The 243,793-nt window shown below is 43.5% G+C and overlaps 1 protein-coding gene and 1 long non-coding RNA gene across 4 annotated transcripts; both read right to left on the bottom strand.

Moving 5' to 3' along the window:
* Positions 1–45,480: 45,480 nt before the first annotated feature.
* On the bottom strand, positions 45,481–48,675 carry LOC130352200 (uncharacterized). Its single transcript, XR_008888424.1, has 2 exons — positions 48,102–48,675; positions 45,481–47,954 (listed from the first exon to the last, which is right to left on the bottom strand). It is a non-coding gene; the product is annotated as an uncharacterized LOC130352200 (long non-coding RNA).
* Positions 48,676–54,367: 5,692 nt separating this feature from the next.
* Positions 54,368–243,121, bottom strand: ZFYVE28 (zinc finger FYVE-type containing 28). 3 transcript variants are annotated; one of them, XM_056554962.1, is made up of 15 exons: positions 242,814–243,121; positions 138,164–138,304; positions 122,129–122,266; positions 117,563–117,765; positions 114,255–114,344; positions 109,813–109,902; positions 109,072–109,173; positions 95,505–96,499; positions 95,141–95,378; positions 89,625–89,720; positions 74,079–74,233; positions 70,599–70,715; positions 65,804–65,908; positions 58,058–58,161; positions 54,368–54,502 (listed from the first exon to the last, which is right to left on the bottom strand). In XM_056554962.1, the coding sequence occupies exons 1-15, from the start codon at positions 242,850–242,852 to the stop codon at positions 54,371–54,373; spliced, it is 2,745 nt and encodes a 914-aa protein (XP_056410937.1). In that variant the 5' UTR covers positions 242,853–243,121; the 3' UTR covers positions 54,368–54,370. The 3 variants fall into 3 exon arrangements, with proteins under 3 accessions (XP_056410937.1, XP_056410935.1, XP_056410936.1); XM_056554960.1 differs by having other exon boundaries at positions 95,141–96,499; XM_056554961.1 differs by lacking the exon at positions 89,625–89,720 and having other exon boundaries at positions 95,141–96,499; positions 242,814–243,120.
* Positions 243,122–243,793: the final 672 nt, after the last annotated feature.

Below are 243,793 nucleotides of genomic sequence, written 5' to 3' on the forward strand. Positions count from 1 at the left end.
AATGTTAATGAAGTATTTTTGGTTGCCTTGGCTATGGGAGCATTGACTTTAGGAATAGTATCCAAGCTAGAGGAATCAGACTCGGCAAAGGGATAACTTCTCTTTATGCCTTTGGGAATGAAGGACCCCTTATCAGGCCTAGCCCATTCATCATTGATGATTTTATGAATATTAGGATGAACAGAGAAAGAGGGAGATTTACGGTCACCTAGACCACCGAATAATTCATCCTGAATAGTTCTAACCTCTTATACCACTTCAAGATTAAGGGTGGCTCTAACAGATTTAATGAGCTCATCAGTGTCTTCAGAATTAAACAAAAATGTCTTAAACCCTGTATTCTCTTCTTCCTGTGGGCTGTCCACACATTCACCCTCATCGATTACTTGATGAGACGTAGCCTCATCAGAATCGGAAAAAGAGACCACCTTTTTTTGGACTTTCGTGGATGTAGACAGGACCACCTGACTAGAAGAAAAGGATTTAGCAGCTTGAATTTCAGACTTTTTTTGAAGACACCTGAGGTTCCATATTACAAATTAAAAATGTCTTAGCCTTAGATTTTGTTTTCATGGAAACCAAAGGAGTATCCTTTTTTCCCCTAAAAAATAAATGGAGTAAGGGAACAGACAGAAGTCCTGAAGATACAAAAAACCCTATAGGCCCTCATTACTCACGGTTCTTTGGACCTGCATGGGATTAATCTCAGGGATCTTGACCGGTGTAAACATAGTAGAAACAGCAACTGTAGCAGCAGCAAGGATGTCAGGCTGCGAGAGATGGCACCTTGAAGGGAACGGTCACAGAGGCTTGAGACCCACGCGGTAAATAACCACAGCAAGGGAGAAGCAGCAAGAAGTACTCACAGAAGTGCTTGTGGTGAGGAATAGGCAGCGGTAACAGTAGAGACAGCAGGAGTGGCAGTGGCAACAGCAGCGGTAAATGGCAGCAGTGTCCTAATAGAGAGCTTGCTCCACCAGAGTAGGCACCCGCTGCCATCCTTTGGTCTCCTTTATACTGGGATTTTTAAATCCCTGCCTCTACTCCAGCCGGGTGTGACGTCAGATGCCATACACACGGCCGGAAGTGACCCCTCCGATGTCACTGGAAGTGACGCTGTACCATAGAGTCCTCCGGCCTAACAACGCCACAGCGAGAAGACTAGCGTGCCCGAGACTGGAAGGCAGTACCATGAGATCCGCGATCCAGCTGCTGTTGCATCTCCCCTGCATTAACCCACCTAGGCGCCACAAGGGGAGAAAGAAAGAAAATAAAAAACTGAATGCTCCAGCTTAATCCACCAACAGTCATATGAAAACCCAGGTATTAACCTGGTAAGTAGAAACAATAATAAAACAAGAATAAAAAAAAAAAATATATATATATATATATATATATATATATATATATATATACACTCCCCCAGTAGGAAAAAGGATCTCCTGCACTCTCAGAGTTCGTTCCCAAATCGGGACAGGAAAAACACTGGGAATGGAGAGGAAGGGGTGGGATTTTCAACTCTCAGGTGTTTTTCCTGTCCCAGTTAGGCAGAGGCAGTCTCAGGGTTCTGTCATGGAGACAACAGGGGAAATGTGGATTTTAAGACAGGAGGCGAATATTATGCTTTCTTTCTTTACTAGCATACAACAACAAAAGCGTTAAATATAGAACTAAATAAAAAAATGTTCACATGAGTAGTAATATACAAAGTAACATATCCAAACTGTCCAATCAGAGCATAGGTCCAATGCTCTAAATATGAGAGACTGGTAATCAAGAGAAGACAAATAATCTTGAACTGAAACAAAACTTAGTATAAATGGCCAGAAATCCAGGCTGGAACAATATCAGGTTAAACTGAGAACAGAGAAGAAAATAATTAGAATTAATACTGTAAAAGGGTAGGGTATTAGAGTCGGATAATATTCGCTTCCTGTCTTTAATAAAATCCATATTATCCGATATCCAGGGTAGGAAAATCTCCAATTTAATGGCGACAGGAGGCTTATATTATCAATGTTTAAAGCTTACACAAAATATATATCTATTAATATATAATACATGTTCATAATGCATTCATAAAAACATGCGATTCAGGTCTAAAATAAAAAAAATTTGAAAGTGGATTCTGAAGACCAATTGGCAGCTTGCATTAAGCCTGATAAAGATCCACCTGCTTGATAAACCTTGGTTAACATGGCTTCTCTAGTGGAATGAGCACCAAAAACATAAATGTCTATGCCTGCTAACTTCATGGACTGTCTTACCCATCCTGCTAAAGTAGGAGAAGAAACCGGATGATAAGGTTTACATTAGGAAATTAAAAGTTGAGAAGTAGAACATCTTATTAAAACGGTTTTATTTTCATAAGATTTTAGGCATTGAACTACACATAAGTTAGTATTATGTGAGAAAGCTGGGTAAAAGACAGATTGTGAATTAGTCTTTGTGTTTCTACAAATAGAATATTGTACACCTTGAGGGGTAAACTGTCTATGGAAAATATCCAATATTTTAACATCAGCTACTCTTTTAAAAAAGAGATAAGGCATAATAAAACTGTGAGTTTGAAAGATAGGAATTTAAGTGATGTTATCATTATCATCCCAATAATTTAGGAAATACAACAAAATTGTAACATTCCAAGTTGATTGATACTTGGGTAGAGGAGGTCTTTTGAATCGGATGCCTTTCATTAACTTGCAAACCAAAGGATGTTGCCCTACGGATATGGAATCGATGGGAGAATGATTACAAGAAATTACAGAACGATAGACATTAATAGTTCTATAGGCTTTACCAGAGGAGAAAGAATCTGATAGAAAATTTAAGATATAGGGAAGAGATGCATGTAAGGGATCCAAATCCCGTTGCATGCACCAATTAACCCAAAGCTTCCAGGCTGATCTGTAAGCAGCCTTGGTTCCAGGAGCCCAAACCTCGGATAAGATGTCTCTAGTTGTGTGAAAACTCGGAATCAACTCCTGTCAACCCGATATGAAACAGGCCACAAGAGAAAGAAGACCCGAAGTTATGAGGGGATGAGGATTCCCTGATGGGTCTAGAAGAATGGAGTGGGACATTGGAAGAATCCAAGGAAAATATATGGTCATTTCCAAGATCTGGGGAAACCATGTCTGAGATGGCACCAAGGAGTTATGAGAACTAGAGTCGATTTCTGTGATCGAGTTTGGAGAAGAACTCTCGAGATTAGAAAGGAGGGTACGCATAAAGAGTTCCCTTGGGCCAAGATTGAAGAAAAGAGTCTGCCCCCGAAGCCTCAGGATCTGGGTGCCAACTGAAGAAGATTGGAATCTGTCTGTTCAGTCGGGATGCAAAGAGGTCTATCTGAAGGGGACCCCATAGAGAAACTAGATGATGGAAGACGATTGGATCTAATCTCCAATCGCTGGAATCTGTTAAATAACAGGAATTCCAGTCCGCAATGGAATTGGAGAAACCTGGGATATATTCAGCTTTCAAGATGATGATCTTGTTCAGGCAAAAATGCCAGAATTCCTTTACAATGTTCGCCAAGGGTTTTGACTTGGTACCTCCCAGAAGATTGATGTATTGAACTGCGGAGATATTGTCCATGTCAGGCCCAAGGCCTGATTATTAAAATCCTATATGTGTATTATAATTATAACTGTGTGATGTATTATCCAAGCCATGGGTGAGAGGTCATTCAGACTGTGGGTTTGTGTATTGCATTTCATTGAGGGTCTGGCTGTTTGTTTACATCTCCTTTGAAGTCAAAGGCTTTTTTGAAGCAGCAGGATGTAAGGTGCACTCTGGTCCCATCATATAATCAAACAGATAAGGGGCCAGGAAGAGAGAAGACCCCCTGGTGGGATCAGAGGGGAGGGGGGAATGGAGTCTCCCTTCCAAAAAGGCAGATATATAATATTTAACAATGCTAGACTCAGGTCGTTAAAGGCTGTGCCCAAAGATGACAAGACCATTCTAAGAACAGCTGGACTCTCACTCTCATGGACTGATACCATCATGCTGTAAGAACTTCATCTTTTGTTTTCTGAACTTGTCTTGCTAAACTCTTTTATATATTGTTATACCTGTATATCATTTGTTCCTGTATTTTTACATATATATAGCACTGTGATACCTTTTATCAGATTAAATGTTTAATTAATCAGCTCTGGTCTTTGATCTCTAAATATATGTGCTCACCTTTCTGAAGGCAGCTCTGGTGGAAACACGTTTATCTAAGGGTTAATTTGGTGACTTACTGGGACTAGAAGTGTATACACAGAAGTCTGGTGGCCTTAACCCTTGCACCATCACACTCTCTCTAGTGTCTTGGCTGGACCGATAGGGTGTGATCGTGGCAGTCCATATGCAGTAGAATACAACAATTGGATTTGTCTTTCATGAAACTCTTGAGAGCAAAAGAGCCTGCTAAGAGTTCGAGACAATTGATGTGTAGGAGAGACTCGTCTGGAGACCATTTCCCTCCTGTTGAAAGAGGACCGCAACGAGCACCCCAACCGGAGTTGCTTGCATCTGATTCTATGATCAGATCAGGATTTCGATGAAAAATGGTCTTCCCGTTCAACATTTGAATGTGATTCAACCACCAAAGAAGTTCTTCTTTGGTGTCCGGAGTTAAAGTTATCTGGTCTGAATAACCTAATCCGTTTCTTAAATGTTGAGCCTTGTAAGGCTCTGTAATGTAGAGGCACTGGAAAGATCGCCTGAATGGAGGCTGATAATAGCCCTACAATCCTGGCTATGGTCCGTAAGGATATTTGACTTTTGTTTAGTACTGATCGAATCTCTCTTCTGATATAGTTTCCTGTTCAGAAGACTCAGAAGGGTTAATTGGGTAATGACTATAAAACCCAAAAATTCTACCTTCTTTTGAAGGGGTCAAAATAGATTTTTTGTAATTGATTATAAATCCTAGAGTAGTAAGCAGAGAAATTGTCCATTGAACATGTAAATTAATGGTCTGCAAAGATTGGGCCATAATTAATATGTTGTCTAAGTAAATAATTAGACGTACACCTCTGCTTCTTATAGACACCACCACTGGTTTTAATAGTTTCGTGAAACACCAGGGGGCTGATGACAGACCGAATGGTAGGCTGGTAAATTGCCAATTTTGGTTTTGCCATAGAAATTGAAGGTAAGGTGAGATAGGCATTTTTTAGGTCTATCTTTGCTAACCAATCTCCTTGTAATAATAGATCTTTTAATGGGTGAACACCTTCCATCTTGAAAGGACTGGTCTGAAACCTCCTTCCTTCTTTTTGACTAGAAATAAATTGCTTAGGAATCCCAGAGAATGTAAAGGGACTGGAATTATAGCCCTTTTGGAACATAGTTGATTTCTTTTGATATGAGGTTCAGATCCTCTATGGAAAATCGGATCAGATTATCAGATAAGGGTCCTGACTTTGAGTCGGTAAAGATATAAAGTCTATTTGGTAGCCCAACACAGTGTTAAGAATCTAAGAATCAGAAGTGATCATATTCCAATTTTGGAAAAAATGCATTAGCCTTCCTCCTAAGGGAATTTGGGAAAAACACCTGGTCACATCTCTGCCAAGCCCCTATCCCACCCAAATCCCTTCTCATGCCCTACCCCTACACACAAAATAAAATTATATAGATACATATATTTAAAACATGTTAACGTAGGGTAGATCATTTTCCATGAGCAATAATACCAGTATACAAGGAGGAAATATATACCACCAAACAATGACTATATAATACCACCATACTGTACTGAATAAAACAACTATACACAGTGCCCTGCACTACACTTAGGCCCTGTCAGGTTGTGTCCCTCTGGAGGCTCTCCTGCAGTGTCTCCCATGCTGTTACTGTACTGTTATCTATTTTATTTTATACTCATGGACGGTCACCATGGAGGCATCCTTCTAGTCAAGAAGAGAGATGTACATAGGGACTATCTCCCCCCAGAAAAGCATTCTCTAAAGAGCAGGGAGATTGTTGAATACACTCCAGTAAAAAGATTGGAATGGGGAATGGGCAGCTGTTGTCACCAGACCCAAGAATCCTATTCAGATCCCATTTGCCTATTTCCCCTCTGAAGATTGGGACGCAGATCCCTTTTGGTCTACTTCCTCCAAGTGCCAAAGGAGCAGTCGTCCAGGAGGAGTATCCTGATCCACCAGCGATGGATCCCAAGTACCTACCTCAACGTTCCAGTATGGATGTGCCCAGGCCTACTCCTATGAGCGAGGAGGTTTGACCTAACCACCGGGCACCAACTAATTTACCCAGGCCTGCTCCAACTGTAAAGGAGGTTTGGCCTAACCAACGGCTACCGACGAAAGTGCTTGGGCCCACTCCTGCAGTGGCAGAGGTTTGGCCAGAAGAACAGGCACCAACTAATAATCCCTCTGTGGCACAAGCCGCTGCAGTGCAGGTTGTGGTTACAGTCAGCCCCAAAATTCACCAATTCCAGATTGTCCCATGTATCCTGGGACACCCATGTTTACCCTATGCTAGGGGCCCAGTCTCTTAACCCTAGGTTTATCTCACAGCCTAGAACCCCACCTGGTAGGCGAGACTGGGAAAGAAAGACAGCTGTCTAAACTGTGAACAGAAAATAACCAGACTTGGTCACAAGACGGACTGTTGCGCAGTAGCACCTCTTTGTTACTCCTGCAACGTTCAAGATTTGTGCCTGACAAACTAAGTCAAGAAAAGTTCTTTTGTTCTTTGTTGCAACCAAAAATAGTTAGTCATGTGCCCGGCTTTGGCCGAGAGACTCCTTGGAGTAGAATATTCTATATGGCTGCATACCAGTCTCCTCAGGACCGGGACCCTGAGTTGACTGAACCATGAACTCCTTATGTACATGGACTACTGAGCAGTACATGAACTGTTGTGTAAATATTCAGAGTAATATATTTTTGATTCAGTAAAATGGTTACGGAGGCACATTGAAATGTCGTCGTTCTTATGTTATGGTCCAATATGGTGTTTGTCCAGGTCCAATAAAAATGTATATAAGTCATTGTGCACAAAAATTTACAGTGTACAGTCTTTTCTGATGACTGGTTGTCTTATTACAGGGGTTGTCCCGATCTACGGTTGTCTTATTAAAGGGGTTGTCCCGTCACCCCATCACCAGCATCTTGTACATATGTAGCAAACAGTATGTGTGGAACACTAATGTACAAATAAAAAAATACACATAAGTATTGTATACGGTCACATACAGTAGTAGTGTAGCACTCAAAATTTCACAGTCTACTCAATAGCATGTATCAAATGTCTCTAATGTCACATGTTCTTGTGTTCGTGCGCAGGATGTTTTCCTGGCCAGAAAGTACTCCGGATACTAAACTAATTCACATAGTCAACACAAGGTAACAGAAATGTCAAAATGTTATCTATATCAGTTGTCTAGCATAACAGTGTCTAGAATAAACTTAAATATAGTGTTCTGGGGAGAAGTGTTTTAAATGCCAAGGGACCTCAGTAGCCAATGCATTGGGCAGAAAGCCTCTGGCAACCCAATCAGCAAATGTCTAGTCATGCATAAATTCTCCAGTATGTATAGTCGTAAGTCTAGTCATAAGTATTATGCTATATCCATAGTCAAAAGTGTTATGCATAGTCAATTGTCATGCATAGTCAAGTCATCAAATCTTTAAAGTAAAGTTATGTGTATTAGTCATAGTCATTATTAATCCTGTTCTCGGTTGAACATCAAAAACCAGAGCATGTATGGACAATATTACAGAGACTCTTATGTTCTTAGTTTTACCAAAGGAAATTTACCAGCCTGGAATGGACATTTGTGTGCAAAAATGCCTCAGGACTGCATCCGGCCCCAGTGCCACCTCGACCCTCAACTCTAACAGAACCTGCATCGAGGGTGACTTATGTTCAGTAGTAGTGTTGCTCGCGAATATTCGCAATTCGAATTTTATTCGCGAATATCGCATATTCGCAAATTCGCGAATATTCGCAAATTCGCGAATATTCGCGAATATAGCGCTATATATTCATAATTACGAATATTATTTTTTTTTTTTTTTGTTTGTTTTTTTTCACAGTACACATCACAGTGATCATCCCTCTCTGCTTCCAGCTTATGTGGTGTAAGAAGGCTCTAATACTACTGTGTGAGACTGGTGTGCGAATTTTCGCATATGTGAAAATTTGCATATGATAATTTTCGCATATGCGAATTTTAGCCTATGTTAATTTTTGTACATGCAAATTTTCGTATATGTTAATTTTCGCACGCGCGAATATTCGCATATGCGAAAATAAAACGAGAACATTACGAATATGCGAATATTCGCGAATATGACGAACATTCGTCCATATATTCGCGAATATTCGCGAATTCGAATATGGCCTATGCCGCTCAACACTATTCAGTAGGGGGGTTTGTAATGTCCCAGTCCCACTTAGGCCCTGTCAGGTTGAGTCCCTCAGTGACCTGGAGGCTCTCCTGCAGTGTTTCCCCTGCTGTTACTGTACTGTTATCTATTTTATTTTATGGATAGTCAGTATACCTATGCATAGTTAGTACAAAGGACCTTTGGAGGACTCCAGTAATGTCATCTAAAGGACCTGTGAAATGTTATATGTTGTCACATGATGTTACCCAGAGGGCACCAGCTTAACCTATGAACCGCAGCTTGACCAATGGGCTTTGGTTCAGCCCCCCACTATATAAAGGGGCGGCCATTACAACTCTCGCTCTTATCACTTTTGCTGCTGAGGAACAGAGAGACCAGAAGTCTCAATGCTAGTGACCAGCCTCTGGAAGGCCACAAAGCTACAGTCATTTCAGTAAGTCAAAAGTCTATGTCTGCTGTCACTACCCATAGTCAAGTCCAGTCTAAAGTCAAGCCTCAAGATAATTATCTAAAGTCTATTACAAGTCTAATAGGTCCCAGCAAGCTGCCAGGTCCTTCTGGGTTGCTGGCCACCTCTCTGGGAATCTGTCCTAGCTGTGAAGATTATTTCCATCTGTCTCAACTCAGAAAAGCCTCCGTTAAACCATAACTGGTTGTGGACTCTCCTTTCACTACCTAGCCATTGGAGTAGCAGAGATACCATTCGCATGGTTCCGGTACCCAAAAACCACTTTGGCGTCACGAACACTAAGGGTTAACAACATCTTGCCCCAGGGGTTAATACCATCTGACCCCACCACCTACACCGCTACACCCCGTGGTCCCACCATACACCGTTGGTCACCACAACAGGACAAGAAAAACATGAGCCCTTTAGTTTAATGAGGAAAGAGGAGTATTATCACCATAAATAATAAATATTACCACCATAATTTTACTGACCAAATCCTGTAAACTAAGATCAATATTACCAATAATACCAGTATGCAAGTGAGAATAATACCGCCACATCATGACCACTACCATTACCACCACAGTATAAAACTGCACAGTATAAAAACCACTGAACAGAGACCAATATTCCCCCCATACAAAGTCCATATAGTGGTGACCCCCGGCTCTACACAAATGCTGCAGACCATGTAAGTAATTACACTGCAGTTACATTTACTGACTCACAGGAGGAGTCTTCTTGAAGTTGTTCTCTTTCCTTTCTCCTCTGTCTTGCTTAGACTGTCATAAAGTCTTCTTCCAACCATGACTCGTATTCACAGAATCTGCCGGACAACAAACATATTAGGCACCACACTTTTTCAGCACATTCCCCACCTGTTCCCTACCGTCAGTGCCCCAAATAATTCCTCTCTTGGTGCCCTGCATAGTATAGGGGGAGCAAGTATGTGTGTTGGGGAAAAGGGTAGGGGGATTGGGTGGTGGTGGGTAGTTAATGTTCCCTCCCCTATAAGGTAGAAGCTCCCATTAGGTCAGTTATGCCCCGAATAGGTAGGCAGTGGATGGTGCCCCCCAGGCAGAAAGTGCCCCCCAGTAGATAGTGCCCCCAGAAAATAGTGGCTACAGCTGGCAGCCCCTTTGCTGATTTTAGAGGGCCCGCAGCCCTCCTGAACTCCTCTCTCCTAACTGCAACTCTGACTAGACTGACTGGAACTGAACTGCAGCTCCTCCCTAGACTCCTTCTCCTTACAAAACTGAACTCTCCTCCCCCCTGTATACTACATAAGGGCTAGGTTTCGGCATCTCCCATTGGGGCATCAGTGTCACCTGGTCATTCTGCCACAATCCCTTAAAGGTACAGTGCATGAATTAATATATAACATAACACAATAATACATATCACATTACGACAGGTCAGACTATGGAGTAGTGGACCCAACACAAGGACAGCAGGGATGCCCGAGGCAAACATTGAGCCCACAGGACAGCCTTTGGTGCTGGAACACCACAAAATCTGCAGCTTAAAACAGTGCGCAGTGAGCCGGTCATGGAACCCTATGATTTATTCAAAAACTCTTTGGTGTTTCAGAGAAATCATTGTGAAAAAAAAGCCACAGTACCTGGTTAAAGGACAACTGCAGTGGTACACATTTATATATGCCCGGGCCTCAAAAATAAACAAAATGAACTCATACATACCTTCCTACGAGCCCCAGTTGGTCTGGCACAGGCCTCATGGTCCGGCAGCGCTGACATCATTTCACTTCCTGGGGATGGGAATGCTGCAGAGCCGTCGGCATATCACCGGCCGTAGCGATGTCCCGCCCCGGTCGGTGATAGGTTGAGCCCACTGTCATGTAAGAAGCCGGCCAGAGCTCCTTACATGACAGTGGGCTCAGCCTATCACAGGCCAGGGTGGGACATCGCTACGGCCGGTGATACACCGACGGCTCTGCGGCGTCCCCGTCCCCAGGAAGTGGAATGACGTCAGCACTGCCGGACCGTGAGGCCTGTGCCGGACCAACGGGGGCTCGTAGGAAGGTATGTATGAGTTAATTTTGTTTATTTTTGAGGCACGGGCACGGGCATATATAAATGTGTACCACTACAGTTGTCCTTTAAGTAGTCACAGGGGCAGTCTCTGCAGCTGCTCCCCGTCTCGCTGTCCCTGTTCCGATACCCTGCTCACTGCACATTTTTAAACAATGCCAACTATAACCATTGAACAAAAAAACACAAAACACATAAACCTGCCTAAAAGAGGCACACATCACTACATGCAGTTTTGTGCTGGCATGAATTACTTTTTTTTTTTACTACATTTTGGTAATGTCCACGCCGTTATACCCATGTGAGCTAAAGCCAGGTTTATTTTTGCTATCTCTGGTGAGACCTGAAATTGGCTTCCACTGATGGCCCCATCCAACCTGACAGAGCACAAAAGGAACTGCAGAGAAGAATTCCCAAAACCAGGAGTATAAACCCTGTGACATCACCCCCAAGAAGACTGGAAGCTGTAATCACTGCCAAAGGGGCCTCAACTAAGTACTGAGTTAAGGGTCTGAATACTTAAATCACTGCTAGACTTTAGTTTTTACTTTCCAATAAATTAGCAAAGATTTCTATCATTCTGTTTATACTTTGTCATTATGGGATATGAAGTGCAGAATGAACTTTTATTTTTATTTTATTTAAAATGTGAAAGGGTCTGAAGACTTTCCGAACGTATGGTATTTACAATTTATACTTAGTATAATCCGACATGTAAACTGTAACTTTTTGTTGTATGGAGAACAGACAATGATGGACATCTAGCAAAGTCTGTGCAGGGAAGATATATTGACATCCCGAGATGTTTCGCTTTCCGCACCATTGTAAGACATGACACGGATGGGATAATAGGATTAGGCTTGGAATGCCCGGTTACTCTCTTCTACGTGGATACCTCATTACGGTCATTAGGAAAATGTTTTTTATTCACATAATATAAGAGGACAAGAAGACTTCTGGGATTCCTAAAGTACGCGTGGTGATAAAAGTTACATTCTGTAGGTGTTGGCATCCTATGTCTGTAATAGTTAAATGGGTACTCCGCCCCTAGACATCTCATCCCCTATCCAAAGGATAGGGGATAAGATGTTTGATCGCGGGAGTCCCGCCGCTGGGGACCTCGCGATCTCCCTGCTGCACCCGTTGGAGGCTCTTGACGTCACGGTCCCGCCCCACTCGTGAAGTCACAGCCATGCCCCCTCAATGCAAAACTATGGGAGGGGGCGTGACAGCCGTCACGCCCCCTCCCATAGTTTTGCATTGAGGGGGCATGGCCGTGGGATCACAAGCGGGGCGTGGCGTCATGAGCCTCCGCCCCACATCGCCAGTCATCCGGAACGCTCCGAAGTGCGCCTTGTGCACCGGATGTCTGGGGTGCCGCAGCTGAGATCGGGGGTCCCCAGCAGCGGGACCCCTGCGATCAGATATCTTATAGGGGATAAGATGTCTAGGGGTGGAATACTCCTTTAAGGATGCAAGAAGGCCAGTGAGTCCCTGCAAACCTCTACATAAGTCTCTACCTCATCATGGCTGGGTAGGATGACCACATGGGCATCAGGGATAGTGGGGGCAAAAGGTCCACAGGTCAATATGATGGTAGCCACATACATTAAAAGGTTATTTCAAATTAGAAAACATAGCCGTACCCAGTGGAAATACAATAGATCTTCCGCAGTGTAATGTGCGACATTTATAGTAGTAGCGAAATGGATGAGATTTAAAAATCATATTCGGACACTGTGAAAAAATAGAATAAAGTCTATGCAGAATTTGACCTGAAATGCAGATTTCCAGTTCACTGTATCTCAAATTTGGTTTCCGAAGCGCTTCAGATTTATTCCAGATTTTCCCCATTGACTTGGAAGCATCACCAGGTGTCCAGTAGATCAGTATTTTGGATAGCAGAGCGTTGGTACCTTAGTGCCCTATAAGGAATTGCTGACCTGCCAGTTGAGGAATCCAGGACTGGATATGAAGGTCCCCTGACCTGACCAGTGTTTGAAGTGTACAAATTTCCTAAGGGGATGGTACGGACCCCAACATTCCCTGTAACCATGGTGAGAAGAAAAAGTTGTCCCGTAATTTCATTGTGTAGAAAATAACTTAGACTATAATGGTACATTGTAGATAATAAACACGAACCATGGTCAGTGTCACACATTTTATGGTTGCCCAGTGGCCTCAGCATTTTCCATTCCAAGCTGGTGAGAGGTCTTGAAAGATAGAAATAGGAAAGTCCTCGTATAATAGGTGGTCCACATCTCTGGATTTAGTCAAGATGGTGTCTTTAGTTTGATAATTCAAGAATTGCACAATAATGTCACGTGGAGGTTCTGTAGGTTTGGGGCGAGGGAAAAACTACTACCTGAAGGGGTCTTCTGCTACTACCACCTAAAGGGGGATGCTGCTACTACTACCACCTAAAGGGGAATGATACTACTACCTAAAAGGGGCTGCCAATACTTCTACCACCTAAAGGGGGATGCTACTACTACCTAAAGGGGGCTGCCAATACTTCTACCACCTAAAGGGGGATGCTACTACTAACTTAAGGGGGCTGCCAATACTTCTACCGCCTAAAGGGGGATGCTACTACTACCTAAAGGGGGCGGCCAATACTTCTACCACCTAAAGGGGGATGCTACTACTACCTAAAAGGGGGCTGCCAATACTTCTACCACCTAAAGGGGATGCTACTAGTACCTAAAAGGGGGCTGCCAATACTTCTACCACCTAAAGGGGGATACTACTACTACCTAAAAGGGGGCTGCCAATACTTCTACCACCTAAAGGGGGATGCTACTACTAACTTAAGGGGGCTGCCAATACTTCTACCACCTAAAGGGGGATGCTACTACTAACTTAAGGGGGCTGCCAATACTTCTACCACCTAAAGGGGGATGCTACTACTAACTTAAGGGGGCTGCCAATACTTCTACCACCTAAAGGGGGATGCTACTACTACCTAAAGGGGGCTGCCAATACTTCTACCACCTAAAGGGGGATGCTACTACTACCTAAAAGGGGGCTGCCAATACTTCTACCACCTAAAGGGGGATGCTACTAGTACCTAAAAGGGGGCTGCCAATACTTCTACCACCTAAAGGGGGATGCTACTACTACCTAAAGGGGGCTGCCAATACTTCTACCACCTAAAGGGGGATGCTACTACTACCTAAAGGGGGCTGCCAATACTTCTACCACCTAAAGGGGGATGCTACTACTACCTAAAAGGGGCTGCCAATACTTCTACCACCTAAAGGGGGATGCTACTACTACCTAAAAGGGGGCTGCCAATACTTCTACCACCTAAAGGGGGATGCTACTACTACCTAAAAGAGGGCTGCCAATACTTCTACCACCTAAAGGGGGATGCTACTACTACCTAAAAGGGGGCTGCCAATACTTCTACCACCTAAAGGGGGATGCTACTACTAACTTAAGGGGGCTGCCAATACTTCTACCACATAAAGGGGGATGCTACTACTAACTTAAGGGGGCTGCCAATACTTCTACCACCTAAAGGGGGATGCTACTACTAACTTAAGGGGGCTGCCAATACTTCTACCACCTAAAGGGGGATGCTACTATTACCTAAAAGGGGGCTGCCAATACTTCTACCACCTAAAGGGGGATGCTACTACTACCTAAAAGGGGGCTGCCAATACTTCTACCACCTAAAGGGGGATGCTACTACTAACTTAAGGGGGCTGCCAATACTTCTACCACCTAAAGGGGGATGCTACTACTACCTAAAAGGGGCTGCCAATACTTCTACCACCTAAAGGGGGATGCTACTGCTACCTAAAAGGGGGCTGCCAATACTTCTACCACCTAAAGGGGGATGCTACTACTAACTTAAGGGGGCTGCCAATACTTCTACCACGTAAAGGGGGATGCTACTACTACCTAAAGGGGGCTGCAAATACTACTACCACCTAAAGGGGGATGCTACTACTACCTAAAAGGGGGCTGCCAATACTTCTACCACCTAAAGGGGGATGCTACTACTAACTTAAGGGGGCTGCCAATACTTCTACCACCTAAAGGGGGATGCTACTACTACCTAAAGGGGGCTTCCAATACTACTACCACCTAAAGGGGGATGCTACTACTATATAAAAGGGGGATTCCAATACTACTACCACCACCTAAAGGGGGATGCTACTAGTACCTAAAAGGGGGCTTCCAATACTACTACCACCTAAAGGGGGATGCTACTACTATATAAAAGGGGGCTTCCAATACTTTTACCACCTAAAGGGGGATGCTACTACTACCTAAAAGGGGGCTTCCAATACTTCTACCACCTAAAGGGGGATGCTACTACTAACTTAAGGGGGCTGCCAATACTTCTACCACGTAAAGGGGGATGCTACTACTACCTAAAGGGGGCTGCCAATACTACTACCACCTAAAGGGGGATGCTACTAGTACCTAAAAGGGGCTGCTGTTCCTACTACCTAAAAGGGGCTGCTGTTCCTACTACCTAAAAGGGGCTGCTGTTCCTACTACCTAAAGGGGGCTGCTTCTGCTATATACAGGGGACTGCAACTATATACAGGAGGCTACTATGTACAGGGCGGCCTACCTAAAGAGAGTAACTCCTACTTATAGGGGGCTGATACTGCCTACAAGGAGTAACTATTTTCAGGGAGACCTACCTACAGGTGACACCTGTGTAATGGGGGAATCAACTTAAAGGGACCTGTCAACCTGCTGGAGTGATCAAACTTCCTAATGTGGGGGATTGTCTGACAGGTTCTGTGAAGACGAGTTGTGGCTGGAAGAAATCTTCATGATGGTCTGGGCTGGATGAAGAACTAAAAGGAAAAGTGACCAACTCTAACTAGAGAAGACATTACCGGATGTACAGTAACTGTATATAATGACTTATGGTCTGCAGACCCTGTGTAGAGCTTATATCTACCACTATATGGCCACTGTATATGGGAATTTTTCCTCTTTGTATACTGGCATCATTGGTCTCAGTATACAGGATTTGGTCATTTTTATCTACCCTGTTATACCCTACTATTTGGCCACTCCCTTTTGTGGTTCCGCCTTCACATAACCACACCCATCACCAAAACGGGCTTCTCAGTCCAAAATGCCTTGGCCTATTTTCGGTTCCAGTCCGGCCCCGACGCCCCGGACGGAGAGGCAAATGCAACTTTAGGGGCGGTGGTGCCCTCTTCCATTTCTTTCTCATCATCAGACGCAGTTCTCACTAGTTGGTCAGGTTACTAAGAGAGGATTTATATTGCTTAGTACTCTCAAGAATTTTTTTCCTTTTCTTTTGGCGCTGGGATGCAGACATGAGGCTATACGAAGGCAGTTTGGCTGTTGACATATGTAAAACTCTTAGAACATCAGTAGGTAGATACACCTATAGAGGTGCAGTTATGAATGGCAAGAAAAGCCTTACATGGTGTTTATCTGGGCAGAGTGAATTATTCACACCGACCTGCTCGATAGCGCCACCTCCTGTAATCAGTTGTGACAGAGATATACAGTATATAATGCCAAGTATGATATTTACATTGCCTATGGAAGTCAAACACAGGTGTGTTACTTTCAAGTAGAGAACAGCTTTAGCAATTCTTTAAAAGTGTAGTTACTACAAATGGCCACAAGGTGGTAGTGCAGGATAACAAATGATGTTTAGATGTAGGAGAATTATCCAGTGTAGGAGACAATTCAAGAGAGAATTTACTAAAGATATAGCACCTGGGCTAAAATAGAGGGTCTCTGGGTCACCTATGGGACAGGTCATAACACCCCCAGGGCTGAGGTTAGTAGATGTGGATAATAGCTCCTACAGTCCAGTTTAAAGGGGTACTCCGCTGCTCAGCGTTTGGAACACACTGTTCCAAACGCTGGAGCAGCACCGGGAGCAAGTGACATAATAGCCCCACCCCCTCAATGCAAGTCTATGGGAGGGGGCGTGACGCCCCCTCCCATAGACTTGCATTGAGGGGGTGGGGCTATTACGTCACAGGCTCCCGGCGCCGACTCCAGCGTTCGGAATAGTTTGTTCCAAACACTGAGCAGCGGAGTACCCCTTTAAATAGGGTGCATGAGGGGCTATGCAGGATCCTATGGGCAGGTTATACTGAGCCAAGATGGGGGCAATGATCGCACAGGGGATACCTGCCTTGTACTCCATGGCGCCCTCATAGCTATTTCGCAGCCCCCTCTCAAACTTCACTCTGGTAACATAGTAACATAGTTCATAAGGTTGAAAAAAAAACAGAGTCCATCAAGTTCAACCTATAACCCTAATAAGTCCCTATTGAGTTGAGTTGATCCAGAGGAAGGCAAAAAACCCTCATACTAGAGGTAAAAATTCCTTCCCGGCTGGTAGAATAGCCTTTTTTCAGGCCAGCACTCGCACAGCCGATCAGGGTCCTACATGCCCACTGGCAGAAGTCGGGCTCTGGGGGCTGCATATGGTCTCCCACCGGCACCACAGGAATCTGCACAGGGTCGGGCATCAAGCGGGTCTGGGAGCTCCTAGGAACCAATGTGGGGGCCGATTCACAGTGAGGACAGCAGCCACAGGTTGATGTGGAGCTTCCGAAGAGGTCCCTCAGGGCAGGCCACAGCTCCCGTTACTGAAGAGGGCCTATGAAACCAATAGTTGAATCCTGGAGCGATCCCCACAGGAAAGGCCCCTAGCTGTTCCTCTCAGTGTGCTGGGTAAGAAGACGGGGTTATCAGGGCGGTAGGGCACAGTTAAGGGGGATTTCAGGCACAAGGTGTGTTCAGAGTGGGAGCTCAAGGTCCAGGTGTCCCCTCAACTCCGTTGCAGACTACACACCCCTGCCACATTTACTTTAACACTTTTAAATGCGTTGTTATGTTAAACCCTGGTTTAAAAAAAAAAAAAAAAAAAAAGCCCCAAAGCCACCTCACTCCCTATATATATGTTCCCTGTAAACCATCCTCCCTTATATTCATGGCTCCTGTGGTCTATGTTGTCTTTTCTGACTGCTTGATATTCATTGCCATTTTTCCCTCCCCTTGCCTACATCTCCCAGCAATCATTGCAGCGCTGCTCTGCCATTCAGCTCACTCTCTGAGAGCAGCCCCCACCCATCTACTTTGCACAGCAGAGAGAGAGATTCAGTGTCTGATTGGCTGAGGCTGCACACACCTCCCAGTTCTCAGCCCTAAAGACAGCATGATTCATCAGTGCAGGGCAGAAACCACATGGTCTGTGTCTCTCAGACAGAGATTTGGACAGAGAGAGTGGATGGCTGGATGATGTAATTCCCTCACTTCATGCATGTAATTGACAACCAAAGACAATTAAATAGGTTGAGAAACCCCACCATTTTGTAATTTTTTTTAGCGGCTTCCATTTCTACGCAGTGCACTTTTCTGTAAAATTGACACCATATATTTATTCTTTAGGTCCATACGATTACAAGGATACTTGATGTATGTAGGTTTTATTTTATTATACTACTTTTAAAAAATTATAACTACATGCACCAAAATTTATAGTTTAAAAGTGTCATCTTCTGACCCCCTATCATTTTTTTTTTTTGCATTCGGGGATGTATGAGGGCTCATTTTTTTGCACCGTGATCTGAAGTTTTTATCAGTATTAATTTTAGTTTTGATGCGATTTTTTGATCACTTAAAAAAATTTTTTTAGGGTATACAAAATTACATAAAATACGCAATTTTGGGCTTTGGAATTTTTTTTTTTACGTATATGCCATTGACCATGCGGTTTAATTAACAAATTTTTATAGTTTGGACATTTACGCATGCGGCGATACCATATACTTTTATTTTTATTATGTTTACATATTTTTTTATATGGAATTTGGGAAAAGAGGGTGATTTACTCTTAATATGGAAGGGGTTAATTCACATTTATTAATTAATTTTATTTTGTCCCCATAAGGGACTATTACATGCAATCTTCTGCTTGCATACACTGTTTAATGCTATGCCATAGCATAGCATTGATCAGTGTAATCTGTGCTCGATTGCTCCAACCTGCTGAGCAGGGCTGGAGTAACCTAGCAAGTATCGGATGGCGAGGAGGCAGGTAGGGACCCTCCCCCGTCCTCTCAGCTGTTCAAAATGCGGAGATTTCACTGCAGCGGACATGAACAGGCCGATGAAGATGCCGGGAACAGTTAACTTTCAAGTTGATCGCCGTGTCTAAGGTGTTAATGCTGGGCATCACTGCGATCGGTGATGTCCGGCATTAGACAGGTACGCCCTGCTTCCTTAAGGAGTTAAAGGGGTACTCCACCCCTAGCATCTTATCCCCTATACAAAGGATAGGGGATAAGATGTCAGAAAGTGGGGGTCCTGCCGCTGGGGACCCCCGGGATCTCCGCTACAGCACCCCGCTATCATTACTGCAAAGAGCAAACTCGCTCTGTGCGTGATGACCGGCAATACAGGGGCCGAAGCATCGTGATGTCACGGCTCCGCCCCCTCATGACATCACGGCCCATCCCCTTAATGCAAGTATATGGGAGGAGCGTGATGGCTGCCACGCCCCCTCCCATAGACTTGTATTGAGGGGGCGTGACGTCACAAGGGGCGGAGCCGTGACATCACGATGCTCTGGCCCCTGTATTGCCCGTCATTACGCACAGAGCGAGTTTTCTCTGTGCAGTAATGATAGCGGGGTGCTGCAGCGAAGATCCCCGGGGTCCCCAGTAGCGGGACCCCCCCGATCTGACATCTTATCCCCTATCCTTTGGATAGGGGATAAGATGCTAGGGGCAGAGTACCCCTTTAAGCCTAGAAAATACATGTAACTGACACTTAGATGGCTATGCCATATTTACTTTTAACCACTTTAACTATGTTGTCCTGTTAAACCCAGGTCCAAAAAAACTGGGTTTGATTAAGCCCAGAAAATACACATAACTGACACTTAGATGGCTATACCGCGTTCAATACGTATTGCTAAAATACAGGTCAGCCCACTGCTTTGCTCAGTTAGCTAGGTATTTGTAATCCGATAGCTTTGATGGGCTGGTTCACTGATGGCTGGGATTTGCAGTGCACCAACTGTATTGCAGGTGAGAGGAGGTCTCTGTATGAGGTCAGCCCACTAAACAATGCTTTACTCTGCTTGTAATGGGTTTGTTCACTGCTGGCTGGGATTTGTAGTGCACCATCTGTACAGACTTCTGCAGGTCCTTATATGAGGTCAGCCCACAGACTAATGCTATGCTCAGCTTGCTGTGGAATTGTATTGAACCTGTGTAGGTATTCTGGCATCAGTAGTCCTTGCTCCCTTTTCAAAATGGTGGCTGCAATGCAGTACATGGGGCTTTATCAGTGTCTTAAACCCACCCCTGTGCTGTGTCCTATTGGCCTGGGAGCTGAATAACACATAAATGCATGCAAATTATTGCATAACCTGGGGCCATGTAATAGCTGCAAGGTATGCTGGGTAGACCCAGAATTGGCTTTACTTTTTCCTATAACACTACACTCAGAAAGGTGTATGTAGGGAAGTCTTCCTGACATGGCAGACTGGCTGCACTAACTCTGACCGTATACTAACAAAGAGATTAGTCAGAGAGGCCCTTGTTCAGCTTTCTTTTTTCTATAAAAAAAAAAAAAAAGAGAAAAATCTTCTGAGACAGTAATCTTGTATCATGGAATCCTCACAGGCATAGATGAATGTATGCCGAGCCATAGCAGGGGCTGGAAAATACGCACACTGCTAGCTGACTGTAACTCAGACTACATTGAGGTAGAGTCCCATGTCCAACCCCTCTACAGGTTTGAGATAGAGAGGTTGGACTAAGGACTTCTCCTGCAATCATTGGCTAAAAGGATGTGACCGAAGCATCATTCTTCTGTGTACAGTTAATTAAAAAATATTAACCCTTTACACCCGTTACCTCAGTGCATGCTATAAAAGTGGCGCAACGCACTCTCCACTACCTAATACACATTTATGCATTATGCAAAAACCTCTGAATCTCAGCCATCTGACAACTTTCTTAGGATAGCAGCTGAAACTGTTCTATTGGGACATTATAACAACATTATGGATCCGTTTCTCTGTAAGTAGGAAAGTACTGAAAAAGTAAAACACGAGGCGCTCCCTAGAGTAGTATTTTAAGGCAGTAGGAGAGTGACCAGTCATTGCACCTATGGTGTCGTACTAACCTTTTCTGCTTGTGCAGTGGAATAGGCACAACACTATGGTAGGCTTAGGATGAAGGAAATTGATACAATCTGCTGTTCAATGACCCCTATTTGTGTCCCTGGGGGTACAGAATATAGAATGGAGGCAAATGAAAGAGGAAATAACAGGGTTTTGGTAGAGCACTACTGTTCATGCAAAAATACTCGAAACGCCACAGGTGCACAGGACAATTTACTCAGTTACTGGACAACGCGTTTCGGTGCTAACTCGCACCTTCCTCAGGTCCACAAGGGGTTAAGGCTTGGGCATCTTAATGTGGTTCCCCGCCATTTTTAACTGTTGAAGCTGAAATCCTAAGGTAGTCTTGTACCCGTTAGAAGACTTCTGCTTGGTGATAAGAGAATTTCTGCATGTTTTGTCATTGCAAACAAGAACAGGGAATTCAATTGGCCTTTTTAACCTGAACTAACCTGAAAGTACAGGCTTAAAGTGTGGGTGTTCTATTTCCAACTATCCTTACCTGAGACAAAAATGTTTTCTGTTCTTGAGAAATCCTTAGGAATGCATATATGCTTTTTAGGGTAAAATAGTAATGGGCTGTTATTATTGCTTTTTAGCAATAATAATGCTGCACTCTTCCTCCCATCCACCCTGTCCCTTCATCAATATTCACCTCCTCAACTGAACATCAGCATGATGCGTCGACCCCAGACCCCTGCACAACCTCTTTGATGGGTGTAGGTAGTAGCGGTGCACGCACAGTGGCCAGACATCTTATCCCCTATCTTTTGTATAGGGGATAAGATGTTTTTCGGCAGAGTACCCCTTTAATCTCATGTTAGCCTCCAAGCTTTACTTCATACTCAGATTAGTAGTAGTTTCTATCAGTAAGCCAACAAGTGCTATACTCTGACATCTCTGGCACTCCCCGACAAATAAATGGAGCATGTCTACATCACACATTCTCTCTAAGAATTAGGGCCCCATCCTGGAGATCGTGGGGCGCCCCAGTGGTCTGACCCCCCCCCCCCCCCCCCCAAAACATTCAGACATTTATCCCCTAACATGTGAATAAGGGATAACATAATTTTTGCTGAAAAACCCCTTTAAATTAATGACAGTAACGCTTTAATAAAGACAAGGAGACTCCAGCTCGATTACAGATCCAATAGCCGTCTTTATTCACATAGAGCTACACGAATCACAGGTACAAGGCAGGATGTAACGCTTTAATGTTTTGAGCACTTCTCACTTGTACACTAGATGGCAGACTGTAATAAATACACAAGACAAAACAAAGATCCAGCTCACCCCAAATTCCCCGCTGCTGCCAGGACGGTGCAGGACAGCACCCACAATGACAATAGAAACAAAGAAGGAATGTCCAGCGGGGTAGGTGCGATTCCAATGCTTTAAAGCAAGTGACAGATTGACGCATTTTGGGTGGTTTATCTGGGAAATAGTTCTTCTATAGGGATTTCACATCATGCTCAGGTGTGTACTGAGGAGGGCATGCATTAACCCCTGACATTATAAAGGTTCCAAGTAAATGTTAGGAAGTAAATATACAAATCTACAAAAACTTAATATAGACAGAATGAAAAATAAAGGAGAATTCATTATACTTAGAATACCTGCCACCATTTGAATGCCTCTTCATTACCTGTCCCCCGCTGTGTTTTTTTTTTCAATTTTGCCAAGTATTTCTTCTATTATCCCCTTATTATACTTGCTCACTGCCAGTGAGCTGAAGGGGCGTTACCCAACAGGCATGACATCAGCTGAAGCCTGCCAGGTAACACTTCCGCCCTTCAGCAGGGGGCGGGAACAAAAGCCAGTGTATACTACAGTCCGCACGCGCCGGCACAGCACTCACTCCTGCCTGCCTGATTGACAGGCAGGGAGCGAGAGCTGTGCAGGGCAGCGCCGATGTCCCGCCCCACCCGTACTTCTGGACTTAGGACTTGTGTGGCACAAGTCCAAAGGCTATGCGGGGAGTGCAGGAAGACATAGAAGAGAGACCCCTAGTGGTCGAAATTTAAATAGTAAAAAAAAATAAAAATAAAAAATTGTTTTTAACATAAGATAAATTACAAAGATTGATAACTTTACATGAGGAACAATATATCAACATTTGATGACAGGTACTCCTTAAGCATGCCGCATTCATTCAATGAAAGACAACCTGAGTGTAACAATGCACATGATGTAATAGAATTAAATACACAAAAATATACTTCCCTAATGCACTAATAAGATAGGAACAGAAAAAGCATCCAGCACTCAGAGGTTAAAGTATGGCCACAAATAAGAGCCAATGCCTGATGAAGGAGGCATTTGCTACATGTAACCTTCGAAACGCGTTGCATACTACATTGTGAACTATTTTACATTTATTGGTGGATGCTGGTGACTGGTATTGGCTGGGATTCCTATGGAGCCTCACTAACACGGATATTGCTCATACCGGGAGAGGAGTTATGTATGTTATGTACATCCCCCACTGTAGAGTAAGTGTATACACTGTTGATTTTACTCTTTTATTTGTGGCTGTACTTTATACTCAGAACGCTGGATGCTTTTTTTTATTCCTATTTTTATCTTATGCTACTTGGCACGTTTGGGATGATCTAGGAATGTCCAAGCGCCCTCCGCAGATGTGGATACTACTAGTAGTGGAGGAGGAAGTTATTCACATATATATTGAAGGCTTACTTGGCTTGGAGGTGTTAGTTGTGGGCTATTAGGAACTGTATTCCAGACCCCAAAACATACACCAGATAAACCTAAATGTGTTCTTTACCTTTTGTGTTCACTTGGATGTTACCGCCACCAACATTTTTTGGTTACATTTGTGTCTCTAATGTACGACTAAGGGTATGAACCCTGCTATTAAATAATAAATCATTGGAATCGCACATATCGCGCTGGACATTCCTACTTTGCTTCTATAAAAAATGAACGATATTGTGATGCTACATCACTGTCCTACTAATTCATAATACATAAATGTGTATAAGGTACCAGAGGGTTAATGCAAATTACTAAATTTGCTGTGTATTGCACCTTGTTTGATGCAATAAATATTAACCCTTGACACTTTTGTTACCTCAGTATATGCATTTACTGAACCAAAAAGAACAATACTTTGGTCACAAGATGCTCCTAGCCAGTGACTGCAGGAGGTTCCAAATGTAGTGTTTTCTAAGCGCAGTCCTCAAGTACCCCCAACAGGACATGATTTGAGGATATCCCATTGACCATAATTACAGTGTATCATCTGTGAAAGACTAAGGAAATCCTGAAAGCAGGACCTGTTGGGGACTGGGCTCGGAAAGCATTGCCCAAGTCCAACCTCTCTGTCCCTGGAGAAAGGGAGGAAGCTCAGCATTGAGCAAACCATACACCCTGTTCCAAATTATTATGCAAATGATATTTTTCTCATTTACCTAAATCATTTATTTAAATAAGTCAGCTTAATTCTCATGTTATCAACTATTAACCCCGTAATGACCACGGACGTAAATGTAGGTCCTGGTTTGGCGGTACTTCCTGCACCAGGACGTACATTTGCATCCTGTGTATGACCACGAGCATCTGAGCGGTGCTTGCGTTATACACGGCAGGTTCTGGCTGCTATCAGCAGCCGGGGACCCGCCTGTAATGGCCGACATCTGCGATCGTGCGGATGTCTGCCATTATCCCCTCAGATGCCGTGATCTGTACAGTCAAATAATCAAATAATTGTTATAGAAAGTCCCCTATGGGGACATAAGTGTAAAAAAAAGTTGAAAAATGTAAAAATAAAAAGTAAAAAAAAAATGGAAAAATCCCCTCCCCCAATAAAAATAAAAATTGTCTGTTTTTCCCATTTTACCCCCAAAAAGAGTACATTTTTTAAAATAAACATATTTGGTATTGCTGCATGCGTAAATTTCCGAACAATCAAAATATAATGTTAGTGATCCCGTATGGTGAACGGCGTAAACGTAAAAATTTTTAAAAAAGTCTTAAAATGCAGCGGTCACACTTTATTTAAAAAAAAATTAATAAAAAATTATATAAAAGTTTTATATTTATCCAAGTGTGGTATCAATAAAAAGTTCAGATGACGGTGCAAAAAATGAGTCCTCATACCACCCTATATACGGAAAAATGAAAAAGTTATAGGTGGTCAAAATAGGGCAATTTTAGATTACTGATTTTGTACAAAAAGTTTTAGATTTATTTTTAAGCGGTACAAAAATATAAAAGTATCTACAGTGGGGATCAAAAGTTTGGGCACCCCAGGTAAAAATTTGTATTAATGTGCATAAAGAAGCCAAGGAAAGATGGAAAAATCTCCAAAAGGCATCAAATTACAGATTAGACATTCTTATAATATGTCAACAAAAGTTAGATTTTATTTCCATCATTTACACTTTCAAAATAACAGAAAACAAAAAAATGGCATCTGCAAAAGTTTGGGCACCCTGCAGAATTTATAGCATGTACTGCCCCCTTTGCAAAGCTGAGACCTGTCAGTGTCATGGATTTTTTTCAATCATCATCTGGGAAGACCAGGTGATGTCAATCTCAAAGGTTTTAAATGCCCAGACTCATCTGACCTTGCCCCAACAATCAGCACCATGGGTTCTTCTAAGCAGTTGTCTAGAAATCTGAAACTGAAAATAGTTGACGCTCACAAAGCTGGAGATAAAAGAAGATAGCAAAATGTTTTCAGATGTCAATATCCACTGTTCGGAATGTAATTATGAAATGGTAGTCATCAGGTACAGTGGAAGTTAAAGCAAGATCTGGAAGACCAAGAAAAATATCAGACAGAACAGCTCGCAGGATTGTGAGAAAAACAATTCAAAATCCATGTTTGACTGCACAATCCCTCCAGAAAGATTTGGCAGACACTGGAGTTGTGGTACACTATTACACTATAAAGAGATACTTGTACAAATATGGTCTTCATGGAAGAGTCATCAGAAGAAAACCTCTTCTACGTCCTCACCCAAAAAAAATCAGCATTTTAACTTTGCAAATGAACATATAGACAAGCCTGATGCATTTTGGAAACAAGTTCTGTGGACCGATGAGGTTAAAATGTATCTTTTTGGCCGGAATGAGAAAAGGTACGTTTGGAGAAGAAGGGGAACAGAATTTAATGAAAAGAACCTCTGTCCAACTGTTAAGCATGGGGGTGGATCAATCATGCTTTGGGGTTGTATTGCACCCAGTGGCACAGGGAACATCTCACGAGTAGAAGCAAAAATGGATTCAATAAAATTTCAGCAAAATTTGGATGCTAACTTGATGCCATCTGTGAAAAAGCTGAAGTTAAAGAGAGGATGGCTTCTACAAATGGATAATGATCCTAAACACACCTCGAAATCCACGGGGGATTACATCAAGAGGCGTAAACTGAAGGTTTTGGCATGGCCTTCACAATCTCCTGACCTCAACATAATTGAAAATCTATGGATAGACCTTAAAAGAGCAGTGCGTGACAGACAGCCCAGAAATCTCAAAGAACTGGAAGACTTTTTAAAGGAAGAATGGGCAAAGATACCTCAAACAAGAATTGAAAGACTCTTGGCTGGCTACAATAAGCATTTACAAGTTGTGATACTTGCCAAAGGGGGCAGTTCAACATATTAACTCTGCAGGGTGCCCAAACTTTTGCAGACGCCATTTTTTTGGGTTTGTTTTCTGTTATTTTGAAAGTGTAAATGATGGAAATAAAATCTAACTTTTGTTGACATAATATAAGAATGTCTAATCTGTAATTTGATGCATTTTGGAGATTTTTCCATCTTTCCTTGGCTTCTTTATGCACATTAATACAAATTTTTACCCGGGGTGCCCAAACTTTTGATCCCCACTGTAGCCATGGGTATCATTTCAATCATATTGACCCACAGAATAAAGAACACATGTAATTTTTTACCGTAAATTGTACAGTGTGAAAACGAAACCCTCCAAAATGTGCAAAATTGTGGTTTTTATTTAAATTTCCTCCCTAAAAAAATATTTTTTGGGGTTCGCCGTACATTTTATGGTGAAATCAGAGGTTTCATTAATAAGTACAATTGGTCACACAAAAAACAAGCCCTTAAATTGGTCTGTAGATGGAACAGATTTTAGAAGGCGAGGAGGAAAAAACGAAAATGCAAAAATAAAACTGGCCTGGTCCTTAAGGTGAATATGGGCTTGGTCCTTAAGGGGTTAAGAGTACAATTCCAATTTTATTGAACAAACCTCCTAATTAGAGATGAGCGAACTTACAGTAAATTCGATTCGTCACGAACTTCTCGGCTCGGCAGTTGATGACTTATCCTGCGTAAATTAGTTCAGCCTTCAGGTGCTCCGGTGGGCTGGAAAAGGTGGATACAGTCCTAGGAAACTCTTTCCTAGGACTGTATCCACCTTTTCCAGCCCACGGGAGCATCTGAAAGCTGAACTAATTTATGCAGGAAAAGTCATCAACTGCCGAGCGGAGAAGTTCGTGACGAATCGAATTTACTGTAAGTTCGCTCATCTCTACTCCTAATGATAATAGCATTTTTTTTAAACATTAAAAACTTACAATGCACTGTTCCAAATTATTATGCTCAGTAAGTTTCAAGCAGCATATTTACTGAAATCAAAAGCTTTTTCAATCAAACATTTAACATTTTTACTTTTTAAACATTTTCAAACACGTCACATCATCGCGCCGGCGCCTGGAGGACCCGTCCCCGCGGCCTGAATACTGTAAGTAAGGGTATGCTCAGGGTCCAGGGGATTAGGGAAACAGGATATGCTCCACTGTTAGGAGGAGGGGGGGTCAGAGAAAAGGGAATATTTAATGAGGGGCTGCAGGGCAAACCACAGGGGGCATTATATGTGAAGAGCACAGGACAGGGGGGCCCCCTGTCCTGTGCCCTTCACATATAATGTCCCCTGTGCTGTGCCACACATATAAATTATATGTGTGGGGCACAGCACAGGGGGCATTATATCATATAATGCCCCCCTGTGCTGTGCCCCTCACATATAATGCCCTCTGTGCTGTGCCCCTCACATATAATACCCCCTGTTCTGTGCCCCTCACATATAATGTCCCCTGTCCTGTGCCCCTCACATATAATGCCCCCTGTTCTGTGCCTCTCACATATAATGTCCCCTGTGCTGTGCCCCTCACATAATGCCCCCTGTGCTGTGCCACACATATAAATTATATGTGTGGGGCACAGCACAGGGGGCTTTATATGTGTGGGGCACAGAACAGGGGGCATTACATCATATAATGCCCCCGTCCTGTGCCCCTCACATATAATGCCCCCTGTGCTGTGCCCCTCACATATAATGCCCCCTGTGCTGTGCCCTTCACATATAATGCCCCCTGTGCTGTACCACACATATAAATTATATGTGTGGGGCACAGCACAGGGGGCATTATATGTGTGGGGCACGGCACGGCACAGGGGGGCATTATATAATATAATGCCCCCTGTGCAGTGCCCCTCACATATATTGCCCCCTGTGCTGTGCCCCTCACATATATTGCCCCCTGTGCTGTGCCCCACACATATAATGCCCCCTGTGCTGTGCCCCTCACATATAATTCCCCCTGTGCTGTGCCCCTAACATATAATGCCCCATCATGCGCCCCTCATATATAATGCCCCCATCATGCGCCCCTCACATATAATGCCCTCTGTGCTGTGCCCCTCACATATAATGCTCCTGTCATGTGCCCCTCACATATAATGCCCCCATTCTTTGCCCCTCACATATAATGCCCCCATCATGCGCCCCCTCATATATAATGCCCCTGTGCTGTGCCCTTCACATATAATGCCCCCATCATGCGCCCCTCATATATAATGCCCCTGTGCTGTGCCCTTCACATATAATGCCCCCATCATGCGCCCCTCACATATAATGCCCCCTGTGCTGTGCCCCTCACATATAATGCTCTTGTCATGTGCCCCTCACATATAATGCCCCCATCATGCGCCCCTCATATAATGCCCCTGTGCTGTGCCCTTCACATATAATGCCCCCTGTGCTGTGCCCCTCACATATAATGCTCCTGTCATGTGCCCCAAACATATAATGCCCCCTGTGCTGTGCCCCTCACATATAATGCCCCCATCATGCGCCCCTCACATATAATGCCCCCATCATGCGCCCCTCATATATAATGCCCCTGTGCTGTGCCCTTCACATATAATGCCCCCATCATGCGCCCCTCACATATAATGCCCCCTGTGCTGTGCCCCTCACATATAATGCTCCTGTCATGTGCCCCAAACATATAATGCCCCCTGTGCTGTGCCCCTCACATATAATGCCCCCTGAGGGAACAGGGAGCATTATATGTGAAGGGCACAGTACAGGGGGCATTATATGTGAGGGGCGCATGATGGGGGCATTATATGTGAGGGGCACAGCACAGGGGGCATTGTATGTGAGGGGCGCATGAAGGGGGCATTATATGTGAGGGGCACACTGCAGGGGGCATTATATGTGCAGGACGCATGATGGGGGCATTATATGTGCGGGACGCATGATGGGGGCATTATATATGAGGGGCGCATGATGGGGGCATTATATATGAGGGGCGCATGATGGGGGCATTATATGTGAGGGGCAAAGAATGGGGGCATTATATGTGAAGGGCACAGCACAGGGGGCATTATATGTGTGGGGTACATGACAGGAGCATTATATGTGAGGGGCACAGCACAGAGGGCATTATTATTATGTGGAGGGAACAGGACGGGTCATAATTATTATATGTGGGGGCACAAGATGGGGCATTATTACTATATGTGAAGGCACAGAGTGTTTTGCCTTTGAGAAGTATAGTGTATATTATGAGGAATTTCTGGGGTGGTACGTTTTATAGGGGCCACAATACATTACGGTATTTTACTCAGAGGGTGCACTGCACAGCAAGTTATATTCAGAGAATGCAGTGTGTGGTAGTATTAGATTTAGAGGGCACAGTGTGTGGTAGTATTATATTCAGTGGGTACAGTGTGTGATAGCATTATATTTAGAGGGTGCAGTGTGTGGTAGTATTATATTCAGAGGGTACAGTGTGTGATAGTATTATATTTAGAGGGTGCAGTGTGTGATAGTATTATATTTAGAGGGTGCAGTGTGTGATAGTATTATATTCAGAGGGTACAGTGTGTGATAGTATTATATTTAGAGGGTGCAGTGTGTGATAGCATTATATTTAGAGGGTGCAGTGTGTGATAGTATTATATTCAGAGGGTGCAGTGTTTGGTAGTATTAAATTTAGAGGACACAGTGTGTGGTAGTATATTCAGAGGGTGCAGTGTGTGGTAGTATTATATTCAGAGAGTGCAGTGTGTGATAGTATTATATTTAGAGGGCACAGTGTGTGATAGTATTATATTCAGAGAGTGCAGTGTGTGGTAGTATTATATTCAGAGGGTACGGTGTGTGGCGGTATTATATTCAGAGAGTGCAGTGTGTTATAGTATTATATTCAGAGGGTACAGTGTATGATAGTATTATATTCAGAGGGTACAGTGTATGGCGGTATTATATTCAGAGGGTACAGTGTGTTGTATATTCAGGGGGTACAGTGTGTCAGAATTATATTCAGAGGGTGTGTGCCAGTATTATATTCAAAGAATACAGTGTTTGGCAGTATTATAATAATTATTGTTTTCATATAGAGGATCAGAATCCGCTGACATAGTGAGGAGACGTCTGGGCATCAAGTTCTGCAGAGAAGATTTAGCTGGAACAAATCCTGGCGGTATGTACAAGCTGAATTAGATAAGGAAAGACTATAGAGAAGACGTCACCTGTAATCACTGATATCATTGTGTATTCTCCTCACTATAGAGAAGACATCACCTGTAGTCACTGATATTATTCTGTATTCTCCTCACTATAGAGAAGACGTCACCTGTAGTCACTGATATCATTCTGTATTCTCCTCACTATAGAGAAGACTTCCCCTGAAGTCACTGATATCATTGTGTATTCTCCCCACTATAGAGGAGACGTCACCTGTAATCACTGATATCATTGTGTATTCTCACTATAGAGGAGACGTCACCTGTAATCACTGATATCATTCTGTATTCTCCTCACTATGTCCCATCAGAGCTGGAGTCACTTGTAAATTCTGCAGTTATGATGGGTGAAACAACAACTCCCAGCATCCCCTTACCTCTGCTTAGGTCATACTGGGAGCTGTAGTTTTAAATGGTAAAAATTTCTTTAGCACTTTCCCATTCTGTGGCAATTGGTATATTTGATAATTATTCTGACATATGAGCACGGCCTAAGAGTCTTAAACAAGGTTAGGACTGTATGATACATTTAATAATATTGTAAGTTCCGTAATCTTATTTTCTGTCCGCCAACACAAAATACTCTAATAGTGCCCCTTCCGAGACTCGACTCTGGATCCACCCCTGCTTCGAGGACCCTAAAGGGCCAGCTCTCTTCCCATGATTCCGGCCCAAAACATGACTCCACCACCGCCTTGCTGACTTCGCAGCCTTGTTGGAACAGAGTGGCCGTACACCAACCATCCACTACTCCATCCATCTGGACCATCCATGGTTGCACGGCACTCAGTGAACAGGACTGTTTGAAAATTAGTCTTCATGTATTTTTCTGGCCATTGCAGCCATTTCTGCTTTTGAGCATTGGTTAGTGATGGCCGAATAGAAGGTTTATGCACAGTTGCAAGACTCTGGAGGACTCTAGACCTTGATAGCCGTGGGACTCCAGAGGCACCAGTAGCTTCAAATCTCTGTTTGCTGTTATGTACTGGTATTTTATCAGCTGCTCTTGACCCGATGCATGGATCTGGCAGAAAGCTTCCTCAATGTGCCTTTATCTGCACAAACCCGTCTGTGCTCTGAATCAGCCACAAATCTCTTAATAGTGCATGCACTATTTCTTCCGTTCATTCGCTCGTCACAAAATAACGTCCGTTATTAATAACGGGCTATAACAGGTTAAAACGGATAATTTAAAAATCCCATAGACTATAATGGGATTTTCTAATGGCGGTTAGGGATTTTGTAACGGCCGTTTAACGGCCGATTTGCAGGGTTTTTTTTAGTGTGAAAACAGCCTTAGGTTGCCTTCCTTTGACTACACTATGCACTTTATTGATGTACTTGCATATATATGAATTGACTAAGCTATTATTTATTATTATGTGAATTACTCTGCCTTCCTCCGCTCTGTTTTCCTGAATTAATTGATTTTTGGTGCCTATTTATGTTTATTAAATATTTTTAAAGGGGTTATCCAGAAATCAAAAAATAGACCTATTTTCTTTCAAAGACCCCTCCCTGTCTGTCTCCAGGTTGGGTGTGGTGTTACAACTTGACTCCATTCAATGCAATGGAACTGAGCTGCAGAACCACATCCAACCAACCCCTTTAATATATGGTTATTTTCAATAATGATTTATGTGATTCATTTATATCTGGTGGTAGTGTTATAATTTGGGGTGGTTTGGTTACTTCACACTACACAGATTTGTTTTGGTTATTCTATAATTATTGTCTGTTTCTTTTGTTGGAGGCAATCACACAAACTAGCACATGGAAGAGGAGGGGTTTATTTAGGCCCCACCCAAAAATGGGCATTGCCAGTGCAAAGCCTAATGTTCCAATTTTGGGGATTTGAAGTTTGACCCCCTGTAGCATCTACATTTGTATGTACTCACCATGATTATCTCAAGGTTAAACGTTATCCCCTAACCTAGTGGTTGGAATGCCACCAATCATGAGGACCAAAGTCAAATGTCATGAGGGAATGGAATGGCAGGGAAAATATTTGACTGCCCAATGGGACAAAAATTGCTAAAGTTAGTATTTGGCAATGTTTGGAAATCCCATAAATAATGATTGGAGGGGTGGTTGAGTATGTGCACTGCATTTCCATTCACATGGGGGACATTTTACCTCAGGGGTTGACCCCTTTAAAGGGATGTTCTCTGAGCATTTGGTTAGTTGGGGACACTAAATGGTGTTGAGATTAAATAAAATGTCCCTCGAGTGTCTTTTTTAGCCTAAAGAAAACCCAAAGCAGCCAATCTAAAATGTAATTACTGGTAAGATAATAGCAGCAAACGCTCTAATGGAAAGGTCTCCGAGGAGACTTCGCTTTTCATTTATCCTCAGTAAGTAACACGTTACATTCTAAGTTACCATCAGGTATTGCCTCCTGTAAGTAATGACAGCAGCCGGTGTATCTAAACTGTGGAATAAAGGGGCAATTCATCACTTGCCTCTTTTGTACAGCCGTTCCTATGCTTGTATGTAATGTACTTACGTGCAAGAAATTTTTCAAGAAGTGGCACAATGTTTAGTGATTTTTTTTTTTCCTAAGAGTTTGCATTTCAGGCAGGTAAATACATCCTTAGATACATAAGTAGGAAGGTAGGTAAATAAGTAGGTAGGCAAATAAATAGGCAGCTATGTAGGTAGGTAGCCAGGTAAGTAGCTATGTAAAATTCTAGGTAAGCAAATAGAATATGTATAGATATGTATAGATATGTATATGTATGTATAGTAAATATGTGGGTGGGTAGGTAGGTAGCTATGTAGGCTAGTTAGTCAGAGAGGTAGCTATATTGGTAGGTAGACAGGTAGATAGCTATGTTGGTAGGCAGCCAGGTAGCTAGCTATGTAGGTTGGTAGTTAGGAGATAGCTATGTAGGTAGGTAGCCAGGAGATAGCTATATAGGTAGGTAGCTATGTAGGTAAGTAGCCAGAAGGAGCTAAATAGGTAGGCAACCAGGCAGGTAGCCAGCCCAAGGGGACATAAAAAAAAAGTTATGCTTACCTTATAATATCCCACTCAGCAGTCTCCTCCTCCCTTTACAGTGCAGGCGCCGATGAGGGATGTCTTCAGCTCCAGCACTGGGGGGTGAAGGTCACGTTTCTTCTCTGTGTAGGCTGCAGATGCGGCTCACACATAGAGGAGGCTTTCTGCTGTATATGCATAAGCCATGCACACAGCTGAAAGCAGCGCTCTTTTGCCTGGGGATCCGGGACAAGTATGCCCATGCTGGACCTACGCTTTGGGGGCCTGTGCCCCCACCAAAGAGTAGGTAAGCCACTGGCAGCAGGACAATCACTCTGTGTACCGTGGCCCAGTTGGCACCCCGTTCTCTTTGGCCCTGGCATCATCTCTGCATCGGGTGGCTGGCCACTGCCAGCCCACGGGGCGTGCGGCCTACCAAGGATGTTCCCGGTATCCCGGTAGACCAGTCCCGCCCTGTAAAAAATCCACTCCAGAGAAGGAGAGGTTTGCTTTAGGGATTTGCTATTGCACCGGACAGTTCCTGACATGGATAGAGGTGTCAGCAGAGAGCACTGTGGTCAGACTGGAAAGAACTACACAACTTCCTCTGGAGCATACAGCTGCTGAAAAGTACTTGAAGGATTAAGGTTTTTAAATAGAAGTAATTTACAAATCTGTTTAAACTTTCTGACACCAGTTGATATAAAAACATTTGTTTCCTAGTGATGTCCCCCTTTAAAAAAAGGTTTGAAAAACATAAAACTATCCCTTTCCATATTAGCTCAAATGACTCCCCATTTCCTAATTATTTACGTCTAATTGTACACATAGCTTAAACGTAAAATATACCAAATCCCAGAATTGTGTTTTTTTGATCATGTTACATCCCAGAAAAAATTTAGTTAAAAGCGATTAAAAAAGTCTGATCAATACCTCAATGGTACCTATAAAAACAGATTACGGGGGGGGGGGGGGGGGAAGAGCCCTTATACAGCCCAGTATACAGAAAAATTAAAGAGTAATAGGTCAGAAGAGGACAATTTTAAGCATTCAAATTTTCCTACAAAAAGTTATATTTATTTTAAAAGTAGTAAAATAAAACAAAATCTATATAAATTGGGTATCATTTTAATCGTATGGACCTACAGAATAAAGTAATTGTAATTATTTTACCGTAAAGTGCACTTTTTTCCATTCACTGTAGATTAGATTTGGTTGCACCAGAAATTGCAGCATAGCCCTAGGCTAATGCTATGGCCATGTTCAAGACCCATGACTTCAAATTGGTGTGAGCGGGCACAGCATGATGAGTGACTTCACCAGCTGTACCTGCCCAGGACTTAGACTTAAAAGTAGACAAAATCACTGTCCCTGTAACCTTTAGGAACCAGGGAAGTAACTGAGGCCTGGTACCTAAGAGCGCCCATAGTTAGTGGCGTATCTTCCACTAGGCCAACAGGGCCAAGGCCTGGGGTGGGGTGGCGAGGTAAAACACCCTCCCCCCCCCCCCCCCCCCCTCACTCTAAAGTGGTTGCTGGTAGTGGTTGTAGGTGGCAGACAGACGACACCACTGAATCCGATAAGAAGTGGTTGTCACCTGCACATCTCTCCTCTTCTCTTCCAGCAATCCACTTCCATCTCGTCCTTGCTGGAGGAGGGCGAATCCAACATTCTGTGGGTGCCCAGTGACAGTTCCTGTCACCAGCCCCAGTCTATCCATCAACAGAGATGAGCAGGAGCGGTCAAAGGACAAGATGGAGCACTGGTGCAATGTTTTCATCGCTGCGGCCTACCCGTTCAATGCTAAGCAGCCCACTGACATGACCCGGAGGCAGCAGAAGATGAGCCCCTGCGCAGTGTAGTAGTGGTGGGCACCCATCTGCATACTTGTTTAGTCGGTTCCATCATCCAAAGGCTGTCCGGGGATGCTGGGAGCTGTTTTTTGTAATAGCTAGAGGCTCCCTGTTTGGGCAACACTGCTTTCATTTCATTTATGTCTTCTCTCATTAAAAGTATTGCCTAGCATTAGTACTCCCCCGTTTAATTTTTAAAGGGGTACTCCGCTCTAAAGATCTTATCCCCTATCCCAGTGGTGGGACCCCTGCGATCTCCGGAGCAGCAGCATCCAGAACACGGAAGCTTGCAGCTTCCGCATTTGTAACGTCACGCACCCTCCATTCATGTCTAAGGGAGGGGGCGTGACAACTAGTACATAGCCATCACTCCTCCTCCCATAGACGTGAATGGAGGAGGCATGGAAGCTGGCATTGCCAGTCATTGGGCCCGGAGCGGAGTTCACTCCATGCACCGAATGATAGAGGTTCCACAGCAGAGATCACGGGGGTTCCCAGCAGCGGAACCCCTGTGAACTAACATCTTATCCCCTATCCTTTGGATAAGGGATAAGATGTTTTCAGTGAAGTACCCCTTTAAGGATTAGCTAGTGGGCATCATATTTTCATTATTCTCCTTTATGATGCCCATAAGACAACAAGTTGTCCCCCTGATAGGGCCAGTTTTCTGATGCTGGTTGTTTAATTTACACACTTTGAAGATCAAAAGGGATGGACAAGATTTTCTGCGTTCAGCTGTGACCATCAGTCGTGTATATTACCTATAATAGCCAGGAAGGGGGTCAGGGGTGCCGACAAACCCAGGCCTAGGGAAGCAGGAAACCAAAATATACTACTGTCCAAAGGATTCTCTACCACTTAAAAAAAAATGGTAAGAGGCCTGTTTTTATTTTTTTATTTTTTTTACAGTTTAGTCTAGTGAATGTTGTAAGTATAATGTGTTGGCTCCAGTTATAACGTGTACCCGTCGTTGGCAAAAACTTTTGATACAAAGTTCTTAATACCGTTATATGTATGTGTGTAATACCAATTACAAATATAGCCCTGCTTGTCCCGCCCTCACTTCCTCTATTTGGTCTCCTCACAGAGACACACAGACAATAGCTACAGGGACAGCATTTTTTCACCCAAAAATATACACGTTTTTTTAACCAATGTATATTACAAATATACATATAATAGTATTAGCTACATTATATAAAAAGTAGTTAAGACAATAGCTGTAGGGACAAAAATACACATTTTCTAACCAATTTATATTACAAATATACATAATGTTATTTTCTACATTAACCCCTTAATGACGCAGGGTATTTTCCGTTTTTGCATTTTCATTTTTTCCTCATCACCTTCTAAAAATCATAACGCTTTCAATTTTGCACCTAAAAATCCATATTATGGCTTATTTTTTGCACCACCAATTTTACTTTGCTGTGACATTAGTCATTTTACCCAAAAATTCACGGCGAAACGGAAAATTCATTGTGTGACAAAACTGAAGAAAAAAATTGTAACTTTTGGGGGCTTCCGTTTCTACGCAGTGCATTCTCCGGTAAAAATTCCAAATTCCACCTTCTCTTTATTCTGTAGGTCCTTTCGGTTAAAATGATACCCTACTTATAAAGGTTTGATTTTGTCGCACTTCTGGAAAAAATCATAACTACATTCAGGAAAATGTATATGTTTAAAAATGTCCTCTTCTGACCCCTATAACTCTTATTTTTCCGCATATGGGGAAGTATGAGGGCTCATTTTTTGTTCGGACGTTTTTATTGGTATGATTTTTGTTTTGATCAGACATTTTGATCGCTTTTTATTCACTTTTTTATGGTATAAAAAGTGACCAAAAATACGCTATTTTGGAATTTTGAATTTTTTTATGTGTACGCCATTGACCGTGCGGTTTAATTACTATTATATTTTTATAGTTCGGACATTTAAGCACACGGCGATAGCACATATGTTTATTTTTATTTACACGGTTTAATTTTTTTATTGGGGTGATTCTGACTTTTACTATGGAAGGGGTTAAATGATCTTTATTAACACTTTATTTTCACTTTTTTTTTTGCAATGTTATCGCTCCCATAAGGGGCTATAACACTGCACACACTGATCTTCTACACAGATCACTGCCTGGCAACAGCCGGGCATTGATCAGTGTTATCGCCGCTCAACTGCTCCCTCCTGGATCTCAGGCACGGAGCAGTCATTCAGCGATCGGACAGCAAGGAGGCAGGTAGGGACCCTCCAGTTGTTCAGCAAGCTGTTCGGGACACTGCGATTTCATCGCGGTGGTCCCGAACAGCTCCACTGAGTTAACCGGCACAGTTTACTTTCACTTTAGACGCGGCGATCAACTTTGATCGCCGCGTCTGAAGGGTTAATACCGGGCATCACCGCGATCGGTGATGTCCGGTATTAGCCGCGGTCCCCGGCCATTGGTAGCTGCAGGACCGACGCGATATGACGCTGGGTCAGCCCGTGACCCCACGTTCTAACGCGGGAGCCCGCTCATGACGTATGCATACGTCATATAGCGGGAAGGGGTTTAAGAGTACCTGTCATCTAACCATATTTTCTAAACTAACTCAGATTATATTCCCTAACTACTCCTAACACCCCTCCTGACCTTAAAAAATTATTCAGAGCTTTAAAAAGCTCTGTATCATACCGTTCCCCTTGCTCACATTGTATGAACTCCCAGCAGAAGAAAGTGGGTGTTCCCAGCAGGCGCGACGTCACTGAATCCTGCAAGAAATGTACCTCACCATGCCCCGCACGCACTACCTGAATTTGGTCTCCTGCCAGGCTGGGAGGAGACCATACTAACTGTTTGACTTGCGGCAGGGAAGAGAACAGAGCCACCTAGTGTCCATTTTTTTCAATCACATTGAAAACATATAAAAAGGTTGAGAATTTTAACAGCAAGTAAATAGCAAAGTGTCTTATAATTACATATGGAACAATATATTAAAAGACAGGCACTCTAAGTTATTGCAGGTACACTTTAAGTGAAGTCTTTAAAGCAGAAGATCCATAGATATTCTATGTTGTCACTTAGACAATTAGTACCAAGAAAAAATATTATAAAAAAAAATATTGGAACATAATCCCATGTAGATATGTTAATTTCTACACTTTGCTGGATGATTGAAGCCAACCTTTCACCAATGTTAGTGCTGGGAGGTATGAACAAAAATGTGTATCACAGTATTTTTCAAACTTATGGTGGTTCCACGGTATTTGACGGCATTTGCCCCCCCCCCCCCCCCGAATGAATTATCAGCTGCAGTGCGCTGGCGAACTAATCATATATGACCCGCGGGTGCTGCTCTGCTTCCCCCCCCCCACTGCTGTCCCCCCATCTAATCATGTTACCCGCAGGCGCTGCTCTCCTTCTCCTCCTGTGAGCCACGGCACTGGAAATTAGGTGACAGCTTCCGTCCTCCAAACAGAAGTTCTGCGCCCGCGGCTCACAACTCATTCATTTCCAGCGCCGCGGCTCACAGGAGGAGAAGGAGAGCAGCGCCTGCGGGTAACATGATTTGTCCCCCGATAAGGGGACAGCGCTGCAGCCGATAGTTCATTCATTCGAGGGGGGGTCATTCGGTGTCCGACCGGTATTGCGGTATAGGGAAAAATGCATATCGTACAGAAAAAACACACCGATATTCGGTATGAACCGGTATAACGCCCAGCACTAACCAATGTTTCACATTGCGAATATCTATTACTATTATTACAAAGCGCTATAGATCTCCCTTTGAATAGCTACTTATTAGCAACACCAGCAGTCAGTTCCTGGCCATAGTTCTCATATTTTGTATATGATGCCTTGGCACCAGTGGTGAACATTACGCAAATGATAACAAGCTCTGTTACCCAGAAAAGGTTAATATATATATTTACAGAGCGGTATGGTCAGAGAAGTGGCAAATGGTGTGTAAGATAGATAAATGCACCATCATTACACATTAAATGGTTAAACACTGGGTAAATAGAAATCCCATTAAAAATGTGAATCCATGTATAACAGAAGAAATGAGTGTTTTTTCCATTCCTGGGTAACCCCTTTAAGAGAATGAGTCCATTGTGGCATCTAGAAGAACAAGGAAAATTACTTTCATTTGCAGATGTGTAGTTAAAAATCATCTAAAACACATAAAAAAAAAAAAAGTGAATGGGGTTTTTCCATAATTTTCCTATATATCTTATAATAATTGCACCATTATAGTTGCTTGCATTACATTACAGGTCAATTGTAAAATAAATGTACATCTCTAATAACATATCTGCACTAATGTACATAGGTTGTCAGGCAGAGGAAAAATAGAAGAGTATGACTGCAGGATCAGACTACAGATTGTGTGTTGTCTGTTACCATGGAGATGCACAGTCTGCTTATGAGCTGTAGGAACTTAAATGTTAGAAAACTGTTAATTAAGTTACTTTATTTCTCATTTTATTGCCTTAGTTATACAATAAATAAAAAATTAAATGTAAAAGGTTGACACAGCATTTAAAAGGGGTTATCCCATCATAACAAGTTATCCCCTATCCTCAGTATAGGATCCTCTTAAAGGGGTACTCTGCTGAAAAACATTTTATTTTTAAATCAACTGGTCTATTTAAAAATCTTAACCCTTCTAGTACTTATCAGCTGCTGAGTGCTCCAGAGGAAGTTCTCTTCTTTTACCCCATAAGGGTTTTTGCACTTTCGTTTTTTCCTCCTTACCTTTTAAAAATCATAACCCTTTAAATTTTCCACCTAAAAATCCATATTATGGCTTATTTTTTGTGTCCCCAATTCTACTTTGCAGGGACATTAGTCATTTTACCCAAAAATTCACGGCGAAATGTAAAAAAAAAATCATTGTGCGCCAAAATTTTTATTTTATAACTTTTGAGGGCTTCCGTTTCTACGCAGTGCATATTTCGGTAAAAATTACACCTTATCATTATTCTGTAGGTCCATACGGTTAAAATGATACCCTACTTATATAGGTTTGATTTTGTCGCACTTCTGGAAAAAATCATAACTACATGCAGGAAAATGTATACGTTTAAAAATGTCATTTTCTGACCCCTATAACTTTTTTATTTTTCCACGTACAGGGCGGTACGAGGGCTCATTTTTTTGTGCCGTGATCTGAAGTTTTTATCAGTACCATTTTTGTTTTGATCAGACTTTTTGATCACTTTTTATTCATTTTTTAATGGTATAAAAAGTGACCAAAAATATGCTTTTTTGGACTTTCGAATTTTTTTTATTTTTACGTATACGCCATTGACGCCATTAATTAACGATATATTTTTATAGTTCGGACATTTACGCACGCGGTGATACCACATATGTTTATTTTTATTTACACAGTTTTTTTTTATGGGAAAAGGGGGGTGATTCAAACTTATTAGGGAAGGGGTTAAATGACCTTTAACACTTTTTTTTTTAACTTTTTTTTGCAGTGTTATAGGTCCCATAGGGACCTATAACACTGCACACACTGATCTCTCATGTTGATCACTGGCGTGTATTAACACGCCTGTGATCAGTGTTATCGGCGCTTGACTGCTCCTGCCTGGATCTGCTCCTGCCTCGATCGGACACCGAGGAGGCAGGTAACGTCCCTCCCGGTGTCCTGTAAGGTGTTCGGGACGCCGCGATTTCACCGCGGCGGTCCCGAACAGCCCGACTGAGCAGCCGGGTCACTTTCACTTCAGACACGGCCGTCAGCTTTGATCACCGCGTCTGAAGGGTTAATACAGGGCATCACCGCCATCGGTGAGGTCCTGTATTAGCCGCGGGTCCCGGCCGTTGATAGCCGCCGGGACCGACCTGATATGACGCGGGGACACCGTGTGACCCCGCGGCATATCGCGGGAGCCTGCGTCGGACGTAAATATACCTCCTTTGTCGTTAAGTGGTTAAAAGGGGTACTCCCGTGGAAAACTTTTTTTTTTTAATCAACTGGTGCCAGAAAGTTAAACAGATTTGTAAATTACTTCTATTAAAAATTCTTAATCCTTCCAGTACTTCTTAGCAGCTGTATACTACAGAGGAAATTCTTTTCTTTTGGGATGTCTTTTCTGTCATGACCACAGTGCTCTGCGGACACCTCTGTCCATTTTAGGAACTTCCATAAGAGTGGAACCGCGCGCACACACTCACGTTCACTCTTTAGGAGTGCTGTACTCAGCTATCTCTGGCAGCTCTCAGAAATAATGGAAAGGGAATACACACGTGACTGCCGCGCTGTTCAGATTGGATGCTCTGGTCCCAGTTTTCAAGATCACGAGGACACCAGCATTTAGACCCCAGCTAATAAACAGTTTTTCCCTATCCTGAGCCTAGGGAATAACTTGTAATGGTGGGAAAACCCCTTTAAATAGATGGATTGGGGGGGGGGGGCGGGGGGGGTCTTTATCAGCTTTACTGTAACTATGTAACTCCTTTGTCTTGAAGAAATAAACTATTTGAGTAAATGTACAAGGCAGCATGAGGTGCCCACCCATAAAAGTTATATATATTTTTTTATTTCTCCAATGCATCTAAAACTGAATCATCTTTGAAACCTAACTATCATACCAACTTGTGTCTACAGATCCAATGCAAAAACAGTCATGGCCGTAAATGTTGGCACCCCTGAAATTTTTCAAGGAAATGTTGTCCTTCTCACAGGAAAGGATTGCAGTAACACAAGTTTTGCTATACACATGTTTATTCCCTGTGTGTGTATTGGAACTAAACCAAAAAAGGAAGGAAAAAAAGCAAATTGCACACCAAACTCCAAAAATGGTCTGGACAAAATTATTGGCACCCTTAAAGGGGTACTCCCGTGGAAAACTTTTTTTTATAAATCAACTGGTGCCAGAAAGTTAAACAGATTTGTAAATCACTTCTATTAAAAAATCTTAAACCTTCCAGTACTTTTTAGGGTCTGTATACTAAAGAGAAATCCAAAAAAGAAATGCATTTCCCGTGATGTCCTGACCACAGTGCTCTCTGCTGACCTCTGCTGTCCATTTTAGGAACTGTCCAGAGAAGAAGAAAATCCCCATAGCAAACATATGCTGCTCTGGACAGTTCCTAAAATGGACAGCAGAGGTCAGCAGAGAGCACTTTGGTCAGGACATCACAGGAAATGCAATTCTTTTTGGATTTCTCTTAGTATACAGCCCCTAAAAAGTACTGGAAGGATTAAGATTTTTTTTATTAGAAGTGATTTACAAATCTGTTTAACTTTCTGGCACCAGTTGGTTTAAAAAAAAAAAAAAAGTTTTCCCTTTAAAAGGAAAACTGTCACTTTTTCTCCTGCACTATCCACAGGTACTGATGGATAGTGCGGGAGACACTGATTCCAATGAGCCCTACCTTACCCGTTCGCCCGCAATCCTAGTTTTATTATATGTGGAAATCTGTCTGTAACTGGCACGGGCGGGGCTTCTGCAGCTTAACTTGCACTGACGTCAGCAAGGCTTTATGAATATTCATCCCCTCTGCCTCCAGCTCTCCCTCTCTTCGCCGCTCCTAACTGAAGGGAGGGGGGATGAATATTCATAAGCGGCACTGACGTCAGTGCCAGTTAAGCTGCAGAAGCCCCGACCGTGCTCATTGGAATCTGTGGATAGTGCGGGAGAAAACATGTGACAGTTTTCCTTTAACTTAATATTTGGTTGCACACCCTTTGGAAAAAAATAACTGAAATCAGTTGCTTCCTATAACCATCAATAAGCTTCTTACACCTCTCAGCCGGAATGTTGGACCACTCTTCCTTTGCAAACTGCTCCAGGTCTCTCTTATTGGAAGGCGCCTTTTCCCCAACAGCAATTTTAAGATCTCTGCACAGGTGTTCAATGGGATTTAGGTTTGGACTCATTGCTGGCCAGTTCAGAACTCTCCAGCAATTTGTTGCCATCCATTACTGGGTGCTTTTTGACATATCCAACGTAGTAAAGACAGACAGGCGGCACTCACCAGGCAGGTGTATTTATTGCAGTCTCTTAAACAGGATACAGGTCACAGACGGGGGAGTTGCAGTGGAGGACGGGGCTTAACCGGAACTTGTTCCGGTTAAGCCCCGTCCTCCACCGCAACTTCCCCATCTGTGACCTGTACCCTGTCTAAAAGACTGCAATAAATACACCTGCCTGGTGAGTGCCGCCTGTCTGTCTGTCTTTACTACGTTGGAATCGCATGCTTGTGCTGGGCTGAGCACCTCCATTGCAGGCTTCTTTAAGTCAGTATCTGTGCTTCCTTGTGCTGCGCTTCACGCTTAATCTCGTGTGTGCCGGCTTCCTTCTTCTCTACTGTGTTGCTTTTTGACGTATGTTTGGGGTCATTATCCTGCTGGAAGACCCAAGATCTCGGACGCAAACCCAGCTTTCTGACACTGGGCTGTACAGTGCGACCCAAAATCTGTTAATAATCCTCAGATTTCATGAGGCCTTGCACACATTCAAGGCACCCAGTGCCAGAGGCAACAAAACAACCCCAAAACATCAATGAACCTCCACCATATTTCACTGTAGGTACTGTGTTTTTTTCTTTGTAGGTCTCATTCCGTTTTCAGTAAACAGTAGAATGATGTGCTTTACCAAAAAGCTCTATCTTGGTCTCATCTGTCCACAAGATGTTTTCCCAGAAGGATTTTGGCTTACTCAAGTTCATTTTGGCAAAATGTAGTCTTGCTTTTTATGTCTGTGTCAGCAGTGGGGTCCTCCTGGGTCTCCTGCCATAGCATTTCATTTAATTGTCAACGGATAGCTCATGCTGACACTGATTCTCCCTGAGCCTGCAGGACAGCTTGAATATCTTTGAAACTTGTTTGGGGCTGCTTATCCACCATCCGGACTATCCAGTGTTGACACCTTTCATCAATTTTTCTCTTCCGTCCACTCACACGGAGATTAGCTACAGTGCCATGGGTTGCAAACTTCTTGATAATGTTGTGCACTGTGGACAAAGGCAAATCTAGATCTCTGGAGAAGGACTTGTAACCTTGAGATTGTTGATATTTTTCCACAAACTTTGGTTCTCAAGTCCTCAGACAGTTCTCTTCTCCTATTTCTGTTGTCCATGCTTAGTGTGGCACACACAGACACACAATGCAAATACTAAGTGAACTTCTCTCCTTTTTATCTGCTTTCAGGTGTGATATTTATATTGCCCACACCTGTTACTTGCCCCAGGTGAGTTTAAAGGAGAATCACATGCTTGAAACAATCTTATTTATCCACAATTTTGAAAGGGTGCCAATTTTGTCCAGCCCATTTTTGGAGTTTGGTGTGACATTATGCTTTTTTCCCTCCCTTTTTTGGTCTAGTCCCAATACACACAAAAGGGATAAACATGTGTATAGCAAAACATGTGTTACTCAATCCTTTTCTGTGAGAAATAATGGGTGCCAACATTTACGGCCATGACTGTATGTGTCTCCATGGTCACAGACTACAAACAAACCAGTGTAGTCTACCTCTGCAGTAATACTACAATACCTGTATCGCCTATTCTCACTAACCTTCCCGAGAAGGGCCAGACAGGAAAGTAAAACATTTCAACAGGATCAGACTACATAGGATTTGTTTGTAGTCTGTAACCATGGAGACACATAGGTCTGCATAGAAGCGGTTTACACAAATTAGTATATATCAATTTTTATTGTTCGATGCACTGAAGCAACAGAAAAACATACCAAACAAATGTGTAACAAGTACACAAGTCTCACAGACCTTTCGGGGTTTGCTCATACAAATCCATAACAAGACAAATAATACAAAAAAATAGAAGATCCAGAACATATAGAGAAATTACCATCATTTTAATCATCTTAAGTTATTACAAGACAAAAGTCTCCCTTCAGGGCGAGTCCATATTCGTATGTTCATTGTGCTTTTCATTAGAGAAATCTCAGTATATACATAAGAAACTACTGTACAGCATCTGAGATCAGTAAATAGATTTATGGAAAGGTTTTTTGTTTTTTTTCATTTTTTTGGATTTAATCTCATTTACAAAACAGGAAAAAAAAAAAAACAAGCGTTAAATAAATAAAATACAATCCATGAAATAACATCGTTCTGTATCTCAGGAGACAGCATGGTCTTTCTGCATATTTTATCTGCTGTGTGAACACAATCGAGAACTAAGAAACAAAAAATGCAAGAACTATTGCAAAGTGAAGCCTGAGATTTAAGCCTGAATATCTTTCATTGGTAGAGACCCCTCTGCTCTGGGCACAACATAGCCACGTGGTATGTCATATACCTGCCCTCCTCTTTAGGCTCACTCACATAGGAGTAGTCCAATGGTTGGTTCCAAATCTGGACACTATATGGCCCCAATGACATATTTCATACAAATGAATCCTCGCCTAAGGCCAACCGAGGCTACATGGCGGTGATTGGTAGGATGTACCATATGTATAGAAGGTAACACGCATCGTTGTTGGCATTGCACAACTAGCCTACAAAGCATTGAGTGATGGTTTTCCATTCTACAACTGGTTCATACTTGTAAGGGAAAATTTATGGGAACCAATAATGTACTTGGCCAACAGTAATACAACCTAATAGTAGGTTCGACTTGATCAAATCTCCCAGCAGTGCTATTTTTTGCAGGACTGTTGAGTACATAGGGTACATAGTACATTGAGTATGCATTTGCCAGGGCAATAAAACCTGGATGAGAGGTATTCAACATAGCTCTTCCCATATATAAACAATATTAAAGGAGAATCCCAGGATGTAACAACTTATCCCCTAACCTAAGGATAGGGGATAAGTGTCAGAACGCGGGGGGTCAGAACGCTGAACGACCCTCCCGCGCGCGATCTCCCACACGCCACCCGGGTTCTCAGCATGAATGGGGCATGTCAACCATCGCACCAAGCGACGGCCAACATGCCCCTTCCATGCAGCTCTATGGGAGAGCTGGAGCGCTGCTTTCGGCAATCTCCGGCTCTGCTATAGAACTGCAGAGAGAGGGGAAGTGTCGGCCTCAGCTTCGTGCGATGGTCGAAATGGCTCCTTTCATGCAGGAAACCAGTGATCAATGCGGGAGATCGTGGGGGGCCCCAGCGGTCGGACACTTATCCCCTTTCCTTAGGATAAGGGATAAGTTGGTACAAACTGGAGTTCTCCTTTAAAAGAGTGATTGCTCAAGATAACCACACACAAGCCAAAAATTGTTGGGTTGGTAGTTAACATGAATGTTATATTTTTGAAGAATGAAGTTGCTCCTGATCCATTCTGTTCATCTCAGGGTAAAAACAGAGGATCGGCCAAAATTTTCCAAAACAACATTAAAAAGTCTCATAAAAGGGACCGCTTTCTAGTAAACGAATCTGAAATGCCCAACAATATTTTTGAAGAACCCATCGTATCATTTGTCAATTCGAAGGACCTACAAAGTGGGAAAAAATTGTCAAATTTTTGTATTTTTACCACTTAATTTGGAAGAAAACATAATAAACCGTCCATAAAGGGGTTATCCAGGAATAGAAAAACAGACTTAATTTCTTTAAAAAAAAAAAAAAAACACTCCATATCTGTCTCCAGGTTGTGTGTGGTATTGCAGCACAGTTCCATTGAAGTTGTAATACCTAACACAACCTGGGGACAGACATGGAGCTGTTTTTGAAAGAAATTAGCTCTGCTTTTTTATTCCTGGGTAACCCCTTTTGGGATAAACACCATTTCCATGAGAATTTTTTTAATTTTTTGTCAGTATCAGGGTTCATATTTTGCTAGCAGCCTTGGACAAGAATGGAAGAACCCCTGAAGAAAGTGCAATTGTACATCTACAGCACAAGACAATAGAGTCCAGTTCAAAGTTCGGTCTTAGACCCATTGGAATCTTTTGATATAATATGGAATATGTACATAACTTTATTGACAACCCTCAGTGTACAAAAACAATTGACCCTATACACATATATTCTGTGAAAATTACATCTTTCCAGTGTACACAACATAACACAAAAGTAGACATGAGATCCCCCGACAGGGAATTTTTGAGATTCAAAAATAGTGTGTGTGTGTATATATATATATATATATATATATATATATATATATATATATATATATATATATATATATACATACATACATACATACATACACACTAGTGTTTAGGACTCTGCAATTTATAAGTATGTGTGTCGGAGTACATGAAGCAATACAGCACTATGTCGGAAGACCAATTCTTCCAGGCAAGGGTAATTCAAGATGGCTGATAAGAATAGTCTAAAGCAGTGGTCTCAAACTGTGGCCCTCCAGATGTTGCAAAACTTCAACTCCCAGCATGCCCGGACAGCCGTTGGCTGTCCGGGCATGCTGGGAGTTGAAGTTTTGCAGCATCTGGAGGGCCACAGTTTGAGACCACTGGTCTAAAGGAGTTTGTTTGAGTGTCCTGTGGACTGATATGTTACCCACTCTGGCACCTCTTACTTCAAAGACGTAAAAAAAAATATATGTAACATATTTAAAAAAAAATGATATGCAAATTACAGTGACATTTAGCAAGTCCCAATAAGCAATACATCTCTTACCTGCACCTAACATTACAGATATATCCTACTGTTCATACTAGGCGGCAACAGCAGCTGAAGCTTGGCCTGGCCCTGGCATTATGCTAAAAAAATCGGAGTTTCCCCGGCTGCCAATCAGTGGTGTATATTGGTTTTGTGCTGTCCTGGGCCAATCCGATACGGTAACCCCCAAGAGACACACGATTGTTCTCTGCACAAAACACTCGGCTGGCGCCCCCCCCAATAAAGTGTCATCCTAGGCCTTGATTTTGTTGGCTTATGCTGGCACCCTTTGGTTGTCACAATGCCATGGCCAGCACAGGCTTAAAGGGGTACTCCGGAAGAAAAAACTTTTTTTTTTTTTTTTTAAATCAATTAGTGCCAGAAATTTAAACAGATTTGTAAATGACTGCTATTAAAATGTTTTAATCCTTCCAGTAGATATGAGCTGCTGTATGGTCCACAGGAAGTTCTTTTCTTTTTGAATTTCTTTTCTGTCTGACCACAGTGCTCTCTGCTGACACCTCTGTCTCAGGAACTGTCCAGAGCCGGAGCAAATCCCCATAGCAAACCTATCCTGCTCTGGACAGTTCCTGACATGGACAGAGGTGTCAGCAGAGAGCGCTGTGGTCAGACTGAAAAGTAATTCAAAAAGAAAAATAACTTTCTGTGGAGCATACAGCAGCTGATAAGTACTGGAAGGATTAAGATTTACAAACCTTTTTAACTTTCTGGCACCAGCTGATTAAAAAAAATAAATAAATAAAAAAATGTTTTCCACCGGAGTACCCCTTTAAGCAGAAGACATTTCTGAAGTAACCCCATTCAAATGAGTAAGGGTATTTTTACATGGCAGAATGTCCATATGGCAGCAGAGTCCTATTGATTTTAATGGGATTCGGCCGCACTGTTCGCTTGGTAGAATTTCCGATTCCAGCGTCTATTCTTCCTGCGGATTTCGCTTGGAAATGCATTGCCATGGCGACGCATTTCAGAATGTTCCTAGTACCCGCCAGAACGGGCAAATGTGCGGAATGTCCACCAAACCTGTTTTCTTGGGCGGATATTCTATACACTTTTGGGGAGATTTATCAAAACCTGTGCAGAGGAAAAGTTGCCCAGTTGCCCATAGCAACCAATCAGATCGCTCCTTTCATTTTTAACAAGGCCTCTGCAAAATGAAAGAAGCGATCTGATTGGTTGCTATGGGCAACTGGGCAACTTTTCCTTTCCACAGGTTTTGATAAATCTCCCCCTTTAAGTTTTGTGAACATGGCTTAAAACTTTTTGGAAATGTTCTGTTACTCCGATGCGGCAGAAAGCAGGATTTTACAGTTTTTTTTTTTGCCATTTCATGAGGGCGTAAGTGGAAGTTAATCAAAACCGGCGGAGATTTATCAAGACCTGCCCAGAGGAACAGTTGCTGGGTTGCCCATAGCAACCAATCAGATCGCTTCTTTCACTTTGCAGAGGCCTTTTCAAAAATGAAAGAAGCGATCTGATTGGTTGCTATGGGCAACTCAGCAACTTTTCCTCTGGACAATTCAATGTCCGTTTGTTTTCTGATAACTCCTCGATATGTCGCATATGAGTTTGGGGGGGGAATATACTGTAAATCTACATCTAGAGTGAAGCTTCACTGTTGAACATAATAATACAAATACACTACAAGGAGGAATAACTTCGCTCTTGACTAAACTAATGCTACAATCACTTCTTATTCTCTAGTCACATCCGGAGCTTCATTCAAAATTCTGCTGACAACTAGAGATGAGCGAACTTACAGTAAATTCAATTCGTCACGACCTTCTCGGCTCGGCAGTTGATGACTTTTCCTGCATAAATTAGTTCAGCTTTCAGGAGCTCCCGTGGGCTGGAAAAGGTGGATACAGTCCTAGGAGACTCTTTCCTAGGACTGTATCCACCTTTTCCAGCCCACCGGAGCACCTGAAAGCTGAACTAATTTACGCAGGAAAAGTCATCAACTGCCGAGCCGAGAAGTTCGTGACGAATCGAATTTACTGTAAGTTCGCTCATCTCTACTGACAACGACTTAGACTACATGAATACTGTAATGGCAGACGCCAAAATATCTAGTGTGGTATACTGTGGATGATTTACTATAGACCAGTGGTCTCCAAACTATGGACCTCCTGCTGTTGCAAAACTACAACTCCCAGCATGCCAGGACAGCCGTTGGCTGTCCGGGCATGCTGGGTGTTGTAGTTTTGCAACAGCAGGAGGTCCATAGTTTGGAGACCACTTGTAAAGACTAAGCACTACAGGTCAGGCAATGGACAAAAAGGGTGTTTAAAGGGGTATTCCAGGAAAATGTTATATATCTCTCAACTGGCTCCAGAAAGTCAAACAGATTTGTAAATTACTTCTATTAAAAAATCTTAATCCTTTCAGTATTTATGAGCTTCTGAAGTTAAGGTTGTTCTTTTCTGTCTAAGTGCTCTCTGATGACACGTGTCTCGGGAAACGCCCAGTTTAGAAGAGGTTTGCTATGGGCATTTGCTTCTAAACTGGGCGGTTCCCGAGACACGTGTCATCAGAGAGGACTTAGACAGAAAAGAACAACCTCAACTTCAGAAGCTCATAAGTACTGAAAGGATTAAGATTTTTTTAATAGAAGTAATTTACAAATCTGTTTAACTTTCTGGAGCCAGTTGATATATAAATGATATATATATATATATATATATATATATATATATAATTTTATTTTATTTTTTTCCTGGATAACCCTTTTAAGTCAGAAGTGCCGAAATCCCAGCACTAGAATTCCCAGAATTCCGATGGCAGCTTTGGAAGTGACTGGAGTAGGAGACGTGCAGTAAATCAAGAAGAAAATAAATGTAGGCAAAAATAGGCAAAGTTTTTTCAGATATGTATAAATGTAAGTTGCAAAATGATGTTCAAAAGTGGATTTATAGTGAAAAAGGGAGCCTAGAAAAACATGGAGCCATCTTCCGGGAAGAGCGTCCCCTTTTTGTCTATTGACGGTGTCTGGTACTGCAGCATTTATTTAAATAGAGCTGCAATACCAGACACAGTCTACACACAACAGTGGCGCTGTTCCTTGAATAAAGCAGTCACACCTGTCAAATTTCATACAGCTCTGACCTACTTACCCAATAGGAGCTCAACACGTTTATAGTAAGATCTAATGGGATGGAATGTACCATATATATTCCTGATACAATTGTCTCCTCAAGCACCAGGACGATCGATGCAGATCACTGGTGCAAGTAGTGCACACACAAAAAAAAAAACACACAATATGAAAAAATATTAAATATATGAACAAAACAAGTCAACTAAACTCTAAATGGTCAACACAGAAAAACCTGAATTATCAGAGAGACCCAAAATGGTCCCTTTTGAGGTCCTAGTGATTCTCAACAAGGATATCATGATGATGGCTTCCGGCGGGTTTCTCAAGATAGAATGTGAATTTGTACAGAATTTATAAATATTGCCTCCAGTTGTTGTGAAAGTACAACTCCCAGCATGCCTGGACAGATTGTTGGCTGTCCAGGCATGCTGGGAGTTGTACTTTTGCAACAGCTGGAGGTCCACAGTTTTGAGACCACTGCTATAGAGAAAACCTTTTTATGTATGTGAATGCAGAACACGGTGACAGACAAGATAATGTGGCAAAATGTTTCATGCCGGCCTTTGCATTCTGGACTATACCCTTCCTAGTAGGCTTGTTTAAAGGAAAACTCTACCTTTAGTTTAAATGATTTCTGTAAGGCCCTATAACTGCTGAACTAGTGGGTGTAAAGGGACACTCCAACCAAAACGTTGTACTTCTCCATAAGATCGGGGAGGGTGCAATGGACTTTGCCTCTAGTAATGCTGCCAAGTAGATGGAGGATCAGGATCCCGATCCCTGGTCTAGTGATTGGTGGGTGTCCCAGCAGTCAGACCTCGCAGTGATTTGACCTTGATCACCTTTACAGCGGATACATTTTCTTTTTAGTTGAATACCCCTTTAACAGACAGCCCCATAAAGAGCTAGTCATGGGGCCAGAGGCAAACCAGGTCTCTGCTGCCAGGATACCGTAAAGTAGAATTTGTTTAGAACAACTGGTACGTGGCGGGCACGTCTTTTTTTTTTTTTCAGTATGCCGGCGGTAGAGAACCGAAACCTTGATGTAAACGGGGACTAAGTTGTCAATCGGCATCAAATGTTCAAAAAGACGTAGAGTGGGACGGGAACATGTAACAAGGATTGCGTCAGCCCCTGATGTATCATTGCACTCACTAGATCGAGGGACATTGTACAGTCCACATGGCAGGTTCCCTTAAAAAAGGAAACAGTCGTCACTTTCATGCTGACTGAACGAGTCATTGGGACGGACCCCAGAGGCTTCTGCCTGCCCCTCTGGCCATGATTGATAGATCTCCACCTATACCAAAACAAGGAGAGATCTATTTATCAAGGACTGTGGGGTGGAAAGAAAACACTGGGGAGCGTCCTAATGACATAGTTTGGGCAGCATGAAAGTGATGACAGGTTCTCTTTAAGCTTCAAATTAAAAGCAATATGACTTAAAGGGAATCTGTCAGCTTGTATTTACTGCTACAGATACTGTTAGGGTACAGAAGAATACTATACTGTTCCTGGAGTGGATGGTGGCTGCCAAACTTCCCAGCCAAGTGTCAAGGAGGTGGAGCAGCCTGGCACACCTCCTTGCTTACCTACACCTCACAGCCTCTCCTTAGCTGACATACAGAGATCTGAACATTAGTTAAAGGGGTACTCCAGGGGAAAACTTTTTTTTTTAAATCAACTGGTGCCAGATTTGTAAACTATTTCTATTTAAAAATCTTAATCCTTCCAGTACTTATCAGCAGCTGTATGCTCCACAGGAAGTTCTTTTCTTTTTGAATTTCCTTTCTGTCTGACCACATTGCTCTCTGCTGACACCTCTGTCCATGTCAGGAACTGTCCAGAGTAGGATGCAAACCTATCCTGCTCTGGACAGTTCCTAAAATGGACAGAGGTGTCAGCGGAGAGCACTGTGGTCAGACAGGAAGGAAATTCACTTTAAGAAGAGGCTGGAGGTGAGGGTGAGTGAGGAGGCGTGCCAGATTGTGGCACTTGGGCAACTCAGCTCCAACTCCTTGACACTTGACTGAGACGAAAAAGAACTGAGAGAACTGAGAGAAAAAGCTGATTTTATAAGTTTGGCAACCACCATCATCTCTAGGAAAGGTACAGTTTTTCTATTATACCCTTACACCTATCCAATGGTGTCTGCAGCTGTTGGCAACAAATACAGATTCCCTTTAAGAGCACTATAAAAACAAAAACAAAAATACAACTAAAATGTATCTCTCATCATCATTCAATATTCTCCTTGGTGTGGGAAGCGCATTTTCCAGTGCTCACTGTTGCTCTCTGCAGAGTAATGCTGAGCCGCCAAGAGGAGAGGGGAAGGGAAGTGACAACCGCAGTGAGCCCCATTTCAAGCTCAGGTAAGTGGTTGTCATTCTTTAAGCCCAAAATAATCAGAACTAATTATAAAAAAAAATTTTTTTAAATAAAAATGTCCAAATAGGACTGGAATTGCTCTTTAGATCCAGAGGTAAAATCTAAACGATAGTAGGTCTGTGGAACGTCTTGTGGTGTGGAAAGTTATTGCTGTAAACTGGGAAAGCAAAATCCAACACAACCTGCAGCGAGCAGACTGCCAAAAACTTACAGGTTCTTGAACAGTCTTCCTACAGGACACGACCTGACATATATAATGGAAGAGAGGATGCTGGGGGAAGGGGAATCCCAGGCGATCAGAGGTGCAGCCATGCTTTACAGCTGTGCTGTGACAGATGCTACAATCTTTAATGTTCAAGGTAAGCAGTGATGCAGTGAGATCCATGAAGCCATTGTGGTCTTCGGTGTCATGGCTGGAACAACGTTTGGAAGACTGTACTGAAGCCAAGAGCCACGCGTTTCATCCATTTTTTTTTTTCTCTTTTAGCAGCTTAAGAAAAATAAAAACAATCAAAACTTCTCTGTACAAATAATAAAAATTAAAGTTTAAATTAAAGCCCGCATGCCTCCAGCAAAGTCCGGATTTTGTGAAAATTCTTGGCCCGAGTGCCCCCCCCCCCCCAACCTGCCTTTCCAGTTGTGTCATGGCATCAAATTGCAGCTTTGTCACTGTAGAAAGGAGTGACGTGGAACATGTAACAGTGTGTACAGACGCGAACCGGCTTCATCTGACCGTACCGCGGTAATGGCGCAGAATGGGAAGAGCAGCGAGAACAGAAGATCTGAAAGAAGAAAAAAAATGACTTAACAAGTATTGAAGACATGACAATCGTTTCAAGGACACCATCAGGATGTCTGAGGATTCTTAGTGTATCACAAAAATATAAACATTTTGTAATATGCTGAGATAGGTTTGTTTCTTTTATTATTATTTTATTTGGGGTGCAACTGTTCCATATTCTTCTGTGATAAATCAGACATGTTGACTTTACTCCAGCCACAATTAACTTATGCCCTATACATAGGATAATGGATAAGTAGCTGATCGCGGGAGTCCCAGCAGTCGGACCCCCCGCTATCGATCTCTGGGACAGGACACGCCACACAGTGAGGAGTGCGAGCTGCAGATGGGAGTGCTGAAAAAAAACTGAGTACAGCTTTCGGGCATCATCGGCACTCCCATAGAAATGAATGGAGCGTGATCGTGGGGGGTCCGACTGCTGGGACCCCAGCTCTCTCACCAGTAGACGACATATGCTCCATTCATTTCTATGGTAGCGCCGATGATGCCCGAGAGCTGTACTCAGGTCTTTTCAGCACTCCCATAGAAATTAATGGAGCACGTGCCATCTGCAGCTCGCAGCTACTTATCCTCTACCCTGTGGATAAGGGATAAGTTAATTGTCACTAAAGTTCTACTTTAACTACTTAAAAAAAATGTAACAACATTTTTTTTATAAATCGCTTTGCCTCAACATATTCTCACCCCTATAACTTAATTTTTTTTTTCATGTGAAGCACTGTGCGAGTGCTCGTTCTTTGCATAGCGACTAATATTCTTTATTAGCGGCATTTTTCGTACACATGACTTTTTGATTTCTTTATTTTTTTAAACTATGACTTTAGGGATGTGAGGTGACATATTAAGTGCTATTCTGGCATTGATATCCTAATAGTTTGGACTTTTCTCACATAGCAATAAAAGTTAGGTTTATTTTTTCTTTTTTGCCCTTGTTTATTTAAAAAAAAATTGTGACAGGGCGATTTAAATTTTTAGTATTGGGTATTTTGTTTAAATAATAATTTTTAGTTCCCCTAGGGGACTTGAATATGTGATCACTTGGACTAAAGTTTTCCAACCAGTGTGCCTCTAGCTGGTGCAAAACTACAACTCCCAGCATGCCTGGACAGCCTTTTGATAGTGATAAATGGAAACAAAGTCTATAAGAAAGATGAAAACTGCAAACAATGGCAGTGTGTGACACCAGCCGTAGTCATGGCCCGGTATTGCCCCACAGTCCCCTATACTATCTATAATTCTGTGCCTTTTTCCTGACCTTGCAGCGAGTGTGAACAGACAAGACCAGAATAAAAATGGGAATTAATAAAGAAATTCCAACATCCTTACAGTCTATTTCTATCAAATTAGCCTTTGTTTTACAAGCAGAGACTTCTCACTAGGGGCCGGTAATTGTTTCATGATTCAGTACAGCTTTAATGCCCGTGAAATATATGTGGAAGCACAGTGCAAACAGAACAGGAGCGGGATGATTTATATCTACTTATTATACAGAGCTGTGCCTGCAATCTGCACAGTCAAGAACTTGTAAATCTACAGGAAAAGTTGCACAAGTTTGCTTTACTGTTCTGTGCTGATTCTATGTAATTTTGTGTTGTTGTTTTTGCCCCTTCACAGGGAGTATGTGTAATGTCCTTCCCCAACCCTTGCAGATTCTGCTCTCTTTACACTGCCAGTGTGAGAGCAGATGACATCAAGACTGAGCAGACAGCGACCAGGACCATTGTACAGTCTGATCTATGTCAGAAGCAGCAGGACAGCCATCTGTGTAAAGGCATTCCAGAGACTCTACAGCAATAAAACACAATGAACAACAAAGAACTTGAGTGCAAAGAGATCTAAAGCTTTTAAGAAGGAACTTAAAAGTTTAAAAGAGTGTTAACAAATTTAACCAGTTATTGGGTAAACAGATATCTCCTGACACACACTGAAGCCAAGGAAGCAGAGCAACATCCAGAAGAGAAGAGACCGTCATGACCATGTGTACATTGAGTTCCCTGTTGGAGGCAACTGATTTGGCTTGCAAAACATTGGTCATGGGAACTCTGACTAATATATGCCCAACAGGTTTCTATGTCCTGTAAAGGAGAATCTGTCATAACTTTTATGCACAAGACATGAGGGTTGTTCCCCTAGTGGCTTCTTTCTACCCACTGGCCTCAATTCATAGATTTCTCCTGTCTGGGTGTAGGCAGAGATCAATCAATCAATGCTGGTGGGTGGGGAGAAGCTACAGGGGACTGCTCAATTATTTGTGGTTAAGGCAGCATGAAAGTGAAGACAGCTTCCCTTAAAGGCCTCTATACATCTCTACACCTCCTCTTTCACCACATTAATTGTCTGTGTGTACCCTAGTTGGGGTGGGTGAGGATAGAACACCGTTATTGATCACATCCTGGACGTGAGGACAGCAACAGGAGAGAGCAGAGCTGCCATTGACAAGGCGAGGTGTGGGAGGGGGGGCGTTGGGGATTGTGCGAAGACAGCACAGAAACGTCTGTAGCCAAACTGCAATGTAGTGACGATTCAAGGCAGCAGGATCCCTTTCTGTCTCCCTTCCAAAGTCACCAAGCCAAATAAACCACTATTAAAAGTGGTAGTGGGCTAAAACATAACCTTTATTATCTAATTAGTTCAAATACTTATCAAAAAATGTTAAATCGCCTCAAAAAGTGTGTGCACACTACCATAACCTAAATGATTAATGAAAAGCACGTGCAGGTGACGGGGTGGGGACAGTCAAATAGAGTATTGATAATAATGGGTGCTACTAGAGGGGAGCTTACAGATATAGGGGATTAAATAGAGCTGCTTCAAAGATGATAAATAATAATAGGCAGAAAATTGAAAGGGAAAGTGTCCTCCAACACTAAGCTTCCCTCTCCAGCTGTCCCTGCCTTTTGAGGGACCCACAGGGTGGCCTCAACCATAAAATCGTTCCCTCTCCTGGTATAAAGTGTGCGGAGAAAACTAAAAACAAGAAGGTGGAGATATTCAGAAGGATAATGTCACCCAAGCCCGTTACACTGGTGGCACAATGTCACAACACTAATATAATACTGTTAATGAGATAATAAACTGGCATTGTGCTAAAAACGGATTAGTGCATATATATATCCTAGTGAGGGATCCCAATCATTTATATAATACTGCAAACATATTTACTGCCCATTAACAGTACAAGGCACAATAATTAATAAAGTTGGTAAATTAAAGAAGGTATGTCTTATAAATTGTATTCCTCATGACAACACATGATACCTCATTTTAGCCCAGATCTCCAATGTTGATGCCTTAATAGAAAATGCATATTTACTAAATGTATACTTTATTAGCATATTACAGTGTCAGTTCGTAATGATTAACCCCGTTTCAGGATTATGGTATGGCAATGAATTTCAGTTCGCCTATTGAGATTACGACTCCCTTCCAAGCCTATTTATCTACCTTAGGCAGGTGCCTACTCTGCCTGACCCTTGCCTTGGGCTTGCATATAAAAACCAGCCCCAGTCACTGAAAAGCTTTGACAATCACTTACCTTGCCGCAACTGCGACAATGGTGTTTCCTGCGGATGACTGTAAAAGGAGCTTTACACGCGGTGCACAGACTACAGACTTCATCCGGGACCCAGTCAGGAGGATCTGCACCAGATAAAAGGCGAATGAAGAAGACAGATCATAATGTATAGTAGAAGCATTAATGTGACAATATAGGACTAAACAAATGAAAAAAATGTACAAATGTAATGGCCGTGCGAAAGGGGGTTATAAATAAAGTTGGCCACAACTGCAAAGAACATAGGGGGACATTTATCAATGTTTGCTTATGTATTATTTTTTTAGTTATTTATTTCTTAATTTTTTTTTGCTTATATGTGACTTATTTATCAACTGGTTTAGCCTGTTGATAAATTTCTTTCAAACAAGCATTTTTTTTTTTTGCTTTGGTAGTGGCTTTTTCTGCTCCATGTCAGAGTAAATTTAGTAGGTTTTATCATATAATGCGACTTTCGCATTTGATAAATCTCTGACCACTGCAAGTCAGAAATCACTTTTTGCTTTGGTAAGAAAGATTTTTATTTTTTGCTTAGGATACTGCACAATCAAAAAGTCGCAGAAAAAAAAGAGTAGTCACAATTTTAAGCAAAAAAAAAAATCTACTTAATGCTTTGATAAATGTCCTCCATTGTCTCTGCAAGAAAACTTTATAGCTAAAAGATGACACGGTAAGACATTTTGAAGATTTCTGGTATGGGTTAAAAGGGTTTGTACACTTGGCAGCCAAATTTTATATTACTATAAAAAGACATCTAAAATTATTTTACATGAACATTAATATTGATTAAAAATGTCCTTTGTTTTAGACTCTACAGCCCCTATGCAGTTGTCTGTGTCTCCATGGTAACAGACTACAAACAAGCCCTGTGTAGTCTGATACTGCAGTCATAATCCTCATCTTTCTGCCCCTTTTCTTACAATATTGGCTTCACCTTTATTAGAAGCTTATTGGTATGGACACAAACCATAGATGGCACATCCCCTATATACCAGATATGGCTGCTACAGAGGTTGTCACCCATCTTACCTACAGTCCAAATCTACCTAAAAATATAGCGATATAATTATGTCTATGCAAACCCAGGCCGAATTGCTATTAAAGAGTTTGGGAAAACTTGCATATTCGTTATCACCCAACTTTTCCAGAAACAGAGGACAATTCAAGGATGGGTTTTATTTCAGGAGAAATGTTTATTCAGTATATGGACTCTACATTATGAGGAATAGCAGGGATTTATTTTGTTAAGATGTGTAAGTGCAGAGCTCAGACTGATGTCTTATAGTCCATCTGATGGAAGGATAATCGTCCTAGCCTTAGCTGAACCCTGCAGATACAACGCCCTGATAGGAAGACCGCAGTGCTGTGTGCTGTAGTGTGGGAGGCACAATGCCATTGCTTATACATCAAGAAGGCAGGTATGTTTGTACCTTGGTCTAGAACATTCTGTAACATAAGGAAAAATGTGTCATTCTGTGGTTTCTGTGCTCCCCACAGACTCCTGACCAAACGATATAAGTTCCTGTCTTGTGCTAGAACATACTGTGACTTTAAAGGGGTAACCACCCGCCCCTGCATTCTGAACATTTTGTTCCGAACGCTGGATGCGGGGGTTGTGGTGTCAAAGCCACGCCCCCTTGTGACGTCACACCACGCCCCCTCAGTGCAAGTCTATGAGAGGGGGCGTGGCAGCTACCACGCCCCCTCTCATCGACTTGCATTGAGGGGGCATGGCATGACATCACGACCCCCGCACCCAGTTTCAAAACAAAATGTTCAAATGCTGGGGCAGTGGAGTACCCCTTTCAATCAATAACCCAATTTTCCTTCAGTCAACCATAACAGCTCTGACCCATCAAGGCACTGTATCCTCTAAAACAGTGGTTTTCAACCTTTTTCGCGACTGTTCCCCCAAAGGGTGAAAGTATGTCCGAGGATACCCCTCGCGCGTAAATTACCAGTGGACAAAATAAGTAATTAAATTACTTATTTTCATAATGGCGAGTGCTTACCTTTATACTAACGCGATACTTAATTCCCTTGTGCCATTTTTCCCCCCTCCACCTTAATCTCCTTGTGCCATTGTTATCCGATATGGCAAAAGGGGATCAGAGGGAGTGGGGAATAGTGGTACAAGGGGATTAAGATGGAGGGGGGAGGGATAATGGCAAAAGGGGATAAGATTGAGGGGGGGAATAATAGCACAGGGGGATTAAGATGAAGAAAGGGGGGAAATAATCATTAACCCCCCCCCCCTCATCTTAATCCCCCTGTGCCATTATTCCCCCCTCCCTCTGATCCCCTTTTTCCATTATCCCTCGCCCCATCTTAATGCCCTTGTGCCATTATTTCTCTCCCCCCATCCCCCCAGGCTTTAATATACATACATGAAATATGGCTGGAGCAGCGGCACTTTACAGAGAGCTGCTGTGGACATTTCCCCCTCTGTGCTGACAAATACTGGCCAATGCATGGCCGGAATTTGTCAACGCATTGCGTACCGCCACACAACCGGTGGCGTACCCTAAGGGGTACAAGTACCACCGGTTGAGAATCCCTGCTCTAAAGGTCATGTAAGTTGATGCGGCCTCAATGGATCTGACTTGTTTTTCTAGCACATCCCACAGATGGTTGATGGGATTCAGATCTTGGAAATTTGGGGGCCAGGTTACCATGATCTCTCTGTCAGGACCATTCATAAACAATTTTTGCAGTGTGGTTGGGACATTATTCTACTAAAAGAGGCCACTACAATTAGGGAATCCTGCTGCCATGAAGGGAGAAGCTTGGTCGGTACAATGTTTAGAAAGGTGGTACGTGTCACAGGAACATCCACATAATGCCAGGACCTACGATTTCCCAGCAGAACATTGCAGCAAGTCACAATGCCCAGTGTATTCTGGCAATTTTCTACATTAGCCACTATCATTTTTTGGGGGGAGTGCCTTTGCTACCTACATCATCACTGCACTCATGACCCAGTCACCAGTTTACTGGTTGTTCTTATTCAACCACTTTGGCAGGTACTAACCACTAAATATTTGAAACACCAAACAAGACCTGCCATTGTGAAGATGCTTTGACCCAGTCATCAGCAACACAATTCAGTTCTCGTCATAGTCATTCAGTTCCTTACACTTGCCCATGTTTCTTGCTTCCAACACATTAACTATGAGGACTCACGTGACCACTCACGTGCTGCCTGATTTATCCCACCCCGACAGACACCAATGTGAGAAGAAGATGTATGCTACTCACTTCACCTGTCAGTGGTTTTAGTGTCATGGCTAGCGATCGTGTGAAAGTATACAATTGTGTGAACGTATACAAGTGGGTGTAAGTATAGAAGTGAGTGTAAGTATAGAAGTGAGTGTAAGTATAGAAGTGAGTGTAAGTATAGAAGTGAGTGGGACTTACAATTAAGGGACTTTAAAATCAGGGAGTTTAATTGAAAATTTTCCTTCTGTTTTTTCCTATTTATTTTTACAATCCCCAAAACCAAGATGGCCTCCATGTTGTAAAAGGCAGTCCAGTGTGCATTTTGCACAATGTATGCAATCCTTGAACAGCAGTTTGAGGGTGCATATTGTTGTGCAAGATTTGTGAGAGTTGTTCATTTGGAAGCCAAGATCCTGGTTCTAGAGGGGCAACTGGCAACACAGACGCACTCACTGAGCAAGTACTCTCTGGGGTAGAGGTGGGGGAGGATAGTGGGATGGAGGTGCAGGACAGTCAGGCAGTTAGCTGGGTTACAGTCAGAAAACGGGGTAGAGGGAAAAGTGTCAGGGAGGCTAGTCCTGAACTGGCACACCCCAACAAGTTTGCCCGCTTGGCAGATGAGGGGGATGCCATTTCAGAGCTAGCAGTACTGCAGCAAGATACTGCCTCTGACCGCTAGGGGGGTGACTGCTCCAGTAAGGAGGGAGGGAGGAGTGCAGGGCAGGCCAGACAGGTACTGGTAGTGGGGGGACTCGATTATTAGGGGGACAGACAGGGCGATCTGTCACAAAGACCGGGATCACCGAACAATGTGTTGTCTACCTGGCACTCGAGTTCAGCACATCGCGGATCAGGTTGACAGGTTGCTGGGTGGGGCTGGAGAGGACCCAGCAGTCATGGTACATATTGGCACCAATGACAAAGGCACCAATGAGGTACGTGGAGTGTCCTTAAAAATGATTTCAGGGACTTAGGTCGCAAGCTTAAGGCAGCGGGAGATCAGGGAGGTAAACAAGTGGCTCAGAAGCTGGTGTAGGAAGGAGGGGTTTGGGTTCATGGAGAACTGGGCTGACTTCGCTGTCTGATACCGGCTCTACTGTAGGGATGGGCTGCACCTCAATGGGGAGGGGGCAGCTGTGCTTGGGGAGAAGATGGCTAGAAGGGTGGAGGAGTGTTTAAACTAGGGACTGGGGGGAGGGAACCTACAACATAGAGGGGGAAGATAGTGTAGATAGAGAGGGGGGACTTAATAATGTTGCTGGGGGTGGAGAGGAGGGAGAGTTTAGAATAGTTAATAGAGATAGGCGTCATAGGAAGAAAAAAACATATCTTTGAATTGCATGTTGACTAATACCAGAAGTCTGAGCAATAAAACTGATGAACTGGAGTTAATAATGTCTGAGGAGGATTATGACACAGTGGGTATTACAGAGACTTGGCTGGACGATAGCTGTAACTTGGTGGTCAACATACAGGGTTATAGTCTTTTCAGGAAGGATCGGACAAAACAGAAAGGAGGAGGAGTCTGTCTTTATGTAAAATCCAGTCTGAAGGCCACACTGCGGGAGGATATATGGGAGGGAAACGATAATGTGGAGTCATTATGGGTAGAAATATCTGGAGATAAAAAAAAAATTTGTGGTAGGGGTTTACTATAAACCACCAAACATAATGGAGGCAAATAAACAAGGCAGCAAATCAAAATGATGTGATAATAATGGGGGACTTTAACTATCCTGATATAAACTGGGAGACTGAGTTCTGCGAATCTCATAAAAGAAACAGGAGACCTAGGAAATAGTGATCATAATAAAATACATTGTAACCTGTTCTTCAATAAGGGAAACTCACGAGAGGCCACAAAAACAATGAACTTTAGGAAGGCAACGTTTGATCAACTCAGAGAAGCCCTTAACAATATAAAATGAGATAATGTCCTCAAAAACAAGAATACTGACACTAAATAGGAGGGCTTTAAAAAATATCTTAAATTCTCACTGTAAGATGTATATACCTTATGGGAATAAATAGAATAGAAGAAAGGGGGCAATAAAGGGCAAAAATAAAGCATTTAAACTACTAAAACAGGATGGCAGTGAAGAAGCATTAAAAAGATATAAGGAAAAAAGTAGTACATGTAAAAAAACATATAAAAGCCGCAAAAGTAGAGTCAGAAAGACTCATTGCCAAATAGAGTAAAAATAACACCCAAATGTTCTTTAACTATATAAATAATAAAAAGGTTAAAAATTAAAGTGTTTGGCCCTTTAAAAAATGACGTGGATGAAATTATAGACGGGGATCAGGAAAAAGCAAATATATTAAATTCTTCTCCACTGTATTCACCAAGAAAAATGAAATGCCAGGTGATATACAGCGAGATAAAGCAAACTCCCCAGTACAGGTCACCTGTCTAACCCAGGAAGAAGTACAGTGCCGCCTACAAAAAAATCTAAATAGACAAGTCACCAGGTCCAGATGGCTTCCCCCCGTGTTCTAATGGAATTAAGTAATGTAATAGACAGACCTCTATTTTCAATATTCAGGGACTCTATAGTAACAGGGACTGTTCCCCAGGACTGGCGCATGGCAAATGTGGTGCCAATATTTAAAAGGGGGTCAAAAGTTGACCCGGGAATTATAGACCTGTTAGTTTAACCTCCGTTGTTTGTTTTCTAAGAGATGCTATTTTGGAGTATCTTGATAAAAATAAATGAATGACTCCATATCAGCATGGCTTTATGAGGGATCGGTCCTGTCAAACTAACCTGATCAGCTTTTATGAGGAGGTGAGCTCCAGACTGGACCAGGGGCAATCGCTGGATGTCGTATTTCTGGATTTTTCCACAGCATTTAATAAGGTGTCACATAAAAGATTGGTACATAAAAAGAGAAGGATGGGGCTGGGGGAGAATGTGTGTAAGTGGGTAAGTACCTGGCTCTGTGATAGGAAACAGAGGGTGGTTATTAATGGTACTTCTTCTGATTGGGTGACTAATGGGGTACCACAGGCGTCCATTTTGGGTCCTGTTCTATTTAATATATCCATTAATGACCTTGTAGAAGGGTTGAATAGTAAAGTAGCAATCTTTGCAGATGATACTAAACTCTGTAAAGCGGTAAACACAATAGATGACAGGGCACTGTTACAAATGGATCTGGATAGGTTGGAGGTTTGGGCTGGGAAGTGGCACATGAGGTTCAACACTGATAAATTTAAGGTCATGCACATGGGGAAGAAAAATCAGACAAGGAAATAATTCTACTGCTGTACAAATCACTAGTCAGACCACACATAGAATACTGTGTACAGTACTGGGCACCAGTGAATAAGATAGATATAGTGGAGCTGGAGAGGGTTCAAAGAAGGGCAACCAGGGTATTACAGGGAATGGGAGGACTACAGTACCCAGAAAGATTATCAGAATTAGGGTTATTTCGTTTAGAAAAAAGAAGGCTTAGGGGCGACCTAATAACTATGTATAAACATATCAGGGGACCTTACAGAGATCTCTCCCATGATTTATTTATACCCAGGACTGTATCTATAACAAGGGGGTATCCTCTACATCTTTAGGAAAGAAGGTTTCTACACCAGCACAGATGGGGATTCTTTACTGTAAAAGCAGTGAGACTGTGGAATTCTCTGCCTGAGGAAATGGTCATGGGGAACTCTGTAAAAGGATGGATGCATGTCTGGAGAATAATAACATTTCTGGTTATGTATACTAGATTTATAGGGACAGAACATTGATCCAAGGATTTATTCTGCCATATTTGGAGTTGGGAAGGAATTTTCCCCTCTAGTATGAGGGTTTTTTGCCTTCCTCTGGATCAACTCAGTAGGGACTCATTAGGGTAAAAGGTTGAACTGGTCTTTTTTCAACCTTATGAACTATGTTACTATGATATATACTGTAATATATATATGTGTGTATGTGTGTGTAATTATATATGTGTGTGTGTGTGTGTCTCCTGTGCTGGGTTCAGTTCAGGCATCCTGACACCTTCTTTATTCACCATAAAGTGTATATTGAAATGATATTTGTTTGTTTTTTACGTAGAAGTGAAAAAGGACGCCCTAGAGAATCAAACCATGCAGGACAATAGGTAAACAGTACATTCAAGGGGTTCATAAAAAGAGTTGGCCCGATCCCTATTGCTATAGGCTGTATAAACCAAGATAGGATTCTTATATCTCCACAATCTTAGCAAAAAAAGAAGAGGTTGCACTATGTACAGTAAGGAGGAGGACAAGCTCTGCTCTGTTCTGTCCCAGCATGGAAAGGTGTAATAGCATGATCCTGCAACAGCAGGGGGCGCTGATTTTCCCTATGGGCTTTCTTCTGCAAGCCTAAAGTTTACTCAGGTTAATTTGACAATACAGCAAATTTCTTTTAATCCATCATAGATGGCATCTAAGAGAGCAAGTACAATCACAGTATGTTTGATTCTTGAGATGAAGGTGATTTTTTGTCATGAAGCATAATGTATGAGACTATACAATACCTTCAAATTCCCCGTCTCGGGCCTTGGCAGCCAGCTCTGAGGAGGAGATTGTTTCCTGGCAGAGGGCACAATCTTCTAGTGCAGCACTCCTTAGTCCTTGGCTCACTGCAAAACATGGCAGCCATCACCACTTACATAACATTGCATTCTGATGGCATTCTCTGTAATAATAAGTGGCTGCTCATGTCTCCGCACACTTGCTACATAATTTGGTATTTTTGCAATACAGTTTCCGTATCAGGTTTTTGATGAAAAACGGATTCCTCAAAACCGGACTAAACTATATCAAAACGTGTGTACAAATGTTATTCCGTATACGGTTTGAAAAATGATGTCTGGTTGCATCCGTTTTTTTAAGAAAAAAATGTATAAGTTTTTAACTTTTCACTCCAGTGTGAATAAAGTTTCACTTGTTTGTACATTTTTTTTTTTTTTTTTGGGGGGGGGGGGGGATTTCACAGTCAAAAACCGTATGGTGCAAACCGGATGGAACCGCTCACGCACACAAAAAAAAAAAAAAAAAAAACATATATGGTTTGATACAGTTTTTCACTCGGACCAAAAACTGTGGTAGACTGCGGTTTTGGGTACAGGAAAAAAAACAGACAAAACTGTACAGGATGCAAAACGGACACAACCGGATGCATCTTTTGGCATACGGTTTTCAATGGAGAGTCAATGCATACGGTTTTCAATGGAGAGTCAATGCATACGGTTTTCAATACGGTTCCGTACGGTTTTCACATTGAAAACATATACGGGAACTGTATTGTAAAAACGTGGTGTGAATGCAGCCTTATAACAGAAGGATAGATTTCTTTATGAAATATGCAGCTCCCTATTCTTCTTTTACTGGATCTCCCATACAATGATGATGTGGGTTTAGTCCACCCAGCTTTCCAAGGCACCCACAATCTAGAGCAGTGTTTCCCAACCAGGGTGCCTCCAGCTGTTGCAAAACTACAACTTCCAGCATGCCCAAACAGCCAAAAGGCTTTGCACAAGGATATTTGCCTTGTGTAACTTGTATCATTCTGTGTGATCACCACTAGAGGGTGACATTACACTGTTCACATGGTAGTTTATTGCAAATATCTAAATGTTCATAGAAGTTACTAGTTGTCCAATAAGTACCCACTAGAACAGTGGTCTTCAACCTGCGGACCTCCAGATGTTGCAAAACTACAACTCCCAGCATGCCCGGACAGCCATCGGCTGTCCGGGCATGCTGGGAGTTGTAGTTTTGAAACATCTGGAGGTCCGCAGGTTGAAGACCACTGCACTAGAAGGTGCTACAAAGTGACCTCCCCCCAGTAACCTTCACCCCACTGTTATAAAAAAAATAGACAAAATGTACAAAAAGTACAAACGAGCTCTTACCTCATAGTCAAACTTTTTTTTGGGATGGATGACCTGGAGTTGGGTCTTTAATAAGTGTACACTGAATACAAGTAAGGGTTCCAGCAGGATAAACTTCCATAACATTTACATATTTATCGCTTCATATTAAAACAAAGTCCATGCATTACAGCTAGACATGGATTTGACGTGTTTCGGCAGTGGCCTTAGTCATAGACCGTCTATGATTAAGATCACTGGCGACTGAAACGCGTCAGATCCATATCCAATTGAAGCAATAAAGATTTTTATGGAAAAATATCCCACATGAACCCTTTCTTGTATTCCGTGTACAACACCCTACTCTGTACTCAAGGGGTACATTCACGTGTACTGCTCCTACTGCACTGAAAATCTTTGCTTAGAATTGGTCTGGGGGGAAATTCTCAGTCTGAATGTACTGTTCGGGTACGTCCGCACCTACATAATCCGCTGAGGGTTTTTCACAATGGAACACGCGCAGCAGACCTGCTGCAAACCCAATGAAGTCAATGGGTGGCAACATGATCGGCTTGCAGATTGTGTACGTGTGAATGTACCCTTATAGGCTTCCCACTATGACACTCTGCGTGGTTGACATCCGTAGCCTTCCGATTCGGGCACTGACATACAGGGAAGCTTACTATAGGTGGCACTAGAGAGTCCGTTTTCTTTCTTCTCGATGACAACTATTTTGCACCATTTTCATCGATATCACCGAAATATATGTCCCTGACTTTCAAGCTACCCATTTGGTGCCATTCTACACTTGCTTTACATCATGCCGCTATGCAGCAAATTACAAGCGGATGTAAATCCTATATCATAACTAATGGAGTATTAACAGTGTTGATTTAGTTCGGTAATACATGCCGTGTGCCAAGTCATATAAACTCAATTAGGAACAGTCCCAAAGCTGTCGCCGAGTTATCATGATTTATTCCTAATTATCAGAATACAGGGTGGGCCATTTATATGGATACACCTTAATAAAATGGGAATGGCTGGTGATATTAAACTTCCTGTTTGTGGCACATTAGTATATGTGAGGGGGGAAACTTTTCAAGATGGGTGGTGACCATGGCGGCCATTTTGAAGTCTGCCATTTTGAATCCAACTTTTGTTTTTTCAATAGGAAGAGGGTCATGTGACACATCAAACTTATTGGGAATTTCACAAGAAAAACAAGGATGTGCTTGGTTTTAACGTAACTTTATTCTTTCACCAGTTATTTACAAGTTTCTGACCACTGTGTTCAAAGTGGTCGGAAACTTGTAAATAACTCATGAAAGAATAAAGTTACGTTAAAACCAAGCACATCGTTGTTTTTCTTGTGAAATTCCCAATATGTTTGATGTGTCACATGACCCTCTTCCTATGGAAAAAACAAAAGTTGGATTCAAAATGGCCGACTTCAAAATGGCTGCCATGGTCACCACTGATCTTGAAAATTTTCCCCCCTCACATATATTAATGTGCCACAAACAGGAAGTTAATATCACCAACCATTCCCATTTTATTAAGGTGTATCCATATAAATGGCCCATCCTGTATATTGGCAACACAAGTCCGGCAAAAAGAGAACGCAATGTAATTTTTTACATTTTGTCATTGATATGGCCAACTTACCCATCTCTAAGTATAGTGAAAGAGACAATGACACAGTAAAACAGTGTTTCCAAACCAGTGTGCCTCCAGCTGTTGCAAAACTACAACTCCCAGCTTGCCCGGACAGCCAACGGCTGTCCGGGCATGCTGGGAGTTGTAGTTTTGCAACAGCTGGAGGCACCCTGGTTGGGAAACATTATAGAAAGGTAATGATGTATTTTTTTTTTAAATTTGACATGTCATGCAGACATCTCAAAAGTTTTGATCGGTTGGTGTCCCAGAGCCGAGACTCCCATTGATCTCTAAAAAAAGAGCCAGGAGAAGCACAATCGCAGCGTGCTTCAATCCCAGCAACTCTGTGCTTAAAGGGGTACTCCGCTGCTCAGCGATTGGAGCAAACTGTTCCTAACACTGGAGCCGGGAGCTCATGACGTCATAGCCTCACCCTGTCATGACGTCACGCCCCGCATGAGGGGGCGGGGCTATGACGTCACAAGCTCCCGTCGCCAACGTTCAGAACAATTTGTTCCAAACGCTGAGCTGCGGAGTACAAAGGGGTACTCCCGTGGAAAACTTTTTTTTTTTTTTTTTAAATCAACTGGTGCCAGAAAGTTAAACAGATTTGTAAATCACTTCTATTAAAAAATCTTAATCCTTCCAGTACTTTTTAGGGCTGTATACTAAAGAGAAATCCAAAAAAGAAATGCATTTCCTCTGATGTCATGACCACAGTGCTCTCTGCTGACCTCTGCTGTCCATTTTAGGAACTGTCCAGAACAGCATATGCTTGCTATGGGGATTTTCACCTGTGCTGGACAGTTCCTAAAATGGACAGCAGAGGTCAGCAGAGAGCACTGTGGTCATGACATCAGAGGAAATGCATTTCTTTTTGGGATTTCTCTTTAGTATACAGCCCCTAAAAAGTACTGGAAGGATTAAGATTTTTTAATAGAAGTGATTTACTAATCTGTTTAACTTTCTGGCACCAGTTGATTTAAAAAATCAGTTTAAGTTTTCCACGGGAGTACCCCTTTAAAGGGGTACTCCGCCCCTGGCATCTTATCCCCTATCCAAAGGATAGGGGATAAGATGTTAGATCGCCGCAGTCCCGCTGCTGGGGACCCCGGGGATCGCCGCTGCGGCACCCCGCCATCATTACTGCACAGAGCGAGTTCGCTCTGTGCGTAATGACGGGCGATACAGGGGCCGGAGCAGTGTGACGTCATGGCTCCGCCCCTCATGGCCCGTCCCCTTAATGCAACTCTATGGCAGGGGGCGTGATGACCACCACGCCCCCTTCCCATAGACTTGTATTGATGGGGGCGGGTCGTGACGTCACAAGGGGCGGAGCCGTGACGTAATGATGCTCCAGCCCCTGTATTGCCCGTCATTACGTGCAGAGCGATCTCGCTCTGCGCAGTAATGATAGCGGGGTGCTGCAGCAGTGATCCCCGGGGTCCCCAGCAGCGGGACCCCGGCGATCTGACATCTTATCCCCTATCCTTTGGATAGGGGATAAGATGTCTAGGGGCGGAGTACCCCTTTAATGCATCTCCAATGAGATAGACTGAGTGCCAAGTCAAGAAATAAAGCAGAATCCAGTTGGGCTTATAGTACTGAGACCCCAACAGATCAAAACTTTTGGCATATCTGTGTGACAGGACGAAAGTCTTTCAAATGACAAACGTTTTATGTTTGCATCGTACATATCTCATACATTTACTGTACTTCACACACAGCCAAATGTCATCATACCTAGAAAAAAGCAGAACTATTTATTTCGACATATATCTATAGTAAGACTACTTACCTTTCTTTTGCTTCCCCTTGTCGTCCACCTCTTGCTTGGTGGCCATGACTTCGAATAACGTCTTCAGGATACTTCTTAAATCACTTGCATAATTTGTCTGCAACTGATCGGCAACACCTGAGGATCACCCGGAGCAATGCATATAAGCTCAATTCACAAATATACAAGAAGGAGGCAATGTATAACATTGGGATTTAGGGAACACCCGAGAGAGAAACCCTGCGTTATGTCCAACTGCCTCAGGCCCTGCACAAGGCATAGAACAGAGTCTTAAATGGGCACTGTCAGAATTAAAAACCTATTATATGTTGTTATTCTTGGTAAAATATTAACCTAAAAAATATTTTTCTAGAAATCATGGCTTTTAAAAAAGACCACTAGGGGTCCCCATAACATCTAGAACATAATCCTGTCCGGCTGCAGCATCATTTCTGTCCCAGCTGAACCCACAGGCTGGGATAAAGTCCAGGAAGTGAGGGCGGGACTAGCACTTCTCTGTGCTCACTCCTGTCCTATCAGACTCCTGTCTGAAAAGAGGGAGGAGGGAGTTACAGAGCAGCCTGCAGTGACTGGATGAAGAGAGACCAGCAAAGTAAACTCAGGGAGGAAGTGAATGCATGGTGAGTGAGGGCAGGCTCAGTGCTTGCCTTGGACACGACCCTTCCTGAGAAGTGGATGTCAGAATGGAGGAGGCCAAAGTGTACACAATTCTGACCATAGTTGCATCCGCTGACAAAGGTGAAGTGAGCAGTGAGGCTTACAGCACATGCATGGCTACTGGGTACTGTACAGGAGCAGGGAGCCTGTTATTAGGACAAGAGTCCCTGCTCCTGTAGGTTCCTTGCTTGCTACAATATCGGCGTAATTACCTTGGTGAGCAGTGATATATACACTGTATGCATTGCTGCTCACTATGGGGGAGATTTATCAAAACCTGTCCAGAGGAAAAGTTGCCCAGTTGCCCATAGCAACCAATCAGATCGCTTCTTTCATTTTCCACAGGCCCTTTTAAAAATGAAAGAAGCGATCTGATTGGTTGCTATGGGCAACTGGGCAACTTTTACTCTGCACGGGTTTTGATAAATCTCCCCCAGCATATTTACACAGCAAACAAGTACCGGCCACCCTCTTTATGCCACAGTTCCTATGTTACTTTCGCAAAGTCTTATCTTTCCTAATTTGGGATGGATAAGATGCTACTCAGCGTTTGGAACAAACTGTTCCGAACACTGGTGCTCGTGACGCCATAGCCCTGCCCTCTCATGACGTCACGCCCCGCCCCCTCAATGCAAGTCTATGGGAGGGGGCGTGACGCTGTCACGCCCCCTCCCATAGACTTGCATTGAGGGGGCAGGGCGTGACGTCATGATGGGCGGGGCTATGACGTCACGAGCTCCCGGCGTGCGGAGTACCCCTTTTAGATGCACTATTCACGTTCAGGACTTCATTCTTGTTTGTTAGCCGCCTGTAACTCATCACATCTCCCCTCTGGTTCACTACATGTCTAGTGTAGAAGAACACTACATCAATCAGAAGCCTAGACCACATTACAGGATCGCAGGGAGGAATGCGGTGCTGGAATACTGATGGATTCAAAAATCTGCAGCAAAAATACACACATGTGAACATACCCTTAATGTTTACACCACATCCTCTTATCCATTTACTTTCAAAGCTGCGCTCAGACTTCTGCTGCGTCCATTACCATTCCGACACAGCATAGCTGAGATTCTGTAATATAGTCTAGGCTGGGGAACACTGTTATAAAGGATGAGTAAATGGTCAACTTTAGATTATGTATAATATACGATCAGGATCAGACTGGCCCAGCAACATTTTCCTATGCCAAAAAGAATAAAATACGGAAGGCACATAGAGGATAAACATATACTTTTACAACCAATGTGTTATTGTCCTAAAAAAAATCTAAATAAAAATAAATAAATAAATATAAAATATCTAAATAAAAACAAAACATAAAGCAACTTTGCAATTGGACTGGATTGAAATATCGAATCCATTTGTATTTACAGCTACCACAAGCAGACATATGCTCTTATGCCATGTCATTTTATGGTGTTTTCCTGCAGAGCGGCGCTCGCAGCCCCATCCTGTAAGGGACATTGCAGCCACTGCCAACTAAGTGAATGGGGCAGACTGCAGTTCTCTTGCAAAGTGTGGTGGTCCGAAGCTCTGCTGTGCAGGACAAGGCTGTGAAGAGTACAGGGGACAGCGCCACTCTTGCCCAAGGCTGTGTCTGGTACTGCAGTTGGTTTTCAATCAATGCTGTAATGTCAGACACAAGGTGGTTTTTAGCATATTTTGTAACACCTGCATATTGTGAGCGCTTATGTCTAACAAGATGGCTGTATAAAACCTGTTAATGATCCTGCTATTACGTAGGCACATACAGTGATCCCTCAACTTACAATGGCCTCAACATACAATGGTCTTTTCTGGACCATTGTAACTTGAAACCAGACTCAACATACAATGCTATGGGATCTGCGAAACGTGTCAATGGCTGGAAGAACCGACCAATCAGAATGGATATTTCACTAGTAAAACCCGTGTATTCCTAAAGTGCATGCACGGACTGGTGTCTGGTAGCGCCCCCTACAGTACAGGGAGGTATTACATGTTCTGTACTCTTTACCTGAGCCAGGGTTAGCTGCACTTTGGACATCAGGTGAGGGCGGCTCCATTTTCCTTTTTTTTAGGACATTGTGTGTTCTGTACAGGACCCTGAAAAAGCTTCTGTCCTCTATATAAACCAGTGTTTCCCAAAGAGGGTGCCTCCAGCTGTTGCAAAACTACAACTCCTAGCATGCCCGGACAGCCGAAGGCTGTCCGGGCATGCTGGGAGTTGTAGTTTTGCTGGGAGTTGTAGTTTTTAAAGCTTCTGTCCTCTACATAAACCAGTGTTAGTTTTGTCCTCTACATAAACCAGTGTTAGTTTTGCTGGGAGTTGTAGTTTGAAAAAGCTTCTGTCCTCTACATAAACCAGTGTTTCCCAACCAGGGTGCCTCCAGCTGTTGCAAAACGACAAATCCCAACATGCCCGGACAGCCTTCGGCTGTCCGGGCATGCTGGGAGTTGTAGTTTTGCAACAGCTGGAGGCACCCTGGTTGGGTGACACTGAAATAGACAGTGATTACAGCTCCCAGACGATCTTTCTTACTTTTATATGTAAGAATTTGCTTTATCTATATTAGTTATCTACTTATTTTTCTTTAATCCTCACTTTTTCCTATTTTTGGATGACATTTTGGTGGCTTCAGAACCAATTACCAGGTTTCCATAGAGTTCTGGTCTCAACATACAATGGTTTCAACATACAATGGTCGTCCCGTAACCAATTAATATTGTAACTTGAGGGACCACTGTATGTGCAGGGTCCCATCTGGAGCATGCAGGAAAGCGATCACTTCTTATAATGGAGGCCTGATGAATACAGGATGAATACCGGAGGAGACGCACCTGAGATGCAGACAAAGAGTCGGTGAATGAGGTCATTACTGCTGTGGAAGCGGGATCGGATCTTCTGTCTGGAAGCAATCTTTGCAGCTTTCAACGCCAGTTGAATTTCCTCCTGATCAATGTCATCTGACGAGCAGGAGCTGGTCATGAGGCTGCTGGAGAAGACATGACGGAAAGAACAAAAAAATAAATAAAAAATAATAATAATAAGCAGCCGTGAAAGCAGCCAGGCTGCGAGTGATGTATTATCAGAGATGATACAGGAAAGGTCAGGACAGTGCACGTACACGGCAGAGAAGATAGAAAGATTCCTATCACAGCACAAGAAGTCTGACAGATGCCTTCCCTCAGCTGTCATTACTGGAGACACAATGTGACAATTGCGGGATGAGATTCCGAGGGTAATAGATAGATGTCCAATATCCCAGGGACCTGTCAGAAGCCACAAGTTCTAAGAACGAACTTCCAACCCATAGTGATTCCCAGACTTCTAGGCCAGGAACGGTGACCGTTGTCTCGTCGTGATGATGTCACATTTTTTCGCATTTTTTGTTAGCATGGTGATTTCATATTTTCCAGCCACAGCCAGGTGACCTCATCCGTATGGAATGCGCAAACTTTCTAACATACATGTTCCGCACCTTTTTTGTATAGGCCCCAAGTGAATGCTAAAGTAACACATGACTCCTACACCAAATCCCAATGTATAGTAGTATTGACCTGCGCAAAACAGAGGAGAGGACACACGCTGCTACAGGGTGGGGGTGATGCGTCACTGCCAGCCAGCGCAAAAGAAGGGTTTTTTTCTAGCCCCTCCACCCTCTTCAACACATTGGCCCTTATTTACTAAGAGTGTTGTGTAGGTTTCTTTGTAGGGAATTAAAACTCACAATTTATTTTCCACGGTATTTACTAAGGTTTCCCTAAATTTTCAACTTTCCCTACACTTTTTTTTTTTTTTTTTTTTTTTTAACACATGCTCTGATCTGTCGGGTTTTCCTCAGCTCCAATCCACCACATTTTATTTGGAAACCTTAGTAAATATGTTGGGTTTTTGTGAAAATGTCGGGATCACGGCACTTTCCGGAGACCACACCCCCTTTCCCCGGCTGCCACGCCCCTTTTTGGGGTTTTCTTAGCAAAATGGAGAGTTAGTTGTTTTTTTTGTTGTTTTTTTTTATTCTGGCGCAGACAGAATTTCTGGCGCAACGCGACAGAATCTGGCGTAATAGGAAAGAATCTGGCACCCAACCCGACAAAACATGTCGGGTTTGCAATAGTAAATGAGGGCCATTGTGCGTGACTGAACAGCGCTGGTATTTGAATCAGTCTGGAAATCCTACTTTTAGAAATATAGGGGCTATAAAGATAGAAATCACACCACATAGTCACAACAGAATGTTTCCTTATCATATATGGAAAGAATGAACCCTGTTAGTTTTACAGTTGTGTATGGGCAGATTGAAAAAGTTGCGTGACAAAGGGAAAGAATCCATGGTTCTGTCTAGGGTTGGGAGGCCCACCTCAAGTTGGCCCTAAGCCATTGGCTATGTAAACCCGCTATGGGCATCCAATCTTCACACGCGCCACATGCAAGGTGCAGTCACTAGAAAATGTATGGAGCTGTGCCTGGTAAACATAGCTCCTTCAATCAATTTGTGTGGGTACTTGGAATCTGCTCCCCACCCATCAGGTATCCTAAGGATAGACCATCATTATCCTTTAAGTTTTCATTTTTCACTCTGGGCACCAAAGCAGACATAATATGCTGTCATAAAGGGGTACTCATCCACCCTCTATTGTTAATGAACTGACTCTGCTCATTTTGTCCCAATCTATACAGCAGAGCTGACAAGTGAACTACAGTAGTAGCTTAAAGGGGTACTCCGCTGCTCAGGGTTTGGAACATACTGTTCCGAACGCTGGAGCCAGCAGCTTGTGACGTCATAGCCCCGCCCCCTCACCACATCACGCCCGCCCCCTCAATGCAAGTCTATGGGAGGGGGCGTGACGGCTGTCACGCCCCCTCCCATAGACTTGCATTGAGGGGTGGGGTGTGATGCCATGAGGGGGCGGGGCTATGACGTCACGAGCTGCCATCGCCGGCTCCAGCTTTCGGAACAGTTTGTTCCAAACCCTGAGCAGCGGTGTACCCCTTTAAGCTACTACTAGTAACCACTGTAGTTCACTTGTCAGCTCTGCTGTATAGGTTGGGACAAAATGAGCAGAGTCAGTTCATTAACAATAGAGGGTGGATGAGTTAATCACAGCTTTATTGTACTGCTGGAGGCGCAGATACCATATAAACACTATACAGACACAGAAAAGATCTGCATGCATGTTCCCAGGTTCCTGGGAGAGGGGCTGTAACCCATCATTTCTCAAAAACTAAAATGCTATGGTATTTCGCTATGACTCGCATTCATTTCAGCTGCCATAAAGCATACGCACCTTGCTGCAATGCCAATACAGACAGATATTTCCATGGTCTAAAAAAATGCATCATACCATAGTAGGATTTCTGGACAAAACTGTATGTGAGGGGTCCTGCATATGTTGTAATACTGGTTTATTTTGGTCAGTAGACCAATCGTCCCTGCAAGCAACTTATATGGTAAAAAGTGAGAAAGAATAAAAGAGCCGTAATTTATACGTTAATCCCCTCACCCCACATTACATACACCCCACCACCTCTGTATAAGAGCTGAGAACAGGGCCTGTTTAATAGCACTATAAATTGTCCAGCACTGCAGCGCCAGCACCAGAAATAGATCCATTATTGGCGTCTAATCCCTAAAATCAATGTTACGACAAGCAACGTGTCAGCTCTCACATCACTCGTGGTGTAAGCAAAAACAATGGCGGGCCATGAACTGGATTAGGAACGGCACATAATGAATTGTCGCTTGAAGCTGACACTGAACATCTGCCCAAAGGGTCCAACTAAAATGAGCGCGTTATATATCCCTGAGTGACATAAGGGGGGCAACCGTTCACAGCTATGGTGGCGCTATACAAGGTGGCGCACATCCTATCGCTCAACAGACTAACCTACCTCTCAGCTGCTAAAAAAAAAAAAAAAACATTGATTCATACGCCTCAGCTGACTGTCATCAAAATACAGACCTCAGCTGCTGCAGAACATTAAAACACACCCCTGCTGCAGAACTTAACACTACACTGCTGGAGTTGAGGTGTGTATTGTGATGTTCTGCAGCAGCTTAACATCAAAACAAGCACATTCCTGAAGAACAGAACATGGTAAATCATTAGAACACACCTCAGCTGCTGCAAAATATTACAACACAAGCCTCTGCTGCTGCAGAACATAACATTATACACGTCAGCTGCCACAGAAAATCACAATACACACTTCTGCTGCTGCAGCTGAGGTGTGTATTGTGATGTTCTGCAGCAGCTTAACATCAAAACGAGCACACTCCTGAAGAACATGGTAAATCATCTGCTGCAGCAGGTGTGTATTGTGATGTTCTGAGGCAGCTGAAGTGTATATTGTCCTGTTCTGCAACAGCTGATCAAATCACACACCCCAGCTGCTGTATAACATTTTAACGCACACCTCGACTGCTGCAGAAAATCACAATAGACTCTTTTGCTGCAGCAGCAGAAGTATGTATTGTGATTTTCTGTGTGATTTTTTGCAGCAGCTGAACATCAAAACACACACCTCATCTGCTGCTAAACATACCAATAAAACTTCTGCTGAGGCTGATGTGCGTATTGTGAGGTTCCGCAGCAGCTGATCAAAAACCTACACCTCGGCTGCTGCAGAATATTATATAACACACACCTTGGCTTCTGCGTCTACCAGCCAGTACCTCTTAGGAATGAACTATAGATACTGGCCCTGATTTACTAAGAGTGTTGTGTAGGTTTCTTTATGGGTTTTAATACCCCACAATTTTTTTCCCTCCGTATTTACTAAGGTTACCCTACATTTTGCTTTTTTACACCAGCTCCGATCTGTAGGGTTTTCCTCAGCTCAAATCCACCACATTTTCTGTGGAAACCTTAGTAAAAAAAAAAAAAATTTGTGTGTGAAAATGTCAACACCACGCCCCATTTTCTGTGGCCATGCCCACTTTCCATGTAGACCATGCCCCCTTTCGGATTCTCTTAATAAAATGGAGAGTTAGTCAGGAATTTCCGGCACAATGCGCCAGAATCTGACACACAACCCGACAAAACATGTCGGGTTTGCAATAGTAAATGAGGGCCACTGAGTGTGTGTTCAGATGACATAATAATGTATGGGATAAGGCCCACCCCTGTGCATTATGGGAATATTACCAGTGTCTTAGGAGTTAGGTGACCATATAGATGTGCAAAGCCAGAGAGAGAGGACTTCTAGTGGTCTGCAGAAGCTGAGGTGTGTAGTATGAGGTTCTGCAGCAGCTGAAGTATGTATTGTGATGTTCTGCAGCAGCTAAAGTGTGTATTGTGATGTCCTGCAGAAGCTGAAGTGTGAATTGTGATGTTCTGCAGAAGCTGAAGTGTGTATTGTGATGTTCTGCAGAAGCTGAAGTGTGTATTGTGATGTTCTGCAGAAGCTGAAGTGTGTATTGTGATGTTCTGCAGAAGCTGAAGTGTGTTTTGTGATGTTCGGCAGAAGCTGAAGTGTGTTTTGTGATGTTCGGCAGAAGCTGAAGTGTGTATTGTGATGTTCTGCAGAAGCTGAAGTGTGTATTGTGATGTTCTGCAGAAGCTGAAGTGTGTATTGTGATGTTCTGCAGAAGCTGAAGTGTGTATTGTGATGTTCTGCAGCAGCTGAAGTGTGTATTGTGATGTTCTGCAGCAGCTGAAGTGTATATTGTGATGTTCAGCAGAAGCTGAAGTGTGTATTGTGATGTTCGGCAGAAGCTGAAGTGTGTATTGTGATGTTCGGCAGAAGCTGAAGTGTGTATTGTGATGTTCGGCAGAAGCTGAAGTGTGTATTGTGATGTTCGGCAGAAGCTGAAGTGTGTATTGTGATGTTCGGCAGAAGCTGAAGTGTGTATTGTGATGTTCGGCAGAAGCTGAAGTGTGTATTGTGATGTTCGGCAGAAGCTGAAGTGTGTATTGTGATGTTCGGCAGAAGCTGAAGTGTGTATTGTGATGTTCGGCAGAAGCTGAAGTGTGTATTGTGATGTTCTGCAGAAGCTTAAGTATGTATTGTGATGTTCTGCAGCAGCTGAAGTGTGTATTGTGATGTTCGGCAGAAGCTGAAGTGTGTATTGTGATGTTCGGCAGAAGCTGAAGTGTGTATTGTGATGTTCTGCAGAAGCTGAAGTGTGTATTGTGATGTTCTGCAGAAGTTGAAGTGTGTATTGTGATGTTCTGCAGAAGCTGAAGTGTGTATTGTGATGTTCTGCAGAAGCTGAAGTGTGTATTGTGATGTTCTGCAGAAGCTGAAGTGTGTATTGTGATGTTCTGCAGAAGCTGAAGTGTGCATTGTGATGTTCTGTAGCAGCTGAAGTGTGCATTGTGATGTTCTGCAGAAGCTGAAGTGTGTATTGTGATGTTCGGCAGAAGCTGAAGTGTGTATTGTGATGTTCGGCAGAAGCTGAAGTGTGTATTGTGATGTTCGGCAGAAGCTGAAGTGTGTATTGTGATGTTCTGCAGAAGCTGAAGTGTGTATTGTGATGTTCTGCAGCAGCTGAAGTGTGTATTGTGATGTTCTGCAGCAGCTGAAGTGTATATTGTGATGTTCTGCAGAAGCTGAAGTGTGTATTGTGATGTTCGGCAGAAGCTGAAGTGTGTATTGTGATGTTCGGCAGAAGCTGAAGTGTGTATTGTGATGTTCGGCAGAAGCTGAAGTGTGTATTGTGATGTTCGGCAGAAGCTGAAGTGTGTATTGTGATGTTCGGCAGAAGCTGAAGTGTGCATTGTGATGTTCGGCAGAAGCTGAAGTGTGCATTGTGATGTTCGGCGGCCCCTAACCGTTGGCTGGTGTCTCTCGGTCACACACAGAGCTTCTCCCCAGATAACCGGGATGAAATAGCAGCACAGACACAATACCGGTGGGAAACACATTAAATAAAAAGTACAATCCGCTAGCACAAGTTTGTCTCTGAGATTTACACCCTGTCCAGAGCGAGCGAGACAAGCAACCAGGGAGTAATGGCGTGACACGTCTGGGGCCAGGAGAATACGTCTGGTATCTGTGATGTGAAAGATTCATCTGTCTGGAGAGGAGAGCCGCACCACGGAGGACGGGAAATTATATTCACAAGATCTGCTTGAAAAACATGGCCTGTCTGGAACCGTAATACACTGTGTAGTCCATCAATAAAACCGGCCAATCGGTAATGAGCTAATTCTAATAATTATCTCTATACAGGTATAATTAGAGATGAGCGAACTTACAGTAAATTCGATTCGTCACGAACTTCTCGGCTCGGCAGTTGATGACTTATCCTGCACTAATTAGTTCAGCCTTCAGTTGCTCCCGTGGGCTGGAAAAGGTGGATACAGTCCTAGGAAAGAGTCTCCTAGGACTGTATCCACCTTTTCCAGCCAACGGGAGCACCTGAAAGCTGAACTAATTTATGCAGGAAAAGTTATCAACTGCCGAGCCGAGAAGTTCGTGACGAATCGAATTTACTGTAAGTTCGCTCATCTCTAGGTATAATGTATGAGAAAATAGAGATGCCGGTCATAGACATTAGATCAGCTCCAGACAATATGCTCAGTGCAAGAACAGGCCTTTTAATAACAAGATAAGCGGCCACCAGACTCTCCAGGCACCACTTATCCTATAGGAGAGTGGTTGACAAACGGTGGACCTTCAGCTGCTGCAAAACTACAATTCCCAGCATGCCCGGACAGCCTTCGGCTGTCCGGGCATGCTGGGAGTTGTAGTTTTGCAACATCTGGAGTTCTACAGTTTGGGGACCACTACTATAGGATATGAAAAAGGGGACTGAATGACAGCACTGTTTTACCGCTGAATGGTTAAAGGGGTACTCCAGTGAAAAACTTTATTTTTTATTTTTTTTAAATCAACTGGTGCCAGAAAGATTTGTAAATTACTTCTATTAAAAAATCTTAATCCTTCCTGTACTTATTAGCTGCTGAATACTACAGAGGAAATTCTTTTCCGTTTGAAACACAGAGCTCTCTGCTGACATCACGAGCACAGTGTTCTCTGCTGACATCTCTGTCCATTTTAGGAACTGTCCAGAACAGCCTATGTTTGCTATGGGGATTTCCTTTTACTCTGGACAGTTCCTAAAATGGACAGAGATGTCAGCAGAGAGCACTGTGCTCATGATGTCAGCAGAGAGCTCTGTGTTTCAAACGGAAAATAATTTCCACTGTAGTATTCAGCAGCTAATAAGTACAGGAAGAATTAAGATTTTTTTAATAGAAGTAATTTACAAATCTGTTTAATTTTCTGGCCCCAATTGATAAAAAAAAAAAAAAAAGTTTTTCACCGAAGTACCTCTTTAAGGACAGGTCCAGATGTGGTGGATATGTAAGCAGACGCGAAGTGTGGCTTACGCAGCGCAAATTCATGATTTACGTATAAGGCAAGTGGAAAGGGTTTTTAAAAATGTAGCATTAAAAATATTAAATGAAAAAAATATATATATATATATAAATAAATATATATATATATATATATATATATATATATATATATATATATATATATATATATATATCTCGATACATACACACACATATATATATATATAATTTTTTTTTTCTTTATTAGAACAGGCCTTCTAATAATGAGGGCACCACTCATCCTATAGGAGAGTGGTAGACAAACGGTGGACATTCAGCTGCTGCAAACTACAATTCCCAGCATGCCCGGAAAGCCAACGGACCTGAAAATGTGTGACTGTATGACAGCACTGTTTTACCACTGAATGGTTAAGGACAGGTCCAGATGTGGTGGATACGTAAGCAGACGCAGCGCACAGTCATGATTTACGTATAAGGCAAGTGGACAAAATTTTTAAAAATGTAGTATTAAAAAATAAAATAAATAAAATTATACATATATATATATATATATATATATATATATATATATATATATATATATGTGTATAATGTATTAAAAAAAATAATAATAATATATATACATTTGCAGAAAATTCCTATGCAGAAATATTATCTACTTACCCTAAGGGCTCATGCTCACTGAGGAAATTCTGCTTAGAATTTTATATCAACTGGTTCCAGAAATGTATACACATCTGTAAATTACTTCTATTTAAAAATCTTAATCCTTCCAGTACTTATCAGCTGCTTTAAGGTCTAGAGGAAGTTGTGTAGTTCTTTCCAGTCTGACGACATTGCTCTCTGCTACCACCTCTGTCCATGTAAGGAACTGTCTAGAAAAGTGGCAGCAGAGAGCACAGTGTCTGACCGGAAAAACAACATGTCTTCCTCCAGGACATACAGCAGCTGATAAGCACCAGAAGGCAAAAGTAATTTATAAATGTGTATACATTTCTGGCACCAGTTGATTTTAATAATTATTATTATTATTATTATTTTTTTTTTTTTTACCCCTTTAATCAATGGGATTTGGGAGTAGAATATCCATAGTGTGCATGTGCCTCATGTTTTCCAAGAGGGAAGAAATTGTAAGGCGCTCCCAGTTAATCCTCTGGGGAGGGGCCAGATCTGGCATTTGATGCATGCCAATGGCGCCTGCTGGACTCCATTAAAGGGGTAATCCAGGAAAAAACTTTTTTTTATTTATCAACTGGCTCCAGAAAGTTAAACAGATGTGTAAATTACTTCTATTAAAAAAATCTTAATCCTTCCAATAATTATCAGCTCCTGAAGTTGAGTTGTTCTTTTCTGTCTGGAAACAGTGCTCTCTGCTGACATCTCTGCTTGTCTCGGGAACTGCACAGAGTAGAAGAGGTTTTCTATGGGGATTTGCTTCTACTCTGGACAGTTCCCAAGACACGTGTCATCAGAGAGCACTTAGACAGAAAAGAACAACTCAACTTCAGCAGCTTAAAAGTATTGAAAGGATTAAGATTTTTTTAATAGAAGTAATTGACAAATCTGTTTAACTTTCTGGAGCCAGTAGATCATATATATATATATATATATATATATATATATATATATATGTAAAAATAAAAGTTTTTTCCTGGATAACCCCTTTAACTTATAATGGGGTCAATTGAGTTCCCTTGGTGGTGTCCCTTAAATGTGATGGATTCAACAACAGACTTTGACAGAGAGGTGCACATAGCCTTAAGCCACACACATTAGATTAACGTCAGCCAAATCCATTGATTTTAGCAGCAGATGACCATCAAATGTGTAAGAGGTCCCCGCAAATCATGTTGAGGGACAGAAAGATCAGGCATCTGTATTACAACATACGTGATCCTTCTGTGCTTGGGTGGGAGATAAGCCGCGGGTAGAAGTCTTACTCCAGCCTTAACCATTAAGAACATGTTCACACGGCCAAGCTAGGCTTGTGAGTACATGCGGGGGTCTGGAGAGATAGTTGAGAACAAAGGTAGAACAGGGAAATGGAAGCTGGAACCGCACTGTCATGGAAGGGGGTCAGTGGATCCAAGGTTGTGGTAACATGTCCTTTTATTCATAGAACATGTGCACGCAACGCATTTCAAAACCAATCCGATTTTTTCATCGGGATTATACCGGATTGGTTTTGAAACGCGTTGTGTGCACATGTTCTATGAATAAAAGTACAGTGACCCCCCCCGGCCTACGATGGCCCCGACATACGATCATTTCAACATACGATGCTTTTGTATGTCGGGGCCATCGCATAAACGGCTATCCGGCAGCGCTGACTACTTCAGCTGCCACCGGATAGCCGTTTACGGTGCCCCGTGTGGTCCGCTGACGATCACTTACCTGTCCTCGGGGCTCCGGCACGTCCTCTTCGGGATCCTCTGCGCTCTCCATCGACGTCATCACGTCACTACGCACGCCGTCCCGTCATCCAATAGGAGCGGCGTGCGTAGTGACGTGATGGCGGCGACGGAGAGCGCGGATGCCTGGGAAGCAGAGGCCTTGCCGGAGCGGTGGGGACACCTCGGGGACGCGGCGACAGCGATGGACGGCGACATCCCGGGCAGCGGTGACGAGCGGTGACGGTCCGGAGCGGCGGGGACAGGTGAGTACAACTTCCTCTATCAGTGGTCTACAACCTGCGGACCTCCAGATGTTGCAAAACTACAACACTCAGCATGCCCGGACAGCCGTTGGCTGTCCGGGCATGCTGGGTGTTGTAGTTTTGCAACATCTGGAGGTCCGCAGATTGTAGACCACTGTCCTTTACTTTACATTGCACGGATCCCTCAACATGCGATGGTTTCAACAAACGATGGTCCATTTGGAACGGATTACCATCGTATGTTGAGGGACCACTGTATATGTTACCACAGCCTTGGATCCACTGACCCCCTTCCTTGACAGCGCGGTTCCAGCTTCCATTTCCCTGTTCTACCTTCGTTCTCCATTGTCTTCACGCTTGCTGGTCAGCACGGGAAGCCGCTGCAGTCTACCACATCTTCCACACCCGTCTGAGCGTTGTGCCTCTATAGCACAGCAAAACCAGGTGAGCGAGTTACTTACAAGATCTCCACCACTGCATGTTCATCGTTGATCCCACACAGGGTGCGCTCCATGTTCTTTGGTTTTTGTCTCCATTTGGAGAGATAGTTGGCAGGCAAACTAACACCTGGACTTAAAGGGGTACTCCGGTGAAAACCTTTTTCTTTTAAATCAACTGGTGCCAGAAAGTTAAACAGATTTGTAAATTACTTCTATTAAAAAATCTTAATCCTTCCTGTACTTATTAGCTGCTGAATACTACAGAGGAAATTCTTTTCTTTTTGGAATGCTCTCTTGATGACGTCACGAGCACAGTGCTCTTTGCTGACATCATCATAATAATAATAACACTTTATTTATTGTTGTCTTTAGTGGGATTTGAACCCAAGGCCCCAGCACTGCAAGGCAGCAGTGCTAACCACTGAGCCACCATGCTTCCCTTAGCATACATCTGCTATGCACGGTTGCTAAAATGGACAGAGATGTCAGCAGAGAGCACTGTGCTCGTGATGTCGTCAGTGTTCCAAAAAGAAAGGAATTTCCTCTGTAGCATTCAGCAGCTAATAAGTACTGGAAGGATTAAGATTTTTTAATAGAAGTAATTTACTAATCTGTTTAACTTTCTGGCACCAGTTGATTTAAAAGAAAAAGGTTTTTCACCGGAGTACCCCTTTAAGTCTTTGGACACTCTATTGTCCATTCAAACCTATTCACTTAAAGGGGTACTCTGCTGGAAAACATTTTTTTTTTTTATTTAAATCAACTGGTGCCAGAAAGTTAAAACAGATTAGTAAAATCTTAATCCTTTCAGTACTTCACAGAAAGTTCTATTCTTTTTGAATTAATTTTTTGTCTGACCACAGTGCTCTCTGCTGACACCTCTGTACAGGTCAGGAACTGTCCAGAGCAGGAGCAAATCCCCATAGCAAACCTATCCTGCTCGGACAGTTCCTATAATGGACAGAGGTGTCAGCAGAGAGCACTGTGGTCAGACATAAAATACCTATACAACTTCCTCTGGAGCATACAACAGCTGATAAGTACTGGAAGGATTAATCTTTTTAAAAAATGTTTTCCAGTGGAGTACCCCTTTAAGCTGCAAAAAAGCATCTGCTGCACTGTCTAAAAATGTAAAAAAAATATGTATGTATATATATATATATATATATATACACACACACACGCACACATCAGATACATTCCCTTTTCAATCTCTACTGACTGAAGCAACGTGACATCAGGAGATCATGGCCACACAGTGATGTGTCTGCAGTCTAAGGCGTGAAATACACTTGTCTGAGTGCAATAAGCTTCTCCGCCGCCTGTGATCTCACCGAGGTTATAAGCGCCTCCTGCAATAAATACACAGCACACGGTATTATCAGTATGGGCGCCAGGTGACTGCGGGGCCGGGAGGTTAAGGCGTTCTGGTTAACAGGGAGATGCTATTTAGTCCTGGGAGTTTAACCATTAAGCTGCTGAGGTCACTAGGGTTAAATACTAGCAGCACAGAGGATGTAAGCAATGTAAGCAGCTCTTAGGTGGGAGGAAACATTGTGTTAGTACAAAAGGGATGAAAAAGAGAATAAGGAAGAGCAGTGTTATGGGGGAAATCCTTATGTCCATCTGGAGCTGCAGAGTCTGTATTCTTAAAGAGATAGATAGATGCATTATATGGTAGGGTGACAAGATGTATGGAAGAAGCAGCAACTAGAAGCAAAGAAAACACAGAACAGATGAATGTTTAGACAAATTATGCAGAACCTAAGGATCCAGGGGATGGAGTTTGTCCTTCAGAAAAATTTAAAAGGGGTTGTCCAATTTTTTGTAAACAATGTAAGTGGGGTAACCCATCTTTTTTTTGGGGGGGGGGGGGGGGAAATTTCTCCCATAAATAAACTGAGACTCCCACCCAGTTTTAATCTCTAGAGAAACATAGTAGCAAAGTGTTCAGTTCCCCTACACTGCCTCCACAGGGAAAAGTGAGAATTACAAGTTGCTGGTTTATGACGTCCACAGCTTTCCATGAGTTGAGTACTGCAGATAAGCTCCACTGGAGTGATGGGGTTAGCCTGAATTGTCTCACTGAGTCTCAGTGGATCTGCGCTGTCCCAGCATTGCTACTTATTTTGCACAAAACCTGCCATAAAATAAACTCTAAAATTCAAAAGTCCCAATTGATAATAGTTTTTTGCATAAATTCTGCCAAAATAATTCTTCCAGGGGAATCCAATTCCTCGTTGGAATGTCCGCTATGGAACTTCCTTGTGGAAATTCTAAGTGGAATCTCTGTAGTGTGAATGGGACCTAATAACACACACAACCTGTAGACTGGTGTACTGCTGCCTCTGGAAGGGGGCATCAAACATGTTTTTCTAATATTGTACAATCCACTGAAAAGATGAACTGTCGTGTCTGGGCTGCCCTTCATGTATACTACTCCCTTCCCCTCCCTGCTGCTATCTCTAAAGCTGAGAGAAGGGAGGTAAAGAGCAAAAAGCACCTAGAGATGCACAGTTCTCAGTTTTTCTTATGTCTCTATGAGAGACAGATAAATTAATAACTAACTATACAGACTCCATAACAGCAACATTGTAGAATTTTTTTTTTTTAAGAGTACCTGTCACCAAACTAAACTTTTAATATATTGTTCCTTATGTAATTATAAGACATTTTGCTATTTACTTGCTGTTAAAATGCTCAACCTTTACATGTTTTTAATGAGATTGAAAAAACGGCCACTAGGTGGCTCTGTTCTGTTCCCTGTGCAAGTCAAACAGTTAGTATGGTCTCCTCCCGGCCTGGCAGGAGACCAAACTCAGGAAGTGCATGCGGAATATGGCAAGGTACATCTCTCGCAGACTTCAGTGACATCACGCGTGCTGGGGAACGCTTTAAAGACTATTCATAAAGTTGCACAGGTTTGTATTCATGAACAAGTGCAAAAGTCAATGTAAAAGTAAACCTCCAGACACAGGCTAATTACCCTAAATATACATGTAATAACCCAATAATTATCTTTGTCTCACTAGTAGATTTTTGTAGTGATTTCCAAATAGCGTGTCTCCAGCTGTTGCACAACTACAACTAACAGCAAGCCCAGACAGCCAGCACCAATGGTCCAGCTACTATTGGATGGCTAAGAGTCAAAAGGTATTCATAATGCATAAATGTATATGAGGTACTGGAGAGTAAATGAAAATTATTAAATTTGCTGTGCATTACCCCTTGTTTGATGCAAACACTGAGGTAACAAGTACTAAGGGTTAAAGGGGTACTCTTCCTCTAGACATCTTATTGGCTGCGGCACCTCAGACATCCTGTGCACAGACCGAACTTCGCTGCGTATCGGATGACTGGCAATGCGGAGGCTTGTGACGTCATGGTTATGCCCCGCTCGTGATGTCACGGTCATGCCCCCTCAATGCAAGTCTATGTGAGTGAGCGTGATGGCTGCCACACCCCCTCCCATAGACTTGCATTGAGGGGGCGTGGCCATGACATCACGAGCCTCCGGCGCTGAACCCAAAGGTCTAAATGAACGCCGGGTGCACTACGGACATGCCGGGGGTCCCCAGGGGCGGGACCCCCAGCATCTCTGTACTGGATAGGGGATAAGATTCTAGATCCGGAGTACCCCTTTAATATATATTGCATTCACTGTACATAGAAGAATGATACTTTGGTCACATGATGCTCCCAGTCAATGATTACAAGACGAATTCTCAAGTGCAGTTCCTCGACAGGTCATGTTTTGAGGATATCCCATACAGAGAACACTTGTGGTGATGCATGATGAACTGATAACAATTATATCACCTGTGAAAGACTAAGTAAATCTTAAAAACATGACCTCTTCAGGGTACTTGAGGACTGGACATGATGTATCTTTCCTCCCGCTAATCTCCCCGATGGACGTCACAGTGCCGTGTCACAACGGAAGTGTGAAAGAAGCCTTAATGTGTTTGCATATCTTTTACAATTTACCTACAGATCTAACCATAAAAAGTTAGTAACGCAGTAAATGCATTACTTATCTTGTACTACGAAGTGTATAGGACCTTTTGAGGACCTTATTTATATTTAAAAAGGAAAACAAATAACTGAATGCTGGTCCATAAAGGCAACTGTCATCTTAGGCCATCATGGCATATTTATCGTATCCAAACTTGAAGTAAGGGCTTCAACCCCACGGTGGTAAAATGGCTTATTATCCTAACCCATCACCGATGAGGTATCACTGTATACACCCCTTACTCCTACTGCTTTACCTATCGCACATCATATAGCACAGTGGTCCCCAACCCAGTCCTCAAGGCCTACCAAGATTACAGTTTCTTTAGTTACTACATTGGGTCATCATGGATGACTCACCTTAGGCCATCATGGCATCTTTATCGTAGCAAACCTTGAAGTAAGGGCTTCATCCATATAGTGGTAAGATGGCCTATTATCCTATTCCCTCACCAATGAGCCATCACTCTACTCACCCCCAACGCCAACTGTTTCACCGATAGCACATCATAGTGGTCCCCAACCCAGTCCTCAAGACCCAGCAAGATTCCATGTTTTTTCAGTAACCCCATTGGAATAGAACAGGGAAAGATTCCAATCCTAGACTGTTGGTGGGACTGGGTGTGGGACCTCCAATATAAATGATGCTTCTTTATCATCCCAAACCTGGCACCATAACTATTACCATATATCCCAATGAACCTTGGTAGGAGAAGTAAAGTTTGACTTGAAAAGGAATCTTAATCTCTTCAGTATGGCAGCGAGGAAAGAAGAAAAGAGATAAAATGGAAGATTACAATGTGTCTCTATGTGTTATCAGCAGGAAAACGGTGATGTGCAGAATCTCCACAAGGGAGAGAAGAAAAATCTAAATGTTATTGTCACATTGAGAGAGAGAATAAAGAATGCCATTAGAGAGTGCGCTGCGAGGAGAGCGGCGCCGACTGTGTTACACGTTATTACCTCAGAGTGTAACCGCTGGAGAGACTACATGTGGTGACAGACACACTGTCAAAGTCACTGCTGGCCATAGAGTTGAGGGGAGAGTCATCCTGAGAACTGGAAACAAGAATATGGAAAGAGCATGAAGCGCGGACAACAGAGACATGAGGAGCACAGTGGTAACAAACTCATCCAGAATGACAACAAAGGGGACCTGCCGAGAGACACACTTCACTTCCTTTGCGGGAGCTTTTTGTAAGCCGTGCGCATACAAGACCGCTCGTACCAAGTGCATCATTGTGCTGGTCCACAGGACATCTGTATGTAGACATTTGTATAGATGCAGCAGAGCCTAAGTTGTCATTTAACTCTTTAGGCACAGTGGGGGGAAAAATGGAGTAGATTAACCATGATCATAAAGTAACTTACATGTCTCAATGTCAAATTCAGCTCCGCTACTACTATTCTTATTTTTTTTAATCACTTTAATGGGGTCTGTCTGGTGTCTTATTTAATTGGATTATAACCAGACAAATGGAGCCCCTTATACACGACACATCTCAAGTAGTGGTAAAATACACCCAAATACATAAATCTCTTTTTCTGTTCTTTCTGTGTGTCTTCTGTTCGGGCCATAATGGGTGGCCTTTTCCCGTTGTGGGGGGCTTTTAGATTTGTGAGGTTCTCATTCTGAAAAGAAAGTTTTTTTATGTTCCATAACTTGTTACTACTGGGCCGCTCTGGTGGCACTGTTGACAGTGAAGTTGTTCCCTAATGTTCTTTATGCTGCTGATTCGATAGTGATTGGAGCGTTATTATTTTGTGTCTATCTTACGCCCATGTTCTGTCCGTTTGATATAGCTATTATTGTTTAACAAAAACCTATTATAACCGAACACACAAATCTCTCCTATCCCAGGAGCTATGTTATGTATCATATTGATTAGAAGCCAGTATGTGATATCTTATATCTATATATTATATATCGTCTTATAAACAAGGGCCTGACGAAGAGCTGGTAGTGCGATAATGGACAGTCGCCCGTCTCTCCCCCATGCAGTCCTCCTTCCCTGCTGCCGCAAGTGATGTGATCAATAAAGCAGCATTTGATACAAGAGAAATCTGGGTAAGTGCTCCATACTTTCAATATCTACATCTGTACAATTTTGCTCTTCTATTTCATGTGAACACCCTGAATGAACTCTGTTGTTGCCTCGGGAGATTTATCTTGCTGCTGGATTCGATAGGTGGTGCCAAGACGCCTCTATCAGTGACTCTCTCATATCTAAGTAATATCAGTCGAATGTAATATCCATTCATCCCATATCCATCTATTATATCTATCTCATAACTATCATATGTTTATACCTTATATCTATCTACTACATACCTACCTAATATCTCCTGTATCTACCTAACTTATCTATCATATCTACCTATCGTAGCCATAAATCGCATCTATCAACATATCCATCCATCTCTAATATATAGTTTCATATTTATTGTATTCAATATCTATCTCATATCTAATAAGCTATTTTGTCAGGCCAACCTCTTTACCTCATATTCATTACTTATGCAGGTTCCAGGCTGAAAAATGATTGATTCTTTTTTGTTATACATGGGGTGGGTACAGCCTCTCTCTTACAGCAAATCTTACTCTAGGTATAGGCACTTTAACAGGACTTGCAGAAGTAGACTGATCGAAGCAGGATAGGTTGACCTGACTTCACATAGGGTATAATGCTGTCAGAATTTCCAAGGTTTGCCTAGGCTTCCTTCTTCTGGGGACTGCATCTCTAGTCATATATATCTAAATACCTTTAAAGGGGTATTCCGCTGCCCCAGCATTCAGAACATTTTGTTCCGAATGCTTAGAGCAGGCGGCGGGGGTCGTGAAGTGCCAAGGCCCTTCTGACATCACATCACGCCCCCTCAATGCAAGTCTACGGGAGGGGGCGAGGCAGCTGCCACGCCCCATCCCATAGACTTGCATTGAGGGGGGCGTGGTGTGATGTCACGAGGGGGCGTGACACTGACTTCACGCCCCCCCCCCCCCCCCCCCCCCACTGCCCACTCCAAACGTTCTAAACAAATGTCAGGTACTACACAGAGATCGCGGGGGTCCTGCCACTCCTTTGGATAGGGGATAAGATGTCTAGGAATGGAGTACCACTTTAAAAAGGCACAGTGATTTGCTTGGGCCCCCTACTTTTATGCAGCAAGTCCACCCAACTACCCAACTTCCCTCTTCCTGCTATGCATTATCTTCTTGGCTTAGGCAGGAATACAACCTCTTTCCCATTGCAATGCATAGCTAAGATTGCCATTCATAGCACCGATTTCCCAACACGTGCGACTCAAGAACTAACCCGATCGAGACAACCAAAAAGCCAACCAGGGGGGAGAAGTGCAGCAGTCCCCAACCTATGAGGATTCACACACTTTAAGAGGAAGCTATATTGCTGGAAATACCACTTTGTCATCATTGCTGGGAAAACTAAAGGATGTAATGCTCTTCCCCCTGGTACTAGGCAGCGCGGATATATGCAGGTTACAGATATCAGAAAAACAAATGATCTAATTTACTGGAAACCGATGTCAATGGGTGGCACTAAGATTACAGAAACAGAGAATGTCTTGGGGGCAGCACTTCAGTCTCCTGCTAAAGGAGCTTTTTAAGAAACCATGACATCAGGTCTGATCTGCAGTTTACATGTTTGTAGACTAAAACGAGGAGATGGAATTTATCTCCATTTTGCCCGCAGCAAAAAATTTCACAGTAAAAAGAAAAAAATATATATTTTATTTTAGTTTTTAGTTTTCATATAGGATGGTGAGACGGGCTGGCACCTCCACTAGTCATTAGCTGATATACAGATGTACCTTACTGTACTGATCCAATCTTCTCTCTAATCTCCCGGCCTCTTGCTGTTTACTCACAAACATCCTGTTTTACAAGATAATACTGTTTAGCGATTCCGTACATCATAACAAGTACTTGAGGAATCTGCAATTATCTTGACGTGGACAAGATAAGTGTTTCTTTTAATTAGAGACTGCAGTCTCCAAGCAAATATTCCCCAAGGTTTATTTCCATTTTCTGCTTTTTCATGCTGAAAATGGGAAAGTTAGCAAAAATTACTATAGTCATTTATCGGTAGAAAACCTTGAGAATCGTCTCTGCTCACTGGATGTGACTAGAGAGGAGTCAACCCATCCCAATGTATCTTATTTTAACGCATAACGGCACTTTCAGGTGGCTTATCAGTCGGCCATGTTTGTACAAAAGAGCAGTACTATTTTTGGTCATTATCTTATATTTGGCAATTTATACTAGGCTCAGTTCATAAAGTTCAGTTGTCCCAGAGACTAGAGTCAGTATCTCCCATACTCTGCACACACACAGAAGAGGGGATCCAGCCCTCTATATCACCCTAAGAAGCAGAACTGAGGATGTTACAGAGCAGTACTGTTTAGTGTAAGCTGTCAATCCTATACTGGGGTAAGATATAACACCAACTAGAGCTTTCAGCAACTTCTGTGCATGTCACTTTCTGTAGTTAACACCTTCTAATCCCTCTGCTCTCTATAGACTATGGGCATCTGTAATCTGTTTCCTCACATATCACGTTTCCTCTATTCGCTTTTGATTTATCCCAAAAATTGTAAGGACTTATGACCATATAGATCTGTGTCAATGTAGAAGGGCTCCAGATTAAATAAAAAAAACTTGGGTACCTCTGCTCCAAAAGTCTAAAAGATTTGGAACCAAATTATATTTTTTATTGCAAACTGTACCTCAGGAGGAATATCAAATCCAAGCCTACCACAGTCATGCAGCAATATGAATAAACTATTACCCAACAACATCGTAATGCCAACATAAGCGCATATAAAAGCATGCTGTTCATTTTCCCAGACAACACATCATTAATAGTGATGGGACACCAAAACCATTATGACAACCTCTAAAGACATCCCTGACTCCTTTACAGGGTCACACTTCATGTAAGACAAGACCTAGCAAGGTTTCGAAGTGTCCACCGAAGGTGTAGTGACAATGACAATAGAAACCACTTGGATTGGTAGGGGCCCGTTCACACTACGAATCTTCTGAGCGAAATTTGGCTCTTGAGTTTCACTGTGGAAAATACCAGTAGATTCTGCCACACCAATCACTCTACGGAAATTCCGGCCTACAGACTACGCCAAATAGAATGAACAGAAGCGCAATACACTAAAAGAATGAACATGTTCATTCTTTCTGCAGTATGTGCTCTGAAATGCAATGATGTCGATAGACACCAAACATTTCCAAACCGTCTTGGCGCCATCTTGCTCTGTTGCCCCCACAACTACAGTTTTAATCTCTGTTTGGAAAATCTGCGGCCGGAGGTTCTGTAGTGTGAATGAGTCCTAATAATAGGTACAGTCTTCTCCTGTCCAGCACCTCTTTACAGGTGTAGAAGACTGGCTGAGTGGGAGCAGTAGCTGTCCAGTGCCATACTTTGTATGGGTTTAATAGAAGTGATCTAAAATGCATGATAAGGTAAGGAAAAAGTAAGTGGAGCAGGCTGCCATGGCACTCCAAATATACAGGAAAAATAAAAGAAAAAAGGATGAAGCTTTATGTTCCTCCACTTTACCCATCTTGTGGAAATGCTCTGTCAAATAATCTTTACAAGCTTGGAGCTGTACAGCACTGGTCAATAGCGGCATGATGTAGTGTCTGGCAGTAAACATTCATCAGGAATATGCCATTAGTTACAGTAACAAGAAGCAGCTTGCAGAAAGCTATGTTATTTGTGAGCTGCCTGGAACCCTTGTCTCATAGAGAAGGATAAAAATGTATTTCTTCCAACAACTATCGTACATTCTCTCTAATAATTGTATAAAGCTCAGGATGGAGGCCTTAGAAACATACCATTTTTAAACCATCCACAAGACTGAATATGGTTTATTGGACCAAAATCGAAGACTCCAGGTATTCATTGATGGGATATCCCTTTCTATTTCATGTAGATATTGGCTTGGAGACAGCGCCGCACCTGTTGGCCCACACTATGGAAAGGGGTTGCTGCAGCATAGATACTGTTGGCATATCACTAGGCTACGTCACCAGTGTCCACTTGGTGCAGTCCCCCATGAAAAGCTTGCGGTGTGCAGAAGTGGAACAGCTCATACAGTGTGGCTCCTCAGGGCACACAGACTCCCCTCTATGACGTAGCGATTGCAGTACAGAGAAAACAAGGTTCTGATATTTTTCTACACCCTTTGAGTTACCTTTGGTATTTTGAATTTCTATCACTAACAAGAGCATAAGGGCAAGAATTTATTCATAAGACAAGTGGACATATCACAAAGCGTGGACTGGTACGGAGAATGAATAAACAGATGTAGATATATACATCAGATTAAACTGAAGAAAGAAGTTTTAATAGACACGCATGAAATGTTTGATATCGTGCATATAAATATAAAAATAAGTAGAATTGTTAAAAAGAAAAAAAAACAAATAAATAAAAGTTCTTTACCTGGTACTAGATCTGGTTTCTTCTTTCACTCCGGTTTCAGAGCTGTTCCCCTCGTTTTTTTGTGATGGCCCTCTCTCACTTTCACTTTTTTTCCTTCTTTGATTCCTTCTTAGTTGAGCACTTGAGATCCCGGCGGTCTCCTCAGATTCACTGTCTGTCCCTAGCTGGGAAGCAGAGTTGTGTGTCAGGCACTTGGAGGAATGAAGGTGTGTTAGTTCCGGTCTGTCCGCCTCTCTTTCTAATAACAAAACGGGAGAATTTTCCATTTTTAGTGCGTCTTTAGCAGCCACGGAGCTCTCTGGTCTGTCTAAATGGCCCAATTCTTTGGACTTTATTAAACTATAGGAAGCATTTATAACTTTACCCGAGGAGTTAACATTTCTTAAGTTGTCTAAGCCATCTTCTCTAGTGTCGTCGCAGCTCCCGCAACATACACAAGAATTGATTAAACAGTTAGTGGCGGCTATACTAAGTTTGTTCGCCTCTTCCTCATCGTTGTTTGTTAAGGGGTCTGAGGAAAGGGGAACGTGGCTGCTGGCTAAATCCGGTGACGCTTCTGGTGACACCGGAGTAGAGAGAGACTTAGGGTTAAAAATGACAGTAGCAGAAATCTTCATCCCACCAGTTCTGTGCGCAATGATTTCTGCAGTCTCCGCGTCGTCACCGCTCGCGTCCCAGCCATTGAGGTATAACTGTGAATCCGTCACTTCTAGACAACTACAAGAGTTTTGCAGAGAACCACTCGCCATGAGGATTTTACTCCCATCAATGTTGTTGTTATTGCTTAAATCGCTTTCTACATCTTTCAAGAGATTAGTATTGTCCCCCTCCCTATTTTGCACAACGGTTTCTTGGCACTGAGGCAACTGCTTGGGATTGTAACAGGAACTGTTGACCCATGCTACAGTGTTGTCAGCCGTCCTTTGTCTAGTAAGACCCTCTAGAGCGCCTTCAAGGTCTTCCATGAAAAACACCCTATCTTCTTCATCATTGCGGTTATCCAGAGGACGTCTGCTAGGGGAGGCCTCGGTGCTAGAAGTTGTAGCCCTGTGTGCAGGTGACTGACAGACACTTGGTGGAGAAAGTAAAGAAGACATTTCATCCCCTACTCTATGAACCATCATATTTAGCTGCTCCAGTTCCTGTTCATCATACTGCATAGAGCAAGCCAGTTCAATCTCAGTGTTTTCAGCTTTTGACGAAAGTGGATCTTCCGTAGGTAAGGCAGTGACTAAGACAGGAGAGATCGCGGAGGGCACTTCTGGGTCTGTCCGGACGGGAAACTCCACATCTTGTGAAATGCAAAGATTTCTTTCTAGAGTGTGCAGCTCTTCCTCCGTTAATGTCTGAAGAAGATCTCTGTTAAAAGGTCAAAGGAGAGAGAGAGAGCGTCAAGAACAGAATATGATCCTTATTTTAGGCAAATTCATTTTGTTAAGAGCATTTGTCTAGATAACTTCAACAAATTCAGATGGTGACTGAAAGAAATTTTTAGAAATTTTCTTAAAGGGGAAAACCTCTCTCGTGAAGTGATAGCAATAAGATATCCAATCACTTTATGATATGTGATGGTCCAACCTCTATGACTTCCACAGTGAAAATGAAGGGGATGCAGCAGCGGTGTAGCGATGACTGCAACCAGTCCCATTCACTTGTATGGTGCTACAATGACGTTATCTGCACAGCAACGTCATCTAGGACCACCATGCAAGAAAGAAACAGCTAAGAGGAGGCAGCATTACATCAGCACTTTGTCCTTATTCTCATGATCAGTGGGGGTCACAGAGGTAGGACCTCCACCAATCACAGTTCTATCATACCCAATGGCATTCTCTTTTACATGGGAATACCTCTTTATGGTCTATTCACACGTACAGTATTCTGTGCATATTTGATGCGTAATTTAATGCGCAGGATTTTCTGTAAACAGAATGACCGTACACAGCTTGAAATCCTGCACATCAATTCTGCGCAGAATATTGTACATGTGAATAGACCCTTAAGGTGGCTATTCATTTTACAGGTTTGCACGTTTGTCAACTCATTCTGATATCGGAGTAGTTATCAGGGAAAATTCATTTCCTTCAGACCTTCAAAAACTTTTTTTTCACAAGATACAGTGAAGCATCGTGTAGCATAGCAGGAAGTAATAAAATTAATGTATAAATGGGGGAAAATCATCTGGGTGAACAAAAAATGTTATGAAAATAAAATGGAATCTTTAAAGTTCAATCAAGATGTTTACATTTATTTCTGACAATACCTGTAAGTGAGGAGCACACAGCTAAAGATGACCTCTCATATACCCAAGTACAGTACACATATGCAAAGCTGAGACATATGTCCCTTTCTCCATCCTATTCTTAGCTGGCAATAGATGGCATATCGAACACATGGAGAAGGAGAAATGTCGGCACTGCCGCACTCACCATTCTGCCGGAGTACACTGGATCACTGCACCTTCAGATCCAAATGCCACAAATCCGGTACTCAGTCCGTCATAAGCATAAGCGTAGAAAACTTGAAAGAAGAGATCGCAGACGGCACTCACGGAAACAGCAAGAAGTTTTATTCGGGATCGCTGGTCCACGCAACAAGAACGACAGGTAAGTCGACCGGTTTCGCGCTACGCAGAGCGCTTACACGTGACCTCTGACATCAATTAACCCTTCCCCCCTTAAATACATACACTAGGTAATACAAAAATAGAAAAATAGACATTACAGGGTTAAAAGCACAAATATTGTGTATGGTATGGAGAGACTAGCATTAGTATTTACTAACTAGCTATAGCAGCGCCTAAAACTATGTAACACTAACGGAGGTTATGTATTGTACTTAAAACGCTAGGTGTGAACATAGATCCTATGCTAACAACATCCACCTGCACTATGGAAATACATTAAAATCCTCCTGTAGGTTTAATCCTAGTGGTCCTATGGCGTCTGTAAGTATAATCATTTCAGATTCTTTTTGTAACAATAATTTATGTCTGTCTCCACCAAATTTTAAGGGTGCAACTGTTTTTAATCCTAGGAATTTTAAATCTTCAATTTTGTTATTGTGTTTATATTTCATATGCTCTATTGCTTTTGGGCAGCCTTTTCCAGTAGTGCCCAAAAGTAATAGAACATATGAAATATAAACACAATAACAAAATTGAAGATTTAAAATTCCTAGGATTAAAAACAGTTGCACCCTTAAAATTTGGTGGAGACAGACATAAATTATTGTTACAAAAAGAATCTGAAATGATTATACTTACAGACGCCATAGGACCACTAGGATTAAACCTACAGGAGGATTTTAATGTATTTCCATAGTGCAGGTGGATGTTGTTAGCATAGGACCTATGTTCACACCTAGCGTTTTAAGTACAATACATAACCTCCGTTAGTGTTACATAGTTTTAGGCGCTGCTATAGCTAGTTAGTAAATACTAATGCTAGTCTCTCCATACCATACACAATATTTGTGCTTTTAACCCTGTAATGTCTATTTTTCTATTTTTGTATTACCTAGTGTATGTATTTAAGGGGGGAAGGGTTAATTGATGTCAGAGGTCACGTGTAAGCGCTCTGCGTAGCGCGAAACCGGTCGACTTACCTGTCGTTCTTGTTGCGTGGACCAGCGATCCCGAATAAAACTTCTTGCTGTTTCCGTGAGTGCCGTCTGCGATCTCTTCTTTCAAATAGATGGCATATAACCATGGGCCAGAACAAAAAATTCTATATTGTAGACCATTACAGGTATGATGACATCAAAGGCATTGTTGGCATGCCGCCTCAAATGTCTGAATGATGAGATGTCAACCACAATGCCACACCAAATGGAAGAAAAGCGCCACACCACTATGTCTTCCATTGTCTTTATGGGCCCTTTTTCTGGCAGCTTGATGGACGGTGGAGTAGATGGGAGAAGTGGTACGGTCCTTTTTTTATTTTATTTTTATTTTTTTAGCACCACTACTACATAATTCTAGCACTCAGCAGGTGTCCCAGTGGTTGGGTCCCCACCTATTGGACAGTTTGGGAATATAAGCTTTATGTTAGGATCATAAGTTGTAAGGTTTACCCACCTTATATGCAGAGCATTGCTGGTAAATGTAGCAAACATGACTGTCTCAGAATCTACTCCATACTATAGAGCAGTGATTCCCAACCAGGGTTCCTCCAGCTGTTGCAAAACTACAACTCCCAGCATGCCCGGACAGCCTTTGGCTGTCCAGACATGCTGGGAGTTGGAGTTCTGCAAGTGCTGGAGGCACCCTGGTTGGGAATCAATGCTATATAAAGTAAGTACGTTTAGTACATGTATACAGAAATCTATCTGGAGAACTGCATAGTTCAGCTGCCATTATGTTTTGTTCTTAGATGTAAAATGTATAATAAGTCAACAAGGATAAAAGCATCAGTGTCATTTCACAGAGACCCTATGGGAGGAAACATTACTAAGCAAGAGAGAGATAACCTGTGTATTCTCCATAAAGATTGCCATCAGTGCGCTCCTTCTGCGCATTTCCATCCGTGAGCCGCCCCCATCTGTGCATTGCCATCCGCGCACTCTGCCCCTAAGCACCGCCATCCGCGCGCTCTGCCCCTAAGCATTGCAATCCGTGCGCTCTCCCCCTAAGCACCGCCATCCGTGCGCTCTGCCCCTAAGCACCGCCATCCGCGCGCTCTTCCCCTAAGCACCGCCATCCGCGCGCTCTGCCCCTAAGCACCGCCATCCACGCGCTCTGCCCCTAAGCACCGCCATCCGCGCGCTCTGCCCCTAAGCACCGCCATCCGCGCGCTCTGCCCCTAAGCACCGCCATCCGCGCGCTCTGCCCCTAAGCACCGCCATCCGCGCGCTCTTCCCCTAAGCACCGCCATCCGCGCGCTCTGCCCCTAAGCACCGCCATCCGCGCGCTCTGCCCCTAAGCACCGCCATCCGCGCGCTCTGCCCCTAAGCACCGCCATCCGCGCGCTCTGCCCCTAAGCACCGCCATCCGCGCGCTCTGCCCCTAAGCATTGCAATCCGCATGCTCTGCCCCTAAGCATTGCAATCCGTGCGCTCCCCCTATGCCCTGCAATCCGCGCGCTCCCCCTATGCCCTGCAATCCGCGCGCTCCCCCTATGCCCTGCAATCCGCGCGCTCCCCCTATGCCCTGCAATCCGCGCGCTCCCCCTATGCCCTGCAATCCGCGCGCTCCCCCTATGCCCTGCAATCCGCGCGCTCCCCCTAAGCCCTGCAATCCGCGCGCTCCCCCTAAGCCCTGCAATCCGCGCGCTCCCCCTAAGCCCTGCAATCCGCGCGCTCCCCCTAAGCCCTGCAATCCGCGCGCTCCCCCTAAGCCCTGCAATCCGCGCGCTCCCCCTAAGCACTGCAATCCGCGCGCTCCCCCCCTAAGCATTGCAATCCGCGCGCTCCCCCTAAGCACTGCAATCCGCGCGCTCCCCCTAAGCACTGCAATCCGCGCGCTCCCCCTAAGCATTGCAATCTGCGCGCTTCCCCTAAGCATTGCAATCTGCACGCTTCCCCTAAGCATTGCAATCTGCGCGCTCCCCCTAAGCACTGCAATCCGCGCACTCCCCCTAAGCATTGCAATCCGCGCGCCCCCCCTAAGCATTGCAATCTGCGCGCTCCCCCTAAGCATTGCAATCTGCGCGCTCCCCCTAAGCATTGCTATCTGCGCGCTCCCCCTAAGCATTGCAATCTGCGCGCTCCCCCTAAGCATTGCAATCTGCGCGCTCCCCCTAAGTATTGCAAACCGCTCGCTCCTCCTAAGCATTGCCATCATCCACAGGCTGTCCAGGCATGCTGGGTATTGTAGTTTTGCAACAGCTGGAGGCACCTTGGTTAAGAAACACTGATATAAGGGATGCTGCGTATCATTTTGACGATTGGGCGGCAGTCTTGACATTCCCCACATCGGTAATAAAGTTATGGCATATTCTCGCTTTATCACTTCACACCCCGCTGTTTTGTGGTGGCAGTTATGCAAAACCAAAGCTTATTCTGCATATTTTTTGCTGCAATTTTAAGATACTCAGAGCAAAACAACTGCCCTACTTATATTTACCAAAATTGTTCCCACCTGTCATGACACAACCGTACTACCCCCATCACCTACAAGAGATGTATAATACCTTGGCACGAAATAAATAAAGGTTAATAACAAAACACAGAAAAATAATTCTGCTTTGGAGGAATTTGTTTTTCCGCATTTTCTCTATTACAACTAATTCTTCTTATTGCTGTTGTTTAAAGAGAAGAAGAAAAAAAGTGCAACAATCACACAAACAGCGGCGTCCTGAAATGTCTCGCTGGCATTTGAAAATGTCTGACATATGTTAATGCTTCAAAAAGCTATTAGATTCTCAGAGAATGTGCAAATAGAGGAAACTGAGAGAACAGGCAACAAAGACTCGTATCTACATACGGCTCCTGGAAAACTTGCTGGTGGGGACATAAAAAAATAAAAAATAAAAATAAAAAGATAGCGATGCTTGTAAGCTGCAAATGGTATCAGTAGCATAGTTATTATGGCTGCGCTCCAGGGATAACCTGGGCTTTAAAGAGTAGGTTCGCGTTTCATGAGCAAAAGGTAAAGTAATGATACGACTGATATATTTACTTCTGAATTTTTTTTCAAAGGATCTGCCTGTCCTAAAGCTGCAGGTTTCTAAAATAACATGCAAAAAGCAACCCAAAGCAATCAGAGAAAAGATGATAACAGGAGCTTTCAGGCTGTCAAGCAAATGTTACACCCTAGACCATAAAGATTTTTACCCCCTCACTGCTGCAGCCAGTTCCACTCTTTAACATACTGCTTTTTATTGTTTTTTATTTCTTTTGATTTTTTTATCCACCTTTCAAGAGCCTTATCTTTTCTTATTCCATCTATGGAGCTGTGTGTTGGCCTGTTTTTGCAGGCAAATAGGTGGGAGAGGAAGTCTCTTCCATTTGTAAACCACTTAGATGCCTCAGTCAGCATTGAAGAGGTTATCTGGCAAAAGAAACAACTAATATAATTTCATTAGCCATAGTGCAGAGCTCTTCCATATCAGCTGTGCTGCTCCCTTTGTAAGATGTGAACAGTATGCTCCCCAAAATCCTCTCCTGTCAGCACGGTGGATGAGACTAGCAATTAAAAGGGGGAGCTTGCATTGCTGCTCATTAGATTTATGACTCATTAGAAAATGCAGCAGTGAGCCAGTTCTCAGTCACAGTGGTTTCCATCAGACCAGGCTCACTGCTGCCTTATCTAATGAGCCATAAATCTAATGAGCAGTAACACCAGCTGCTCCTTGTCACATCACTGGTCTTGTCCCCCGTGCTGACAGTAGGGGGGGGGGGTTGACACAGACTGCTTTCAGAGTGACAGCGTACAATGGAGAAGCCCAGCTGATTCACAAGACCTCTGCACTATGCCTAATGACATTATATATACTCTTTCGCGGGACAACACCTTCAAATGTTTAACCCCTTAACGAAGCAGGACGCAAATGTACGTCCTGGTGAGCTGGTATTTACCGCACCAGGACGTACATTTACGTCCTATGCATAACCGCGAGCATCGGAGCGATGCTCGCGTTATGCGCGGCAGGTCCCGGCTGCTGATAGCAGCCAGGGACCCGCCTGTAATGGCGGACATCCGCAATCGCGCGGATGTCTGCCATTAACCCCTCAGATGCCGTGATCAATACAGATCACGACATCTGCAGCATCACGGTACTTTAAATGGATGATCGGATCACCTGCAGCACTGCCGCAGCGATCCGTTCATCCAGCATGGCGGCCGGAGGTCCCCTCACATTGTTCCGGCCATCTCCCGGGTTCTTCTGCTCTGGTCTGCGATTGAGCAGACCAGAGCAGAAGATGACCGATAATGCTGATCAGTGCTATGTCCTATACATAGCAGTGAACAGTATTTGAAATCGAGTGACTGCTTTAAATAGTCCCCTATGGGACTTTTAAAGTGTAAAAATAAAAGTAAAAAAAAATTTGAAAAACCCCCTCCCCCAATAAAAACGTAAATTGTCCCATTTTCCCTATTTCACCCCCAAAAAGTGTAAAAAAAATATTTTAGATACATAATTTGTATCGCCGCATGCGTAAATATCCCAACTATCAAAATAAAATGTTAATGATACCATACAGTGAACGGCGTGAACGTAAAAAAAAATCCAAAATAGCTGCTTTTTTTTATAACATTTTATTCCCCAAAAAATGAATAAAAAAAGTATTAAAAATTTAATATAAGCAAATATGGCATCAATAAAAAGTACAGATCACGGCGCAAAAAATGAACCCTCATACCGCCGCTTATACGGAAAAATGAAAAAGTTATAGGTCTTCAAAATAGCGGGATTTTAAACGTACTAATTTGGTTAACCAGTTTTCAATTTTTTTAAGCGCAACAGTAATAGAAAAGTATGTTATCATGGGTATCATTTCAATCGTATTGACCCAAATAATAAAGAACACATGTCATTTTTACCGTAAATTGTACGTCGTGAAAACGAAACCTTCCAAAATTTGCAAAATTGCGGTTTTCTTTTTAATTTCCCCACACAAATAGTATTTTTTGGGTTGCGCCATACATTTATGGTAAAGTGAGTGATGGCTTTACAACGGACAACTGGTCACGCAAAAAACAAGCACTCATACTAGTCTGTGGATGAAAATATAAAAGTTATGATTTTTTGAAGGCGAGGAGGAAAAAAACAAAAACGTAAAAATAAAATTGGTTAAAAAGGTATGGGATTGAAGATATCTCCAAATGCAGCCATTACACCAGGAGCAAGACTGACAGGCACAGCTGGACTCCCTATGGCAGTTGTGCGGCCACAACTCCTGTGCCCCTGTGATTACCATGATGTGCGCAAACAGTATTTTGCAGACACTCTCATCTTACAAAGTAGATGTACTCAGAGCGGAAGGCTCTGCTGCGGAAATTCCGTTGTGTACACTGTGCAGCGGAATCCCCTTGACAGCAATGAGACTCTGCTGCACCGGAATTTCTGAGCAGGAATTTCAAATCGGAATTTCCCTCAGTAGTTCTGTAGTGTGAATCCAGCCTTAGAGTATGCTCATTCTTAATCTGGCAAGCAAGTTAAATGTAGTCTGCAGCGCTTTTCCTGCCATCAACTATGCCAGATAAAGTCAATAGGATCATTGGGATTCACCAGTACCTGGCATACTGGAGCCATCAAGTCTCAACTATAATACAGGAGCCATGATGCCAGTGTGAACAGAGCCTTTAGAAATCCTTATACAATGAGGTAACGTATTTGGGCTCTGTCCAACAGCTAACACGGAGCAGCAAGCTTCTAATGCTTGATAAACACATTGACACGCTCCGTCAGGCGCACACAGCAAACAAACAGAATGCTAATAACACATAGTAAATGGTTATAGCTCCAGAGGAACAATAAAGAAGGTCGGTTTGTGGGGACGGTATGTGAAAAAAAAGCTCAAATTAATCTGATTAGCGGAGCTCACAGAAATAACCGGCCCGGCAATCTGGGACATAAGCGGCATAGCGAGGCTTCAAGGCTGGAAAGTAAGAGGGTCACCAGCAGGATCACATTGCAGCCTCATCTCCGAATGAGGGAAATTATGCATAGTCTTAATGGTTCTCATTTGTGATTTCCAAAAATAAAAAAATTTAAAAATAAAAAGTCAGTCATCCATGAGGTGGAATAAGTACCAGAGCGGAGCTGAGGAGCTTGTATAGACAGACGTGTTATTAGATATGGACACAATGGTGGCAGGACTTACAAAAGATGCTGGCAAGACAGAAGGCGCACAGCTAAAAGCAAGCTAACGTAGTGCCTTCTGTAAAGGTAATTTTTCTCTTCACACTTGCTTAGTGGGTGGGCTCTTCCTAGTGTAATGGTAAAGCTGTGCTGTGGGGTCTGAGTCAACCAAAAGTCTTTCATTTGTTGCTCCCCCTCCCCTCTCATAGCATACAATCCTGCAGCTGCATCCCCCTTCCCCTTCCTCTCTAACGCCTATTATCTGTATTACAATAAATTTTTTTTTTGGTGACGGAGGAGGTTTCTGAAGATGGAATGATGCCAAATTACTCTTATAAGATATATTACAAACTGTAATGTAGAACTGATTGAATGCCTATTTTATGTTTTTGGCCACAAGGCTTCTGCAGGTGAATACAAGATTTCATGTACAAGCCAAAAACATCACGTCACAAAATTACAGCGATTTTACAGCAAGAGAGTGTGGTTTATCATTCAACTCCTGGCTGCATGACACAACACACCCTGGGTACATTAAGGGAATGTGTCACCTACATTCATTTTTCCTAAATAGAGCCAAATACTATTAGATGTGTTTTTTTCTCTAATCTGTTTCTATTTTCTGATTGCAAATTTTTATTACATTTTTGCACATTATTATTGGGGCTGCCATCTTGTCTGAGCCATTTTAACAGCCATTTAGTGAAATGCTTTACCCATAACAATAGACTGGATCTGTCCCATTCAGATGAATTGGAGATGCTATTGGGCATACTCTGTTACCATACTCTAGCCCCCTGCGATCAGACACTGATACTGCAGATAGGGGATAGGAAGTTAAGTACCGGAGTTCCACTTTAAGGGGGTAATAGACAACACTTAGGGGCTAATCCCTCTGGACAGTCCTTCTTAGTTAGAAAAGCTTTCTGAAGGCTTTTGTACTTCTGTTATTTATAAAGAAGTGGTAGCAAGTGTCAATTTTCCCTGCAGCACCACCACAGGAAATATGAAGTATTACACGGTCACAATTGAAATTGATAGGCTGAGTAATGCGTGGGTGTGCCCTACAAAGATGGAGATGCTCTTTATAGTTGTTCTGTTGACCCCCATTAACTCTAATATATTAATTCTATTATATAACCTGTACAATGTCTCACAGATAATACCTCACCATAGCTCAGAAAAGAGCTTTTCACTGGTATCTATTATATTAAACACAGAATTATTCATTAAGAATGCAGATTAGTTGTCCCCCTCCCACAGGAGAGTGTTTGGGGGTGCAGTGAGTAGGATGGAGCAGAGAGGTGTTCAATCATCATTACCATACGGAGAGTCACAGCTCGGAGCAGGGGTGCTGTGTAGAAAATTAGCTCCAATTAGACGACACCGGGATGTTCAGGATGCTTACGGCTGAATTCATTTGCCTTAATCCCCAGGTATTATCTCAGCATCACACAAGTAATCAAAAGCTGCATATCATTATTAAGAGGCAACCGGGAAGCTTAAAACCCTCACAGCTACTCCGGCAAAGACCTGCACCAAATGGCTTCAGAAACATGCTGTAGGGACAATTTACCAATATGGCCAAATGGAAAGTTACCAAAAGTGCCTTGGTGACACCACCTCACACTGTGCACTGGACGCTGCTGTGAATCACTGGCCTTAGAGGCCATGTGCAGCAAGTGAGCGGGATGACTTGGCGGCACTTACAGCAATCATAGGAATCTATTGGGTTTAATACAGTGTTTTGTTCACTGGCTTCATCCAGTAGACCAACTCCATTTTATGGCAGGCCCATCTGGGATGTTTATGGTCTTGCTGTTGGGATCCTACAAGATCAGTAGAAAGTGGCAAAGTATACTTTTGCCAGTAGCATTGTTGTTGAGGTAATGAAACATAACAGAGTATTCCATGATGTTAATAGGCATCCACTGCCTTGACAGTTCCAGGTTCTCTAGTGGTGAGGGCCATGCTGGGCGAATGCAGCTCTTAGCTTTGGCTAAAGGGAGGATTTCTGAACTTTGTTGGAAGCTATAAAATTGGGCAAACTTAAGGGTCTGAGTGACTGAAACCAAATTGTGATGGCTAAAAGACTAAGTCAGAGCATCTCCAAAAAGGCTTGTGAGATATTTTCTGTATACCAAAGGTAACTCAAGGAAGGAAAACCGGTGAACCAATGACTAGGGTCATGAGTGCCCAAGGCTCACTAGTGGGGAGTAAAGGCTGCCTCATTCTTCTAATCTAGAGTTTATCAAACCACATTCTTATGTGAACTGCTCAGACATCTGTTCATGTGGTGTGAGGGTCTGGAAGTTTAGTGCATCCTTAGCCCATACAGATGCTCAGAAAGGTCTAAAAGCTAGATACACCATCAGTCTTGGGGCCCTCTGGAACATTGTAATGAAACTCTGCAGATGTTCTTATGTGAAACTACTCTCACTCTGGGTATGCATTGGGCATCCTATAGAGGGAATTCCACCAAATCATGAATGTTCAACTGAGCATGCATATTTATGGGGAGGTTGATGGAGTAAGCTGTCAGCTTGTGCCATGGGATGCATGATGCCATGGGAGTCATATGATGTTATGCAATTAATGTTGCCTTTACTGAGAATCATACAATACAGGAATTTAGGTGCACTACTATGGTAGATGTATACAGTGACATTGGCTATCCCTCAACACTGATGTTAAAATTGAGACATTCGCCAGTATATCCTTATATGAAGGACATACCAGAGCCCGCACACCAACGCCAAGGTTTCTAGAATGGCACTGTATTGTATTGTTCTAATTGTTACACATCCACACCGTCTATCTGGTGTAGGATTCTATTGTGGCACTCTCCATTGTATGCATTTTTATGCTGGGGATCGCCCCTAGCAACGGACTACAAGGGCAGGATCTGCTCCCCCAGTATAAATGCACAACCGCATTTGGGGTTGAGCACCTTCAGCCATTTGAGACCATGTTTTTTGTTGTTGTTTAAATTTTATACTTGGAGGTGTGTAAACTCTATATGTAATGCGCCTTTTTAATGCGCCTTTTCTAGGCAGCATTATGGTAGCACCTGTGAGGCCATGCACCTATATTAGCCAACTTAGGTGGGGCTTGCAGTTTGCCTCCCTCCTTCCATTGTATGTGTGTTTAGCCATGCTGGAGGGTATCTGGGAGGACTCTGTGAGCTGACCTAATGCTACCGTAATTGCCCACTGGCCCCTGTTTTGCTTATCACGCACAGGTAGGTTTAGCGCTAGGTGCCGTGCCATTTGAGAAACCTTGGCGTTGGTGTGCGGGCTCTGGTATGTCTTTCATATAAGGATACACTGGCGAAAGTCTCAATTTTGAAATCAGTGTTGAGGGATAGCCAATGTCGCTGTATACATCTACCACAGTAGTGCACCCATATTCCTGTATTGTATTGTTCTAACTGTTACACATCCACACTGTCTATCTGGTGTAGGGTTCTATTGTGGCACTTGTAGTCCGCTGCAGGCATCCTCCATTGTATTCATTTTTATGCTGGGGATCGCCCTTAGCAACGGACTACAAGGGCAGGATCTGCTCCCCCAGTATAAATGCACAACTGCATTTGGGGTTGAGCATTTCCTGCTATTTAAGACCACGTTTGTTGTTGTTGTTTCTACTGAGAATTATGAAGAGTTGCAGCAAACCATAGCACTCATTGCAATAACTCTCAATTGTTTTTTTTGCACCCTGCCCAGTATTTATACGTAAAAGTTTGGCGACTCCTCTGCCCCGCTCTGTAGCACAGGCTTCCATGCAGCTCCAGTTTAGCACACTGCTGAAGTCCCTCGGCTCACCTATATATGCTATGGTAACACAAGAGTTGTGGTGAAAATTGGGTTAAACATTTCCAAAACATCCAAGAAGAAACAGGTTTAATAAAAGTCCCAGACAGTGGATATGTAGGATTGAGCTGAGGGAGTAAAATTCTATATTATTACTGTGCTTTCTGTACATATAAATGATCGGGTACAAGAATAATAATCCCAAAACCCATAAGGCAGCAAATAATATATGTAAAATATTAAAACGAACAGAAGGAGGACCAAGGTTGGAATGAGATCGCTATTCAGTGGGGCACGGAGGAGCCATAGGCATGACAGGTACTGCACAACGTCTATAAAGAGAATATGCAGAAGAAATGAGACAATAACTTGCCTGATTTTTCGAAGTAATGTGTGGAAAGGCCGGAATAGTTCAGACATGTCTTCTGCTTTGCGATCGAGGTTTAGTGGTCCTTCAGAGTAAACAACAAGCCCGCTGGTAAAAAAAAAAGTAAAAGAAATAGAAATTAGTATACAAGTCAATCTCTACTGAAATCTCAAGTGGTAACATTTTTATACTGGTGGCTTTCAAATAACCTAAACAGTCTACAAATGGACAGGGCGTAAAGCAAGTGGAACAGGCTACTCCAGAGGGTGCACACAGCTATTGGTATAGAATGGCACTCTACACCGGGGCCTCCAGAGGTATCAAAACTTCATCTTCCAGCATGCTGGGCCAGCCACCGGGTAATTGGGACTTTGGTCACCAGTATCTGTATGGGTGCCTGCTAAGACAACAGGGAAAATGGAGGGGGGTGATATGGAAGTGAGGACTCCTCTGGTAACTAGGACAGACATACACAGGACACAATTATCACTAATAAAGAACTGAGGGGGAACAGCTATATCTATTAAATGAACAATGTTGACTACTTGGGGGGAGGGCGCAATGTACCACACCCAGGAGTGTTATTGCTGGCTAAGACTTGTCCAGTCCTCTTCTAGATCCAATATACATTTTCTGGGACAAGTTACTGCGCTGGAGGCCTGAATGGCTGAATGAATTCAGGCCAGTCATGGAACCGGAATCATGCCTTCTGTTAGAAGCCAAAAAACGTAAGCTGCCAACACTTACCATACGATAGCTAGTCTTGGGATTGTAAACATTAATGCTGGTTCATAATCATCAATCATGTCTTGAGTGAGGTATCCAAGCTTTAAGGCTCTGTATAGAGGAGTATAAAAAGGCAAAGCATTACACAACACATTTTAAAGCTGGAGAACTTCTTTTACAATGCACTTGCATAAATCATTGGCTTCTCCCATCGGTAAACCTCAAATCTGTATGTAATTGTACCCAGGAGACCACATTCAAGCTCTAAAAACAGGTTGTTCACCGTCCAACAAGTCCTTACATACCAGAAGGCTTAATCGGTCCCCATGTCAATAATGTGCATGTCCTAAACGTTCTGATCCTGCCTTCACCACAGACTAGGAAAATGGCAACACCCCGTTGACCATTTATTCATATATTTCCAGGAGGAATAACAGAGCATCTTCATCTTTCGCTATTGAGCTAATCCTCCCGATTTCTCCATATGCATGCATGTTCTTTTAGGTCAAGCTCGTGTCTTCAACGGAAAAGGGAAGTAAAAGGTGACCCCCATAAAATTTAGAGAAGTCACCCAAACTCATTTTTTCATCTAATATATGGAGGCCTACTGATTTTTTCCCCATAAGAATCTAAAGTTATTGGAGAGATAAGATGCCGTTATCAGGTGTGGCAATCCCATTTAGAACATGTGAATGTTCATCCAAGCCATTTGTGTGTATGGGGTAAATGAGATCCTGTCCGAATGTTTATTTAGCCAACAACTATGGAAGTCGTGTAGTTCTTTCACTGTGTGGTGTTGTCTCAGAAGCTCCGGGCTCCTCCCTTACTCCCAAAACAATGCATCATCCTCTGCAGTTTCAGAAGGCATGGCTGGATCTTGTCTTTGAGCTCAAGCCCCACCCCTGAGATGTGTTTACAGCATGCTGTCTTGTGCTGAACAAAGCCACAGGCAGAGGAGCAGACAAGGAATGAATACAGCAGCTTTTGCAACAGCTATGAGCAGGCAACTGGCAGGAGTGATCTGAGAGGGAGGGTGGGAGGACCGAGAGAAAGCAATGCATTCTGGGAATTGTAGTACTGATCAACTGCTCAACCAGGAAGCACAGTAAATATCTGACATAGAAAGAGACCAACACATAAATACATTTTTTATTGTTTCACATTTGGGGCAAAAAGGTAAGCAATGATATATGCAGCACTTTTATTTATTTATTTTTACCTGATGTCGGAATACCCCTTATATCTGCAGTGCTCTATATGGTGTTATTTAGGGAAAAGGGTCCATGTACTGTTTACGCCCAGGAGTCCTCTACTGTCTGAGGTCAATCTTTATGGAAGTTGGTACGATGCAGTATGCCTACATAAAATCTGAGACTTTATTATGCATCTCCCTATTCCATTATTGGCATGAATCCAACTTATAAATAGAAGAGGGAGACACCCAGTAACACTGTAAAGATCCTCTAAAAAACACGGTATGCCGCTCAGCTGTGGTAGCCTGAGCACTGTTCAGCTTTAAAAGGATTAAACCTATTTCCTATACGCCTGAATGTATAACAGAGAGCGTGAACATTTAAATCAGCTTTTCTGCCAGGAAATAATTCAATTACATCTGCAGCACAAACCACCTAATACATTGCGGATCCGATAAATCTATGGGTCAGCCTGGTGTGTTAACCAGTGGATGATAATACCGTTTTACACTTGGACAATTCCTGTAATGGTTCTTTCCTCTTTTACAAGCAGAATTTTAATTACCGGCTTATGTCGGGACAATCTGTAGTTGGGGAGGGAGACTTATCACCAGCAGGAGAGGCAATTCACTTTACTTGACCCAAGCAAATTCAAGACGTAGCAACTTGACTTAATGGCCTTAGAAAGGCCACATCTCCCTGGTACGGGATCAGCATACTGAATAATGAGGAGAACGCTGGCAGGAAGCATTATTAATAAGAGGTGTTTGGAATATCAGCTGGAAATAATAGCGCAATTTCCAGGAACAATAAACACCCTTTAGGCTATTTTGGCACACACCTTCACAGAAACTAGTCAATAGGCCAATTCTAAGCACCCACAAAGCTTGAAGGAAGTCTGTAAGCAGTGCTGAGCTGTCATGCATTACCAAGATTCCAGGTGTCGTTGCACCCCCACTTCTCAACCTCTGTATAGGGTAATCTTGGTAATCCAAGTTGCATGACCAAGAAAAACATTGTTCAATCTTCTGGCCATTATAAGTGCACAAAGCTCCCTGTAGATGCATGGATCACCCATGTATGGATTTCGCTGACACTTCCCCTCTCAGCTATGATTAACATAGTGGTCTAGTGGTCTCCTGAATGGACTCTAGTACTATCAATGAGAGCGGAGCAGAGGGGCCAGAAAAACACCATTAGGGTGCATTCACACCATGGTTTGTTAATACGGTCACGGATCCAGCCCGCATCTCATTCATTTGAATGAGCCGACCGGAGTCAGATAGTGACTCCGGTCGGCTCATTTTTGCCCTGTATCCGGTCTTCTGGCCAAACTGACAACCACAGCATACTGCGATTTTCAGTCGGGCCAGAACACCATATATGGGGCAAAAATGAGCTGACTGGAATCATTATTTGATCAAATGAATGATATGGGGTCCGGGTCCGGCTGGGATACGGGAGCGCCCAGTTTTCCCATCTCCCAGCCAGATCCGGTCCCAGTATTGACAAAACTTGGTGTGAATGCACCCTCATGGTAGCTCAGTGAAAGGAAAAAAAGTCAATTTCCTGGACTTGTCGCACCTGAGAGATTGAACAATGTCTTTCTTGGTCATACAAGTTTAATACCGGAGACACCAAGTATGGTTGTACGCCCCTCCCCAATCTCTGTACAGTGGTCTCTCAAGTTACAATATTATTAGGTTCAAGGATGACCATTGTATGGTGAAATCATTTAATCAATTGTATATTAAGACCATGGGGGAGATTTATCAAAACATGTGCATAGGAAAGGTTGAACAGTTGCCCAGAGCAACCAATCAGATCGCTTCTTTTACTTTTCAGAGGCCATGTTAAAAATTAAAAAAAAAGCAATCTGATTGGTTGCTATGGGCAACTGGTCAACTTTTCCTCTACACAGGTTTTGATAAATCTCCCCACATAACTCTATGGAAACCTGGTAATTGGTTCTAAAACCCCCAAAATGTCATCCAAAATAAGAAAAAGTAAGTAAGTAAGTATTAAAGAAAAATAAGTAGATAACTAATAAAGATACAGCAAGTCCTTACACATAAAAGTAAGAAAGACCTGCTGGGAGCTGTAGAGGACAGGAGCTTCTTCAGGACCATGTTTGAGTTGTTGGTTGCTATTTCATTGCAAAACGTTTACTGTCTTTCTTCTGCACTTTATGGGGGGAATTCATCATTTGTTTTACTCTGGTTTTGTGGTGTACATTTGTCTCACAGTTTGTCTCAGATGCGGTTTTGAAACTATTCATTGCGACTTTTGCTTTAGAAGGTTTTTCTAAAAGAACATACCAAGTCAGGATTCCAGTTGATATCATGCAGTGGTAAGGAATTCATGATATGCGACTTTTCAGTTTGTCATATCTTTTGCCGCAACTGCGCTTAATTAGGTGCAAATCTACACCGGCCCTGACTTGGCTAACAAATCTGACTGCAAACAGCATTATTAAAAAGTCGCACAAAATGTCGCAGAGGAATCACCAAAGTGGTGTACTGAAGTAAGAAATGTGATCAGCACCAGATTTATCACTTGCCCTGCACCATGTAATACATCTGGTGCAGGTACACAGTTTCCACCTTATGAATTAATGGGGTAAAAAGACGTTCACCTACAACACTCTTGATGAATACCCCCTATGTGTGTAACAATACATTGCAAGCTGCTCAGTGCGGTTCAGTGTCAACCCCGTGAGTTCCAGTCCTTACTGACTTCTCCTCTATGCTCATCTAGGGGCTCATTCACATATGGGTTGGAGATCCATTCAGAGGAGCGCAGTTCACAGATTCTGTTAAAATGACTGCAGTTAAGGGGAGAAAAAGATACTGCAGATGAGTTTTTTTTCTCCTCTCAATGCCAATGGATACCAGAATAAAACCCAAAGGACTCTATTCAAAGTCAATGGGACCTGTCAAGACCCATGGGTGTCTATTGTGCAAAGGACCACCAGGCTCCGTTGTTTGTCTATGGAACTGATTTAATTTCAATTCATTTTACTTGATTTTATTAGGTTTCATCTTAAATTCTTATTCAGGAGAAGACATGAGAGGCTGTACAGTGAGCCTGGCTGACAAGATTGACACTAAACAGCATTGAGCTGCTTGAGATGTACTATAACATGCAAGCTGCAGAGGGTAAATGGTTATATTTATTAATCACAACCAATTGCAGAAAAATATTTTTTTTGTTTACAAAATAATACATTCAACAGCCTTCAAACTATTTATCTGCCCCCAGGATGCTTACCTTTCTACAGTTTCACAGAAAAGGACGATTACTTCTTGCTGCACATAGTACTCTTTCGGGGATTTTACAGGTACCATTGCAGACACATAGCTGTGGGAAGAAACAGAGGTGATTTAAATGTATGTATACTCAGTATAAGCATGGGCTGTATGTCATCAGTATACACCAAGATACCAGAGTCAACAAGCCTGCTGTTGAAACAGCACAGTATACACTGACTTACCTTCTGGTCAGTATCCCAACAAATACAGTCCATACATGGTGTGAACCCAGCCTCCTGGGAACCTTCACCTGATCATGACCAACGCATACATGTAAAGGTAAACACTGTCATAGTTGTGTTATAAAACTTTAGATTAAGTTCACATGGGTTGGTTTTTACGTGAATTTTCGCAATAAATCCTTAAAACAATTGGAAGCCAAAACCAGGAAGCAAATTTTTCCCCAATTCATGGGCACCACTTATTTGTCACATTGGCCAAATTATGGAGTAAACTTCCGCACAGTGTACTAAAACAAGAATAAAGATAGTGTGGGTGAGTTGCCCATAGCAACCAATCAGATCGCTTCTTTCATTTTTCAGAGGCCTTTTCAAAAATGAAAGAAGCCATCTGATTGGTTGCTATGGGCAACTCAGCAACTTTTCCTCTGAACAAGTTTTGATAAATCTCCCCCATAATCCACACTATGCATAATTATGTATCTAGTTCCTGTGCCTTTTAATCTTTGCTTTGAGTTCCAACCTGTATAAATTGCTGGGATTTTTCTAGTGTGTTTAATAAACGCTGTAATAATGACTATTCAATATACACCTGCAAATTTTCTACAACATGAGAAACGATAAATGAAGAAAAAACTCAAATAATTTACACATTCTAAAAAGAGGGGAACTCTAATACACTAAGCTAAAAGGGAACATCATAAATCTTGTCTGGATTAGAAATCCAATGTTTAAATATCCTATTAGTATACTGTAAGATAATAGGACGGAGGACTTTATTCAGGACACTCATCTATTTGTCACTATGAAGGGTGGCTACACAGAGGAGAGCTTGAGAAAGTCTGTGTCTTACAGCCAATAGAGTGCATGTAATGCCTTATTTCACCTGTTGGAGTGCTGCATGATAAAGGAACACCTATAATAATAATAATTTATTTATATAGCGCCTACAGATTCCGCAGCGCTTACAATTATGGGGTACACACAAAGACAAGTATCAGACAAAAAATTACACAATAACTATTCAAACAAGAGGCGTGGGGATATATTGAGCATATGTTGAGGCCAATTAGAGACTGTTGTAGGCCTGTCTGAAGAGATGTGTTTTCAGGCCACGTTTGAGACTATGGATGTTGTGTTGAGTCTGAGGGATTGAGGGATAGCATTCCAGAGAATCGGTGCAGCACGAGTGAAGTCTTGGAGACGGGAGTGAGAAGTTCGGATTATAGAAGATGTTAGTGTGAGATCATTAGCAGATCGTAGAGAACGTGTAGGATGGTAGACAGAGATGAGAGAGGAGATGTAGGGAGGTGCAGCACTGTGGAGAGCTTTGTGTGTGAGACTGAGGATTTTGTACTGTATTCTGGACTGAATTGGTAACCAGTGTAGTGACTGGCACAGGGAGGAGGCGTCGGTGTAGCGGCTGGAGAGGAAGAGGAGTCTGGCTGCGGCATTAAGGATGGACTGGAGAGGAGAGAGTTTGGAGAAAGGAAGGCCTATTAGTAAAGAGTTACAGTAGTCGAGGCGGGAGTGAATCAAAGCAATAATGAGAGTTTTAGCAGATTCAGTAGTGAGAAACGGGCGGATTCTGGAAATGTTTTGGAGATTCAGGTGACAAGAACATGAAAGAGACTGAATATGGGGAGTGAAAGACAGATCAGAGTCAAGTATAACTCCAAGACAGCAAGCCTGCTGCCCGGGAGTTATGGTAGTACCACATACAGAGATGGAAATGTCAGGGTTAGGTACAGTATCAGTTGAGGGAGAAAAAACAAGAAGTTCTGTTTTCGAAAGATTTAGTTTCAGATATAAAGAGGACATGATGTCTGAGACAGCAGAGAGATAGTCACTGGTATTCTGTAGGAGTGCAGGGGTGATGTTGGCGGAGGAGGTATAGAGTTGGGTGTCATCAGCGTAGAGGTGGTACTGGAAACCAAATCTACTGATTGTTTTTCCAATGGGGGATGCGTAGAGTGAAAAGAGTAGAGGACCCAGGACCGATCCCTGGGGAACCCCGACAGCAAGGGGAAGAGGAGAAGAAGTAGAGCCAGAAAACGAGACGTTAAAGAAGCGGCCAGAGAGATAGGAGGAAAACCAGGCGAGAGCAGAGTCCTTGAGACCTGCTGTCAAATACCTTCACAGATTACAGAAGATCACTGGAGATCCTGTAAACCGGACCCTCTATTATCAACCTATTTTTGAAAGATGCTTCTAGGCAAAAGGGATTGTGCAGACAATCCCTTAAAAAACATATGTGTAAAGGATTGAATTACCAGGTTCATTTCATATTCACAATAATGAAACTCCATAAAGTGGAGTTAAGAGGGGAAGGGTGGTCTGCACACTGCTTCCACTTACCAGCCCTATTTTAGTCCTAACATCTGAGCCTCAAGACAGAAACAGTGCCCCTAACACTGTGGTGCTAACCATGTCAATTAAACTATTAGGTGAACTATAAACCAGTGTGTGAACCCATCAGCTATGGTTTTGGGGGCTGTATATCGGTTGCACTAACCTTATTTCCTACTTTAGCCCTCTACGCAAAATTTTTCCGATAAAATGGGCACTGTCAGATTCAAAAACATTTAGATGTTGTACATCTTGGCAAAACTTACATTTTTATAATATAATTCATTAAAAATGTTATCTGCTTTATTATTAAAAAAAATTGCATCATCTTTGTCCCAGCTGAAGCACAATCTGGGACAATGTCCAGTAAGGGGTGGGACTAGCACTCCTCAGTGCTCACTCCTGTCCTGTCTACCAGGTTCCTGTCTGAAAACCAAAGGAGAGGGTTAAAGAGCAGCCTGCAGTGATTGGATGACAAAACCCAGCACAGCACAGCAGAATCAGGGAGGAATGCATGGTGAGGGAGGGTGGGTTCTGTGCTTGCCTGGGACACGCCACCTCCTGAGCAGTGGATGTCAGAATGAGTGAGCCAAATACAGAAACTAGACACATCAAAAGACAGGAAAACCATCAGCATGACCTAGCGAATAACCTATAGCAGCATTACTTTTTCCTGTGATAGGACAGGTACGCTTTAAAAAGACAAAAAAATTAAAATTAAATCTACTATATGATTTACCTTAGTTCAAACTCTGCAAAGAGAACATCAAAGTGCCGGAGAGAGTCTTTGATTTTTTCTGTATAGATATTCAGATCCCTGAGAGCCTGGTCTCTGATGATATTGCGAACTTCCTCAAGGCTTCTGGTCAGGTCTTTAGCTAGCGGTCTCATAGCCATGCTCTCTATCTCTCGGTTCATGATGATTGAACCGGCAGCCAAACACTGTTGGAAGAGAGGAGGATTAACAGCAACATGACAATATGCGTCAACTGTTCCATCACATTCTATGGTTCTCCATGTTTTGCAAAACTACAACTCCCATCACGCCTTGACAGCTTCTGACCAGTGGGTACAAAATGCATGGCATAATTACAGGATAGGTTATAAAAGCCTAACAGGTGCAGGAAACCTAACCTGGTCGACCCATGACCTTACGATTTCTCTTGGCTTTATGACCCATAAAGTTTAATTAAAAGATGGCCTTGCTCGCGGAAGGGTCCAATTCAGGCAAACCGAAGCGAACAATCAACTCTCCATTCAAAGTGGCCAATGTAAATCTGGAAATAACCTTTTAAAATACTGGGTTATAAAGCACCTGTGGAAATCCAGCACACAAGTTTAAAGGGGTATTCCGGCTTTATACATCTTCTCCCCTATCCAAAGGATAGGGGATAAGATGTATGATAGCAGGGGTCCCACCGCTGGGGACCCCCCGCAACCTCGGTGCAGCCCCCGGGATTCTGTGCCGGGCACTACCTCCGAGACGGGGACGTGAGTTCCCAGCCAAGCTCCCTAGTGACGTCACACCACACCCCCTCCATTCAAGTCTATGGGAGGGGGCGTGGTGCGTGGCCGTGACGTCACGTCCCTGTCTCCTTTGGAAAGGGGATAAGATGTATAAAGCTAGAATACCCCTTTAAGGGAGAACTTTAACCAAAATGTACTTATCCCCTATCCCTATAATCCCCTTTACTTATCCCCTATTCACAGTTTGGATCCCCCGCGATTTCCAGAAAGGGACCCGGCTCTCTGTGAGGAGCTCATGCTGTAGACGGCACATGCTCCATTCATTTCTATGGAAGTGCCAAAGAGACCCAAGTACAGCACTCAGGCATCTCCAGCACTCCCACAGAAATGAATAGAGCGGCAGCTGTCTACCGGTAGATGACACAAGCTCCTCACTGACAGCTGGGGTCCCATTTCGAAGATCGCAAGGGGGGTCTCAGCGGTCGGATCCCCCCCTCGCGATCAGTTACTTATCCCCCTAAACTGTGGGTAGGAGATAAGTACGTTTTGGCTGGAGTTCCCCTTTAAAGGGGTACTCCGGTGGAAGACTTTTTTTTTAAATCAACTGGTGCCAGAAAGTTAAACAGATTTGTAAATTACTTCTACTAAAAAATCTTAATCCTTCCAGTATTAACAGCTGTATGCTACAGTGGAAATTCTTTTCTTTTTCAATTTCTTTTTTTTGTCGTGTCCACAGTGCTCTCTGCTGACACCTCTGTCCGTATCAGGAACTGTCCAGAGCAGGAGAAAATCCTCATAGCAAACCTATGCTACTCTGGACAGTTCCTGACACGGACAGAGGGCAAAGACAAAAAAAGAAATTCAAAAAGAAAAGAATTTCCTCTGTAGCATACAGCTGCTTATAAGTACTGGAAGGAGTAGTAATTTACAAATCTGTTTAACTTTCTGGCATCAGTTCATTCAAAAAAAAAAAAAAAAGTTTTCCACCGGAGTACCCCTTTAAGCTTATCTAAAATAGGTGAAAATCCTGAGACTAGCAACATTTTTTTTTTTTTTTTTTTATTCTATTCCAAGTGCCAGTTCCGAAAGAGCAAAAACCCACTTAAAATTAGTGTCATCTTTCTTATGTGAAATAGAGCTCTACAGGCAGTAAAACATCAGCCTCCACAGCATGAGATTACTGGGGGAAATATGAGAGCGGGAAGAAACACATGAATAATTTATTTATATTGTTTACTGTCAAGGCAATTCTCTACTTGTTTCTCTTGTAACATTATTATCTAGAAAATGCCTGTTTTCAATTATAGATCAATAACAAAAAGCAACGCAACTATTACTATACTATTATTCTATTACTCACGGGTTATTCTATTACTATGCTATTATTAATACTATATTATTCTAGTGTTACTATATTACTATATTTCTCTTGAAGAAGCATTATATATTATAATAATATATTATTATTACTTTAGTGTAATATTTTTAATACTATCTTAGGGTACGTTTACACCGCGAGCGGAATCACACACAGTGAGCTTTAACACCAGTGTGAATGTGTCTTCCACCAGACCCGTTCCTTATTCCGCGCAAAGAAGAAACATGTTCATTCTTGGCGTGTAAGTCTGCAAGCTCAGCATAGCCGTCAATGGTGACAACGCAGGGCTGCGCAGTCCAACCGCCGAAGAATTTCGGCGGCAGTTGCCAGACTTAATCTCTGCTTGCTGAATTCTGAGAGCGGAGATTCAGCTTCAATTGCCCAGTGTGAACGCTCCCTTACTCTAGTGTTACTATAATTGTCCAATGGTGTTATCTTACTGTATTGGTGTTGTTATTATTACTTAAATGGGAACTGTCACCAACTTTATTTTTTGATATGTTGTAGTACTTATGTACTACAACATCTCTCTAATATACTTTTATTATTATTTTTTTCATTAAAAAGGTTTAATTTACATTTAAAAACCGGCTACTGAAAAAGGACTGATTTTGGAGTGACAATCAGTCCTTTTTCAGTCAGGCTGCACTCGCTCCCTGCCTGTCAATCAGACAGGCGGGAGCGAGCGCATTGGCTCCCCAGCCACTGGCTGGGAGGCCACTCCTCCCGCACATCGCCGCCTCGTTGCCGCCGCTGTCCCTGCACGCCCGCTGCCGGACTCTACAGTAACTGCAAGTGTAATGAGGGAACGGGGTATGCGGGGCGGGGGGAAGGGAAGGAGGGAACGGGCTAGTGCCGTAGCGGGGGGGGGGGGGGAACGGGCTAGCAAAAAAATAAAAAATAGGATGGTGGGAGCTACCCTTTAAAGGAAACTCTGGTGGAAAACTTTTTTTTTTTTTTTTTTTATCAACTGGTGCCAGAAAGTTAAACAGATTTGTAAATTACTTCTATTAAAAAAATCTTTATCCTGCCAGTACTTCTTAGCGGCTGTATATTACAGACAAAAATTCTTTTGTTTTTGGATTTCTTTTTTTTTTCTGTCCACAGTGCTCTCTGCTGACACCTCTGTCTGTATCAGGAACTGTACAGAGCAACATAGATTTGCCATGGGGATTTGCTCCTGTTCTGGACAGTTCCTGATACGGACAGGGATGTCAGCAGAGAGCACCGTGGACAGAAAAAAATAAAAAGAAATCCAAAAAGAAAAGCACTTTCTCTGTAGTATACAGCAGCAAAAAGTACTGGAAGGATAAATATTTTTTTAATAGAAGTAATTTACAAATCTGTGTAACTTAGGCTTCTTTCACACTATGAAAATACTTCCGTTATGAATGCCCATCGCACAGTGCTTCTTGTGTTTGGTGTTGGCCCTTGTATTGCCTGTTCAGCCAATCAGTGGCTGCCATGGCGTCACAACACAGCCAGCGATTGGCTGAGTGGGCCTTTACCACCTCCTTGTTAATAATGATAAAAATATTGCTGCCCAGACAGCCCCTTTAAAGTGTACCTGTCGTCAACAAAAACTGTTTAAATAATGTAGATAATACCATTATATGTATATTTGTAATATATATTGGTTAAAAAATATGTATATTTTTGTCCCTACAGCTATTGCCTGTGTCTCTATGAGGAGTCCAAATACAGGAAGTGAGGGTGGACAAGCAGGGCTCTGTGCACTAAGAAAAAACAGGACAGTGTGCACGAAGACTCTATAACATGCTCCTCGCTCAAACAGCAGGATTATTGACAAGCCAGAAGTCTGCACAGAGCCCTGCTTGTCCTACCCTCACTTCCTGTTTTTGGACTCCTCATAGAGACACACAGACAATAGCTGTAGAGACAGCATTTTTTCACCCAAAAATATACACAATTTGTAACCAATGTATATTACAAATATAAATATAATGGTGTTATCTACATTATAAAAAAAAGCTTTTGTTGACGCCAAGTACACTTTAATAAGCTATTTTTGTTTATTTTCTGTTAATTGTTGCTTTGTACTTACTGTATTATGGTACAAAAAATATTTCACCATATGTCTTTATTAAAAATTGTACAGCCTGTTCAAGCAAATATTGTTATTAATGGGATATTTTAATACATAGCCAATTAGTTAGCAAATTGTTGTCTTCTATACATAAACTAGATAAACTTGTAATAAAAATACCTGGCTTTCCTATACACCTGGGATACAGTTCAAATAAAATCCTGAACCAGGCAGAGGCCATTACGGAATCTGATAGGACGCCAACTCCCAAACATCCTCCATGTACTGTAGTTTTACAGCGCCCATTACTGCCGCCATACTGCATGGGCTATAACAGACCATCTGCCTTCTACCGCAGCTATACCGGCAGGAAATAACAGTGAAGCTAGGACAACAGGAATGTGGTGGCTTACCTCTGCGCCAAACCAGAGCTGTCCAGCGAGATTGTCGTGGCGAATTTCTTCAGGAAATTTTACACAAAAATCCCGGTTGGCCCGCTCATTCTGTATACATTCCTCCATGATCTGGTTTATGATATTCAAAACATTGTCCTAAATAAAAGAATGAAAAATAGATTAAAATTTCTATATTCAACCATTCCGCACAGACCAGTGTGTATGAAGCAATAAGGCAACAAATGGGGTCCTGCACGGCTCCACACCACAGAACTGTAGGGCCCCTATGGGCCACACTACCATGCTCCATTAGGTCCTGTAAAGCTTCTAGAGAAGATGGTTACATATGTCATTTATTGGATGCCACCATTTTATCGGATTTGTAAAAATCTTTAAAAAAATAATTATATATATATATATATATATATATATATATACATACACACACATATATATGTCTCTGTATTGAGGCATACAGAGGTATATAAAGACCCCTCAGAACTTTCGGTAATAATAAAATGTATAGTGGCATAATAACAGAGCAGCGACAACCATCCAATAAACGTTCCTGATTAAAAGGAAAAGGTGGACCTCATGAATGCCTTACATTAAGGGGGTCTCCACTTTGGACAATCCGTACTTGTTGTAAGGGTCCCTTGAAAATAAGTAGCTGGAAACCATTATTATAAAAAAAATTTTTATCAAATGGTGCCAGAAAGTTAAACAGATTAGTAAATTACTTCTATTTAAAAAATCTTAATCCTTCCAGTACTTATTAGCTGCTGTATGATCCACAGGAAGTTATTTTCTTTTTGAATTTCCTTTCTGCCTGACCATAGTGCTCTCTGCTGACACCTCTGTCCATATTAGGAACTGTCCAAAGTAGGAACAAATCCCCATAGCAAACCTATCCTGCTCTGGACAGTTCCTAAACTGGACACAGGTGTCAGCAGAGAGCACTGTGGTCAGACAGAAAGGAAATTGAAAAAGAAAAGAACTTCCTGTGGATCATAACAGCAGCTGATAAGCACTGGAAGGATTAAGATTTTTTAATTGAAGTAATTTACAAATCTGTTTAACTTTCTGGCACCAGTTCATTTATAAAAAAATGTTTTCCAATGGAGTACCCCTTTAACCCAATGGAGGTCTTAGAGGTGGAACCACCATCAACAAGACATTCATTGCATTCATGTTCATTCACACATGTCCTATCACAAATGTCTCCAGTAGAGATAAATGACTGTGTACTTTGAGAGCCAGTTAGAAAACGACATAATATTATAGTAGTCAGGCAACAAAAACTTCCATAGTCTGTACCGTCAGCGCAAAATAGGGAGACTAAAGTGTGATTGACAGCTCACCACTAAAGTCTCTTCTCATTACACCGGCCTATGGAGATCACTACATAGACATGATAGCTATACATAGCAGCCATACGGAGAAAACACAATAATAGAAATTTAGTCCACGTCTATAAAACCTATTGTAATTAGGGTTGCCACCTTTCTTGCAAAAAAAAAATAAAGATGCTAATTTGCATAATTAATTATATATGCGCGACATCACAGGATACACATTTGCGGGGGGAAATTTTGTCCTATTCTGACTCTAACTTTTTTATTTCTCCTTATACGGGCCTGTATGAGGGCTCATTTTTTGCGCCCCGATCTGTAGATCTTTAACAGTACCATTTTTGTTTTGATGTGACTTTTTGATCTTAATTTTTTTTAGCAAATTCGGGACTTGCAATTAGTTACTAACTACAACTCCCAAAATACCCTGATACAGCCTGTGGCTCAGCTGATGCAAAACTACAACTCCCAGCATGTTTGACAATATAGTAGTATATAGTATAGATTAATGTTTCCCAACCAGGGGGGCCTCCAGCTGTTGCAAAACTACAACTCCCAGCATGTTAGACTATATAGTAGTATATAGTATAGGTCAGTGTTTCCCAACCAGGGGTGCCTCCAGCTGTTGCAAAACTACAACTCCCAGCATGTTAGACTATATAGTAGTATATAGTATAGGTCAGTGTTTCCCAACCAGGGGTGCCTCCAGCTGTTGCAAAACTACAACTCCCAGCATGTTAGACTATATAGTATAGATTAATGTTTCCCAACCAGGGGGGCCTCCAGCTGTTGCAAAACTACAACTCCCAGCATGTTAGACTATATAGTAGTATATAGTATAGATTAATGTTTCCCAACCAGGGGTGCCTCCAGCTGTTGCAAAACTACAACTTCCAGCATGTTTGACTATATAGTAGTATATAGTATAGATTAATGTTTCCCAACCAGGGGTGCCTCCAGCTGTTGCAAAACTACAACTCCCAGCATGTTAGACTATATAGTAGTATATAGTATAGGCCAGTGTTTCCCAACCAGGGGTGCCTCCAGCTGTTGCAAAACTACAACTCCCAGCATGTTAGACTATATAGTAGTATATAGTATAGGCCAGTGTTTCCCAACCAGGGGTGCCTCCAGCTGTTGCAAAACTACAACTCCCAGCATGCCCGGACAGCCGTTGGCTGTCCGGGCATGCTGGGAGTTGTAGTTTTGCAAAAGCTGGAGGCTCTCTGGTGGGGAAACACTGGTATAGTATATGGTGCAACATTCCAGGAGTTGGAGGATTGGTTGGATAAATACCGGCCATTGCATGGTATTGTTAATATAAAAATACCGTCAGAGTGACCAAAATACCGGCTGTGTCGGTAAAATACTGAGTAACTTATCAGGCAATGCACCCAGGGGAAAAAACATACAAATAGCTGTCCTTCAGAATACAGAAAAGTAAAAAGCCCATATAAAGCTTAGTTAACAACAATGTGCACAATATAATACTCCACCACTGGATGGCATCATAAGGTAACTCATACAAGTGACAGGCGTACAACAACTGCTACTATAGTAGCGGCAAATCAGCATCAGCGCTGGTCAAGGGGGTGTAATTCGGGTTGAGTGAGTGATCGCCGATGCTACCGTCATGACTATCCTATTTGGGCCTAAAACACTACAGGAAGATGCAGAGGTGTAGCTATAGGGGGTGCTTAGGTGGTGGATGTATCCAGGCTATGGTGGCGGAGGGGACACAAAAGCCCCATCCATTTCCTTATATGGTATAATGGGTCATGGCGCCAGACCTATGGGGGATCTGCATAGTATTTGGTGCCGGTGGATTTTCTGTTTTTTGCATTGGTCTGTGTGACATGTCAAACATTTTTTAAGTGACAGTAAAGCTTTAAAGGGGTTACCCCAAGATTAAAAGTTATTACCTATCCACAGGGTAGGTTATAACCAGCTGATTGTTGGGGGTCTGACTGCTGGGATCTCCACTCATCCTGACAAGAGGTTTCTTATCCATCAGGTGAATGAAGTGACAGGGTGTATGCTAACTACCTATCTTTTACTCTTTATGAGACTTCCAAGTACAGTGCTTACTCGCTCATCTTCAGAAGTTCCATACAGCCGCTCCATTCACACAGGTGACAAAGGACTTCTGTCCTCATGGACTGTGGGGGTCCCACCGATCAGCTATTTATTCTGTGGATGTGATAATTACTTTGGGATAATTCCTTTAAAGTGGACCTGTCAGTAGGAAAACAGGGAAAATAAGCCCATGGCTAGTCATCAGGATTCCAGGAATACCTTTCGTATCCCTCTAGTCCAGGGGATGTATGGCAAACTTCGAGGAGGATAGGAATTCCGGCGCTGACCAAGGAGAAGACAATGGAGCCAGGTGTGTAACGAACAGATTTAATCCAATGCGACGCGTTTCACCGCGCTTGCGCGGTTTCATCAGTCTCCACTTCACTCTAGTCCAGGGGACATTCCCCAGAATGGCACGAGCCCAAAATTAACCAGCCCTTCTCTTTGTTTACCGCCTCCATGGCCTTTGTCTATCAAGTCAGCCAAGCCAGCATGAAGGTGGTGAGAAAGAGCATATGGGTTGGATAACCCTTGACTCTTGCCATGGTGGCGAATGCCTACTGGGCACTCAAGCATAAATTACATATTAAAGCAAAGGCTTAAATGTTGGTGCTGGAAAAGGACAAAAAAAAAAAGTTGGCCCAAAATCCTGATGACTAGCCCTATGTGCTTATCTTTTCACGGAGTACCCTAACATAATTGGCTCCAAACTAGATCATTACCCAACACAGGTGTCAACACATCTTTGCAGAGGCTGAACATATAGGGCCCCTTGCACACTAATGATATTCCACTTAAAGTAACTTGCATGCTGTAGAATCCCATCGACCTCAATGGTATTGTGCTGCTCTGTGCCCACCTGGGAAGTTCTGTAGGGGAACTTCTGGCGCAGATCTGGATTCCGCCAAAAGAATGAACATGCTGACCCTGGACAATGCAGATCCGCTTCTAGAATTCCTTTCTGAATTTCCGTATTGTGCATGGGCCCTTAGAAAGTTTACTTGGTAACCTGGGCTTCTAGATCTCTAACCATCCCATCCATGTCAGAGTCCATTGTGGACACAACTGACAAACTCCATAACAAAGCAAACTGTCCTTTGTGGAATCATTTTTGAGAGACGACCCCAGGAATGCATCAATAACCAAACAAATTGAGCACTTTACGTCTCGCCCCGAGAAATATCTGCGATGAATCGCTGACTGATGTGTGCCATAATTCTGGCAGTACCAGAAGTTATGATTTTTTTTCTCAAATAACTAACTTTTGCGCATAAATTTTTAGCGGATGTAGTTTGGGTCAAATAAATCAAACAAGCGGCGACGTCTGAAGACCCATTTCCTACATTTATTGAGAAATATAAAGATTTATCATCTGCAGCGCGGAGAAATGCAAATGCTGTGTATATTTAGCAGTCCATCGCCTGGATCTACTCTCGCTCTCTTGCTCCGGTGATGGGGGTGGAGATTTATTGGCATTGCAGGGTTTGCAGGAGAAAGTGTTTGTGGGGAAGAGGTGAGGGCACAGTTGCAGGCAGGGAGACAGCAGCACATTGCACAGCTCATTGGGCCCGGAGAAGAGCTGCGCTGCACACTTTATGCTCAGAGACGACCCCATGTAGTTAGCGCTCATTACACCGCACAATGACAGCCATTGCCTAAGTTTGGCACTGTGCAGAAAAATCAAACAATAGAGGCGGCGAATGGAGGGGGAGGGGGAATACTGCAGTGTAATGAATGGGAGATTATCACAGTTAATATTCTCTGCCGTTCCGAGTGTCTTCGATAATTCACGGCTGTAAAATCATGTACATAAGTGAACGGAAACTTCCAGCACTGCTTAGACATGGATAGCACAGCATGACACTGCACAATGTTACCAGCACGATACCATGCTATCACACTGCTCTTACTGTCATAAGGTATTTAACTCCTATCCCAGTATTTACAGATGTAGCAGAGCCAAATCAGTCACTAGCCTGTCCCTGTGCATCGTGAATTACTGTAAAGGTGTACTCCGCTGCAATTTGTTCCAAACGCTTGTTGCAGGCGGTAGTGGTCGTGACGTCATGCCCACGCCCCTTGTGACGTCTTGTCACGCCCCCCTCAATGCAAGTCTATGGGAGGGGGCCACTGAAAAGCACCCCACCACATGATTGTGCCACCACCATGCTTCACTGTAGAGATATTAGGATGTGATGAGAAGTGCCTCGTTTCCTCCATACATGATGCTTAGAAGTGAGGTCAGAATGTTTAATCTTGGTTATATCAGACCAGAGAATCTTGTTTTTACAGTCCGAGAGTCCTTTAGGTGCTTCCTTTTTTTTTTTGTAAACTTCAGGTGGCCCATCGCCATTAAGCCCAGATTGGTGGAGGCTGCAGTGATGGTTGACCTTCTGGAAGTTTCTCCCATCTGCACACAGAATCTTTGGAGCTCAGCCAGAGAGGTCATTGGGTTCTTTGTCACCTTTTACACCTCCTTCGCCACCAATTACATAGTTTGGTGGGGCGGTTATGTCTAGGAGTCCTGGCTGTTCCAAAATTCTTCCATTTTAGAATGATGGAGGCCACTGTACTCTTGGGAATTTTCAATGCAGCAGAAATGTTTTTGTCCCCTTCTCCAGAGCCTCGGCATTCCCGCAAAACACAATGAACGTAGTGGGAATCAGACAGCTCTGCACATTTTGTAGTGGCTGTGCTGGATTACTGCAGCTCAACTCATCAATGTAAAAAAAACAACTAAATAAACAAAAAACCTTTAGGGCACGTTCCCAACCCGATCGTACCCCTTAAGGATATGTTAACACGATCATGCCCCTTCAGGGTGTCTTCCCGCAATCATACCCCTTCAGGGTGCCTTCCCGCAATCATGCCCCTTCAGGGTGCCTTCACGCAATCATGCCCCTTCAGGGTGCCCTCACGCAATCATGCCCCTTCAGGGTGCCCTCACGCAATGTTACCCCCTTTAGGGTGCCTTCAAGCAATCATGCCCCTTTAGGGTGCCTTCACGCAATCATGCCCCTTTAGGGTGCCTTCACGCAATGTTACCCCTTTTAGAATGCGCTTACACGATTGTACCCCTTTAGGGTACACTCACACGACTGTACCCCTTTAGGGTGGGTCGACACCATCGTACCCCTTTAGGGTGCCTTCACACCATCGTATCCCTTTAAGGTAGGTTCACACGTTTGTACCCCTTTGGGTTAGTTTACACGATTGTACCCCTTTGGGTAAGTTCACACATTCGTACCCCTTTAGGTTACCCGCTGCGGGTTACGATTGTGTGAACTGCAATACAGTTGAATGCAATCTATTGTTCACTTTTATCAGCCATTTCCAGCTGGGGGAGAATTCTCCTAATGTTCTGTAAGGTGGTCTTCTATTTACCCTGAAAACTCACCCTTTCCCTGACGGTCTTCTTGCTTTCAGAAGCTCCAGTCTGGAGCTGGTGCCGGAGATCCTCTGCGACCGGGCTGTGTGGTGGTGAGCTGTGAGGGGGCCTCCCCTGGATCTTCTCCACTTTAGGACCCTCGGCCATACTGAAGAATGGCACCATCTTCAGCCTTCGTAAGTGGGGCCATCTTCCCTGGTGGCCATAGCTGCTCCCACTGGAGAGAAAGGGAAGGTTATTCTTTCTAATTGATCTCGCTCTGGCGTCAGAGGACCTCCTTCAGCAGGTAAGAGATGTTTCCTACACCACTAGGGGGATCTCCGACAACTCTGCTGTACTGGAAGTTCTCCACCTGGGTCCTTGTCCCCCTTCCCGTATTTGGCGCATGCACTCTGGCTGGCTACAGGCCGAGGAAGTTGTGGAGGCTCTGGGGGTTGCCCATGCTGAGTAATGGGAGAACAATGCTTCTTATCCTGACCCCTTAATTCAATGGAAAGCATAAAAAGCCACAGTTAGAGGTGCCTTTATAGCAGGTGTTGCGGGTCAGTGGAAAATTAGGTCTGCTATGGAGGGTGGGCTGTTGCAGGAGGTGAGTGTCTTGGAGGCAGTGTATGTTAGAAATCCATCCCCTGAGAATGAGAGGGCGTGGGCCAAGGCTCGGAGGTCTCTGTTGGTCGTTCAGAAAGATCGGGTCCAGTTGTGGTTAGCGGATAGGGAGGCTGCCCTGTTTGAATTCGGTGACAAGAACGGCAAACTGTTGGCGCATTTAGTAAAAGGCTAGTCACCTGCTGCCTCTGTCCCTTGTATTAGGGGCCGAGACGGTACTGTGGTGGTTGACCCCAGTTGATTAACTCTGTCTTCAGGGACTTTTACTCTTTGTATGCTGCCCCTTCTAAGCCCTGTCAAGGGGAAAATCTGTTTTTCTTTCTTGACTTATCCCTTCCAATGCTTAGTCACGCTCAGGCGGAGGCGTTAGATGCCCCCTTTACAGCTAAGTAGGTGGAACAGGCCATACGTGACCTTCCTCATGGGAAGTCCCCGAGTTTAGATGGGATGATAGGCGATTGGTATAGGATGAATGAGGAGCAATTGGTGCCTATACCCCTTAAATTGTTTCACTCGATAGCTGTTGCAGATGCTCTTCCAGACTCTATGAGGGAGGAGTTGATTGTAGTGATCCCCAAGCCTGGAAAGGACCAGTTGCTGGCTGCTCCCCTCTAGCGCTATTAGCGCTATTATTCATCCTGACCAAACTGGGTTTATGCCGGGTAGGGCTGCTGAGGTGACTGAAGCGTCTGCAGCTCAACATAGCAGCAGTAAGGGAGGGCTTTCCTACTGGTGTGGTGGTTAGCCTGGATATTTATTAGGCCTTTGATTTGGTGCTGTGGCCCTATCTGTGGGAGATACTGGTTGCGTTTGGGTTTGGTCCCCGATTCTCTGCTTGGGTTCACTTGCTTTGATAGTCCTAGGGCCTGTATTTGCACTAACTTGGATGTTTCCGCTCCCTTTCTCCTGGGTCGTGGGACGAGGCAGGGGTGCCCGCTATCTCCCTTTCTTTTTGCGCTGGCGTTGGAGCCATCCGTAGGGACCCTACTATCTGTGGTATTCCCAGCGGGTCTATTCTAGAGAAGGTTTCCCTTCATACAGATCACACACTGGTGTATTTGGTGGATGCTGGGGGTTCTCTCCTGTACCTTATTGATCTAATTGACCGGTTAAATTCAATTTCGGGCTTGCGGTTCAACTGGGCTAAATCTTCCCTAATGGCTCTTCCGGCAGGGGTGCAGGTGGTTCCACGTTTTAGATACTTAGGGGTGGAGGGAACTGCATTCCTGATAGACTGTCCCTAAACTTTGAGCCGCTCTTATGCTCCACCTGTGGAGCGGTTGACTGCCTGGTCCTCACTCCCTCTCTCCCTAGCTGTCAGGATCAATATATTTAAAATGATTTACCTCCCTAAATTCCTATATCTTTTTAATTTAGCTCCTGTGATCCCCTCTAGGAAATATTTTAATAAACTATATTGTGCTCTGGGATCCTTCTACTGGCAGGGAAAACCTCCTAGACTTGGTCGGGCTCTTTTTCAGGCTCCTAAGTGGCATGGCGGCTTAGCCGCCCCTGATGTATATAACTATTTTCTTTCCTCCCAACTGGTCTATGCAGCGTGGTGGATCAATCTGGATCTGTTGAACTCTGCGACGGCCCTGGCTAGAGCAATTATGGGTTTCTATGAAGCTCTTACTAACACACTCTACAGGTATCACTCTCACTCTTCCTTTCCTATTCCCCTTCAAACTATAGCTAAAGTGTGGTCTGTGCTGTCAAGTAAATTTCCACAGCCTCTGGAATTTACCCGGGCACCCTTCTGGAGGAATTTACATTTACCTCCCCTGCATGGGTTACAGGTAGCCAATTTCTGGGGTTCTCATGGAGTCAAATTTGTGATCCACTTGCTTGGGGAGGATCAGGTTTTCCTATCCTTTTCGGACATGAAGGAAGTTTAATGGCATCGCTGGAAATGCATTTATAGGTATCTTCAGCTTAGGTATGTGGTTCAGGTGCAATTTGGCTGCCTGACGTTTACTCCTGTGTTTTCTGATGTGGAGCTTCTCCTGGGCACTATGGATCTTTCTAAACCCCTTACTCCTATGCCCTCCTCCAGACACTGGGGCCTAGCCCTTTCTCACAAGCCTTTCATAAAAGGGTGGCTGATATCCCAGATTTGACAAAGTCAGTGGAAGGAGGTTGAAGGCTCTTATTATTCCACTGTAGTTAGTAGTAGAGATATGCTGATCCAATCTAGATATGTTTTGAGGTTAAATTATATGCCTGCTAAGCTGAAGCGCATTGGTGTTTCTCCATCTGATATGTGTTTTCGTTATTCTTTGGAAGTTGGTACCTTTTTGCATGCTGTGTGGGAGTGTTCCGTCATTGCTCTCTTCTGGAGGGAAGTGATGGGGTTTCTGGCAGATAATCTAGACTTCCCTTTCCTACTCACCTCTGTGGTATGTCTGCTGGGAGTCATTAATGAGGTGGACTCTAGTTCACATAGACGCTTACTGATTCGCTTACTGCTATTCTGTGCCTGTGAAGTGGTAGTACTTACCTGGAAGGATACCTCCCCTCCCCTGCTGTCTCATGGGCTAACTTTGGTTAACAAATATGTCCCGAGGTCCAAGGCTTTATATGCGAGTTGTCAGTGCCCTAAGAAATTTGACAAGGTATGGACCCCCTGGCTTTTGCTGGATATGTTGGCAGACCCGCCCAACTAGACTGTCCCAATACAGTAGGTTTTCTATAGCATGCTGCTGTTCTTTACGGGAGGGGCTGGGTTGGTGTTACCGGGATGTGTGCATGTTGAGTGTGTCCGTCAGTGTTGGGCTTCCTCCGGTTGGGTCTCAGATGCCCCTTCTGTCCTACTGGCACATATTTTTGCATACTTTGAATCCCTGCCACTGTGCTGAAGCCAGTCTCTGGGACCTTCAGAGGCTGTTGTATATGTTTAAATTTGTTCCACCTTAACAAATTAAATAGCAATACTTCAATAAATACTTAAAAAAAAAAAAAAAAAAAAAAAAAAAAAAAAGTGGTCTCCTACACTGACATACCCTATTAGCACCTCGTCTTATCATGCTGCACTTTTAGTGTCCTTTTTACACACCGTATAACCACTAATCAAAGCGAAAAGGTAGAAGCTGCTGCAGACTGCAAAGTCCGCCACCATGCTTGTGTAGATGATTGACACAGATACAAACGCTTCCTTCATATCTGATGTCAGCCATTAGCCGATCCACCGGCAGCTCCTTCTCGGAGGCAGCAGGGGGTTAATGATGAAAGCGGATCGCGCTCGGCAGGAACCAAAGCGTTCTTTTATGGCCTAAACTGCGGTTTCCTAAAACATCAGTTTATCACTTTATTGGCCTGTATTCTTTTGGCAGCGTATGTTATTTAACTAGGAACACAACACAAGCAATACTTACATCTATAGACTCTAATCAGCTTTATAATAAAGCCCCCGGGAGTTCGCTGGCATCTGGCTAACTTCATTTGCATTTAGTGTTGTCTTCTGCAACCTCTAAGGGTAAATTATTTTCAATGAAACTTTGTATGATAAGATTAAAAAAAAATCGCAGGGCTGGTAAAAATCTCCAAGTCGCCCCCATCGCCGGCAGCTGTTTTTACAAAACACAAAGAGGCTGATGTAGCCCAGATGACACGGAGTTCGCAGTGATTTATCGAGACAGTGATGTTACTTCAAAAATTTTCATTTTCTGAGAAAAACGTTACACGCCGCCCATCTCAATATTTGGCTTGAAAATATATTATCAACGCCAGTAGATATCTAGACTGGCTTTTGGGTTCTTCTGTATTGATCGGTGTAACTAAAAGGGGTTGTTGTCCAGGATCTTGGTATAGATTATCCATTTAAAATCATGGCAATGAGCAGAACAAAGGGGGCGGCAGCATGCAGGAAAATGACACACTCAGAAGGGCCCAATAGCAAAAGCTTAAACAGAGCCTTAAGTCTTAGGCTTATTTTGGTCTCCATAATGTCTAGGTATAATGCACACAGTGATGTCGCTGTACAAAATGGAGCCACCCTTACTTGCTGTCCAAAGGAGCAGCTAACTGTGGCACAGGTAAACAATCGCTTCTCGGCGTTTTGGCTAAGATCAAGTGTAGTACCTTCCTGTTAGCTGGCGGTGTGGAAGACCACCAAGGCAGTATACCGGAACCACACAGAATGGAGCAGGTGTACCAGGGCCGGCTGTATGGCCAGGCAGCGGGCCCTGAAGCGACCTGTATCTTCCGGATCTCGCCCTAAGGTTAAGGTAGTGTGAAGGCCGAGGTGCCAAAGTGCCCTGGGAGTGGTGACCCCAGGGTGCCGGAACTCACTTGGGAGTAGCGACCCCACTTGACTGATGGCACGCAGCATGCACTTTATCTCTCACTCTTCTGAGCGCTCCCCTCTAGCATTCCGGCCTTCTGGCTGTTGATCTGCAGAGTAATTTTTATCGATCTGGCCGGATGTCCGGCCAGTATCACACTGAGCACATCCACTTATTTTTATTTTTATGTTTTTGTCACTGTGCTCACATTTGTGTTCTTTTTATGTACACTAGGATTTGGTCAGGGTGCGGTAGCCCTTCTGGGTGTCCCTCCTGCCGGTCTAGGGGAGGTGTGTGTGGCCATCAGGTTCCTCACCTCCCTGCCATGCCCTGTGGCATTCCTGATTCGGCAGGAATGCCGACCGGTTTTACTGGTTCCTTGGTTCCTGGCAACTTGGTTAATGCCTAGATGTTCGCCAGGACCACTTTTCGGTCCCTGAGTAGCTTCGGTGAAAGGGGACATCATACCTGGAACCTTGCAGGTGCCTTTTGGCCCAGGGGGCGAAGGGTTTGGTTTGTTGGGGGGGGGGGGGGGGGCTCTCTCCTGTTGGAGAAGGGCTTGCAATGGACTGCATCCTCGTGCACATTTTTTGTGTGAACACTTGCACTTTTTACTTGCACTAGGGTGCTTTGAGAGCACATACCTCAGCTCTTCAAAAAAAGAAAAAGAGTAGTATAGAACATGTAGTACCACCCTGTATTGTAGGAGGCGTTACAAGACAGGAATTCAGTGCATAAACTTCAATAATACAGGTGTTTTACCAGTTAAATGCCCATTCTGATTGGTCAGTTCTTCCAGCCATTGACAGTTTTTGTAGATCTGGACTCAGGTTTGAGTCTGGTTTCAGGTTACAATGGCCCAGAAAAGACCATTGTATGTTGAAACTATTGTATGTTGAGGCCATCGTAAGTTGAGGGATCACTGTATAGGTGAAGTAGATGCAAAGTCAGTCCTATAAACTGGAGTCCATAAAGACAGCATCAAAACATATCATGAAGAACATACATGTTTATTGCAGGGTTTCCCAACGAGGGTGCCTCCAGCTGTTGCAAAACTGCAACTCCCAGAATGCTTAGAGTTGTAGTTCTGCAACAGCTAGAGGCAACCTTGTTGGGAAAGAGTGGTTTATTGGCATCCAAACAATGACCCAACATTTCGACCTTACTGATCACTGATCTTCTTTATTCTTGGCTTTTATATATCCTGCTCGATTACAAATCAAAGTTGCGACTGGGTGTTGGGCTGCACCCCTTCATGTGCTATAGGCAGCATACTAGGTGAGCTAAAAGAACTTTGTGTCTATGATTCTACCTTCACCCAGGTTTTATCATGCATGCTTGGTAAGAGGAGGTCGAAACGTAGCGTTATTGTTTGGATGCTGACAACGTGCACAGACTGCTGTCACAGTACAAGGATAAGGCATGATGCCCCAGTGCAGATAATGTGCACACGGTGATATCACTAAAGCATGATAATGCACACTAGATCAGAACAGCTAAGAAGTACAGTAGTCCCTCAACATACGATGGTAATTCGTTGAGGGATCCGTGCAATGAAAAGAATAAGAAGTTATACTCACCTGTCCCCGCCGCTCCGGACAGTCACCGCTGCCCTGGATGTTGACCTCCATCGCTGTCGCCGCGTCCCCGGGGTGTCCGCGCCGCTCCGGATCGTCTCTGCTGCCTGGGATCGTCGCTCTTCATCGCCGTCATCACGTCGCTGTGCATGCTGCTCCTATTGGATGACGGGACGGCGTGCGCGGCAGTGACAACGACGGAGAGCGACGGCGATGCTAGGGTCCCGAAGAGGACTGTCCGGAACGTCGGGGACAGATGAGTGACCATCACCGGACCACACGGGGCACCTAAAATGGCTATCCGGTGGCAGCTGAAGTAGTCTGCGATGCAGGATAGCAGTTTATGCGATGGCCCCGACATACAAAAGCATCGTATGTTGATGCTGCCTTCAACATGCGATGGCCTCTGAGAGGCCATCGTATGTTGAAATTATCGTATGTCGGGGCCATCGTAGGTCGGGGGTCACTGTATATTAAGTGTTCTCTCGCCCACCTTGCAAAATGTGGAATGGGCGGGGGTGGGGGTACTTACTTAATATACACTGCTCAATAAATTAAAGGGAACACTAAGATAACACATCCTAGATCTGAATGAATGAACTAATCGTATGAAATACTTTCATCTTTACATAGTTGAATGCGCTGACAACAAAATCACACAAAAATTAGCAATGGAAAATCAAATTTATCAACCCATGGGGGTCTGAATATGGAGTCACACTCGAAATCAAAGTGGAAAACACCACTACAGGCTGATCCAACTTTGATGTAATGTCCTTAAAACTAGTCAAAATGAGGCTCAGTAGTGTGTGTGGCCTCCACGTGCCCGTATGACCTCCCTACAATGCCTGGGCATTCTCCTGATGAGGTGGCAGTCTGTGTTGCAACATGGCGTTGGTGGATGGAGCGAGACATGATGTCCCAGATGTGCTCAATCGGATCCAGGTCTGGGGAACAGGCGAGCCAGTCCATAGCATCAATGCCTTCCTCTTGCAGGAACTGCTGACACACTCCAGCCACGAGGTTTAGCATTGTCTCGCATTAGGAGGAACCCGGGGCCAACCACACCAGCATATGGTCTCAGAAGGGGTCTGAGGATCTCATCTCGGTACCTAATGGCAGTCAGGCTACCTCTGGCAAGCAGATGGAGAGCTGTGCGGCCCCCCAAAGAAATGCCACCCCACACCATTACTGACCCACCGCCAAACCGGTCATGCTGGAGAATGTTGCAGGCAGCAGAATGTTCTCCACGGCATCTCCAGACTCACGTCTGTCACATGTGCTCAGTGTGAACCTGCTTTCATCTGAAGAGCACAGGGTGCCAGTGCCAATCTTTGAGTTCTCTGGCAAATGCCAAACATCCTGCATAGTGTTGGGCTGTAAGCACAACCCCCACCTGTGGGCCCTCATACCACCATCATGGAGTCTGTTTTTGACCGTGGACACATGCACATTTGTGGCCTGCTGGAGGTCATTTAGCAGGGCTCTGGCAGTGCTCCTCCTTGCACAAAGGGGAGCGGTAGCGGTCCTGCTGCTGGGTTATTGCCCTCCTACGGCCTCCTCCACATCTCCTGATGTAATGGCCTGTCTTTTGGTAGAGTCTCCATGCTCTGGACACTATCCTGACAGACACAGCAAACCTTCTTGCCACAGCTCACATTAATGTGCCATCCTGGATGAGCTGCACTACCCGAGCCACTTGTGTGGGTTGTAGACTCCGTCTCATGCTACCCCTAGAGTGAAAGCACCGCCAGCATTCAAAAGTGACCAAAACATTAGCATAGGAACTGAGAAGTGGTCTGTGGTCACCACCTGCAGAGCCACTCCTTTATTGGGTGTGTCTTGCTAATTGGCTATAATTTACACCTGTTGTCTGTTCCATTTGCACAACAGCATGTGAAATTGATTGTCAATCAGTGTTGCTTCCTGAGTGGACAGTGGGATTTCACAGAAGTGTCATTGACTTGGAGTTACAGTGTGTTGTTTAAGTGTTCCCTTTATTTTGAGCAGTTTACTTCTTAGCTGTTCTGATCTAGTGTGTATTATCATGCTTTTGTCATATCACTGTGTGCACATTCTCTGCACTGGGACATTACTGCCTTATCCTTGTACTAGTCTGTGCATTGGAAAGGTTTTTAAAGTAATTTGGTCTCACTAATATCCAGGTGTTATGCACACAGTAATGTCCCAGCACAGGGACCATACACACAATGATGTCATATAACAGAGACCCCGCACACTATGATGTCACAGCCCAAGGACCGTGCACACTGTGATGTAACATACAGTTATAAAGCACATATGATGTCACAGTACATGGATAATGCAGTGATGTGCATTACAGTACAGCGATAACATAATATGGCAGAAGGGCGACAATTAGAGATGAGCGAACTTACAGGAAATTCGATTCGTAACGAACTTCTCGGCTCGGCGGTTGCTGTCTTTTCCTGCATAAATTAGTTCAGCTTTCCGGTGCCCCGGTGGGCTGGAAAAGGTGGATACAGTCCTAGGAAAGAGTCTCCTAGGACTGTATCCACCTTTTCCAGCCCATGGGAGCACCTGAAAGCTGAATTCATTTACGCAGGAAAAGACATCAACTGCCGAGCCGAGAAGTTGGTGACTAATCGAATTTACTGTAAGTTCGCTCATCTCTAACGACATTGGCTGAGGATCAGCGAGATAGAGGCCCTGATGCTCCTCATCATTTTGCCAGTCACATCACCAAAGGACCAACCATGACGGAAACTCGTCCAACATTAATTTCTTACCTGACACGAACGAAACTGGTTTACGAGTAGCGTACACCTCTGCGGATCCTTTCTTCCATCCAGGCTGTCCAGTTCAGCAGCCACTTGGTTGAGCTCTTCGTCTGCATAGTAGAATTGAGCAAGAAGCTGCGGATCCGACCTCTAAAAGAAACCAAAAAAAAAAAAAAAAAAGTATTGTTAATTTTAACTAGTCCTGGTATACAATGCCAAAAATGTTTCACTATTTAGTAAAGAATGGTCCAGCATCTGTCAACTTGTCAGTAAGCCCGGCACGGCTCCTTGAGTGGCCGTAGCGCACAACTGTGCGACTTTTATAAAAGTTGCAAGGTATAAATCAGCGTGTAAACTGTGCACATAGGAAACCATGAGGGACATTTATCAATGTTTGCTTATGTATTCTTTTTTTTTAGTAATTTTTTTCCTTACTTTTTTTTGCTTATGTGTGACGTATTTATCAACTGGTTTCAGCCTGTTGATCATTTTCTTTCACTTAAGCAATTTTTCCTTTTTTACTTTGGTAGTAGCTTTTTCCGCTCCATGTTTGAGCTGGAGCAAAATTTAGTCAATTTTTAACCCTGTTGCGACTTTTTTTTGCACAGTTGCGACTGTCGCAGTTAATAAATACCTGACTACCCGTAGTCCATTTTAAAATTATTACTACGTAGTTCATTTTTGGAAAACTTGCTTTTCTCGCTTTCCAGTCAAAATGTCGGACAAAAAATCGCGTAGTCGCAGTTGCGACAATTTTGCCACAATTATAGTAAAGAAAACCTGACTAAACCCGTTGATAAATGTCCATACATATCCACAAAACGCTCACTGGATTTGCCGGCGCAGAAAACCATAGAAGCAGGCGAAAATGTAATCATGTAGCAAGCGCTGTACAGAGTCTTTCCTAAAGTATAGGCCTATTAGGGACTAGATAAATGACCCCCTTTATGGGTAGATCTTTAATAGCGCCTGCAGAAGGGTGTTCCTTTAGTTTTCTGGGGGTGCTGGGAGTTAGTTTTGATACAGCTGGGGCAACCTGGCTGGAAAACACTACTCTATACCAGTGTTTCCTAACCAGGGTGCCCCGAGCTGTTGTAAAACTACAACTCCCAGCATGCCCAGACAGCCAACGGCTGTCTGGGCATGCCGGGAGTTGTAGTTTTGCAACCGCTGGAGGCACCCTGGTTGGGAAGCACTACTCTATCCTCACGGAAATTGTGTTTCTTCCCTCGTTTGCATTAGTTGTATATGTGGCCAGTCGGGGTTACCTTTTTTTTTTTTTTTTTTTTTGTCTGGGCCCTTGTCAACATAATGTGATTTATCTCACTTGCTGGAATAACCGTTTTCTACATCTGTTCTACACGTTCCGGTGCAATTCTCTGCAACGGTTATGAAAAATTCTGTTTCGTGCACTTGGAAGGCGCTGTTTTTTTTTTTTTTCCTCCTCAAGATTGTTTATAAAGCCTTACAAATAAACAAACAAATAAATAATAGTGCTGATATAACAAAAAATAGTGCACAAAACACCAATGTTGAAAACTTAAAAATAATCATACTTAATTAGAAAAATAGATAAAATCACAAAAGGGTTTTAAAATAGACAAAAAACAAGAGAGAGAGGCACCAGAATACAACAGATGGGTGGGTTTTGCTGTGAAATGCTTCCTCAGGGGGTGTGCTTCCACACCCCCTGAGGAAACATTTCACAGCAAAATGATCGTTGGGGTCTGGTGGGTAAGGTCTCGACCCTGAATAATAATATTTATTTTTTTCTGTATGTTGCATTTTGATATTGGCACATAGGACCTATGTCACTTCACTGTATGGTACATGCCTGTGCATGACCTGTTACTTACTCTGTATAGCTCACGTGCTGCTGATTTATATCTTATTCAACCAATATTTCCAGTACCTTTACCCACCCATCTGTTGTATTCTGGTGCCATTCTTTCCTGTTTTTTGTCTATTTAAAACCCTTTTGTGATTTTATGTATTTTTTTTCTAATAAAGTTTGCTCATTTTAGGTTTTCAACATTGGTGTTTTGTGCGCAATTATTTGTTATATCGGCGCTATTAGTTTGTAGGGCACATTTACTTCAGTAAATGTTATATCTTTCAGTGTTAAATAAATAAATAATGTATTTATAAACCATTGAAGGGTAAATATTGACTAGTAGGAGTAATCCGGGCAGCTTTTAAAGATTAATCAATGTAACCTATTTCAATCTATCCCCGGCGTCCTTGTGAACCGGAGCGTGTTCGTCTTGGTGGAGAGAACCTGCACAATGTATCAGGAGCTTCGATTTTCTGTGCTCTCCCCCAAAAAATTATTTAGCATGATGTGCTTTTTGTAAAGCACAGGCTCAGTCAATTGTAGCTCAGCCTGGCCGCCACAACACAGCGATAAATGTGATTTATGTCCGGAGAAACAATCCACCTTCCATCTATCGCCGCTCTTGTAATAAAATCAGGGCTGCCAGTGCTGGCTGTTCTCACTGTTGGGGACGTAATAGAAATTCAGTGACCTCAACTTACATGGTGCTGCAGAAACAAGAATCAGATATATGGAGGGAGTCTGTGTACGAATGCTGGCCATAGTCACAATAAGAACCAGTCGTTTTCAACCATTAGAACTATGGGACTAGATCTGGATCAGCCTCCAGATATCTGACCGGGGGTTAGATCACTACTGGTCTAGTACTGGAATCCACACCGAATGACTGTCAACGAAAAGGAGATGTGGGGGGGGGGGGGGGGGGGGGGTTTGGGGGAAAAGTTGGCTGTGTGCAAGGGTCTGGATGCATGTGGCGTAATCTAAATGTATACTTTAGTGAATTTACATACATGAAACGTTACCTGAAAAATAGGTCTATTCAATGTAGAAATCCATAAAATTCTTTCTTTAGAATTCATTAAGTTCAAAGGGTCCGCCTTGACCATTTTGGGGTTTACTCCTTAGTCACAAGCATGTTATAAGTTGTTCATGAGTAAGAGGACAACCTCCTCTGAAATGCGTCAAGCACTACCCTTCCTGACTGGTGTGTAATGAATTTTATGAATCCTAAATATAGAATTTTATGGATGTCTGGAGTACTGCACTTCTCTTGTTTTCATAGAGGGAAGTAGTAAGACTGGTCTGTAATAAACATTGGGGCACTACATCAAAATAGACTTTTTTTCAAATGTATCCATCTGCACAGATTCAACTCATTGGGGGGGATTTATCAAAGTTGTCTATTTTCCGTATAAATATAGACCAACCTACATAGCATAAGGCCGGTCTATTGTGCGCCTAATTTATCAAAAGTCGCAAGGCTCTTGATAAATTCTGTGCACGGACTTTGGGATCTAGGATTTAGACTGTATTTAAACCTGCTTCAATATGGCCTGATGTTTCAGCGTACTTTCGCCCGATGCAAATTTTTGTCGCTATTGATAAATTCAGCACAAAAAAAAAAGTATCTGATAGAAGGCTCAAACAAGTTATAAACAGAACCCAAGAGGTCAAAAAAAAATAAAAAAAAAATAAAAACACAACCCTAAAAAGAGTCCAGAAACCTTCCAGGCAATCTAAATCTTTAGACTTTGTTTCCTTTACTTAAATAGTACTTCAGACTAATTTACTGGAATGGTTCCTCCAACTGTATTACAACCATCCTCCCTGATAAGGAAAAGCTGCAACAATGCAGAAAAAGCAATAAGGCTATAAACCAGAAGAGGAACGGCAACAGAAATAAAAAAAAAAAAAAAGTATTTTTAAAATTTTTGGTTTGGTTTACCCCAGCTTCTAGCCATGGCCAGGTGGTATAAGATCATGTGATGGGGTATGTGCTATGAACAAGAGTTTAAGGTTGGTTGTAACAACGCTGGACTTCATCTTTATTGTGTCCTAATTATTTTATTTTGACTTCCCCAGTTGCAAATGTAAGTTGCGAGGAATATTACTTTACACGCAGTTTCTTGGTTTAGTTACTTCTGTTAAATTCAAGGAGACACCCAACTTCCCCTACAGTAGAAGAACAGCAGAGGAAATCCTGTGTGCTCCATGCAGATGTCTAGCGTTGTATTGGGAACAAAAAAAGTGTTTATATGTTGAGGACCGCCCCGTACTACAAATGTCAACACCGGCTATGGCGCGGCAGCCAGGTGACTGAGCACACGCACCTCGTGACTTCAGGACAGAAACAAACAATGGAGCGTGTACAGGAGGAGGCAGACACGTATCATCCATCATGTTACCTACAGTGTGATCTGAGGACAATACAGGACTAAACTGTGATAAACACCTGAATGAGTTAGAACAGACAATAACAACTTAGTAACAACAACGCAACGAAAGAAGCAAACTTACCAAAAAGACAATTACAATGAACGTATTATTAAAATACTGTATATACTCGAGTATAAGCCGACCCGAATATAAGCCGAGGCCCCTAATTTCACCCCAAAAGCCCAGGAAAAAAAAATAATAAAAAATTAAAGTTTTATTGACTCGACTATAAGCCTAGGGTGGGAAATACATCAACCCACCCATGTAATCATCCAGACCCCCGTCATCATCCCCCCCCCCCTTCATCATCACCGCCTGTCAATCCCTTCATCAGTGATCTTTAACCTGCGGACCTCCAGATGTTGCAAAACTACAACTCCCAGCATGCCCGGACAGCCATCGGCTGTCCGGGCATGCTGGGTGTTGTAGTTTTGAAAACTTTGGAGGTCCGCAGGTTGAAGACCACTGCGGCCTTCGTCATCATCCAGCCCCCCCCCCCTTTTGTTTTGTACTCACCTCCCCTCGGCGGGAAGGAAGGGCGAGCTGGTCCGGGCCATCTATGCTGCACGTCCCGTCCGGTGGGGAGGGTTAGTCGTTGCGGGCTGTCCATTTTCATCCCCCCCCGGTGACATTGCCTTGACGACGACACACAGGGATGTTGCGCATGGACGTCCCTGGTCTTCAACCTGCGGACCTCCAGAGGTTTCAAAACTACACCACGCAGCATGCCCGGACATGCTGGGAGTTGTAGTTTTGCAACATCTGGAGGTCCGCAGGTTGAAGACCACTGATGAAGGGATTGACAGGTGGAGAGTTCACTCGAGTATAAGCCGAGGGGGGCGTTTTCAGCACGAAAAATCGTGCTGAAAAACTCGGCTTATACGCTATATCTTTATAATGGATAATGTTGTTTTTCTGATACAGATGTTCCATATCCTGTTTCCCTACCACCTGAAGCCAACACTATGGTCACAGGAGCGTAATTCTGAGACTATGATGACATCAGAGGCAGGTCATGACATCATCAACAGCAAAAACTAGTCTTCCTGTGATGATGCCCAATACTGTAGGTAAGTAGTGGATTAGGACATGCCATGCTAGTGTCCACTTACCGTCTGCTCATATGCAACTCCCTCCTATTGGGCGCAGAATGGGAACACATAGCAGGTAAGCGGTTTTCACCTTATGGCTAGCATTATATGGGCAGGTTTTTGGGTATCACAATGAGTGAAGCAATATTACTGTCTCTATGTGATACAGCTGGCACAGGTATACAATTCAAGCACTGTATCTGGCAGTATTATAGAAGCACTGTGGCTGGAAGTATTTCAGAAGCATTGGGCTGGCGCTCCTATAGATGTACATCACAGAACTGACTAAACAGGCCTGTAATACCAAGACAACCAAAAGTAGAAAAGATGTCAGCTTCCGAAAAACAAGGGAGAAAAAATACAGCGAAACACGTTTTGAACTAAGTGAAACCAATAAACAATTTTCCTGGATCCGGATCAATAACCTGAAGGAGAATAAGTGTGAGTCAATGCGATGTGGCATAATATATTACCATAATCCTGGCACTAACTCCTTATTCAAACCTGAATACATGGGATAGATGGATAAAACTCAGGCCTAGGCGAATTGTCTTTCCTAGTTATGGGTATATAAAAAAAAGCCTAGTCCTCAGTTGAGTGTACAGCCTTGTTCTAAAACCTCATGTTTCCGAAATTGCTCGACTGCATCAGGGGGACAACCCTATGCGTTATGAAGCCCCTGGGAACAAAGCAAAGTTAACTAAGCTATTTACAACATTTATTACCCAAATGTGTCCAAAAATGCATCAGGAAAAATTTCCAGCAAGATAAAAAAAAATGCACAGTCACAAGGACTTGAGGAGGATAACAATTCAGTATTCATCTATCCTAAAATCATACAGATAAGTACAACATTTCTTATCACCATGCCTTTCTTATCAGTCCCAACATGTTTCAAAAGCAAGAGTACTTTCAGGGGACTATGCATGCTGAAGATGTAAAATTCAAGAAATGATGCCTGGCTCTATGTGGGACCGAAGTGCCTGTGCAGTGGTTGGTCACAAGCTAGTGGTATTCCAGAGTTGGAGAGAGAGTCAGGCCAAGCATTATGGTAACAATACACTACATCATGTTGGATCTCCGCTGTTTATTTGTACAGTGATCCCTCAACTTACAATGGCCTCAGGTTACAATATTTTGAACATACAATGGTATTTCCAGTACAATTATAGCTTGAAACCAGACTCAACATACAATTCTATGGACAGTCCAGATCTGTGAAACATGTCAATGGCTGGAAGAACCGACCAATCAGAATGGGCTTTCACTGGTAAAACATCTGTATTACTGATGAGCTGCCTGATAGAGCCCCCTACAGTACAGGAGGTACTACATGTTCTGTACTACTCTTTTCCTGTATTACTGAAGTGCATGCACTGACTGGCTGTCTGATAGCGCTTCCCTACACTACAGAGAGGTACTACATGTTCTTTATTATCAGTGCCACGGTTAGCTGCTCCTTTGGACACCAGGTGAGGGCAGCTCCATTTTACTTTTTTAGGACATAGCATGTACTGTACAGGACCCTGAAGAAGCTCAAGTCTTCTACATAGACAGTGATTTACAGCTTCCAGCAGATCTTTCTTACTTTTATATGTATATTAGTATATGGGCTTCAAAACCAATAACCAGGTTTCCATAGAGTCATGGTCTCAACATACAATAGTCACAATAGTCATCCTGGAACCAATTATTATTGGAACTTGAGGGACCACTGTATATGAGTTTCACTTGTTTGGTGATTTTTTTTTTAAACTAGGATATCCATTAAGGTTACATTTTAGGTTCTGCACCCTCTCTCCTATAGGGGAATTTACTAGAGTAATCCCTCTTGAATTCTCCGCTCCAAATTAATAGACATCTCCTCTGCCCATTGACTTAAATGTTTTTTTCCGCTGTCCTGTTCACACTGCCGAAATTCCACATGTTCATTCTTTAAGAGGAATCCGCGAGCAGAATCCAATTGAAGTCAATGGTGAAAAAAAATTCTGCCAAACATCGTTTTCGAGCGGAATTTGAGCGGAATGCAGAAAAGTAGATTAAATAGCCTCCGCCTTCATTCCTCTTAATTCCGCATGGAAATTCCACTTGCATTCCACTTGATGGATAAAATGACAGAAGGCAACAATTTCCTGACTGAAATTATTCCTCGCAAATTCCTCAGTGTGAACGCACACTGTAGACGCACACTGGCTAGGTTTTCACTAACCCATCAAGAGTATGAAGATTCCTATCACACCGTACATCTTACAATTCCCGCACACAGCAGATGCATCACAAATGGTGGCAGTGGTAACTACTGAGTACGCGATTTGACCTATAGGTCTTTGTTATTGCACCACATAGGTCTATACATCAAAGAAGTGATGGTCTGAGGTTCTTGTGATACCACAAATAAGGGAAGTTGGTTTTCCTGTTCCAGAGGAAATGCATGTAGCAGTCATGTGCTCATAGTAGTAGGGGACGTTCTTACATAGTCTTCTTACAGCAAAAAACACTTAACACATTCGCTGTCAACACCAACCCGATAAGTATAAACTCTATATAACTGTGTTTGTTTGTGTGTATGTGTATATATACACACACACAATATATTATATATTATATATATATATAGGGGAATATGCAAATCAGTTCATTACATCACCTTTTCAGGTAATGTTCCCTGGTATCAGCTTAGCTCCAGTTACGGAATATAAAAAGCTAATCGGGATTAATGCCAAGCCAGAACTCTCTCTTCAGAAGGAAAGAGTACCCATCTGCAGACAGCTGTTTAGTTGGTGAGTTAAATACTCATCCCGTTTATATATCTATCTATATATCTGTGTGTGTGTGTGTGTGTGTGTGTGTGTGTGTGTGTGTGTGTGTGTGTGTGTGTATTTATGTAGGGATATACATATAAAGATATATATATATATATATATATATATATATATATATATATATATATATAAAAAATTATACACTGCTCAAATAAAGGGAACACTAAGATAACACATCCTAGATCTGAATGGATGAACTAATAGTATGAAATACTTTCGTCTTTACATAGTTGAATGTGCTGACAACAAAATCACACAAAAATTATCAATGGAAATCAAAATCAAAGTGGAAAACCACACTACAGTATGGTAATAGAAGTCGGCACTTGAGTATCAAGTGGTGCACGCAGACCAAAAGACTGGATCAGGTAGTAGAAATGAAGTCTCGGCACTCACAGGTGAGTGAGTGCCGATACTTCATTTCTACTACCGAAAACCACACTACAAACTGATCCAACTTTGAGGCTCAGTAGTGTGTGTGGCCTCCACGTGCCCGTTTGACCTCCCTACAATGCCTGGGCATGCTCCTGATGAGGTGGCGGATGGTCTCCTGAGGGATGTCCTTCCAGACATAGACTAAAGCAGAGGTCCTCAAATTACGGCCCGCGGGTCACATGCGGCCCGCCGAGGACATTTATCCGGCCCGCCGCTGCCTGGGACATCCCTGTGTCCCGAAAGATGTTTTCGGGACAAAGGGATGCGCTCCCGGAGACCCCGCGTTTACTTTAAAAACACAGGGGCCGCCAGGAAGGTGGCGCACGCAAGGACGTCACTGACGCCGTGCGTGCGCCCATAGCAACGGAGTGCGGAGGAGCGGGGCAGCGATGAGGACGTGCGCTGGCCAGCTAGGTAAGTGTTACCAGCGGCACGTCCGCTTCGGTGCTCCGACCGCCGCTCCTTCGGTCCTGGGACTTACTGCTATGTCCGGACCGGAGGAGTGGTGGTCGGAGCACTGAAGTGGGGCAGAACACAGGCATACAGCCTCCAGCCATACACTGTATGGCTGGAGGCTGTATGTTTGTGGGGGAACATACTACACCTAATGTGGGGAGCTATCCTGCACCTAATGTGGGGGAACATTATCCTGCACCTAATGTGGGGGAACATTATCCTGCACCTAATGTGGGGGAACATTATACTGCACCTAATGTGGGGGAACATTATACTGCACCTAATGTGGGGGAACATTATACTGCACCTAATGTGGGGGAACATTATACTGCACCTAATGTGGGGGAACATTATACTGCACCTAATGTGGGGGAACATTATACTGCACCTAATGCGGGGGAACATTATACTGCACCTAATGCGGGGGAACATTATACTGCACCTAATGCGGGGGAACATTATACTGCACCTAATGCGGGGGAACATTATACTGCACCTAATGTGAGGGAACATTATACTGCACCTAATGTGAGGGAACTGTACTGCACCTAATGTGGGGGAACTGTACTGCCAACCCTAATGTGGGGGAACTGTACTGCCAACCCTAATGTGGGGGAACTGTACTGCCAACCCTAATGTGGGGGAACTGTACTGCCAACCCTAATGTGGGGGAACTGTACTGCCAACCCTAATGTGGGGGAACTGTACTGCCAACCCCAATGTGGGGGAACTGTACTGCCAACCCCAATGTGGGGGAACTGTACTGCCAACCCTAATGTGGGGGAACTGTACTGCCAACCCTAATGTGGGGGAACTGTACTGCCAACCCTAATGTGGGGGAACTACAACCTAATGTGGGGGGAACTGTGCTGCGTACTTAAAGTGGTAGTCCACTAATAAAATATATAAGTGTGCATAGGAATTTGTTCATGTTTTGTTATCTATAGTCCGGCCCTCCAACGGTCTGAGGGACCGTGAACTGGCCCCCCGTTTAAAAAGTTTGAGGACCTCTGGACTAAAGCATCTGCCAACACCTGGACAGTCTGTGGTGCAACGTGGCGTTGGTGGATGGAGCGAGACATGATGTCCCACATGTGCTCAATCGGATTCAGATCTGGGGAACAGGCGGGCCAGTCCATAGCATCAATGCCTTCCTCTTGCAGGAACTGCTGACACACTCCAGCCACATGAGGTCTAGCATTGTCCTGCATTAGGAGGAACCCAGGGTCAACCGCACCAGCATATGGTCTCACAAGGGGTCTGAGGATCTCATCTCGGTACCTAATGGCAGTCAGGCTACCTCTGGCAAGCACATGAAGAAATGCCACCCCACACCATTACCAACCCACCACCAAACCGATCATGCTGGAGGATGTTGCAGGCAGCAGAACGTTATCCACGGCGCCTCCAGACTCCAGTCACATCTGTCACATGTGCTCAGTGTGAACCTGCTTTCATCTGTGAAGAGCACAGGGTGCCGGTGGCGAATTTGCCAATCTTGGTGTTCTGTGGCAAATGCCAAACGTCCTGCACGGTGTTGGGCTGTAAGCACCTGTGGATGTTGGGCTCTCATACCACACTCATGGAGTCTGTTTCTGCCCGTTTGTGTGGACACATGCACATTTGTGGTCTGCTGGAGGTCATTGTGCAGGGCTGTGGCAGTGCCACTACTGCTCCTCCTTGCACAAAGGTTTCTGCTGGTTTGTTGCCCTCCTACGGCCTCCTCCACATCTCCTCATGTACTGGCCTGTCTCCCGGTAGCGCCTCCATGCTCTGGATACTACGCTGACAGACACAGAAAACCTTGTCACAGCTTGCATTGATGTGCCATCCTGGATGAGCTGCATTACCTGAGCCACTTGTGTGGGTTGTAGACTCCGTCTCATGCTACCACTAGAGTGAACGCACCGCCAGCATTCCAAACATCAGCCAGGAAGCATAGGAACTGAGAAGTGATCTGTGGTCACCACCTGCTGAACCACTCCTTTATTGGGGGTGTCTTGCTAATTGCCTATAATTTCCACCTGTTGTTTGTTCCATTTGCACAACAGCATGTGAAATTGATTGTCCATCAGTGTTGCTTCCTGAGTGGACAGTGTGATTTCACAGAAGTGTCATTGACCTGGAGTTACATTGTGTTGTTTAAGTGTTCCCTTTATTTTTTTTTGAGCAGAGTGTGTATATATATATATATATATATATATATATATATATATAAATATAAATATATATATATATATATATATATATATATATATATAAAATATATTATATATACACACACCAACTTGGCATCTATAACAGATAATAAATATATATAAAAAAAAAAATATATATATATATATATATATATATATATATATATATATATATATATATATGTATACACATACATACACACACACCAACTTGGCATCTATAACAGATAATATATTAAAAAAAAAAAATATATATATATATATACACATACATACATACATACATACACCAACTTGGGAATATATAGCTAAAGCTATAACAGATAAATAAACAGTATTTCAGGAATCTGCTGAGCAAACAAGATGGCTTCACTAATGCTGGCAAATGATGCTTCTGAGGAATAATCTCGGCGCAGGTCATCACACGCGTATATGATTACTCAACAGTTTAATACAACACATGAGATTTCTAGGGAATTCAACAACCGCAATATAAAAAGAAATAAAAAAAAAAGAAATCTCATTTTCCAGCGGCACAATAAAACATGAAATAGGTAGATGGCATTGAGCGTGCCCGCGTCCTCTGCAGAATAGAAGGCTATATTTTATAGACATCGCCTTCCAGTGCCATAAATAAAAGGAGTAATTAGTTCAGGGAAATCTAAGGAGACGTAAAGACCGGCCAGAAAGTTGAGATCCGGTTGAGACCAGCAAAAAATAAAAATAAAAAAATCTCATAAATCTATACAGGCATAGGGATAACACAAGTAAGATACCCCAAAGGACAACCGATCCTATAAAATCCCAAACAGGGAAACAATAAAAAGAGCCGTAAGAGCTTTGGTAATGCTAATGATAAACCTCAAATTCACCTAGAAGGTATGACCTACTGTTGCAAAACTACAACTCCCAGCAAACCCAGACATCTGTTGGCACATTTAATGTGCTAGGAACAGCCTACTGCAGTGTTTCCCAACCAGGGTGCCTCCAGCTGTTGCAAAACCAACTCCCAGCATGCCCGGACAGCCGAAGGCTGTCCGGGCATGCTGGGAGTTGTAGTTTTGCAACAGCTGGAGGTCCGCAGTTTGGAAACCCCTGATCTACAGATAGATAACACATTTGCCACCAGCCGCAAAACTCAGGCCATAGTGAATAGGGGCAATAGCAGGGGCTGTGGGGCCTGTCCAGAGGAAAAGTTGCTGAGTTGCCCATAGCAACCAATCAGATCGCTTCTTTCATTTTTAAGGCCTCTGCAAAATGAAAGCAGCGATGTGATTGGTTGCTATGGGCAACTCAGCAACTTTACCTCTGGACAGGTTTTGATAAAATCTTCCCTTGTCTATTGTTGAAGGAAGTAATAAGTGGGTAGATTTTTGGCGTCTAGTACTACGATGTATGTTTTCATACATGATATATGGCACTACTAGCTTTTGCCGGCGGCTTCGCTCGCGTTAAATTTGGGGTAACATAGATTTCCTTTTTATGATCCTATAGTAATGAGGCCGCTCTGGGTAAAGTCTACGGGCATCCAAACAACCCGAAACATTACATCTGCTGTTTCATGGAATTGAAGATCAACATCCTTTGAGGACTTTTACAGAGTCTGCGCGCAGGGGAACCCGCCTTCTCACGCTGCTTATATACTGCCAACAGTCCTCATATTCCATCCTCATATCCCTATCGCGTCCTCCTATCGCGACCTCATATCCCATCCTCCTAACTCGACCTCCTATCCCATCCTCCTAACTCGACCTCCTATCTCGATCATCCCGTCCTCCTATTTCCACCTCCTATTTCGACCTGCTATCTCGACCTCCTATCCCAACCTCCCATCCCGTCCTCCTATCCCGACCCGTAATATGTGTACCAGGCATTGAAATATCTCCAGCCGTACAGAAGTTATGTGGGAACATATATTTCCCATTGTTTTGCATGGGACTTTAAACAAAAACCCTGACTTTCACAAATGGGGGTAGTTAAGGGTTAAATTAACTATCCTATATTTTAAGTGGACATATAAGTAACATGTGACCAAGTATTATCGAAATATCTCCAGCCGTTTGGAAGTTATGCAGTAACATATATGTCCCATAGACTTGTATGGGACTTAAAAAAAAAAAAAAAAAAAAACTTTTTCACCCCCTTAAGGGTGGAATTTCGAAAAATCCTTTCTTATTCCTTATCCAAGTCTTAAAAACAACACCTGTGCAAAATTTCAGCTTTCTAGGTCCAAGGGTTTCGGCTGTGCGCTGATGAGTCAGTCAGTCAGGCCTTCTCCTTTTATATACTGTCTAAGATTATCCACACCTGTTTCCGTTTCCCTAGTTACGCCCCTGCATGCATGACCAGGCTACAAATGACATATGTCTCAGTCTGTCATACATGACAAGAACATATCGCTCAAACTGGCGTCAAGATGGTTAAACGATCCCATGGGTGTGTCAGGAAATCCAGGTTTGAGGCCTGGAAGGAGATTGGGATCCATCGGGTTCAGATATAAAACTTGTGGGCACAGGCGGTATTTAGTTTTGAGCGGGCGGTCACAGAACATACAGCAGGTGCCGCCAAATCCCATGCATTCCCGCAATCCTCTGTGCAGGGACAGCCTGGCCCTAAGTGGTGATGATGCTCCCTCCCAGGCCAGTGGTATAGAGTATGATTACGTAACGGATGATTACATCCTGTCACCTCCTTCCATCGCTGAGCGTCATCGCTGCCGAGGAGGGACTGAGTAGGAGGGGGGGGGGGGGAAGGCTCTCAGACATGACCCACTGAGGCTATGAGCCCAGGTGTGTGATGAAATGGTGCTAAGGAGGCGATTAAAGGGGTACTCTGTTGCACACGTCTTATCCCCAATCCAAAGGATAGGGGATAAGATGTTAGATCGTGAGGGTCCCGCTGCAGGGGACCCCCATGATCTCCGGCCCGACACCCCTGTCATTCAGGACACGGAGCGAACTCCGCTCAGTGCCTGATGACTAGCGATGTAGGCTGCCACGCCCCCTCCATTCATGTCTATGGAAAGAGGTGTGACGGCACTTTAATAGCCACAATGCGGAAGCTGCAAGCTTCCATGTTACGGAGGCCGCAGCTACCAGCACAGAGAGCGAGCGGGTCCCCAGAGGTGGGACTCCCGCAATCTAACATCGTATCCCCTATCCTTTGGACAGGGAATAAGAGGTGTGCAGTGGAGTACTCCTTTAAAGGCACAAGGGCTCTTTAAAAGCTGTGACAGAACGTTTGTAGGAGCGGGCGGGACTGGACACCTCCGTGTTGAGGGGAAAACACACATTGCTGGATCAGGTGGAAATGGTCAGAAATTTAGTGGGAGTAGGGAGAGGAACACCCCCATTGCAAGAGAGGAACACCCCCGTTGCGAGAGAGAAACACCCCATTGCGAGAGAGGAACAACCCCGTAGCAAGAGAGAGGAACACCCCTGTAGCAAGAGAGAGGAACACACGTTGCGGGAATGGGTGGTAATGGTCAGAAGTTCGGGCAGGACTTTGATTAAAAAAACAGTCCAACACAGGGTTCTAATCCAGGGCCCTTACTCTCGATTATAGCCTACAAGATTACCCGACAGTATTCATCTAGAAACAAAAACAATGGTGACACTAGTGAAATGGGAAGTAGTTGGCTCCTCCACCCTATTGAGAAGGTAAGGCCGGGTACATCCATCAGACGCATCCCCTAAGACCCTAATAGCCAGCTTCTCTATTTAGATATTGTCAGAAATCACTATAGTTAGAAGTGAGGAGGGGAGATTCTTAGTTTCTCCTTTACAGTTCAAGGCTGATACAATATCGCCTTTAATCTAAATGGAAAGAAAGGCTAAGTAAGAAAATAATCTCTCAAGCCCCGCCTCCTGAATGATGTCATCATTTGTGACCAGCCCCTTCTGCCTACATCACCATCTCCCTGTCATATGCAGAAACATCCTTAGGGTCTATTCACACGTACAGTCTCCTGTGCATATATGATGCCCAAGATTTTATGCTACAAATTTCAATGTAAACTAAAATTGTAAATACAACTTTAAAAAAGAAAATTGTTAGTAAACTCCCCCCGCACTAACCAGAGGTACTGGTTATGTTCTTTTTTTGTGGATATGCAAATGAGCTGTTTACTTGCATGGGCGGGGTTACAAGACTCCTCCTGGCACTCTGATGTCTGCGCCATTCATCCGCCGCACCGCCCGGCTTATGAATATTCATCCCCTCCCTCCTCAGTGGAGTCCAGTACAGAGCAGGGAGGAACAGTTGGAGGGAGGGGATGAATATTCATAAGCTAGGCGGTGCGGCGGACGAACGGCGCTGATGTCAGAGTGCCAGAAGGAACCTTGTAACCCGCCCATGCCAGTAAGCAGCTCATTTGCATATCCACAAAAAAGATGATAACGGGCGAACGGCTGGATGGATCTGGGCTTGGCAGGCAGCAAATTGATCAGCGTCCCCCACACTACCAGCCAGTACCTCTGGTTAGTGTGTGGGGGAAAACGGACAGTATTCCTTTAACCCCTTAAGGACCAAGGACGTACCGGTACGTCCTTGGTCCTGCTCTTCTGATATAACGCGGGGTTACACAGTAACCCCGCGTCATATCATGGCGGGCCCGGCGTCATAGTGAAGCCGGGACCCGCCTCTAATAGCGCGCAGCGCCGATCACGGCGCCGCGCGCTATTAACCCTTTAGCCGCGCGCTCAGAGCTGAGCCGCGCGGCTAAAAGTGAAAGTGAAAGTTCCCGACTAGCTCAGTCGAGCTGTTCGGGATAGCCGCGGCTAATCGCGGCATCCCGAACAGCTGACATGACAGCGGGAGGGCCCCTTCCTGCCTCCTCGCTGTCCGATCGCCGAATGACTGCTCAGTGCCTGAGATCCAGGCATGAGCAGTCATGCGGCAGAATCGTTGATCACTGGTTTCTTATGAGAAACCAGTGATCAACATAGAAGATCAGTGTGTGCAGTGTTATAGGTCCCTATGGGAGCTATAACACTGCAAAAAAAAAGTGAAAAAAAAAAGTGAATAAAGATCATTTAACTCCTCCCCTATTAAAAGTTTGAATCACCCCCCTTTTCCAATAAAAAAAAAAACACAGTGTAAATAAAAATAAAAATAAACATATGTGGTATCACCGCGTGTGGAAATGTCCGAATTATAAAAATATATCATTAATTAAACCGCTCGGTCAATGGCGTGCGCGCAAAAAAATTCCAAAGTCCAAAATAGTGCATTTTTGGTCACTTTTTATATCATTTAAAAATGAATAAAAAGTGATCAATAAGTCCTATCAATGCAAAAATGGTACCGTTAAAAACTTCAGATCACGGCGCAAAAAAGGAGCCCTCATACCGCCCCATACACGGAAAAATAAAAAAGTTATAGGGGTCAGAAGATGACAATTTTAAACATATTAATTTTCCTGCATGTAGTTATGATTTTTTCCAGAATTCCGACAAAATCAAACCTATATAAGTAGGGTATCATTTTAATCGTATGGACCTACAGAATACATATCAGGTGTCATTTTTACCGAAAAATTTACTACGTAGAAACGGAAGCCCCCAAAAGTTACAAAACAGCGATTTTTTTTCAATTTTGTCGCACAATGATTTTTTTTTCCCGCTTCACCATAGATTTTTGGGCAAAATGACTGACGTCATTACAAAGTAGAATTGGTGGCGCAAAAAATAAGCCATCATATGGATTTTTAGGTGTAAATTTGAAAGAGTTATGATTTTTTAAAGGCAAGGAGCAAAAAACGAAAATGCAAAAACGGAAAAACCTCCGGTCCTTAAGGGGTTAAATATGCATCTTCAAATCCTGCACACCAAATATGCGCAGGATATTGTAGGTTTGAATACATTCTGACAGGAAATTTAGGACAAAAGGGAGGAGTGCTTACAACATGCTGCCTTGCGCTAAACAATACCACAGGCAGAGAAGCAGACAGGAAATGAATAGCAGGTACTGCAACCTCCCTGATCTGCTATGAAATTAGATGTTTTGCAACAGCTCTGGGTGGGAATTGGCAAGGAGTGTAATTAAGAGTTGAGATAAGCAATGCATTCTGGAAATTGTAGTATTAAGAAACTCCTCAACTAGGAAGAACCACCAGGAAGCACAGGACTAAGACCCCCAATACAAATGGATTTTTGGTAGTTTCACAATTTAGCAACTTAAGGTAAGCAATGCTTCTGCAGCATATATTTTTTTACCGGATGTCGGAGTACCCCTTTAACAAACCAAAGCAGCAATTTTTCATATTTCACTGTGTGACACGGGCTCTTGATATGCTTTGCTCAAATCTCTGGAAATCTGCTGTATTTGGGTGAAATATTCTTGGTATTTCTTTGGCATTTAACAACTTTCCTTGAAGCGGGGCATACTTTAGTACGGCTCAGAACATTCACAATATGACTTATCCCACACACAGGAAACCAAACCAAAGCCCAACAACTAGTTCCATTCACATTGCATCACCTCTAATGGTTCTAAAGGATCTATTGTAGCCGGGGATAAATCATTCATAAAACTGACAGAAGTGCAGATCCCGAAGTAGAGCGCGGACCATACAGGACACAATTGTACTTCACATCATCAGGGATAATTTATGCCGCATTGCTGAATATTTTACACACAGATTTGTAGGGTATAAACTGGAGAAGCACAGAGACTGAGTCTTTCCTTACTCCTGAGCTGCTCTACGATGCTGAATGGTTCAGGACGCATTTGCCGAAAGTTCTTCACACAAATAGAACAAGAAGAAATTTAATTAAGGACAAACCTAAAACCATACCCGTTAGTTTTTTTCAAAAAAACGTATTAAACCGTAGGCAACCGGACATCAGTTTTTAAACCATATACTGTTTAAAACTGTACAGAGGTATATACGGTTGTATACGGTTCGGTCCGGTTTTGAGACATTTATTTATTTACAAAAAAACTGATATGGGAACCGTATTGTAAAAATGAGATGTGAATACAGCCCAAGATGTATCTTAAGTCTACCTGATGGCTGCGTAATGTACAGGGATGGTACCACTCTATGGGCTTCGTCTGGTATAATCACTTTAGCCTCATTTTAAAAGGTTACTCCGGAGGGGGGGGGGGGGGGGAATTCAAATCAAATAGTTGCAGAAAGCTATATAGATTTGTAAATTACTTCTATTAAAACATCCTAAAAGGGTACTCCGCCACTAGAAATCTTATCCCCTATCCAAAGTATATGGGATCTCCCTGTTGCACCCAGCGTTCGTTTAGAGCGTCGGGCGCAGCGTCAGAGGCTCGTGACGTCACGGCCTCGCCCCGCTCATAACGTCACGGCCACGCCCCCTCAATGCAAGTCTATGGGAGGGGGTGTGGCGGCTGTCACGAGCCTCCGCCCGTACATCACCAGTCATCCGGCACAAAGTTTGCTCCGTGCACCGGATGTCTTGGGTACCGCAGCCAAGATCGCGGGGGTCTCCAGCGGCGAGACCCCCCACAATCAGACATCTTATCCCCTATCCATTGGATAGGGGATAAGATGTCTAGCGGCGATGTACCCCTTTAATCTTTCCAGTACTTAGCTGCTGTATGCTCTAGAGGAAATTGTGTAGCTCTTTCCAGTCTGACCACAGTGCTCTCTGCTGCCGCCTCTGTCCGTGTCAGGAACTGTCCAGAACATGAGCAAATCCCCATAGTGGACCACTGCTGCTCTGGACAGTTCCCGACACGAACAGAAGTGTCAGCAGAGAGCACCGTGATCAGACTGGAAAGAACTACACAACTTCCTCTGTAATATCCAGCAGCTGATAAGTACTGAAAGGGTTAAGATTTTAATACAGAAGTCATTTACACATCTGTAGTTTTCTGGCACCAGTTGTTTAGAATTTTTTTTCCCTCCGAAATACCCCTTTAAAGAGCACAATAGAGGTGATGCCTATGTGCTAAAATTTTTGTTCCATTTCTTTCATTGTCATATAGATGTCCAGTTATTTTTAGGTCCATCATTTTCAGTAATACCATTTAGCCACTCCAGTGTTGACTGCTTTTCAAAGCTTTCTTCCAGTTTCAGGAAAAAAAATGGTGGGGAACAAGGTGCCGAGACCCCCCCCCCCCCCCCCCCCCCCCCACAAAGATCAATGTAGTGAAAGGGACAGTAATGAAGCTGATGCTGTCCCTTGTCAGCTGTGTTTCGCTCTCTTGGTGGACAATACTGGGTTGCGTATGGACACACGTGCAGGAGAATAGATATGAGCGAACTTACTGTAAATTTGATTCGTCACGAACTTCTCGGCTCGGCAGTTGATTACTTTTCCTGCATAAATTAGTTCAGCTTTCAGGTGCTCCGGAGGGCTGGAAAAGGTGGATACAGTCCTAGGAGACTCTTTCCTAGGACTGTATCCACCTTTTCCAGCCCACCGGAGCACATGAAAGCTGAACTAATTTACGCAGGATAAGTCATCAACTGCCGAGCCGAGAAGTTCGTGACGAATCGAATTTACTGTAAGTTCGCTCATCTCTACAGGAGAACTAAACTGATGTGTTCCAGTGCATCTCCAGCTGTTGCAAAACTACAACACCCAGCAGACATTGCTTTATTCCATTGATGGTAGAGGGCTCAGTACCTTTTGGCATGCCACAATGACAAGTTTTCTGAAATTGGAGGCAAAGTTCCCACAAATGACAGCTTTGCTTTCCTAGATCTAGACTGATAGTTTCATCATAAGAAGTACTCAAAGATAAGGGAAATCAGCCTTCTGGGTGTGGACAGGAATAAAATATTTCTGAATTAAAGATTTAAAGTTGTAGGAGTAAAAATGATGAGGATTTTATTAGAAATAAGTGAATATATTTATAAAAGACTAGAATATGAGCAGGGCCTTTGCTACAGATTCAAATCCGAAATGGTTAATATCACAATAAAACAGTTAGTAAAAATGCAATGTACGGTATATGCTATTTAATGAACTTAAATCCCAATGTAGATTGTGGTACTAGGATCATATCATAGGCTATATACAGTGGTCCCTCAACTTACAATATTAAATTGGTTCCAGGACGGCCATTGTATGTTGAAACCATCGTATGTTGAGACCAGAACTCTATGGAAACCTGGTAATTGGTTCTGAAGCCACCAAAATGTCATCCAAAAAATTGCAAAAAGTGAAGATTAAAGAAAAATAAGTAGATAACTAATACAGATAAAGCAAAGCAAGTCCTTACGTATAAAAGTAAAGATCTGCTGGAGCTGTAAATCACTGTCTATGTCAGTGTTTCCCAAGCAGGGAACCTCCAGCTGTTGCAAAAATACAACTCCCAGCGTGCCCGGACAGCCAAAGGCTGTCCGGGCATGCTGAGAGTTGTAGTTTTGCAACAGCTGGGGGGGTACCCTGCTTGGGAAACACTGGTCTATATAGAGGATAGTAGCTTCTTCAGGGTCCTGTACAGTACACGCAATGTCCTAAAAAAGTAACATGGAGCCGCCCTGACCTGGTGTCCAAAGGAGCAGCTAACCCTGGGACAGGTAAAGAGTACAGAACATGTAATACCTCCCTGTACTGTAGGGGGCGCTACCAGATGCCAGTCAGTGCATGCACTTCAGTAATACAGGGGTTTTACCAGTGAATGCCCATTCTGATTGGTCAGTTCTTTCACACGTTTTACAGATCTGGACTGTCTGTACATTGTATGTTGAGTCTGGTTTCAAGTTACAATGGTCCAGAATAGACCATTGTATGTTGAAACTATTGTATGTTGAGGCCATTGTAAGTTGAGGGATCACTGTATAGGTCAGGGGTCCTCAAACTTTTTAAACGGGGGCCAGTTCACGGTCCCTCAGACCGTTGGAGGGCTGGACTATAGATATCAAAACATGAACAAATTCCTATGCACACTTATATATCTTACTAGTGGACTACCACTTTAAGTACACAGCACAGTTCCCTTCCCCCCCCCCCCCCCCCCCACATTAGGTTGGCAGTATAGATCCCCCCACATTAGGTTGTAGTTCCCACACATTAGGGTTGGCAGTACAATTCCCCCACATTAGGGTTGGCAGTACAGTTCCCCCACATTAGGTGCAGTACAATTCCCCCACATTAGGTGCAGTACAATTCCCCCACATTAGGTGCAGTACTACTCCCCCACATTAGGTGCTGTATAATGTTCCCCCACATTAGGTGCAGTATAATGTTCCCCCACATTAGGGGCAATATAGCTCCCATTGGGTGCAGCATGTACCCCCACATTAGGTGCAGTACAGTTCCCCCACATTAGGTGCAGTACAGTTCCCCCACATTAGGTGCAGTACAGTTCCCCCACAGACATACAGCCTCCAGCCATACAGTGTATGGCTGGAGGCTGTATGCCTGTGTTCTGCCCTTACTTCAGTGCTCCGACCACCGCTCCTCCCGTCCGGACATAGCAGTAAGTCCCGGGACCGAAGGAGCGGTGGTCGGAGTACCGAAGCTGACGTGCCACTGGTAACACCTAGCTGGCCAGCGCATGTCCTCATCGCTGCCCTGCTCCTCCGTGCTCCGTTGCTATGGGCGCACGCACGGCGTCAGTGACGTCCCTGCGTGCGCCACCTTCCCGGCGGGCCGCATGTGGCTCACGGGCCGTAGTTTGAGGACCCCCAGTATAGGTTGTTGAAACAAATATGGTTCCAATATACGGGCGTCTTTGTAGGAAAATAGTGTCTTAGATAATCCAAAGTACTGATTTGGAACATTTTGTAATAGTCTGTTGGTGCTACGGTACAGGAATGGCAAACCACTCATCTGTAATAGTCATGCCCCGCAGGTTGGCACGGGCTGCTCCCAGCCTAAGGATGTGATTTACCTGTGGTCCTGAAGTGGAGATTGTAGCTCTGTACGGGTGAAGGGAAGATCGTAGCTGTGAAGATATCTGTGAGAAGCGCTGACTGTATTGTACTGTGCAGGTGCCGCCTCCCTTGGCTGCTTTGTGGCACGGACCGGCATCCGGCTCAGGAGGACGGTAGTCGAGTAGCAGTCAAGTAGTGCTGGCGAACCTGATCAGAGAGCTATCCTCGTCAGCAGTTGGGCACGTAAACACACCATGCGGTGGTCCTGGGATTACTGCTTCTGCAAATTGTTATGATCAGCTCCTCACAAGCGCTGCAGTCCCTGCAACCCAGGACCACAGCATGGTATGTTTACGCGCCCAACTGCTGCATGAGGATAGCTCTCTGATCAGGTTCGCCAGCACTACTTGACTGCTACTCGACTGCAGTCATCCTGAGCCGGACACCGGTCCGTGCCACAAAGCAGCCAAGCACCTGCACAGTATAATACAGTCAGCGCTTCTCACCAATACCTTCCCACAGCTATGATCTTTGCTTCACCTGTACAGAGCTACGATCTCCCGGGAACAGAGGTAAATCACATCCTTAGGCCGCGAGCAGCCCATGCCAACCTGCGGGGAATGACCATTACAGATGAGTAGTTTGCCATAACGACTGTCTTTTCAACTGGATTTATTGCTATTTCAAATTTCCTGTACTGTAGCACCAACAGACTCTTACAAAATGTTCCAAATCAGTACTTAGCATTGTCTAAGACACTATTTTCCTTCAAAGACGCCCGTATATTGGAATAATTGGTTTCAACAACCTATATATAGGCTATGATACGATCCTAGTACCACAATATACAAAAGGATTTAAGTTCAGTAAGGTGGCAGATTGAATTCATTAAATAGCATATACATTGCATTTTACATATACATAGTTTTACATTAGAGGGGCAAAGGTTTAAAAGTAATATCAGTAAGTATTACTTTACTGAGAGAGTAGTGGATGCATGGAATAGCCTTCCTGCAGAAGTGGTCGCTGCAAATATAGTGAAGGAGTTTAAGCATGCATGGGATAAGCATAAGGCTATCCTTCATATAAGATAGAGACCGGTATAAGGCTATCCTTCATATAAGATAGAGATAGGTATAAGGCTATCCTTCATATAAGATAGAGATAGGGATAAGGCTATCCTTCATATAAGATAGAGATAGGGATAAGGCTATCCTTCATATAAGATAGAGATAGGGATAAGGCTATCCTACATATAATATAGAGATAGGCATAAGGCTATCCTTCATATAAGATAGAGATAGGTATAAGGCTATACTTCATATAAGATAGAGATAGGCATAAGGCTCTCCTTCATATAAGATAGAGATAGGTATAAGGCTATCCTTCATATAAGATAGAGATAGGCATAAGGCTATCCTTCATATAAGATAGAGACCGGTATAAGGCTATCCTTCATATAAGATAGAGATAGATATAAGGCTATCCTTCATATAAGATAGAGATAGATATAAGGCTATCCTTCATATAAGATAGAGATAGGTATAAGGCTATACTTCATATAAGATAGAGATAGGTATAAGGCTATCCTTCATATAAGATAGAGATAGATATAAGGCTATCCTTCATATAAGATAGAGATAGATATAAGGCAATCCTTCATATAAGATAGAGATAGGCATAAGGTTATCCTTCATATAAGATAGAGATAGATATAAGGCTATCCTTCATATAAGATAGAGATAGGTATAAGGCTATACTTCATATAAGATAGAGATAGATATAAGGCTATCCTTCATATAAGATAGATAGATATAAGGCAATCCTTCATATAAGATAGGGATAGGTATAAGGCTATACTTCATATAAGATAGAGATAGGTATAAGGTTATCCTTCATATAAGATAGAGATAAGCATAAGGCTATCCTTCATATAAGATAGAGATAGGCATAAGGCTATCCTTCATATAAGATAGAGATAGGGATAAGGCTATCCTTCATATAAGATAGAGACAGGTATAAGGCTATCCTTCATATAAAGATAAAGATAGGCATAAGGCTATGCTTCATATAAGATAGGGCCAAGGACTATAGATAGGATTCAGATTAATGGGCAGACTAGATGGGCCAAATGGTTCTTATTTGCCGACGCACTCTATGATTCTATTTTTACTATATGTTTTATTGTGATATTAACCATTTTATATTTGAATCTGTAGCGAAGGCCTGCTCAGATGTCTTTTATAAAATATGTTCCCTTATTTCTAATAAAATACACTTTAATTGACAGAGAACCAGCTACATCCTCATTTTTTCTCCCACAACTTATAAATCTTTAATTCAGAAATATTTTACTCCTGTCCACACCTTATTTTTGAGTACTTCTATTTCCTTGGCACCTTTGGGTAAAGTGTAACTCAGTACCTCAGTGTAAACAGTGTTATAGTTTTACAGTGTGTAGCCACCCAATTCCAATTCCAAGTATAATCCAGCACAATTACCAAGGCATATGATCAGCAGACAGGTGGAAATATATGGAAACGATCTTCTGGCATCAATAACTCGGAGATACTTCCAACGTTATCTAATTTATTCGTTAAACTTCAGGCTGATGCAGGTGCCTGAAATTTAACAAAACAACCGTGGCAATGGCATTTCAAGGAGATGGGTCATGCGGCAACAGATTTGAGATGGCAGGTAATAGAGGAGGTACCAATAATGAACAATGTGGACATGAACAAATGAAATTTGCTGAAAAGGGAAACATTTTAAAGGGGTACTCCGCCGGTCAGCGTTTGGAACAAACTGTTCCGAACGCTGGAGCTGGGAGCGCGTGACGTCATAGCCCTGCCCCCTCAGGACGTCACACCCCCTCCCATAGACTTGCATTGAGGGGGCGGGATGTGACATGAGGGGCAGGGCTATGATGTCACAAGCTCCTGGCGCCGACTAACCATTCGGAACATTTTGTTCCAAACGATGAGCATCGGAGTACCCCTTTAAAGAATAAATTAGATAAGTTTGGAAGTATCTCTGAGTTATTGGTGTCAGTATATCATTTCCATATATTTCTGCTGATTATATGCCTTGATAATGGTGTTGGATTATACTGCTGAGGGGGTCCGTAGAGCCCGACTATCAAGGACTTTGGCCGGCATTTATCATTGTAGGTGTAAGTGAAGCATTTATCATTGTAGGTGTAAGTGAAGCATTTATCATTGTAGGTGTAAGTGAAGCATTTACCATTGTAGGTGTAGGTGAAGCATTTTTCTACACCTTTTTGTGTGTGCTGGTAATGTATAGGAGCACCAAATTTATTAAATGGTCGTAGAGCATTTGAGAAATTTTGTGCAGGTCACATTTTCTGAAATTTTTCTCCTCATATACACCAAAAAGCTAAGTCTGGACTGGTGTAGTTTTAGAGACTTTTCAGTGCCTTTTTTGAGTCTTTTCACCAAAAAGTACAGTTCATAAAACCCTTCCATATCATGTGTATTGCCAAAAATCAGTGGATTGCAACTCAAAATCAGCAGAAATGTGTAAACCAAAAGGCGCAAATAAATCCTGCTTATGCCTTTTTTGCGCCGTTTCTAGACACAAAAACAGTCTAAAGACAATGATAAATGTCGGCCTTTTTGACTACTATTGTTCAATTAGGGTGCATGAGTGGTAACTACTGTGGATGATATAGTTTCATCATAAGCTCAGACAGGTGCCTTCTACCCTTCCCCCCATACTTTATCACTTGGAAGGGTGTAAACATACGGACGTGCAGAGTAATTTCCATACTCTGTCCTCACGCCTCAGAGAACATATTGTACACAGTATTATCACTCACACAACATGTGATATTGTGGTCAATAAAAAATTCCCATTATAATATCATATTATATATATAACAGGAATCCAATAGGAAGCAAACAGCGGCACTCCAGCAGTTTCAAGAAGAAGAAAAATTCCTTATTTTATTATATATATATATATATATATATATATATATATATATATATATATATATATATATATATATACACACACACATATACACACACACACAAGGGATCGACCGATTATCGGTTTGGCCGATATTATCGTCCGGTAATCGCGATTTTGGACATTATCAGTATCGGCAATTACCTTGCCGATATGCCAATAATAGTCATGAAAATAAAGAAAAATCTTTGAATGAGAAGGTGTGTCCAAACTTTTGGTCTGTACTGTGTGTGTGTGTGTGTGTATGTGTATATATATATATACATATATACATATATACATACATATACACACAGTATATAATCGTCCTGTTGTGAAGTAACCTATAACTAAACTCCCTGCTGCAAAGGCTGGGATTGGAGATATCTCTGATCCTGGCTATTCAATTCCTTAGTCAATAGCTAATGGACGAAGCCTAAAATTTGGTGTCTGATGAAGAGGTTATCCAGGATTAGAGAAACAGAGCTGATTTCTTCCAAATACAGCACCACCCCTGTCCCGAGGTTGTGAGTGGTATTCAAACTGGGCTTGGTTTATTTTTATGAAACTGAGCTGCAATACCACACACAACCTTAGGACAGGAGTGGCACTGTTTTTTGGAAGAAATCAGCCCTGTTCTTCTAATCCTGGATAACTCCTACAAGGGGTTCCACTAAAGCAGGGTTTCCCAACAAGGGTGCCTCCAGGTGTTGCAAAACTACAACTCCCAGAATGCCTGGACAGCCAAAGGCTGTTGTAGTTTTGCAACATCTGGGGGCACACTGGTTGGGAAACACTGCACTAAAGACAAAGTAACTCCCTTTTCTGCAGTAATGCCTGAAATGTTGTTCTCTCTAGGAGTAGGCTCTGGATAGTCCCCATTACTGTTGTCTGCCATTTAAATACTGTACGTAGAAATATTTCGAATAAATGTAAAATGTAAATTTCTTCTCCTGAAGAGGAGACCTTGGGAGAGCTAAAAATATCCTGAGTCTATAGGCAGCTGGGTAATGGACATGCCAGTGATTTCTAGGAACAGGGCGGCTTGTATAGATTAGGTGCTCACATTCCGAAACTTCAGAAAGCACAGACCTGGAATAAGCACCTAGGAATTACACTGGTGTATGTTAATCTTCACAGTTAAAGGGATACTCCGCTCCTAGACATCTTATCCCCTATCCTGTCTGATCATGTGGGGGTCCGGCAGCTGGGACTCCCTCGCCCCCACCAGGCACCCGGGTAATTCGTGCGCACAGAACGATCTCCACTTCGTGCCGGATTACTGGTAAACAGAGCCCGAAGCTGTGGCCGACCAACCCCCTCCATATATATCCATATATCTCTATGGGACCTATCAAACACCTTTTCTTCTATCCTTTGTATAGGGGATAAGATCTCTAGTATCAGAGTACCCCTTTAAAGCATTTTTTTTTTTTTTTTTTTTTTTTTAACTCCCTTGTAGTAGTAAAAACTGTGTAGGATTTTGGCTTGCAGTACTAAAAGCCCCATTCTCCTGTGAACTTCATCTTGAGTCACAGCCGGCTCCTTACTTCCCCTCAATAGGTACAGAAGATGCCCCAGCCCCTTCACCCACTAGTCACGGCAGCCCGCGCTCCCCCTGTAGTCACGGCAGCCCGCGCTCCCCCTGTAGACACGGCAGCCCGCGCTCCCCCAGTAGTCACGGCAGCCCGCGCTCCCCCTGTAGACACGGCAGCCCGCGCTCCCCCAGTAGTCACGGCAGCCCGCGCTCCCCCTGTAGACACGGCAGCCCGCTCTCCCCCTGTAGACACGGCAGCCCGCGCTCCCCCAGTAGTCACGGCAGCCCGCGCTCCCCCAGTAGTCACGGCAGCCCGCGCTCCCCCTGTAGACACGGCAGCCCGCGCTCCCCCTGTAGACACGGCAGCCCGCGCTCCCCCTGTAGACACGGCAGCCCGCGCTCCCCCTGTAGACACGGCAGCCCGCGCTCCCCCTGTAGACACGGCAGCCCGCGCTCCCCCTGTAGACACGGCAGCCCGCGCTCCCCCAGTAGTCACGGCAGCCCGCTCTCCTCCTGTAGACACGGCAGCCCGCTCTCCTCCAGTAGACACGGCAGCCCGCGCTCCCCCTGTAGACACGGCAGCCCGCGCTCCCCCTGTAGACACGGCAGCCCGCGCTCCCCCTGTAGACACGGCAGCCCGCGCTCCCCCAGTAGTCACGGCAGCCCGCGCTCCCCCAGTAGTCACGGCAGCCCGCGCTCCCCCTGTAGACACGGCAGCCCGCGCTCCCCCTGTAGACACGGCAGCCCGCGCTCCCCCTGTAGACACGGCAGCCCGCGCTCCCCCTGTAGACACGGCAGCCCGCGCTCCCCCTGTAGACACGGCAGCCCGCGCTCCCCCTGTAGACACGGCAGCCCGCTCTCCCCCTGTAGACATGGAAGCCCGCTCTCCACCTGTAGACACGGCAGCCCGCTCTCCACCTGTAGTCACGGCAGCCCGCGCTCCCCCAGTAGTCACGGCAGCCCGCGCTCCCCCAGTAGACACGGCATCCCGCACTCCCCTGTAGACACGGCATCCCGCTGTTCCCCCAGTAGACACGGCAGCCCGCTGTTCCCCAGTAGTCACGTCAGCCTGCGCTGCCCAAGTAGTCACGGCAGCCTGCGCTCCCCCTGTTTCCTTGTACATCTACCTGGTGCAAGTGCATCACTTGCCTGGAGAAGAGATGGCACCAGGATGCACTATGGGAAGAAGATGCAGGTTGATGATCTGAGCAATGTTCTTCTGGGAAACCTTAGGTCCTGGCATCATGTGGATATTACTGAGACATGTTCCATCTACCAAAATATTGTACAGACCAAGCCCCCCCCCCCCCCCCCATGTTTTCCAGTGGAGTACCCATTTAAAGGGGTACTCCCCGGGAATTATTTTATTTTTTCTATTAACTGGTGCATTACTTCTATTTAAAAATCTTAATCTTTCTAGTACTTATCAGCTGCTATATGCTCTACAGGAAGTTCTTTTCTTTTTAAAATTTCCTTTCTGTCTGACCACAGTGCTCTCTGCTGACACCTCTGTCCATGTCAGGAACTGTCCAGAGCAGGAGAGGTTTGCTATGGGAATTTGCTCCTACTCTGTGGACAGTTCCTAACATGGACAGAGGTGCCAGCAGAGAGCACTGTGGTTAGACAGAAAGGAAATTCAGAAAAGCACTTCCTCCCAACATGCAGCAGCTGATAAGTACTGGAAGGATTAGGATTTTTAAATAGAAGTAATTTACAAATCTGTTTAACTTTCTGGCACCAGTTGATTTAAAAAAAAAAAAAAAAAAAAAAAAAATTCCAGTGGAGTACCCCTTTAAGGATCTGCAGATAACTTCTTGGTGCCAGATACTACAGGACACTACAGGCCTAGATAGGTGAAAGCACCCGATGAGACACCACCATATAGAAATTCTCTCTTACACCTTTGTTTTCCAATCAGTGTGCCTCCGGCTATTGCAAAACTACAACTCCCAGCATGCCCGGACAGCCTTTGGCTGGAGGCACACTGTTTGGAAAACCATGTCTTACACAAATTAGCTTAGCTGGTGTGCTGTGCTGAGCATATCCTATATATTTAAAGGGGTACTCCGGTGGAAGTGTATTTTTTTTTTTTTTTTATCAATTGGTGTCAGAAAGTTAAACAGATTTGTAAATTACTTGTACTGTATTAAAAAATCTTAATCCTTCCAGTACTTATTAGCTGCTGAATACTACAGAGGAAATTATTTTCTTTTTGGAACACAGGGCTCTCTGCTGAATCACGAGCACAGTGCTCTCTGCTGACATCTCTGTCCATTTTAGGAACTGTCCAGAGTAGGAGAAAATCACCATAGAAAACATAGGCTACTCTGGACAGTTCCTAAAATGGACAGAGATGTCAGCAGAGAGCACTGTGGTCATGATGTCAGCAGAGGGCACTGTGGTCATGATGTCAGCAGAGAGCACTGTGGTCATGATGTCAGCAGAGAGCACTGTGGTCATGATGTCAGCAGAGAGCTCTGTGTTCCAAAAAGAAAATAATTTCCTCTGTAGTATTCAGAAGCTAATAAGTACTGGAAGGATTAAGATTTTTTTAATAGACGTAATTTACTAATCTGTTTAACTTTCTGGCACCAGTTGATAAATAAATAAAAGTTTTCCACCAAAGTACCCCTTTAAAGGCTTCAACCTCATTCCACCAATATATCTCTGGCTCAGTTATCCCGCAGTGAACGCCGTAGATACACTATGCCCTGAAACTTAAATTCAATGTTCAAATCCTATTAAGCGTCCTGATCTGAGGGGTTCCCAGGCCATTTATTTACAAGCAAGCGAGACTAAGAGCGGGATTCTCTGAAAACCTGACCTGTTTTCCTGAACAAGAACCAGGATTAGAGGTTTATTAGATAGGGACATTTAATAGACTTGTCCTACGGCTCCATGGTGAACATTGAGGTGCGGATGTCAAAGAGTTATTAAGAGTTATTTTTTTCTAATTAGTTTAAAAATTTTGTATCGATTCATTTTTAAATAAAAGTTCATACAGATTGGAGCCTTGTTTTTTTTTTAATACAAAATGCACAGACATAGATGTAAAAGTCAATGCTGTCTATGCACTGCATGGAGATCGCGGGGGGTCCCAGTGGGGGGGGGTCCCAGCGGCGGGCCCATCCCCCCCCCCCCCCCCCCCCCGGTATCAGACATCTTAACCCTTATCCTTTGGATTGAGGATAAGATGTCTTTGGTCGGAACCCCCTTTTAATTTTAACATTCTGGATCCTTTCATTCTACCCATAAGGTAAGCCGCTGCCAGATAACCTTTTTACTAAAGGGGGTTATACATCATAAGGTGATTTTAGTACATACCATGCTTACGAAGGATCCGTGCTTGTCTTGGGCCTAAATGGTTATGTTGTCAGACTACCATAATGCTGTGTTTTTTTTTTTTGTGAACTGGCTATTTCCTGTTGGAGTTTGTTCCCTCAAGCCACAAATTCCATAATTCCTTGTTTGTAAGTGTGAGGTCACTTTCCTTCCTCCCACACATCAGCCACTCCACCCATTGAATTGATGAATATTGGTGTGCTACCGTGTCAGTGTAGTCTTTCTTCTATTCCCTACTCCACCCATTGAAACACACGTGATCCCTTCAATGCAATAGACCAGTGTTTTCTAACCGTGGTACCTCCAGCTGCTGCAAAACAACTGAATTATCTTCCTCCCACCCAGCAGTCGCTCCACCCATTGAAGCAAAGACAGGCTCCCTCTGATCACTTGACCAATGATGTAATGTCTCGGCCGCACAGCAACCTGGGAAAACCTAAGACGACAATCATTTTGTATGCTGTTAAAAATAAACCTGTTGGCAAAAATTACAGAAGAATTACAAAACCACCATGAAACACAAGTACAGACATTATGTTATGAACTACACTAATTTTACAGCCCCTGTAGCATAGTCAAATAACAAAAAAAATCACCGAATACCCCTTTAATATTCTATACCGCACAATTCCGCTCAGTGATCGCTATGTCATAACAGCCCATATGTCACTTATTTTTATTTGCCAATAAATCCCTGCGAGCGGCATGTGATGGGGAGATAATCTGTCGCCTGCACTTTACAGTCTTAGGTGTAGATGAGATGTGAGCGCTGACTCAGCACACTAACATTTAATACCCATTAACCGAATAATGAAGATTATAAAGCCTCGGGCTCCATTCCGCCACCAAGACCCCATACTGAGCGCAACATTAACACATTCATTTCTGCAGCAAGAGGGAATGTGCACACAAAACGCTATGTCCATATCTGAAGAGTGACGAGGTACCTGCCACATCCTCCATGAGAGCAGTTATAGGGGGTCCTCTTCTTATTGGTTCAGGGAGGTCCATTTCTAAATTGTCCACTCAATGTGCCAGGAACAGCCTACTGCAGTGTTTCCTAACCAGGGTGCCAGCAGCTGTTGCAAAACTACAACTCCCGGCATGCCCGGACAGCCTTTGGCTGTCCGGACATGCCGGGAGTTGTAGTTTTGCAACAGCTGGAGGCACCCTGCTTGGGAAACATGGCCTTCTGAAATGTCAGAAATGTTTACCCCAGTCAATAAGGATGTGCTGTACTTCCCTGCACGTCTAGTATTGTCACTATGCAGCTACTGGGGGTGTTCACAATAGGATTTATTGCACATTCAAAAAAAAAAAAAAAGTAGCCAAACACTTCCACTTTAAAGCGTACCCGTCAGATCCAACAAAAAAAAACATGTTTGTTAAGTTCCCTGGATTACTACTTTAAAGGATCCCAAGGAATTGAATAGCATAGCCAGCTATGTTTTAAAGGGGTTATCCACCATAAGGTGATTTTAGCACGTACCTGGCAGGCAGTAATGGACATATGTAGGAAGGATCTGTGCTTGTCTTGGGGCTAAATGGCTATGTTGTGAGATTACCATAATACTGTGGCTAGCTTTTTGTGAACTGGTATTTCCTGTTTGACTTTTCTTTTTTGCCTACAAATCCCATAATTCAATTTTCCTGCCTCCCACCATCAGCCACCACACTCATTGAAACATAAATGAGCTGCATCCACTCAAAAGACCTGTGGTTTTCAATCAGGGTGCCTACAGCTGTTGTATTAGTTGCAGATTGATCCCTCCACCCATTGAAGCAGACAGGCTCCCTGTCATCAGCTGACTAGTGAGTCAGGTCTCGGCCACATTGCAACCTGGGAAAAATCTGAGACAACAGTAATTTTGTATGCTGGTAAAATAAATATTGGGGTGAAAATCACAGAAGAATTGTGAGAAAACCGTCACACACAGGTACAGACACTATATTATGAACTACACTAACTTTACAGCCCCTGTAGCATAGTCAAAAAGAAATCCTGGAATACCCCTTTAACAACTTTAAATTCAGGACACTTATTTGGCCTCTATCTGACAATGAACCCTCTTATGGACACATTTAACATGTACTTTGGGAGCTTTCGAGATGTGAATTGGGCCTAAGCGATATCCAGTAAAAAAAAACGTACAAGCTTGATGCAGGGAAAATTATTTTCGCGTAAAACCAACATAAGCTGTAAAAGCTTTCATCTCCGCAGCGGTGCGGCGTTACACGTCGGATTACATTACTTTGCAACAATCGATAGTTCAAGAGAACAGTAAGAATTTTAAACCAAAAGTCTCAGCCTGCGTTTCTCTACGGATTCCTCCCAATAGAGCGGCGCTTCAGCCATTTCCAACTATTGAGTTTTATCAAGGTTTGAAAATATTCTCTCTTCATATTCTGAAACCATACGGTATTAGCAGACAGAGAAGCCGGGGATGGATAAATGAAAGCGGCCAACAAGAGGGGACTCAACTATCAAGCGGAATGAAAAACATCAACATAAATTTCTATTCAGTTCTGAAAGAGAACAAATCGAGAACATGAGCTCTGCCGTATCCTTTTAACCTTACAACAGGGAGGGGGGGGGGGGGGTGTTTATGATGGACTTTTAATATTCCTCTCCACAGAAGCAATAATAGGAACACAGCTACAATGGCCGGGGGTACCAAGAAAAATGACATTACCCCCCTCAACACCCCATTACTCAGAACATTACATAACATGCATAATAGTATGGACTACATATTACAGCTTGAGGTAGGGTTTCCTCTAGGGGAATATACAGTGCCTCCCATTAACACAAAAAGGAAGTATGACCCTTTTGTTTTTCTTTTAAAGGGGTACTCCGGTGCTCCAGCGTTCTGAACATTTTTTTAAGAACGCTCTGAGCCGGTGGCAGTGATCGTGACGTCGCAGCCACGCCCCCTTGTGATGTCACACCACATCCCCTCTATTTATGTCATTGGGAAGGGGGAGTGTCGGCCAACATGTCCCCTCCCATAGACATGAATGGAGGGCGTGTGGAGTGAAGTCACGACCACTGCCGCAGGAATCCGGCATTTGTTTAGAACACCGGGTCCCAGCAGCGGGTCTCTGGCGATTAGACATCTTAGACATCTTATCCTCTTATCCTTTAGATAGGGGATAAGATGTCTAGCAGCGGAGTATATATGAGAACTGAATCTGTATTTGCTTGTCCATATATCGATCACGCCGACAATTCCATTTCCTTGTAACACTGACTATTTACCGATTCTTGGCCCATATATGGCCAGCATTGATACTGGCTAATGCCGTGATGTTTCCCATCCATAGCGTTGCCCGCTCTGGGGCTTGCGAGGAGGTCTGGCATGTCCCTCCGTCCATGGCTGACAGCCACGGCGGTGCGACTCATTTTCCCTGCCATAACATACAATGAACACCAAAAGTCTACTAACCTAATGTTAAAAGTACGTCAATATCGTCTGACCCAAGGAGGTCTCCCATCCCGACCACGGCCGCTCCTGTGGATGTTTGTGGAGATCGGCTCTTTCATTCATTTACAGCGTGCATCCACTGAAGCGCTGCAATGTATAAATTGCCCCGGACAGTGAGTGCCCACAAGTGACCAGTTTCGGAATGATATTGAAAATTCTATCGGAAAACATCATATTCTCTGTGTACCACTACGTATTCAATTGTTAATCATGTCTTTTAGAATGTAAAAATTAAGGTTTCTGTACTGTTGTGAAGGTTTTTCATAGGATGCAATTATGTGGAATGATTTTTGCGGGCTCTGGCGTGTATATAAGACACGTCAGAATGCACTGCCAATCAGAACCTGACGAAGAGGGGGTCTCCGCCCCTCGAAACGCGTTGTTCCTTTTCTCCAATAAATCTTTTTTGTTTTTACCATAAGTCCGCTTCCATGCCGGTTTTTAAGCTCTAATTAACTGCCGTGATTCAAGAGGAGGAGAGCGCCGCCCAGAAGCACCCTCTTTTGGACCCGAGGATTTTGCATCTCCACGTCATTTTCACAGTACTACAGACCGTCTTCCCTTGGTGGATCACGGGATTGGTGCAGGCTGCACTCCTCCACAACCCTCTTCTTCCCCAGGTGTGGGAATCAAGCGACATTAGGGGTTGTGCTCTAAGTACAACACCTCAAGGCGAGTGCAATATTTTACTTCACCCACCTCATCCTTGTGAAAAACAATACTGTGCTTAGATGTGCACGGGTCTGTTCCGTTTTTGTCTTCACATGTGCTGAAAGATGAATGAAACACTTAGTGACAGCTATGCTGATTAGCATCCAGCTTTACTAGGAGAAGATAAAACAGATAGAACATGTATTTATAAAAATGCTGTACTTTTATCTATAAAATCCTTGCACTAATTTTATAAAGATCTATTCTTATATTTATACATTTTATCCTGTTATGAATTCACCATAAAGTCTTCTGATTACTGCAGACAAGCTCCAAGCATCTTCCTTTGTGTAACATGTACAGCATGAAACCAGAGAGGAAAGGGTTACAGAGTAGAGAGTACTGATTGGCTGACTGCCCAGGCTTGCTCCTGTGAGGGAGACAGAAAGACACGCCCCCTCCAGCCTGCACAATGGAAAAGTAACTCACCAGCAGATAAATGCTTATATCTCTGGATATATAGGTCAGAGACACATACAAATTATATGCACATGATCAGGATTGGGTCCTGAGTAACATATCACTTTTTTCTTTTTTTTTTGCAATATGACAGGTACGTTTTAAGTACTGTGCAACTTCTCAGCCAGGAAGTACATGACTAAGAACCGCCGAATGAATTATTTTTTGGTGCTTTCAGAACTCGGACAGACAGGTAAGCAATGCTATGTGCTTCCGCAGCATTTTTTATGTTTTTTAATTTTTTACCTGACGTCAGAAGGCCTCTTTAAAGCTAAAAGGTATAGATGAGCGAACTTACAGTAAATTCGATTCGTCACGAACTTCTCGGCTCGGCAGTTGATGACTTATCCTGCGTAAACGAGTTCAGTCTTCAGGTGCTCCGGTGGGCTGGAAAAGGTGGATACATTCCTAGGAAAGAGTCTCCTAGGAATGTATCCACCTTTTCCAGCCCACGGGAGCACCTGAAAGCTGAACTAATTTATGCAGGAAAAGTCATCAACTGCCGAGCCGAGAAGATCGTGACGAATCGAATTTACTGTAAGTTCGCTCATCTCTACTAAAAGGCCACTGGGGCTGTGACACAGCATGTTGCGGGAAAATTCCTTTTGGACTGCAAGCAACTGCTGTATATTATAATACCTTTAAAGAGTACCTGTCATATCACTAGGTCGTGCAGATGCTTTGCATGTCTTTATGTGTCTGGCTTCTGTATTTAGAACACAAATTCCTCTGTTCTGCTGCTCACTCAGTCTGACATCCACTTTTAAAGGAAAGGGTGCGTCTGGCACAAGAACTGAGCCCGCTGCCACTCACAATGCATTTACTTCCTCCCTGAGTCTGCTGTACTGTGCTGGGTCTCTTCAACCAATCACTGCAGGCTGCTCTGTTACCCCCTTCTCTCTGTTTTCAGACAGGAGTCTTACAGACAAGACAGGAGTGAGCACAGAGGAGTGCTAGTCCCATCCTCCCTTCCTGGACTGTGCCTCAGCTGGGACAAAGACGCTGCAATACGGAGCTGTCTTATTCTGGTTCTGCATATATCAGAGGAGCAACTCTACCAAACAACTGATTGGTGGGGTTACCAGTAGATATCGAGGACTTATTCAGAAGATCAATAGGTTGTTTCTGGAAATTCCATTTAATGTACTAGCAACCCTCTGTAAGTTGCCCATGATTTACAAAGACTTCAGGTCCCATATAGAATGAGCCTATAAAATACACAACAGTGTAGACAAAAATACTGCAAAACATCAGTTAGAAAGACCGAAAGAAAAAAAGTAATTTTAGATGCTCAAATGCAGTCACACCAGAGGGAGAATAAAAAGGACAGTGTAACAAGTGGTACATGATGGCGGGGGGGAATTCAAGTGGATACCTAACACTGGAATCCAGGGGTTAAACGCTATGCCTCTCCAATAAGCTAAGTACACAAGTACCGTATATACTCGAGTATAAGCCGACCCGAATATAAGCCGAGGCACCTAAATTTCACCCCAAAAACCCAGGAAAAGTTATTGACTCGACTATAAGCCTTGGGTGGGAAATACATCATCCCCCCCCCCCCATGTCATCATCCAGACCCCGTCATCATCTCCGCCTGTCAATCCCTTCATCAGTGGTCTTCAACCTGTGGACCTCTGGATGTTGCAAAACTACAACTCCCAGCCGATGGCTGTCCGGGCATGCTGGGAGTTGTAGTTTTGAAACCTCTGGAGGTCCGCAGGTTGAAGACCACTGCGGCCTTCGTCATCATCCAGCCCCCCCCCCCCTTTAGTTTTATACTCACCTCCCCACCGTGGGAAGGAAGGGTGAGCTGGTCCGGGCCATCTATGCTGCAGGGACCGTCCGGTGGGGGGGGTTAGTCGTTCCGGGCTGTCCTTTTTCACCTATGCTGCAGGGAGGCTGCGCATGAACGTCCCTGTGCGTCGTCGTCAAGGCAACGTCACTAGTCCGGGGCCGGAGCGGAGAAGAGGTGAAAAAGGACAGCCCGGAACGACTAACCCTCCCCACCGGATGGTCCCTGCAGCATAGATGGCCCGGACCAGGGGAGGTGAGTAGAGGTGACGGGAGTAGAAAACTAAAGGGGGGGGTCTGGATGATGACGAAGGCCGCAGTGGTCTTTAACCTGCGGACCTCCAGAGGTTTCAAAACTACAACTCCCAGCATGCCCAGACAGTCAATGGCTGTCAGGGTATGCTGGGAGTTGTAGTTTTGCAACATCTGGAGGTCCGCAGGTTGAAGATCACTGATAAGGGATTGACAGGCGGAGAGTTCACTCGAGTATAAGCCGAGGGGGGCGTTTTCAGCACAAAAAAATCGTGCTGAAAAACTCGGCTTATACTCGAGTATATAAGGTAAGTCACTTTACTAGAGCGGTTCTCACCAGTGGGTATGGTATACTTCCCTCCTGTTTCATGGTTTATTGTAGCACATTCTATATTTAGCTCCTCTGCTGTCAAGGGATTTGTATTATCCGAGATATTATAGTGGGTCAGGTTGTGGATTCTCAGAATAAAAGATTTAGTTTCATTTTAAAAAGATAAAAACTGAAAAATACTAGATTTTTATTCTAAAGAAAAGGATTATTTGTGGGACAACTTGTATGTATTTTTTTTCTTGAGGGGGGGTAGCGATTTTCCCATTTGGGTGCATTTACTTGGGTGAATTTTATTTAATTATATAAATGGGAAAATGCTAGGGGGAAAAAAACTTACTTGTCACTTAAATTTTTTCTGTTTTATCATATGAACAAAGAAACCAAAATAACCCTACCTGTAATTGGCTCAAAAAGATAAATATATAAAAAGAAGGGGTTAAGAAAACAAACTATATTTACCTATAAACGCACTACATTAGGGTTCAGTGTGAAACAAAGTAGGTTTTGGGGTGTTTTGTAGGTTAAAAATACCTAATTTTTAGACTTTTTTGTTATTGCTGAAAATGCGATGTGTGAGTATATAGAATATGTTGGTTTAAAAATAAATAAATAAACAAAAATAAGAACAACAAATTAAGTATGATAAATGACTTAAAATGTGTTCCTGGAGGTAACAGTGTACAAAATAATATATTGGGTTAAAAAATTTAATATAAAAAAAAAATCTACATGAATTGAGTATTGGCCTGTGCTTCCACTTATGTTGGGGGCTCAGTTATGGATTCCATTATAGTTGAAGGGAAGAAAGATGCAGCATTCAGTGCGGCAGAAGCTGACAGAGCCCATTTTTTTTCTTTGTTGCTATTCACCTATAAAGGAGTCCTTGACAAAGTCCCTAGCGAAATGCGCTGGAGTAACGGAGCGGAGCTGTGGAGTCCTGCCTTGTATGTATTGTTTATCACTAGTCTCGCTGCCGCTATTTCTCCGCACAGGCACTTTGGTTTTTCACACATGTTGTATTGTTTGTAGCTTTTTGCACATATGCACTTTATTGTTTAGATCCTTTAGTGTGAATTTTGCACATGTTGTAGGCAATTTTTGGCCTGAGTTATTTGTCACTTCTCCCTTATATTTCGTTATTGCCCCTTTTATTACTTTCATCCCTATATTGTGCAGCTGCGTTCTTTTCCTGTGTATACAGGTTCAATTGGTTATATATACATTCTACTTGGCAATTTTCTGGACACCTCTGGATTTTATTTCTCAATACACATACATACATATATTTTTACACTATTTTATTACATTTTATCCTGTCCTTGTGTGTACTATATTGTTGTTATGATTAATTGATTCAAGAAAATTATATATTTTCACATGAATTTGACTTTTTTATTTTATTCTTGTTCTTAAATTTGGGGTTATATGTGTGTGTGTGCGCATGTTGTGCGTTTATAGGTTAATATGGACAAAGAAACAAAATGGGCTGTCAGTAGAGATGAGCGAACTTACAGTAAATTCAATTCATCATGAACTTCTCCACTCGGCAGTTGATGACTTTTCCTGCATAAATTAGTTCAGCTTTCCGGTGCTCCCGTGGGCTGGAAAAGGTGGATACAGTCCAAGGAGACTCTTTCCTAGGACTGTATCCACCTTTTCCAGCCCACCGGAGCACCTGAAGGCTGAACTAATTTACGCAGGAAAAGTCATCAACTGCCGAGCCAAGAAGTTCGTGACGAATCGAATTTACTGTAAGTTCGCTCATCTCTAGCTGTCAGCTTCTGCCGCACTGAATGCTGCATCTTTCTTCCCTTCAACTATAATGGAATCCATAACAGAGCCCCCAACATAGGTGTAAGCACAGGCCAATACTCAATTCATGAAGATTTTTTTAACCTAATATATTATGTTGTACACTGTTACCCTAACAATTTATCATCCTTAGTTTGTTGTTGTTGTTGTTGTGTTTTTTTTCTTCTTCTTTATTATTATTATTTTTTTTTTTTTTTAAAGCAACATATTCTATATACTCACACATCACTTTTACGTATTAGGTATTTTTAACCTAAGAAAAAAAAAATCTACTTTGTTTCACACTGAACTCTAATGAATCAACATGAACACGTTTCTTATTTCATTTACAAAGACATTTTTGTTTGGGTGATTTTTTTGGGTAAGAGAACTACAGCAAGAGCAAACAGTAAAAAATTGAAAAAAAAAAGGGGGGGGGGGACAAAAATGCAAGAGGCTCAAAAAAAGGTGCGTGAACAAAGCCCAAGTATGTCCTTACTGACATTATTAAGCATAGACACAGGATCTTTCATCGATCTGCCATTTTGATGATGCAATATTTGTGTCACCTTGGCCAAAATGACATGAAAAGAAGCCCTTTATAATTGAGGACACGGTGATTACTATTGATTGTGATATTCAAAGGGTTAAATGCTCATCCCAGTCAGTCCTTGAGCAATCACAGACCTCGTGTTGGGTGATCTTTACTATGATGACAAGATATTACAGAGTAGTCAATGGTTTTACAACCATGACATATCTACCTTCCCTCGTTCGTGTTTTGTGTTAAATTTTAGCAAGAATATTGTTTGGTGGAAGTTTCTGTTGACTTCAATGAGGAGGCAAAGTGTAAAGGAAGGAATTCCTTGTGACAAAGAAAAAGGGAAGAAAACCAAATGGGTTGTGAAGGAGATGATGACATCATTGTAAAACCTGCTCATGGTGATGTCATCACCTAATAACTTGAAGCCTATACTCCTCAGTGACACAAGCATAGATCAATAGTCTTAGGTCATAGCGGGAATAAAGATTCTACTGGCAAATAAAACACACGCCATTCATAGCAGAGCTGTATCAGTTCCGTGTGTGATAGTTACCTACTCAACAAGGATGAATATGACCTTTTAATATTGATTCCTCCCTTCCTGACTGTGCAGCCCCTTCCCGGTGATCTCTGTGATTCTTATTGATCGGAGCGGACCATACCAAGGTCTGAATATGATAATCTGGGATTGCCATCAGGGCAGAAACCAAGCCCTTTGTGACCAACAAAGACAGATCCATCATATTATACATAACTCTTTCTACAGAAACCTTCGTTTGAAGTCCTAGTAGCAAGGCAGAGGTAGACATCCCTGTTGTAGTCATATCTATTGGGTGCTAAGAAGATTTATAACCTAAATTTACAATCTTTATTAGCCTTACTTCTAGAGTAGAATACCTCCATCATACGACACCCTACAAAGCATTGGATGGTGGCACCACAGGACTCCATTGAAAGTCAGTCAATTACCTAGGCAGCTATGAGAAGAACTCAAAAGAAACACAATGGAGCACAGAGAACAGGTTTCAGCTGGTGGCTTCAACGTAAAGAAAACATTAGCCCATAGCATTGCTTTTGACTAACTAAGGCTGTGTTCACATCTACATTCATCAACTTTATTGTTCTTTCCCACCACAGGAGCAGAATAACGAAATTGAGAGAGTGCCGAATTGTCATACATTGGACACTAATGGTGCCCAACAGACCAACACAAACTTAAAGGGAGGGGGTGATGAATCTGTGATGAAGGTTCCAATGCAGATGTGCACAAGGCCTAAATGTTGACCATACACTAAGCCAGTTGTTAGCCGAAAACTGGTTTGGCCAATAGATACCTCTCCCAATAGTGCGCCCCCTGCCCCCCCCCCCCCCCCCCACACACACACACACACACACACACATACACACACCAATAACTTTCCCAATGCCCCCATACTCAGCTGAGTGCTCATATGTTTTAAATGGAGGTACTAATGTGGTGCAGCTTTAGTCATTGGATTTTGGTGTTTTTCAATTTGGATTTCCACCGTCTGATCCATTTGTATCAAACACAATCCCTGAGGGAAATGTGAAAAAGCTGTGGCTACAAAATGATCCCTCAACCACCTGATGAGGTCAGCTAGTGTCTGTGGTTGATCGTCCACTTATATCATTGCTTGTCCAGAAGGCTTGCTACAATACCCATTGGTTAGCATATTGTAATGCCCAGTTTTTGGAAGCTTCATAGTAGACACTACCAAACCTATTTGCTTCAATATGAAGGCAAACACCTGTCCAAAATGGCCTTACTCTAATCCTGGACAACCCAATTATGGTACAACTTTAAAATCTGGTTACATAGAAAGCGTGTTACACTTCAGGCCGTGAGAATCCATGCAGACTAGGAACAATTGAAATTAATAATGGCATTTATATTGCTCAGGGGCCTATGAAAACAATTAATCATATCACAGGGAGATACCATCCTCGGACTGCGCCAAGCGTTAGGTCACCCAGACATCTGCAAGGATTTAATTAAAGATCTTCTAACGTTATGGAAAGAAAAAAATCCCATTGTCCGTACATTCTGTAAAGGTCATCTCTGGGGTTTTGCTCAATTAACCGTAGTTTGGTACCATGAATTACTAGGAAAACTTTAGAGATCCGATCGCGCTACGGAAACAAGACCCCAGAGAGTATTCAATGCTTTGCAAATTAACTATTTCCTACTCCGCAGACAGTCTCTCCAGTTATGTGTCTACGTTAGGTCCTCTTCGACATCGGAACCTATGGTAAAGGTGAGACCAGGTAGGGGTGGACCCAACCTCAATCTCCATAGGTCATGTAATCATTGCCACGTTACTCCTAAGGCTGGGTTCAGAGAACGTTAAATTTCCGCCATGTATTATATTTTGCATGCAGATTTCTCGCAAAAACTCAGCCAAATGTTATTTTGCGGATGCATTTTTACAGATTTTCACGGCAAATCGATGTGTATTTTACTTATATAAAATATGTGATGAATTTAAGCAAAGTGAACATAGCCTAAAAAAAGAAAACCATCCTGTTTCCCTAGATTGTCTCCAAAATGCCAGCCTTAAACTTTAAGGAAAAGATCTTCTTAGACTTACAGAAATGGAGTGAACATAAAAGTAAATATACCAGCATATTTTTCCTGTGCATGACAATATACATAGGACATATCAACTGCACTAAAGGGTCCCTGCGGGTTTCCTTGAAGTTCTCCAGCTTTCTCCTATGCTTGAAAATCATAGTATAAATAATATACGGGAAAGCCCTGGGGAATTTGGTCAGGTCCCAGGCTGCCTCCATGGTGATGCGTGCTCCGGCAATTGTGTAGGGAGGCAGGAGGGTTTCTACTTTCACAGTGCCATGATCAGTGACGATCATGGCACAGAGAAAGGGTTAAAATGCCAGATTTTTAGTTCTCAGATACCAGTTATCTGTGGCCCAAATCTATGTAATGATTGTTGTCAGAATTTATTATTATTATTATTTTTTTTTTTTTTTTATAGATTCCCTTGTGAGGGTACGTTCACACGTACAGGATCCTGTGCAGATTTGATGCGCTGGATTTGTAACTGCCGATTAGAAGCTGCGCTCAGACATTTAGTTTACATTGAAATCTGCAGCAGAAAGTCCTGCGCATCAAATCTGCGTACGTGTGAACATTCCCTAAAGCATTCCCTAAACCAGGGGGGGCGCGAGGCTCCGTAAAGGGGGGCTCATTTGACCTCGGCAAATACTGTCATACTGGATGTCTAGATCGGATTATCCGACTCACTCGCAAGCGGCGTCCCACACGGCATCGGTTGCCTAGCAACTCTACGGCTGGATCTTACTTACAGCCCTGGGTTGTCATTGTGGCTGCCTGGGAGAGGCACTTTGAACTCCGGCATGGTGCGCTGCTACGTTCAGACGTGAGGTCACGTCACCGGGGTGACGTGACCTCACGTCTAAGCGCAGCAGCCCACCATGTCGGAGTTCACTGTGCCACCGAGCAGTGCGCCCGCCGCCCTGCTCTCTCTCGTACAGAGCCCCGCCTGTCGCCAGTGTACAGAGCCCCGCCTGTCGCCAGTGTACAGAGCCCCGCCTGTCGCCAGTGTACAGAGCCCCGCCTGTCGCCAGTGTACAGAGCCCCGCCTGTCGCCAGTGTACAGAGCCCCGCCTGTCGCCAGTGTACAGAGCCCCGCCTGTCGCCAGTGTACAGAGCCCCGCCTGTCGCCAGTGTACAGAGCCCCGCCTGTCGCCAGTGTACAGAGCCCCGCCTGTCGCCAGTGTACAGAGCCCCGCCTGTCGCCAGTGTACAGAGCCCCGCCTGTCGCCAGTGTACAGAGCCCCGCTTGTCGCCAGTGTACAGAGCCCCGCTTGTCGCCAGTGTACAGAGCCCCGCTTGTCGTCAGTGTACAGAGCCCCGCTTGTCGTCAGTGTACAGAGCCCCGCTTGTCGTCAGTGTACAGAGCCCCGCTTGTCGTCAGTGTACAGAGCCCCGCTTGTCGTCAGTGTACAGAGCCCCGCTTGTCATCAGTGTACATAGCCTCATATACATTAATAAGGATACAGTGCTATGCAGAGGTGTACTTATAACAATTTTATAGACAAATAATACTATTTACAGTCGCGCGGGGGACGCAAAATGTTTTCTTCTTCCTAGGGGGGGGTGGGGGCATGACAAAATAATTGAGAAGCACTGCCCTAAAGCAATGTTTCTTGCAAGTGATTTTTTTTTTTTTTTTAAGGAAAAACACCTTAAAAATGTATATTTTAAACAGAATTTTGTTAAATTGTCATCCTGATAGAAAACCACTGTCTACAGGCAGCTGAAATCCTCAATGTAAGGCTGCTTTCACACTATAAAATGTATCCGTTTTAAAGATCCGTTCAATTCTCTGTTATAAAAACCCTGAAAATCGGCCATTACAAAATCCCATACGGCAGTTAGAAAATCCCATTATAGTCTATGGGATTTTTACATTATCAGTTTTAACCCGTTATTGCCAGTTATTAATAACGTATGTTATTTTGTGACGGGAGAATGAACGGAAGAAATAGTGCATGCCCTATTTCTCCCGTTACCATCTTCCGTCACAAAATGATGTCCGTTATTAATAACTGGCAATAACGGGTTAAAACGGATAATGTAAAAATCCCATAGACTATATTGGGATTTTCGAACGTCCGTATGGGATTTCGTAATGGCCGATTTTTTTAGGGTTTTTATAATGGAACATTGAACGGATCTTTAAAAGGGATACATTTTATAGTGTGAAACAGCCTAATACAAGAACTAAGTGTGTACCGAGGAACTGGAGAGGTCAGAGGGGTTGAAGGCTCATTTAACAAGCTCTAGAATAAGGCAGAGATCGATGGATAGTGCAAGTAAACAGGCAGAGCAGATAGGTATCTTCAGGACTTTACTAACGGCAGCGTCAGGGAAAAAGAGGATTAGGAAGTCTGCAGAAAGTGATAATTCTAGATAGGTATCTAAAATGTGGTGCAGCTGATCCGACACAGTAGAGGGGCAAATCATAAATGGGGTGGTATGGAAATTACATGATTCTAGAATTATGGCAAGGCGCATAAAGTGGTAAGACATCAAAATGTAATAAAATAACAGCAACATAAGTAAAGCATTTTAAAAGTAAATCAGAGTCTCTTGTATATAACTAGACAGGTTATTTATTGCCCAAAAGAACAGATCTAGTGATGGCACATGTACCGTATATACTCGAGTATAAGCCGAGTTTTTCAGCACGATTTTTCGTGCTGAAAACGCCCCCTCTGCTTATACTCGAGTGAACTCTCTGCCTGTCAATTCCTTCTCAGTGGTCTTCAACCTGCGGACCTCCAGATGTTGCAAAACTTCAACTCCCAGCATGCCCGGACAGCCATCGGCTGTCCGGGCATGCTGGGAGTTGTAGTTTTGAAACATCTGGAGGTCCGCAGGTTGAAGACCACAGCGGCCTTCGGCATCATCCAGACCCCCTTTTTGTTTTCTACTACTTTGTCTTCCCTTGGTGGGAAGGAAGGGTGAGCTGGTCCGGGCCATCTATGCTGCAGGTACCGTCCGGTGGGGAGGGTTAGTCGTTCCGGGCTGTCCATCTTCCCAGCCGATGGCTGTCCGGGCATGCTGGGAGTTGTAGTTTTGCAACATCTGGAGGTCCGCAGTTTGAAGACCACTGATTAAGGGATTGACAGTCGGTGATGATGAAGGGGGGGGGGGGGGAATGATGACGAGGGGGATGATGACGGGGGGTGTTAATGACGGGGGGTGTTAATGACGGGGGGTGTTAATGACGGGGGTCTGGATGGCAATGAGGGGGGGATTGATGACATGGGGGGGATGATTTATTTCCCACCCTAGGCTTATAGTAGAATCTGTAACTTTTCCTGGGTTTTTGGGGTGAAATTAGGGGCCTTGGCTTATACTCGAGTATATACGGTATCTTCAAACAGGAGGTGCCCAATCTGAATCAACCATATCTTTGTCACACGTTAAAGAAATATATAAAGCAATCTTTTCTGAGTGTGGCCATGTTGAACCAGGATAAAAATGCGTGCAATGTCCGCCTGGAAAACAGAGGTGGACATTCCACACATTTTAATGTTCCGCTGGGCACTAGGACCAATTGGAAATGCACTGTCTCAGACAGCAATGCATTTCTGAGCGGAATCTGCAGAAAGAATGGACATGTCTATTCTTTTTGCTGCCGCCGGAATCGGGATTTCGGGCCGTGTGCACAGTGCTGCAGAATCCTATTGAAATCAATGAGATTGTACAGAAGATGGATTTTTCGAGCTGAATATTACCGCGGAATTCCGCTTAGAAATTATAGTGTGTGAACATGATCCAGGTTTTCCTCATTCCTTAACTAGCTGCAGCAGGAGCCTCCCCCCTCTGTCCTACATGCTGTATGACAAAATGACTGCTCATGGTTATAGACATCTTTGAAATTATTTTTCATCCTTGCTTTGCACTTGTAAGGTGTTTCTTCAGCCTATCTAGCTTTTTCTGTGCATTCTCCTTTTTCTCTAAACTTTTACACAGCCCATGAAATTCTCCCCTGCAAAATGCTGTGTGTGCTTTCCTCCCTATCTACAGTCCGTATGAGCTGCCCTCCGTGTATTTTCTACTTTCTATCCACACTTTGAGCTGCTGTGTATATCCTCCTCCTCCGTTCCTGCTGCCATTTCTAGGACTAATAGAGTAGAAAGTCCTTCTGACAAATTTCCGAGCAGCAGCAAAATGACAGGAAACTTATGAAGATTTAGAAAGTTACTTAATTTTATATTCATAGCATCTTATTCTTTGTTCAGACATACAGGATGCCCGCTCAGCCATTTCTGGTGACTATTCTCAGCTTGTGATTGGCTGAATGGGCATCTCCTATGTGTCAGAATGGAGAACAAAAAGGTCTGCACGGCAGGACTGGCAAGGGATCAGCGGCAGGTGAGAACATGTTCCTGATAACCCCTTTAGACCTGTGGTCAGGCTGAGACACTCTGCCATAATATTGGCCTAAAAATACAACTAATACACTTGTGGAAAGATCTGAAATACTCCGGCAGAAATATTACACAGTGGATTTATCAGAGCGGGTGTAAAGTGATCAGTGGGATCCTGGCTTCTCTTTTCCGTCCTAACATCCTGCGGGTCATCGATGGAGGAAGTCCTGTCACCTGCACCCAGTGTTGTCTTCCATATATGACAAGCACATACGTATTTACAGCTGACAAGCTTGTATGACTCAGCCGAATGAAGATTAAATGGTTCAGCACATTCCTGGTGGTGTAATGAGTTCACATTCAGGATCGGCCAGCTAAGCCGCCCTTGTCATTATGCAGTTGGACAGAGTACTGCTTGTCTGTAGGCGCTGTGTCATGCGGAAACACAATGCAAAGATTAACTCTTCTTGTCCTACGTACCATAAGATTTCTCCAAGTCAAATAATTCATATCATGTAGTATAAACCATATAGTCTACCACGGTTTTAAGTCCGGTCATAAAACTGGTATACGGGGCAAAAATGATCAGATCGGAGTCACGATCTGACTCTGGTCGGCTCATTCAAATTAATGCGATGCGGGCCCGGTCCGTGTGGGATCCGGGAGTGCCCGGTTTTCACATCTCTCAGCCAGATCTGGTCACCGTATTAAAGAATCATGGTGTGAATGCACCCTTACACGCTTCTATTACTTCTGGGTGCCACTTTCTCCTGTTTTCATGCACAGGACCAACACCCGGAAGACCTGTAGTGCAAGACTTTATTTTAGTGTTGTCTTTGACCTTTCCCAGCATTCCATGCGGCCAGAGACAATAAGTCATAAGTCACATGGTCTTCAGGGTGCATGGCTATGCTGTGGTTAATCCCTCCCACCGTTTAAGAGGTTTATGCTGAATCCGCCAGAATAGTGAAGTCTTAAACAGTGGATCCTTCTTAACAATGTCCATACAGCTAATAGGAATGTATCACAAGGTTGTCCAGTTAGGTCCTTCTCTTTAAAATGAACCTCTCTGCAGTTTTGTATCCTCAAAACTGTTGACAGTTCGACGTACATAATGAAAGAGGAATTCACGCATGTTTACAGGGGCAAAAACTATGCTAAAAATACTACCTCAAAAATAGGACACGGATGTGTAAATTTTGGTGCCGATTTTCATCGGGAGCACTTTAATATGGCAGCTCTGATACCAGCTGTGGGATTTCCAGGACAAATGCCCAGGTCTCCTCTAAGGGTGCAGTTTGCACATTCCAGGCAGTAAACAAGGGTCTGGGAGCCCCCACATTGCCTCCTGCTCTCCCTGCAGCTCTAGGCTCCCCTCTCAATGCTGTCAACCTCCGTGGGCTCCCCTTCGGATTGAGCTTTTGGGCTCAAGCTCTTGGCCCTCATTCTCAGCTGCTGCACTGAAATAAACCCTGTCAACTGCAGCCTACATGGTAGGGTACAGTCACTTTTTTCAGCACGGTACCACATCTGTGCGGTTTCCGCATCCAAATCAATGTGGTTTTTATCTGCATGAACATGCCTTTAAAGGGGTTCTCCACCATAAGGTGATTTTAGTACACACCTGGCAGACAGTAATGGACATGCTTAGGAAGGATCTGCGCTTGACTTGGGGCTAAATGGCTGTGTTGTGAGATTACCATAACACTGTGGATAGCTTTTTGTGAACTTGTATTTCCTGTTTGACTTATGTTTTTTTAACTACAAATCCCACAATGCCATTTTCCTCCCTCTCACACATCAGCCACCCCATCCATTGAAACAAAAGACCTGTGGGTTTCAATCAAGGTGCCTACAGCTGTTGCATTAGTTGCAGATTGATCCCTCCACCCATTGAAGCAGACAGGCTCTCTGTCATCAGCTGACTAGTGAGTCAGGTCTCGAATGCATTGCAAGCTGGGAAAAATCTGAGACAACGGTCATTTTGTATGCTGGTAAAAATAAATAGTGGGGTGAAAATCACATAAGAATTGTGAGAAGACCGTCAAACACAGGAACAGACACTATATTATGAACTACAGGGTGGGCCATTTATATGGATACACCTTAATAAAATGGGAATGGTTGGTGATATTAACTTCCTGTTAGCAACACACTAGTATATGTGAGGGGGGAAACTTTTCAATAAGTTTGATGTGTTACATGACCCTCTTCCTATTGAAAAAACAAAAGTTGGATTCAAAATGGCCGACTTCAAAATGGCCGCCATGGTCACCACCCATCTTGAAAAGTTTCCCCCCTCACATATACTAATGTGCCACAAACAGGAAGTTAATATCACCAACCATTCCCATTTTATTAAGGTGTATCCATATAAATGGCCCACCCTGTACACTAATTTTACAGCCCCTGTAGCTTAGTCAAATAAAAAAAAATCCTGGAATACCCCTTTAAAGAGTCACTTTTGACATGACTGCATGACCCCTACCGATCTCTACATATGGCCAGATGAAACTGCAAACTAAGTCTATGGCGCTATCCTCCAGCAGTCAAATGAACTAAGTGCTGAGCCAGGGAGTGAAGCATGCTGCAGCGCACCACACCCAGCTATATCTAGAGACCGGTAGGAGTATCAGGACTGAGACCCTAACTGATCAAAACTCTTGAAATGTCAAATGTTTAAAAAAAAAATGCTTTAAAGCAAATCTAGTGTTCTGGTTGCAGTTTGCATGACCAAAAATAATAGTTCCTGGGATGCTACAGGACATCACCAGCACCAGTGAGGTAGATTCAACATAGTAAGTGTCTCCAACTATGAGTGCTTCTCCGGCCTCTCCTCTCAGCTCTGAGTCTCAGTTTTGGCATCCACTCAAAAGACACTAGAGCTGAAAGGAGGGCTCCAAACTTTGGGTACTTATGACTAATTCATGCAGGTAGGTTATCTCCTCTCTGCACCCCCTTAACGGAACTGTCAGCGATTTTGAGGGCACAAACCACCTGGCAGCTCACCTTGTACAAACTTAATCATTAAACTGAGCCTTCAGGGGAGTATCAGCATCCAGGCTGTATAACATATTTCATTTTACTAACCAACTTTCAAAACCATTGAATTTTGTCGCCACTGTGTAAAAGCAGTTTCCGATAAATGAATTGACAAATTGACCGCATAGGTATCTGCGCAAATGCACCTTTTTCCTCCTGTCCTCGACACAATAGAGGCTGCTTCGCCAGTTGAAATGGAGAACGGTTCCTTACTTCAGCCCACGACTGTTCTGCTGTCCCGTTGGGAAGTGTCGGAGGGATCTGCATTGTTATTGTTGTTGAGTAATCACTGTTAATAATGGTCGATTCGGATTTCTCGCTTCATTGGCTCTTTGACTGCTCATCTGTACGTGACAATATCACCGAGCTGAGCTAAAATCAACAACTCTATTCTGTAACCAGGTTCCGACAAAGTATCTCTCTATGATTTACAAAGAAAAAATAAAACCCTGGCAGAACGGTTATTAGATGGGTAATGAAGCAATTCATCAGCTGATCCCTGTAACCAGCTGCTTATAGCAGAATGTAAGCCTCTTAGAAGAAAAAGTTCCTACTGGCAAGAGACCCCGGGGTTAATTGATTGCTTGACTCAAGGTTACACAACTGGAAATGAAAGGTGGACGTGTGAGAAGGCCATATTCATCAAGACAAGTATCTCTAGGTAGTCCGCTCTTCGACCTCCTCCCAGCCCGGACCTAACTAACTTCAATTACACCTACAGTGTTAATAGCTTAGAAGTTGGTTTCTTGCCAATGTAAATATTTTATCTATGGCACTCCAAAAAAATTAAAAAAGGCTTTGAGTCTATAACCTTGAGTAAAAATGTCACATTAAAGGAAAATTGACAGCCGGTTCACCTGCATTAAATCCAGTGTCAGAATGGGAGCGGAAGGGGATCAGTAAGTTAAATAATCCTTAGAATAGGGGATAGCTAGCTGATCAATGAAGGTCCAACTGCTAGGACCCCCACTCATCATGAGAACGGAGGTCAAATATCCCCCAGTAAATGGAGTGGCAGGGTGTATACTTGACCATTGCTCTATTTAGTGTCTGAGCATGTGCACTGCCACCCCATTTACTCGGGGGGGGGGACAGACATTCAACCTCCATCCTCATGAACATGGGGTCCCATCTGAGCATGCGCACTGCCGCTCCATTTACTCAGGGGATATTTTTTTTTTTTATATGTTAACAAACATGGGGTCCCACTAACAAACAGTTAGTTATTCCCTGTCCTGTGGATACATGATAACTGTTAATCTTAGGATAACCTCTGTAGCACAGTTTGACCCTTCTTTATCCCACTAGACAAGTAACAAAAGTCATGGGAGCAATTTTCTGGGCCAAACAGGGGTTGTCACTTCCCCTCCCAAACACTTAGGATCAACCAACAAAGGAAACTCTCCCAATTTGGGTGGGAACCCTGCTGTGAGCATAGGAACGGTTCAAGACAGCTACTATACTTCTGCCAAACTCTCTCTAAAGATTACAGAATTTGGGGACATTAAAGACTTTGGGGAGAATAATTTTTTGGAGTCCGGGCATTGCAGACACTGGGTCTGGCACTGTCTTTCTCTCGTTTACACTTAGTACTTGTTTGTACTATATCGTGTACTATGGTACCTTGAGTAATTTCCAGGGGAAAACAAGGACAGATCTGTTCAGAAAAGCACCGAGTATGCACATTGCTATAGAAAAGAAGCGTCCAATACACAAGTGTATCTGCCAAATGCCGTCTACAGCTGCACAACCGCTCCATTGTAACTTATGATTATTGAATTAAACAATAGCCCCTCGTAGCCGAGCACAGAAAATGTTATACGCCTAAAAGAATGTGCCCCCGTCATGCCCAACTTATTTACAAATTTAATTCTTCATTTCAGCAGGTTACCTGGTGGCAAAATGTTACAAATAAATATTTTCAATGGAAATTGCGAAGTCAAATTAATAAAAAGGAATTTTAAATTGACATTTTATTGCTCCCGTTTATGTACACAGCGACTACACGTGCTGCATACGAAGGAGGTTTCGGTTTTGCCATCACAATATATCCTATGCTTTTTTTCTATAAAGAGATGTCTAAATTATTAATAGAAACATAGCCTAAAGGGTTTGCAAGTTAGAAAAATGTGACTGTTTTATTCCAAAAGCAGGGCCATACCTGTCTATGGGTATTGTCTGGTAAAGCCAAACTACAATAACAGACACAACCCATGGACAGGAGTGGCATTGTTTTTGGAAAATAGCAGTTGCATCATCATCAGATTTAGGCAAGGCATAGCTAATGGATAAGGCATCGCTAATGGATTGCAAATCCTCTCTTCATAACCCCCTGCCAGATTAACTAAAAAGTAGAACGCTCAGAACGTCCCTAGCATGTGGATCTCACACAGAGGGGCTCCTGTATGATGCCACCCCCAAGATAAGCTTGAGTGGAAAGCCACTGAAGCTGACCTACGTAAGGTATAGGTGAGCAAGGTACCTATTCTCCATTAGGCCACATTCACATTGCCGTCGGACTCCGCTATTCGGAGTTCCGTGGGCAATCTGTCAAGATGGATGGGAGTTTAGCGGAGGAAAAAAAATAGTGTAAGCACAATTTTTTTCTTTGCTAAATTCCTGTAAAAATTACCGGATCACAGACGGACCCCATGCCAGTGAATGGGGTCTGTCGGGACCCAATAGTAGCCATTTGGATCCTAAAATGGGTCGGATGCCACCAGGTAAAAAAAAAAACGAGCTTAAAAGGGGTACTACAGTGAAAACCTTTTTTCTTTTAAATAAACTGGTGGCAGAAAGTTAAACATATCTGTAAATTACCTCTATTAAAAAATCTTAATCCTTCCAGTACTTATTAGCTGCTGAATGCTACAGAGGAAATTCCTTTCTTTTCGGAACACTGATGACATCACGAGCACAGTGCTCTCTGCTGACATCTCTGTCCATTTTAGCAACCGTGCATAGCAGATGTCTGCTAAGGGCAGCATGGTGGCTCAGTGGTTAGCACTGCTGCCTTCCAGTGCTGGGGACTTGGGTTCAAATCCCACTAAGGACAACAATAAATAAAGTGTTATTATTATTATTATTATAATAATGTCAGCAGAGAGAACTGTGCTCGTGATGTCATCAGAGAGCATTCCAAAAAGAAAAGAATTTCCTCTGTAGTATTCAGCAGCTAATAAGTACAGGAAGGATTAAGATTTTTTAATAGAAGTAATTTACAAATATGTTTAACTTTCTGCCACCAGTTGATTTAAAAGAAAAAAGGTTTTCACCGGAGTACCCCTTTAACGGGTCGGATGCAAACGGCAATGTGAACGAGGCCTTCCACATATAACCCACGGATGTAATACTTTATTTCCCTCATAGTAGTGCTGCAGAGAAATGGATCTTTTACCAGGTTCCACACATATTACAGTTGATAAGTGATGGCCCCAGTGCTCCGCTTTTGTCCAAAGTGGAAAGCCCCTTTAATGGTCTCCTAAAAATTCACCGCAGAAGCCTGCAAAATTATGACATATGACAAAGTTGCATTGTCACTGTCCTTAAACATGATCCTCTGGTAGGTCTAGGTTTTAAGGTGATAATTAATAAAATGTGGGTGGTCCATCACAGCCTTGCTTGCTTTTAGAAGTGCGCTTCCAATCGATATGTATAGTTTTACATTGCTGTATTGAGAATTTCACACTTGCTCTCACTATGACAGGTGGATGACTGTCTGGCAGCACAGTTTATCCTCCCTGGGTAGTAGGAGACCTGTCAATTACTTATTTTTCTAGCCTGTCAAACACCTATCCACCACTCAAGTGTCTGCAGGAGAGGACATAGCCCATCCAACTTGCAGTGTTCAGGCATCTCTTCTGCTCTTGACCAAGATCTAAACCATATTTAGGACCAAAAGGCTTGTTTACTACAAGGAGTCACTGAAAGGCGTACTCTGCCCCTAGACATCTTATCCCCTATCTAAAGCATAGGGGATAAGATGTCTGATCGCGGAGGTCCCGCAGCGGGGAACACCGCAATCTCTGTGCAGCACCCAGCGTTCGTTTATAGCATTGGGTGCCGGCAGCAGGGGCCATGACGTCACGACCACGCCACCATCGTGAGGTCACAACCCCCCCCCCCCCCACCCACTCCAAGCGTTTGGAACAAAATGTTCTGAATATTGGGGTGGCAGAGGAACCAATCATCAGATTTTACCCTATATAACGCTTGGTAAAGCGTTATATAGGGTAAAATCTTTATTTTCACCATTCCCGGGGGATGCTGCTGCCCCCAGGGATGGTGAAGATATGAAGTTATAAACCAGTCACCGCCGCCACCGTAAGTAGTCACCTGGGCGGGGAGCTCTTCTCATCTACTCCCGTTCTTCGGCCGGCAGCGACGCCCCCTTCGCTTGATTGATGGGCCGCGTCATTGTTCCGCTCACTGTACAGACGGAGCAGAGTGATGACGCGGCCTGTCAATCAAGCGGAGGGGGCGTCGCTCCCGGCCGAAGAACGGGAGTAGGTGAGAAGAGCTCCCCGCCCAGGTGACTACTTACGGCGGCGGCGGTGACTAGTTTATAACTTCATATCTTCACCATCCCTGGAGGCAGGAGCGTCCCCCCGGGAACGGTGAAAATAAAGATTTTACCCTATATAACGCTTTACCAAGCGTTATATAGGGTAAAATCTGATGATTGGTTCCCTTTAAGCAATAGGGAACCTGGACTTCACTTTAAGTGACATGACTGGGATGCCTCTTTGCTACTACTACTGCACGTGCCCAAGAGCAGACCAATTCACCAATGCAGTGCTCTAAGGATGGGAAGAAAAAAATTCATTTATAAAAAGGTAATAACTTTTCATAAGGAACAATTTAAATAAGGTCATTGAGATGAGAATACCCCTTTAAGATATTATTTAATAAAAATATTCCCCCTCCCATGTTCTGGACATTTTTACAGAACATAAGCAGGAGACGTAACTCGCTGTTCTTTATGGCATCATTAGTGGGAAAATAATGTGGCCTTCAGGATTTCCATCTTGCCTGCGTATAATATGAATATTTTCATTAAAATCTCTCTAGCTATAAGATCATGAATGGTAATATCCAGCACTTCTAGTAATGTTACAGACTCATTATGGAGAGTACCGTGTTTCTCCGAAAATAGGACCGGGTCTTCTATTACTTTTAGCCATAAAAAAAAACACACTAGGGCTTATTTTCATTGTAGGGCTTACTTATTTACAGTACGGTATGCAAATTAAACAACATGGCGGTTCCACGGTATTTACACACACCCCCACACCCCCCATTATTATTATGTGATGGGCGCAGCTCTGCCCCCCAACGTAACTCCGGCCGGCTTCTTACATCACAGTGGGCTCAGCCTATCATCGGCTGAGGCGGGACATCGCTGCGGCCGGTGATAGGCTGAAGGCTCTGTGGCGTTCCCATCCCCAGGACCGCAGCGATAACAACGGAGGACAGTGAGGCCGGTTCCTTAGCAACGGGGGAACGGAGGACAAAGGTAAGTTAAAGTTTGTTTTTTAATATTTGCAGCCGGGGCATTGTCTAGGTTAGTGGTCTTCAACCTGCGGACCTCCAGCTGTTGCAAAACTACAACTCCCAGCATGCCCGGACAGCCGTTGGCTGTCCGGGCATGCTGGGAGTTGTAGTTTTGCAACATCTGGAGGTCCGCAGGTTGAAGACCACTGGCCTAGATCTTATTTTCGGGGTAGGGCTTATATTGCAGCCCACCCAGATAATACAGCTAGGGCCTATTTTCGGGGTAGGGTGTATTTTCGGGGAAACACGGTAGAGAGGTTTGCCTGTGAAGCGGCACTATGCGCCAGAGTGCAGTTTCCGCACAGGAGGCGACTAAAACTAGTACTGCAGCCCTTTATTTCCAGGATAGCGGGGGTCCGGGAGGCCGAACCTCCACAGATCATAAGATGATGGTGTTTCCAAGAGATAAGCTACCACTTCATGTGACTTTCTTTAACTCTGCAAACTTGACTTTGCCCAGCACGTTTCCCGGTTTCTAGCAACGGAATGTGGACTTTGACTCAGGAAATCGAGAAACAGTTTAAGATCCAAAACAGTAAAAAGTTGCTTGGCGAAAAAAATGTGCACTTAGGCCTTGGTCACATTGCCGTTGCACTCTGCTATTCGGAGAACTGTCCAGAGCAGAATATGTTTTCTATGGGGATTTTCTCTTACTCTGGACAGTTCTTAAAATGGACAGAGATGTCAGCAGAGAGCACTGTGGTCATGATGTCAGCAGAGAGCTCTCTGTTCCAAAAAGAAAATAATTTCCTCTGTAGTATTCAGCTGCTAATAAGTACAGGAAGGATTAAGAATTTTAATAGAAGTCATTTACAAATCTGTTTAACTTTCTGGCACCAATTGATTGAAAGAAAAAAAAATTCCACCGGAGTACCCCTTTAAGTCATGTATGTGAGCGTCATCCTTTCAGCTATTTAAACAAGATGGCTCATAACAAAAGCATATTATTCAAAACATACCTAGACTGCATGTATCTGGAATAAGAATCTGAAACCGATTCGATGTTAAAGGGGAACTCCGGTGAAAACCTTTTTTTCTTTTAAATCAATTGGTGGCAGAAAGTTAAACATATTTGTAAATTACCTCTATTAAAAAATCTTAATCCTTTCTGTACTTATTAGCTGCTGAATACTACAGAGGAAATTCTTTTCTTTTTTGAATGCTCTCTGATGACATCACGAGCACAGTTCTCTCTGCTGACGTTATTATAATAATAATAACGCTTTATTTATTGTTGTCCTTAGGGGGATTTGAACCCAAGTCCCCAGCACTGCAAGGCAGCAGTGCTAACCACTGAGCCACCATGCTGCCCTTAGCATACCTCTGCTATGCATCTGCTATGCATCTGCTATGCATCTGCTATGCATGGTTGCTAAAATGGACAGAGATGTCAGCAGAGAGCACTGTGCTTGTGATGTCATCAGTGTTCCAAAAAGAAAGGAATTTCCTCTGTAGCATTCAGCAGCTAATAAGTACTGGAAGGATTAAGATTTTTTAATAGAAGTAATTTACAAATCTGTTTAACTTTCTGCCACCAGTTGATTTAAAAGAAAAAAGGTTTTCACTGGAGTACCCCTTTAAAGGGTACAAAAGATGGCGTGTTTAGAATACCAAAAAAAAAATACCTGTGTTCAATTTAAAAAAAAAGTGGTCACATTACGCATTAGTTCTAGCAAAGTGGAAGGACTAGGAAGGACTGCTAACTACACGGCATCCTATGGTTGGAACAAAAGATATTCTATCAGGAAAACGGTGTAATCCAGCTCACCCCTGCACAGGCGCCCAGACTGGACTTGGACTCATCCACATAACGTAGAAAGATGGTGAATGTCCAAAGTTGGCGCTGGATATTCACCTTCTTTCCAAAAGATATTCTATACATTGAAGGGGTTTAGAAAACACATTTTAAGATACTTGATTTAAAGAGGGTCCCCAATACAGATCCCTCTCTCAAAAAACAACTCTCTCTCTCTCTCTCTCTGGGGGACCCAACATATTAATATCATTGGTTGTACCTTGCAATCCTTTTGTTTTCTGCTGCGATTTAATTGGACCCCCTCATGGTCAAGAAGGCTAACTCAAAAGGGAATCTCCATTTTGGACAGTTCTTATTTGAGTCCCCTTGGGAGAATTTGAGCAATCCCTTTTTAACCCCTTAAGCCCTCAAAAATAGTCAGAAATATCTCACAAGTGCTTGAGCAAGGGGAGGCCATTCCATAGGAAACTCTTAATTCCACCCTACCTTAAAGGGGTTCTCCAGTGCATAAACATCTTATCCCCTATCCAAAGGATAGGGGATAAGATGCCTGATCGCGGGAGTCCCGCCGCTGGGACTGCGATCATACACGCGGCACCTCGTTTGTAACAGTCCCCGGAGCGTGTTCGCTCTGGGACTGATTACTGGCGACTACAGGGCGGCGTATGACGTCACGCTCCGCCCCGCAATGCAAGCCTACGGGAGGGGGCGTGATAGCTATCACGCCCCCTCCCGTAGGCTTGCATTGAGGGGCGTCACACGCCGGCGCAGGCGTGACGTCACACGCCGCCCGCCCTGTAGTCGCCGGTAATCAGTCCCGGAGCGAACATGCTCCGGGGACTGATTACAAACGGGGTGCTGCGTGCATGATCCCGGGGGTCCCCAGCGGCGGGACTCCCGCGATCAGGCATCTTATCTCCTATCCTTTGGATAGGGGATAAGATGTTTAAGCACTGGAGAACCCCTTTAATCAACATTTCATTGGTGACCTTTTCCTTTTAGGAATGGTGCCGTTCTCCTCAGGCTACACTCATTTGGCTTCAGATGGGAACAAGTTTAACTACAACTAAAGTCTAATTCACCTGCAATAAAACCATTAATATATAACCATGAGATACGGTTCAGTGACTTGGACCTTTTTCCTACACATTCACTCATCTCACAGAGTATAACAAACAGTCCTTACAACAGTCAAGTACATATCGCTAAGAAAGTGGTAAGTGCAAAATTACAACCAAAAAAGCCGTCCCAAACAGATTCCAGTTGGTTTTACAACTGTTAAATGGGCACTGTCAGATACACCTACTGCAGTTTTCGTCTTTCTCCTTCCATGTGTCACTTACCTCCTGCATCCAGCTGCTTTGCTCGTGGGTCACTATATTAAGACCACTTCCAACCTCCTAAAATGACAGTGCCCTCTAGACTACCCTAGCCTCTGACAATGCACTCCTGCCTGTTCATGGACCCTTCCTAAAGTACTCCGGTCCTCCGTAAAGAGGTTCTTTGGGATCTAGCTGGTCTGGTAAAGTGTTTGTTCCTTCTTACGCTTCCAACTCCGCTTGTAAATGCTGGACCTCTGCTTGACTACCATTTATGACTAAACTCTGCCTTGACCTGTGCGCTGACTAAGATTTCTGTGTGCCACATTGGTACCCTTTATCTGCTAAGCAGCAACAACCAAGCACTGCCACTACTCAGGGAATATACCCAGGTGCTTCCACCCCCACCCACTGTACAGATCCGGCTGCGGCAGCCCCACTGGACAGCTGCTCAGTCCCGCTCATCAGCGATTGATGGCCTATCCTGTGCAAAGGCCATTAATCGTTTTTGCCAAGAAAACCCTATTTTAGGGTAGGGTAACCCCCTGCTTCCTATTTCCCATTAAAGTTAAAATGTAGCAAAATATGCTACCTATGTTTGCTACCTATTGACTTTATTGGGTAGGAAAATACGCAGCAGAATATAGGCAGAAAAAAACGGCACGTGTGGCCCTGATCCAAATGGTGACTACTCTGGAAGTGGCAATCTTAGGGGCTTTTTTGTGGGAAAGTCACCAACTGAGTTAACAGTAAAGAACACACAATCCCTTAGTCGCTTAATGATTCAGCCCCTTAATCTAGCCCTTAAAGGGGTACTCCGCCCCTAGACATCTTATCCCCTATGCAAAGGATTGGGCGATAAGATGTCTGATCATGTGGGACCCCCTGCTGGGGACCCCCGCCATCTCCCTGCTATACCTGGCTATCTTTTGGAGCGTCGGGTGCAGCGCCAGAGGCTCGTGACTTCACGGCCACGCCCCCTCAATGCAAGTCTATGGGAGGGGGCGCGGTACCCCCTCCCATTGGCTTGCATTGAGGGGGCGTCACCATGATGGCGGAGTACCCTTTTAAGCCCCATCGAACATCTAATGTGTATGGCGGCGTCCTTACATTCTCAGGGGATAAAGCAGCCACCAGTAGTATATGGAGGATCAGGATAGCTTTTCGACCGACAACTTTTGTCATTCTTAAAGGGGTAATCCCCTGGAAAACATATTTTTTTTATTTATTTTTTTTTTAAAGTCAACTGGTGCCAGAAAGTTAAAACAGATTTGTAAATGACTTGTATTAAAAAATCTTAATCCTTCCAGTACTCATCAACTGCTGTATGTTCCAGAGGAAGTTCTTTTCTTTTTGAATTTCCTTTCTGTCTGACCCCAGTGCTCTCTGCTGACACCTCTGTCCTTGTCAGGAACTGTCCAGAGCAGGAGCAAACCCCCTTAGCAAATCTATCCTGCTTTGGACGGTTCCTAAAACGGACAAAGGTGTCAGCAGAGAGCACTGTGGTCAGACACAAAGAAAATTCAAAGAGAAAAGAACTTCCTGTGGAGCATACAGCAGCTGATAACCACTGGAAGGATTAAGATTTTTAAATAGAAGTAATTTACAAATCTGTTTAACTTTCTGGCATCAGTTGATTTAAAAATAGGTTTTCCCCCGGAGTACCCCTTTAAAAGATGCACATTTCAAGCAATGTTACTATATCGTCTGTAAATGGTTCCAATCCAGCATCCTTTATGTGGAATCTGAATATCATGACCGATCGGGTTAGTGGCTGTTGACTCATCCGTATTCGGTCATTATTTTTATTCTAATTTTCACCTATTATTTGCTTATTTTTTCCACGTAGCATACAAACTAATACAAGAAATAGAAATGAACTAGCGACAGCAGTTTCCTGTATGTTTCCAGACATAAAGATATTTTAATACAATCTGCAGCCAAAAGGAAAAACAGGAAAAAAAAAAAATAATAAAAAAGGAAGCTATATAGTGAAGATGTTAGATATCAATTTGTCCTTTAATAAACTGGAAATGGATTCTTATTTGCCATCGTACTAGATTCTGATAACCAGAAGCCCCGGGTGAAATCAAATGCAGGCGATGGGTTTCATAATATGGTTTTTAACCAAAGACAGTAAAAAAAGGCAAGAAGAGCAACTACTAGAGATGAGCGAACTTACAGTAAATTCGATTCGTCACGAACTTCTCGGCTCGGCAGTTGATGACTTATCCTGCGTAAATTAGTTCAGCTTTCCGGTGCTCCGGTGGGCTGGAAAAGGTGGATACATTCCTAGGAGACTCTTTCCTAGGACTGTATCCACCTTTTCCAGCCCACCGGAGCACCGGAAAGCTGAACTAATTTATGCAGGAAAAGTCATCAACTGCCGAGCCGAGAAGTTCGTGACGAATCGAATTTACTGTACGTTCGCTCATCTCTAGCAACAAATAAAGCGAAAGTTGTACAGTCGGCTCAGCGACAAGAGACCACATTAGTATGCTGACCTGTGTCTGTTCCCTAATCCCTCCAAATACACCGCCAATTCACTGTCTGGAGAATCGCCGGGCTACACGGTGAGCAATCTAAGAGGAGACGCTGCAAAAATGGACTGCGTGCGGGGGAAGGTTGTCTTTGGGTATTTTAGCCTAGCCAAATAGATGGGGAGGGGGGGGGGCTTGATTATTTATGAAAAATAAACCAAATGGAGAGAATTTCAGGTGAACCGCCCTAGATTTCCAAGGAACAAGAAGCAATATTTTGACAATTATGAATACTGGAAGTCATGGAAGGATTAAAATTATTTAAAAAAAAATTCCTGTAGGAGAAAAAAAATAAAAAAATTTTAAGAACACTGAAGTGAAGTTTTTTTCATGATAAACAGTAGGGCTGCACGATATATGGCGAACGAATCGCGATTTTTGCGATTACCTGCGGATGAGGCACCATTATCACTAACACACTTTCAGTCTGGGGCTGGGCCGCCACTGAAATTCAAATGTTAAGTCAGTGTTTCCTAACCAGGGTGCCTCCAGCTGTTGCAAAACTACAACTCCCAGCATGCCCGGACAGCCTTTGGCTGTCCGGGCATGCTGGGAGTTGTAGTTTTGCAACAGCTGGAGGCACCCTGGTTAGGAAACACTGACTTAACATTTGAAACATAAAAAACCTGATGCTCACCTTGCCCTGCTCTGCTGCAGATCCTGTTCTCCTCCGTGCGGTCCCGGTTTCTGCTCCCAACAAGCAGCTGGTTCAAGGACCTTTCCCACAATCATTGGCCGCAGCAGTGTCATTTACCAGGCCAGTGACTGGCTGATCTTGAAGGTCCTTTAAAAGGGGTACTCCGGTGAAAACCTTTTTTCTTTTAAATCAACTGGCTCCGGAAAGTTAAACAGATTTGTAAATTACTTCTATTAAAAAATCTTAATCCTTTCTGTACTTATTAGCTGCTGAATACTACAGAGGAAATTCTTTTCTTTTTGGAATGGTCTCTGATGACATCACGAGCACAGCACTCTTTGCTGACGTTATTATAATAATAATAAGTCTTTATTTATTGTTGTCCTTAGTGGGATTTGAACCCAAGGCAGCAGTGCTAACCACTAAGCCACCATGCTGCCCTTAGCATACAACTGCTATGCATGGTTGCTAAAATGGACAGAGATGCCAGCAGAGAGCACTGTGCTCGTGATGTCATCAGTGTTCCAAAAAGAAAGGAATTTCCTTGGTAGCATTCAGCAGCTAATAAGTACTGGAAGGATTAAGATTTTTTAATAGAAGTAATTTACAAATATGTTTAACTTTCTGGCACCAGGTGATTTAAAAGAAAAAAGGTTTTCACCGGAGTACCCCTTTAAGTCTTATAAGACAACAGACTGCATGGAAGAAAATGGGATCTGCAGTAGACCTATGGGCACTGGAGCTAGGCAAGCATCAGGTTTTTTTTTGGGGGGGGGGGGGGGGTTTAGGTTTCCCCCTGGCACCAGCACAACATTAAAGGGGTATTCCAGGGAAAAAACTTTTTATAAATATATATATATCTCAACTGGCTCCCGAAAGTTAAACAGATTCGTAAATTACTCCTATTAAAAAATCTTAATCCTTCCAATAATTATCAGCTGCTGAAGTTGAGTTGTTCTTTTCTGTCTGGCAACAGTGCTCTCTGCTGACATCTCTGCTTGTCTCGGGAACTGCACAGAGTAGAAGAGGTTTGCTATGGGGATTTGCTCCTACTCTGGACAGTTCCCGAGACAGGGGTGTCATCAGAGAGCACTTAGAAAAGAACAACTCAACTTCAGCAGCTCATACTGAAAGGATTAAGATTTTTTTTTTATAGAAGTAATTTACAAATCTGTTTAACTATATAAAACTATATATAACTGTTGATATATAAAAATTTCCTGGATAACCCCTTTAAACATTAAAGGGATACTCCAGGGAAGTAAACCCCTTCTTTCCCTCTCATCAACCTATTTAATTTTCTAAATATCATTCATTAGCTATATAGAGCAATTTCCCCTCTTTGGTTGTCACTTACATGCATGAAGTGAGGGAATTACATAATCCAGCCATCTACTGTGTCTTTGTCCAAATGCCTCTCTGAAAGCAGCCCCCACCCTCCTGAGAGAGACAGATCATGTGCTTTCTGTGTGTAACCTCAGCCAATCAGACACTGAATCTCTCTCTGCTGCTCAGAGCAGGAGAGTTGGGACTGGCAGAGCAGAGTTGCAATGATTGCTGGGAGATGTAGACGCAAGGTGAGAGAAGAATGGCAAAGAATATCAAAAAGCCAGAGAAGACAACAGAGGCCATGCATACCAGGCAGGATGATTTACAGGGAACATATTTAGGTAGTGTGGTGACTTTGGAGCTATTTATTTTTTCTTATTTTTGTTATATACTTCCCTAGAGTACCCCTTTAATGGGGGAGAAGTAACATCGGAGTGTGGATGTGACATGGGGGGGGGGGGGGGGGGGGAGATCTGACAAGAGGGAGAGGTGTCATGGGGGGGACGTGACAAGGAGGATGTGTGACATGGGGGGGGGGGGGGAGATCTGACAAGAAAGTGGGTAATGGCAAGTATATTCCTTAGACCAGATTCTAGGACTTGTATATACATTTTGTTTTTCCAAACATCAAAAGGAGGTTTATTGATCTCTGAACTGGGACTGTATTTTTTTTTTTTTTTAATACATTTATTTGGATTTATATGGCATATTACAGAGTAGGGCTGGGTGGTATACCGGTTCATACCGAATACCGAATTTTTTGGGCTGCACGATATGAATTTTCCCCCATACCGCAATACCGGTTGGGCCCCTCCCCCTCGGGAATGTATTATCAGCCTAGCGCAGCGCTGTCCCCACATCGGGGAACTAACCCTATGTTACCCGCCAGTGCTGTTCTGCCCCCCCAATTAATGATCAGCCCAGCTGGGTACTACTCACAGATGTCAAGCACTGCCCTCCTCCTCTTTGTTGGGGGCCGCCGGGCGCTGGAACTCTATACTGTACGCCAGTGGTCTCCAACCTGCGGACCTCCAGATGTTGCAAAACTACAACTACCAGCATGCCCGGACAGCCAACGGCTTTCCGGGCATGCTGGGAGTTGTAGTTTTGCAACAGCTGGAGGTCCGCAGGTTGGAGACCACTGCTGTATGCTGTATCCCTATGCCCGGGCTGCAAAAGATACAGAAAATAAACTTTTAACTCACCCACCTCGGCCGCACGCTGGGGACGGGGGAGGACAGCCGTCAGCCTATCACCGGCCGGAGCGATGCCCCGCCCCGGCCAGTGATAGGCTGAGCCCACTGTCATGTAAGAAGCCGGCTTCTTACATGACAGTGGGCTCAGCCTATCACTGGCCAGGGCAGGGCATCGCTCCGGCCGGTGATAGGCTGACGGCTGTCCACGTTTCAGTCCCCTGCGTGCGGCCGAGGTGGGTGAGTTAAGTTTATTTTCTGTGTCTTTTGCAGCCCGGGCATAGGGATACAGCGTACAGCAGTGGTCTCAAACCTGCGGACCTCCAGCTGTTGCAAAACTACAACTACCAGCATGCCCGGACAGCCGTTGGCTGTCCGGGCATGCTGGGAGTTGTAGTTTTGCAACAACTGGAGGTCCGCAGGTTGAAGACCACTGGCCTAGATCTTATTTTCGGGGTAGGGCTTATATTGCAGCCCACCCAGATAATACAGCTAGGGCCTATTTTCGGGGTAGGGTGTCTTTTCGGGGAAACACGGTAGAGAGGTTTGCCTGTGAAGCGGCACTATGCGCCAGAGTGCAGTTTCTGGACAGGAGGCGACTAAAACTAGTACTGCAGCCCTTCATTTCCAGGCTAGCGGGGGTCCGGGAGGCCGAACCTCCACAGATCATAAGATGATGGCGTTTCCAAGAGATAAGCTACCACTTCATGTGACTTTCTTTAACTCTGCAAACTTGACTTTACCCAGCACGTTTCCCGGTTTCTAGCAACGGAATGTGGACTTTGACTCAGGAAATCGAGAAACCGTTTAAGATCCAAAACCGTAAAAAGTTGCTATTCGGAGAACTGTCCAGAGCATCATATGTTTTCTATGGGGATTTTCTCCTACTCTGGGCAGTTCTTAAAATGGACAGAGATGTCAGCAGAGAGCAATGTGGTCATGATGTCAGCAGAGAGCTCTGTGTTCCAAAAGGTTGGAGACCACTGGCGTACAGCGAGTTCCAGCGCCCGGCGGCCCCCAACAAAGAGGAGGAGGGCTGTGCTTGACATCTGTGAGTAGTACCCCGCTGGGCTGATCATTAAATCGGGTCACATGATTTGGGGGGGGGGGGAGCCAAACACTGCGCGGGTCACATGATTGGGGCGGGGGGGGGCAGAAACAGCGCTGGCGGGTCACATGATTGGGGGGGGAATACCGTTATATACCGTGGAACCGCCGTAAGTAAAAAAAAAAAAAAAAAATACTGTGATACACATATTTGGTAATACCGCCCAGCCCTATTACATAGGTTAGCAACTCTTAAATTCCCCAAATAATTGCCTGTATGGAATGGCTGTAAAACAGCTGTAATATCAGGTGAACAGTGCACCCATTGACCATCACGTGCGGGCGTGATTTTATCTACTTACAGTAGCGCAAGAATCCTGCCGTAAGGAACAGCATTTTATAGAATTCCCTTCACTTCAATACAAGACAAGAGAACAGCAACGGGAACAATGGGTAAGAATCTAGTGATGAAATAGGAGACAAAAACATTGCCTACAGGGAGCTCAAGACGTGTTCTTTTCATGTGGACCAGTCCTACGGCTTGTAGTCTCCCGTGCTGGTCCACACCCTCCCTAATGCGGCTTATGATATGCATTAACTCCCTCCCTGCTGCAGCCCGGCAGATCAATGTGGACTCAACCTGCACTGACACAAAAATAGAACACGATCAATCGCTGGCAATTTTATTGTTGCAGGTAGACAATATTCTGTACTGAACATCATGAGGAACATTACCGGGACACGCCGCTATCTCCGGGTCTATGTGGTTCAGCACTTCCCTGTGCAAACGCAGACAGATATCCTGTCTCCTTGGAAGACCTACAATATCACCATCAATGATTCATGAAGAGTCATTTTTATCCCAAGGTTCCTAGGCGTGCGGCTTTTGGCTGCTGTCATTTTCTCTACAACCGGGTAATCATTTTCTGTTGCCTAAAAGTAAGGCCTATTTCCCACTATAAAGTTGCTCTGTTATAAGACCAGGTATAAAGCCTTAAAAACAGATGTTAAACACCCGTTACAAAATCCCATTCAAGTCTATGGGATTTTTTGATTATGACTCGTTATAGCCCATCATGAATAATGAACGTTATTTGTGACAGAAGAAAAAAAAAAAAAAACACAGCACACGCACTCATTTTTCTTCCATCACAAGAAACGGGTAAATTAATGGCCATTATTTTTAACATCAAATGAAGAAAAGGTGCAGATGCTCCAGCTCCCAAATAGAAATGATGTTTAAAAGTCCAAAATTTAATTAATCCATATTAAAAATAGGGAACAACAAAATCCAGGTGAGGTTAAAAACAAAGCTGAAATGCCGACGTGTTTCGAACCGTGTGGTTCTTAGTCATGGCTCCATGTGCCATGACTAAGAACCGCATGGTTCGAAACGTGTCGGCGTTTCAGCTTTGTTTTTAACCTCACGTGGATTTTGTTGTTCCCCATTTTTAATATGGATTAATTAAATTTTGGACTTTTAAACATCATTTCTATTTGGGAGCTGGAGCATCTGCACCTTTTCTTCATTTGATGTTATTCACACCAAGATGCACCTTGGACTGCCGCTCCCTGCTCCCAGACTTTTCCTGATCCTCCTGTTCAGATGAGATCTTCAAGGCGGTGAGCTGGTTGCTTTTTGCATTTATATATTTTCACATTATTTTTAACATTGAAGTCTATGGCAAATGGAAGAGTCTTTATGTCATCCGTTTGCACCTGGTTTATAATATCAATTATTATTTCTGAGCATGCTCAGAAGAGGTGACATCAGCAGACTCCTGCAGTGCTGAGGGACTACTACTACTACTACTCTCATCATGGAACAGACTTCTTTCCATTATAATTCCCTGGCTGCGGGAGTCTGCGGGTGGCTGGGGAGGCTACATTAGTGTTTGTACTACTACCCCCATCATGGAACATGCTCTGTTCCATGATGGGTGTTGTAGTACAGGGGCTAAGGGATTGATCGCACCGGGTCTCACTTCTGAGACCCGATGCGATTAGAAGTTATTAAACAGGGGAGCAGGCGGCATGCTCAACTCCCCTGCGATATACGATGTATTTTACTTTCATTTTTAAATACCCCGCCGGGAGCCCTGAATAGCCGGTACTGAGGAGCTAGTCAGGGCTAGAAGCGCTGCAGTGGGGAAAGATATATAGAATTGCTGGGGGGGGAGGTATATGTCTGGCCCCCGCAGCACTTCTATATATTTCTTGCCCCCTGTTACACTATATATGTCTTGCCCTCCGCAGCGCATTTAAATAGGTATTGTCCCCTGCAGCGCATGTGTACAAATATTTTCCCCCGCAGCGCCATCATAAACCCCCGGCAGCGTTATGAAAGAAAAGTATTCTATTAGCAGCGCATCGGGCAGGGAAGCCGCCGGCCCGATGTGCTGCTAAAAGAATACTTGTCTTTCATAGTGCTGCGGCGGCATATGTACATAGAAGCACTGTGGGGGCCAGATAACGCTATATGTCTGGCCCCCACAGAGCTTCTATGATCATATGCGTCCTCCACGTTATGAAAGAAAAAGTATTCTAACAGCAGCGCATCTGGCCGGCGCGATGTGCTGCTGATAGAATACTTTTCATTCATTGTACTGCGAAGGCATATGACCATAGAAGCACTGTGTGTGTCAGACATATGGATATATGTCTTACCCCCGCATCGCATCTATATACAGCTGTGACAGCGCTAGAAGATGAGAAAATGCCTGGGCAGCAGGCAGGGGCGAATCATGCATATACACATGGGGCAATAAAATGAATATACTTAAGGGGACGCACTGAAGTTTAAAAACCCAGCTGGGAGCCCAGAATGGCTCCTCCACACTGATCATTCAGGGCTCCCGACAGGGAATTTAAAAATGAAAGTAAAATACACCATACTTCTAATCGCATCTGGTCTCAGAAGGTGCGATCAATCCCTCAGTCCCCGTACTACAACCCCCATCATGGAACAGTGTTGCATGATGGGGGGGTAGTAGTACAAACACTAATGTAGCCTCCCCAGCCACCAGCAGACTCACCCAGCCAAGGAACTACTACTCCCATCAAGGAAACAAGTCTGTTCCATGATGGGAGTAGTAGTAGTTCCAGCTGTGGGAGTCTGTAGGCAGAGGTGTTAAAACGGCCGTAGATGAGGGATATTATAACGGGTCTTAATGGATGAATATGCACGTTATTCTGACAGATGCTATTCAGCAGTTAGCACCCGTTAAACATCACAAAGCTCTGAATATTAATGCAGAGCACCCAACACTGCTATCCTCATGATGGCGCTCTACATTGCACATAATAATAAGAGTATATCAATGATAATAAAATGACAAATCCACTGTTCACCAAGTCATGACTGTCTTACTGGGAGCCCCACCAGTCACAAGGATCGTTATTCCTCATGTGAATGGAGTGGTGATCTGGCATGTTTACTGCTATACCAGTCAATTCTAGGGGCTTGGGTGGGGTACTCTGCAATCTCGGTCAGCTCTACAGCTGAATAGAGCAGAATACACTGCGTTCCTATCTGTTGACATCCCATCGACAACGGGTGCCGATAACGGGATCAGCAGACCCCATTCACTTAGTGACCCCGTTTGGGATGTATAAACTATTTCAAAAGCGCACCAGCACCTGTCATGAGTCCGCTTAAAAAAGCGGATATGTCCTGAACTGAGTCACTAGGGGTGACGGTTTGGCTATTGAAATGAATGGGGTCCGCTGGTCCCGTTAAAAGGGGTACTCTGCCCCTAGACATCTTATCTCCAATCAAAAGGATAGGGGATAAGATGTCTGATCTCTGTACAGCACCTAGCTTTCATTTAGAATGCTAGGAGCGGGTGGCAGGGATCATGACATCATGACCACGCCCCTCGCACCGTTACGTCACGCCCCCTCAATGTAAGTCTATGGGAGGGGGTGTGGCAGATGCCACGCCCCCTCCCATAGACTTGCATTGAGGGGGCATGGTGTGACATAACGAGGTGAAGAAAAGCGTTGGGAAGAAAATGTTCCAAATGCTGGGGCAGCAGAGTACCCCTTTAAGATTATACGTGGGCATGCCGTTTTAGGGGGGATGCTGAAGGATACGATTAACAGGGGCCAGAACGTAGTTTGATGGTACCCTGATGCACAGGTTCAAATGCTACTTTATTTAAATTGGGGAAACGGAATGCATTTTGGTGATGGTGGTGGCACCCAGTAGTCAAACACCCATCCCATCACCTAACCCGTGGAGAGTTGCTGTCAAAATCCAGTTTAGGGTATACTCTCAAGTCGCTTCTGCTACAAAAAATTCCTGCTGCGGATATCTGCAGCATCAAATCTGCAGTGGATATGGTACATGTGAATATACCCTTAAAAATAGAGGCCTTTGTCTATATACCCTATTAAAGCACTCAAAAAACCTGGATAAGAGCCAGAATGCTGAGCTGCTCTGTAATGACAGGATAAGGTGTTGTTTTCAAACCATGGAGCCTCTGACTTTTTCAAAACTACAACCCCCAGTATACCTTATATGCTGGGAGTTGTAGTTTTGCAACAGCTGGAGGCTCCATGGTTGGGAAACACTGGCATAAGGGATAAAAGTCTAATCATGAGGGGGTCCAACTTCTGAAACCTCTCACGATCTGTAGAACAAAGCCCTGATATTTCCGCTAAATGAAGCACGTACCCCATTCATTGTCTCCTATAAACCAAGAATAGAGCACGTGCCGAGGTAGCATTGGATCCCAGACACCTTCTCAGGGGATAGGGAATAGGTTTTTAGGGCTGGAATAACCATTTAATGGTAAAGTAAGTGACAAAATAAATAGCTAACTTCTCCTATTATAGTGTCAATAGAAATACATATTAAATTTTATTTACATTTAGAATCACCTGTTCATGGTGACAAGCTGATCTGCATTACGGTTTATTGTCTTGACGGTTTGTATATACGGTATGTTGCTGCCATGTTGTAACGTACTTGTTTTAGAGGAGTTGCAGCCTTTGGGCTATTGGCCTCTTATTTAGGAACCTGTCACTCCCAGAGTAGTTAGCACCAATCATATGTGATGAATGAGGAAGTGTCAGGTAGGTTTGCTCCAGATATAATCTTCTGGAACGGTGTTTACAACATCTACCGCCTCCTGCTATCACCTAGGAATCTACTGCGGCTTCTGTCTCAGTTAGGTCCTTTTCACATTACCGTTATAACCCGTTAGTGTGACCGGGAGGAGAATAGCCGGAGAAAAAAAATAGTTCTTGCACAGTCTTTTTCCTCCTGCTATTCTCTCTGAAAATAGCGGTGCCCGATGGACCCCATTGACTATAATAGGGTCCATCGGGAAACCTTATTGCCTGTTGCACCCCGTCAAAATGTCATCCGTCAAACAAAAAATAAAAAGTTTGACGGACGTTATTGACGGGGCGCAACGGTAGTGCGAATGAAGCTTAACTAGGTGTGTTAGGCTATGTTCACATTATATCTATGTGTTTGTTCACCGTATGTACCTTGGAATGCTCCCTAAGCATACTCCAAAACCGTAGGCTTTCCTTAAAGGGGTACTTCGCTGCCACAGTGTTTGGAACATTTTGTTCCGAACGCTTGGAGCAGGCAGCGGGGGGTTGTGATGTCACTGCCACGCCCCTCATGACATCACGTCACGCCCCCTTTGGATAAGATGTCTAGGGACGGAGTACCCCTTTAACCAGACTTTTCCATGTGAGCCAATAGGTAATTAATGCAACTTTTAGTCCTACACAGGGGTCAAGTCCTGGAAAAAAAAAGCATGGGAACTCACCAAGATTTCCACCCATGGGCTGGTCCTGTAGGGCTCCAGATAATGGGAATGGTGTTCCTGCTGTGAAAAAATCCAAGAACTCACACATTACAGCAGGACTTGAGCTCTGCTCCTATAGGTGCAAACATCAAAGGCTTAAGTTCCGTGCACATGCCCGGAAAGTGAAGCATAGCCTTACTATATATTATACCAAGTAGAATACAAAATGTATACAACATTACAAGCAGAAGAATGAAAGGAAAGGCTATACACATTAAAGGGGTAGTCCAGTGGTGAAAAACTTATCCCCTACCCTAAGGATAGGGGATAAGTTTCAGATCGCGGGGGGTCCGACCGCTGAGGACCCCAGCAATCTCCTATACAGGGCCCCGGCAGCCTGTCGGAAGGAGGAGTGTTCACCACCGCACGAAGCGGGTGACACACCCCATCAATACAACTCGGAAACCATCGCCGGAATTCCTGTCTATGGGAGGGTGCGTGATGGCCAGCAGTGGGCCCCCTGCGATCAGACATGTTATCCCCTATCCTTTGGATAGGGGATAAAATATTTTTGCCCGGAATACCCCTATAAGCCTGCAAAACCCCTACAGAAGCAATCAAGGTTTGTTCTTTTGACTACATCATGCACACTCACCATCACTAGTCCTACAGTGCCATCTGTTCCATCCAGCCCAGCTGGATGCATGCATTTCATGACTGTAACTGGGTCAGGTGATTACCAGCCTGACACACAGAAAATCGATGTTGAAAGTGTCAGAGGAAGTGGCCAGTCCTGGGTTTTCTGACTTCCTGAGAACTACAGGATCACCTATCAGATCACTCCTGGCTACTGACCCCCTCCCAGCTCTATCTGTATACTGCTGCCATTTATATGGGATTAGGCTATATAGTGGCTGTACACTTCCCCTGTGTTAACATGTCGCATTTCTTGCAATGTTTTTTCCCGGTTTGGCCCAAATTATCCCAAAATCGTGTAAACATTTTGCTATTTTACCACACTTGTACAAATCAAGGTAAAACGTGTTCATTTTCCACTGGTTATGGAACATTACAGCAAAAACACAAGCTAAAGCTCAATACAATCATGGTATAAATTCTGTAAGAGTTCATTGTGTGAACACAGCCTAAAGACTTTAAAGAAGATATGTCATGCACAAAAATGGATCCTCCTATCAGCAGCAAAAGGGGATAAGTTTTAGATCGTGGGGGGGGGGGGGGGGGGGGGGACGGCGGGTACGACCGCTGGGACCCCCAGCGATCTCCTGCATGGGCCCCCAGCTCTCCCCTGGAATGAAGCGTCACGTTCCCCTGACGAAGCGACAGCCGTCATACCCCCTCCCTATAAATCTATGGAAGAGCCGTTCGGCTATCTCCAGCACTCCCATAGAGATATATGGAGGGGGGTGTGGCGGCCCCTGGTTCGTGTTGGGGATCGTGATGCACCTTTCCCGGGAAGAGCAGAGGGTCCGGTCAAGTGGGAGAGCGGTCCGACCCCCCGCAATCTAAAACTCATCCCCTATCCTGAGGCTATGGGATACGTTTGTATGTATGAAACTTCTCTTTAAATCTTTATAAAACACCTCAATTGTGGCTATAGGTCAAATCACTTTCACCTTACGGAAACTTTTCTTTAAAAAAGAACTTTCAGGGTCTTTTCACACGTCCAGTATTCTGCGCAGATTTGATGCGCAGGATTTTCTGCTGCAGATTTCAATGTAAACTGAACACAGGTTGAAATCCTGCGCATCAAATCTGCGCAGAATACTGTACGTGTGAATAGACCCTAAATAAGAAAACGCATTAGAAACTGCATGTACTGTGAACTGACAACAACCCACTTATAAAAGTCTAATCCGTTCATCCATCTGGACTCCAAAACCAGCAGCTTCAGTAGATGAAATGCAGTGATGAGACTCAACCTCTCTCTCTCTCTGCAAACCCAGAGGCTTTATGAGAAATGTAGGAAGCATTAGGAAATCATTTCAGTGTGAAAATAGAAAATAAATATAGCTGAAAATCCATCAGCAAGAACAGGTAAGCACAAGGCATGCACAAGGACCTCCAAGTTATTCTCTTATGCTATTTAAGCAAGAAAAAAAGTTTTCCCAGCAGCACTCCCAGCTGTACAGGGAACTGCAGCAGACCCATTCACCTGAAGTGGGGTCCTACTCCAGCTCCATGCACAGAATTGGGGTCTAAAGTTAGACCACCATAATTAGAGATGAGCGAACTTACAGTAAATTCGATTCGTCACGAACTTCTCGGCTCGGCAGTTGATGACTTATCCTGCGTAAATTAGTTCAGCCTTCAGGTGCTCCAGTGGGCTGGAAAAGGTGGATACAGTCCTAGGAAAGAGTCTCCAAGGACTGTATCCACCTTTTCCAGCCCTGCGGAGCACCGGAAAGCTGAACTAATTTATGTAGGAAAAGCCATCAACTGCCGAGCCGAGAAGTTCGTGACGAATCAAATTTACTGTAAGTTCGCTCATCTCTAACCATAATCATAAAGTGTTGGCATATACTTTTATGCATAACATTGGAAAAACCCTTTAAAGGGGTACTCCAGTTGAAAACAATTTTTTTTTTTAATTAACTGGTGCCACAAAGTTAATCAGATTTGTAAATGATATTCTATTTAAAAATCTTAATCCTTCCAGTACTTATCAGCTGCTGTATACTACAGAGGAAGTTGTATTTCTTTCTGGAGTTCTCTTCAGTCTGACCACAGTGCTCTCTGCTGACACCTCTGTCCGTATCAGGAACTGTCCAGAGCAGAAGAGGTTTGCTATGGGGATTTGCTCTTACTCTGGACAGTTCCTGAGACGGACAGAGGTGGCTGCAGAGAGCACTGCGGTCAGACAGAAAAAAGAATTCCAGAAAGAAATACAACTTTGTACTCTGTATTATACAGCATCTGATAAGTACTGGAAGGATTAAGATTTTTTTAAATAGAAGTAATTTACAAATCTGTATAACTTTCAGGCACCAGTTGATTTAAAAAAAATTGTTACCCCTTTAAGACATGGAATAGAGAGATATTTATGTTATCATATCACATTACATCTCTATAAACCAGTGGTCTCAAACTGTGGCCCTCCAGATGTTGCAGAACTTCAACTCCCAGTATGCCCGGACAGCCGATGGCTGTCCGGGCATGCTGGGAATTGAAGTTCTGCAACATCTGGAGGGCCACAGTTTGAGACCATTGGTGTAAACCAAGCACCGAATCGTACTGCATTGTGCGAAGGCTTGGAGACGTCTGACCGACACAGGGCTACGCGCACGTTCTCACTTTACAACAGAGCTGTCGGTCTCGGTTTAACCATTTTCATCCTGTCACAGGTGCGAAGTCATTTACATCAACACATTTCTATTTCAGTTCAACGCGACAGATTCTGACACCTATCAGAATGAAGCAGTCACATTCGCATGGAGAAGTGACTGAAAGTAAGGAGAAAACAGATTTACATGGAGTGCCTCGCCATATGTCAAGCGCGAGGCCGGCGCGAGATGGCATCAATCTAGTGTTCTCATCTGTAAGGAGGCCGGGCAGCACACACAGCACAGGAGGATCGCCACACTGACCCTTGGTGTTGGTGAGGAATTTCGCGGAAGACAAGGAAAACATGTTATCTTTAGGCTTTTCTTCCCTCGAGGCTCCACTTACCAGACTGTTGACTCACGCCGAATAGAAAGAACAGACACCTCTGAAAGTGTTAGGAAGCGCAAAGAATCCGCGGCAGGCAACAGTAGCAGCAAGAGAGATGGAGAACTTTTTGTGTAGATAAGGCGGAGCACCACTGGTACCACCGATTGGCCGAACTAGAAGGTCCTTGTGCAACACTGACACAAGAAAGTGCAGAGTGGCGGAAGACGCATATGTAGATGGCAGGTGGGGTGGGGAAGGGAGGAGAGTGAGTATAGCTTTTTTTCTTTTATTTAAAGGGGTTATCCAGGAAAAAACATTTTTATATCAACTGGCTCCAGAAAGATAAACAGATTTGTTAATTACTTCTATTAAAAAAAATCTTTATCCTTTCAGTACTTATGAGCTGCTGAAGTTGAGTTTTTCTTTTCTGTCTAAGTGCTCTCTGATGACACCTGTCTCGGGAACCGTCCAGAGTAGAAGCAAATCCCCATAGCAGTTCCCGAGACAGACAGAGATGTCAGCAGAGAGCACTGTTGCCAGACAGAAAACAACAACTCTACTTCAGCAGCTGATAATTATTGGAAGGATTAAGATTTTTTAATTGAAGTCATTTACAAATCTGTTTAACTTTCTGGAGCCAGATGACATGAAAAAAATTTTTTTTCCCTGGAATACCCCTTTAACCCCTTAAGGACTCAGCCCATTTTGGCCTTAAGGACTCAGACAATTACATTTTTACGTTTTCATTTTTTCCTCCTCGCCTTCTAAAAATCATAACTCTTTTATATTTTCATCCACAGACTAGTATGAGGGCTTGTTTTTTGCGCGACCAGTTGTCCTTTGTAATGACATCACTCATTATATCATAAAATGTATGGCGCAACCAAAAAACACTATTTTTGTGGGGAAATTAAAACGAAAAACGCAATTTTGCTAATTTTGGAAGGTTTTGTTTTCACGCCGTACAATTTCTGGTAAAAATGACATGTGTTCTTTATTCTGAGGGTCAATACGATTAAAATGATACCCATTATTATATACTTTTATATTATTGTTGCGCTTAAAAAAAATCACAAACTTTTTAACCAAATTAGTACGTTTATAATCCCTTTATTTTGATGACCTATAACTTTTTTATTTTTCCGTATAAGCGGCGGTATGGGGGCTCATTTTTTGTGCCATGATCTGTACTTTTTTTTGATACCACATTTGTATATAAAAAACTTTTAATACATTTTTTATAATTTTTTTTTTAATAAAATGTATTAAAAAAGTAGGAATTTTGGACTTTTTAAATTTTTTTTCGTTCACGCCGTTCACCGTACGGGATCATTAACATTTTATTTTAATAGTTCGGACATTTACGCACGCGGCGATACCAAATATGTCTATAAAAAAAGTTTTTTACGCTTTTTGGGGGTAAAATAGGAAAAAACGGACGTTTTACTTTTTTATTGGGGGAGGGGATTTTTCACTTTTTTTTTACTTTTACATTTTTTTACATTTTTTTTTACACTTGAATAGTCCCCATAGGGGACTATTCATAGCAATACCATGATTGCTAATACTGCTCTGTTCTATGTATAGGACATAGAACAGATCAGTATTATCGGTCATCTCCTGCTATGGTCTGCTCGATCACAGACCAGAGCAGGAGACGCCGGGAGCCGCACGGAGGAAGGAGAGGGGACCTCCGTGCGGCGTTATGAATGATCGGATCCCCGCAGCAGCGCTGCGGGCGATCCGATCGTTCATTTTAATCGCGAACTGCCGCAGATGCCCGGATCTGTATTGATCCCGGCACCTGAGGGGTTAATGGCGGACGCCCGCGAGATCGCGGGCGTCGGCCATTGCCGGCGGGTCCCTGGCTGCGATCAGCAGCCGGGATCAGCCGCGCATGACACGGGCATCGCTCCGATGCCCGCGGTTATGCTCAGGACGTAAATGTACGTCCTGGTGCGTTAAGTACCACCTCACCAGGACGTACATTTACGTCCTGCGTCCTTAAGGGGTTAACTGATTGCCTGACACCCTGCTGCACACAAAGGTTTACAAGCAGACGGCGAGATCCCGGGTTTGGTAAGCAGTGTACGTACTCTGGATCTACACAGTTACCATCTGTATGCAGAGCTATATATATTTCAAGACGGTCAGCCGCATTTAAAGGAGTATCCTGCTGAAAAACATTTTTTTTTAAATCAACTGGTGCCATAAAGTTAAACAGATTTGTAAATTACTTCTATAAAAAAAAATCTTAATCCTTCCAGTACTTCTAAGCTTCTGCATGTTCCACAGGAAGTTCTTTTCTTTTTGAATTTCCTTTCTGTCTGACCACAGTGCTCTCTGCTGACACCTCTGTCCATGTTAGGAACTGTGCAGAGTAGGAGCAAATCCCCATAGCAAACCACTTCTACTCTGGACAATTCCTGACATGGACAAAGGTGTCAGCAGAGAGCACTGTGGTCAGACAGAAAGGAAATTAATAAAGAATTAATAAAGAAAAGAACCCAAGGGTTCAGTGGCAAAAAATAAAATAAAATAAAAATGTTATTATTATTATTTTCCTCTATAATGAAAACTCAAATCAACCATTTTCCTAATTTTTTAAACACAAAAATATAAACAAATATATTTGGCATCACCACACACAGAGGATTGTCAGAACAATTAAAATATAACAGTACTGAAAAATCATGACTAGAGATGAGCGAACTTACAGTAAATTTGATTCGTCACAAACTTCTCGGCTCGGCAGTTGATGACTTTTCCTGCATAAATTAGTTCAGCTTTCAGGTGCTCTGGTGGGCTGGAAAAGGTGGATACAGTCCTAGGAAAGAGTCTCCTAGGACTGTATCCACCTTTTCCAGCCCACCGGAGCACCTGAAAGCTGAACTCATTTATGCAGGAAAAGCCATCAACTGCCGAGCCGAGAAGTTCGTGACGAATCGAATTTACTGTAAGTTTGCTCATCTCTAATCATGACGAATGGTGTAAATGGAACAAAGTAGCAATGGTCAGAATTGCTCACAAATAATAAAAAAAAAAAAAAAAAAAAAATTAGCTGGAATGGTGTTGCTACAAAATACAAATGATCCTGGGGAAAAAAAAAACAACAACCACTCATGGCTCTGTAGAAAACAGAAAACATAAAAGATGTATGGCTCAGGGGAGGGGAGGTCAGGGGAGGAAAAAAGCAAAAAGCAAAAATTTAAAGGGGTACTCCAGTGGAAAACTTATTATTATTATTATTTATTTATTTATTTATTTATTTTTTTAAATCAACTAGTGCCAGAAAGTTAAACAGATTTGTAAATTACTTCTATTAAAAAAAATCTTAATCCTTCCAATACTTATTAGCTGCTGAATACTACAGAGGAAATTATATTTTTTTTTGAACACAGAGCTCTCTGCTGACATCTCTGGCCATTTTAAAGAACTGTCCAGAGTAGGAGAAAATCCCCATAGCAAACATATGCTGCTCTGGACAGTTCCTAAAATGGACAGAGATGTCAGCAGAGAGCACTGTGCTTGTGATGTCAGCAGAGAGCTCTGTGCTCCAAAAAGAAAACCCATTTTCTTGGTACTTGAAAGATTAAGATTTTTTTTTTATAGAATTAATTTACAAATCTGTTTAACTTTCTGGCACCAGGTGATTTAAAAAGGAAAAAAAAAAAAAAGTTTTCCACCGTTCCTAGGTTCGTTAAGGGGTTAAATCACTGTATACAAAGTTATACTTCATGTTTATATTCCTTGCCATTTTTCAAGATACTGTCAGAGAATAGAATACAATTGTTTTAAATTCAAAAGCAGCGTCTCCCAACCAGTGTGCCTCCAGCTGTTGCAAAACTACAAATCCCAGCATGCCCGAACAGCCTTTGGCTGTCCGGGCATGCTGGGAATTGTAGTTTTGCAACAGCTGGAGGCACACTGGTTGGGAAACCCCGATTTATAGCCTTGCTCTTAGCTAAGAAGATACGTCTGTATCCCGTGTATGTTACGTGGACTCCAGACTGATACATTGTAACAAACTATCAAAGCTTCGTCCTGCTCATGTATTTAGCTTCGTCACTGTGTGACCTATAAATAAATTACACTCCGCTATAGCAACAGAGATATGTTTCCCCAGCTCCTGGCGGAGGCCATAGATAACAGTATTAACACTATCTACAGGTTCCACGTTTTATTAAGATAGATCCTATACGCTGCGGCGAGCGCACGTATGGTTAATGTACAACCGGCGGACAAGGCGAGGTGGCATTGAGCTCTTTATATGCCCAAACAAAGAGCCGGTAGAACAAAAGTCGCAGCACGCCATCTCCAGCCATCACGCCATCTCCAGCCTTTGATTCCATTAGTTAAAGGGGTACTCCGGTGAAAAACTTTATTTATTTATTTTTTTTTTTTTAAATCAACTGGTGCCAGAAAGTTAAACAGATTTGTAAATTACTTCTATTAAAAAATATTAATCCTTCCTGTACTTATTAGCTGCTGAATACTACAGTGGAAATTCTTTTCCGTTTGAAACACAGAGCTGTCTGCTGAATCACGAGCACAGTGCTCTCTGCTGACATCTCTGTCCATTTTTAGGAACTGTTCATGGTAAAAGGAAATCCCCATAGCAAACATATGCTGTTCTGGACAGTTCCTAAAATGGACAGAGATGTCAGCAGAGAGCACTGTGCTTGTGATGTCAGCAGAGAGCTCTGTGTTTCAAACGGAAAATAATTTTCACTGTAGTATTCAGCAGCTAATAAGTACAGGAAGGATTAAGATTTTTTAAATAGAAGTCATTTACAAATCTGTTTTAACTTTCTGGCACCAGTTGATTAAAAAAAAAAAAAAAAAAAGTTTTTCACCGGAGTAGAATTTTTGTTTTTTTTTATATATATCAACTGATGCCAGAAAGTTAAAACAGATTTGTAAATGACTTCTATTTAAAAAATCTTAATCCTTCCTGTACTTAGCTGTTGTATGCTCCACAAGAAGTTTTTTTTTTTTTTCCTTTTCTGTCTGACCACAATGCTCTCTGCTGACACCTCTGTCCATGTCAGGAACTGTCCGGAGCAGGATAGATTTTCTATGGGGATTTGCTCCTACTCTGGAAAGTTCCTAAAATAGACAGTGGTGTCAGCAGAGAGCACTGTGGTCAGACAGAATCTACAAATCTGTTTAACTTTCTGGCATCAGTTGATTAAAATAAAAATGTTTTCCAGTGGAGTACCCCTTTAAATGCCCAAACAAAGAGCCTGGTAGAACAAAAAGTCGCAGCACGCCATCTCCAGCCATCATACGGCAGGACCTTTGATTCCATTAGTTAAAGGGGTACTTCACTGGAAAACATTTACTATAATTTTTTTTATTTTTATTTTTTAAATCAACTGATGCCAGAAAAATAAACAGATTTGTAAATTACTTCTATTTAAAAATCTTAATCCTTCCAGTACTTATCAGCTGCTGTATGCGCCACAGGAAGTTCTTTTCCTTTTGAATTTCTTTTGTCTGACCACAGTGCTCTCTACTGACATCTGTCCATTTTAGGAACTGTCCAGAGCAGGATAGGTTTGCTATGGGGATTTTTGCTCCTGCTCTGGACAGTTCCTAAAATAGACAGAGGTGTCAGCAGAGAGCACTGTGGTCAGACAGAAAGGAAATTAAAAAATAAAAGAACTTCCTGTGGAGCATACAGAAGCTCATAAGTACTGGAAGGATTAAGATTTTTTAATAGAAGTAATTTACATATCTGTTTAACTTTCTGGCACCAGTTGATTGAAAACAAAAATGTTTTCCAGTGGAGTACCCCTTTAAATGCCCAAACTAAGAGCCTGGTAGAACAAAAGCCGCAGCACGCCATCTCCAGCCATGAGGGCAGGAAATTTGATTCCATTAGTTAAGTGAAGAATAGTTCCTTGGCACCTAGATGAATGGTTCACACCACCCCGCTTGGCAGGCGCAAGGAACGCCTTTGCTTTTCATTCAGCTGAATCACATACAAAACCCCCGAAACAGCATGTCACAGCGCAAAATAAAAGCAGACTGGTTTTCCAAGTTATGTGAACTGCAGTGCAACGGGGTCAGTAACACAGTCAGCGGTGGCACGCTGCCACGTGGTAATCCACACTAAACAGTAACAAAGCTGCGGATTAGAGGGCGGCAGATGACTGGCTGCATTGATGGCTGTGACAGAACAATTGTGTCATAAAGCGACGCGCACCAGCTACATGCCGAGATTTGCTGCGGAGCGTTTTTTGGCTTATTTCCCCCCCATTCCTTCATTGTCCAATTTTCAAGGCGTAAAAGTAAAAATTTCCCTTTTAGACAACCCGCACCATTATACCATTATATAGCCAAGGGCAGAGAGCTGCTAAATACGTTGTCTAAAGCACTGCAAGACTTGGCAAGTGTAGGGTACGTTCACACGGCTGATACCTGCAGAATTTCCGCATTGTATTTGCTGCGGAAAATCCACAGAGGATTTTGCCACTATTGACTTCAATGGGTCTGTATAAAATCCGCAATAGAGGATTATTTGCAGATTTTTCTTCGGACCCATTGAAGTCAATGGTCGCAAGGTCTGCAGCGGATTTTCTGCAGCAGATACGCTGCGGAAATTCCGTAGCTAATACGCGCGAGTGAAGGTACCCTAAGGGCCCGTTCAAACGTGCGGATTTTTGATGCAGATCTGCTGCAGAGTCTCTGCTGCAGAATTTGCTCCCCGTCCGACTTCAATGGGTAGGAAAATTAGCTACAGAAAATCTGCAGCAGAAAATACACACGTGTGAATGGGCCCTTAGGGTGCGTTCACACGTGCATTTTTTGCTGCAGATTTGCTGCTGCAGATTTTTCTGTCCATTGCCTTCAATGGGCAGCAAAATCTTCTGAAGCAAATCTGCAGCAGAAAATATGCACGTGTGAACGCACCCTAAGGCTTTGTTTACGCGGTCAGAAACGGTGGAATGTCTGCCAGGAAATACGCTGTCTCATAGAGGGCAATATATTTAGGAGCAGAATTTGCAGAAAGAATAGCCATGCTTCGGCAGATGCAGGAATTGGGATTTGTGTGGCAGATTCCCGTGGAATTCTGCCCTGAAATTCTGATTTATGAACATAGCCTAAAGCGTAACTCCGATCATGCTCTGCAACTTTAAAGGGGTACTCCGGTGGAAAACTTTTTTTTTTTTTCTTTTTTTTAAATCAACTGATGCCAGAAAGTTAAACAGATTTGTAAATTACTTCTATTAAAAAAATCTTTACCCTTCCAGTACCTTTTAGCAGCTGTATACTACAGAGGAAATTCTTTTCTTTTTTGTCTTGTCCACAGTGCTCTCTGCTGACGCCTCTGTCCGGTGTCAGGAACTGTCCAGAGCAGCATAGGTTTGCAATGGGGATTTTTTCCTGCTCTGCACAGTTCCTGATACGGGCATCAGGTGTCAGCAGAGAGCACTGTGGACAAGATAAAAAAGAAATTCAGAAAGAAAAGAATTTCCTCTGTAGCATACAGCTGCTAAAAAGTACTGGAAGGGTAAAGATTTTTTAATAGAAGTCATTTACAAATCTGTTTAACTTTCTGGCACCAGTTGATTTAAAAAAATAAAAAAATAATTTCTACCAGAGTACCCCTTTAAGTCTTCTGCAACTATGGAGCCCAAGCCTTCAGTGATCAGGATATAGATTTGAGTGAAGTCCCATTCAAGCCTAAGGGTACGTTCACACAGGCGGATTTATTTGCAGGTTTCCCGCTGTATATTTGAAAGAGGGCGGGCTCTTCTCGGGTGTCCGCAACAGATTTTCCATGGATTTACGCTTCGGAAAATCGGCTGCAAGTCCCATTGAATTCAGTAGGGTCTGCGGGGGATTTTCCGCAGCGTAAATTCCGCCATGGAAAATCTGCTGCGGACAGCAAAGAGCCCGCCCCCTTTCAAATATACAGCGGGAAACCTGCAAATAAATCCGCCTGTGTGAACGTCCCCTTTACCTGGCAAGTTTGTATCTTGATCACTGTAGTCTACGTCAAGTCTTGGGCTACAAAGCGGCGGGTAAAGTTGTTTAAGTTATGCTTGAATAGTGCTATGTACTACACCCCCCATACATTTCTGAACTTAATTTCATTGGAACTCTGCTACACTTGTCTACTTGACTTGTCTATTCTTTGTGCGGACTCCGCTTGGAAATGCATTGCCGGCTATGAGACTGCGCATTTCCGAGTGGTCCTAGCACCCGGTGAATTATTTAAATGTGTGGAATGTCTGCCTGGCACATTTTTCTCCCGGTGAACCCGGCTTTATATTCAGCCCTAAGACCAGTGTTTCCCAACCAGGGTGGCTCAGCAGTGGCAAAACTACAACTCCCAGCATGTCTGGACAGGCAAAGGTTGTCTGGGCTTGATGGGAGTTGTAAGTTTGCAACAGCTGAAGGCACCCTGGTTAGGTAACACTACCTTAGATGGTCTAGAGGTGCACCAGATTTATCAGACAGTCTAACCCCTGTTTGCACTGTTAAAGAATAAGCCAGTATTCGTATTATTGCCACTGTATTTCATTTTTAGGTCTAAAGTTCTATGCATGTTGATTTCTTAAACTTTACCTGTTATTTAAAAAAAAAAAAAAAAACTTTTAAAGTGTCAAAAGTTTTGATCAGTCTGGGTGTCTTAGTGCTGAGACCCCCACCAATTATAAAAACAAGCAGGGAGAAGCACATGGTGTGCGCTTCACTCCCTGGCTCCCAGTGATTTCCATCCAACTACAATATACAGAACCATTATATGAGGCCATCCAGTGAAGCTGGACGGAGATCGCTGCGAGCCAGAGAATGAGCTTCTCCCAGGTAATTCCCACGATCATAGGGGGTCTCAGCATTAAGACCCCCAATCCCCCCCCCCCCCCCCCCAAGACTGTTGACATGTTGAAAGTTTATATAACAAGGGGGGGGGGGCAGCATACTAGAATTCTGTAACAGTAGCTCCCATTCTAGCATTCTCCCATCCGAATGGCTGACATATAATACTACTACTGCCAAGCAATGGAAATATCTGGCCAGAAAAAGGCTTCCCCCAGCAAAATCAATGGTTATTAAAGGGTGTTGGGAGCTGGAAACCATGGGTGCAAGATGGAACAACCTCTTTGAAACATCTTTATAGCAATAACAGTTTGCTAAACTGTTTAAATATGCTGCCTGCAGCCACCTCTAGATGGAGCTTATGAGCTGATAGCATACAGAATTATCATTGTATTCAATGAAAATTCTGTATGCAGCAAGCTGTCTCTAATAGATGAAGACTTTTATAGCTATGCAAAAGATTAGCACTGTAAGTGAAACATAAAACTCCAAACATTATTATAATAATAGACATAGACCTACAAATTAAAGAGTGGACATTTACCCTCAGTGAACCCTGGTATAGTGGCGCCAGGTTTATTTCCCATAGTTATGCGAAGAGTAGCGATAAAATGTAACTGACTGAACTGAGCCATATGATTTATATATTGTGTAACAACGGGCACCGCCTAGATCATACGGTCTGACACAGGACTCTATTTTATGCCAGAAATATTGAACGTCGCAGAAGGAAATCCATACCCGACCTCTGTACATTCTGCCTAATTGCTCCATTGTGAGACAAATGCGACATAATTGGGAATAAACTGGTTTGTCAATCATGTCGCCCTGTAATAGGCCACATACATGTTCATAAAACACAGCAGCTGAACATTGCTCCCTAAAGTAAGATAAGAGGTCACCTTGTAGAGACAGAAATACAGGGTTTAGGCAGGAAGCAATAGACTGTAAAAAGGAACAGTGAATAATAGCGCATCGAATAGGCCGACCTGGACAGAGGGGCGCTGGAGAAGGCCTGGAACTAGAGCCATTGTGCCAAGTCTAAAAATTTGCCACTATTCATGGGAAAAAATGAGACCCAGTTAATCGGTGGGGTCTGTGTTGGGGACTAATGCCCTGAAGAATGGATAGGGTGGTGGTCGACGATGGGACATCGCTTAGGGTGCATTCACACCACGTTTCTGCAATACAGTTCCCGTATACGTTTTCAATTTGAATACCGTACTGAAAACCGTATGCATTGACTCTCCATTGAAAACTGTATGCCAAAAGGCATCCGTTTAGCTTCTAGCAAGGTTTTGTCCGTTTTTTTCCCGTACCCAAATCCATAGCCTACCAAGGTTTTTGGTCCGGGTGAAAAACCGTACTGAAACTGTACACGGTTTTTAAACATGGGAGTCAATGGGAACCGTACAGAACTGAATGTGCGTACGGTTCCATCCGGTTTGCACCATACGGTTTTTGACTTTGCACAGTTTTTTTCTTGGAATTTCAATCAAACAAGTGAAACTTTATTCTTAATGTAGTGAAAAGAAAAAAAAAGTATACTTTTTTTTTCTTAAAAAACGGATGCAACCGGACATTTTTCAAACAGTATACGGGTTAAAATTTGTACAAACGTTTTGATCCGGTTTAGTCCGGTTTTGAGGAATCGTTTTTTAATCAAAAACCTGATACGGGAAATGTATTGCAAAAACGTGGCATGAATGCAGCCTTAGTGAAAAATGGAAATTGCTACACAGGAAAACGGAAGCCTACTAATAGTTGTTCTAAACTTAGACTAGACAGTCTCAGGAGTTCCCGCCGGAATATTCTGCAGGGACATTCCGCTGCAGCACAGTGCCATTGATTTTCAATGGCATTCTGCTGCACTGCACACACGGCAGAATTTACACAGCAATTCTGCCCTGCGTACAGTGCAGCAGAATGCCGATTTCACCATCCGCAGAAAAAATAGACTTGCTCGGATATGCATAGCAATCTATGAAATGGCGCATTTCAGAGAGGCCCTAGCATCTGACGGTTTGTGCAAGCGTGCGGAATGTCAGCCCGTGGACATTCCACACATTTTCGGCTGCGTGAACCCTGCCAAAGGGTACGTTCACACCCTCAGAATTTCCGCAGCGTATTTGCTGCGGAAAATCAACAGTGGATTTTGCTACCATTGACTTCAATAAGTCCGAAGGAAAATCTGCAAGTTTGCCTCTATTACAGATTTTCTGCTGATCCATTGAAGTCAACGGTAGCAAAATCCACTGCGGAAATTCCACACCTAATCCGCCTGTGTGAACGTACCCTAAAGATGCACCTAAGCTTAAGCCGCTGGAATAAACTGGTGCGCCGTTTCCCAACCAGGGTGCCTCTAGCTGCTGCAAAACTACAACACCCAGCATGCCCGGACAGCCAACAGCTGTCCGGGCATGCAGGGAGTTGAAGTTTTGCAACAGCTGGAGGCACCCTGGTGTGGGCACATCCAGGATGGCACACCAATACAACCTGTGGCAAGAAGGTTTGCTGTGTGTCAGCGTAGTGTCCAGAGCATGGAGGCGCTACCAGGAGACAGGCCAGAACATCAGGAGACATGGAGGAGGCCGTAGGAGGGCAACACCACAACAGTAGGACCGCTACATCCGTCTTTGTGCAAGGAGGAGCAGGAGGAGAACTGCCAGAGCCCTGCAAAATGACCTCGAGCAGGAAACAAATGTGCATGTGTCCACTCAACCAGTTACAGACTCTATGAGGGCCCGACGTCCACAGGTGGGGATTGTGCTTACAGCCCAACACCGTGCAGAACGTTTGGCATTTGCCAGAGAACACCAAGATTGGCAGATTTGCCACTGGCGCCATGTGCTCTTCACAGATGAAAGCAGGTTCACACTGAGCACATGTGACAGACGTGACATAGTCTGGAGATGCCGTGGAGAACGTTCTGCTGCCTGCAACATCCTCCAGCATGACCAGTTTGGCAGTGGGTCAGTAATGGTGTGGGGTGGCATTTCTTTGGGGGGGACGCACAGCCCTCCATGTGCTTGCCAGAGGTAGCCTGACTGCCATTAGGTACCGAGATGAGATCCTCAGACCCCTTCTGAGACCATATGCTGGTGCGGTTGGCCCTGGGTTCCTCCTAATGCAAGACAATGCTAGACCTCATGTGTCTGGATTGTGTCAGTAGTTCCTGCAAGAGGAAGGCATTGATGCTATGGACTGACCGCCCGTTCCCCAGACCTGAATCCAATTGAGCACATCTGGGACATCATGTCTCGCTCCATCCACCAACCACAGACTGTTCAGGAGTTGGCGGATGCTTTAGTCCAGGTCTGGGAGAACATCCCTCAGGAGACCATCCACACCTCATCAGGAGCATGCCCAGGCATTGTAGGGAGGTCATACGAGCAGGTGGAGGCCACACACACTACTGAGCCTCATTGTGACTTGTATTAAGGACATTACATAAAGTTGGATCAGCCTGTAGTGTGGTTTTCCACTTTGATTTGTGTGACTCCATAGCCAGACCTCCATGGGTTGATACATTTGATTTCCATTGATAATTTTGTGTGATTTTGTTGTCCGCACATTCAACTATGTAAAGACGAAAATATTTCATACGATTAGTTCATTCATTCAGATCTAGGATGTGTTATCTTAGTGTTCCCTTTATTTTTTTGAGCAGTGTGCTAAAGAATAAAGTGAATCCCCCCTCTAAACCTCCTAGTAATAGATCAGATTTATAGATAGGAACAGACTTCAATAAGGAAAGGAGCCATGGCGGCCTGAGATATTTATGGCACCGCAGTGACTCGGAGATTTTATCAGGTGCGTTCAGCCGCTCCAGCCAAATGCATATTGATTAACGCGCTCAGCGAAACAGGCGAGCGTGAAGGTAAAAGGTGAGCGGCGCAGGCGGTGCGGCTTCCATGCTTTTGCATCAGGCTCTGAGGGCTTGTGAGGTGACGACGCTTTATTATTCACTTCGCAGTAACATAGCAGTTTATAACTCGCGGGTGAGATCATGTTAAAGTGTAATCATCTTGTATCACGTTTTATGCCGAATTTCACAAGTCGCTCCTCTCTAGTGCTTATCGCTGCCCCCTTCTGAGCAATAACACTCCTACGGTTAATTTCTAAGAGAGGCGGTAAAAGGTTGTCATTTCCCAGACTTAAATGGAAAGCAGTACAGTGGTCTTCAAATTGTGGACCTCCAGCTGCTGCAAAACTACAACATCAAGCATGCCTGACAGCCAACGTCTGGAGGCTACTGGAACATGGAAGACATGACGTAAAAGCAGAATAGTGAGCTCTGGAGGTGACTGGAGGATAAGGCCTGATGTAACAGCAGAACAGTGAGTGCAGCTCTGAAGGTGACTGGAGGATAAGACATAATGTAATAGCAGAATAGTGAGTACAGCTCTGGAGGCGACTGGAGGATAAGGCCTGGTGTAACAGCAGAACAGTGAGTGCAGCTCTGAAGGTGACTGGAGGATAAGACATAATGTAATAGCAGAATAGTGAGTACAGCTCTGGAGGCGACTGGAGGATAAGGCCTGGTGTAACAGCAGAACAGTGAGTGCAGCTCTGAAGGTGACTGGAGGATAAGACATAATGTAATAGCAGAATAGTGAGTACAGCTCTGGAGGCGACTGGAGGATAAGGCCTGGTGTAACAGCAGAACAGTGAGTGCAGCTCTGAAGGTGACTGGAGGATAAGACATAATGTAATAGCAGAATAGTGAGTACAGCTCTGGAGATAACTGGAGTTCCCTACATACAGACATCACTTACACACACAGATCATTTACAGAGCAGTCCAGAGGTGACTGATCTGTACAGGTGCTACCCCTCCCTAGAGACAGAAAAGCCTGGGGGAAAACTATATAACATTTAGACCGTCATGAATGACATCTGGAAATCTTTGTAAGTTTCCCATTTTCACCTGAAGAAAGCAAATCCTGGACTACAATTCCGATACTGAGAAAGTAATTTTTAAGGTCACTTCACACTTGCATATTTTCTGCTGCAGATTTGCTGTAAAAGATTTTGCTACCATTTAAGTCAATGGGCAGCAAAATCTGCAGTAAAAATACACACGTGTGAACAAACCCTTAAAGAGCAATATACATTTCTGTCTCTAGGGGGGGGGATTCAGGAAAAAGGTCTCTGTTTAGTTTGGTTGTAGCTGGGCTCCATCTTGTTGGTATAACAGTAGTTTATGGTTCAAGTCCTCTCAGATTATCTGAATATGTTCTCCTCATCACAGACAACGTTCTCCCCCCCCCCCCCCATCACAGACAACATTGTCTCCCCCTCATCACAGACAACATTGTCTCCCCCTCATCACAGACAACGTTCTCTCCTCTCACAGATAATGTTCCCCCCCATCACAGATAGCGTTTTCCTTCAGAGTACCTGTCACAATCACACCCCATCGGTCCCGCCAAGACGCTAGAGAGAGTGTGATGGTGCAAGGGTTAAGGCCACCAGGCTCTGGGTATCCACTACTAGTCCCAGCAAGTCACCAAATTAACCCTTAGATAAACGTGTTTTACCAGAGCCTCCTTCAGAAAGGTGAGCTCATCTATTTAGAGATCAAAGACCAGAGCTGATTAATTAAACATTTAATCTGATAAAAGGTATCACAGTGCTGACTATATAAAAATACAAGAACAAATGACATACAGGTATAAAAATATATAAAAGAGTTTAGCAAGACAAGTTCAGAAAACAAAAGATGAAGTTCTTACAGCATGATGATAAAGCAGTTAATGAGTGAGTGAGAGTCCAGCTGTTCGTAGGATGGTCTTGTCAGCTTGTTGCACAGCATTGAACACCCCTTTTAGTCTAGCATTGTTTAAATATCATATCTGCTCTCTTGGGAGGGAGACTCCATTCCCCCCTCCCCTCTGATCCCACCAGGGGGTCTTCTCTCTTCCTGGCCCCTTATCTGTTTGATTATATGATGGGACCAGAGTGCATGACTTCAAAGGAGATACCAAGACAGCCAGACCCCCAAAAAATGCAATACACAAAACACAGTCTGAATGACCCCTCACCCATGTCTTGGATGATCCATCACACACAGTTATAATTTATAATACACATATAGGATTTTAATAATCAGGCCTTGGGCCTGACAGTACCCCTTTAAAGAATGACTCCTCCATTCAGCATGCCGACATGTAGACAACACATCAGGGCAGGGTAGGTTATGAAATAACTATAAACAACATTTTGTTCTCTCAACAGTATGTACTTCATTGCAGCAGGAATGCTACCATTTCCCATAAAGATTATGATTTACGCAGGTGTCACCAGAGTTGGCCGTAACCTTTCCATTCTGAGCAATGCATTCCAGTCCAGCCCAGCAAACTTTATCACTAGAGATGAGCGAACTTACAGTAAATTCGATTCGTCACAAACTTCTCGGCTCATCAGTTGATGACTTATCCTGCATAAATTAGTTCAGCTTTCATGTGCTCCGGTGGGCTGGAAAAGGTGGATACAGTCCTAGGACTGTATCCACCTTTTCCAGCCCACCGGAGCACCTGAAAGCTGAACTAATTTATGCAGGATAAGTCATCAACTGCCGAGCCGAGAAGTCCGTATTGAATCGAATTTACTGTAAGTTCGCTCATCTCTATTTATCACCTCTCACCTTATTATCATCATAACCTTATAATAACCACTAGAAAAACATGTTCAAAATATTACGTCAATACCGAGTGCAGGATTGACGACTACCAAGGTATCTATTATAATAATAATAATAGGTTTACCAAAAAATGGACTCAATGCCCTATAATAATTGAGCGTCACAGTATGTAAACTAAATGATTTAATAAAGCTACTCCGGTGGAAAACTATTTTATTCATATCAACAGGCTCCAGAAAGATTAACAGATTTGTAAATTAATCCGACCAGTACTTATCAGCTGATGTATGTTCCAGAGGAAGTTGTGTAGTTCTTTTCTGTCTGACCACAGTGCTCTATGAGGACACCTCTGTCCATGTCAGGAACTGTCCAGAGTAGGAACAAACCCCCATAGCAAACCTCCCGCTTCGGACAGTTCCTGACATGAACAGAGGTGTCAGCAGAGAGCAATGTGGTCAGACAGAAAAGAACTACACAACTTCCTCTGGAGCATACAGCTGCTGCTAAGTACTGGAAGGATTAAGATTTTTTTATAATAAAAGTAATTTACAAATCTGTTTAACTTTCTGGAGTCTGTTGATATGAAAAAAATTGTTTTTCTTTTACTAGCGTACCCTTTTAAAATCTGCAGCAGATCCTGTATGTGTGAATGCACCCTAAGGGCTCATTCACTGTTTTTTTTTTTTAAAATAAATAAAAAAAAAAGTGCCGCAGCCTCCCATTGTTCTCAGTGGGATTCTGCTGCACCGTACTACAAAATGTCGGACCTCAGGATCTGCTGAAAGAATTAAATGCGTTGCAGTCCATTGAGACGGTGCATTTCTGAGCGATCATATTGCCTTGTTTTGCCTCCTGCACCCTCTCCAGAAGGAATCTCCGCTTGGTGATTCCATAGTGTGATTGAGCCATAAAGGCTATGTTCACACGCCAGAATGTCCAGACGGAGACATTCCTCAGACTGTAGGCGCTGGCATGACATGCCGGTGCTAGGAATGCTCGGGAATGCGCCGTCTCATAGACGGCAATGCATTCCGTAAGAGTCTGCAGAAAGAATGGACATGTTCATTCTTTCTATGGACACAGGAATTTCTGCGGCAGATGTTTCCAGCATGAAAATTCTGCTATGTGCACATCGCAGAAGAATCCCATTGAAATCAATGAGACTCTACTCCTGCGGAATTCCACATGGAAATTCTGGCGTGTGAACATAGCCCAAGGGCCTATTCTTACAAGCGTGATTTTGCAACCATTGACTTAAATGGGTCTGCGGAAAAGACGCAAATCTGCTGCTATAACAGATTTTCTGCTGACCCATTGAAGTCTACAGTAGCAAAATCCACTACGGATTTTAGCAGGAAATACCGTACTCTCATGTAAAGCGGCCCTTAAAGGGGTACTCCACTGGAAAAAAAATATTTTAATCAACTGGTGCCAGAAAATTAAACAGATATGTAAATTACTTCTATTAAAAAATCTTAATCATTACAGTACTTATTAGCTGCTGTATACTACAGAAGAAGTTCTTTTCTTTTTGAATTTCCTTTCTGCCTGACCACAGTGCTCTCTGCTGACACCTCTGTGCATTTTAGGAACTGTCCAGAGTAGGAGCAAATCCCCATAGCAAACCTGTCCTGCTCTGGACAGTTCCTAAAATGGACAGAGGTGTCAGCAGAGAGCACTGTGGTCGTGACAGAAAGGAAATTCAAAAAGAAAAGAACTTCCTGTGGATTATACAGCAGCTGATAAGTACTGGAATGGTTAAGATTTTTTTAATAGAAGTAACAACTTTGTTTAACTTTCTGGCACCATTGTATTAAAAAAAATAAAAAATAAATGTTTTCCAGCAGAGTATCCCTTTAAAAAAAGAAAATTTGGCATGAACATAAGTATTCAGACCCTTTGCTTTAACACTTGACAGGATTGTGTGAAGACATAGATCTGGAGAAGAGTAAAGTGGCGCACCGTGGCCTCTATAATTCTTACATTAAAGGGGTACTCCATGAAAACCTTTTTTCTTTTAAATCAACTGGTGGCAGAAAGTTAAACATATTTGTAAATTACTTCTATTAAAAAATCTTAATCCTTCCTGTCCTTATTAGCTGCTGAATACTACAGAGGAAATTCTTTTCTTTTTGGAATTCTCTCTGCTGACATTATTATAGCAATAATAACGCTTTATTTATTGTTGTCCTTAGTGGGATTTGAACCCAAGTCCCCAGCACTGCAAGGCAGCAGTGCTAACCACTGAGCCACCATGCTGCCCTTAGCATACATCTGCAATGCATGGCTGCTAAAATGGACAAAGATGTCAGCAGAGAGCACTGTGCTTGTGATGTCATCAGTGTTCCAAAAAGAAAGGAATTTCCTCTGTAGCATTCAGCAGCTAATGAGTACTGGAAGGATTAAGATTTTTTTAATAGAAATAATTTACAAATATGTTTAACTTTCGGCCACCAGTTGATTTAAAAGAAAAAAGGTTTTCACCGGAGTACCCCTTTAAGGAAATTTTGGAACAACCAGAACTCCTCCGAGACTCTTCCTTGCTACCCAATTGAATAGAATGGCAGTGTGTGACCACTCCTCCATCTCTATGGGACTCTCTATTGTCCCAAAAGTGATGGCTCTCTTTTTAAAATCTAGGGATAACGCCTTGAAATATTATCGTACGTTCCTAATGAATTAAAAGGGGTACTCCACTGCCCCACTGTTCGGAACATTTAGTCCCCTTCATATTGTCCCGGCACGCCCCTTCGTAACGTCATGCCCCCTCAATGCTAGTCTATGGGAGGGGGCGTGGCGACCGCCACGCCCCCTCCTATAGACTTGCATTGAGGGGGGCGTGCCGTGATGTCACTAGGGGGGCATGGTCAAGATGTCCCGTCCCCTGCAGCCCGCACCCAGTGTTAGGATCTATACCCCAAGGCTTGAATCACACTACGTAATTTCCGAGAACTTCCATTCTGATGCAGCAGGATCCCATTGCTGGCAATACGATTCCACTGCGCAATGCACACCTGGAATACTTTGCTGTCTCGGACTCTTAGGCCAGAATATTTCCGTACGGAAGGCAATGTATGTGCGGTCCTAGTACGACTGATTCAGTTGGCGCCGGCCTCACTCGGACTCTTAGGCCAGAATATTTCCGTACGGAAGGCAATGTATGTGCGGTCCTAGTACGACTGATTCAGTTGGCGCCGGCCTCACTCGGACTCTTAGGCCAGAATATTTCCGTACGGAAGGCAATGTATGTGCGGTCCTAGTACGACTGATTCAGTTGGCGCCGGCCTCACTCGGACTCTTAGGCCAGAATATTTCCGTACGGAGATTCCACAGTGTGAACCCAGCCCTATTGTTATACCAATGAGTTTGCTTATGTAACTATTGCTACACAATGTCAACTATTGCTAAATGTCAAAATGAACTTGCCCTGGGCGAGGTGCGAACATGGAAATAAAAAAAATAAATAAATAAATAAATAAAAAAATAAAAACACAAGGCCTTCCTGCTGTGAGAAAGAGGTTGGAAGAGCTGCATCATCCAAAGTCAGGACACAGAGTTCTATGTCCCCGGCATGCTGGAAGTTGCAGTTTTGCAACAGCTGGAGGCGCCCTGGTTGGGAAACACTGCTTTAATGTGTATGGGCGCCTTAAAGATGCCGGATTAAAGAACATAACTGCCTTTCGGCGCCACACCTGTCTTCAGGTTGTGTGTGGAATTAAAACTCCGATCCATACACATTAGTGAAACTGTGCTGCAATACCACACAAAAACTGAAGACAAGAGTGGCGCCGTTTCTAGAAGAAATCCTTTGTTTTTGTAATCGTGGATAGTCCCATTTTAAAGTTGTATTCCGCCCCTAGACATCAAAGGATAGGGGATAAGATGTCTGATCACGGGGGTCCCACCGCTAGGACCCCCATGATCTCCCTGCTGCACTCAGCATTCGTTTAAAATTTCGGGTGCTGCGCCAGAGGCACGCCCCCCTCCCATAAACTTGTTTTGAGGGGGATGTGGCTTTGACGTCCGCCACGTCCCCCTCAATACAAGTCTATGGGAGGGGGCGTGACTACCGTCACGCCCCCTCTCATAGACTTGTATTGAGGGGGCGTGGTCGTGACATCGCAAGCCTCCGGTGCCGCATCGCCAGTCATCCGGCACGGAGCGAAGTTTGCTCCGTGCACCGGATGGCTCGGGTGCCACAGCCGAGATCGTGGGGGGTCCCTAGTGACGGGAACCCCTGCAATCTGACATCTTATCCTTTGATGTCTAGGAGCGGAATACCCCTTTAAGGGCCTACTTGGGACAAAAGGTTTGGAACTTGGCCACCAAAACGTTTTTCAGTATTTGCATTTCAATAAATGGAAAGAAGAATATGCAAAGCATCTCTTTAATATACCACTGTGCTAGGTGGCAATTTCTCCAAATTTTACTGACTGTCTAAGGATAGACATACAGGTTCAATAGCTGTTGGACAAACAACAGTCATCTCTCCAGATCCCACCTTCACATGACCTGTATGAATAGGGGAGGTATAAGCTGCTGCCAGACACCATGTGCAGTGGCTTATCTCCAAGAGAACAAAATGATCAGGCAGTTAAAGGGGTATTCCAGGGAAAAAAAAAAATTTTTTATATATCAACTGGCTCCAGAAAGTTAAACAGATTTGTAAATTACTTCTATTAAAAAAATCTTAATCCTGTTAGTACTTATGAGCTTCTGAAGTTAAGGTTGTTCTTTTCTGTCTGAGTGCTCTCTGATGACACCTGTCTCGAGAAACGCCCAGTTTAGAAGAGGTTTGCTATGGGGATTTGCTTCTAAACTGGGCGGTTCCCGAGGCACTTAGACAGAAAAGAACAACCTTAACTTCAGAAGCTCATAAGTACTGAAAGGATTAAGATTTTTTTAATAGAAGTAATTTACAAATCTGTTTAACTTTCTGAAACCAGTTGATATATATAAGAAAAAAATAAAAGTTTTTTCCTGGATAACCCCCTTTAAATACCAACGTGCCTGATCCTTCCCTCCCCAACATCGTACTAGTGCCCATACACATCAGAAGGATGGCAGGTCCTGCCGAAATCGTTAAGATGGCGGTATATCGTATTTTCAATGTCAGAGCGCGCGTACTCACATTCAGAAGAAATAGCTGGCACGAGTCAGTAGAAAGCCTTAAGACTCTATAGTTTAGCTAATGATTCATCAAAATGCAAAAATTCCACAATTGACCTCTTTTAGTGAATTCAGCAAAATTAAAATCCCTCCCGATCCGCTCACTTAATTTTAACAGTTTTACCAACAATTTTGTTGTGCAGTAACGGTAATTTCAGAATCTGCTTATTATTCGCGAAATTGACTTCTTAACATTAAAGAAGCACTCGGGGAAATGTATTTCTTTTGCTTATATAGTGCAGCATAGGCTATTGATGGAGAATAATGGAGAGGTTCTTGTGTATGCCTTGTGCTTACCTGCTTTAGCCAATATGGCAGGCATGGGTTTTCAGCCATCATAATTCAGTTTTAGGGTAAGCTCACACGAGCGGATCCCCATTCCACGCCCTCTCTCTGCAAAGCCAGAGAATTCATGGGAAATGTAGGTAGCATTACAAAAATTATCTTCTAAGGGTACATTCAGACGAGCGGATCCATAGCGTATTTTACGCTGCGGATCCGCCACTGAAGGAGCGCTGTATGCTGCCTTTACAGTTGCCTGCTCGGAGTGGCAAGCAGACACACTGAAGAGATGTGCGAGCCGCTGCGCATGCGCGGTGTACTCACACTCATCGCGGCCACTCAGCCTACTCCATGAGCTAAGTCGAGAGCTGCCACGATGTGCGAGTATACTGCGCATGCGCACGGCAACTTGCACATTGCAGTTTGTCTGCTCGTAGTGGCGTATTGCCACTCCAAGCAGGCACCTGTAAAGGCAGCATACAGCGGTCATTCAGCGGGGGGATCCGCAGCGTAAAATACGCTATGGATCCACTAGTATGAATGTACCCTTAGAAGAGAAATGATTTTTCTAATGCCACCTACATTTCCCATGAATTCTCTGGCTTTGCAGAGAGAGGGTGTGGAATGTAATCACTGCATGCACTTCAACTAATGAGACCAACCTAATAACCTAATCACCTGGCTAGACTCCAGCAACCAGTAGCCTAGACTACTGAAACTCATAAGTGGGTTGGTATCAGTTTACATTAGGTGCAGTTTTGATGTATTTCCTTATTCAAAAAATTTTATTTTATTTTTTTAAGGAGACATAATGCGATAAGGAGAAAGGGATTTGACCTATAATCACAACTGAGGTTTTTTGTGTGCTGGCAGCAAATCCCAGGCATGTTACAGTCCTGCAGCAGCAGCCACCGCAGCTCACTGATCTAAAGTGGCCACGGTGCAGGCTGCCTGTTCAAGATCAGCAGCCTAGGCCTTGGCAACTTTAAATCAGTGTGTTGTCTGCCGGGAAGGCCAGAAGAAGAGTCATCTTCAACGTGAAACGGGTGGTTGCCATCTTAAGTCCTATGTCCTTTTTCTTCTTTTTGAGAGTTTTTGTTCAAGACTTGTCTGTGTATGGGATATTTAGCACCCCGGAAGTCGGATCCAGGTTTGTCTGTCATGCAGCCCTAACTGCATTAAAGGGGTACTCCGCTGCTCAGCGTTTGGAACAAACTGTTCCCAACGCTGGGAGCTTGTGACGTCCTAGCCCCACCCCCTCATGTCAGTCCCCGCCCCCTCAATGCAAGTCTATGGGAGGGGGCGTGACAGCCGTCACGCCCCCTCCCATAGACTTGCATTGAGGGGGCGGGGACTGACATGAAGGGGTGGGGCTAGGACGTCACAAGCTCCCAGCGCCGACTCTAGTGTTCAAAACAGTTTGTCCCAAACAATGAGTAGCCGAGTACCCCTTTAAGAAATCCATCAATCAAGGGCGGCAAGACGGGGAAAAGCCACCAGGAAGCATTCCAATAACTTGTGGTTCAGGCAGCATGAAAGTGATGACAGGTCCCATTTTAGGTAGGAGTAGCTCTGTTTACAAGCAGGAGTGACTGATGAGCCATGTTGGGCTGCTTGAATATTAAAAGGGGCACTCCGCCCATTGACATTTTATCCCCTATCCAAAGGATTCATGTTAAATGTAGGCTACATTACAGAACATTTAAATTCAAAAATTGGAGCCAATCTCATGCCTGCCACATCAGTTAAAAAGGTAAGCACAAGCCATACACAAGAACCTCTACATTATTTTCTAATATTAGTCTATGTTGCACTATATAAGCAAAAAATAATAATAATAATTTCCTTTAGAGGTTTTTTTATTCCTCCTACCAATTCCCAGCAGGTACAGTCAGCAGAATATAAGGGCCTGAGTATGGTATGCCCATAATGCAATTTCTAAATATCATATTTAGAGCTTCGCTTTACAAGAATGAGATGAGACCTGCGCGGCATGGATGACCCGGCAGAACAGATCTCAGATTCCTTGGCACTGAACGCAATGATCTCACGTTAAATAACAGGTCACTGCAGTATAATGTAGCAGAGCGGAATAATACCTGATAGAAATAAGTGGGTTAGCCGAGCTTCTGGGTATATAGGTAATTACTGTGACCCTGGATGGGGTCACTGAGAGGCTGAATGACAAGCGTACTAGTAAGTGTGCCCTAAATATCACCAGTCACCCTCCAGTGAGCAGCGTCCCCCACTAGCCAACATTTATACATAACCGTACATACCATATAAGACGCCCTTTTAATTGTTGGTGCGTCTTATACGGCGAATACACATTAAAACCTGTCCTATCGCGGCGGTCCCTGCGGCCATCAACGGCTGGGACCCGCGGTTAATACAGGACATCACCGATCGCGGTGATGCCCTGTATTAACCTTTCAGACGCGGTGATCAAAGCTGACCGCCGCGTCTGAAGCGAAAGTGACACTAACCCGGCTGCTCAGTCGGGCTGTTCGGGACCGCCGCGGTGAAATCGTGGCGTCCCGAACAGCTTACAGGACACTGGGAGGGACCTTACCTGCCTCCTCGGTGTCTGCCCCGCGCCAGGATCCCCTGCATGGCTGGCGCTCTCCTTCGTCGTCATCACGTCATCGTGCACGCCGTCCCATGGGAGCCGCGTGCGGAGCGGCGTGATGGCGGCGACGGAGAGCGAGGATACCGGGCAGCAGAGACGTTCCGGAGCAATGGGGACACCTTGGGGAAGCGGCGACAGCGATGGAGGGCGACATCCAGGGCAGCGGTGACGGGTCCGGAGCGGCAGGGACACGTGATTATTACCTCCTATACCAGTGGTCTTCAACCTGCGGACCTCCAGATGTCGCAAAACTACAACTCCCAGCATGCCCGGACAGCCAACGGCTGTCCGGGCATGCTGGGAGTTGTAGTTTTGCGACATCTGGAGGTCCGCAGGTTGAAGATCACTGTCCTATACTTTACATTGTATTTGGTTCAGAATCTTTTTTTTCTAGATTTTCATCCTTTAAATTTGGGAGCGTCTTATATGGTGAAAAATACGGTAGATCTGGGACTTGGATCATAGAGAAATTCTTTATTTTTATAAATCGATCACTACCAAGTAAGGGATCTGTGTTACAGGACAATAATGGACCGGCATATCTGAAGGCTACGTTCAATTTCTCTTGTTCCAATACATGTTAAATAATGTCGCTTTGCAAACCTTTTACACAGCATCTATGTGTCTCCATGGTAACAGACTACAAACAACTACGTGTGGTCTGACCAGCAGTCATATTCCATGTTATTTCGACATTTGGAAGTATAGCAAGTAGTTGGGGACAGAAAGAAAAGTTCGGCCGCAGAATCAGTATATACAAACTGCTATAGGGTAAGGTCATACAGAGTGAGCTCTCTGCTGCCGCCGGGTAGCTCTGTCTGTCCAATCGTAGCAGCAGATATACTGATGTAGACACAGTGCTTGCTCGTCGCAGATGCGCAGAAGGAAATCCGCTCGCTACAAGCAGACACATAGGGGGAGATTTAACAAAACCTGCCCAGAGGAAAGGTAGCTGAGTTGTCCATAGCAACCAATCAGATTGCTACTTTCATTTTGCAGAGGCCTTTTCAAAAATGAACGAAGCGATCTGATTGGTTGCTATGGGCAACACAGCAACTTTTCCTTTGGACAGGTTTTGATACATTTCCCCCATAGAGCTACCGTGCAGGACCAGGGTGACTGCCGTCAGCGCATCCACAGTGAGAAATACCCTGCAGATGCGCTACGTGTGCCTCTACCCTAAAGGGGTATTCTGAAAGTATTGCGCAGGACAGGGGATAAGTCTGTGATTGCAGGGCGTCTGACCTCTGGGCCCCCTAGTACCAATTGATCATCCCTTAACCCCTTAAAGGGGTACTCCGCCCCTAGACATCTTATCCCCTATCCAAAGGATAGGGGATAAGATGTCTGATCGCGGGGGTCCCGCTGCTGGGGACCCCCGCGATCTCAGCTGCGGCACTCCAGACATCCGATACGCGGAGCGAACTTCGCTCCATGCCGGATGACTGGTGATGCAGGGTGGAGGCTCGTGACATCACAGCCACACCCCCTCAATGCAAGTCTATAGGACAGCCATCACGCCCCCTCCCATAGACATGCATTGTGGGGGCGTGACCGTGATGTCACGGGCCTCCGGAGCTGCACCCGATGCTCTAAACGAATGCCAAGTGCAGCAGGAATCCCGTGATCAGACATCTTATCCCCTATCCTTTGGATAGGGGAATAAGATGTCTAGGGGCAGGTTACCCCCTTTAAGGACACAGCAGTTTTCCATTTTACCCTCGCATCTTAGGAGACATAACTCTTATTTTTTCACCCATGAGGGCTTTTTTTTTTTTTTATAACACCTTCAATGAAATGGCAGCTTTCATTTTACATTTAATGTACGGCGAAACAAAACATGTATCTATTATTTTTGGGGGGGGGGGGGATTGAAAAGAAAACAGCAATTTTTTTTAAGTTTTAAAGGGGTTTGCTTTTTTTTTTTTTTAACTCTTTATAGCCATATGAAATGTTCTCTTTTCTACAAGGTATATCCTGTATATATATATATATCTACACACACACACACACACACATACATAGTTTTTAAATATGATGTGACCATAAATGAGCATTTATAAGCGTGGTTCACCGTGCAGAATCCTAAGTATTATATTTTAATAGTATCACCTATTCTGGCAATACCAAATATGTTTATTATTTAAAAAAAATAAAAAAATTTATAAAAAAATTAAAGGGGATTTTAATGTATATCTTATTTTACACTTGTTCTGTCCCCATAGGGGAATTTTATATGCAATCATTAGATTGCATTCATTGTATAATGCTAAACCAATTGCATAACATTATACAGTATGATCGGTGCTAAGCCACAATTTTGGAAAAAGGGGGGGGGGGGGGATCTTACCCGGTACTAGCAAGGTGTTCCTAATAAAGGGGCCAGTGAATGTATGCAACCTTCACTTGTAAGGGAGAAAAACCTTCAAAGAAAAATTTCACAATAAGGCTGCATTTACACGGCCGTCTAGACCCGTCCCATTCTTCCCCCGTCAAAAAAAAAAAAATATAGACTTTATAAAAAAAATAAAAAAATGACAATAACAGATGCAATCGGATGTTATTGTTCAGTTAATAAACAAAAAAAAACATTTTTTGGTTCTGAGCATGCACAGAAGTAAAAACGGATCAAAAAGCGGATTGAAAAAATGGATGCAATAAAAGGCTCATCCGTTTTCCATAGACTTCAATGTTAATTTTACTGTATCCGTTTTTTCTTCAGTTTTTTTGATGAAAGAAAAAGTACTGCATGTGCCGTTTTTTCTGCTGTCAGAAATAACGGAAATGAGTGCAGACGGGTACAAACGGATTGTAAAAAATCCCATTGACATGAATGCGATTTTTTTTAAACCGTTTTTTTAATCCGTTTACAGCCTGCAAGAACGGAACCGAAACGGGTATTAAAAAAAAAAAAACGGGGACAGACGGCCGTGTGAACGCAGCCTTAGACGCTAATGCAGCTCTGCACAGTGATGCCAAATTACGAGACATTTTTGCCACTGTATCAATGTTACATTTGTATCTAATTCTTTATTATTTCCTTTAACTTTTTTTTTTTTTCAGGAATTCCTTAGATACTTTTCCACAAATGACCCCGAAATGTTCGGGTAACCTAATGCCATATAGATCCTACTGACACCCTACATGGCTGAGATGACCACTGATCATAATGTTATGTATGGCAATGGTGACCCAGATCCTATAGTAAGATGACTGATCCTACTCATCCATAGTACAGTAGATCCTGAGATACATATGAGGCTTGTAACCTGTTGCTCCCAAAAGAAAGCTCCAACCTATGGCTCTCCAGCTGTTGCAAAACTACAATTCCCAGCATGCCTGGGCAGCCGTTGGCTGCCCAGGCATGCTGGGAATTGTAGTTTTGCAACAGCTTAGCTAAACTCCTAGTATACATTACATTATTGACTAAGTGCACTTCACAGAATTCAGATAACCAGTGCCAGATAAGTACAGGATAAGTAATGTAATGTATATACACAGTGACCTCACCAGCAGAATAGTGAGTACAGCTCTGGGGTATAATACAGGATATAACTCAGGATCAGTACAGGATAAGTAATGTAATGTATATACACAGTGACCTCACCAGCAGAATAGTGAGTACAGCTCTGGAGTATAATACAGGATATAACTCAGGATCAGTACAGGATAAGTAATGTAATGTATATACACAGTGACCTCACCAGCAGAATAGTGAGTACAGCTCTGGAGTATAATACAGGATATAACTCAGGATCAGTACAGGATAAGTAATGTAATGTATATACACAGTGACCTCACCAGCAGAATAGTGAGTACAGCTCTGGAGTATAATACAGGATATAACTCAGGATCAGTACAGGATAAGTAATGTAATGTATGTACACAGTAACCTCGCCAGCAGAATAGTGAGTACAGCTCTGGGGTATAATACAGGATATAACTCCGGATCAGTACAGGATAAGTAATGTATGTAAACAGTGACCTCACCAGCAGAATAGTGAGTACAGCTCTGGAGTATAATACAGGATATAATGCAGGATCAGTACAGGATAAGTAATGTAATGTATGTACACAGTGACCTCACCAGCAGAATAGTGAGTACAGCTCTGGAGTATAATACAGGATATAACTCAGGATCAGTACAGGATCAGTACAGGATAAGTAATGTAATGTATGTACACATTGACCTCACCAGCAGAATAGTGAGTACAGCTCTGGAGTATAATACAGGATATAACTCAGGATCAGTACAGGATAAGTAATGTAATGTATGTACACAGTGACCTCACCAGCAGAATAGTGAGTACAGCTCTGGAGTATAATACAGGATATAACTCAGGATCAGTACAGGATAAGTAATGTAATGTATTGACAGTGACTCCACCAGCAGAATAGTGAGTACAGCTCTGGAGTATAATACAGGATAGGATCAGTACAGGATAAGTAATGTAATGTATGTACACAGTGACCTCACCAGCAGAATAGTGAGTGCAGCTCTGGAGCATAGTACAGGATATAACTCAGGATCAGTACAGGATAAGTAATGTAATGTATGGACACAGTGACTCCTCCAGCAGAATAGTGAGTACAGCTCTGGAGTATAATACGGGATATAACTCAGGATCAGTAAAGGATAAGTAATTTATGTACACAGTGACCCCACCAGCAGAATAGTGAGTACAGCTCTGGAGTAAGATACAGGATATAACACAGGGTCAGTACAGGATAAGTAATGTAATGTATGTACACAGTGACCTCACCAGCAGAATAGTGAGTACAGTTCTGGAGTATAATACAGGATATAACTCAGGATCAGTACAGGATAAGTAATGTAATGTATATACACAGTGACCTCACCAGCAGGATAGTGAGTACAGCTCTGGAGTATAATACAGGATATAACTCAGGATCAGTACAGGATAAGTAATGTAATGTATGTACACAGTGACCTCACCAGCAGAATAGTGAGTACAGCTCTGGAGTATAATACAGGATATAACTCAGGATCAGTACAGGCTAAGTAATGCAATTGTATATACACAGTGACCCCACCAGCAGAATAGTGAGTACAGCTCTGTGGTATAATACAGGATATAACTCAGGATCAGTACAGGATAAGTAATGTAATGTATGTACACTGTGACCTCACCAGCAGAATAGTGAGTACAGCTCTGGAGTATAATACAGGATATAATGCAGGATCAGTACAGGATAAGTAATGTAATGTATGTACACAGTGACCTCACCAGCAGAATAGTGAGTACAGCTCTGGGGTATAATACAGGATATAACTCAGGATCAGTACAGGATAAGTAATGTAATGTATGTAAACAGTGACCTCACCAGCAGAATAGTGAGTACAGCTCTGGAGTATAATACAGGATCAGTACAGGATAAGTAATGTAATGTATGTACACAGTGACCTCACCAGCAGAATAGTGAGTACAGCTCTGGAGTATAATACAGGCTATAACTCAGGATCAGTACAGGATAAGTAATGTAATGTATGTACACAGTGACCTCACCAGCAGAATAGTGAGTACAGTTCTGGGGTATAATACAGGATATAACTCAGGATCAGTACAGGATAAGTAATGTAATGTATGTACACAGTGACCTCACCAGCAGAATAGTGAATGCAGCTCTGGAGTATAATACAGGATATAACTCAGGATCAGTACAGGATAAGTAATGTAATGTATGTACACAGTGACCTCACCAGCAGAATAGTGAATGCAGCTCTGGAGTATAATACAGGATATAACTCAGGATCAGTACAGGATAAGTAATGTAATGTATGTATGTACACAGTGACCTCACCAGCAGAATAGTGAATGCAGCTCTGGAGTACAATCCAGGATAGAACTCACCAGTAATGTATTATATAAAGTTACTGTATATGTAGACATATGTGGTTGCTGGACACTGTAGTGCAGCTGATGACATTATACTGGTCTTCTAGCATCACGTGATCGGGGCCCCCAGGGGCCAGCACAGCACTTACCTTGGGTTTGTACAGCCACTTTCTGAACCTGTTCATCATTCCCTCCGGGGCTGTGCGGCTGCTGGATGTCACTGCTCCCCAGGGGATCGTCCCCTTGTCCCGCCGGCTGGTCCTAGTGCTGCTCTGATATCCCAGGTGTCAGTCACCGGAGCCCCCGGACCCCCGAGGCCGGTTCTCCCCTCTATAGTGAGCGGCAGCAGTGCGGGCTCCACTGACAGCCCCAAAACAGTCACCATCCCAAGCGAACAGCGCCACTCTGAAACGTCCACGCATGCGCGCAAGCTTTCCCCAAGCCAAAGCACCTAGCATCGCCCCGCCCCCAGCCGCGTCCCAGCAACCAATCACCAGAACGAGGCGGGCACTTTCATTTTAATCCCCTATCCCCCTAGAGGGCTTATGGGTGGCCATTTTTGAACCGGGCACGCTTTTATGTCTCAATTAACCCAATAAGCGGTTTACGTAACACAATAGCAGCGGACATATAAGAAACGCCACCGAGAGCAAGCCCTTTATCAACTATAATAAACATAGCTGGCTCTATTATAGTGTGTCCTGAGACTGAGGAAACGAAGTGTATACAGCGTATACCACAGCACAAGAGTATCCTTAGCCCGATGCAAAAATGGCCGCCGCGGAGAGAAGGCGTAGTGACGTTTACTCCCGCCCACTTATCCTCAATACATATTTATACATACACAGCCCTCCTGAAACATTAATACTCAGATGTAGAGCGGGTCCACATAACAGGAACGTGTTACTGAGCTGGAAATAGAAAGCATTACAATGTACTGAAGACCTGACTATATATGAAACGCTACAGCCTCAGTGAGCGACATTCATCGTCCTCACATCAATGTACACTGCCCTTCCATGATAGATCACAGTGCTCACTATGCTTCCACATCACTGCAATAAATTACATATATAGAATAGCTGAGAAATATGTATAGTTATCTAGAGCTAATAAGGCTCAAGAGGTC

The sequence above is a fragment of the Hyla sarda genome, chromosome 1, assembly GCF_029499605.1.
Source record: "Hyla sarda isolate aHylSar1 chromosome 1, aHylSar1.hap1, whole genome shotgun sequence".
Taxonomy (NCBI): Eukaryota; Metazoa; Chordata; class Amphibia; order Anura; family Hylidae; genus Hyla; species Hyla sarda.

Coding starts and splice junctions, on each gene's coding strand:
- ZFYVE28 (XM_056554960.1), bottom strand. CDS start 242,852: ATGATGAACAGGTTCAGAAAGTGGCTGTACAAACCCAAG. Junction 114,345..117,562: donor TTTGCAGAGTTTGAACTAAG/GTAAATCATATA, acceptor TTCTTCCCACAG/CTATGTGTCTGCAATGGTAC. Junction 65,909..70,598: donor CAAGGGGAAGCAAAAGAAAG/GTAAGTAGTCTT, acceptor CATGTTTTGCAG/TGAGCCAAGGACTAAGGAGT.